General features: G+C 43.9%; 3 protein-coding genes across 4 annotated transcripts; all 3 read left to right on the top strand.

Annotated features, from left to right (window-relative positions):
- Window positions 1-12500: 12500 nt before the first annotated feature.
- On the top strand, window positions 12501-113370 carry DMRT1 (doublesex and mab-3 related transcription factor 1; the record flags this gene model as incomplete). The annotated part of the gene is made up of 5 exons (XM_082625963.1): window positions 12501-12839; window positions 15955-16144; window positions 52461-52747; window positions 72777-72924; window positions 113201-113370. 5 exons carry the CDS (start codon window positions 12501-12503, stop codon window positions 113368-113370), a joined length of 1134 nt encoding a protein of 377 aa, XP_082482089.1.
- Window positions 113371-121789: 8419 nt separating this feature from the next.
- DMRT3 (doublesex and mab-3 related transcription factor 3) lies at window positions 121790-136385 on the top strand. The gene is made up of 2 exons (XM_082622370.1): window positions 121790-122329; window positions 134504-136385. Exons 1-2 carry the CDS (start codon window positions 121876-121878, stop codon window positions 135466-135468), a joined length of 1419 nt encoding a protein of 472 aa, XP_082478496.1. The 5' UTR covers window positions 121790-121875; the 3' UTR covers window positions 135469-136385.
- Window positions 136386-207295: 70910 nt separating this feature from the next.
- On the top strand, window positions 207296-214058 carry DMRT2 (doublesex and mab-3 related transcription factor 2). Of its 2 annotated transcripts, none has more exons than XM_082620686.1 (4): window positions 207296-207688; window positions 208441-209018; window positions 210606-210708; window positions 212805-214058. In XM_082620686.1, exons 2-4 carry the CDS (start codon window positions 208485-208487, stop codon window positions 213860-213862), a joined length of 1695 nt encoding a protein of 564 aa, XP_082476812.1. In that variant the 5' UTR covers window positions 207296-207688; window positions 208441-208484; the 3' UTR covers window positions 213863-214058. The 2 variants fall into 2 exon arrangements, with proteins under 2 accessions (XP_082476812.1, XP_082476813.1); XM_082620687.1 differs by lacking the exon at window positions 212805-214058 and adding an exon at window positions 212335-212412.
- The last annotated feature ends 41662 nt before the right edge of the window (window positions 214059-255720 follow it).

Here is a 255720-nt window from a genome sequence, read left to right as displayed (position 1 = left end):
AAAAAAAAAAAAGAGGTGGGTGGTGGTGATGGTTGAACAACACTGTGAAGGTACTTAATGCCACTGAGCTGTACACTTAAAAACGGTTAAAATGGTCCATTTTATGTACATTTTACCACAATTAAAAATGCACATATTTACTTCAATGCAGCTCACCATAGTATCTTAAAGGATGATAATTAACCTTAGTGATAGCAAAGTTATCCTTGTAAGTAGCTGGAAAACCACCTCTCTGCTTGGAGAATTTGCCTTGGCTCTATGTTCATATTTCCAAATTGCTTCCTTCCCGAGGAGTATAATCTCAAGTAGAAAATGGGGTGATATCTGTGAGTGTGGCTCCTGTCCGGGCCTCCTCGTGACCCTGACCCGACCCCACCCTCATATTCTCCCCTGCACGCATGAACTTCCAGGGTTGGGGAAGCCGAACAAAGGCCTCGGGTTCAAGGGGAGGGCAGGGTACAGAGCAGGGCGAAGAGGCAAGGGAGAAGCCCGCCAGTATCTCTGCTGTCTTTATATCTCTGGCTTCCCCTCACCTCTCCTCCCCCAGCCCGAGGCAAGAGTACAACTGTAGACTTTTAGATGGGAAAGAGACCCTAGGTCATCAAGTTCCACCTCCTTATTTTTATTCATTTTATTTTAATTTTTAATGAGACAAAGCACAGAGAGGTGAAGGGGCTTCTCTAAGGTCACACAGCAGGTTGGAGGCTGCGCCAGGACTAAAGTTGAGGCCCTTTGGTGCCCATTGCTGTACTAGAACTGCGCCTCGAATGCAGTTCTCTCTCTCTGCTGCTCGGGAGCCCCTCTATCCCTTCTTCCTCCTCTACCTCGCCTTCCCGCCAAGGCTTTTTTTTTTTTTTTTTTTTTTTTTTTTTTTGCGGTACGCGGGCCTCTGGCCTCTCCCGTTGCGGAGCACAGGCTCCGGACGCGCAGGCCCAGCGGCCATGGCTCATGGGCCCAGCCGCTCCGCGGCATGTGGAATCTTCCCGGACCGGGGCACGAACCCGTGTCCCCTGCATCGGCAGTTGGACTCTCAACCACTGTGCCACCAGGGAAGCCCCCGCCAAGGCTTTTTTTTTTTTTTTTTTTTGCGGTACGCGGGCCTCTCTCTGCTGTGGCCTCTCCCGTTGCAGAGCACAGGCTCCGGACGCGCAGGCTCAGCAGCCATGGCTCACGGGCCCAGCCGCTCCGCGGCATGTGGGATCCTCCCAGACCGGGGCACGAACCCGTGTCCCTTGCACCAGCAGGCAGACTCTCAACAACTGTGCCACCAGGGAAGCCCAAGGCATTTTTTAAATAACAATTTTATTGAGCTATAATTCACATATCAAAACATTTGCCCATTTAAAGTATAGAACGTTTTTGGTATACTGAGTTGTGCAGCTACAGCAATTTCAAAACAATTTCATCACCCCAAAAAGAAACCCTGTACCCAGTAGCAGCCATTCCCCATTTCCCCCCCAATCCCCCAGCCCTAGGAAACCCTCAGCTTAGACCTGCTTTTTCTGCATATTTCATATAAATGGAATCATACAATAGGTGGTCCTTTGTGACTGGCTTCTTTCACTTAGCATAATGTTTTCAAGGCCCATCCATGTTCTAGCCCTAGAGATCACTGAGCTGTTCTGGTCACAGTAGGTGGAAAAAAGAGGCAGAAGGAAGGATGGGAAAGAGAATTTGGAGGGTCACAGCACAGCAGCACAACGAAATGAAGGTGAGAATCCCTCCCATGTACCACACACCCAGGCAGGCTGCATCTACTCATTACTTCATCTCATTTTAGCCTGGGAGCATCACTATTCCCAGTTCAGATGTGAAAACTGAAGAGGATTTCAGTAGCTTTTCCAAGGGAATGCAAGTCATAAGGGGCAGAACCAGACCATTGTCTTTCATTCCACCAGATTCCATCTGGAGCTGTCATATTCTGAAGGTGGGGATTTTATAACCATTGTGGTGGGTGACTTCTGGCCAATCTTTAAAAGGTGGTGGTCACTTTCTAAAGTCATTTAAAAAGTGCTCTTGGGCTTCCCTGGTGGCGCAGTGGTTGAGAGTCTGCCTGCCGATGTAGGGGACACGGGTTCGTGCCCCGGTGTGGGAAGATCCCACATGCCGCGGAGCGGCTGGGCCTGTGAGCCATGGCCGCTGAACCTGCGCGTCCGGAGCCTGTGCCCCGCAACGGGAGAGGCCACAACAGGGGGAGGCCCGCGTACCGCAGGAAAAAAAAAAAAAAAAAAAAAGTGCTCTTAAATCATTTCACTTCCTTATCCCCGAGCTTCCTCATTCAACACCACACATTCCTCACTGCCGTGCTACCTGTAAGAGCAAAGGAAGAAAAAGACCTACATGTCCAGTAGAGGGGACTGGATAAAGTGTGGCACGTCAATGCCTTGGCTATGGCTGGAAAATAAACTATCAGGGGATAATTTCAAGATACATGCAGTGAACAAAAACCATGTACAGGAGAGTGTGTATGCTATGCTACCATTTGTCTGAAAAGTAGGTGTGTGGGGAGGGAGTGGAGAATAAACACACACACACACACACACACACACACACACACGTATTTGCCAGAAATCTCAAAAAATCATAAAACCTGGTTGCCTGTGTGGAGGGGAACTGCGTGACTGAGGCCAGTCGTGGGAAGAAACTTCCTTCTTCAGCTTTTTGAATCTTTTAACTTCTGAACCATGTAACCGTATTACCTATTCAAACACACATAAATATCTTAAAACCCACTCCTGCATTCGACAAGTATTAATGAGCCACTAGAGCATAGCACGTGGTAGTCTAGGTGCTGGAAATACAGCTATGAACAAGACCAAACAAAAAAATGGAAAAGGCTCTTGTAGATCCACACCCCCTTGTTTCTGAGTGTCTCAAGGACCAGCAAAAAGGCCAGCTTCTCTGACACCAGTCATAACTCCTTTGTGAGCAGGAATCTTCCTCTCCTCTGCTCTGATTATTTTCAGCATTTATAGTCTGCATCACACTCAACAATGAATTACCTGCCCCTTTATTTTGCTTGCTGTTGCTTCAGGAGTGCTCAACGTAGATCACACTAATTCAGTTGCTATCACCATTCACATAATTATCCAAGATAGTCCCGGAACCCGAGAAATATCCCACCTCTCCATTCCCATCACCCACTTGTTCCCACTGCCACTATCTGGGGGACAAGAGAAGAGCAACCCCACCTGTCTTAGCATGGTTAAGAAAATGAGCCTGGGTCTACCTCCTGCTGTTCTTTTTTTTTTTTTCCAGATTGGGCAAATCACTTAACCTGGGTGTGTACCTCAAATTTCTCATCTATAAAGTGGGGAAATGACAGGACTATGTCAAGGGCAGTTGTGATAATTAAATGAATTAGTATAGAAAGCACTTCTAACAGTGTTAGGCACATAGAAAGCTCTGCGTGAATTTTGTTAAATGTTGCTATTATCTTGAGTCACTCCTTCCCCACCTGCCATCCCCTGCCCCTCAGGTTCAGCCAAACTTAACTCCTTCATTTCTGGAATACGTCATATACTCGCAAGCATCTGTACCTTTATCCTCAGGCTGGTCTGAAATACATGCTCTTGCCTTTCCTGCCTGCTTGGTAAGGCTGGGCTGTCCACATAACTCTCCTCTCCTCCCCAGGCTTAATACACTTCCAGCAAAACACTTTATTTACATAGCTGTCTCCCCTGGTAATCATGAGCTCTGCCAAGAGAGGGCCTATGTCACCTTCATTCTTTAACCCATCAGCCAGAGGGAGGGGGAGTCTGAGGGGAAAGACAGGACCACCATTTAATTTATTTTTTAAATTAATTAATTAATTAATTAATTATATTTTGGCTCTGTTGGGTCTTTGTTGCTGCGCATGGGCTTTCTCTAGCTGTGGTGAGTGGGGGCTACCTTCGCTGCAGTGTGCGGGCTTCTCACTGCACGGGCTCTAGGCATGCAGGCTTCAGTAGTTGCAGCATGTGGGCTCAGTAGTTGTGGCTTGCGGGCTCTAGAGTGCAGGCTCAGTTGTGGTGCAGGGGCTTAGTTGCTCCGAGGCATGTGGGATCTTCCTGGAACAGGGCTCATACCCATGTGCCCTGCATTGGTAGGCGGATTCTTAACCACTGCACCACCAGGGTAGTCGGGACCACCATTTTAGAACAAGCCTGCCATTCACAAATGACCTTGGACATACCTCCAAGTGCATTATCCCATTCTGACATATTTTTGTTTTAAAAAAAATAGATACTGGGGGCCTCAAAAAAATGGAAGTCTACAGCAGGGATCCACATACTTTTTTTAAAAAATTGAAGTATAGTTGCTTTATAATATTGTGTTAGTTTCAGATGTACAGTAAAGTGAGTCAGCTGTACATATATATATTTTTTCAGATTCTTTTCCACTAGAGTTTATCACAAGATATTATTTCCCTGTGCTATACAGAAAATCCTTGTGGTTTATTTTATATATAGTGGTGTGTATCTGTTAATCCCATACTCCTAATTTATTCCTCCTCCCCCCCTTCCCCTTTGGTAACCATAAGTTTGTTTTCTACATACTTTTTAGGTAAAGGACCATATAGTAACTATTTTAGGCTGTGTGGGCCTTATGGCCTCTGTTGCAGCACCTGAACTCTGCCCTTGTATCTCCAATGCAGCTACAAACAGTGCGTAAAGGACTGGTGTCTCCAGCCAAAGCGGCCAGGTAGGAATCAGGGGACTGTGAAGTCACAAACGGCGACTGAGCCAATTGTAGAAGATCAAACCCCTCGGGTTATTGCACTCAGTACACTCCGATTAATCCCACACAATACTAAAGGGAAGAAAGGACTTCACGAACAGCTCCGAGGAGAGACGCAGGAAGGTAGGTGTCCTCCAGGCAGGCGGCAGGCACTGGTTCTGGACCTTGGATTCAGCAAGGATCGTGGGGCCGGCTCTCTCAGCAATCACATTCTGCTCTGCCAGCCCCCAGGGAAGCTTCCGACACCAGCAGAGTCTGGAGCACAGGGTGCGCTCTGAAGAGACCCCTCTCGAGCAAGTGCGCTCTGACCCCATCTCTGATGAGGTACAGTCCCTAGGGGGTAGCGGTTACACCCCAAGAACGTGCCTCACTGGCCAGGTGCACCGTCTGAACCCTAAGTTGTTCCACGGACCTTTCAAACCAACTTACCTACCTAATTTCACACTCAATATCTTAAATTACAGATTCCAAGTCTTACATCAGACATTTAGAAACAATCAAGATGGGCGCCACGTTGGCCACTGTGACTCCGTCTTGCCTTTCCTATTTCTAACAAATCATACGTTCTATTCCAAACTCTATGAGCACGAATCATAATATCACATCACAACAAGTGGGGGTAGATGTGCTCCAATAAAACTTCATTTATGGACACCGAAATTTGCATTTCATGAAAATTTCATATGTCACAAAAATTCTGCTTTTGACTTTTGATTCACTCTCAATCATGTAAAACCCATTCTTAGCTCACAGGCCATACAAAAACATATGGTCGGCTGAGTTTGACCTACAGGCCTGTAGCTGAAGGACTTCTGGTGCAAAGGGTTCCTCCTGCTTCTAAGAGGACTTGGGGAAATGGTGTTTCCAAGGACCCATAAAATTAGGGTAACTCTTTTTAGCAAGTAAAAGTACAAAACACCTAGTTAAATTTGAATTTCAGATAAACAAGGAATAATCTTTTTTTTTTTTTTTTTTTTTTTTTTTTTTTGCGGTACGCGGGCCTCTCACCGCTGTGGCCTCTCCCGCTGTGGAGCACAGGCTCTGGACGCGCAGACTCAGCGGCCATGGCTCACGGGCCCAGCCGCTCCGCGGCACGTGGGATCCTCCCGGACCAGGGCACGAACCCGTGTCCCCTGCATCGGCAGGCGGACTCCCAACCACTGTGCCACCAGGGAAGCCCAGGAATAATCTTTTTAAATGAATGTTCTATGTGTATTTTATCTGGCATTACTACTTCAAAGAGCATTGTTGTCCCCGGGTATCCCCAGGGAACTGGTTCCAGGAGCCCCTGTGGATACCGACATCCCAGGATGCTCAAGTTCCTTACATAAAATGGTGCAGTCCAGTGAATACAGAGAGCCCTCCGAATACCTGGATGCCAAACCCACAGGTACAGGGGCCCGACTATACTTTCTAGGTGTAAGAATACCAATCTCACCCTCTACCCCCGCCCCCTCCAGCCTACGGAAGCCAGCCATAAGAGTACGCATATTCCCACCTGGCGATCCCTTTGAGCTCGCTGAATGCATGGGAGAGCGCAGACACTGCGTCAATCACTGAGAAAGGGGGCGGGTTTTCTGGGTAGGAAATGGGGCTTGAAAGGGGGAAGGGAGGACTCCTTGCCCGGCCCAGGGCCCCTCCCACCGGTGCAAAAGGTCAGGATGGCGCCAGTCACGTGGGGCAAAACTACTGGCTGGCCGGGAAGGGGAGGCGCTGCGTAAGGATGGCGTCTACGGTGGTGGGGCAAGCCTGTCTGTGGGATGGGTGGGCCCCAGGCAAGCGCCGTTTTCCCTGAGGTATCTAGGAAGAGCAATAGGTGATTACACTTTGTAAGCCAGGGCGTGTAGATTCGTGGCACTCTGATTATTTCCTTGTTAGTTTCCCCAGCTTTTATTAGTGTTTGTAAATAATAATAAAAATACCCCAGCCTTGTCTCATTAAGGTTCCTGGAAGCAAAGAAGGGCTTCGTATTCCTCCTGAGCCCATGAAAGCAGGAGGAACGCTTCCACTAAGGACAGTGTAGGGCAGCAAGCAATGATGGGGATGGAGGAAATGGGCACCCCAGGGATGAACATTTAAGGACAGAATCAAGGCTGCATTAGTGTCCCCATAATGAGACAGTTCCAGTCACCCCTTGGGAGATTTAATTCTAGTTTGTATCAGTTTATCACCCCTTCGTGATTTGGTTCATTATTCTGAAAGCTTGCTTCTTCCAGGAAGCTTCCCTCCCCACTCTCTTCTAAACTCTTGATGTCACTTTTTTTTTTTTTTTTTTTTTGAAGTACGCGGGCCTCTCACTGTTGTGGCCTCTCCCGCTGCGGAGCGCAGGCTCAGCGGCCATGGCTCACGGGTCCAGCCGCTCCGCGGCATGTGGGATCTTCCCGGACCGGGGCACGAACCTGCGTCCCCTGCATCGGCAGGTGGACTCTCAACCACTGCGCCACCAGGGAAGCCCAATCATTGCATCTTTACAACACTTCTCAGGTTATTTACAATTTCCAGATGAAGAAAGGGAGGCACAGAGAGGGTAAGTGACTTGCCCAGGGCACACAGCTGGTTAGTGACCAAGCTAGGACTCTATACAGGCAGCCTGACTGCAAGGCCTGCATTCCTTTATACCACACTTTCCAGGATTCTGACTGCCTTTGTGCGTCTGTGTGGATGTTGGTGGGAACTGGAATGCGTAGAGGAAGGCAGTCTTGTAATGAGGTTTCACTGCCGCAGCCTCAGGCACAGCCATCTTCCTGAACAACTAGGTCCCTGCCAGCATTATCTGCTTTCGGATTTCTCCCTCTCTGCCTATCCAAACTGTAGTTAGAATCAGCTACGAACAATGATCCAGTATTTTCTGTGTGGCAGGCCTGGTTCTAGGCCTCTTACAAACAGCTCTGATGCCTATGATATTGTCATCTCACAAAGACGGAAGGCTCAGAGACGTTAAGCAGCTTGTTCAAATCCCACAGTGAATGGCACGCCTGCCACTTTCATTCTTCCAACACCTCAAGGACAAAAGCCTCCATCATTCTCCATTTGCCTGTAGGATAGAAGCCAAATTCCTCACTGGCAGGCAAGGTGCCATGCTATCTTTCCAACCTTATCTCCCACTGGGCTCCAGCTTGACTCCTCTGTTCCAGACAGGCATGTCTGTGCCCTCTCCCCCAACTCACAACCTCACTCCCTGTACCCCCGCCATCCATCCTTTGTTCCCACGACTTAGAATGTCTTATTTTCTCTTTGTGCCTACTCAAGTCCTGTTCAGTCTTCCCTCTCACTGAGGGTCCTCCTATCATGAAATGCTTCAGGCCCTACGAGTCTCACTTCTCCCTGATTCCTGCTGTTCAGACCAGCCCCCGGGGGCCCAGATCGTTCATTCAGGCCAGCTGACTCTCGGCTGCACACTTGGCAGGCACCTGAGCTAAATATTTTGACTCTATAGTGTCTCGCTTCGTATATATAGTTAGAAGCCCCATAGGGAATTTTCCCCGTGACCTGTTGTACCAAGAACTGGGGCAAAAACTGCTTTGCATGGACAAAATGCAAACTAGATGAAATTTTTTTTTTTTTTTTTTTTTTTTTGCAGTAAGCAGGCCTCTCACTGTTGTGGCCTCTCCCGTTGCGGAGCACAGGCTCTGGACGCACAGGCTCAGTGGCCATGGCTCACGGGCCTAGCCGCTCCGCGGCATGTGGGATCTTCCCGGACCGGGGTACGAACCTGTGTCCCCTGCATCAGCAGGCGGACTCTCAACCACTGCACCACCAGGGAAGCCCAAGATGAAATTTATCATTAGTGTTTTCTAGTATAGGTTCCCCTCCCTGTAAGTTATTCTAGTAGGTGGAAGGTTATATGTATATGTACCCTGCTTTCTCACTACTCTTAAAATTCCAAATATGTAAATAATAAAAATGACATACATATTACTGTGTGCTAGATACTTTTCTAAGCACATCATGAGTATTAACTAAGTTAGTTTTCCTAACAATCCTTTGAGGTGGTTATTATTATTACCCTCCTTTTACAGATGAACTGAGTCACAGAGAGGTTAAGAAACTTGCCTGAGATCATGTGGCTGGCATTCAAAGCCAGGCATTTAATTATGGTGCTATACTGCCTCACCAAGAAAATAATGTATTATTTATTTCTGGTGACAGTAATGCCTAAGTGTTTTTAAAAACTCAGATAATAAAGTATATATGCACCACAGAGCTATGGTAACTGGAAAGCAAAATACGTAATAATTTGTTGTGAAACCAGCTTGGGTTCCAATTCTAATGCTAAGAATGCTGGTGATCTGGGGTTGATCACAGGGCTGACACTGAGTCTGCTAGGCCCAAACTCAGATGTCATTTCTTACTACCCGGCTACAGGGGACGAAACAGGAGGGAGGACACCAGAACATGGGCCTGCTCCCAAACACACATACACACAAAGTATAAGGAGAAGGGCTTCCCTGGTGGCGCAGTGGTTGAGAGTCCGCCTGCCGATGCAGAGGACGCGGGTTCGTGCCCCGGTCCGGGAAAATCCCACATGCCGCAGAGCGGCTGGACCCGTGAGCCATGGCCACTGAGCCTGCGCGTCCAGAGCCTGTGCTCCGCAGCGGGAGAGGCCACAACAGGGGGAGGCCCGTGTACCACACACACACACACAAAAAGTATAAGGAGAAGATCACCCATAATCCTATAACTCATAGAGAATTAAATAACCTACTCAAGCAGATATTAATGCACAGTAGTTCCTATTTCAGAAATGGAACCACGTTGTACATCCTGAGTTTTTTTTTCTTTTGGTTCAAAATTTCAAATAGCTTCATTGAGGTATAATACATAAACTATAAAATTCTCTTGTTTTAATCATACAAATAATTTTAGTAAATTTACAGAGTTTTGCAACCATTACCATGATCCAATTTTAGACCATTGCATCACCCTTCCCAAAGGTCCCTTAAACACATTTGTACTTACTCTGTATTCCCACCCCAACCCTGGCAACTGCTGTTTTCTCTCTATATTAATTTGCCTATTCTGAACATTTCATATAAATGGGAACATAGAAAAGAATCTGGCTTCTTTTACTTAGTATAATGTTTTCAAGTTTCATCCTTACTGTAGCATGTGTCAGTACGTCATCCCTTTAATGACTGAATAATATTCCATTTTATGAATATACCATTTTTGTTTATTCATTCAACCATCGCTTGTGCTTTTGGTGTCATATCAAAGAAGTCTTTGCCTAACCTTGCTGTGTTCTAGAACTGAACTCCCTTCCTCCTCCCTTATCAGTATGCCCTGAACATCTTTCTACCTCAGTAAATACAGATCTGCATCATCATCCTTCATGGCTTTGTTTTGGAAAGAAGGGAGGGAAGAAAGGAGACAATAGAGCCAAACTACTCAAAATATCCGGGACCACTCTGTTCACCCTGGAGGTCTTCCCACTTTCCTTTTGGATTGTCTCATGTCTGGTACTTCCTCTGTGGTTTGTGGATAAAAACTTGGTTAGGCTATTAACTTCATTACAACATTTTATGTTTTAATATCTTGGTCACACAGATTCCTAGCCTCAAATTTTCTGTAGGCTTAAGTCCCTCCATCACAGATTCTAGTGAGGGGATGCTCATAAGAAACATGTGTTCCCCTGTAATTTGGGATTTGACAGCTGCTGCTTCTGGCATTGACTTCATTCTCTGAAACTGGACTTGGCTTTGGGAATGATGCAGATTTAGTTAATGTATTAAAATGTAAATATGGAAAAAGAAAAGTAAATAGTAGATAACAGCAATTGGTATGTGTGTTTTAATGAAAGTCTTATGGATATTCCTGAACAAAATAGTGGTTATCATTTAACAAGCTCCAGATTGAGATGAATCGTTGCATCCTGGCCTCTGTCCTAAGTAAAGCTTCGCTGGCTTGATGGGTAGGATATGAGGTGCCGTGAAAAGCTAGAAGCTTCTTTAAGAAATAATTTTCAGACTGAGAACACTAATGGAGAAAATCCAGGCTGAGGGAAGAGCCTGTGAGAGGGGCCTCAGAATAAGAATGGGAAAGGCAGGTTAGAGGATTTTCAGTGCTGAAAATGCTAATCTGCTGAAAGAGAGGGTCAACGGGCAACCATTTTGTTGAGAAGCCGAGTGGGGTGGCCAGGATCCTTTGGGGACCTAACCCCTAGGGTTGGGGCCAAGAATTTGGAACCAGAGTACACTGGGGAAAAGCAAGGAGAGTGAGGGAGAGATGTGAGGGCAGCCCCCTTGGCTGGACAATGGCCATTGCAAGGTTAGGGACGTGGCACCGAGCAAAGAGGTTATGTAAAAGGTCAACAAAGAGGTCCTCCAAGCTGGTAAGTAACTATATGAGGCTGAGAAATGCAGAGGGAGATCATTCAAAGTCCTTTTAAGATGCAGCCTCGGGTCTTTAACTTTTGTTTTTCACAACAAAAACAACATGGAATGGAAACTATGTATGGAAAACAATACCAATCCACTGCAGGGGACAAGCTGCTGTGTGCATGGAATATGGAATATACTGGAAGACTAAGAGTCAGTGAGACCAGCTGGACGCTACTGCAGAGATTCAGATGTGAGAAGCGTTGGCCTTAGAGGCACACTTGGGTGTGTAGGAAGAAATGATCAGCAGGCCTTAGGGCTGGATTGGCCGTGCAAGTGCAAAGAGAGAAGACAAACATGGTTGGGGGTGGAGGTGCAGGGAAGGCTGTAAGAGGATTTGGGGTTTTGGAGGAATAATTAAAATGCACAGATCTGAAGTATGGAATGAATTCTGATAAATGTCTACATCCCACCCCCACCCCCACCCCCAGCCCCACCCCACCCCCACCCCCACCCGAGGTTTTTAGAAGACCGAGTTTCCAGTGCCTGCAGGTCCTAAGCGAAGTTGCCTCAAAGGCAAGAAGCTGCATGCCCCTGAAGTAAGAAGCAAGAAGGACTGGAACTCCAGATTTGAAAGTTATCTGGAGCCAGCGGGTGGAAATCTTGTGAGCAAACGAGCACAGGTGCAGGAAGAGGTAACTGGAGAACAGAAAGGCCCAGTGTGGGGCGCGCTTAACCCCGCACACTGAGGAGCTTATTTGCTGATATAAGCGCAGAGACTATTCTCAGGCCTTCCACCTCATACTTAATTCTCTTAAATGAGAAAGAAACCACTTTCTGGCGGGCTTCTTTCAAAGTCTGCCCTATCGAGCTTGGAAAATGGCGTCACTGGGGGGAAGGGAGCTGGAGGATCCCACAGGGTGGTCTGCCCCTCCTCCAAGCAGCCCTCACGACTACGATGCACAGCAACCTTCTTGAGCTGGGAAGCCCAGCTTCTTCCGTGCAGCGTGCTAGGGCGGCCCGGCCTGGACACCTCTGAGCGTACAGGGATCACACAATCCCCGAGCACCTCTGCTCCGGGTGTGCGCTTGCAGCGGCTCTGCAGCAGTGCCCTCGGTGTTTGCAGCCCGTGCAAGCTTGCACGCAGCGGGAGCTCGGTGCCTAGAATTGGGGGTTGGTGGGCGTGGCCGCGCTCCCTCGCGCCTTCTCCCGCCCAGGCAATTCCGGGAACTTTCTGAAAAGTATCCAAAAGTTCTGCGCCGCGCGCGCGCAAAAGGGGAAAGAAAAAAAAACGGGCACAACCCCCCACCACTCTGGGCGTTGCGAGTCCCGACCTCGCCACTCCAGCTGCACCTCCGGCTACAGCGCGTACGCCTCCTGCGCCTCCTTCTCGGGAGCCTTGCCGTCGGCTGGGTGCTCCCCTTGCAGCCACTAGAGAGTCCCTGCGCATCTCCTTGGGGCACCATGCCCAACGACGACGCACACAGCAAGCCTTCGCCACCGTCGGAGGCCCCGCACGCCCCTGGGGCACCACCGCAGGGCAAGGCCGGGGGCTTCAGCAAAGTGGTCAGGGCGCTGCTCGGGACCGCGGGCGGCGGGGGCAGCGGCGGCTCAGGCTCGGGGGCGTCGGGCGTGGGCGCCGCCGCGAGCAATAAGTCCCCGCGGCTGCCCAAGTGCGCGCGGTGCAGGAACCACGGCTACGCGTCGCCGCTCAAGGGCCACAAACGCTTCTGCATGTGGCGGGACTGCGAGTGCAAGAAATGCAACCTGATCGCAGAGAGACAGCGCGTGATGGCCGCGCAGGTGAGTGCGGGCGCCCTGGAACCGGGGTTCAGCCCGAACTTTTTGGGTAAAGCCCCTCGGACCAGGCGGACGCCACGCGGGGCGCGGGTTCGGGAAGAAGGCGGCGGTGCTTCCCGACAGCCGCAGCGCGCTCGGGGCCCGGGCTCCCAGCCACGTGCGGACGCCGCTCTCGGAGGGCCGGACTCCTCTCCGATCCCGCAGATGGAGCAGGGAGGTGCGGGTTTACTCTGCTCCGGCGGCTCCGGATCCTTGACCCCTCCCTCCAGCAGGAGTTGTGGGGTTCGCCTCCTCGTGGGTCTCGGCGGTCCCGAGGGTCCCGAGGATCCTCAGGATGTCTGATTTCCCTTTAAGAGCTGAGAGTTGCGGGGTTCGCACTGCTGGTGAAGGCTCCCCGGGATCTTCGACCCCGCTTCTGGCAGAGAGTTTCGCGGTTTGCGCCTTCGGGGGTCCCCGGGATCTCTGACCTCGCTCTCTGATCAGAGTTGGGGGGGTTGCCCCCTCGTGGTTCAGTGGGATCCCTGACTCCGCCTCGAGCAGGGAGGTGCGCTTATATTAGGGAGGGTGCCCGCCCTGGCTACTGGTTAGGGCGAAGCGGAGACCCAGCTGGCTGCTGCTTATCCGCAAAACGCGTCGAGAGGCTTTGTTTTTCTGGAAAAGGCGCTGTAACGGACGCCAGCGTGGCGTGGTCCTCGTTGTGCTCTTGACGCACTTTTCGTATTCGCCCCGGTGGATCCAGGTTGAGTGTCTCAGCCATTTTGAGCACTACGGAAATTTCATTAGCCTTTTAAAATTTGCTGTCTCCACCGAAGTTATTAAAGTACAAATTACTTTGAGTGTGTTTTAAAACACACCTAAGAATTTTTTAAAATCTACGCAGAGGAGTACATGCAAGTGTTTGAGGTTTTGTCTACCGTTCATGGAGTGTGTTAGTTTTTTAAAGCGTCCTAAGCTGGGCAGTAATTTAGCACCTTCACGGAAATAGTTAGCGTCGTTGGTATCCTAAAATGATTTTAAGAAGAGAATAATATACATTCTTTCCCGTTAAAGGTTGTTTCATCCTTTTAAAACAGGTTATTTAAAATGAAAAGTTACCAAAGAAATGTTTACTGGGTGCTACTTTCGGTTAGGAATGGGTAAATACCCCCCATTGAAAATGATTTAAGTAAGATCCTTGAACAGGAGTGCACAAATGCTTAGAGATTATACTTTTTATGTACATCCAATTTTGAAATGGTTTAAACTAGATATATTTTGGCGTCACAGATTGCGAGTGCACTCGTGGAAATATAGGTTGTTTTACTGAGTTTCTTTATAGACTTTTATCTTAATCTGTAATGGATGAAAAGAATACACTGAGTGTAGCATTAAAATGCATCACAATGAGTTTACTGAAAAAAAACTTACGGACATTTAAATTGTATTTGTAGGTAGAAAAGTTTTCTGAACATTTAGCTGTTGGCTTTAATATTTAGTATGGAGAGTATGCTTGGGAGGGGAATTGTCCTCAAAATGTAATAAAAATATATATCCAAGTAGGGCCATTAATTTTGAATAAGCTGTATTAGTAGGCATAGTAACTTGGAAGGAGGATGTTTGCTTTGTTAAAAACAAAAGCAACTCAAGATTACTTTTATGGTATGAAACTTCACTATTTTCCACACCAGAAGGCTTGTGCTGTGCTGAATGAAATCCTTTAACATTCATGTAACAGGCATTTTTAGTCATTCTAAAATAGTTTGAAATTGATCTTAGATCTGACTCTAAAACAATTGCATTTTAAATCAATTGCCCCACCTTCCCCATTTAAATAACATTTCCTAAGAACGCTTGAAAGGTCTTTGTAAAAGTGTTTTAAGTTTATGGACTATGTACTACCCTGTATGTTTTGTGCATGCATGGGATTCGTGTAAACCAGGGTATAAGTTTGCATTGACATACTTCACAAGTTCATGGGTATTCTTTTAAAAAATTTGTGGTCAAATCTTTAATATTCTGTTCCTAAACTTCTTGGTTAATAAGAGAAAATTCAAGAATTAAGCTTAATTATTTAATCTTAATTGATTATTCAAGGATATTTTTAAAGTTGAAGACTCCTCTTGTTATGAGTAAAATTACTTCCAAATTAATCATTTTTCTAAATTTGGACTACGGTATTCCTAAGACAATGTGTAAATTGTAGTTGTGTTTCTGGTTTACCATTTTGACGTCAACTTTTGGCTTGTATTTGGGCCTCTGAGGTACAGGTGCTTCCCTTTCTCATTTCATTATTACCAATGGTCAGTTTCAACAGAAAGTCTCCATTTTTGTTATTTGTAGTAAGCCACAATACAATTTATTTTCTTGACACCTCTTTTTTTCAACCTTAAACAATGTTATTTAAAAGAAGAGGGACCATGAGGAGTGTCTTAGGTATGCTGCGTCCTTTCCAGCCCCCACTTGCATCTCCTTCCCTCCTGCCTGAAATATGGCACGTGTCCTCTCCCTTCCTCTCCACCTCCAGCCTCTCTCTCCTGAGACTTCAGCGCCGTATTCCAGCCCCCTTTTCCCCATCACTTCTGTATGTGTTCCCTCCCCCACAGAGAACAGGATCCGTGTGTGCCTGTCCTGTGGTGTTTACCACGTTTTGTCTTGAGTTGCAGTTGCATGTTTGCCTGTTTCCTGCTTCTCCTTTTAAGCAGTGAGTGCCTTGGGATCTAATCTAACCTTACTGTATCTTGCTGGTCGCTGTTCCCAGTACAGCAGCCTTGGACACATCTGTGGAAGGAAAGAGTGAGTGACCCCATTCTCCTTCCTTCCTAGTCTCTCAGTGCTGGCTTCTCCTCACGTTGAATGCCTCTGCTGACTCCGCAGCTTCTCCTCATCCAGCCTTTCCCACTGCTCTACATACTCACTTGTTTAAGGGACATTTTTGGAGTGCTTTACTGTGGGCCAGGGACTCTGGATGGAAACCATTTCTCAGCTTTGGCTGCATCTCAGAGTTACCTGGGTAGCTTTAAAAAGCAAGGAGGGATTCTCAGGCCTCACCCTGGGGTGGGTGGGGCTTCTGTGGCTTTGGCAAAGCTGCACTGAGTGACTCTGGAGTGCTGGAGGGTGACCCACTGCCCTGTGCTTCCAGGTGGCCCTGAGACGGCAGCAGGCCCAGGAGGAGGAATTGGGCATCAGCTACCCCATCCCGCTGCCCAGAGCAGCCGAGCTGCTCGTCAAGAGGGAGAATGACGGCAGCACCCCATGCCTGATGACTGAGGGCAGCAGCCCCTCGCAGCCCCTGCCGGCCAGCACCCCGACCGCGACCGCGGCAGCAGCAGGTAAGCCTGTGGCTGGGATGGAGGGATGAAAGGCGTGGCCACAGAAACAGAGTCTCGGGAAGGTCCTGAGCCCCAGAGCACATTCAGAGCTTAGAGGTTTCTTAAAAGATCCTCCCTTCTGAAGGTCTGTTTTTGACGGCCTCACAAAGGAGGTGGGCCTGAATTCTAAAACCAGAAGTTTGACGGCTTCACTTTTCTGTTGGTTATTTGTCAAGGCTGAATCTGGGCAGAGTCAGAATCCCAGAATCCCAGAGAAGTGAGAGTCCAGATTTCATCTCAGTCAGCCCCTTCCATTTGTGGGTCCTCTTGGTGGGAGCTAAAGATCCTTGTTTCCTAGAATGAAAGTCCATTTCTCTGGAAGGGACTGAAGTCCATTTGGGGAGAGTGTCTAAAAAAGCCAAATCCTATGTGTCAGCTATCAGTGGATACTGGAATTGAGGCAAGGCGTGTCCATTGGCTTAAATTCTCTCCCAGGTACTAAGATTATACCAGGGGCTGCATGTATGCTGATTCATTTCATTTCATTCTTAGAAGAAGGAAGTACTAATCCTATTTTATACCATGGGAAAATTGAGGTATAAAAATTTTCAGTGACTGGCTACATCTGAAGAACTAGAAAGTATCTGAATTGGTTCATCTGTCTTCAAAACTCACTATGCTTACTGCACTGGGTCTCCAAATTACCTCAAGAATTACGGTATTCTAGAGCTGCACTTTCCAGTATGGAAATCCTTAGCCACATTTGGCTATTTAAGTTGATTACAGTGAAATAAAATTAAAATATTAATCGAAAGAAGATATACAAATGGTCAAAAGCCCAAGGAAAGATGCTTGATATCATTAGTCATTAGAGAAATGCAAATCAAAACTATAATGAGATATCACCTCACACCCATTAGGATGACTACTATCAAAAAAAAACAGACAATAACAATATTGGTGAGGGTGTGGAGAAATTGGTGAGGGTGTGGAGAAATTGGAACTTTTGTGCATGGTTGGTGGGAATGTAAAATGGTACAGCTGCTATGGAAAACAGTATGGTGGTTTCTCAAAAATTGAAAATAGAATTATCACATGATCCAGCCATTCCACTTCTGAGTACATACCCAAAAGAATTGAAAACAGCGTCTTAAAGAGATATTTGTATATCCATGTTCATAGCAGCATTATTCACAATGGCTAAAATGTGGAAGCAACTCAAGTGTCCACTGACAGATGAATGGTAAGCAAAATGTGGTAAAAAATTACTTAGCCTTGAAAAGGAGGGAAATTTTGACACATGCTACAGTGTGGATGAACCTTGAGGACATTATGCTAAGTGAAACAAGCCAGTCACAGAAACACAAATACTGTATGATTCCACTCATACTTAGAGTAGTCAAAATCAGAGAGACAGAAGGTAGAATGGTGATTGTCAGGGGCTGGGGGCAGGGGGGAATAGAGAGTTATTGTTTAATGAGTATAGGGTTTCAGTTTTACAAGAGGGAAAGTGCTATGGAGATGGATGGTGGTGATGGTTGCACAACATTACGAATGTAGTTCATGCCACTGAGCTGTGCACTTAAAGATGGTTAAGATGGTAAATTTCATGTTGTGTGTATTTTAAACACAATAAAACATAAAATTAAAAAATTTAGGGCTTCCCTGGTGGCGCAGTGGTTGAAAGTCCGCCTGCCGATGCAGGAGACATGGGTTCGTGCCCCGGTCCGGGAAGATCCCACATGCCGCGGAGCGGCTGGGCCCGTGAGCCGTGGCCGCTGAGCCTGCGCGTCCGGAGCCTGTGCTCCACAACGGGAGAGACCACAGCGGTGAAAGGCCCGTGTACCGAAAAAAAAAAATTAAACATTTAATTCCTCAGTTGCACTAACCATATTTCAGGTGCTCAACAGGCACATATATAGCTAAGGCCTGCCATATTGGCAAGTGTGCATTTCCATTTCTCACAAAGTTCTATTTAATGGCACTGGTCTAGAATGCAGGGGCTCTAAGAAATCCACCAAAGATCTGTGACATCCTGTTGGCAAATGAAGACATATATTTCATATTAAACACATGTGCCGAGGTTCACAGAATCTTTTGAGCCTTCTAAGCCTCCATGAAATGGAGCCTTGCAGTGCGGTTCCTCTTAAGTAAGCTTTTCATGAGTTACTCAGTTTGCTGGGCTTAACCACCAGGCTAAAGTTGTCAGCTGCCTAGCTGTCACTTAACTAGCTGTGCAACTTTAGACAAGTCACTTTAGCTCTCTGGTCCTATTGTTTCCTCTTCTCAAAAATGAGGGATAAGGTCTTTGAGGCTTTTGAAGATTCTAGGAGCCTTGACCATTATAAAGAAGAAGGTTAGCGGGCACCAAAGAAGGCAGGTGAGAGACAGGCTTGTAATCTCTGCTGCAGGTCGGTGTGTCTGTGTATCTGTCCCTGTGTGTGTTACTGGGGCTACAGATTCTGTAGCTAACAAAGGGAATGGTATTATTTTCTTTTTTTTTTTAGCTCAGTTGCTCATAATATATATTTACAGCAGTTTCTAAACTTTCCTTTTCTTAAGAAGGAAGGAGTATATCTGTCAGAAGCTGTGTGTAAGGTTAATTACCAAATACTACCAGGTCAGGGCAGACCTGGTGGATTCAGCTGGAGGGACTGATAGGGGATGTTCCAGAGGAGTAAAGAGGGGAGTAACTCATTTGATGTTCACACACATCTTATAAAGTAGGAATTATTATTCCTGTTTACAGATAAGGAAGCCAGTGGTAAGGAAACTGCCCCAGAATAAAGCCGAATTAAGCTGGGATTCAGCCTAGGTCTGTCTGGTCCCAAAGCCCATGAATTTCTTCACCTGCCTGTGAAGTGAGGCTGTGGGAATAGTTGCCGTGTTTCCTTGGAAAATGGACAGTTACAATTAGAGGTTATGGTTTAATCCTCAGAAGGGATTTAGGGCTGATGGGCAAATAGGAACACTGTTAGGGGCAGCGCCATTCTTGGCTGGCATGGAAGGTTGCAGCCACTGGTCTTCACGGGGAGAAATGCAGGGACAGGCCCGTGATGGATAAATGTCAATGCTGGTCATTTGGTAGGGAACCGCAGGTGAACTTGGTGTAGCCTGCTGTCCCGCATTGCACCTCAGTGGAAGGGGTGTCAGAGTTTGATAGCAGACCCCAAGATAGCGAAGCCTTAGAGAAGGATATCAGGCTAGATGGAGTTCAGAATGACAAAGAAGTTCTCACAGGGCACTTCGGAGTGGTGATAGGTAAAGTTACAAAGGGAAGCATGATAGAAAGTTCAGGGTCAAGGAGGATGTGACCAGATTCCCTTCTTTGCTTCTGGAGCTGATAAACCTTGGAGTCATTTTGGAGTCTTGAACCAACACTCCAAGGGAGCGGAGTGTGGAAGCCAGCAGTATGTGTCGCTCCTGTGCTCACGTATGGGCGGGGAGGCTACACCTGCCCAAGAAAGATGGGCCAGCTCATCTTGGTGGGGCAGGAGCCTCATCCATCATCATTACTCAGGACTTCCACCAAAGCTCTTGAGTTGGGATCATTAACTTCCGGAGTGGGCTGGGACTTGAACACGAGAAAAACAGAAATGCCAGTGGAATTAAACTGTGTAATGTAAAGAGGGAGAAAAACAGAAAGGGCAGTGAAAGGGAGGGAGGGAGGGGGGAAGAGAAGGGGAGAGAGAGAGAAGCAGTGACAAGACAGATTGACTAAGGAGTGTCCCTCAGGGGCTTCCCAGGTGGCGCAGTGGTTGAGAGTCCGCCTGCCGATGCAGGGGACACGGGTTCGTGCCCCGGTCCGGGAAGATCCCACGTGCCGCGGAGCGGCTGGACCCGTGAGCCATGGCCGCCGCGCCTGCGCATCTGGAGCCGCCCGTGAGCCATGGCCGCTGCGCCTGCGCGTCTGGAGCCGCCCGTGAGCCATGACCGCTGCGCCTGCGCGTCCGGAGCCAGTGGTCCACAACGGGAGAGGCCACAACAGTGAGAGGCCCGTATACCGCAAAAAAAAAAAAAAAAAAAAAAGAGTATTGCTCACATTTTATGCAGCATAGTGGACCCAACTTCCTGCATAGTGTGCTGCTAACAAATATGTAGCTTGTATTAAATTTCCAGAGATAAGGATTTCTTTAAAATAAAATTGAACTTTATGCAGGTAAACGGTAAACATTTATAGAGTACAAAACATATTCAACGAATATATTCCAATCCCAGCCTGTAGGGTCTTCTCTTTGTTATCCCAGGATTGATTACAAGCTGCACGTGCAAGCTTGTGTGTCTGTTTTATCGTTTTCATACGTGTGTCTGTGTATATATAATTTATATATTTAACATAATGGGAGTGTATTATTCCCACTCGTGTGTAGTTTTTAATTTTTTCATTTAAAACTGAAATTTTTTAATGGCCTAGTGTTCCATTATATCGATGTGGAAGGCTTGGATTTGCAGTTACCTCGTGAGAGGTGAACGTTGTAGCAGTTGTCATGGGATCGTGCAGCCCACCCACCTGGCTTCCACGGGGGGTGGGTTGCTCACCTTCTCTTTCACATACCTGATGTGGAGTGTCTGCAAGGGCAGTGGTTTAGTGAAATCCAGCAGATGTTTATGGCCTTGAGGCTTCCTGAAAGTGCCAGAAGTGAGAGTGAGAAATGCCTGGGAATTATTGCTGAGCTCACTGGCTGAGTTCTAAGGCCACTGTGAAGGAACTTGGGTTTACCAAGCTGTTGTCTGATCTCCTGGAGAGCTGGTCCCTCTGAGTAGGATAACACCTTAGAAGAGAGTCTCTACGATCCTTAGCCAAAGATTGGCCAAGATGGATCGAAACACTGCCTGACGATTCCTCCCACCATGGGTATAAAATATTTTTGTTGTTATTTTCATCTCGGATTGAGGGTGTTACTGTGAAGGAACAACCTTTTGAAGAAATGCCCTATTCATTGCTGTCTCTTATACTGGCAGGATCAGATATGCTAACAGGTGCTCTATCGATTAGCAAATGGTTTCTTCCCAGCCATTTTGGGTCACCTCGAAAAAAGGGTGAGCACTTTCGGTTATAAATGACAGTGAATTAATAGCAACTTCAGCATTACTTCTGTGGTTTTACTTTTTAAATTTTAGCTTCCTAGATATATATTTTTTATTTTGAAAGTTATCAACTGACTTAAAAAATCTCACAGGCATTCGTCTTTGAAATTTGGGCTCCTCGTTTTATTTTTATATTCTGCTTTTCCTTCAGCCTCCTATGCAGCAAGTAGAATGCCATTTTATCCAGTGCTTGCGCTGAGGTCCGCATAGTTCTCTGCCTCTCCTTTTCTGTGCAGGGCTGTCAGATGAAGGGCTGCATTGTAGAGAATTCGGTTCTGCATACGTGTCCTTTGTAAGTAAGGACCTGAATGTTCTCCTGGGGCCTCCCTTCTGGAACACCCTGGGCTTCCACACACACTCACGTTCGCACTCCTCCACATCAAGCCGCCTCCTGCCATCTCAGGCCTCCCCCCAGCGCCCACGGCCTGCTTTCACTCACCTTTCCCCCGTTGGAAGGGTCAGCCAGGTCTGCATCTGATAATGGCGGGACCCCCTCCTTCACTTCTCTTCTTTAGCAGTAATTCCACTTCAGCACAGAGAGAGAGCTCATGCCGGTAGGGCACACACGCCGTCCTGGTTATATGCCTTCGAAGGGCTTAAGTGCTTTACAAACATGCAGTGTGGTAGTTTGAAAATGGAATAATGTCCCCATGCAGTTTTTACCAGTAAGAAATGTGACTGAGGAGCTAACAATTGAATATGTTGAATTAAGTTTCTTAAAAATAAACTTTATTCATTGGAGAAGTTACAGATTTACAGCAAAATTGAGAGGAAGGTATGGAGATTTCCCATACACCCCTGCTCGCACACATGCACACCTCCCCCATTATCAGCATCCCCCACCAGAGGTACATTTGTTAACAATTGATGACCCACATGGACACAGCGTAATCACCCAGAGTCCATAGTTTACATTAGGGTTCACTGTTGGCGTTGTACATTCTGTGAGTTTAGAGAAATTAATGATGACGTGTGTCCATCATTATCGTAGCACAGAGTAGTTTTGCTGCCCTAGCATCTTCTGTGGAGTTATTTAAATTTGAAATATTTCAATTTTTATCTTTGCAGTTTTCCATGTTGTACAGAAAGAAGCGTTTTAAATGAAACACCAAAACATTTTATCCAGGTTAGTTTGAGAGTTGATATTTGGAGGATTCTGGCTACTTACATGAGATGAGCTCCATTTGATTTTAGACAGAGCTCTCAATTTCAAGTAGAATAGAGGATGTGGAGATTAGGTTTAAAAAGGCCTTCAGATAAAAACATTCCCCAATTTTACGTTCAGAGTCAAAGAAATTTCCAGGATGTTTAACAAAACAAACCTCCTTAAACTGAAGCAAGAGTTGGAGGCTTGAATGAAAGGAAACGCTTAAGATTAATAGTACTGACCATTTTGATAGCTTAGTGTTTTAAATAGTGTCTCAGTCAGTTTTATTTATTCCAAGGGAAGTCTCTGCTTATGTTTCAAATATAGCAGTTAACCGACCTGATAGAAATTCTCTGTAGACAGTATTTCTGTAAAGAAGTTAAAACGACAAAGTACATAGGAAGTAGCCTACTGGTCTACTTTGGCTAGAAAGGAAATTTGGAAAACATCCAGACCCACCAAAAAAGGTAAATACAGGGTTTAAAGTCACAAATTAGTTTTTTTTAATTGAAGTATAGTTGACTTACAATATATGTATGTATGTATGTATGTATTTATTTATTTATTTTGGCTGCTTTGGGCCTTCGTTGCTGTGCGTGGGCTTTCTCTACTTGTGGCGAGCGGGGGCTACTCTTCGTTGTGGTGCGCGGGCTTCTCATTGCAGTGGCTTCTCTTGTTGTGGAGCACGGGCTCTAGGCGCATGGGCTTCAGTAGTTGTGGCTCACAGGCTCCATAGCACAGGCTCAGTAGTTGTGGCGCATGGGCCCAGTTGCTCCGCGGCATGTGGGATCTTCCAGACCAGGACTTGAACCTGTGTCCCCTGCATTGGCAGGCGGTTTCCTAAGCACTGCACCACCAGGGAAGCCCTTGACTTACAATATTATTAATTTCAGGTGTACAACATGTTTTTATAGATTATACTCCATATAAAGTTATTACAAAATAATGGCTATATTTTCCTGTGCTGTACAATAACAAGTTAGTTTTATAACAGCATATGTAAAAGACAAAGAAACATTTGATTGGTTTACACTGCTGTCTGCTTTGTGAAAGTGTAATCTTAAGGGCAGGGTTTGCATTTTTTATTCATCATGTACTCATGTGCATAGTACAGTACCTGGCTTTGTAGCATGTGGTCAGTAAACCTTTGCTAAATAAATGAATAGTGATGGTTAAATTTGAAGTTGTGTTTTAAAACACTTGTTAGTGATCATGAACCCACTTGCAGATATCAGAGTAAAATCATTGATGTTCAATATGCATTTTTTGTGATATTTTTAAAATGTATCTGAATTTTTTAAATGACTAAAAATTCAAACGTAGTTTAACAGCCTAGGCTGAAATTCATATACTATACACTTCATCTACTTAAAGTGTACAATTCAGTGTTTTCTGGTAAATTCACAGAGCTGTGCCACCGTCCCTGGAATCTAGTTGTGGAACATTTTTATCTCCTCCTAAAAGAAACTCTGTACCATTAGTAGTCACCCTCCATCTGCTCCCACACTGGGGTCATAGGCGACCTCTTTAACTTAGCCTCAGGTTTGCAAGGTTTACCCCTGTTGTAGTATGTATTTATTATTCCTTTCTTAAAACTAAATAATATTCCATTATATGGATAAATCATATTTTGGTTTTTTTCAGATGATGGACTTTTGGGTTACTTATGCTTTTTGGCTATTATGAGTAATGCTTCCATCACATTTTTGTACCAGTTTTTATATCAATATATGTTTTATTCTCTTGGATATATATTAAAGAGTGGAATTGCTGAGTCATACAGTAACACTATGTTTAACCTTTTGAGGAACTGTCACAGTATTTTCCAAAGAGGCTGCGCTATTTTACTACATTCCCACCAGCAGTGTGTGAGGGCTCCAGAAGATTCCTACTGAAATTTTTTAGAATTAAAAGCTAAGGTGCCTTCATGCTGTGAAGTTTTTTAAAATTGAACAATAAGATGCCTTCATCCTGGCAAACACTAAAGATATAAAACCCAATCAGTGTCTCTTTGATGACCAGAAGTTTAGATCATAGAGGATTTTCTAGGTTTGCATTTTATTATCACTAGAAATATGATAATATTCAGTCTTTTAAAAATTTCCTCTTTTCCCTCATTATCACCTATACTTTGTAGTGAAAGGAATAGTGTTTGAGGAATTAAACCATAGAGGGACCTGGTGACAGATTTTCTTTGTTGTGTTTTTGGCCCATAGAAACATTGGTTTGTTTCTCAAGGGCTTAAGCAACTTTTTAGACCTTGGGTGACAAGCATTTCCTCAGAACAAGGGAGAAAGAATTCTCTTGCCTTAGAAACTTGGCAAGAATAATTTTTATCTTTGGATTTCTGAAAATGGAAAACCGCCGTCACTCCCGTGGAAAGTAGAAGAGAACACCCGCGAGCTGATGAGAATAGACAGCTGTTCTTCACGTTGCCAGTTGGAAGAGGGTAGTTCATAGACTGTCTCAGAATTTACTGCCATAGTTATTCATAGCATTGGAAAACTTTTTTTTTTTTTTTTTTTTTGCAGTACGCGGGCCTCTCACTGTTGTGTCCTCTCCTGTTGTGGAGCACAGGCTCCAGACGCGCAGGCTCAGAGGCCATGGCTCACGGGCCCAGCCGCTCCGCGGCATGTGGGATCTTCCTGGACCGAGGCACGAACCCATGTCCCCCGCATCGGCAGGTGGACTCTCAACCACTGCGCCACCAGAGAAGCCCTGGAAAACTTTTATAGGTGGTGGGTGACACTAGGTGTCATTGTAGTGCTGTACAGCCTTGTGTTTGCTGCCGCTGGAGACTTTTGCAATGTCAGAAGGCTCATGTGTGTCACCAGTTTCTCTTGCCTGCTGCACTGTGTGCCCCTGGAGTCCTTGACCCTTGGGTTCCTGGTTATCTGCTGGTTCAGGGATCCTGTCCGTCGACGACCCCCTCAGCCACCCACTACTCTTTGAATCTCGTGGATGCCCTTCTGTCCTATCTGTTGTTTTATTAACTATCTTATTTTTAAAAGATTTTATTGTGGTAAAATATACCTAACATCAAATGGACCATTTTCACCGTTTTTCAGTGTACAGCTCAGTGGCATTAAGTACCTTCACAGTGTTGTGCAGCCATCACCACCATCCATCTCCGGGACTTGTTTCATCTTCCCAAACTGAAACACTGAACCCACTGAGTGAGAACTCCCCACTCTCTCCCTCTCATTAACTTTTGGCTAAGGACAGCCTCTTCTGCTAACCCGCCTTTCTTGGCTTTCGGAATCACCTGTAGACTCACACGAGATGATTCCTTTTACCTCGTCAACATCTGTTTTTTTCCTCTTACTTCTTCCCCCAGGCCCGCAATTTTTGCTTCATTGCTGACTTCTCTCTTTGTTCTATAGGCTAGTCGAATGTGTGCCTCTGGGGTAGTGAGGACTCTGAAGTTGCTTAAAGGGCTGAGGTTAGTAGGGAAGGGGGCCCAGGGTAAGGCCAGCTGCCACCTGATGTGGGATACTGTGAATTCTGTACCTCTGCCAGGTGACCTGGACTCCGAGCCTAGGAGTGCTCTGTGTTGTGCCGTGAAGCCAAGGGAGCGGAGTGAGGGTACCTCTGGGCCCCCTGGGGCTCTGGCTGCTCTCTCACTGGTTCTTGACTTGTCAGCGTTCCTTTTTTTTTTGCCTTGGTCACAAGCCACTCTGTAAGTGCAGGTCTGAATTTCTGTCTCAGCCTCAAGGTGTCTTACTCTTCAACTTATAAAAAAACTCCCCTAAGAAGATTCACATAAATATTGTGCCCTGTTGCTGAACCAGATTACATTGCAAACCCAGTTTCCTCTGGTCTCTTATGTCTGTTCGTAGACGTCACAATCACTAACCCAGTCTTAGCGTACGGTACCACTGAGCATGCATTTCAGAAAAAATGCGCAAGAAACTCTTAACGTAGACTATAAACAGCTGGTTTGTAGTCAGAAGAAGGTACTGATTCAGTATTCTAGTAATAGCACATTTTCTGATGTTTATTGCCAGTGAGAGTTCTCGGGTATTGCTTCAGCCACCCAGTGTCAGCTCCGTCCAGTGTATACTAACAGCTGAGTCTTCGGTATTGATCTCAGCACTTATAAAAGTACTCCCTATTTTTACATCACCCTTTATCTCTGATCCTGAGGTTGGGGAGTTTATCTGAAATACAGTATATACATTAATTCAGGGAAGCAGATTGGATTCATCAAACACTAATAACTGTTTGCTGAACTGAGTTGAATTCATCTTTGCTGGTGAGTCTGCTGTCTGGGCCAGAGTCCCTCCCTCCCTTTTTCCCTTTCTTCTATCTGTGTTTCTATTTTATTTTGCATGTATTCAACAAATATTCGTTGTGTGACTGCATTGGGTCAGACCCTTTTCCAGGCATGAGGTATACAGCAGTGCCTAAAACGTCTGTCTCGTGGATCTTACATGTCCAACAGGGGAGGCAGTGGATAATCAGGTACACCAGTGAGTGAGCAAGATGCTTTCAGAAAGTGATGAGCACTGTGGAGACAGAGTGATAAGATACATGTTCTGGAGGGGTCGCGGCTGTTGACGTGGTGGTTAGGGAAAGAGGGCCTCTCTAAGGAGATTAAATCCGAGCTAGTTCCAAGGGACAATGAACCATTTTAGTCAAGGTCTGGGGGAAGAGCCTTCCAGGCAGGAGGCGCAGCAAGGTGAGACAGTGCTTAGAGCAGGAAGCAGACCAGTGTGATCGGTGCCGTGAGCAAGGGTGACATCACTGGGGGCTGCGACTTGCTGCCTTGCAGGCCAGGGAAGGAGTTGGAATTTTATGGTGAGGGCGACGGGAAGTCATTGGAGTGTTGAAGCAGTGAATACTGTGATCTGATTTACTCTCTTCCAATGTCTCTGCTGCTGTGTGGGGTGTAGTTTCAAGGGGGAGCAAAGCAAAGACCATGCAGTTGCCCAGGCAGAGGGGTGCTGCTTGCACTGGGGTGGTGACAGTAGAGACGGAAAGAAATGGTAGGACAGGAGGTCTATTTTAAGGTAATTTTGGTAGATGGTGTCCACGGCACTTCCTTCAGAGAGCTGCTGCCAGGGCATTGCCAGTGCCAGGTTACCATGGGGGCTTTACCAGTCTGAAAGGTAAAGCGCTGTACGTGGGTGCGGTCAGCAGAACAATGGCCCCCAGAGAGGGCTACACCCTGGCTCCTGGGGCCTGTGAAGGTGTTACCTTCGTGGCAAAAGGGACTTTGCAGATGTGATGAAGTCAGGGATCTGGATGTGGGGAGGTAATCCTGGATTCCACGTGGGCCCATTCTAATGACCTGAATCCTTGGACGTGGAGAACCTTCCCCAGAGATGTCACAACAGAAGATGCTGGGAAGTTTCAAAGCTGGAAAAAGACTTGAGCGCTGTTGCTGGCTTCGAAGATGGAGGAAGGGGGTGCTGAGGCAAAGATTTCAGGAGTTCTCTAGAAGCTTGGAACAGCCCTCTGCCCAGTTAGCACCTTGATTTTAGCCTGGAGAGACCTGGGTCAGACGATGGGCCAACAAAACTGTAAGATAATACATTTGCATTGTTTTAAGCTGCTAGATTTATGGCAGTTTGTCATACAGCAATAGAAAACAAATATGGTTGATATAGTTTGTAATCCCCTTTTCCTTTGTTAGTGAGACAGAAATCTTTTAATACGTTAAAGGACCATTTATGTTTTTTCTGTGAGCCATCTGTGTGTGTCCTTTGCTCATTTTTTTTTATTGAATCCCCTCCCCCTATCTTGAAGTCCCTTATTTACTGTGGAGATTGGCCCTTTGTGATATGATCTGCAGTTTCCCCCCACTATTTGGTATTTCAAGCCAGGAGTCTAGCTGAGACTAGCTGGGGACAGACTGCAGAGGCCAGGAGCCCGAGGACTGGCCCTGGTCACTGTCCTCTGTGGACAGGCGGAGGAGCCTGTGGCTTGTCTGGTCCCCCATCAGCAGACCAGAGCCAAGTGGACCTGACATGTTCTTCACACTCTTCCAACCTCTGTCCTCATTCCAGTATAACCGTGGGCAGAGCTCAGGTTAAGCTAATGGCCTCAGTGATTGAACCATTTCACACTCATGTCTGGTGCTGTGGTCTAGAGGTTCCAGTATTACTGTTTGGTGTATGATAAGCCAGCTGAGGAATGGGATACACTCTCCATTCAGATATTCTGGTTACCAGAGACTAACCTTATTCTCACCAGTGTTACATGAAATTATCGATAGAATGCACGTTACCCGTCAACCCTTTCACAATGATTTTACTGCTTCTTTGGTTGATGTTGAACACGTTTGGGGTTGTGCTTCCGCCAGGGTGAGGGTTAGTTGTTAGCGATTTCCAGATTGGTGCCAGATTAGCTAACAGATCAGCCAGTCTTATTAGTGCCAAATTTCCCCCTGAGAGAATGGTATGTGACAGTAGAAGCTTGATCAAAGGTCTTGAAGATCGAAGACACCTGGAAACAGTTTTTCTTTTATCTGGTTAACTTCATGCCCGGGGAGGAAGCTCCATGTCACTGAAAGAACCTAAGATCTAGAGTCCAAAGACCTGCCTGTTACTCATCACCTCTCCGATTTTGAGCAGTTCACTTAATTTCTGTGAGTGTCTGTTTCCTCATTTGTGAAATGGATAAAATAATATTGCCTGCTCAGTTTATCTTACAGAATCAGTGTGGTGCTCAACTAAGATTTTAACGTGAAAATTCTTTGTAAACCATGACGAAGCATAGAAACGTGCCATCAAACTCAAGTGTCAGATACTAAAATGAGGAACAGAGGAATGAGTCTGGATATGATCTACCCTATAGCCATAAACTAGGTTTTTTTTGTTTCTTTCCTTTTTTTTTTTTTTCACCTCAAAAATCAAGCTACCTGACGTAAGAATTGTGTCTCTGGGTACGGAGTACATAACCCATCACAGTTCCCCTACCCCAGGCCACACTCCAGCAGCCAGGAATCTCCAAGACGCATCTTAACACTCACACATCAGAGTATGAGTAAGCTTTCCCCTTCTTTTCTTGGCCTTGCTTTTCTTTTTGCTTTATTAATTGTACTGACTTGTGTCTTTAGTGTTAGCCATCTCTTATCCTTTCTAAAGGGAGTAGGGAGTGTTGGATAACCACACAGATACCCAGGACTCCGAGATGAGGAAGTTACCTTCAGCAAAACAGGTAACACACTGTCTGTATCTTGTTGCCCCTCACAGTTCGGACAGAAGGCACACGATTTAGAGACCTTGGGCCCGGCGTGTTGGATGAAGAAGCAGGCGCGTCAGCCCAGACCTGGTCCGGGAGGGGAGGTGAGTCACAAGGACACAGTTTGAATACCTTCATATCGAATGCAGTGGATGGGGAAGGAATTAACGAGCAGGAGCAATGTGCATGGTGCAGAATTCCTCATTAGCGAGTTGGAGCGTGTCAGTGGCTGTCCCGTGTCATCCTACCCCAGAAGCTGCTGCCTCGTGGAGCCCCGGCCTCCACTGGGAGAGGCTGGTGGTCACCTCCCTTATCCCTCTCTCCCTCGGTTTTATCTGAGAGATGGAATTATTGAGTTACAGGGCAAGAGGAGGAAGAAGCAACATCAAAGAATTTCCTGGTGGCTTTTGAATAAGGGGCCTTATTGGCTTAGGGCTGTTAGCTTTGGGTGTGCTGTTTTCATCATGAAGCCCCTGGGGTTTGTTTTTCTCCAAAAGACGTAGATAAACTAGAGAGAATCTAGGGGAAGGGCAACAAAAATGATGTATGGCCTGGAGAGAAGGAGAATAACAGTCTATAAATATGTGAGAGGTAATCTACAAAGAGGGAGAGAGATTATTTACAGCAATGGAGCAGAGTTTGACAGGGAACAAAAGCTTGCATCTAGGAGCAGGGGAGAATCGGGAAGAATTGAAGAAACAGAGCATACAGTAAGGGTGATGAAGCAAAGAAATGTAATTCTCACATTAGTTGGCGTTGCCGGGAGCTAGTGTGGCAGGAATAAGGGGTGCTTCTCAAACTGAGGATCCATGCACGATTGTGAATAATGTTCTCTAATTCCCGTGTGTGAAGGGAGAGAGTGGGCAGTGCCTTATCCTTTGCCATCTGTGTGTGTAGTTTGTTTAATCCCCAGTTCTTTGGCATCCTGCTTTCAGAGGAGGTAATGACTGCAGTACTTCTGGCTGTCATTTACTGAGTGTCTGCCTCGTGCCAGGTATTGCCTTAGCCGTTTTGTTATTTATATTCTCATTTAATCTCTACAACAACTCGGTAAAATAGGAACTATTTTCCCACTTATAAGGAAGCAGGTTTAATAACATGCTTAAGATCACACGTATTTTAAGTGGCAGAGTTGGGATTCCAACCCGAGTCTGTGACTCACAGCCCACGCTCATGCCCTGTATTGGGCTCCATTACTCTGGTCATGATAGTAAGTTGGGACCCACTAGGTAGCCAGGTTACTAAGCTAGGTGAGCAGTTTGTATCCAGTTACAGAGGTAAGTAAAATAGTTGATGTCCAGAGTTCCTCTTTTGTTTCTTTCCTTGAGATAGATTTTCTCAGTATCAGTAAGTGCTATGTTATTAATATACTACATTTTGTCATTCTGTATTTTCAGTTATACCGTAGGCTTTAACCAGCTTCACAGTTACATAGTGATCTGTTGAATCTCTTGTAAGAAAGAAAATTTGGTAAGTCAGGCATTACCCTTGATCTTAAATGCTAGTTGTAGCGGGGTTTCCTTGGCAGGGTTGTGCCCTTCCCTTGGCTTTCTGACTCTGATATTTTATAGCATCCAATGTATTGATGATGACTAAAAAACAAAACAAAATACACAGAATTAGCTACTCAGAGTCTAGGTGAAGAGCTAGGTGTCTGGGTTCTTCCTGTCATTGCAAGAAGACACCAGACCTGGACTGAGAAGACCTGGGTTTACTCGGGACTCCAGCTCCTACCGTGTTCCTCTGTGTTCAGGGCACCTTTCTAAGCCACAGCCAGCTCCCCCTTCTGGGTCTCAGCCTTGTAGAGTTATTATTGGTAGCCACTGAAAAGTCTATGTAAACTGCAGAATAAATGAGATATTACAGTGAAAAGTGAGCATCATTTGCAGTCACAGCTCTTTTCTTGGCTCCACTCCCCTTGGTTAAAATCTGGGACAGTTAGTGACAGTTAGGACTTTTCAGGAGGTTGACCTTATGCAAAGGGGGCAGTCTCTGATTGTTTTGGAGGGTGAAACAAAGTGTCAAGTGAGTTTCTACTAATTCCACAACTGTTGCCTCTCCCTTTTGCCCACGGTGCCATGGAATGGAGACCACACTGAGGTTCCTAGCCAGAGGTGGACAGTGTGGGATCCAAAATGTGGCTCAAGCCACTAGCATGTTTCGTTTGCACTCTTTGCCTCACCCATCCTAGTCCTTGTTCTCTGCAGCAAGCACCTTCCCTCCAGAGTTGTGTGCCTTCTGGAAATAAAGAGCTTTTTGCTCTCTGTGCCTGTGCTGTTCTCCCAGGAGTGGTCCCTAGTGAATTTCTCTCTGGAGTCATCCCTAGATTACTTTCACTGTAAACTGTAATGATTTTACCCTGGTCATATTTCTCCCAAGGTCTCCTATCTCACTTACTTGTAAGGCTACTCCTCCCCTCTCTTGTTCTCTTTGATCTTTTATAATTGGCTTAAAACTCTCCATATTTAATCTGCAGTGACTTTGTTTCTCCTCCCTATTTTTGTGTTTTCAGTCCCTGAGAATTTAATAATCTGTTGCTTATTATTTTCTTAGTTTTTCTTAGGGTGTCATATTTCCAGTTGCACCATTTAATTGTCTTTTCCCCGTGTCTACATATTTGTTTGATTTTAGCTAGTAATGCAAGTCTGCACGCTGTCTGTATGTTGACTTGCAGTAAATAAAGTCCTACACGTTCTGGGGCGTTGGTTGGCTTCCTAGTTTCCGACTCAGCTAAACCTGAAGGCACCTCTGTATGGTAATGTCATGAAAAAATGACTGTTCCTACCTTGGAATTAAACAGTTGAGCACCCAGTTAATATAGAATGAATGAATGAATTTGTCGAGTTTTTGAGAGCTTTCCCTCACAAGTTGGCCTCCTAGGACAAATGGCTGTGACTGCTCAGCACGTATGAAAGAACAGCTCTGTCACCTGCTCCGTGGTTGACTCTTTGGTGAGTCCTTCCTGTGACAGCGTCCGCAGTTCTCTGTCCAGTAAGCTCAGGTCTTCAGCTCTGAAATCCTTTTAGTCACAGCACTGTAGTCTCTGCTCAGAAGGTCAACTTTACTACCACTTCTGGGCTGGGTCTAGTCCAGAGATGGCAGAGAACCCCCAGGTGAGTCTCCAGGCTCTGCCTATGTTGTTGTTTCCTTTCTGGGTGTGCGGAATGGGGACAGACAACTTCATCTTAAAACTTGTGCGTTCGTGGGAGTATATGCTTTTTTGTTGGTGTTGTTCAGATAATTACTCTTTTTTTTTTTTTTCTTTTCTTCTGTGGTACGCGGGCCTCTCACCGTTGTGGCCTCTCCCGTTGTGGAGCACAGGCTCCGGACGCGCAGGCTCAGCGGCCATGGCTCACGGGCCCAGCCGCTCTGCGGCATGTGGGATCTGCGCCACCAGGGAAGCCCCCAGATAATTACTCTTGCTTTATTGTTGATTTAAAAAAAATCTTTATTCTCTGACTTGTCAGTCCAGTATTGTTTCTGTGATGGAAGAAACCTAGAGAAGCACGGGTGAGGCTGGCGGTTGATGCAGCCACAGATGATACCCAGTGCTGCCCACAGAGTTGGCCGGCTCCTTTGTCACAGATACAGGCCCCGTGTTTTAGAGTTTATGTAGTCCCCCCTCTGTGCCACAGGCTGTACCCACGCAGGGATTTCCTAGGTTCTGTGTTTACTTGGAGAATTGCCAAACAGTTCTTAATACCGGTGACCTTTCTGTGAAATGGAGTTTCTGAGAGCATGTTAGATTTCCAGAGACCCGATGGACAAAATCTTCATGACACAGGCCACTGGATGAGGAAAATAAAGACGCACGCAATGCAGCTGTGATTGTAGTTGTAAGAACTTGGCCACTCATATAGCTTCTGTCATGCTGTTTCTTAGTCACCATGATAACATTTTGGTTGACAGGCCCAGACTGACTCTTGGTAATCATTTCTTTCAGTTAAGATGCAGCTTTCTTTGTGGTTAGGGTGTTGACTGATATGTAGATACAGATATATCTGTGTGTGTGTGTATGTATGTATATGCATGTGTGTCTTCATGTACATGTGTGTATCCCAAGTTGTCAGAGCCTTCAGGGCCTTGCACCTGTTGTTTCTGCCACTATCAAAAGCCACAGGTTTCTTGGGACTTCCCTGGTGGTCCAGTGGGTAAGACTCTGCACATCCAGTGCAGGGGGCCTGGGTTCGATCCCTGGTCAGGGAGCTAGATCCTGCAAGCATGCCACAACTAAGAAGAAGTCTGCATGCTGCAACCAAAAGATCCCATATGCTGCAACGAAGATCCTGTGTGCTGCAACTAAGACCCGGAGCAGCCAAAATAAATAAGTAATCAATCAATCAATCAGTCCATCCATCTTTTTTTTTAAAAAGCCACAGGTTTCTTTTTTTTTTTTTTTTTTTTTAATTTTTATTTTATTTTTTTTATTAGTTTCTGCTTTATAACAAAGTGAATCAGTCATACACATACATCTGTTCCCACATCCCTTCCCTCATGCATCTCCCTCCCTCCCACCCTCCCCATCCCACCCCTCCAGGCGGTCACAAAGCACCGAGCTGATCTCCCTGTGCCATGCGGCTGCTTCCCACCATCTATCTACCCCACGTTTGGTAGTGTATATATGTCCATGCCTCTCTTTCGCTTTGTCACAGCTTACCCTTCCCCCTCCCCATATCCTCAAGTCCATTCTCAAGTAGGTCTGTGTCTTTATTCCCGTTTTACCCCTAGGTTCTTCATGCCATTTTTTTTTTTTTTTAAATTCCGTATATGTGTGTTAGCATACGGTATTTGTCTTTCTCTTTCTGACTTACTTCACTCTGTACGACAGACTCTAGGTCTATCCACCTCATTACAAATAGCTCAGTTTCGTTTCTTTTTATAAAGCCACAGGTTTCTGGCTCTAGCCCCCACCAGAAAGAAAGGGCATTGTTGCAGTTGAAGTCTAACTTGGGAGACCTTATGGGCAGCACTTTTTTCACATGCCTAGGCCTTGACTGCACAGAGGCTGGGAATTCGGGTTCTGGCCCTACATTGGGAGGCAGGAATCATCGCAAGTGTGACATGTTTTGCTCTGCCTTCCTGTCCCTGCGGTTAGTGACAGGAGCAGTTAGCTATGAAGAGAAAACCAAGCTTGGAGGCGATCACCTCACCTGGTATGTAGTGAGTTGTGTACACACTTTGAGAACAGCACAACACGGTTGTTTTGGCAGCAGCTGGCAACGAGGCCACAGTTGCAGAGCTAAACCAGGACCCAGGGTTGGAGCGAGCTGCTTCAAGGATGAGTCAGAAGAGCCACAAGTTAGGGGCTTTGGGACAGTATGGTGTGCCTTTGGACCAAATCACAACTCACAGCCCCTGCCCTGCCTGACATCTCCCAATGGAAATGTCATCTCCTGTTCTGGTCTCTGTTGTTGGAGTCTGAGAACTGTCTTGACCTTGGTGTTTGATTCATCTCCACGCCAGCATGTGCATAGTTAGTAGTCATTTATATTCTTCTCCAGGAAATCATCAGTAGGAACAGATGTCTTTTAACTTAAGCTGTTCATTGGCCACATTTAAGCAGCTTCCTTTACCCTTAATGACACAGCTTGGTGGTGAAATATGAGGTCTCAGACGGGGTTCTGCTGCCAGTTGCACACACATCCTTAGATTTACCACCTGAACTTCTCCAGGTATCGAAACAAGGGATAACATTACTTCCTAGGCCTTCCCTGTTGTCGGATTTGGTGAAAACTGCTAGGTTTAATTCTCTGTCGTTTCCCCTACCTGACTTTGGTAAAAATGATGATTGAAAGGTTGGACAAGTGATTATTTTTAGAATCACCTTCTTTTCATTTCAGAGGAGCTTTACTCAAAAGGAAGGAAGGCAGAAGGGAAATCCAGATGGCACACGTGAAGGGTGTTACCCATTGAGGAGATTCTGGTGGGCGGTCTTGGGTGCAGTGGTAGTTAGTGACTACACAAAAGTGGGTTGGTTTCATTCCCAGCTTTTTGTGTGTGGACATTATAACAGCTTCGAGGCACATCTCCCACTCTCACACCTGAGTGGTGCAGCAGAGAAGACACAGAAATGCCAGAGGATGGCTAAGCATTTCGGCAATCTGCGTGTATAGTTAGCAATCCTCGGCCCCTCTCCTCTTTCCCTGCTAATGTTGAAAAGTGAGGTAAATGTAAGGGGACACTTTGGCCTATGTCACCCAATGTCAGTTCTAGAATTAGTACTTCCAATGCACCTGGAATCCCGAAATCTCATCTTAATAACTGATTTGAACACAGTTCCTCCTCCCACTCAAAAAACACTAAAAGTGGGAGCATATATATTGAATTTAAAACTTTTAAATTTTTGTAAGTTTTACTCTTTCTCTCTCTTCCCTCTCCTATCTCCACCTTCTCCCAGTAGCAGTCTTTAAAAAGCATGATGTAGTTAAACAGCCAGATCCAAGAAAAGGGAGGATAAAGGGCTCCAGATAATTCCCAGTTTGGGTTATCAGCCCTCACATAATGGAGAGTTGATTGTGCTTTATTTTCTTGTTATTTGAGGGGAGGGAAAACTCCATAGAGATGGGAAAGGTACATCTGGAGGAGATCTGAAATATTCCAGATTCGAGATAAGTTTGCCTGTAAACCGTTCTAATGTCGGCTTTGGAATATACCATGCAAAGTACTAAAGGTCAGTAAAGCTTCCTTCACAGATTTGGTAAGAGGGGGCAGTTAGCTGTAACAGTGTGCAGCCCTGGAGATCATAGACCAAGCTAGGAGAAATAATTATGCACGGTAATGGGCAATTACAGATAATGGCCTTTTGGGGGTGGCAGAAAACACATAGCCCCACAGTCTTGCCTGGAATGAACACTGAAGAACGCATTAACTTTATAGCGAGCTAAAAGTGCAGCCCTGGAACTGCAGCACTCCCCCCGCCCCATGTAAATAAAATCCCTGTCTCACTTAAGGGAAGCACTGAAGTAGCTACACTTATCAAAAGCTGAACTGAATACACGAGGAGGCGGGGATTTGCGGTTGGAAAGGAAGGTCAGCCCTTTTCCACCTGCTGGTTTTGTCTCACAAGTAGAGATGGCTCAGGGCTCAAGGCAGGTACACAAGCGAAGGGGTTGTTTGCTTTCCTGGCGCCAGGTTTGTGTTTGACGTTTAAAATAGCCTGTCACGATTGCCTTGTGGGAGAAACAGATTGTTCCCGCATTTCCTGATTATGACTGTGGGGAGTGATATCACACCGACTGCATTCAAGGCTACTGTCTGACCTCAGAGAAGGCCAGGAGCGGAGGATTCTGCTCCTTTCCAAGTTCAGTTGTACTCAGGAAGCCCTGCCAGGTGCAGCCCAGGCCTCCTGCGGTCCCTCAAAGATGAGCATTGGGAGCAAGGATACCTTTTTTGGGGCAGATAATTTGGTGGCTCTCTTGCTTGATGGCAGAGAACGCTCTCACTGTGTTGTGACTGTGATGACAACAACGGCTGACATTTATCGAACACTGACACCGTCAGAGCCTTTTTCGCCCTCTGTGGTGTAAGTAGCAGTATTAACCCCATGTCATATATAGACTCTGGGGCAACGGAGACTTAAGTATTAACGGATCCAAGGTCCCAGGGCTGTAGATTCCAGATCTGATCAAGAATTTGACCTGGGAGCCTGGGTTGGTGCTCTCAACCCGAGGCTCTGCTGCCTGGCCGCATTGTGTAGTGGTGAATGCCTGTTTTACTGAAAGAAATGTCCCTGGCTTAGGGGTAAACCAGGAGGCATCCAGTTGGGCCTTTCCTGCTGACTGCTAACTAAGCAGCTCAGTGTGCCAGCTCAGGATGAGACACTGACTCCAATCGCTCTGAAATCCATCCTCCTGGAAAGAGAAGAGCCTGCGATATGGAGGTTCTCAAATTTCTGACACTCTTAAAAAAAATTCTTGAGGACCTCAAAGAGCTTTTGTTTATGTGAATTACATCTATCAGTATTTATTGAATTAGAAACTAAAACTGAGAAATTAAGAATACATTTGTTGGGACTTCCCTGGCGGTCCAGTGGTTAAAACTCCATGCTCCCAATGCGGGGGCACAGGTTCCATCCCTGGTCAGGGAACTAAGATCCCACATGCCGCGCGGTGCGGCCAAAAAAAAAAAGAATACATTTGTTAATTCCTTGAAAATAGTAAATCTATTATTTGTTAACCTAATTAACATATTTTAATGAAAAATAACGATACTTTCCAAAACAAATTAGTGAGGGAGGGCGGCATTGTTTCACATATTTACAAATATCTTTTATATGTCTGGCTTATTAATAGAACACAGCTGAGTTCCCATATGTACTTCATTCAGTCTGTTTTTTTTTTTAAGTCTTTACTGAATCTGTTACAATATTGCTTCTGTACTGTGTTTTGTTTTTTTTTGTCATGAGGCATGTGGGATCCTTCTTAGCGCCCCGAACAGGGATCGAACCTGCACCCCCTGCATTGGAAGGCAGAGTCTTAACCACTGGACCGCCAGGGAAGTCCCCAGTCTGTTGTTTTGATTGAAATACATGAAAGACAGTTCAGCTTCACATAGATAAATAGTTGGAAAAGGAAGAGAAATGCTTGAAGAGTCTTTTGGGATCACTGTGACTATTCTTTGATAATAGACCAAAACTTGACAAGTGATAATTTCTTAAAGATTAGTTGCAGTGTGGATCTGAAGCCATGCTAATGAGTTTTTGGTACTCAGTTAAATTAAAATCCATCTTGCACTTTAAATGGATCTGTCAACCATGCATTATTTTGTAATGTCATGCATTGGTCATTTGGAAAATATTTGTTCACTGAATTGTGCAGATTTTCCAAATGTTGACATTTCATTATGAGATATCAGAGAATCCCACTCCTTAATGTCACTGCTGATTTTGTCAGAATGCTCTTTGAGTTTGGAAAGCTGTCAAGGTCATGATGGTGGATGTAAGTTTTCCAGAATTATGGGTTTTACACTAAAGCTCAACGTTTTGGCAATAAATACTTTGAGTTGTTTTCCTTGAAGTGATAGGCTCACTTTTTTCATTTTAAAGAAAATGTCTGCCAAATACCCAAGTCTCAGTAACTGTAGTTTGTCATCAGTCATTCTTTCAAGTAAATGGTGTTCCATTTAAAAAAAAAAAAAGCAATGAGCCTGGCTCTTCATTCAAACATTTACACAAGCGCCTCCTCCAAGGAAAACATCAGCACAAAGCAGCAGAAGTGCTTTGTGAGTCCTTCCCACTTGGACACCATGATAATAAAATGCAGTCAAAGGTAGAGATTTAATCAATTTTTTTCCTGCTTTATCAAGGGCATCTTAAGCAAAATTGACATAAAAATTTAAAACTATTTTACTTCATAGCAGTAGGGAATACAGTGACTCTCAGTGCAGTTTGGTTGGACTGCCTTGATTCCTGCTAAGGAACCACGTTTTCCCCACCATTGCTTCTGCATCATCAGTGCAAGTGTCAACACAGAGAGAAAGGCCAATAGCAGCTTTACGTTATTGTGGAAATACTTTTGACCTCATGGACCCTTGAAGAGGCGGTGTGGGCACGGGGCCTCAACACATTTTCGGAGTTGCTGCCATAGGGTATAGGAGTGGGAGTTCCTGGTGCTAAAACACCAACCTCTGGTGGGTTTAAAGCAGTTGTCGCCCTGCTGGTGGAGTCACCCTGGCGGCTCTGAAGACTTCTGATGCCTGGGTCCCCAGCCAGAGGCTCTAATGTAAAGGGTCTGGGGGGTGGCCTGGTCCTGAGGGATTTTACCCTCCACGCTACCCCGTGCAGCCCAGGGTGAGAGCTGCTGTTTTGGAGGCAGGTTCTGTTCCTGGGGGACCCAGTCCTTCTCAGCAGTTGGTTAAGGTACTGTTCTTGATGACTTGAAACATTTTATAGGACAAATACCCAACTGAAAACCAGGGGTATTAAATTGATCTGGGTATATAATCTTGGGTTGAACAAAAGCCATGTGAAATAATACCAGACATAATGTGGCTTTTTATCTCTTCACATTTACTTAAGGGTCTAGTCCTTCTCTTCAGATCACCATTGGGGACATGCAGAAGCAAAGACAAACATCGACAATCTTATTTTTCTTTTCTTTCTTTCTTTCTTTCTTTCTTTAAACATCTTTATTGGAGTATAATTGCTTTACAATGGTGTTAGTTTCTGCTTTATAACAAAGTGAATCAGTTATACATATACATATATCCCCATATCCCCTCCCTCTTGCGTCTCTCTCCCTCCTACCCTCCCTATCCCACCCCTCTAGGTGGTCACAAAGCACTGAGCTGATCTCCCTGTGCTATGTGGCTGCTTCCCACTAGCTATCTATTTTACGTTTGGTAGTGTATATATGTCCATGCCTCTCTCACTCTTTGTCACAGCTTACCATTCCCCCTGCCCGTGTCCTCTAGTCCATTCTCTACGTGTCTGCATCTTTATTCCTGTCCTGCCCCTAGGTTCTTCGGAACAATTTTTTTTTTTTTTAGATTCCATATATATGTGTTAGCATATGGTATTTGTTTTTCTCTTTCTGACTGACTTCACTCTGTATGACAGACTCTAGTTCCATCCACCTCACTACAAATAACTCAATTTCATTTCTTTTTATGGCTGAGTAATATTCCATTGTATGTATGTGCCACATCTTCTTTATCCATTCATCTGTCGATGGACACTTAGGTTGTTTCCATGTCCTGGCTACTGTAAATAGAACTGCAGTGAACATTGTGGTACATGACTCTTTTTGAACTATGGTTTTCTCAGGGTATATGCCCTGGAGTGGGATTGCTGGGTCATATGGTAGTTCTATTTTTAGTTTTTTAAGGAACTTATATACTGTTCTCCATAGTGGCTGTATCAATTTACATTCCCACCAACAGTGCAACAGGGTTCCTTTTTCTCCACACCCTCTCCAGCATTTATTGTTTGTAGATTTAAAAAAAAGTTTTAACATGTTTATTGGAGTATAATTTCTTTACAATGTGTTTGTAGATGTTTTGATGATGGCCATTCGAATTGGTGTGAGATGATATCTCATTGTAGTTTTGATTTGCATGTCTCTAATGATTAATGATGCTGAGCATTCTTGCATGTGTTTGTTGGTAATCTGTGTATCTTCTTTGGAGAAATGTCTATTTAGGTTTTCTGCCCATTTTTGGATTGGGTTGTTTGTTTTTTTTTGATATTGAGCTGAATGAGCTGCTTGTAAGTTTTGGAGATTAATCCTTTGTCAGTTGCTTCATTTGCAAACATTTTCTCCCATTCTGAGGGTTGTCTTTTTGTCTTGTTTATGGTTTCCTTCGCTTTGCTAAAGCTTTTAAGTTTCATTAGGTCCCATTTGTTTATTTTTGTTTTGATTTCCATTTCTCTAAGAGGTGGGTCAAAAAGGATCTTGCTGTGATTAATGTCATAGAGTGTTCTGCCTATGTTTCCTTCTAAGAGTTTGATAGTGTCTGGCCTTACAGTAGGGTCTTTAATCCATTTGGAGTTTATTTTTGTATATGGTCTTAGGGAGTGTTTTTTTTTTTTTTTTTTTCCCGTACGCGGGCCTCTCACTGCTGTGGCCTCTCCCGTTGCGGAGCACAGGCTCCGGACGCGCAGGCCCAGCGGCCATGGCTCACGGGCCCAGCCGCCCCGCGGCACATGGGATCCTCCCAGACCGGGGCACGAACCCGCACCCCCTGCATCGGCAGGCGGACTCTCAACCACTGCGCCACCAGGGAGACCCCTTAGGGAGTGTTTTAATTTCATTCTTTTACATGTAGCTGTCCAGTTTTCCCAGCACCACTTATTGAAGAGGCTGTCTTTTCTCCATTGTATATTCTTGCCTCCTTTATCAAAGATAAGGTGACCATATGTACGTGGGTTTATCTCTGGGCTTCCTATCCTGTTCCATTGATCTATATTTCTGTTTTTGTGCCAGTACCATACTGTCTTTGATTACTGTAGCTTTGTAGTATAGTCTGAACTCAGGGAGCCTGATTCCTCCAGCTCCTTTTTTCTTTCTCAAGATTGCTTTGGCTATTCGGGGTCTTTTGTGTTTCCATGCAAATTGTGAAATTTTTTGTTCTAGTTCTGTGAAAAATGCCATTGGTAGTTTGATAGGGATTGCATTGAATCTGTAGATTGCTTTGGGTAGTAGAGTCATTTTCACAATGTTGATTCTTCCAATCCAAGAACATGGTATTATCTCTCCATCTATTTGTATCATCTTTAATTTCTTTCATCAGTGTCTTATAATTTTCTGCATACAGGTCTTTTGTCTCCTTAGGTAGGTTTATTCCTAGATATTTTATTCTTTTTGTTGCAGTGGTAAATGGGAGTGTTTTCTTAATTTCGCTTTCAGATTTTTCATCATTAGTGTATAAGAATGCAAGAGATTTCTGTGCATTAATTTGATATCCTGCTACTTTACCAAATTCATTGATTAGCTCTAGTAGTTTTCTGGTAGCATCTTTAGGATTCTCTATGTATAGTAGTATCATGTCATCTGTAAACAGTGACAGCTTTACTTCTTCTTTTCCAATTTGGATTCCTTTTATTTCTTTTTATTCTCTGATTGCTGTGGCTAAAACTTCCAAAACTATGTTGAATAATAGTGGTGAGAGTGGGCAACCTTGTCTTATTCCTGATCTTAGTGGAAATGGTTTCAGTTTTTCACCATTGAGAACGATGTTGGCTGTGGGTTTGTCATATATGACCTGTATTATGTTGAGGAAAGTTCCCTCTATGCCTACTTTCTGGAGGTTTTTTATCATGAATGGGTGTTGAATTTTGTTGAAAGCTTTCTCTGCATCTATTGAGATGATCATATGGTTTTTCTCCTTCAATTTGTTAATATGGTGTGTCACATTGATTGATTTGCATATATTGAAGAATCCTTGCATTCCTGGGCTAAAGCCCACTTGATCATGGTGTATGATCCTTTTAATGTGCTGTGAGATTCTGTTTGCTAGTATTTTGTGGAGGATTTTTGCATCTATGTTCATCAGTGATATTGGCCTGCAGTTTTCTTTGTGACATCTTTGTCTGGTTTTGATATCTGGGTGATGGTGGCCTCATAGAATGAGTTTGGGAGCGTTCCTCCCTCTGCTATATTTTGGAAGAGTTTGAAAAGGATAGGTGTTAGCACTTCTCTAAATGTTTGATAGAATTTGCCTGTGAAGCCATCTGGTCCTGGGCTTTTGTTTGCTGGAAGATTTTTAATCACAGTTTCAATTTCAGTGCTTGTGATTGGTCTGTTCATATTTTCTATTCCTTCCTGGGTCAGTCTCGGAAGGTTGTGCATTTTTAAGGATTTGTTCATTTCTTTCAAGTTGTCCATTTTTATTGGCATATAGTTGCTTGTAATAATCTCTCATGATCTTTTGTATTTCTGCAGTGTCAGTTGTTACTCCTCCTTTTTCATTTCTAATTCTATTGATTTGAGTCTTCTCCCTTTTTTTCTTGATGAGTCTGGCTAATGGTTTATCAATTTTGTTAATCTTCTCAAAGAACCAGCTTTTAGTTTTACTGATCTTTGCTATCGTTTCCTTCATTTCTTTTTCATTTATTTCTGATCTGATCTTTATGATTTCTTTCCTTCTAACTTTGGGATTTTTTTGTTCTTCATTCTCTAATTGCTTTGGGTGTAAGTTTAGGTTGTTTATTTGAGATATTTCTTGTTTCTTAAGGTAGGATTGTATTGCTATAAACTTCCCTCTTAGAACTGCTTTTGCTGCATCCCATAGGTTTTGGGTCATCATGTTTTCATTGTCATTTGTTTCTAGGTACTTTTTGATTTCCTCTGTGATTTCTTCAGTGATCTCTTGGTTATTAAGTAGTGTATTGTTTAGCTTCCATGTGTTTGTATTTTTTACAGATCTTTTCCTGTAATTGATATCTAATCTCATAGCGTTGCGGTCAGAAAAGATACTTGATACGATTTCAGCTTTCTTAAATTTACCAAGGCTTGATTTGTGACCCAAGATATGATCTATCCTGGAGAATGTTGCGTGAGCACTTGAGGAGAATGTGTATTCTGTTTTTTTTTGGATGGAATGTCGTATAAATATCAATTAAGTCCATCTTGTTTAATGTATCATTTAAAGCTTGTGTTTCCTTATTTATTTTCCTTTTGGATGATCTGTCCATTGGTGAGAGTGGGGTGTTAAAGTCCCCTACTGTGATTGTGTTACTTTCGATTTCCCCTTTTATGGCTGTTGGTATTTGCCTTATGTATTGAGGTGCTCCTGTGTTGCATAAATATTTACAATTGTTGTATCTTCTTCTTGGATTGATCCCTTGATCATTAAGTAATGTCCTTCTTTGTCTCTTGTAATAGTCTTTGTTTTAAAGTCTATTTTGTCAGATATGAGAATTGCCACTCCAGCTTTGTCTTTTTTTTTTTTTTTTTTGTGGCACGTGGGCCTCTCACTGTTGTGGCCTCTCCCGTTGCAGAGCACAGGCTCCAGACGCGCAGGCTCAGTGGCCATGGCTCACGGGCCCAGCCGCTCCGCGGCATGTGGGATCTTCCCGGACCAGGGCATGAACCCGTGTCCCCTGCATCGGCAGGCGAACTCTCAACCACTACGCCACCGGGGAAGCCCTTTCTCCTCCTTTGTTTAAAAGTCTTCTACCAGGAAAACCTTCTCTGATCCCTTAAATTCTCCCTTGCTCTTCATCAACACAGAGAGAAAGCTCCTTTAGGGCAGGGTTAGGCTTTTGCTTATATTCTGGGCATTCCCTGCCCAGCACTTTGGGAGCTGCTGCACACAATAGATGTGCTTGTTACTCACTGAGCTTCTCAGTGGCTGCGGGGCAGCATGTTTCAAATCTCGGCAGCTCCCTTGGGAGGCCTGAATTGCTTTATTTTCTCCATCGTCCTCCATATCTCTTGCTTGTTTTCTTTGATCTGGTCATGCTCATCTCTCTCTCTTTCTCTCTGTTTCTCTCCCTCCCTCCCCCCCCCCCACCTTTTGGTCTCCCCCAGATCCCTTTGCATCCCACACTGACTTTCACACACGTTTGAAACAAGCCTCTCTGGGTTTTAAAGGCCAACCTCAGGTTCACTTTGTTATGCAAAGCCTTCACCCTACAAAGAAAAGTGACCTTGACGCATTCCTCCAGGATCAAATTACATTAAAAAAAAATTCCTTGGGAAAGAGGAGAAATGGGCTGTAACATATTCTCTGCCTTGTGGTTCAGAGTGGAGAGTGATGTTAATGAGCCAGCATCAGCAGAACTTGTGCTTTGAAGGGTGGACTTAATTTCGCCCTCCTGGCCACACAATTTTTGTGTTTTCCCATAGCCTTAGTCAGTCTCTCCTTCTGTGTGTGTGTTTCAGAATCCCCCCTTACTGCTGGGCCTTGCAGCGTCAAGGAGTACGTCTTTGTCCCCCACAGTGCGGCAGGTTGCCTCGCACACATAGGCGCTCAGTAAGTTTAGTGCTCAGTGCTCTGAACATGAGTTGTTTCTCCGGAATCAGGGGAAGGTGGCAGCTGTGATGATGCCCCTCGTCCACCATCACGGTCGACACTTAGTGGTGTGAACAGTAGGCACGCTGTCGCCTCAGTCATCAGGCCTCTCCTGCGCTAGCTCTGTTTTAGCTCGGAAAACCCACCCAATCCCTTGGTCAGGATGGTGAGCTTTTCTTCTTGGAGTTGAACGAGTGCTCCAGGGGGCCAGGCATCAGCTCACAGACCGACTTTTCTCCCCATGTATCAGCGTCTCCCTTTGGGTTCTTTCCCTTGTAGGGGAAGAGTCCTGAGGCTGATTGCTCAGTTTTCCCTAAATCTAGGAAATATCAGGAGCTGATTAGTCTGGACATAGGGTTGCCCTGCAGTGAAGACTGCTTAAAAGCAGGGAGCTGAGGGCTTCCCTGGTGGCGCAGTGGTTGAGAGTCCGCCTGCCAATGCAGGGGACACGGGTTCGTGCCCCGGTCCGGGAAGATGCCACATGCTGCGGAGCAGCTGGGCCCGTGAGCCATGGCCGCTGAGCCTGCGCGTCCGGAGCCTGTGCTCCGCAACGGGAGAGGCCACAACAGTGAGAGGCCCGCGTACCACAAAAAAAAAACAAAAACAGGGAGCTGAGGAAGCCACCTTGTTCCAACTTGTTCCAGCGAGCAGCACCCCACTGTTTCCTCCAGATTCCATGACATGTCATCAAACAACATTGTCTTTTCTTAAGTCCTTAATTTTCCTTAAAAAAAAAAAAAAAGAATGGGGACAATGACTTGTACTTTTGCTGTACCTTCCTACCACTCAGCACAACATGTTAGTAGCTGGTGGGTAATTTTGAGATCTTGGACGTAGCAGTGCACAATTCTGCCTGCTTAACACTTAAAACTAGAAGCTAAGTAGGACAGGCACCATGCAAGGGATGGGGTTATGAAGAAAAATAAAACCCGGTACACATAAATCTACCACTTACTTGAGATTGCTGTGAATCATAAATTTTGGTTTCCTATGTGATCTTTCATATAGAAAACTGTGGGGTTTGGTTTTGTCGTTGAAAAGGGAGTATGGCTTCAGGTTTGCACATAAAGGACACAAAGTGCAACAACTCTGGGGATCTTGACACCAGACAAGAGTGGGAGAAAAAACCTTCACATACCTTAAAATGAATGACTGGTTAACTACTATTAATATGCCATGGGCCCAGAGACCAGCATATAATAACACTGCAGGATCAATAAGGGTATTTATCATGTGTGGGTATTGATCTCTCAGGAAGGAGTGAATCATATTTCACGCTGCATATGTTAGTGCAAAAAAAAAAAGTAGCAGAGGGATTGGGAAGCCTTATCAAAGAATGGGACGTGTTGAAGGTAAATAAATGTACAGAGCCACAAATCAGACCATTGCAATAAGAAGACATCGATTCTATAGGCAACGTCTCTGCAAACGTCTCTGTTGGATGATTGCTGCTGGTCATTTTTCCAGATAACGTACTTCTCTGGGCACTGCTTCCTTTCTTAGTTGTTGAATCCAAACCTGCTGATCTTTCTTCCTTACAGCAGACATTAGGACTATTCCAGTCATAAGTAACAACACTTAAAACAGCTGGCTTCGTGCTTTCATTTGCATCTTGGCAGAGGACTTAGGGGTTGATAATTCCTGTTAAGGAGCAACCCCATTTTCCTGGAACAGTGCCACTGTACTTTCTCTTATTATGAATATCATTGTTAAGTCACCTTGACCAGTTTTTATTCTAGAAAAATAAAGAGTGAGATCCAGCTTAAGAATTTTCAGCAGACTCATTAAGGCGTTTGCTTTTCAGTATACTGCTCTGGTCTTTGTAGTTAGTCATACTGGCCTTGTGGCTTAAAGTACACACACACACATCCTATTTCAAATTTTGTATGCTTTATATATTTTGTGGCTTGTGAGTTGGAAATCTTTCAGGTTTATAGTCAGTTTATAGTGACACTTAGCGTGACTTAGCAGCTCAGTGGTGAAGAGACTGTCTCCAGTTACTCTTTGGGGAATTCTGCTGTAGCAGAGGTTAGAGAGGTGGCACATCCTGCTTGTATTCTTACTCTGGGCGAGAGCTACACGTTCCTTCTCAAACTGGAGTGAGTAAAGCATGATCACTCAGCAGTGGAGCAAGGACCTGAAAGGGGAGCTGGGCGGCCTCCCTGGTCCCTGGATGACAGGTGTTAGTGGCGTAACGTGGTTGTTTGAAGGGGGATTTTCCCAGAAAACCAGGCATGCCAGTAATTTTCATGCCGTTCCTTTTTCCCCTTTACTGCAGGCTCCCTGTGCGAGCTTATAGTTACCTCTTCTGGCCTGGAGAATTTCAAGAGCCTCTCCATTCTAGTCTATAGACCACGTACATATCTAGAAGAGACTGTTCTAGCCTAGTCTGTTCTTCTGCATCCTTCTTCTAGATCCTTCTTTTGTGCTTGCATCAGACTGATTTTCCTAAAACATTTTTATGTTACTCCCTTGCTTTGAAAACTCATCGACTCCCTAGAGCTTGAGGGGCAACCAGAAGCCCTTGGCTGGGATTCACATGCAAGGCCTTGCACGGTTTGTCCCAAAAGTAAGTTTCCAGTCTCAGCATCCGCTGTCCCCTGACGTGACCTCTACACTCCAGCCAGGCTCATCTGGTCACTGTCCCTGGAACACGTCTTGTCCTTTTCCTCCTGCATTATCCTGTTGATATTATTCTCCTCTCTCGATTGCCTCGCCACCCTCCTCACCATCTCTGAATCACCTCCATCCTGACTCACGTCTCCACTGCCTTTGCTGATGGTGACATCTGCCTATACTGTCATCGTGGCCATTGGATCATTACTTGTAGGAGTCTCGGTCTACACCTAATTTTCCTGAATAGATGGGACCCTCTTAAGAAGAAATGAAACATTTTGAATATTTCTTTGTGCCTTTTACAATGTCTAGAGCAAAGCTTTGGACAGTTGTTATATGATAAATAATGAAGTAATCAAATATAAGTACCAAAATACACCTTAAGGGGATTTCCCTGGCGGTCCAGGCCTTCCAATGCAGGGGGTGCGGGTTCGATCCCTGGTTGGGGAGCTAAGATCCCATATGCCTCGAGGCCAAAAAAAACCAAAACATTTAAAACAGGAGCAATACTGTAACAAATTCAATAAAGACTTTAAAAAAATGGTCCACATAAACAAAAAATTTTTTTTTAAATCGGCCACACTAAACAAAAAAAACACCTTATGATCAAGAGTAAATGATTTCTGCATTACCTGCTCCTCTTGATAGTCCAGAAGCCTTATGAGGAATAGTATAGTTTGTCACTATACTAGCACTTGAAAGGGTGAATTAAGCTTTTGTGGTTAGAATAAATGAAGAAAGCCTGGGTGTGAGCCATGAAAATCAGAACCATCTGGCAGCAGTATACACACAGTACCCACAGCTTGTGATCCAAGCTCTGCAGTGATTTCTGTAGAAGCCCAACGTCTTTATTCAGTGGAATTCATTTGTATGCTCTTACTTGGTAGCCAGTCAGGGCTGTCACAATAATGCAGTCAGGAGTCACATATTTTTAGGGATAATTTATAGAGCAGTTGCTTTGAATCTTTAAACTAGTGGTTCTCCATCTTTTGAGCACATCAGAACCTACTGAAGGCTTTGTTGTAACTCAGGTTGCTGGGCCAGCCCTCAGAGTTTCTGATTCAGTGGGTCTGGGGTGGGTCCGAGAATATCCATTTCTACAAATTCCCAGGTGATTCCAATGCCACTGATTCAAGGACCACACTCTGAGCACCACTGGATTAGACACATAGTTTGATGGATGTTTATTTCAGCCTTGGGAAGTTTCCACTTACTGGTAGCACGCACATAAAGGCTGGGAGGCATAAAGATGTTTTGAACATTGACCAGGAATTTTAATTTGGAGCTTTAAAATACGGTTTGGTGGTTTATAAAATAAGCATTTGGTAGTTCCACATGTCCCTGGAATGGGTGCCCTCTCCTAGTGCTTTTTAAAATGTCACTTTTTGAGAGTGCTTAAACATTTAAAGAGTCTAAAATATTTAGGCATTTACTCATAAAGCTCAAATGATTTTTATTGTTTATTTAAATGCTAGTATGAATCGAAACTTTTCCAACATATATCTTAATTTATTCTTAAAGGTCATTATAATTTGAAAGAGGGAATAAAATATGGGTAAGTAGAAAAGTGATCGCATTTTAATTAATTACAGTCATCTGTAGCAAAACAAATCCTTGCTTTGACCTGATGTAGCATTTTATTTGAGGTTTACTCTGAAATTTATTGAAGCCATGCTCTTGGTACTTTGAGGATTCTGACTGACAACATTTTGTTTCTGGGTAAACTGAGGCCTGATTAATGGTCCTGACTAAAGTTATGATGTAGAAATTCATGAACCTGTGTCCTGATCTGAGAATGCTCGTGTCTTTGGGTTTCTGTTTCATTCTTTGCCTCCTACTGTATTTTGTTTTCTTTATCAAGAAGTTTGCTTTTGAAGGGCAGGCCCTAGGGCTATCCAGTGTTTTTCAACTGCAGGGATGGGGATGAACGTCTACAATGCCTTCCTAAATGCCTATGAGATTGTATACGGATGTCCCACTAATGCTTATGACTGGGTGGTAAGAGTATGTCACTCATTCCTTTTCTGATTTAAATAACTATATAACTTATTATTTTTTGTGAAACTTGTATTGCTTTTGTAATCAGGTTAACATAAAGACATGACATTGAAAACAAAAGAGTTAGATACAGAAAACCATCTATTTTGCCACTACCTTGGTGTTTAAAATAAGAGATAGACCAGTGGGAAAGTTCAGGAGGAAAGAATTGCAGGTGCCTTCTCTTGACACAGGTAGAGGGATGGAATTGGAACTTTTCATCTTGTTAGCTGGGAAGAGGAGGAGAGAAGAAAGGAAAGAGATGTATAATAAGAGAGTGGCCCTGACAATGCATCGCCAGGAGCCCTAGGTGGACGGACTTGCTACCCCGTCAGAGAAAAGAGACTTCAGTGCTGACTATAAAATGAGGCTGTAGAAACACATTTTGTTGTAGATCTCTCCCAAACCTTCCAGAGCATGCACGTGTAGTCATGCCTTCCCCACATTCAGTCAGAGGACACTTTCCGAGCACCTGCTCTGGGCCACGTGTTGCTAGTCCTGGGAATTTCTCTCCACAGGCTTCTCCCTGCCTATGTGTGTTCAGCCCTTCTCTGTGTTTTAAAAATGAAATAACAATATCTTATTACTCCCTGGAGCTTCTAGTTTTTCCTCGTATTTATTTTGATGACAGGCTACTTGAAAAAACACTCTTCATTGATCCCTTCTGCAAATATTTACCCCCAGGTGTCCCGCAGTGTGCTCAGCACGGGGGATGCACGGCAGCGCTGCTCACTGGGTCGTCCCTTCCGACCAGACAGAAGGCTGTTCACCATCAGAGAGAAGGCTCTTCACCGTATTCATCTGCTTCCTCATCGCTCACTTGCTCCTTTATCTCTCGAAGGCTTCTGCTTCTCCAACACTGTGCTAAAACCACAGGGCCCTAAAGACCCAGCCCTCTATGGGTCTTTTCCAGAACTAATTTTGCTTGATCTCTTAGCCGGGTCGACACTGCAGCCTGCCCCTCTGCCTTCCCTGTCGAATTTGTCCTCTGTGGCCTTGCGTTCTCTCCTCCATTCTCCAGGGTTCTGGCCTTGGCGCTCTTTTCTCCTTTCAGAACATACTCTTCCGTAACAGCTCCCTCCTCTTCCCGGATGCAGCCAGCATCTCCCCGTGGTGACTCCTGGATCTCAGCTTCTAACCTCAGCCTCTCTCATGAGCGCAGGTGTCGAGTTTCTCGGCCTGGCTCCTCTCCCCCATGTCCGTGCCCCTCTGGCCCCTTGGCGTGATGAAGCAGACTTACCACCTGCATCTCTGCTGCCACCCCAGGCCTCCTGCTCTTCCTCTTTGGCTTTTCCTGCGTCTCGCGTCCTGATGCCCCTCAGTCCTGCAGTTCTCTTGAGCTCATCTCCCCACCGTGTCTCTGGTATTTGCAGTCTGCTGAGTCTCTCCCTGACTGCTTCAGTGGCTGCCTGGTGGCTCTCCCTGCCTCTGGGCTCTCTTCCCTTTGCTTGTCTTAAGAATTGCCATCAGTTGAACCACTCCAAAGCATAGCTCTGATCCTCTGTGCCCCTTGCTCAGATATCCTCAGTGGTTCCCACCACAGCCTGGAAAGAGTTCAGAGAGCTGGCCTGAGGCTTCCCCTCGCCTGGCTGCAGCCCGCCTGTCAGACTGGCCCTCTTTTGCCCTTTTCACAATTCTTAACGCGACAGCCCTGTCCATCACTCCCAAGGTCCCCTCCCACTTTCCTGCTTCCATCCCTTTGTCTTTGCTGCCCTGTTCTCAGTACTCTCTTTTTCTCATTTTCACCTATTTCCTGCTCCTCTTTTAAAGTACAGCGCAGGTGCAGTTTTTTTCTATGACGGTCTCTGTAATTCCTTTCTAGGTTGCATGTCATCTTTCCAGCCTTTGAGTTTCCATAAAAGTTTATGGGTATTCCTGTATGAGCGTCCTTGTTATAATTTGTAATCCCGTCGTCCATCCTATACTGTAGACTCCCAGTGGGCAGGGGCAACCTGATACCTTGCAGCCATTTTAGGCACTTGGCCAACTCTTAGAACATTGTTTAATAAATGTCTATTGGAGAGATGACGTAGGAGTCCATTCAGTTGTTTATTGGAATTGACAGCTTAACATCTAGACCCTGGGTCGGCAAACTTCAGCCTGCGGATCACTTTGGCCCACTGCCTGTGTTTGTGAATAAAGTTTTATTGCAACACAACCACGCAGCAGCCTGTACATTCTGCAGAGGAATGGCCACAAAGCCTAAAATAGTTACTAACTGACCTTTTACAGAAGTTTGTCTCCCAGGGTCTATACCATTGTCCAGACTTCAGGATTCAGTATCAACGGTTAGAAGGAAGTGAAGGAAGCAGTGTTTTCTTAAACTCTTAGCCTCTTGCTTTGGCTCTCGGATATATCTGTGTGGACATACACATAGAAAGGGCACTAGGATTTTTTATTACTTTATTTAAAGTGAAATACAGTTAATTTTGTTGTAAGACTGTTGCAGACAGCCAAGTTAACTAGATTTGATCTCTAATTTCTTGACATTAGGATAGGAATGTCTAGGTAGAAGTTAGACCTGGTCAGGCTTTATGTGATTAAAAAGACCCCTGCCTAAAATGTTTTTGGTATTCTCAGTAAAAATAATCACCAAGGGTCCGCCAGCTGTGCCGCCAGAGTTACGCCAGCCATAGGAACCCTGCTGTATTCCGATCGCAGGAGCTGCAGCATGCCCAGGTGCCTTGGTCTAAAGCTCTGCGGATCTTGAGGAGGAAGGCCATACGTTGGCAAGGTTTAGAGGTAAAGTTCTGTAGGCCCCCATATTAATACCATGTTGTCTTTTTCTTTCTTTCTGTTTTTTCTTAGTAGAGGGCCGGGTGGTCATCCAGGATATTCCTGCTGTCACCAGCAGAGGGCATGTGGAGAACACACCTGACTTCGTTTCCGACTCCACCTACTACAGCAGCTTCTACCAGCCGTCTCTGTTCCCTTACTACAACAACCTGTACAACTACCCGCAGTACTCCATGGCCTTAGCCGCTGACTCCCCCTCCGGGGACATGGGAAACCCTCTCGGGGGCTCCCTTGTGAAGAACAGCCTTCGGAGCCTCCCAGCCCCGTATATGCCCGGTCAGACAGGAAACCAGTGGCAGGTAAGATGTTAGCAGGGAGTGAACTGGGTATGTGAAAACCACACACGTAAGCACACATGCACAGACGTGCACGCCCAACTCAGCACACATGGGTGCCATTATGCAAAACGTGTAGAAAGTTTTCACTCTACCCATAACATCATTTAACCCCAGAGGTTGACTGCAAGGAGTTGTAAAGAAATATGGCTATATTTGTTTCTGTTTTCAAATTTTACCTTTCTCATCCTTCGATGTCATTTTGCATAAATACCCAGTTGGCCAGAATCAGCTTCACAAGTGGCTTATGTAAGAGGCCCCGTTTCCTCTAGCCTTATCCCCACTCTTTAGAGCAGCTTAGAAAATGCTGGTTGTGGCCTTCTGGGTGGCAGTAATCCCAGTGATGAATTTTGACCCTGGAAGGGAGATGTGTTCTGATCTGTATGTTTGCATGGAAGGAAGGTGAGAGAAGAACTAGGTCACTGCTGTGCTGGGCCAACTGGAGAGCATTTTCAGCTGGGAATGGAGGTCAGTCTTTCATGTGCTAAGTATGTGCTTCTGAAATAGTGTGCCATCAAGAGCTTTTACTATTTGGGATAAAACAAAGCATTTTGCATTATCAGGGAATGTTTATTCAGCACTGTTCTGCTTCCTCAGTTTTCACCATTTCTATCATGCCAATGTATCAGCAGCAGATTCAAGGCCTGGAAAGCATTCACAGGCTGGATTACCATGTTGTGGGAATGTGCATGCATGAGCACTTAGACTCTGCTCCTCCAAGCCCCCCTCCAACTGTAAGACACCAATTTTGAGAGAACTGTTCTCATTTTGGATGCATTTACTGTGCTTGGGCTTTCCCAGCTAGGCTTTGATTCCAGCACAATGCAATGTATGTATGTGGGAGTTTAGGGTAATTGACCTTCTTATACTCACTTTTAAAAAATGTGCATTGACGTTTTCCTCAGAGCAGTTCTATTCCATTTTGCATTTGTAGATGTGGGGAAGTTGTTGATATTCACATCACCCCATTTTTGGGGCTCTCACACTAGCCTTAGGGATCTGACCTCCTAGGCATGTTAACGTGTCAGCTTTAATTCCCCGAGCTAATCATCTTCATAAGTTTTCTATGCATTTTAATTTTAGAATCAGACTTTTTAAAAAGACGTTGGAACTGAGAGGTGATATGAGTGTAAAGGAAATGCGATGATTTATGGATCTTCCAGCTGGGCCCCTACAGGCCTTTCAGAGTGCCAGTTGGATTTTATGATTTGGGGCAGGTTTTAGGTTGATTTCTGTTAGAGTGTCTCCTCTAAGAAAGGAGAAAGAAGTATCTTATGGTTCTTAAAAACCAGCTCATCCTACAGACTCCCATGAGCCAGGGACTACTACTGGAGCATCCTGGTTTTCTGGCTACTTCCAGCCTTTAAGGAGAAATTAGGGAAGGTCTCTGAACCTGTTGGCTTATGAGGAAAAGGATGAGAAAGAAAATTCTTAAGTGTCTTATGAAAGAAAGAGAGCTCATGATCAGCTGCATCAGAAATCTTCTAAGTTAATTTACCCTCCCACTCTGTCAGGATCTTTCCAGTGGTGTAAGATGGCTGACACACTAATGTTTGTTCTTAACTCCACCTGGAAGACCTGGGGAGGGTGTAGCAGAAGACTTGGATTTCCTTGGAGGTCTCTTGCCAAGGTCCACCCTCTGGGGGACCAGGGACAGCCAAGAGGAGACATTCTCTTGGGCAGCAGCGTTGCCTGGTTTTGGAGCGCTGCCTCAGCCGCTGTGTACAAGGAGAGATGCCCCTAAGGGCAAGTTCTTGTACCCCTGCTGCCAAGGGTGAGAGGAAAACTGTTACCCAAACTTTCTTAGTCATGTGGGGGGCCTGCAGTTTTCATGCTGTTGGCGCCTTCTCTAGAACCACCGCTTACTAGACTGGAGAAAGGGGCCCCTGGTTAGAGGCCCAGGAGAGAAGCCGAGGCCTCATTTAACATAAGAGTTTGTTTTCAAGGAGGTCTGGGCTCAAGTCTATTTCCTAGCCAGTTTTCACCACCGGTAATATATGCCCATCTAACGGATTATTTTGCAGAAGTAGGTCCTTCTCTGCTACTGTGGTTGATGCCTGTTCCTCTTCGTCAGTAATAACACCCACCCTGATAATTACCATTTGTGGAGCAGTGAATCCTCCCCACAGCCCTGGGAGGCAGATGGTATTGTCCCCTTTTTACAGGTGAGGACATGGAGACTCAGAGGGCCACCACGGTCACACAGTCACCAAATGGAGAGCTGGAGTTTGAATCTATAGCTGTCTGGCTCCAAAGCGTGTTTCCCAGCACTGTCTGGTTAACACTGGGTCTGCAACAGACTCAGAGCTACAGAGACGGCCATCAGTTAAGTACGAATACTGACACCCTCTTTAGCTCTTTAGGGCTTGGAATTGCTACCTGTGTCCTTTGCTTTTTATTGGGGGTCTTCTTGGATCCCTCTTCTGATTGTCTCTCTTCACTTGTGGAGGTTAGAAAATAAGCAGAAAGTTCTAGAACAGTGCTGAGGTATGGTCACTTCAGATAGTGGAGAACAGAGCCCCTGACACTTCCCTGAAATTCTCGGTCTTGGCCATTAGTGTTTAAAATATGCTGAATTCCTTGCAGTTTGGAAGTTGCTTTTGGAATCTGCGTACGGATTTTCTTCTTCTCTCTTTTTTTTAAATTTATTTTTTATTTTATTTATTTTTGGCTGCGTTGGGTCTTCGTTGCTGCGCGCGGACTTTCTCTAGTTGCGGCGGGTGGGGGCTACTCTTCATTGCGGTGCGCGGGCTTCTCATTGTGGTGTGCGGGCTTCTCATTGTGGTGCGCGGGCTTGTCTTTGTTGCGGAGCACAGGCTCTAGGCACGTGGGCTTAGTAGTTGTGGCACGTGGGCTCAGTAGTTGTGGCTTGCAGGCTCTAGAGTGCAGGCTCAGTAGTTGTGGCGCGTGGGCTTAGTTGCTCCGCGGCATGTGGGATCTTCCCGGACCAGGGCTTGAACCCGTGTCTCCCACATTGGCAGTCGGATTCTTGACGCCTGTGCCACCAGGGAAGCCCCCAGATTTTCTTTGAATGTGATTTCATAAAGCATATGTAGGCACCCCTGCACTGTGTGTGTAACGTGAAAGGTGATCCAAACAATTGAGATAAGGCGGCTTGACCACATGGCCACTCCATCCCTTCTAAGTCTGACTCAATCTATTTCCTAGCCAGTCTCACCATTGGTAATATATTCCCATCTAACAGATTATTTTGCAGACATTTTACGAGTCTGTGGATTAATCTTGTAACCAGACCTGGTACCGATCTTGATTTACAACCTTATAGTCACACCCACAAAAATTATTTCTCTTGGAAATAAACTCTAACGTTAAAAATAGAAGAGCCAACATCCATATAAGCCATCATTTTGCAAAAGGACTGGTGAAAGTCAGTCCAGTGATGGTCAGTCAGTCCAGTGATGTTCAGAACCGAAATGGATCTTACAGAGGTCCCTTTCACCCCCATCCTGCTGCAGGGAAGACTGAGATCTGGAGCTGGGGGATCTGCTCAGCACCCACAGCACCCACAGCTAGTTGATGACAGAGCCTTGTCCAGAAACCAGGCCTGTAGATTTAGGGAAACAGTACTGTGAGTTTTGAGACACATGGAGTCTGGTGCTTGGAGTTCTATATTCAATTCTAACTTGTGATTTAACTGTTTTGTAGCCTTGAGGAAAATACTTAACCCTCTGAAACTCAGTTGTTTTGTCTGTCAAGTGGGCATAGTACCACCTTCACAGAACTGTTGCATGAATATATAAGGCAGCATAATGACTGAAGTGTATGTGGAAGTTTCTGTGTGTACCAACAAATGCTATACTGATATTAACTTCTTGTGAATTTATTTCATTAACCATTATTTTCTCTTGGCCCTACTCTTTTCTGAAATCTATTTAATTTTCAGCCTTTTGTTCATCTGTATTTTAGTTAGCTACCTCCGATCCCCTTTGTAATAAGGTGGGGTATACATAATGCACATTTTTGTTATTGTTGAAAGACCATGACGTGTGAATATGGACAGAGTATGAATGTATACAGAATAATTTTTATCAGGGATGGGGAAGAATTTGATCTACTTAGGAAATTGAAAACTGGAAGCATAGACAAAGATTATGGCGTAAAATATGTTTATTAAGATGTGTGTTATAAAGAAGTATTAAATAGAAAACACCTACAAATAATACCTACAGCCAATGTTTAAGGGATAGGAACTGTACAGCTCACTTTTTCACCAAGTCACTATGGCAGAGGTATAGGGAACAGTGATCTGGGGCAGGGCCTCCCCCTGACCTTGCTATTGTTGTTTCAGGAGGGCGCCCTGGCTCTGCTCTTCAGACAGTACCTTGCCCCCTTCTGGTGGAAGCCTCCTGGGGAGGGCAGGGGAGGGATCCTCTCTTGGTTGTAGCCATGCTTTCCTGTCTCCTTTTGGAAGGTGCCCCATAGCTGCACCTGGAGGGCAGTGAGCTGGTCTCTCTCACTGGACCTTCCCCCCAACCCGGTCTGACCCCAGCTCTACCTGAAGGGCCTGAATCTTAGGTAACATCTCCTCCATCTACTGTCTTGACTCTGTTGCTAGGACCTGACTTCCCTTCTAACTCTTCACCAGAGCGATAACTTTCATGTTATCCTCCTTCCCTTGCTGCTTTGGGTAACAGCATGTTTGGGGGGAGCAGCATGAAAAGTTTTCAGAACAAATAGCTCCTTTGTGATTCCTAGAAAAAATAGACTCTCGGGGCTTCCCTGGTGGCACAGTGGTTGAGAGTCTGCCTGCCGATGCAGGGGACACGGGTTCATGCCCCCGTCTGGGAGGATCCCACATGCCGTGGAGCGGCTGGGCCCGTGAGCCATGGCCGCTGAGCCTGCGCGTCCGGAGCCTGTGCTCCGCAACGGGAGCGGCCACAACAGTGAGAGGCCCACATACCGCAAAAAAAAAAAAAAAGAAAAAGAAAAAGAAAAAGAAAGAAACTCGACTCTAGTGGAGATTGTCATAATTTTTTAAAGCCAGACTTCTTAGAGATTAGTGGGGAGGGTACTGAATTATTTACAAAAAGAAATCATTTATTGCAGAGTTGAGATTTCCTGTAAGTCTCCCTATAAAGTCATGCAAGCCACAGATAATTATTGAGCACCTACTAAGTACAAAACCTAGTTAAAAAAAATAAAAAGCTAGAGCAGTCAACTGGGCCAGCATCCCAGAATCCCAAGGCTCTTTCGTGTTGATGCCCTGCATGCATGCTGAGAGCTGCTTTAATTGCTTTGGGTCTGTCTCCAGCCTCTGGAGATTTGTGGCCCAATCATAGATTCCTGTCATGTTGTGAAACAGGAATAACATTTGTGACACTGGAACAAACTCACGATGAATGGCTGGTTCCACTGACCAGCAGCTCAATTTCACTTCTGCATTTAATTGCCTGCAAAAGCTGTTTATTGCCTGGTACATTCCTTCAAGGCAACATTACCTCTTAAATAAACATGTTGTACCAGGTTGACAAGGGAGAGGTACATATCAAGTGAGCAGAAATAAATATGGAAGGACTCCGAGCTGTATCTGGGATCTCCTTTCAGTCCCCCTGGTGGGCACCCCCTTGACTGGCTTTTCTGAAGCTTGTGCCACCAGAGGTGGAGACAACCCGTTCCAGCCACAGTTGGGGTGTGGTCACATGGCAGCAGAGGTGATTCCTTCCTTCTGGTCATTCTTTGGGGCTCAATCTGAAGTGTCTCAAGATATGGTGGCCCATTTATGATTATGCACCTCACTGGAATGCATTCGATTATTAAATAAACATGCATCCAGGTCCCACCAGGGGCTAGGGATCTACCACTGAACCAAATGGACAAAAATGCAAAAAGTAGGTCTTGGGGGAAGGCTGTTATCACCTGGTACATGAGAAGGAGGTTGGGGATCATCTAAGTGCCCTGGCTTTGAAACTGAGACACAGGCAGGCAGGAAGTCAGAATCTGACCTAGGCCTTGGAGCACAGAGAACGGGCGCCCCTTGTGGGCATTACTGGGATGCGGCCCGTCAGGGCACTTGTAAACGCCGCCCCTCTTGACTGTGCTGCCTGCCCGCTGTTGTTCTCCATCCTGTACAGCGGCCTGCGGGGGCCCTGGTATTCACACTGCCTCCTCTTTTTTTTTTTTTTGTGATACGCGGGCCTCTCCCGTTGCGGAGCATCCGGACGCGCAGGCTCAGCGGCCATGGCTCACGGGCCCAGCCGCTCCGTGGCATGTGGGATCTTCCCGGACCGGGGCACGAACCTGTGTCCCCTGCATCGGCAGGCAGACTCTCAACCACTGCGCCACCAGGGAAGCCCAACACTGGCTCCTCTTTTTATGAGCATGGTTCAGTCGAGCCTGTTAGCTCGAAGAGCTAAGAAGTGACTTCTGGCGCGTGTGCAGTGCGGGCACAGCTGCAGCGCCTCCACGTCTGTGCCCTAGGGTCTCCCAGGAGGGTCCAGAGGTGGGGTGGGGGGATAGGAAGCCAAGGCTTAAACCGCGCTCCCCCTCCCAGGGACACAAATATAGTAGCCAACCATTAATTAGTTAAACCATTAATTTTTAGTATTTCTAAATTTTAAAGAAACAGTATGTCAGGGAGAAGGTAGTAGAATGCAAAATCCACATCAATTTTCATGACGAAGTAGGGGACTTCAGATAAATTTTGTGCTCACCTCAGGCCAGTAAGCTGCACCACCAGGCCCCCGGGGTAATGTGCATCTGGTCACCTCAGACTACTGGGTGATGCTGGCTGAGAAAGAGCAAGTGACTCCCTGAGGACCTGGGGCCTTTTTTCTCTGGGTGAGGTGCTCTCTCTACAAACACTCAGGTGATCCACTAGGCTGCCCCTCCAATCCCATCGCCCTCTTTGTCGGCTGAATAAACTAGCCCTGGTTTCCCTTCTTAGAGCAAACTGGTTATTGGCCACTATTTGTTGGTGAGCAGACACTGACAGGCTTTTAACTCTGGAAAGAAAAAGTTTTCAAGCATGTAGAAGAGGAATTTGTAAGGCTGCATTCAGTTTAAAGCATGTAAAGGAATCTCTTTCCTCAGGAAAAGGAAATTAAATTAGATGTGGTATTTGCCTTGGGCTATTAAGGCTAACCGCCCCCCCCCATTTGTTTTTTAAAAGGGAATTACAGAGACATACATTTCTGTTGATGTTGCTATAATGTGGTATATTTATTTTGTATCCGTTTACTTTTGTGAACTCTGTTAATGCTAATAATTTTATAGGCGCTTATTTTAGGGTTTCTAGATTAGATAGTCATTTCATAGAAAAATATTGATACTGACATTTTTTCCCCCTAAATACCTCCAAGTTCTAATTTATGTTCTTAGTGAATTATTCAGTTTAGATACCAGTGGTAGACAGCTGGTGTCATCTTGTTCCTTATTTTACTGGGAATGTGTTTTGCCCTTCACTGTCCTGAATGCAGGCTGTTACCTGTGCTGGTTTACAGAGAAATGAGGAAAAAAAGGACAAGGGTTTTTTTCTTACAGCTAAATTATTCAATTCAAAAAATTGTTTTTATCGGGCCCGTCCCTTTCCAACACTTTTGTAATGAAACGAGGATTTTTTTGTCCATAAATGCCCTTACTTGGCAATATAAAAAGTTGGCGACTCTGTTCCTGTCTCCTCTGCCTCCTTTTTAAAAAGTTATACTAGTCCGAAGACCAGAGAGAGTCTGCAAACCAAGGCACTGGCATTGTGTCACCATGACAACAGCGGGATTCTTTGGGGTCTTCAGTGTGCTGTCTTTAGCAGCTGTCTCAACCTCACTCTTTGCAGACAGGGTGTTGTGGTCTTTTCCTGTCTTTTAATCTCAGCCCTGTTAACGCCTTTATGCTAGTTCAGCATTTTGTGGGGCTCCCTCACATGTACCCCAAGTAGGTCCTGCTTTCTGGGACAGTGAGGACCCAGGGATTGGGCTTCCCAGCTCAAAAGACCAGTCTTGGAGAATCTTCCATTTAAATGTAAAAGTCATTACAGACCACAGGAAGTTTAAAGCCAGTGAAGTGAAGGTGTCAGGCTTTCCAAAGTTTGGGGTGGCATTGCCTCTACTATAAACTTTCCCTTAAATCGCCTGTCAAGTCTTAGCCACATCTGCAATCTTCTCTTCTGGAACATAATTCCTCATTAGGTTCTTCTCATTTAAGAAGAAATAATAAACCCAGTTCTCTTGGGCCTTTACATCATATTCCTACACCTGCAGGAGACAAGCTTTGTTGGCCAGGCACCGGTGGGGCAGCAGTGGGCCTGGGCATCCTGGGAAGCCCCCGGAGCTTTGCAGCACAGGAATGCAGTCCTCTCTTTCCGTTTCTAAACGACCTCCTTGTTGACACGCACTGTCACAGAGGAATTGCTATTTTGTCACATTCTAGATGAGTACCAGCCATGGGCACCACAGGCATCATCTGGTTTTTATTACACCTTTCCTGGAAGGAATGGTTGTTTTCTTGCACAGATTATGAAAGTTGAACGATTTGCATGCTTTGATCCTGCAAGAGGGCTGTTGTTTGCAAGAACTGGTGCCAGCGATAACAATATTCTTGGTGACTCTTGGTCTGGAACCAAAACTAAGGGAGGTGGTGGGTATTTTAGAAGCTGAACACAGATGGTGAGAGGTGGGGCTGAGGAATGCTCCTTCACTACAGCAGTGCACACAAGAGTCATTTTTGCAGAGCATTTTGGTTAAAATGTGGATTACAGAAGAAAATGGAACTGGCCTCTGGAAACCTGGGCACTGGCAGAGGCAGCTCTGACTCAGAGAGGATCTCGGGGAGGGGTTGGGCCCTGGCCCTCCTAAGGGATTCTCAGCCCAACTGAAGCAGTCCAGTAGCATCCCAGGAAATCCAGATGGAGGGTAACCTCGGGTCTTAGCACCCTTTGGGAGACTCCAGTGATTCCTGGGCCGTCCTGCAGGGTCATTTCTATTCTTACATGAGTTCGGTTTAATCTGGACTGAGTTGGGAAACCCTGGAAAGGGCTGGTCTACTCCAGGGACTACTCCATGATGCAGCTGAAGGCAGAAGGAAAGACATTATCAGTCTCTTGTGAGGTCGTTACACAATCCGATCTCTGACACAGTAGCATCAGGTTAGTAAATGATACAGTCCTTTGGGGATTCTGTAATCTGCTTGAAAATTAGATAATTAGGTCACAGTTTTTAAAAGCTTTCAGATTTGATTTAGTTAGGCTGCTGGCCAAAATCTTATCTATTTCCATTTGCCTTTTTAGTTTACTTTTTTTCCTAAGTAGATGTGAATATGATATAAAATCAGTTGCTTTTCAGAATGCTTATGTGTGTGCATGAGTGAGTCTCAGATTTCTTGCGAGTCCATATTTGTGTGGCCTGGTAAGTGGCCCTCATTAGTTGGATAAAGACCAAAATCAAGGGAATGCATAATAGAGGCTGATTTGCCCTATATTTGGAGATATATTAGGAATATGGTAGTAGAAGAACAAACAGAGTAGGGTTATGAAGAATGTCCATATTACAGAGTGTGCATAAGAAACCCCTTCCCGTATTTATCATTCATACCTCGAGTGCCAGCTCCGTGCCTAGCCCTGTGCTAGACTGTCCCCTCCAGTGCCAGCTCACAGTGGGTGGGTGAGAGAAGGAACACGTGTAATTCTCTGCTCGCTCCTGTGGTCAGAGTCTGGAGGCTCCCAGGGAGCTGTGGTGCTTGTGGAAGGTGAGCCCTGTGCAGTGCTGTGCCCAGGGACGAGGCGAGGCGGGGTGAGGACAAGTATTTTACCATTACTGTCGTTTAGCACTGCCGCTGCCTGGTGATAATTAGAAGCAGGTTGACTTCGTGAGGTTTATGAGCTTAGAAAGTTCTCTACTCCCTTACGGCCTGCACCCAGGACAGGTTACTGTCAGCGCCTCTTCTTGGGAGACCCCTGATCCCGAGGGCATCTCCTTGAGATGTACAGCCTCCTGGTGGGGGGAGTTGGTAAGAAGATTGAAGAACAGGGAAAAGGGGATGATTTCCTCGTTTCATTTTTCATTCCTTTTCACAAACACTCCTTTTGGCAGTTCTTAGCCAATACTGAGAGAAGGAGGGCAGACATAAAATTTCTATGTATTGGGTAGTGGTATGCAACCAAAAAGGGGAAGGAGCGTTTTCTCTGTCTCTGTCTCTGTCTGTCTCTGGTTGATGGTGTCAGTGTAGTTTCTTGACTTGCTTTTTCAACTTATTTAAATGTGAAAAGTAGAAACAATTCAGACAATGGATTTTTCTTTCAAATATCAAACATTTATATACTTAAAATAATTTTTGAAGTATATAATGGACAGATGTTTCTGTCTCCCTCTCTATGACTAGGTCCCTGACATACCTGTAAAAGGGCTCAGAGCCATGTGGTAACAAACCCAAAAGAGGGGTCCTTGGGTGTGACCACCGCCCTGCACTGAGGCCCACACAGCGGGAGACCCATAGGGGAGGGAGAGGTGCGACAGGACAGTTACTGGACAGCCTGGTGCTGGACCCTTCCTACCTGCTACTCCGCTCAGCCCTGAAACACGGCCGTGTCGGGGATTGGTATCCACTTCTGCGGGTGAGGAAACTGAGGCTCAGGGAGGTGAAGTAACCTGCCATATCACAGGCTGGCAAGTGGGGGGCTGGAGCTGGAACCCAGGTTTGCCTGGCTGACTACAGAGGGGGCACGTTTGCCCCCGTCTCTCTGCCCTCCTCATGGGGCAGCACACATTTCTTGGTTTTCCTGGTATGAAGCCCTGAGAGGTGTTACATAATGTTTTCTTACATCTTATGATATAAGATATTGTAAGATATGACATCTTACAAAATGTTTTCAGAGACTTGACATATTAGATAGGAGGAGAGTCCTAGTCTTGATAGTATTAACCACATTTAAGTCACACACCCAGGCAACAGATTTTTGGTCATTCTTGTGTCATTTGGTTACTTTTTTTCTTTTTGCGGTACACGGGCCTCTCACTATTGTGGCCTCTCCCATTGCGGAGCACAGGCTCCGGACGCGCAGGCTCAGCGGCCATGGCTCACGGGCCCAGCCGCTCCATGGCATGTGGGATCTTCCCGGACCGGGGCACGAACCTGTATCCCCTGCATCGGCAGGCGGACTCTCAACCACTGTGCCACCAGGGAAGCCCCCGTTTGGTTACTTTGAGGTGGGCTCTCCATCATGGTTTTGGAGTGGGAAGCACCTTTCCATGCTAACACACCGTGAATTGAGTGTGATGTGCCCGTCAACGGTCACCAGCCTGCATTCCAGTTTTTGATGCCAGTTTGGGTAAAGTACATGTGCGCATGTGCTTACACTTAGAAGGTGGCCCCAGACAGGCTCACCTTGCCCTCCAAGCTGTCTGTCATGTTCAGTACTCATAAGATACCCTTCACACTGCTGATTTATGCTAAAAGTATCCTAATGTTTCTGGCAGCTCATGTGTGACATGAATATAATCCATATTTCTTCGAGCGGCTAATCCAAGTGGCTTATTTCCTGATACTGCTGATAGGGCTATATCTCTTGGTGTCTCCGCCATTGAGATTCTGATGGTAACATATTGTTTGTGGGTCACTAGTTTTGTCTAAAACAGTAGGTTGGAACAGAGTAGCAAAGGTTAATTAAATTTGTCCATCAAGATGGGAACAAAAGTGGATGCCTCTGATACTTCTGGTTCTAAAATCAAAGTTCCTGAATGTGTGGTTGCAGGCATCTTTTCTTCTCATTTTCAGACCCCCAATTTGATCTTGGAACAGTGAAAACGTGAGGAGTTGTTAAAATCCAAAAGCAATGACTAGGTCTTTATAATAGGCAGGTGCCTTAATTTAAAATGGGAAAGGTGGCCTGGTTTAGTAGAGAGAAGCTTCTGAGGCTGACTTGCCTTGCATCCTGCCTTCTCTGCCTAATCCCTTGTGAGCTGAACCAGGGGTTTTGATGTCTTGGAGCAGGTTTTTCCTATGTTCATGATGATTACATTATGAGGACTCAAGTATCTACAGTTTCCTGTCCACCTCCCGCCTCCCCACCCCCCTTAGATGTGAGATGTGCAAGGTACATTTTCTCTGGAAAGTTACATTAAGAATGTCACCATTCCCGGGCTTCCCTGGTGGCGCAGTGGTTGAGAGTCCGTGTGCTGATGCAGGGGACACGGGTCGTGCCCCGGTCCGGGAAGATCCCACGTGCTGCGGAGCGGCTGGGCCCGTGAGCCATGGCCGCTGAGCCTGCACGTCCGGAGGCTGTGCTCCGCAATGGGAGAGGCCGCAACAGTGAGAGGCCCGCGTACAGCAAAAAAAAAAAAAAAAAAAAAGTCACCATTCCCAAAGCTCCCTTCACCTTTCTGCAGAGGTGTAATGTCATGCTGTTAGAGACTTGCGCGCTAGAGTGGAGAGTACTATGTCTTGATAGTTATTAACCCAATTTTAAAAATACAAACCAGCTCTTTTCACCGAAGCTGTTTCCTGTTGGCTTTTACGTGAACGATGCTTGCATTTCTGCCTGGCTCTGTGTGACTTCAGTTGGGAAGTCAGTCACACAGTTGGGTTTGGTTTCAGATTTGTGAATGAGACAAATAGAAGTTTCTAACCTAGGAGCTAGAAAATCCTGTGTAAGTTTGTGGTTTGGGAAAAATAAGGAAGGCACTGGGCTAGTCCCAGAGGCTCTTTCCACATGAACTGCCCCCCTCTCTTTTGTGAACCCCGAAAATGCATAAAACCCTCCCAGGTTCCAGGAAAAGGAACCATTTTCAGAGTTTGGCTTTTTCTTACTGTGTACCTATTTTTGAAGGTCCTTACTTCCCTTCACCTGATTCTTAGACCAATGTCTTTTAGACATTTTAGACCAAGACCCACAATAAGAAATATTTTACATTGTGATCCAGTATATTTTATACCTACACATAAACACAAAATTAAAGTTTCATAAAACAGCTCTTACCATATTGTATGCAGTGAATTCTCATATTTCTGTTTAACTCTCTTCAGTTTCATGTCCATACTGTTCTTAAAGATATATATATTTGCTGATTGCAGCCGCTGAATTACTTTGGGGCCCACTAAAGGGTCACAGTGCTGCGTATTGTAAAACACTGGCTAGAGGAGTAAGCTCTTCTGTCTGTGCCAGTGATGCCGATTGTGAGAACAACCAAGTGACAGAAGTTTTAGGAAGTTAGTTTGGGTTTTTTAAAATGTGGGGCTATTCGCATCTTTTTTTTTTTTTTTTTTTTTTGCGGTACGTGGGCCTCTCACTGTTGTGGCCTCTCCCGTTGCGGAGCACAGGCTCCAGACGCGCAGGCTCAGCGGCCATGGCTCACGGGCCCAGCCGCTCCGCGGCATGTGGGATCTTCCCGGACCGGGGCACGAGCCCGTGTCCCCTGCGTCGGCAGGCGGACTCTCAACCACTGCGCCACCAGAGAAGCCCTCGCATCTTTTTTTTTTTTTTTAACATTTTATTTATTTGTTTTTGGCTGTGTTGGGTCTTAGTTGTGGCGCATGGGCTCCAGAGTGCATGGGCTCTGTAGTTTGTGGCACACGGACTCTCTAGTTGAGGTGCATGGGCTCAGTAGTTGAGGTGCGCGGGCTTGGTTGCCCAGTGGCATGTAGGATCTTAGTTCCCTGACCAGGGATGGAACCTGCATCCTCTGTCCTGGAAGGCAAATTCTTAACCACTGGACCACCAGGGAAGTCCCTATTTGCATCTTAATTGTTTTTTTACTAAGGACAAGTGAAATGGGCCACTAATAAATGCAAGTGCAATCCTGGTATCATATGCCATTTCCATATTTTAAAGTTTATAAAGTGATGTGAATTCCTATATTATGCCTTCTCCAGGGTCTATGTTTTTTCCCATGGTTCATCTTACGGTGTATTTTATGTTTTAAAAATCTACTCTGGTATTAGTCCAGCCTGGAATTGAGCTGCTTTTCTTCTATCCTTTTTGAAAAGCTCACCCACACAAGTTTTGTTTTGCTTTCACTTGTGTCACAGGCTCTGAAGCTCTGGGAAACGTGGGGCTTACAATTTTAAACATCTTAGGTGTATCATTTCTTAAATTGTTTGTCCTCTCTGCCATACTGCATGCACATCTTCTTTCTGTCTCCTTTTTCCCCCTCCCACCTCCTCTCTGAGGAGGAAGAGCACCTCTTGCATTTCTGGACAAACAGCTCCTATGTTCTCCAGCATCTAAGTGCTGACCCTCAAACACAGTTCTTTCCCCCATTGAAGGAGTCCCCTTGGCTCTTCAGGAATCCCTTCCAAGGGCCTGAGTCCTCACAGGCGAGTCTCCCTCTGTTTGCTTTTCTCTTCCTGGCTCTAGGGAAGGGAGTGGAAGGCATTCCATAATATAGCACCTAAGAGAAAGTAAGGTGGGCCCAGCGGAGGAAGCTAACTCCTAACGAAGTTAGGGGAGAGAAAATAACCTCCAGGGGAACAGAGGGACAGGGAAGGAAGAAGGGAGGGATGGATTGTAGCTGTAGGGAACCTGCTTGTGGCACATGGCTCAGCATTGGATCTGCTGATGTTTCAGTAATCTCTGAAACGTGTGTATAACAGCAATCATTAAAAATAACTCCTTCCAGCTGCGATGTGTGGAATCCCAGAGGATGAATGTGCCTATTTAAGGAGGGGGATGGGCACTTGCCTTTCAGGGAAAGCACCTTGCCCAGGTCTAAGGTCCGTGGACTAGGAGCATTCTCAGTGTGCGATCAGGTGAGCTTGAGAACAGGCATTCCATTCAAATAGTTTGAAAAGAAACTTCTTTTAAAACTAAAGAAATTCTTTAATAAGGAGTTTAAAAAAGTCAGCCCTAACCTCCACTCTTAAGCTCACCAGAAGACCTAGAATTCCACAGCATGCGAAGAGCCCTGCTTTGTTTTATAAAAAGGTTTCTGTTCTTAAAACCAAAGGTTTATCCCACATGTGGCTTTTGCAATTAAAAGCCTGTAAGTCACATGTCAGTGCCAGCGGGATCTTCACGCTGTTTGTTTAAATATCAGACTTTGCAATTAGGAATTTTAGCCTATACAGTCACTCTTCTTATGAAGACCATCCCCTTTCTTTGCCGACTCTTAATTCTGTGCAGCTGAGCCCCACTTGAGACCAGGACTTGGTTTTCAGGAATCTCTTTTAGCTGTTCCCCGGATGGAGTGTTCGGTTCAGTGTGAGACCAGACTCTTCCTATCTGAAGTGTTAATAGACCACCAGTGAGTAGTGTTTGGGAATTTTTCTTTAAAGGAAGTGGGGTCTAACATTTTTACATTCTGTTGGGATTTTATCGTTATTATAAAAAAGGGTGACTGTGGTATATAAGAAGGAAACCTGTGGTTCAGATTCATTACGCTGTATGTTCTCAACAGTTTAATAAAATAAAACCCAAAGCTCGGGCTTCCCTGGTGGCGCAGTGGTTGAGAGTCCGCCTGCTGATGCAGGGGACACGGGTTCGTGCCCCGGTCCGGGAAGATCCCACATGCCGCGGAGCGGCTGGGCCCGTGAGCCATGGCCGCTGAGCCTGCGCGTCCGGAGCCTGTGCTCCGCAACGGGAGAGGCCACAGCGGTGAGAGGCCCGCGTACCGCAAAAAAAAGAAAAAAAAACAAAACCCAAAGCTCTTAGGTTTTCCTCCAGGGTTAATACTGACACCGCGCACGTTCTCCGCCAGCCCAGTTCCCATCCGTAGGTCATACTCTGGTTCAGAGACTTGGGGTGGGTAATAAGGTATAAAACATGTCTCTTGCTTGCCAGCTACCACATGCTAATAATAATAGTAACCGTAATGCACTGGAATCCTGGGCTTTTAGGTTTTACTTGGTTTGTTTAATTTAAAGGAATAAAAAATAAAATCTTGAGAAGAAGCAAGGCAGTATTGCATAAAGGAAAGAGAAGTTATATCCCTTCAGCAGAACTGAACAGTTCCTTCCATTTGTGAGCACCTTTTATCCTTCAGTAGAGCTTTGCTGTTTTAGCTGGAGGTGAGGAGCTGAGCACAAGGGGGTAGTTAGTATTCGGTTAGTTTAAAGCAGGTTTTCTCAAGCTTGGCGCCATCAGAATGTTGGGCTGGACAATTCTGTGTGGGGCTGCCCTGTGCATTGGAGGATGCTTAGCAGCGTCCCTGGTCTCTGTTCACCAGATGCCAGTAGCATCCCCCCCACACACCTAGTTGTGACAATTAAAAGTGTCTCCAGACCTTGCTAAATGTCCCCAGGGGACAAATTACCCCAAGCTGAGTACTACTGGTTTAAAATATCATACAACAGGATATTTCAAAGGTTTCCTTATTTACCCGTTTTTGTCTCAGCCCAAAGTCGCAGGCTGTGATTTTTTTTTTAAGTTAGAAGGGAGTAAGAAGTTATCTAGAGTTTTAAATCGCATTTTTCCACGCCTCTTTCTGGACTTTCTGGGTGAATCACTATTCAGTTTTTTGTGTGTTTTTTTGCGGTACGCGGGCCTCTCACTGTTGTGGCCTCTCCCATTGCGGAGCACAGGCTCCGGACGCGCAGGCTCAGTGGCCATGGCTCACGGGCCCAGCCGCTCCGCGGCACGTGGGATCTTCCCGGACCGGGGCATGAACCCGTGTCCCCTGCATCGGCAGGCAGACTCTCAACCACTGCGCCACCAGGGAAGCCCACGATTCAGTTTTAACTTCATGTTTCAGAGGTTTACATGTGCACTTTGAAATTCATCAAACCGGCCTTCTTTCTTATTTCCAAGTTGTTGTGCGGATGGTTATTTGTAGATTATTCTTCCAGTTGGGAGCTGGTGAAGCGATTGGGGGCCTCATTAAATTCACATTTTAATAATCTCAGGTGGAGTCTGACCCTTTGTATCTTTTTCTTTTGCTGGAGGTCTTTTATAGCTCATTCATCTAAGAATTCATTAGAGAAATCGAAAGTCTGAGTTCAGTTAACTCAATATCTATTTCCAAATAATCCTTGTTATTTGATGCTTTCTGAAAACAGAAAAGGAATTAAGGAAAAACAAACATATACATAGATTTGAAATTGTGTTTATTTTCCGGTAAGCTTAAGTTGAAAGACAAAAAAGAACTCTACAGTTTATCTGAATCTCTTTTTAAATATTATATTGTACATATTGGGATTGGCAGCAGTTGACCAGTCTGTTTCTCAGACTTAACCTTTTGCATTTTTTTAGTTGATACTGGGGATTTCATACTTCTCCGGGTATGGAAAATATGTAGGTAATCCTAGAACACTAGTTCTTAATCTTGGTGTCACACTGGAATTACCTGGGGAGCTTTGACAAAACCCAGGGCCCAGGCCACATCCCAGAGCAGTGAAGTCTGATGCTCTAGGGGTGGAGCCCAGGCATCAGTGCTGGGTCCCCACCTCCCCGTATTCTAGTGAGAGTGAAGGTTGAGGAGCAGGGTGCATTTTTATAAATAAAGTTTTATTGGAACATAGCCATGTCCATTCATTTACTGATTTGTCTAGAGACCCTGCAGCTTGTAAAGCCTAAGAAAATTATTCTTTGGCCATTTACCAAAACATGTTTGCCAATTCCTACTCTAGACTCACAGTGAAAACTTTTAAAAAGAGGTTTTACATAAAATTCATAGTAAAAGAAAAAAATCCAGTATTTTGCAGAGCCTTGCAGGGTCAATCCTGTCAGTTTTCTTGTACGTGGGAAAAACGTAAAAGCATTTTTCCTGAAGAACTGACTGGAAGATACTGTCAAGCTGAAAGGAGAAGGGCCCAACTCACCACCCAGAGCGGGGAGGCCCCTTGGGTTACATCACGGTGCTTTGTACTTAAAAGTCGACACTTAGCCCCTAGTTCAGCGTTCATTACTTAGACTGTGTGATTGACTTGACAGAGGTCTATAGAGGCAGAAATGGCTCTTGAATGCAAAGTGTGTCTGAGTTTGTTAGTCCTGCTGCAACCATGTTAGATGGCAGCAGACCCCTGAAGGAAATCCTTTAGTTCTGGGGAATCTCATATATAGAAAGAAAAAAAATGAAAAAAATTTTAATGTTTTTTACATCATTTCCACCTTCCCTCAGTTCCGGTGGAAAGTTGATGGTTGTAAAACAGTTGTTCAAAAGAGTTTTTTTAGAAGGTCCTCCTTTGGTCATGGCCCTTAAAGGCTCCAAGTATGAGAGAAAGGATAATTTATTCTAGTCCCTTGAGCAGAATCAGCATCTCCTGATTGAGATGCTGATTGAGAGCATGTCACACTGTGAGGTCCCCACCCCAGACTTGCTGAATCAGAGTCTACTTTTTAACAGGATCCCCTGGCTATTTGAATACACATTAAGAGAGCCCTCAGAAGCACTGGGCTAATTGATAACTGGGTCTGTGCAGTAAACTGACCATTGATCCTCACTTTAAATGATTTCACGGCTCCTTAATGGCTTCTGACTTGGGCTCACTCATTAAAGGCAGACGGTTTTTCCCCTTTGGCTATTTCCAAGTACAGCTTGCCTGCCCTCTTATTTAGTAAAGATTTATATAATGGTAGAAAATGAAAGTGGGGTGATTGAGTTAGAAGAGATAGCACTTTATATGCATCAGAAAAACAAACTAGAAAGGATAAAGGGAACTTGCCAGATAAACTTAACTTGTAAGGAAATAATCAAGTGGAATGGAGTCTTCTTTGCTTCTGCAAGAAGAAATAATCCACCCATTAGAACAGACATCTGCGCTGGGGAGCAGTTGGGAGGGTCAAAAATGAATCCCTTGAGCTTCTCAGATTAGCACAGAGAAATCAGGGAGTTAGGCCTTTCCACCAAGCAAAGCCATATTACTTAGGCCTATATCACTTGGGAAATTGTCCAGAATTTAGATGTTCATAGTAAATCTTGAGGAAGCCCAGTACCTACTTTTATCCTGCCAGGCTCTGTCAAGTTACTACTATTTTCTTTATCAAGTAGTATTCTAAAGATTTGATTGAAAAACGTGATTTTGAAATTATGCCTTAATTCTTAAACAGAATTGGTTTATCCTTGAACATTCCCTTATGTTGACTTTTAAAATAAAGTTAATACCACCTGAATTTAGTTTTTTAAAGGCAGTATACGTACTTGAAGTCTAGCTGTTAGTTGAGCTGTTCTTGCTGTGAAGATCTATCTGATCATGTGTTCAGTGCTCACTGTCGTACCAGGGTCCGTGCAGGATTCAGAACAATTCTAATGTTCATGGAAGTGGCCAGGAAGAGCCAGGAAAGCAAGAGTGGGGACCCCTTTTAAGCCTGGAGTTTCCATCTCCTTAGCTTTGAATGAGAGGTCAGGAAGCTACGGGAACTGCTCCTTACCTAAAAGCTGCCTGATGGTCCCAAAGGCAGGGTCTGATTGCCAGAAAAAGGCATGACTGCCAAGTGTCAGCTGCCACTACTGTTGGAGAAGCAGCATGTGCCTCCCTTCTGCCTACCAGATCTCATTTTATGTCCTATTAGCAGAATCCAAATCACCTCCAGAAGCCTGGTGACAGGAGCATCTGGAAGAAGCAGATCCCAGACTTCCGTTCCTTGCTACAGGGAAAAGCATAGGAGGGGGTGGGAATGGGCTCTGAGTGACAGACACGGCCTCGTGCTGACGACAACAGCTGACCCTCACACAAGGCTTGTGTGTTTTTTTTTTAAATATTCTCTTGATGTGAACACTGTAAGGTAGCCAAGGTAAGATGCTCGTTTTACCCAGGAGGAAACGTGAGGAAGTTAAATAACTTGCTCCTGGTCAAATGTGCTGGTCAGTGTTACAGGGGATTGTGTTGGCTCCTAAGCAGCGCTCTCTGGTCTTTACTGCCCTGTTCTCTTTTGTGCTTACTAGTCAAGCATCCTGCGACCAGATGGAATTAGAGGGGTACTTTAGAGGAGCCTCCAGCATCGAAAAGGCACCTCAGGCTGCACAGTTCTAGTATTTCTAGGGTCTGTGCACTGGAGGGGCATATTCATGGGTGAGGATACTTCCAACTTTAATAAGCTATTCCCTTAATTTAAAGAATTAGGTAATTCTTATAATAGGCAACTTCGGTTTCAATATATTCCTTCTTTTTTCTTAAGCAGATGAAAAACTCGGAGAGCTGCCACGCAGTGAGTTCCCAGTACAGGATGCATTCTTACTACCCGCCTCCCTCCTACCTGGGCCAGAGCATGTCCCAGATCTTCACCTCTGAGGACGGCCTCTCTTACTCGGAAACCAAAGCGAGTGGTAGGTACCTGGTTACACAGCCTGGGTTTGAAGTGGAGAGAGGCTACCTGCCCAGCACTGGGTCTCTGGTCCTCTCTAATAGCTTACCAAATAGCAGCTGTTGGAAAGGTTGTATAGTATCCTTTAAAGTATTCAGTTATGGAATGATTTTGCTTTGCTAGATTCTTAATATCATGTTTCTCTTTTCTGAACACCCGGAGTGATAAGAATAAGATAGAGACTACCATCAGAAGCCAAAAATGTATTTTCTGGAGGATCAACATGTAATATCAGGGGCCCTTTAAATGTGGTTCAAGTCCTGATATTTTTGGTGAAATGAATCTCTGTATATCGAAGAATCGTTTTCCAAAACTTTTCCAATTTAAAATTGAAGGTGTATTCGTCTTTTGTGGGAGGAAATAACATAATAAAACATTTTTGAATATAATAGATCTCAGAGTTTATGCAGTAGCAATGCAAATAACTCTGATATAATGGCTTTAAAATAAAAAATGACTGTTTAATGAACCAGAGCACTTTGAAATACACAATTCCCCAACTTCAATTTTAACTTTCTCCCTAATGTTTACACTGTGATGATAGGCTGGTCTTTTATGGCTGCTGTGTTTCCAGGCCCTGTTTTTAAGTTCTTTGTATTTAAGCATCATCTTTTGATCTAGGAAAGTGAGAAGCATACACAGTTGAGGCAGTAAGTAGAAATCAGGGCAATAGTGAGTGAGTTGGTAGAGAAATCGACTACTAGAACTGACTCTACTAGACAAAAGAAGCTGGTTTTCTCAATAACGTGATTCTCTATAAAGAACTGGCTTCCTGGTGAAACAAGTGCTTAGAGAGTGAGAATCAGAACCATGCTTTGATTTCCAAATTCAGAACAGTGAAGTCTAAAAAAGCTTTATTTACCATACTAAAATAAAACAAAGGATTTTGTTAATATGGAATACATAGGTCGAGGGAACCTGACCAGTTTGAACTATAGAGAGACTGAAGTACACATTATTGATTGCACTTTGACCCATTAATAATCACTTTTTGTCAGGAGTGGACAAACACAATTCTTTATGTAAATATTCATACCGTATAATGTTTGCCCATGTGGTCCTTCTTTCATACTGCCTTTGATTCTATATATTTATGTGAATTATAAGCTCCTTAAGGACAGAGAACACATTTTATGTACCTTTTTAGCTGCTATGATGCCTATTTGTTTTTCATCAGCTGAGTGAATGAATGAAGGAGTGAATGAACAAAGGAATAAATGAGTCAGGTATGATTTTTAAGTAAGCTTGATCTATAAGAAAACGATCCCGAAAGGTCACAATCCTAACTCATCGTCCCATGGAGCCAGAGTTTAGGGATGGAGCAGTTAAAAAGACATTTGCTCATACAGAAAATTAGGACTGAAACTTACTTTCAGGAAGAAATTGCCTGAGCTCCTTGCTCTAGGAATAGTGGAATATTTTTAGAAGCATTGGCATTCTTGAGACAGAGGTGTAAATTCAGAGCAAGGCAGTACCACAAAAAGATAAGAGGAAATTTACTAGAGCAGACAGGAAGGAGTTTGGAGAGGAGCAATAGGCATTTGAATTTATGGCAGAAAAGGAAAAGGCTCAGAAGGAGAGAGGTTACAGTCCAGGAGAAAAAAAGACCAGCTGCCCCAGTGTCCATGGTGAGAGACTGGGTGAATAACACCTAGGATTTCCTAAAACTGTTCAGGTGATATGTACGTTTGAAAGAGTGTGTTTGAAAGTGTGGTGTGAGGAGACCTCAGGCTCAACCTTCTGATACTTCTCTAACTCACTTCAGACATGAGGGAGTGAGCTGGGAAGAAATATAGTGGAATCTCAGTAATATCTACTTTGGAATTGCCATGGAGAAGGAGAATATGGATTAATAGGAAATCCAAACCTTAGCTTATTTTTTAAAGAAATGCGGCTTTACGGCTTCCAAATATATGGTGTCTTGGGCTCCTACATTGCATGACATTTTTACAGAGCAGGTGGGAAGGGATGGGGAAAGAGAAAGTTGGGGGTCAATAGGAACACCTCAGGATCATCTCCTGGGGCATTGGATCCTCATTTTTATTATCAATATCGACACAAGTGGGGGCCATTTAGACCCTCTGGTAAATGGGGCTGAGGCTAGTGGCAGGATGCGGGGAGGGGGAGGGGGGCATAAGTATAGTCATTTGTGAGAAGGTGGTAGAGGCTGGCTGATAACCAGTTACATTTATCAGTTCTATCAAGTTTGAGTTGAGGTCCTTTGGTTGGTTGCATTAATAAATAAGTTACAATTTGTAAATAGTATATCAGTTATTTTAGGTGGGGATTTGTAAGTAAGTTGAAAAACAGTTTTTTCAGTAGGTTTAATGTTTTTGTTAAAGTCTTATTTAAGTACAAATTTGTCTATTAAATTCATTTTTCTTCAGTTTCTTTAAAGATAAACCGTTCTTTACCATCCAAAGAAATGAGTCCAAGTTCAAGGTTTTCCTCTGGTTTTGCTGAAGATTGCAACATGAAAATAGAATGTAGAGGGAAAAAGGATTACAGGGAAAGTTTTCCTTTTGCTGTGTTGCTACTGTTTAATGTTTTTCTTTGTAAAAAGGCTAGGAGCCATTCTCTCACTTTTTTTTTATGTCTTGAAAAGTGTTAGGACATAGATCAGAGATGATGGGGCCTGGTTGTGTAAGACTTTGTGAGCCACTGCAAGCACTTTGGCTCTTATCTCAAGTAGGTGGGAAGCCACTGGAGGGTTTCCAGCAAAGGGGTGACATGTCTGCTTGTGGTTTTTAAAGATCACTCTGGCTGCTGTTTAGGAATAGACTGTAGGGGTGCAAGGCGGAGGCAGGGAGACCAGTTAGGAGGCTGTGGCCATAATGCTTGCAAAAGATGGCAGTGGCTTAGTCGGGGTGGGGGGAGTGATGACAGTGTGAGAGGGTTGAATTCTAGATAACATTTGGAAGATAGAACCAAAAAGATTTGGTGATGAATTTGGGATGGGATGGAAAGGGAGGAGTGAAGGATGACTCCATCATTTTTGATCTGATCAAGTAGAAACATGGAGTTTCCACTTATTCAGGTAAAGAAGACCATGAGAAAAACAGGTTTGCAGGAATTGGGAGTTTAATTTTGCATGTGTTAAGCGTGAGATGTACGTGAGCCATCCAGGTGGATCGTCAAGTAGGAATTGGATGTACGGAGTCTGAAGTTGAGGGGCGATTTCCCTGCTGGAAATAGAAACTTGAGCATTCAGTGTGTAGATGTCATTTGAAGTTAATATGGTGTCATCACCTGGAGAGGTGAGTATACACGGAGAAGAATAAAGGACCAAGGATTGAGCACTGAGGCCTTCTAATGTTGAGAAGTTTGGTAGATGAGGAGGACCAGCAGGGGAGAGTCAGGTAGGTACCTTCTCCTACCCATGAGGTAGGAAGAAAACTAAGGAAGGCAAGTAAAGAAAGCATTTCAATGAACTGAGCCAAATAATGCTGATAGGTCAGATGAGATGAGGACTGGAGTTGACCATGGGCTGTTGAAAGGTGGAAATGATCAGCGGCTTGATGAGTGGCCCTTGTCAGGGGGAGGTGGGGACCATACCCTGACTTCTCTCCATGTGGGAGAGAAGCACTGGGGCAGTGAGTGTAGACAGCTCTTGAAGGGGTCTTGCTGTAAGGGGAGTAACGAAGTGGAGCAGTACCTGGAGGAGGGGGTGAGTTCAAGGAAGCTCCTTTCCTCTTCTTTAAAGAAGGGGGTTATTATAACAGGTTATTATAAAGATTAGCTGATGTGTGAACATAATTGTGTGGGAACATAATTGTCAGGACGATAGCATGTCTCTGAGTAAGCGAGGTGGGGTGGGATCCCCTAGGGCACCCCTTGTAGGGCAGTGGTCCCCAGAGTGGGGCTGTGCATGCTTTGTTACTGGTCTAAGAGGAGGTAAGCAAAGGGATTAAGAGTAAACAGCAATCTGACAGAGCAATTCTATGTTGAATCAATTAAAAAAATTGAGGCTTGTAATTTTTGTCTTTCACTTTCCTAGTAATTCATTTTTATATTGAAGTAAAACCCACGTGACATAAAATTAACCATTAACTGTTTTAAAGTGTACAATTCAGTGGCATTTTAGTAGGTCACAGTGTTGGGCAGCCATCACCTCTATCTAGTTCCAAGTCATTTCCATCACCCCACAAGGAAACCCCATACCCGTGAAGCAGTCACTTTCCATTCTCCCTTCCACCAGCCCCTGGTAACCACTAATCTGCTCTCTTGTTTCGATGGATTTGCCTATTGTAGATGTTTTGTGTAAATGGAATCATATAATATGTGGCCTTTTGGACTGTCTTCTTTCAGTTAGCATAATATTTTCAAGGTTCATACAAGTTGTAGCATGTAATCAGTACTTCGTGCCTTATTATAGCCTAATACGGTTGCATGTGTGGATATACATTTTGTTTATCTGTTCATTAGTTGATGGACATTTGGGTTCTTCCACCCTCTTTTGACATTGTTAATTGTACTACTATGAACATTAATGTACTAGTCTTTGTTTCAATACCTGTTTTTAGTTCTTCTGGGGTATACTTAGGAGTGGAATTGCTGGATCATATGGTAATTCTGTGTTTAACTTTTTGAAGAGCCTCCAAACTGTTACTCACAGTGGCTGTACCATTTTACATTCCACTACAGTGTATGAGCGTTCCAGTTTCTCTAGCCAACACTTGTTATTTTCCATTTTTTGGATTATGATTCTAGTAATTCATTTTTATTGTATTTTATAAAAGCATCAGACTGTGGTGGACTGGAAACTGAAAAAAAATTTAAACAAAACAGGCCCTTCCTTGCAGATAGTTTGAGAAACACTGACCTAGTGCCCAAGTGGAAGGCTGGTTTATGTGTGAGTGTGGCCAGGTCATCGTAACAGTTGCAGATTTTTCCGGAAGTGGTGGTAGGAGCATTCTGGAAATGATGCTTCCTCAACTTGGGATAAGGAGGCAGATTGCACAGCAACACCTCTGTGTCAGTAGATGCACACATGTCTACAGGTAGGTGGCATTTCATATCTGTAAATAGGCATTTTCTCTACAGGTGAATTCTTGAATAAGTTCTCGGAGTATATGTAGCTGGACAACACTTGCAAAGAGGTTTAGATTTAAAATGGTAAAGGTGAACATGCTTAGGTCTTTTTGTCTATTTATAATGTTTTGTGATCTCAGTTTGAAAGTTAGAAATGGTGCATCCTGTTTCTTCTGGATCTTTGGCCGCTTCCAGTTCAGATAAGTGGCAGGCTCCTGTGCAAACTCACCCTTCCTTTACATTCAAACTCTGCTTTTTTTTTTTTTTTTACAGTACACGGGCCTCTCACTGTTGTGGCCTCTCCCGTTGCGGAGCACAGGCTCCGGACGCGCAGGCTCAGCGGCCATGGCTCACGGGCCCAGCCACTCCGCGGCATGTGGGATCCTCCCGGACCGGGGCACGAACCCGTGTCCCCTGCATTGGCAGGCAGACTCTTAGCCACTGTGCCACCAGGGAAGCCCCAAACTCTGCTTTTTTTAGGAGACAGAAACACACATTTGGATGCTTATTACCTATCACGAGCTGTTTACGCATTAGTCATCTGACACACGTAGGATGTGAGCAGCTCTGAGGCCAGGTGCAGAGCGTTTACATTTTACCCAGAGGTCAGATGGCAAGGTCAGCAGAAGGGTCTCCCTGAGTTGAAGCCCTCATGTTCCTCTGTGATGTCTGGGCAGCTTGTAGAGGCCTCTGTGTTCCCAAATAAGATTTTATGAATGCATTCAGCATTGGCAATTTTGTAGGCTGATGAATCTAGAAGTGCCTGATTTCACTGATGGCATATGCTACCTTCCCCACGGTTGTCATGACTAAATGCAAAGTGGTTGAGCTTTCACCCACGGAATGGACTTGCTTAATGCTGGGCGTTAGAGTTGGATTTTAGCAAAAGATGATGAGGTCGAACCTCCCAGTTTTGCAGGTGAGAACAGTGAGGTTATGCTGCCTGTTGGAAGCACCCTCAGGTCTGCTCACTCATGATCCAGGACCCCAAAGCTGCCTTTAATGTGAGGTGATGTGATAGCTGTCCTGAGCAGCTGCGGGGCAGGGGTAGGAAAGGGGTAGCTCTGTGCTCAGCACCTGAATGGGAGCCACGACTGAGCAGCTGTAGCCTTGAGGGTTTCAGGCTCTTCTCTGGGAGCCTGAGTCTTCTCACTTGTTAAAGAAGTGGGAGGAGCTGGGCCCTGTCGAGCCCACACAGGTGTTGTGAGGATGAGCTCTCGTCCTGGGTGTAAACAAGCTCTTTAAATCACACATGCAACAAGGGAGGCAGGGTGATCTTCTTCCTTCCACCATTCCTTTCTGCAAGGGTTGTGTTGATGTTTCAGGCAGTTCTTGTCAGGGAGAAAGCTCTTCTGGAAATGTTTTAGTCTTGCTCAGACAGGCGGGAGAGCAGGCCAAGGAATCTGAGGGCTGCTTCTGTTGTGTATGTTCTGCTTTGAATTGTATGGCAAGCCTGTAGGAGAGAAGAACATTGACCCCTTGCTTTCCCTGCTTTTTAAAGAAAGGTGAATGGTTTTTTATGCAACAGTTAGAAAATGTTGAGTTCAAGCTTTGGCGCTTTAGGAAATGACTTATCTTTTGCTGAATTTCAAAGAAAAGAGCACTTGGCTGGTAAACCTTTTTTTTTTTTTTTTTTTTTTTTTTTGCGGTACACGGGCCTCTCACTGTTGCGGCCTCTCCCATTGCGGAGCACAGTCTCCGGACGCACAGGCTCAGCGGCCATGGCTCATGGGCCCAGCCGCTCCGCAGCATGTGGGATCTTCCCAGACCGGGGCACGAACCCGTGTCCCCTGCATTGGCTGGTGGACTCTTAACCACTGAGCCACCAGGGAAGCCCTATGTGACCTTTTTATTCTCAGCTTTAGCTTTGAACAGAGAGGTAAGTGCACCATTCATTGGCAGTGACTGTGGAGGCCGATGCTTGCAAAGGAATGGACCCCCCAGGAGGGAAGATCTGGCTCAGATCCCCAGCTCTGGGCTGGATTGTAAGATACTTGTTTAATCTCTTAGAGCTTTAGATCCCTCACCTGGAAGGTTGAAAAAGGTAATAAGAGCTTTATCTATTTTTATATATGGCTCACAAAAAAATTATGTGAAAGCATGGCAGCAGCTATCAACTCCCTTAATCTCACGTGAAGACCCATCACCATGTCTTATATATCTTTTGATTTCACCAAGTGCCTGGCACTGGGCCGTACAAGTGAAAGTGATCACAGTCATCAAGGAGGCTGTGTTTTTAGCCCTACAGGGACCCTGCTTGAAATGAACCATATGTGTATTGTGATTCTTGAAATTGGCTAGACATGATGGTCTGCTGAGTGAGGAACATGAAGCACACTAAGTTTAAGCATATAATAAACATGGAGAAATGGCAGCTTTGAAGACTTATTTTTAATATATCACATATACAATATGTTTCAAGAGAAACAACCAGGGAAGAGGAATATATAAGGACACCAGCACGTCCCTTTATACCTAAAGAATAGTATAGAAGGCAAGCTGAAATGCCGTTGGATGAGGACACACAGGCTTCTGTCTTCAAACTTTTTTTCTCCCTCCACGAAAAGAGAGAGAGCTGATGGGGCTCTAATATGTCCTCTGTGTAACATGCTGCCTTTTGACAAGGCCACCATCAGTCTAGAAATAGCAGGCACTTCCCAGGGCCTACCTGAAGGATGTCAGACTCACTCATGGAAGGAAGAAGTTCACTCACTGCAGCACTTCAGCAAGAATTACCAGGGTGTGTTCTCACACGTGAAGGGCGGGGATCTCATTCATTCGTCTCTGTCGTCTTCCAGGTGCCTAGCATGACACCATGTTCTCAGGGGACTCCTGGGATGTTTCATGGTTTCTTGTATGAATAAGAAACTGGCCTCTGGATTCTTTCTGCTGGTGCCTCCCTGGCCCAGAGTTAGGCATTCTGATAAAGCACTTGATGAAATAAATTGGTCATGGAAAAACGTGGGGTGCAAACCCCAGGCAGCAACGTATCCTGGATTTATATCATGTAGAATCTTCCCTTTGAAAAGCTCGAATTTTAAAGACTTAAATCTTTGCCTATGACAGGTTTTTTTGTTTGTTTGTTTGTTTGTTTTGCGGTACGCAGGCCTCTCACCATTGTGGCCTCTCTCGTTGCGGAGCACAGGCTCCGGACGCGCAGGCTCAGCGGCCATGGCTCACAGGCCCAGCCGCTCCGTGGCATGTGGGATCTTCCTGGACCGGGGCACGAACCCGTGTCCCCTGCATCGGCAAGCGGACTCCCAACCACTGCGCCACCAGGGAAGCCCTATGATGGGTTTTTGATTGATAACACAGCCCTGCATGAGAAGTCAGGAGAAGCTTGATCACTGTTCTCGCTAAGAGAGCCTGGGTGGAGTTGCAGGCAGGATGCCGTGTCATCTCTGAGCCTGTTTCTAGAGTTGAGGAAGAGGAGCCAGTGTAGGAGCTCAGGTCTTTGAACTGCTTCCCTGGTGTTCCTTCTGCTGGTAAATCCTGTGGTTTCTTCTTCCCTCCCTTTCCTTTTCCTTTTCTCACAAACACGTACTTCACACAGTGTGTAAGACAATGCCCTGTGCGTATTGTGGGGATAGCTCATTTAAGTCTTGTAATCATAGTATTATCTGCATTTTGCACATGAGGACACTGAGGCATGGAGACAATGCCTGTGAAGTAGGGAAGAGAAGGGGGTCCTCATTTCCACATGGCAGGTGGAAAAGCTGAGAACACAGTGATGACTTAGCTGGTCAAAAAACCCCAAAAGCAGCCTTAAAAAATCCACAGGGTATCAGGTGTGGTATTTACATTATACTATTCCCCAAGCTAAATGTAAACTTTAAAACACGTTTATGACTTGATTGACATGGTAAAGTCACTGTTTAATTTTGTGGTGATATCTGAATTTTCTTTTTATTTAACAGGAGGGAGTAAAGTGCAAGTGTAATATTTGACAAAGGCAGACATTGCAAAATTAAATGACTAGTTATTAGCTTTGAAACTAAAAGTGCAAATCGAAATGAAACCACTTTTTAAGTTTTTTTTTCCCTCCATAGACATGGTTGTTATTTTAAAATTAGTGTCAATAAAAGGCCTGTTGAATTTCCCCAGATAATTTTTGAGAGAGACAGTATTTTACATTCTACCTAGTCTGTCAGTGGCTTATCATGAGGTTGCTTTTACATCTTTAACTTGTTCTTGAAAGACAGGGCACCTTTGCCGGCGTTTTCCTTTGGGCTAAAGATTGCAGTCAGGAGGGGACACGGAAAGGGCAGAGCTCTGGAAAGCACACTTTTAGGAACTCCCAAGTGTCCTGACACAACCAGGTTGAACACAGTGACTAGACACTGCTGGCCTGTGTTTTCGGGGCTAATTTTATCTTGATGGGATGCAGGTGTGACGTTAGGCCCCCCCTACCCACCTGCTCAGTGGAGGAAACCCCATCTATTGTGGACACATGATACACCATCAAGTTTGCTTATTCTGTTACTCATTCCGTGACCCCTTGTCTTTAAAAACCCTGAAGAGGCAGCAGCCACATGGGCATGAACTTGGATGGACAGCGGCCGCTCTGGGCAGAGCGTCCAACATGATCACGCGTGAGATTTCCTCGCTTGATTCTGACTTGAGCCCACAGGGCCTCGGCGGTTTTTCTCAGGCGCGGTGTGGAGTAACTCCGGAGTTTATGTTCCCTCCTTGGTTCCTCAGAGGCCCGGCCCAGGCCAAGTACAACTTGAATAACCTTCAGGAAAGCTGTGCTGTCCTTCCGTCTGCCGCTGTCTTTGAAAATTGCCTTCAGAGTTAGTGAGCGGGAACAGTTAAGATTTACAAACAAGGATGAAGCTTGTCATGCATCTTTCACCATCCATCATCCAGGTGCCGTGCCTGGGCGGTGAAGTGTTCTTCATAAAAACCAGCTCAGTGTGAAATACACCTCGCTGCAGTGTTTACTGCTCTGAAGCTCGTCAGCGGCCCTTTATAGTAAATCCAGATTGCGATGTGACATTACAGTATATCATTGCCCGGCGCAGCGGGGTTTACACTGAGAATGAGTGCAGTGCACACCAGATGAGGTGTCCAAACTGAGTTATGTCAGAATTTGGCTGTTATATGGGGATAGCTTTTGTTTTCCGAGCACTGAAAGTTAGCTTTATATGTATTTATATCTATATATAGGCCTATACTTCCCATCTTGCACATATACATGGGTATACAATATATGCTGGGGTCAGGTTCCAACTGGGCTTCTGTGTAAAGAATGGTGGCCAGCTTTTATGTCCCTTCCAACTGCTATTCAGATGGAAAATTGGCATCAACGGAATCTTTTGGGGGAACTAGAGTAGGTGGTTATTTCATCATAGAAGTGGGTTTGATTTTGCTGTGTGTAAAGTGGTCATATTTACCATTCTTTCTTACAAAAAAAAGGGCCCCTCTTTCCTGGGATTACTGTGGTACTGGAATGATCCCTTGGCAGGAGGGCAAAGAGAAGAAACCCTATAGGCTGTCCTCACCTGCTCTCGAGCACCTGGCCTGTTGAGCTGAATACATGCACTTGGGGGGAGGGCTCAAAAGTCAGTTGCTTATTTATTATTTTTTTAGTGGGTGTCAAAAGCCTAGTGCTGCCTCTGTTATCTTGAAAGATGCTGCTTCTAAGAGAAGATTGATGGTGTTTTAGCTTAAATCGGCAAAAAAAAAGAATACACTGAGTTTATTGCGTGATCAGGTTTATTTACATTCAGCCTAAAAGTGCCGATATTAAAAATGAGCTCCATTAAAAAAATAATATTCAGAGATAACAGCAGGCCCTGCAATCCCATGATCATCTTCTTAACACACATATTTTTAAATTCTCTTTTCAGTGTAGCAGGGTTGTTTGTGGTCTTCACACATTTGGCACTGCACAGAATCCAGGATCTGTCCCCCGTTTACACCAAGTCTAGGGTAGGGGTTCCCCCCACTTTAGATGCAGAGGTGAATATATAGCCTTCCCGCCAGCGCCCTCAGCGTCTTCTTACTGGAGATTGACTAACCGTGCCACGTCTGAGCTTTCGGAAGTGGCACAGGACACTGTTGCAGGTGTGCGGTGCTGGCCTCGGGGGGTGGGACAGGGGCCAGAAGCCTCCCATTGGCCGTGGTGCCCGAGGAGGGAGAATAGCCATTAGTCAGCCCAACGCGATCACTTCGTTAGTGTTGTAAGATCAACACAGGATGACCAGTTAAAGTTAAATGTCACATAAACCCACAAACGTTATTTTAATGTTTAATAAGCATGTTCACGGTATTTTATTATATTAAAAATTATTTGTTTCTGAAATGTAAATTTAATTCAGCACCTTGTATTTTTATTTGCTAAATCTGGCAACCCCGGGCTTCATCCAAGTCCTCTCTGAACCACCATTTTCGGGCACTGGGGTAGAAGGCGGAAATGAACAGTGGATGGAGGAGAGCAATACTTTCACTAAGCATGTTCAGCAGTTTAAGAGTTGCTTCATTTATATCTCTACAAACGTAGTACAAGAGGCAGTGCTGATCTTGCTTGGAATGGTTTCCTGTTCTGGTTGAAGCTATTCATGGGTTTCTCTGTGAAAAATTTCTGGATTATAGTTTCTCCTTGCACATGTTAACTGTATTGTGTCTTCCTCTGTTTAGGTAATTTGTAGGTGCAGACATTTCTTTTATCATATATTATAGGTTAGCTCCATTAATACAACAGCATCTAAAAGTTAACCCACTGTTGCTCAGACTGAAAATGGAAACTTACAGTTTTCGTGCATTTGGTTCAGTCGTTCCATTGTAGCTTCACCAGGCATTACAGTGACTCCTGAAGCTCTTGGGCAAGACCAGCTCCTCTGTCTCTTTCCTGAAGCCTCCCCACCCCCTACCAGGATAGGAACTGATGGCTCAGTCAATAAACAAGCAATAAATTCATTGGGTGCCAATTATGTGTCTGTGGCCCTAGCACTATGCCCAGGAGATGAAGCATGGCAGAGAACATGCTACAGTGATCCCTGAATGTTAGCAGATCTTAGGGACACAAGCCCTTCCCTTCCTGCCACAGAAGAACAGCCTGGCCTCTAAGCCTCTGCAGGGTGTGTGAGGGAGTAGCCATGTGCCCCACTGTCTTGCTTGTATTCTAGCCTTGGTTGAAGTCTCCGCCATAAACCTAAGGGAGAGTTTCCATCTCCAGTTAGAGAAGTCAGGATCACAGCCAGAGTCTGGGAAGAGGTGTTCCAAATATGCAGCCCTTGTCAGGCGTGTTTCCCCTTTGTTACTCTATGGCTATAGAGGTGGGATGGCCTTGGTTTGTTTGTTCATAACAACTTTATTGATATATAATTCACATACCATAAAGTTCACCAGTTTTAAGGTATGCAGTGCAGTGGTCTTCCGTATGTGGACTAAGTTGTGCAACCATTATCACTGTCTAGTTCCAGAATATTTCCATCATCCCCCAGTGAATCCCCATATGCAGTCATTCCTCATTTCCACCTCCGTCTCAGCCCCTGGAAACTACTATTCTACTTGCTGTCTCTATGGATTTGCCTGTTTCTTGACATTTCATATGAATGGAATCATATGATATGTAGCCTTTTTACATGTGACTTCTTTCACTTAGCATAATGTTTTCGAGGTTCATTCAAACTGAGGCTTGGAACAGGGCTTCATTCTTTTTTATGGCCAAATAAGATTTCATTATATGAAAAAGCTTGGTTTATTTTGAGTTCAAAAACTATCGCAGGGGCCAGCAAAACTATTAAGATTAAAACCCTAAGATTCTCAAGGGGAAATATGGATTTATCTCATTTTATTACGTCTTCAATACATGAATGTCTGTAACAAGCAGAACCTACTATATGAAATGAAATGACACCTATAGTTGTGGTGCCGAGGCTCCCCACATTCAGCAAGCCAGGGTGTGTGATTTTCCTGTTTTATGCTAATACTATTTACATTAGTTTGCCAGGGCTTCCATAACAACATAGCATAGGCTGGGAGGCTTAAGAAACAGAAATTCACAGTTCTGGGGTTTAGAAGTCTGAGATCAGGGTGTTGTCAGGTTTGGTTTCCAGTGAGACCCCTTTTTCTTTGGCCTTTCCTCTGTATGGTAAGAATACTAGTCCTACCAGGCTTGGACCCTACCCTTAAGACCTCATATAACCTCATTTATCTCCCTAAAGGCACTGTCTCTAAATACAGTCACATTGGAGGCTAGGGCTTCAACTTATTAATTAGGGGTGGGGCGGGGTATAACAGTTCAGTTCGTAACACTGTTGAAGAGTTTAGCGTCTCTGTATGTCTCCTCTTCTTGCTGAGGTTCTTGGGAAGTAGGAGAAGGATGCTGAGGTTGGTCGGGTGGGCCAGTGTGTATAGAATGAATGGAGTATCTTGCCTGGTCTTACTGCCAACTGTCTGGCGTTTGCTGCCCGTTCACTTACCTCCCAAGCTCTCCAACACTCCGAGCCCAGCCTGTGGCAGGCCCTCATCTGCAGGCTGGGTCCCCAAAGCACGGAGGTTTTTAGAGATGGAAAACTCCATGGTCAGGCGCACACCGCTCACCCGGACCACTTCTTTTCCAGATTGTTGCCTTTCTTTTTCTCATCCCCACTCCCCCCACCTCCCCCAAATTTGGATTCTTCTTTTTCTCTCTCTCTCTGAGTTTGGGGGAAGAATTTCCAATTTCTTGCCATCTTTGCCCTTGAAGTGCTCCATGTAACCATAAACAATTAAACCCTGATGTACTGCTACAAATTAGAATCTTTGCCACTTTTCCTGGCAAATAAAGCAGGTAAGAATTAGGGCCTTCCCCCACAGGGAAATGAATGAGAAAGCAGTGCGTTGTTTCCCAATGTTACTGTGAACTAATGCAAAGGTTACTTCACGGTAGACTTATGGTTAGCCTTCATGAGCTAGCTCATGTCCCTTACAGATCAACCAAATAGGAAAAATAATCTCTTACTTTGAAGCACTTTGACATACGTCATCTTGTTTAATTCCAACAACAGTCTTATTAGGTAACGAGCCTTTTTCCTCCTGACACCAATTCTGACACCAACTAGGTGTCCTACAATTCAGTTTTAATACTGACTGTCCAAATTTAGCCCAGACCCCATGGGTTAAGGGCTCAGTCTCCCAAGACTGCCCGCATTTCAGATGCCAACCATAAATGGGGTGATCAGGTTACCCACATTTTTGCCTGGCCCATTACAAATTTGGGAGTTCCCACAACCTCTCCTCAGGTTTGATAATTCACTAGAATGACTCACAGAACTCAGGAAAGCACTTGACTTACTATTACTATTATGGGTTTATTATAAAGGAATAGCCCAATGGCAAGGGATGCATAAGGCAGGGTATGGTGAGAGGGTGGAGAGCTTCCAAGTCGTCTTCAGGGACCCCGCCCTCCTGGCACCTTGATGTGCTCACCAGCCCGGAAGCTCTGAGAACCCCAATTGCTAATGAGTTTTTAGGGAGGTTTCATTACCAGGTATGACTGATTAAATCATTGGCAGTTGGTGATTAGCTCACTCTCCAGCCCTTTCCTCTCCCTGGAGGTTGGGGGTAAGGCTGGAAGTTCCAAACTTCTAATCAGGGCTGGGTCTTTCTGGTGCTCAGCCCCTACCCTGCGTCTGTGACTAGCCCCCATCCCGAAACCATCCAGCCTGCCAAGAGTCACCTGCTTAGAACAAAGAGGCTCCTGTCATCCTTCTCACTCAGGAAATTCCAAGGGTTTTAGGAGCTCTGTGCCAGGAACAGGGACAAAGTCCAGATATCTGTCTGTGATACCACAGGTTGGTAGAGCAGAAATCCCTGACCCTATTTGAGGGAAAAGGAAATCGCTGAATAGAGAGAACAGGTGGCAGCTGGGAGTGGAGCTGGACGGTCTTCTCTCTCTGGGACACTCTCCAACCTCAGACTGTCACACGGTATTGAAACCCTTGTCTTCAGCCTGCTGCCTTAGACCTGCACCATCTAGTACAGGAGCGACTGGGCACATAGGGCTATTCATGTTTAATTAAAATTAAAGATCCAGTTCCTCTGTTAAACTGGCCACATTTCAAGCACTCAGTAGCCATGTGGGGCTGGTGACTACCATACTGGGTAGAGCAGAAGTAGAACATTTCCATCCTCAGGCAGTTCTGTTGGACAGCACTGTCTCGGACAGTTAGGTGAAGGCTATTTTGTTGTGGACGTTTCGAGTGATAGGGTGGGTAGCACAGTGTTTAAACCTGAGACATAGGAGTACCTCAAGCTCAACAGACACCACTTTAAAAGTCTTTGGTGGGTGCATCAGCCCTTCTTCAAATGGCCTGTCAGGCTGAGGAGGACTCACTGACTTGGACTGAGGACTGATTGAACACTGGCAAGTGTTAAGTCGATCTTTGGGTCTAACTGTGGTGCACACTTTTTTTTTTTTTTTTTTTTTACTAGCAGATGGAAGTGAGTAAACTAGAACCTGGTTGGTCTCAGTCCAAGAATGATAGTACTTGCCCAGGGTGGAAAACTTGTCTTATGGTCATGGGGCAGCATGTCAGTCTTGGGCACTTGCTAATGACTGCTTACATCAAAACCAAGAGGGAAAAGTGGCATTGATCCCTCTTCAGATATAGGATTTGCAGATATTTTCCCCATTCTTTGGGTTGCGTTTTCGCTCTGTGCCTTGTGTGCTCCGATGAACAAATTTTTAATTGTGATGAAGTCCAGTTAGTATATTTTTTCTTCCGTCCTCTGTGCTTTTGGTGTCATATCTAAGAAATCATTGCCAAATCCAGTGTCATGAAGCTTTTTCCCTGTATTTTCTTCTAAGAGTTTTATAGTTTTCCCTCTAACATTGAAGGCTTTGATCTGCTTTGAGTTCATTTTTATATGTGGTGTAAGGTAAGGGTCCAACTTCGTTCTTTTGCATGTGGATATCCAGTTTTCCCAACACCATGTATTGAAAAGGCTGCCCTTTCCCCATTGAATAGTCTTGGCACCAGAAGGGGAAAATGGTGGAAGAGTCAAAGTTTGACACTTGCCTGTGGCTTTTTTCTGTGATCATCAGAGAACACTAGACATTGAATATTGAATCTGTAGCACAAGCCTACAGTTGGCAGTTGATCCACCTGGATCTCTGTGGTGAGTAGATTTCCTAGGGTTGTTTCTTACTTTGTTTACTTGTCTCTCCCTCCTATTTCAGCTGTATCTTTTTCTACTCCTTACAGTTCTGAGATAAAGGAGAATAGGATAACAAGGGAAGGGAGTCCTCCCACAGTCCAGATCATAGTAGGTAGAGCTGTGAGGGCAGAAGTGCACATAAAAGACTGGCTGATTTTCCATTCTTCTGATTGGAAGTACTAGAGTTTTTCTAATAGAAAGGGACAAATGTTAATTTTTAAAATACTCCGTTTTTAAGGGTCCTCTGAAGCTGCTTATCCATGAGAGATGGCAGAACCTCTTTGGGTGAGCCCCAGTGGCAAAGCCATGAAATACTTCCGTGTCCTGTAGGAATATTCCTAACGCAACATGTCTAGAGCTGAGAGCAGACAAGCAGAGACGGTGGATAAGGATGCCTGGCTGGCTGGCTGCAACCCAAAGTTGTCAATCACCCCTTAACGTTTACAGAAGCGAAAAGTCAATGAGTAGTTGTTTTAATTTGACACACTCTTGGGTTGAGAGAGTGTAATCGCTGGAGGGGACAGTTAAGTGGCTGTGCTCCTTGTCAGCTCGTCTGGGTCTGACTCCTGTGCTGAGCCCTTTTCTGATGAGTAATGAATTGGGTTAAATACCGGCGTAATTGCTTGCTTCCGCATACCGGTCCAGTGATGCCTTGTACTACATTTCTCTTGGCACTTGCCTGAGGCTGTTAGGGTTTATGCTGCAGAGGGTCCGTCCATTCATTTTCATGAATCAGTGTCGGTTTTTGAAAAGCAGTTGTTACAGCGCTAAGTGGACTGTAATAAATTGCACCCCCTCCAGACCCACTGGAGTAAATCAGAACTGCTTATATCCATGCAAGTGGTCTTTTGAGTGTAAATGACTTTTTGTTGACTTATCAAACTGAATGTTTGTCTCCAAGAAATGGAGGCAAATGATTTGCTCATTTTTTTAATCCTGTGAATTACACTTTGCTTCTGTTAAACCAGAGAGGAAACTCTGTGTATAGTTAGGTAGGCAAAGTGTCTCTCCACACAGTAAGTGACGTTATTCCAAAGTCATTTTCAGGGCTGGAGACACTTTATTGCAGGAAGTAAACCAACTCTGGGTGTCAACCTTGTCTCCAACCGCTACTTAAAATGTGCCAGAAATGCACTGAGCTCTGAAAAGAGCATGGTTTCTTGCCCAAGAAGTTTCCAAGCAAAGAAACTAACTTTGGGGACGTGTATTTCTCTCTTATGTACTTCGGCTGCTGAGAGGACACTGTGGACATGGCTGTATTCATTCCTTTTGCGAGTTAAAGTGACCAGAGGTCTGAGCCTCCATGGTTGGCAGGCAGACGTTACAGAGTGTGACTGTGGCGGCTCTATTATTGTGAAATCTGTTTCACATTTAGTGCTAGTTGGAAGAAATATCTCATGATTTTCTTTTTTTTTTTCCTTTGGTTGGGCCATTGTCTTCTTCCACTTACTTTCCCATGGGGCTTGCCAGGGCACCTTAATGATGTCTCAGTGACACACTAATAACCTTTTATTTGTATTATACCTTTTCTTTATGCTTAACACATACAAAACTTGCCATTTTAACCACTCCTAAGTGTAGGATTCAGTGGCAGTAATGACATTTACAGTGCCGTGCACCCACCTGAGGTTTCTCTAGGGTTGAAGGCAGTCACTGGTCTAGGAGATGGTGGAGTGGCAGGGTTGCCAAGCCCAGGGTGCCCTTCTAACCCACCCACCCCTTCACTCACCATTGCCTCACCCACAGCATTCTAGGGCTACCTCCAAGGTACCAGTGACACCCCATTCATCCCTTATGTATCTTCTCCCCAAAGAATCCTCTTTGTTTACATGATGCCTGGATCCTGACCTCACCCCTGCCCATCTTCTTTGTGACCTGGATAGTTCAGCGTCTTCCTTTCCAAAGTGACCCTGGTGCCCAGCCCTCTCTGCTCCAGGGACCACTCACCAGGCCACTGAGGACCTCTTTTTAACTGTCTGCCCGTTCTCTTGAGCTTACTCCCAAGTGGAACAATATTCCAGAAATAATCTTAACTCCCTGCCTGATCCCCACAATGTCCCTCATTCATCAAGTCCTCTTCTTTAATCAGCCAGCTCTAAACTCCTCTATCACCATGTTTTCCAAAATAAATGGCAAGAACAGGGTGATTTTTCCCTGGTCCTGCTATTTTGAAATTTGAATCTTCTCCACAAATACTGAGAAGAGTTACTTCTATTTTCTGTTGCATATTCTTTCTCCTCATTCATTCTCTGACCTTTACTTTTTTCTTTACTGGCACTCAGAGGACACCACAACTGCCTGAAGAGGGCTTTGCATTATGCTCTGTGTAACTCCTAGTTCAGTGCTTCATACAGGGTTATTGTTATTATTTTTACAAAAAACAATATAAGCTCATTGGGGAAAGATCAAATAAGATAGAAATATATTAAAACCAGAAGTTTCATAGTAAAGTTTTATAATTTCTTTCATATAGATATTACACATTTTGTATTCCTTCCCTCCCCAGTGTATGTTATGCTGATATACATTAATACCTACAAGAATGGTTATTACATTTCTGTCAAATGCCTCTTTTGGCATCTATCAAAATAACCATGTGGTTTTCTCTTTATAATGTAGTAAGTCACATTAATGGATTTCCTAATGTCAAACCATCCTTATATCCCTGGAATAAATCTTACTTGGTCATGAGGCATTATCTTTTTAATACATTTCAGGATTCAGTTTACCTGTATTTATTTAGGACTTTTATATTTATACTCATAAGTGAGTTTGGCCTTTTTTCCTATTTCGTGGTATCTTTATCATGTTTTTTGTCTCATGGTTATAAGCTCATAGGATGAAACAGAAGTTGTTCATCTTTATTCTCTGAAGAAGTTTAAATGACATAGGAATAATTATATCTTTGTGTTTGAATGAAATTACTCATAAAACCATCTAGGCTTGGGTCTTTTTCAAAATGGGGAATGTCTTGATTAACTCTTCTCTTTCTTTTATGGTAATCTATTGGTATCTAATGAACTCTTTTCCTCACTTAATGTTGGCAGTTTTCTTTCTTTGGAGAGAACTATACATTTCACTTTTATTTTCAAACAGTGATATAAAATTGCTATAACTGTGGTTGGAACACTATACCTGTGGTTATATCCACTTTCTCATGTTTAATGCTTTTCTCTCTGTATGCTTATTTTCTGTGTTCATTGTTAGATTTTCCCAAAGGTTGGTTTGTTTTATTGGTCATTTCATATCGCCATCATATGAGTTTGTTTGTTCATGTATAGATTTTTTTTTTTTTCTTTTTGCAGTACGTGGGCCTCTCACTGTTGTGGCCTCTCCTGTTGCGGAGCACAGGCTCTGGACGCGCAGGCTCAGCGACCATGGCTCACGGGCCCAGCCGCTCCGCAGCATGTGGGATCTTCCCGGACTGGGGCACGAACCCATGTCCCCTGCATCGGCAGGCGGACTCTCAACCACTGTGCCACCAGGGAAGCCCTGCACATGCCTCTTTTGAGAAAAAACAATTTGATAAATAACATGGTAAAATAATATTGATTTTATGTCTTAGTCCTCAGTATTTGAATTTTAAAAGGACATCAGTTTTTATTCTGAAGAAATGAATCTTTAATGGTGGAATTTCAGATATTTTGGTCCTTGGGTGGCAGGCATATTTTAGGGACAGGATCTCTTTTCCCCTGATTCTCAAATCACTCTTTTGTAAATAACCACCTCTTTTGTATACATGGAACCAAGTCTGCTTCAAGCACCTTGGTTGTTACTGAAGTGCTTTAAATTTGGCTTTATTCCAAATACCATATTTGTGACCCTCTTATAATATCACACACTTATAATAACATGGTATGTGTCACAAAACGTTACTATTTTATAATGTTTCAAACATAGACATTATGGTATATTTTTATTCTAGTTGTCAGTTGTTTTCTTTGGAAGGTGTATGACTACTTATTAACAAGATAATTTAGTAAACTAGTGGCCTAATGTACACACCTGAAAATGACTAACTTAACCTAAGGAATTGTCCTCTGATAGATAAAGACCTGCTGTATTAAAACAAATTGGGAATAATAATGATACCCACTGCACATTTTATCAGTGAGTTAGATCTTTTGCAAAGTAGAATTTTCAAAAATCAAAATAGTTTAATTAGTTTATATGAACAATATAACTACTGTAGTTAATGTGTGTTTTTTCTTTCATTCTAGTTTGCAGTCAGCCATTTCATACTTCCATCAAGATGAAACTTGCTATACAGCTGTCTTTTGTACTTTGTTCATCTAAAAAGTACTCTTTAAGTCAGAGATTTAAAAGAGAGTGGACAAAAATAACTTTGGAAAACTGGTTTTTAAGAACATGATTCTGAATGTACAGTTAAAATAACTTTTTTTTTTTCTTAACTGGATAGAACATTGCTGTTTTCGTTTTCTCTGTAATTCCTGACAAGGTTTATTTTTTGAACACACATGCATATTTTTCCACCAGTTGTAATCTTGGTGTGTGAACTGTGCTATGGCCTACTCTTCCCTTATCTCACTTATTTTAACAATTACATCAAGAGCTAAACTCTTAATATATGTCATTTCAGACTTTTTGCTATAAGGATATGTGTTTTTGTAGAAATACATAGTTTGCTTGACTTTTTAGCGTAAAGGGGGTCATCATAGTGAACAGATTGTTGTTCAAATCTACTTTTTTCAATCAACAGTTGGTCTTAAAGACCTTTCATGTTGGTGCATTAGATCTACTTTACTCTTTTTAACTGGCACGTACTATTTCAAAGTTTGGAAGGATCATAGTTTATTGGTTAATTTCCTTCTTTATCGACAATCATGTTGTTTTAAATGCTGCAGTCTCCTTGTACACAGGTGCTGGTGTTTTTCTGGGGAGATGCTAGGAAGGGACATTTCAAAGAAGCCTGCATTTTAGATTGTGTTAAATACTGCCAAATTACCCCCAAGACTGGCTGCACTGGTTTACGTTCCTGGCAGCAGTGCATGAAAGTACCACTTTCTCCCAAACCTCTGCTAGTGTGATATTTGAATATATACATTGTTGTCTATCTGGTGGGTGGACAGTGGAGTCCAGTGGGTCTTATTTCCATCAGGAAGCCAGAGTACCTCTTGAGAGGCCTTGCAGTAAGGGAGGTACCCTCAGCCAGCATCTGGACAGTGCCTGAGATGCCTAGTGGCTGGACCATTTCGTCCACCACTTCTCCCTCCTCTCCCCACAAGCTGAGTACAAGAGCAGGTCACACGGGTTGCAAGACAAGCCCCTCCAGTAGTCCGTCCTCCCTAACAGCTAACTTGTGCTGAATCCCAGTCAGTCAGTCTCCCTATAAAAACACCAGCTCATATGCACAAGCAGAGGTGCTTGGAAAGACTAGCAGTTTTCATCTCTTGTAGCTGAGTTCTCCTTACTAGAGGATCTAGTCTTGGAGAAAACAGACCAAAAAACAGGAGAAGGCAATTCTGCCTGCTTTCTTGTTGACACAGCGTGGGGGACAGTTATATTTCCACTGCTGTCTCCTTTGTAAGAAAAGTTGAAGATGTGTCCTCTCTCTGTAATAGGCGTATGTCCAGGTCTCTCTGTAATAGGCGTATGTCCAGGTCTGTGAGGTCATATTGGGCAATAGTTCCGATTCACACAAAAAAGCAGTGATTGACACTCTTCTAAGGACTGGATTCATAGACTGAGCCAATCGAGATATCAAATAAATTATAGTGTTAGGAAATTCATTGTGAAAAGTTAGCCAATGATCAGATTTCAGCCAAGTCTCCCAACAAAGTCAGCGATTGATTGTGAGGCAGAGGCTGTCACATGGCACCGGAAGCTCCTCTCCTGTATCAGCACAGAGACGGAGGAGGTGAACCTCCTGTTCAGTGGCTGAATCCCAGTGACTGGGAAAATCTTAGTACATTATTGACAGAGAAAATGTTAATGTCTCCACTAGGGAAGAAAGGTCTCCATATCTTCAGGAGTGATCACTTGATACCGAACTAGTTCTGTTTTGTACTTGATTAATTCTGACTTTAAGTAGGCACTTAAGCCTTTAGAGCTTAAAAGATATGGAGATTTCAGAAGTCGTTAACACAGAGAATTTTAGTTCTGAGAGAGCAGTTTGAAGCCCCTGAGCTCAACCCCCTCATTTTATAGATGTGGAAACTGAGGCCCCAAACATGACTCGCCCAAGGGACAGTATAGTCTTACAAATTCCGTAGAATCCAGGAGTGTATTTCTGTATTGCTAACCGTCCCGATGCTCTGGCTTTAGATTTGAGCCTGAACTGGACTGTGTTAGCTTTGCTGATGGATAGGTTTTCCCGCTGGTGGCCCCGGTCAGGCCCTGTGGTGTTTCTGTTAGATGTGTCAGGAGCCCTTGATACTGCTGACCGGGAGGTGCTGGAGCTTGCTGGGGTGACTGGTTCATTTTTCACTGTCTCTATCCTGCCTTCATGGAAGGTCATAGGAGGTGGAATTGGGTAATTACTTATCTACTCTGAAAACTCTCCTGTATGGATCGGCCCAGAATTCAGCCCTCTTGTGCCCCTTTGTGCTTAGTGAACGGGAGGCCTATGGGACGGATCCACCTTGGAGCCCACCTACACCCTGCTGTCCTTCCTCCAGGTGTGCACTTTGCTGAGCTCGTCATCATTATCTTGAATCAGATGAAGGGAAAAGTAACACTTCTATATTAGTAGGGGTCTTCTGTGCCCCTTTCTTCTCCTCTTCTCAGGCCAATGTAACTTGGGAAAAATAAGACCCCCTTTCATAAAAAACGTTTATTTATTTATTTATTTATTTGGCCACGTCGGGTCTTAGTTGCAGCACATGGGATCTTCACTGCGACACTGGGATCTTTAGTTGCGGCATGTGGGATCTTTAGTTGCAGCATGCGGGATCTTGAGTTGCAGCATGAGGGATCTGGTTCTCTGACCAGGGACCGAACCTGGTCCCCCTGCCTTGGGAGCATGGAGTCTTAGCCACTGGACCACCAAGGAAGTCCCTAAGACCCCCCCCCTTTTTTTTTAAGAAGATGTTGGGAGTAGGAGTTTATTTATTAATTTAATTTATTTTTGCTGTGTTGGGTCTTCGTTTCTGTGCGAGTGCTTTCTCTAGTTGTGGCAAGCGGGGGCCACTCTTCATCGCGGTGCACGGGCCTCTCACTATCGCGACCTCTCTTGCTGTGGAGCACAAGCTCCAGACGCGCAGGCTCAGTAGTTGTGGCTCACGGGCCTAGTTGCTCCGTGGCATGTGGGATCCTCCCAGACCAGGGCTGGAACCCGTGTCCCCTGCATTAGCAGGCAGATTCTCAACCACTGCGCCACTAGGGAAGCCCTCTAAAACCCCTTTTCTTGATATCACTCTTTTTGGTATCTGGGTATCTGGTTGCTCTCAAATTCCCAGATCCTATGGTTCTGTTTCCGACTCTCCTACCAGAGGCCTGGGGGTCTTGGTAGAAGTCAGCATCCCCCCACGGCCCCTGGCATCCTCCCTGCTGGCCCAGGAGGGAGGCCCTCCTCTGTGCTCTGCTGTTTCGGGGCTCAGAAGGCTCTGCAACAGGGGGTCGCCTTTGAAGAGGCTGCAGGATTCTCCCAAGTGTCTCCTACTTTACTTTCTGAAACATCTGATAGGCAGCAGATGGATACCTTTCCCCAGCCCTTCACTCCACCGAATTACATGTTGGGTCCCTGAAATCTCTTCTGCTTGGAAAGTAGATTGAAAAGATGTGGGAGTTGGGACCCCCTGGGTAGCTGCTTTCCTGGATTCATTTTGAAAAGGCAAACCTGCAGCTCAGGTGATGCTTGGGCTTCAAAGCTGTCTTTTTCAGCAAAATCATGGCTTTCTGGAGGGGAGCTTGGGCAGCAACTTTGTGAATATGAAGAAGAGGAGGGCTCATGGCAGAGGGCTCCCCGGGTCGTGTCAGCAGAGTAGGCTGCGTGAGAAATCACACCGGCAAACCCATCGTAATGTACTGCGGCCTTGTGGTGGACAGTCCCAGGTTCAAGTCCTGAGTACAGAATCTGGCTCTGACTCTCAGCACTTGTGTGACCTTGGATGTTAATCACCCTCTCTGAGCCTCAAGTTTTTAAATCTGCCAAATGAGGATATTAATGCCCACCTCCCCAAAGGGTTTTTGTGGAGATGATAAGTACGATGCCTGGAACATGATAGGGGCTCAGTGAATGATAGCGATGATTATTAATAATTATGCTAATAAATAATGTGGGCTGAACCTCATTTCACAGGCCTGCTTACCTAAGTCAGCACTTAGCAGCTCCTGCTGGGGCCGATAGTCCATCCTTCCTAAGGAGTCCTGTTTCATTGCCCCAGGGTCTGCCAGCCTGCACTCAATAAAGAAAGCAGTTCACTCCTACAGTGCAGGAGCAGAGAGCGGTGCTCCCCGCGGTGGCCTGTTTTCTTTGATTTCCTTTTATCCTTGCTTTCTGTCTTTTATATCACTTTTTATTACTATGAAAACAATACATGTTTGTTAAAGCAAATTAAAACCTGTGATATCTGATAGTCTGTTTTTTCACAGAAGGTTCTAAGAACTTTTTAAATAAATGGATGACCTTGGTTTAGCACTATAAAAAATTTCCCCCTTAACTACCAACCACATTCATTAGCTAATGCTAATGTTTGTGTCTTTTCTTTTTCTCACAATCTTATCTGGTTCAGTGTTACAAATAGCAGTATTTCCTAACGAAGATAATTAGAAGTTCATTTTATTCTGTGCTCTGACACATACAATCCTGGAGCCTCATGAAGCACTAGAAAACATGAGACTTATTGTTAGCCGAAAATAACTGCCTTATAATGTCAGTTCTTTAAATACCAGTCGTTTTCTGGTGAGCCACAGGACTACATTCTAATTAAGCTCCTGGAAAGCAAGTGGAGGGGAAGCTGATTATCAGCTTGAGATTCTTGTACTGGTAGATACTTTGAAAGGCTGTGACACCATTCTAGGGTGGGGATGCAGACCAGGCTGAGGCCGGAACCTTACTCAGCAAGGATGCGTCTTTTCCATAAATTATGGAAACCTGACATAGTAAAAGTAAAACTCTAGGATCCACCACTTAATAGCAGTACCTTCTGTATACTGAGTGATATAGGCAACACTTTAGAAATTTGCTCTAGGTGACATCTCTGCAATGTCTAGAAGCCACCACTTTGAAATGAGGATACCAACAGGAGGTTAGAGCTCGAAGCCTGAGTTCACCTCCTGAGTGAAGTAGTTTAACCGGATGCCTTTCATCAAGAGTAAACTCTTGAGAGAGTAAGCAGTAAACTGAGAGAATAGAACTGTGTCTGGAGGGGTTGGGGGGAGGGGGGAGGTGTCATTTGGCAGAGAGGAGACCAGGGGAGAGGATCAGGGAGCACCGGATACCTAAGAGCAGAAAAGAAGTGCACAGAGGTGAGGGAGGCGCAAAGGGTCAGGTAAAAGGGTAACTGAGAAACAATTCACCTTCCTCCTGATTTTGCTTCAGATGGTGCCTGGTGTACCTGTGAAGTACTTACTGCTCCTTTATTATGGAAAGGGAAAAGCAGAGGAGGGAATAGTGTTGACTGAATATATTTTAGTTGTAATGACTACAGCCCTTAACATTATTGTTTTCCATTAACGAATGTCCAGAATTGAGGTTTATAGTGTTCAGTTATTGCCCACAGTCACATCACCAGTAAGAATCTGCTCCCAGGTGTCTCTGATTACAGGTGTCCCTGGTTTTTTCCTTATGAGAAGAGACTTGTTTTATTCATGGCTGTATTCTCTTCATGTACAATAGTGTTGGGCACAGAGCAGACGCTCAAGACATACTCCATGTATTAAGTAACCAATTAGCACCACACTGCCTTCTTTAATGCATAAGAAGAGTGTTAAGACATAAAGAGGGGGCTTCCCTGGTGGCGCAGTGGTTGAGAGTCCGCCTGCCGATTCAGGGGACGCGGGTTCGTGCCCCGGTCCGGGAAGCTCCCACATGCCGCGGAGCAGCTGGGCCCGTGAGCCATGGCCGCTGAGCCTGCGCGTCCGGAGCCTGTGCTCCGCAACGGGAGAGGCCACAACAGTGAGAGGCCCGCATACCGAAAAAAAAAAAAGACATAAAGAGGACCAGCAGTAGTCATTGTGTTCCTGGGTATTCAGCTCCCTAAGAGGTCTCTTCCAACACCTTGAATATGAAATAAAGCATGTTCTGAAATTGATGCTTTAAAAATTACGGTGTAATCAAAAGGCCAGGCAGCACATAAACTTGACAGTTTATGTAATTTAAGTAATGTTTCTGATCCCCAGGAAGCTTGCAGATAACTGTGGAAAGCATTTCCACATGTAAATTTGTCAGTTTTGAGATGAGCTAGTACCTTCTGAAATGAGCAGGTTCCTGGAGCTTGAAGGAGCAGAGGTCGCCATTTGGTACTTGATTGCTCTTTGCTCTAAGCTTTGAGGGCGGCCAATAATGCTGCGAGTGCCGGGCTTTTGCTCTTGTTTTCAAATTAAAGATTTAATTACAGTCTTCACTGAAGATGAACCAAGTGTGAAAATACCTGGCCTACGTGGAGTGTGGGATCGAGGAGGAGCGTGTGGGCTGGAGTCTGAGCTCTTAACTACTTTCAGCAGTAGCGCTAAGGGCGCAATCAATTACGTTGCGGCCAAATGCTGGCCTGTTGGTTAGTCAGAGTCAGTGGAATTTCTATTCTCCTTTATCATTGTTTTAAAGCTGAAAGGTTTTTTTCTTAGTAGTTACTCTGATAGACTACAGACTTAAATCTGCAAGACTTCAAAGGTTTGAAAGGTACGCATCTGAAATTTGTGGAGACTTGGCTTTGTAGATCAGTACGTGGTCATGTTGTATTAATGTTTCAGGTGTGCTTGAGAAGAATGTGGATTGGCTCACTGTTGGGGCCAGAGTTCTATGTCGGTCTGTAGAATCAACCTTATTTATTGTGTTGTCACATCTTCCGTCAGTCAGTCATCAACCAGTCAACAATAATGAAAGCAATCTATGCAAAATCTGTTCACTGACACCATATTACCTTTTTTTTTTTTTTTTTTTTTTGCGGTACGCGGGCCTCTCACTATTGTGGCCTCTCCTGCTGCGGAGCACAGGCTCCGGACGCGCAGGCTCAGCGGCCATGGCTCACGGGCCCAGCCGCTCCGCGGCATGTGGGATCCTCCCGAACCGGGGCACGAACCCGCGTCCCCTGCATCGGCAGGCGGACTCTCATCCACTGCGCCACCAGGGAAGCCCTACCTATTTTTTTTTTAAGGTCGCAGTTTTATAAGCTTCTTTTGTTCTGGAGGGAAAAAAATGTCTGCATACTGTTCAGTCTTCCAGCTTCTGTCCTTCTGGTATTTCTGTTAGTGTCCAGAGTGAAGTTACATCCATCCAAGGACTGGGTTTAAGGATAGATTCATGAGGTCACATTAACTTGCCATCACTGAACAATGATCTCTTTTTGCATAAATGAATTTTCCAAACAACTCATAATTTCTCCTGTGATTGCCAAAGTTCTCTGCCTCCCAGTCTCTGATGACAGACATTTACAAAATGGATTCTCTTCTTTCTCGCCTTCAGGATGCTGAACCTTTCTTGAGGGTTCAGGTTCATTGTCACAGAGATCTATCTTTGTACTCTCAGCTCTTCAGAAGTCTCCATAGGTGTTTATTTAGAAAGAAACATCTTGTTAAAGACATGCTTCTGGAAGAATAACTAACTGGCCATACTGGGATAAATTAAGATGAAGTAGAAAAGACTGGACAGGGCAACCAGATGCTAGCAGATGAGGGTAACTGGAAGGGAGGGAGATGCAGGAGGGCTCTGTGCAGTTCAAGAGAGCGGGACAGAGCAGTGGCTTAGGTTGGGGGATGGGTCTGAGAGAGCCTGAGCTGCAGGTGATGTGGGCATGCTCAGGACCCAAGAGAGGAGAAGATGGTGGGTTCAGTTCTAAACAGGTGAGGTTCCATTGCAGGAAACTCATCCAGGTGGAGATGTTCAGCCAATATTTAATATACAGAAGTGGCTCTCAGTGAGAAATCGGGGCAAGAGATAGGAATTGTGAAGTCATTTGCAAGGAGGTGATGTTTAAAGCTTATGTGGATGGGAGGACCAAGTGGAGTAGTTTGGAGAGTCTGTGTCTAGGGTTGGTGTTGGGGAAGGATGGTCCAGGAGGGCAGAAAGCCTGGAGGGCAGCTGAGGGGGATGCAGGGGAGAGGACATGTTAGGTGTCAGTGCTCCTGAGCAAAGAGGGAAAGACTGCAACAGGCCATTGGCTTTGGGGACCAGCAGGCTATGGGTGACCTTGAGAAAGCTTTTCTGGGAGTGAAACAGCTACCAGTTTGCCAGGCATAACCCAGTGAGTAGTGGGCAGTGGGCCAGTTCTTCAGTTAAGTTTGGTGATGATAAAACAGACTGGGTGGTAGGTCAGGGTTGGGGAAGAGAGGATGTAGTGCAGGAAAGGATTAGTGTAAAAGGATCAAAAGACAAAATCCCACACTTCACACCCCTTAGGATGGCTATTATTAAAAAACAAACAAACAATCAAACAAAAACCCCAGAAAATAACCAGTGTTGCTGAAGATGTGGAGAATCAGAGCCCTTGTACATTGCTGGTGGGAATGTAAAATGGTGCCCCTGCTGTGGAGAACTGTATGGTGGTTCCTCAAAAACTTAAAAATAGAATTAACATATGATCCAGCAATTCCACTTCTGGGTATACACACAAAAAAAGTGAAAAGAGGGACTTGAACAGATATTTGAACACCAGTGTTTATAACCAGCATTATCCACAAGAGCCAAAAGGCAGACACATCCATATGTCCACTGATAAATGCCTGAGTAAACAAAATGTGGGCTGTACTTAGAATGAAATGTTATTCAGCCTGAAGAAGGAGGGAAATTTTGCCACATGCTGCAACATGGATGAACCTTGGAGACATTATGCTAAGTGTAATAAACCAGTCACAGAAAGACAAATACTGTATGGTTCCACTTATATGAGGTACCTAGAGTAGTCAGACTCATAGAACCAGAAAGTAAAAGGGTGGTTACCAGGGGCCGGGCAGAGGGAATGGGGGGAGTTATTGTTTAATAGGTGCAGAGTTTCAGTTTGGAAAGGTGACAAAGTTCCGGAGATGGTTGGGTAGTTACGGTTGCACAACATCGTGAATATATTTAATACTGCTGAACTGTACACTTCAAAGTGGTTAAAATGGTAAATTTTACATTATGTGTATTTTACCACAATAAAAATTTCCTTAAGCAGAAAACAAAATCCTGAAAGGAGACCAATTTTTTTGACCATTGGGAGGGAGAATTAAATGAAAGTTGTCTTATACTTTGATAAGTACCTGCCAGCGTTGGTTTCCTTCATTTAGTTCAGAGCTGAGCTTGGTTGACCAGCCCCAGCAGGTCCTGCCCAGAAGCTTCTCGCCCAAAGAGAACGTGGGTTGTTCTGAGAAGTCCCTGAAAAAAGGCTACAGTTAAGTTTCGTTTCAGACAGGATGTAGTTGGGGGGAAGAAGGAAAATCTTTTCTTGAAAGCAAACTAAAATACTTGTCAAGACGTGAGGTCTTCTCTCCTGAAACAATTAAAAAATATCATAAACCCCTGGAGGGGGGAGGGCACAATCACATTCCCTGAATGCCTTATATCACCCACAGATTAAACCTCTTTAGCGTTGAAGTCCTTTCTTGGGATCTAGTTGAACAGAAGGCATTTTAAACAAATAGAAAAATGTTTTCAGAAAGACATATATGATTTGTTTTTTTAGCAGTTGGGGTCTTATGCAAAGTGTGTAAATACTCTTTCGGAAAAACATAGTTTGTGCTACTTTCTTGTTTCTCTTCACCCTTAACATGGACCGTTCCAAAAGAACGTATTCTTGAGCCTGTAATCTGAACTATCTTACCCACCCATGATGGCTGTGTTGTAATTAGGAGGTAAAACAACCTGTGTGACTGAGTAAGCATGTATCCTCCTGTCTGGAAATGCCTGGAATTTTCTATCCTGATTGATTTCATCTGGTGTATGTTATTTAAATGTGTCCTCGTGTTTGCTTTCTTCTTCTGTACCCAAGAAAAATACTAATAATTACTCATTTTAAATTTCCTGTAACCCTAGTTAGAAAGAAAGAGAAGGAAAAGTTGGCATAGTATTAATAGCCAATACTGATGGAGTTTTGCGTTTGTTTTTTTTTTTTGAAGAAGAAGGCATCATCTCCTGACAGTAAAGATAAAATAATTTACTGGACACAGTTTTTTTTTTTTTTTTTTTTTTTTTTGCTGTACGCGGGCCTCTCACTGTTGTGGCCTCTCCCGTTGCGGAGCACAGGCTCCGGATGCGCAGGCCCAGCGGCCATGGCTCACGGGCCCAGCCGCTCCGCGGCATATGGGATCCTCCCAGACCGGGGCACGAACCCGTCTCCCCTGCATCGGCAGGCGGACTCTCAACCACTGCGTGGGGCACAGTATTTCTTTTCAAATTATAAGCTGCAACTTTTACACAAGTTCTACTTGTGAAATGGCTTGTGAACTTTCTCTTTTATTCATTTCATTGCAAAGTATCTGAATTTTTTTTAACATCTTTATCGGAGTATAACTGATTTACAATGGTGTGTTAGTTTCTGCTTTATAACAAAGTGAGTCAGCTATACATATACATATGTCCCCATATCTCTTCCCTCTTGCGTCTCCTTCCCTCCCACCCTCCTTATCCCACCCCTCTAGGTGGTCACAAAGCACCGAGCTGATCTCCCTGTGCTATGCAGCTGCTTCTCACTAGCTATCTATTTTACGTTTGGTAGTGTATATATGTCCCTGCCACTCTCTCACTTTGTCCCAGCTTACCCTTCCCCCTCCGCATGTCCTCAAGTCCATGCTCTAGTAGGTCTGCCTCTTTATTCCTGTCCTGCCCCTAGATTCTTCAGAACCATTTTTTTTTAAGATTCCATATATATGTGTTAGCATACGGTATTTGTTTTTCTCTTTCTGACTTACTTCACTCTGTAGGACAGACTCTAGGTCCATCCACCTCAGTACCAATAACTCAATTTCGTTTCTTTTTATGGCTGAGTAATATTCCATTGTATATATGTGCCACATCTTCTTTATCCATTCATCTGTCGATGGACACTTAGGTTGCTTCCATGAAAGAGTTCCTCAAAGCCATACGGCTGAAGCTGCACATCTTACATATTTTGTTAAACAGCATGTTTTATCAGAGATGATGTAATTCCACAGTGAAAGGCTGACTGCAGTCTGGTGGATTAGCCGGAAACCGAGCTCATTTCGGGCCCCAGGTGAGAAAGCAGCTGCATTCCCTCTCCTCATGCCTGGCTCTCCTGGCAGTGGTGTTGACTCTAAAACTTTAATCTTTTTTCTTAGTCTTAACAAGAGTCCCATGAAGGTGGAGATTTTCATCATACATTACCCTTTAAGGTTGAAGCATATGTGATTCTTTCCTCTCAGTGTGAAGGAAACTCTCAGCAAAGCTACTTTAAAAACGTCTCTTGTTGCAAAATATTTGGACAGAGCCAACCTAGTTTCTAGGCTGGCGAATGCCACGGTCTGCTTTGCGGGTTTGATTTCTTTTGTATCTGAGAAAACCGCTTTCCCGGAATCAAATGGGAACTCTCTTCCAGAGGTGACTTGTGGAGCCTCTTGTTAGCCTGGTCTGCCTTGGTTTCTGAGATGATCACACACCTGTTTAAACTCTGTTTTCAAATGCAGTTGCACCTGTGACCACCCAGCCGTGGTACCATATGTGGTTTGCGTTGCAGAGTCCCCAAGGAACGTGGTTCTGCGGGCTCGTCCAGAGCCAGGCTCTGTGGCTGAGATCACGCCTCAGGGTGTGTTTGATGTGGCTTTTCTCCTTGTGTCGGTGCCCAGGGTCCTTCCAATAAATACAGACAAAATTAGACAAAGCCTTTGCACTTTAAAATCCTCTAAAGTGGTTTTAGACTTGAGACTCTCTTTGCCAGTATGTGGGTTAGCCCTGTTTTGTGGTGGCAGCATGTCTTGTGAAGACCACATTCCACGGTCTTTCTCACTCCCCTGTCCATGATTAAGCACCTGCTGGGTGCACGGCACTGCGCCAGGTAGTGTACAGTAGATGTTCTTGGCTGAATTTCAGTTTACCGGGTGTTAGTGTTTTATCTAATGGACTTTCTGTTTCCTTCTCGAGGAGGTTCCCCTTGCTCTGCTCTTGCTCCTGGTTCAGCCAAGCCCCTTCCGCTTTGGCCCGGCCTCAGGTAATGTCATGTGTACCTGAAGTCCCAGGGAGACACAATATAACAGGCTTGGGTTTCAGTTCAGAATTCATCTTTACTTTTAGCCTTCTGGCGTGTAAAGAAGCACAAATAAAGTAAAAGTCACCTTTCTCTGAACATTGAAATTGAAACTTGTCTGAAAACATTCAGGGACGTTTGAGCTGTGTTGACACTAATTCTTTTTTTTTTTTTTTTCTTTCCCAACCAGTGTTTAATAAAAGTCTTACTAATTTCTTGGTCCTGTCTTAGGCAGTGGAGGACAGAGGCTAAATCACACTCCTTCCTTAGGGAAGTGCACAGACTCAGGCCAGGGGAGAGGAGTCTTCACGTTTACAAATGGTTTTGTCATTTATCATCTCTTCCATCCTCTGAGCAACTTTATGAAATACATCATTACTACCTCCTTTTACAGTGAAAGAAATTGAGGCTCCACAAGTCACCTCTGGAAGAGAGTTCCCATTTGATTCTGGGAAAGCGGTTTTCTCAGATACAAAAGAAATGAAACACTCAGAGGTGTTTACTGAGGTGCCATGTCTGACAGCAGAGCTCATGGTCTTTCCACACTTGTTCTCAGGTGGCCACTGTTGGGAACTGGGCTCAGCCTGGCCTAACAGACCCTCCAGAATGAGCAGAGCTGGGCCCGGGAGCAGGACCCCCTCAGCCTTCCTGCCCTTGTCAGTACACGTATGTGGTGGGAAAATGGTCTGCCTCTTCAGAGAGGAGAAGCTGGACCAGAGATGACAAGCACTCAAGAAAGACTAAGCAGGGCAGGATGGGTATAGATGGGGGCAGCTGAGGGGAGTGATGCTAGGAATAGAGCTCAATTCGGACCACATCCAGTGCTGAGGTGCTGCGTCTGTGGGACACACATGTGGGTGACCAGATGGTACAGCTGTGTACAATGGTAGTGTGGGCTTTTCAGATGCATCGGGCTTAATGGGGCCCCAAAGCTTTGTGTAGAACCATCCTAAGTGCTGTACTGTGTCCCCATTGTACAGATGAGGAGATGGAGGCATGGAGAGGGTAAGGTACTTGCCCAAGGTCTTCGGATAGTAAGAGATGGTCTTCTGGCAAAACCCACACACCTCACCCTAGCCCTGCTTTGTTGCCTTGTGACTGAAGGTCAGCTTCTGGTACCCCAGCAAGCCTCATCCCATCAGGGCTCCAGGTACCCAAAAGTTGTCGATTAGGAGCAATGAGACCCCTACTTCTTTGGGGACATTGAAGCCTGTACCTAGTACTTCCCAGAGTTTTCAACTTTTAGGACAAACTTAGGCTCAAAAGGAAGATTCTTCCTGCTTTCAAGTACTGCTGCCTGAAGGAATGGTTGGCTTGATCATTGGATAACAACACTATTTTTGGTCTAGTATGTCCAGAGGTATTCTGCTGCTTCATTTTGATTGGACACCCCTTCTCAAAAAATGAAAAAGGCAGAGCTTATGTAACGAGGGACCTGTTGTCCAAATGAGGACCAGGTCGTTTGCCTCCTGGATTTGACACTCCGGCTGTCATGTAGGCCCCAAGGGAAGTAAAATGTGTATCCCTGGTTCCTGGCTCTCTCAAGGCACATTATGTGTGGCCTGGAGGGAACAGATCTTGTACTAAATACTGATTGGATTCTGGCACCTTCAAAAGCAAGGATCTTCTAACGTGAAGACACGGAAATTGAAGACAAAGGAAGTAAGGAAACTACTATGTACTCAATGATTATCACAGTGACCTGTTGTTAGCCTCATTTTACAGAGTAGGAAACTGGTGTTTAAGTTCATTGCCCAGGTAGTTGAGGGGATTTCTTCAAAGTCGGTGTTGTGGTTATTTCAGTGATGAGGAAGATAGAGCAGAATTAGCCAGTGTGAGGATTTATCTGAGAATGTTGTCATGAAAGCGAAGAAAAGACCACACTAGGTTTAGGTTTTGATGCTGAGTATATTTTGGTTAAAACACAGTGAATTAGAGGATCTTTGAATCTTTGAATTGTGTGTATCACCCAGTGCTGCCTTCGTGGATGAGACACGTCAGCTGAGCCAGTCATAATGAATGACCTGTCACATACGCACTTGCTCATTTCAGAAGGAGTGCAAGAAGAAATATCAGTGAGAAAAGGCTCCACGACTCATGGTGCCACTTTGGGCGTGAGGGAGCAGCCAGGAACATCACCACTGCCAGTGGACAAGAGGGTTCTGGGGAGGTGAGGATTGACGACATGCTCAGGGTGTGAGTCCCTGCCAGGGTAGGGCCGCTGGCACAGATACATCACTTATTCACGTGCTTGCTTTGAGACTCGAGTAGTTTTGGTGACCCGCCCCCACCCCCCATGGAATAAACAGGGAGTGTGGGATCCCAGCAGCTGCCCTGCCGTGGTCCAGAAGAATCTGTCATGGAGGGTGGGAGTCGGGGGAAGAGGAGGAATGCCTGCACCCGAGATAATCCTGCCTGCATCCCAGGTGAGGTGGAAGGCTGAATGGGGTCCCTTCTCTTTTCCCTTTTTGTGTGCATTCTTCCCTTCATGTATCCGTTGAACTCTGTAGGTGGTAAGGTGGTAGGTGGGGTGCACTTATCCCCTCGTTCCTTGAGCAGTAGGGTAGCCAGTCTGCAGTTCCAGCAGGGCCAGCCTGTGAGTCCCGGTCCTCACACTCTCTCCCAGGGGGCTGCCAAAGGAAGCTTGATAGGCTGCTGTTTGTTTTGAGAATTAAGTTGAGTGTTATGTTGTGTTGTATCCGTGTTACACATGAAATTTAGAGAGAATGAGGCAGTGTTGATAGTGGTTAAATATGTGCTTTCTGTTATCAGTTCACCTTGTTTGTAAGATGGCTTTTCCTAGAGCTTGCCAAGGCTGTAGCAGCAGCATCGAGGAGGAAGCACCGAACGTGCGCCTCATTCCATCCACAGGAGCTCTCCTTGATGAGGGCTTGGCCACTTCTCCCTACACTGTGCACGGGGCAGAGCTGGCCCCTCTCAAGACTGGTGTTAGATTTTAGACTGGCAATTAAGATAATGTTTTCAGGGAAAGCATGATCCTAACCAGACTCTCTCTCTAGCCACTACTCTTTGATGACACACAGGTGGAAAAAAAACACATTTAATTGTTTCAAAGATTATTATATTTTTGGTAAATTTATAGTAAATGGGGGCGATTAATAAAGGGCTATTTTATTCTCAGCTTGTGGTTTCTAATTACATCAGTTACAGCTTAGCCTTCCTCTTCACTAGCGTGCAGGCATGGACTGGAAAAGAATGAGCTAATCCTTGATAGATCAGGTGGAATAAAGATCTCCATTCATATCTTTACCTTTTATCCCTTCTTCTGAGTGCCAAGAATGAATGCTGTTTGAAAGTACAAGCTGAACCTGCCAAGCTTCGGACAGCTAAGATAATCCTAGTTATTTTAAATGTTAGTGAGAAGGGTAGCAGTTCTACTCTGGAAAAGAGTCCTATTGTGAAACATCAAATATCTGCTAAGTGGTATTGATTGGACATGATTTTATTTCCAAACACTATGGTTATCATGAAGCGGAAGAATTCATTGTTTAAGACATTTTCATCAGCTTTTCATCAGATTCCTAGGCTTGCAAACTGGAGGAAACCAAAGAGACCTGTCAGTGTCTAGGTGAAGAGTTGCTAACAGTTGAAGAATGCCACTTGCATTTTTTATTTTTAAAATGGTTTCTTAGTGGGAGCTTAATAGTATTTAACATCTAGAGGAAGAACAATTTTTTTCTCAAGCATGAATATCCTGTTTCTCACATCACTAGAAGAGAATTGTTCGTTCCGGTCCACCGACTCCCAACAGATCATTCAAGTTAAAAGTCAGGGGTCTTTGCAGTGTCAAAAGATTTAGCAGTTAGATTGGGTTTTGTTTTGTTTTTTAGAGAGGTGGGTTTGGGGGGGGTGGTGCAGTCTATAATATTTTCCAAAAAGAATATTGGTTGGTGGTTAGATGGCATCACTGAAATCACCTTTTTTTTCCCCCGCAGCGTTGGTAAGAGTGATTATGTGTAAGGTTTTTTTTGTTTGTTTTAAAATAATAATAAAAGAAAGACCATTTAGCTGCTGTAGACAAATAGGCTAGTAGAGAGAAAACAGATACAGGGTTTGCTGGTTCAAACCAGGGTCAGCCTCAGAGGTTTACCCACCTTTCGTTGTAACAAGAAAAAAGATCAGATGGGCACTTTTTCCTTTTTTTTTTTTTTTTTTTTTTTCATTTTCTTACTTTTAAATCTCTACTTCGGTCTCCAGAAGTCATTTCTTCCATTTCTGTAAATGCTGGGAGCCTAGTGATGATTACAGGGTAGCATAATCCTGAATTGTCTGTTGCCTGTGAAAGCTTCCTGTCCCCCGTCCCCACACCCCACCCACCAGCGCCGGAGCAAAGCACTCACGTCTTCGCTCATGCAAAGAGTGGTGTGTTGAGCATCGCCCGGCCAATTATTCTTTCTTTCTTTGGGTTTATTCCCCAGAGTGGAATTACCAGGTCAGAGGGTATGAACAGTTTTACGGTTCTTATTACATGTCACTAGGCTGCTGTCCAGAAAGACTGAACCAATTTCGAGTGCTACCAACAGCATCTCCTTCCCCACAGTCCCGTGGACAGTAGGCATTAGCATTTTTACAAAATAATGAAGAGGAACCTTTTGAGTTGAAATTAGCCCTTCTGCAGGGCTCATTAGAATCAACACGCAAAAAAAGAGAATTTTGGCTTTTTAATTGGTATAAAATGATTTAAAATGATCGGTTGTTAATTCTTCCCCCCAGTTAAGTTTAATGAAGCTGCATTTAAATGAAGAGGGTACCTTCATCTTTAAGGATGATAGTAAAATAAATTTTGGACATGAGTCACTAAGATAAACACTAAATCTTTGATGCAGATGACCTTTTATGAGGTGCTACACAAAATGAGTTAAACAGATACTGTCCCTAACTTCAACATTCAGAGACAATGCTAAGCCTTTAACAGAAGTGAAATGGACGTGGATTTAAATTTTGAGTGGAGAAAAGCTTTAAAAAATACAGGTATTTTGCAAAACAGGTTGAGTTCATTTATTTGGATCTTCTCTGGAGTGCAGTCATGCATTAAGTATGCTGGGAGCCTCCCTAGTCTATGGAGGTGACACACTCTGCACATCTTCACACCCTCAGGTCAGAGGAATATTTTCCAAGAAAGTATCCACAAGGCAAGTGAGAGCAAAAGGGGGGCTCTCCCCAAATCCTTTCTTTTGCAGAATTCCCGCCCCTTCCTTTTTCAGTCACGAGTTGGGCCGAATGGGGGAGTCAGGGTGTTTGTGGCTGGGGTGGGAGCATCCCTAGGTCAGCTGTTAACTGTAGGCAGAAGCTCAGGACATGTCTGGAGAACGCTTGCCTGTTCCTTTATAGCCTCTGCATTAAGTTGACAAGGGTCAGTTATTTTACCTCCTCAAACTAACACAGAGATTAGGACGGTTCAGTGGCCAGTGACTAAATGTGACACCCAAGGGTGGGGATGGTGCAGGGGTGAGAACAAGCCAGGAGGTGGGGCTGACCAATGTTGCACTGCCCTTGGCAGCTTCCACGGGGCCTCCTTCGTAAAACGGGAGAATAATTCTCTCAGTGAATGGTTTGAGGGTTAAATTTACATACTCATTAAAGTAGGTGACATACAAGAAGTAGTCAGTAAATGTTCACTCCCTTCTCCATCTCTTCTGTACAGAGAACCTTCTGTCACTGGCTTGAGGTGGGGATGGGGGCGGGCCGATTAACTCACAGACTCTGGTTGGCCCTTAGTTGGCTCTCCAGATCCTTGTATAGTCACAAGATGTCAGAGCAAGGTCTGCCGTCTGTGTAGATACAACGTCCTTGGGCATGTAACACAATTCATAAATTATCTTGGATTTGCAGGGAAATTTAAATCCATATAACAGTTCAAATTTAGTAAGAAGCCTTAACGAACAGTGAGAAAATGAAAGCTTCAGGCTTCCTAGGTTCAAATTAGTACTCTTTTTGTTTAACTTAGTAAATCTAAACAAATACTACCAATATCAAAAGTAAATTGTGGGCTTCCCTGGTGGCGCAGTGGTTGGGAGTCCGCCTGCCGATGCAGGAGACACGAGTTCATGTCCCGGTCTGGGAAGATCCCACATGCCGCGGAGCGGCTGGGCCCATGAGCCATGGCCGCTGGGCTTGCGCGTCCGGAGCCTGTGCTCCGCAACGGGAGAGGCCGCAACAGTGAGAGGCCCGCGTACCGCAAAAAAAAAAAAAAAAAAGTAAATTGCTTGTCGGGAAATTATCCACACTGTTTTTCAAATTTATTAACTTACTAAGTTTTCAGAACATTCCTTTCCTAACCGGATATTGAGGTAGCTATCCCAGACTATCCATCTGTCTGTCTGTCTGTCCATATGTCACATTAGAAGACGGGGCTTTCTCAGATAATTTGGTCCAGTGGAGTGGTTAAAGATCCGCTTCTTAAGTCCCAGCTCTGTTCTTTTATTTCTGTGTGGTTCCACTAGCTGCAGCAAACCTCGAAACCCATAACAAGCGTAAATAGTGTTCTCTTGTAAAAAGGTCTCTTTTCAGCATGGTAATATACCTTATTAAATTCCAAACATAATAAGTATTGATGGCAAACACATCAGGACCCAGTACAGCTTCTACTATGATTTAGTTCTCTACAAATGACTTCAGCACTCAGCTCCCAGTGCATTTTGCTAATTACATCATAGATTTCCCTATTGATGAACACAAGCTGAATTAACACAGGAGCACTAATGTACCCTTTCACCATTATTGTTGTACAAGAAGCCGTGGCAGATGCTGGCAGTTAGTTACACAAACATTAGTATTAACGATTGGCCATTTGGAATTGGTGACAAACTACTGCCCTGCGGAATCCTGAGGCTGAAACCAATCAGGAAGTTAATGAGGAGAGAAATTACCACTGCAGCTTCCCCTTAATTACATTCACACTAGGCAGGAAGGGAGTTCTGGGGGTGGATCTAAACTCAGCTAAGGTTAAGAAGGTCAGAGACCCTTTTGCTTAAATTTTGTATCTACTGTGGCTTGTAAGGTTGCAAAAATGGTTCAACACATTATTACTTTTGCATCCTTCATATTTAATGTCAGATTCCTAGTGGAGTTTCATGTTTATAGGTTTGCTGTTAAAACCTTTTCCTGACTTCTGTTTTAGTGTTGTATAATTCAGTTTCTTTTAATTTTGGTTTTTTTTTAAGTTTCCTTCCCATTTACTGCTCTTGACGTTTTAAAAGTTATGTATGCTTTTTAAAAGGTATGTACACCTTTCCCCAAGTGTTTGTTTCCCTCTATCCAAGAGAACTAACAGGAAAGTTGATAAGCTATCGCTAGCTTTGCTAGCTACTGAGAAACTAGGGTTACGTGTCAAATGGTGGAAATACATGGGTGGGGTCTTGCTTGGGGTAATTTGTCAGATGGATCATTTGACAAGACTCATTCTATTAGCATCGTTTACATAAAGGGGAGGGGCTCAGTGAAGGGTGGAAATAGTGTCCCCAAAGAGGGGGGGAGAAGGCTGTTTTTTGTTTTTAATGAACATAAAGTTGAAACTCTGCTACTTAACTTGCCTCTTCAATTAAATAGATAATACTGTGCAGAAATACTATTTTTTATTCTAAAGAAGCACTGGGGATTTTAATGAGTGTCTATGAAAACACTTTCAACTCCGAATAGAAATTGCAGAGCGCCTTTTTCTTTGTTGGAACCTAATTGCACGGTGAATGTAGAAAGACTAGGCACTTTTAACGCACTCTTCTCCCTCTGTCTCTCCCCACTTCCCAGTATTCTTGCCACCCAGCAGTCAAGATTCTGGCTTGGTTTCCCTCTCCAGCAGCTCTTCTGTTAGTAACGAGAGCTCAAAGAGAGTGCTCGAATGTGAATCTGCCTCGGAGCCCAGCAGTTTTGCGGTCACTCCCATCATCGAGGACGAGGACGGCGACGACGACAAATAGTCGGGCACCCCGATGCCTTTGGCCATTCACCTGGAGTGGCAGGTTTATTCCGTTTATACACAGGGTTTGTTGTTAACATTTTGCCTTGACTCACGCCAACTTAACTGTTGAGAAGATGTTTGGTTTATACTCCTTAGAGCTTAGCCCAGAGGCTAGAACACATTTGGAATAGTTTAGTATCTGTGTCTACCGTATGCACCAATTAAGTGCTTTGCTCACGGAGTTAAATATTCAATAGTAGTGTCCCTCATTTTTTTTATGACACTGGTTTACATGTAGTTTTCAAGAAATACAATAATTCACTCAAGTAAAGCAGTACATTTGCACCTAAATGTGTCAATTACTTCCAGTTTTAAAATGAAATCTTAGGTGCCTTAGATATATTTTTGAATTTTAGTATTTTAATAAAAGTGCTAAACTATAAATCTAGCCACGTTCCTGACTGGTGAGAAGAAAATAACAGAGTTAGTGATTATTTTAGAAATCCGCAGAAGGTTAAATAGAAATAGTGTGTGTTTGTGTTGCTGTTAGAAAAGCCTAGCCCCAACCCCATCCCCTCAAATCCAAAATGTGACTGAAATAGTCAGAAGAAAAAATTAATGACTTTAAGAATTGCTACCTTTTCTAAAGGGTAGTTTGAAAACAAAACAATTTAAAGTAACCCTAGTAATGCAGAGTTCCTGAGTGTTGTTTCTAGAAAAATATAAGAGTTTATGATGCACATTCTACTATTAAAAAAAATGGATGCAATCTAGATTATTTTGTAACCTTAGGTTGTAATCTGATTTGAAGATAAGTACATCTTTAAAAGCTACTATAGATTTCTGAGTTCATGTTTTTGTTAAAAATTGCTAGTGGTATACTCCTTACGCAACAGAAGCCATCCTGAGATGAAACTAGTCTAAAAAAAATTCATTGTTCTGTATAGTTGCGGCTGTACCTGAAATAAAAATGTTATTGATGACTGAATTTTCTTGTGTGTATATTTGATGAGCGGTATTAAACAGGAAAAAAGAAATTACTTGTATTTTCTTCGCTCTGTGCTTTGAAAACATCTATTTGATTTCACCCCCATCTGTTGTAATCAATAACCTGACCATCTTGTTTTTTATTAAATGCACTTACTCTTAATTTCATCCACCAGTGGTTTTAGAGAGAATAATGTGGAGTTACCTATATAGGTTTGACATTATAAATCACTTCTTGGGGCTGAATCGTATAGCGGTATCGATTGATCCTGATATATCACAGAAATTTACTGTCACTTCTGTTTTCAATTAAAGATACAATCAGTCAGATAATGACTTAATTGGATTTTACAGAAGATTGAGTTTTATTGCCCAGTGCTTTACGAGTTTAGTTAAGGAAGATCATTTTATCACACTTGTCAGGCCGCTGCTACTGCAGCCGTGTGCCCTTCGGGGTGGCTGTAGCTGTAGGTATTGTGATGGCGACGCCAGAGGCTGCCGGGCGCGCCGGAAAGGACTGGGCCGAAGACTCGCCACCTTCAAGGCGTTAATGGTGGCTTTTTGGAGATGAAGATTCCTTGCTCACCTGCGCACTCGCTTCCCACTGCCCAGGCCCCCTCCATTTCTTTGAATAATCCTGGCTTCTGCGGATCCAGGAGTCTTCCAGTTCCTACTGTTCCAAGATGACCCCAACACACTAATTTTGCCGGGTGTGTTTTATGGAGAAGCTCGGCACGCCCCTTCAACGGGTGTGTGTGTGTGTGTGTGTGTGCCCTCTCCCAGCACAGCTCCCTTCAGTGCCCCTGCGTTTCTGGAAAGCCAGGCGGAGCCCGGAAAAGCGCGCGTGTGCGCTCTCCGAACCCTGACCGAGCACCCCCTGGGCCCCTGGTGCGCCCGGGCTCCAGTTTCGAAGGCCCTGCGCCTCCCGGCCTTCTACTGCGGCCCGGAGCTCCACTCTGGGCCGTCGGAGCCCTGGGAACCAGGCTTGTTTAGTGGGCCTCCTACGCCCTGAGGGTCCACTGCTTCTCCTGACGCCGAGTTTGGTTCTGAATTCGGGCGCCCGCTGCGCGGGGACTCTTATTGAAGATTCTGCCCAAGAAGGGCTACTCCCAGCGCGAGGACACAGACCCCAGGACCGCAACGGGCCCAGGCGGAGTTGAGGGAAGCTTCGGCTGCTTCTCTCTTCTCCGCCGAATGGCCCCGTAAAACAGGGACCTGCGGCCTTCCTCCCGCGCCTGGTGGGGTGAGTGGCCCTGCGACACTCAAGTTTCCTCCTGGAGACTTACTCTTGAACGCTAGGGAGGAGAGCGCCAGGCAGGCCAGGCCCAACCGGACTGCGTAAGGAACTTAAAATTCTGAACACAAGGAAGAGCACAGACAGTAAGTCTTGTCTGCTTAATGTTAACACCCGCGTTTGAGGGGCTATCGGTTTCTCAGCTCTGCGCCTTTGAAAGGACACCTGTAACAACAAGGCCGCGTCCCCCTGCGGGCGGCACCCGCAGTATGTGCGATGTGGAGTGCGCACCACACGTGTGTGCAGGTGTGGGCGTGTCGGGCGCCCAGTGCTCGTCTCTTGCGGGCGCCATGGCTCCGGCGCCGAGAAACCAAGGCAGGCTCGCCGGGCCTTCTCCCGGACTCCGGGCAAGCTTCCGGTACGCGACGTGGAGCAGTGGGCAGACGAAGAGCGTGCCTTTCCCCAAGACCGCCTGCGACTCCCGCAGTGGCTGTAGGTGAGGGCGAGTTTTCCCCCCTTCCAGCGGACGCGGCTCCCGGGACCTGCGCCCACTCGGGTGTCCCCTTCACCCCACTAGTGTGCTGCAGACCCCGCGCTGCGTAACTAGGGTCTCGGGGAAAGCCGCTAGCGGGGCCCAGGGCGCTCTTGGTGACACTCGCTTCTCCCCCAGAGCTCACGCACGGAACCGCCATTCCGGGCAGGGGCGGGAGCCGGCACTGCAGTCTCCCGGGCACTTCGTGGAAATTAAACTCCCGCCCACGTGTAGAAATCGAGCCCCCCCCCCGCTTCACGGGAACCGCAGTGCTGAACTGGCTTCACGTGCACACATAGACTGCACCGCATCTGACGCTTGGCACCAAGTGGTGGTAAAAGCGCTTTACAGAACGCGCTTCGTGTCACAAAGAAATACAGAGGGCAGTCCGTGGAAGGCAGGGGATTTTCCTCGGCTCCCGGACTTGGCCCTGTCCGCCCCGCCGCTTGGGGTCGCCACTGCCTGCCTGCGCGCCGCCGCCGCCCCTTTGGGAGGTTTGCTTCGGCAACTTGCACGGGGCGTCGTCCTCCTTTCTCCCTCCGCGCATACGCACGCGGAGGAGGCCTGAGACCTGTGCTGCGCGCCGGTCGCCCGTAAGCTCAGTCGCCACTCTTGATTCTCGCCTTTAGAAAACGCCTTTCCCCCCTACCCCTCAAGGAAACCCGAACGGCCTTTAGTCAGCCAGTTGTTCGTTGAGTACCTTCCCCCACCCTCCGCAAAAGAGCCTGCAAACTTTTCAGCAGCTCTAAGCTGCGGCCCGGACAGCTGGGGAGGGTCCTGGGCGAAGGGGCGGGGCGAGCGGTGCTTGGGGGCGGGGCGTAGAGTGGGCGTGGCCTAGTGCTCCGGAAGTCGCCCCGCCCGGGAGGCTCTGGCTTGGGTGTAGTGAACTGAGTCTTGGCCTGGCTCCCCGGGGTGGGGTGCTTTAGAGTGCCCGCGCAGCGCCTCGGCGTTGCTGCGTCACTGTCCTGCCTGTCTGGTCTCGGTACGAGGAGTTCGCACCCAACTTTCCCTGGGGTGTGGGCAGCGCTGGCCGTTTCCCGCCTTCATTCCCGGGCCCGTCGAATCGAGAAGGGACTTCTTCCGTGGAAGTCCTCACCCCCGCCCACATTCTCCCCAGCAGAACTTTTTTCCGGGACTGCAGGGGAGCGGGGAGGCGGAAGAGAGTTCCGGAAAGGGGGCTTGTCCTGGGGAACTGCGCCAGCGCCCCCAGAGCAAACACTTTGGGGAACAGAAACTGTCTTGTTTCTTGAATGTTTCTTGAATATTTCTCTAAATTACCTGAAATTATTTTCTCGGCCTTTTTTGGTTTTTAAAGTCACAGGGGAAAGATTACGTTAAAACTGTTTTAAAGGCAGCGCTGCTCTCATTTCATCTCGGAGGGTACATGTTTTACTTTTTCCTTTGGCACCGAAGGTAGACGGGGTCTGCAGGCTGCCCAGGCGACCGTCTTCTAAAACCGTGTAGGGACCTGACCGCCGCCTCCAGTCCCCCATGCCCGGCGGGGTGTGCGCGACTCGGCCCAGGAAGCCCCGGGCGCTTGCGGGCCCCGCGGCCCTGGCCTAGTGGGAGCGCTCCGAGGGCGCCCTTTCCCAGTCCCTCCCTTCGAAAGCGCTGGGCGGAGGTCGCCGCCCAGGGGGCCCCTCAGATGTTGCAGTGCGGGAGCGACACCCGTACTGCCACAGTAAAGGATGGGGGCGGGCGCGACCTTGTGTCTAGTCTAGGTCTGAGTAATCTGCACCCGTGGGAGTGCCTACCTCCAGGGTGAGCTGTTGCTGGTCTCGAGAGTTCTAGAATACGAACGACCGAGCAGCCGCGTCTGTAGGGGGCCGCCGGGGTTGAAGATCGTTTTAGGTCCCATTTGCTCCGAAAAGCCTCGGCCCCGATGCCAAAATGGTGTGGGGACGTGACCGTCCAGGATATTCCTTCACACCAATTGTGTCCCCCGGCCGCCAGACGCAGGTTCAGTGACTCCCCGGTCGCAAGGTCTGTACCCTTTGTCCTGAGCCCCAGAGGGCGGCTTCGGGGATGCCATGGGGGTGCACACGAGTCTCTCCCAAATGTGGAAGACAAGGGCATTATTGTCACCCAAAAAAGTCGATTCCTGGTGGCCCCAGCGCCTCACTAGACATTTGTTCCCCCCTTTCGATGTGAAGCTGGCCAATGAGTGATGTCGAAGAGGCACGGACAGGGTAAGAGCTGAAAAATTCATGCGTGGGGAGAGGAAGCTCGTTTTCCTGCTTTAAAAGGGCTTTCTAAAAAATAAAAAATAAGTAAAATAAAAGGGCTTTCTGCATGCCCCGGCCTCCAGTGTCACCGTGGTCGCGTTTTAAACAGCAGAATAGGAACCTTGACCTCCTCTCCATGAGAATCCAACAAAGCGGAAAATTTCCTGACGTATTATACATCCGGGACAATATGAAACTGTCCTTTTGATTAAGTGTTGATTGTGGTCATGAGCAGCGTCCAGTCAGGACATCTTCGGTTTCTCAGCACCGGCACCTGCACTCCGGCTTACACGTACATACATATATATATTGTGTGTGCGTCGAGAGAAAGAGAACCACACGTGCACACTATCTTTCACCCTTTCGCTGTTAATACCTATCACAATTCTATCCAGTTAATTGTGGTTTGAACACACACGTGCACATACAGACACACACACCCCACCCAGAGCAGAATGAGAGAGTGGATCCGGTTTAGTGAGGTTACACTTACTTGTAATCCTCCACCCTCCCTTTCCAGTTTCTTTGATGATTTTTCCCATAAGTGTACAAGCCGCTGGGACTTAGTAGAAGCAGGCTGCTGCTCCTAAATGTGATTCGGACCATATGCTTTCTACATTCATCCCCGCTCCTGCTTTTCTTCTCCGCACTAACTGCTAACACGTTATAGTCACCTTGAAATTTCCTCTGCTATTTTCCAATTAAAAGCTTAATAGCCCTGGAAACGGAGTTCATGTGGTGAAGTTTACCATAGCCCCTTGTTCTGAAAGGCTTTCTGCTGGGATCCCATTATGTGCTTGAATAAACCCTTTCTGCAAACAGAAATGGGACTCTGGGTTGTCAGGTGTTGGGTTACAATAGACTTTGAGGCAGGGGACATTTTACCAACATAAATACAAACCTGTCCCTATAGGGAGATGTTGTCAAATACTGGGTTATGGAAAACATTCCCATCAAATATGAGAAAAGGATTATTGCGCTATATCAAATGAGTATTTAGATCTCAGCCTCCAGTGTGCACTGGAGTGAAACGGGGCCCCGGGACCAAATAATGCAAGACTGCTTGAGTGGCAAAGGGATAGGGTGGCTAGGTGACTGAGGGAGGAGAGTGGGTCGCCTTGGTAGTGGAAATATCCCCCAAACCTGGTGCAGAGCTCTGCTGCTTTCCTTTAAAAAAGATTCTTTACTCCCAAGTTCCTTATACTGCCTGGTTTCCCTGACCATTTGGAGAAAATCGGGAGAAATTTGGCTTTGAAAAAAGTCTGTGGTCCGTGCATTCCCAAGAGACCTGGAGATTTCAGCGTGAAAGTTCCCAGATTCAGTGTCTTTCTAGGCCCTCTACGTCTCTCCTTAAGTGAAGTGACTCGCTGTCAACTGCCCACTTCAGGGCCTCTGGCCCGCGGGGCTGCAGTTTGGAGAGTTTATGAAGTTCCTCCCAGTTGTAGTGTTTTTAAGGCTTGTTTTCTTCGTGAAGTTTGGGAGGAGTGATCCATGAGGTGGTGGGTTAGGGGCAAGACTAAGGAGTCTGTTCCCGAAGCAGCTTTGGAGGCAGGCCTCCCAGGGTTAGCCCTCTCGGGCTAGGGTTTCCTTCTCGTGCCCTACTAGGTCCGCAGGTCTGAAACGGGGGAGGTGGGGGCAATCAAGGGCTTCAAGGGAAACACACACAAGCAGGTTCCCTTTTTAACCTGCTCCCCTCCCGGAATCACCCTTCTAAGCGGAGGGTTGGCTGCTAGAACGCCTGGTGCTACTTGAATTCACAGCAAACACAGTGGGACGTTTTCGGGTTGCTTGTTTGCTTCCAGGGCAGTGCAGAGAAAAGCTGAGAGGATAAGGGCAGCTGTGCCGCCAAACGGTTGGCCATTGCAGCAAACTCGTCTACGCTCCGGTTTCGCATTCGATTCGCCCAGACCGCCAAGAGCTGAGTTCAGAGTGCGCTGCCTGGAGCTTGCCGACAGACAGCTCGGGGACTGCATTCTACCCCCTTCGCACTGAGCCATTGTGCTACCCTGCGTCGCTGTAACCACCTGCTTTTTATTTTTGTTTTCTTGCATTGCGGGAGGGACTCCGTGCATTTGTGGTGGTGGTCTGCTTTAGGCCAAATCGGTACTCTTAGGGGACTAGAAACACGCAAATAACTGTTTAAACAAAGTTTTATGCTGTCATCTTGTGCAAGGGCTCTCCTCCACCCCTACCCAAAGACACTGGGAGTCTGTGTGGCCCCATCCCTTTCCATAACTAGATTGCTGAGTCCGTGGGCATTTGAATTGGGGGACGCGAGACCTCCGTTTAATCGCTCAAATGCCGTTGGGCAGGGAGGAGATCATATGCGGTAACTTTGGGGGCGCTAGCGTGGTTCCTGCGTCCGCTCTCTGAAAGTTTATAGACCCAGTACTTAAGCAAATCCCCCATAAGAGCGGTTCCCGGCTTTTCAGGACAGAGACTTTTAAAAATTAAAACGTGGGGAGACGGTAGAGAAATAAACTCTGCACCAGAGAGAGAGGACAGTTTTTTCCTTTGAAATACCCTGTAAAATGGGTCGTCATCCTTGGGCCAGCAGGTTTTCAAAATCATTTATTTTCTTCTGCAGCAGCAAAAGAAAAAAAATGTTGCAAAAGGAAATAAAGCCAACATTTCTCGAACCAATTCCAATGCCCTGCCCCCAACTCCTCCCATCAGTGGCCGCGGGGCCTGGCTCCCCCCAACTTAAAACCCTCTCGGCTCACTCCGGGAACCGAGTGCACCCGCAAGGCTCCGGCTCTCGCGGAGCCGTGTTTCTGTGGCCAAGTGTGGGAATGAAAGCGGCCTTGGGCTCGGTACCGCCCAATCAGGCCTGGAGGGAGGGGAAGAGAGCGAAGGGCACCTCCACCCTCACCCGCGCTGGTCCTGCCTTCCCCGCCCCGCGTGCACCGCCGCGTCCCGGAGCGCCGCAGTCCCGCCCGCCGCGGGCAGGGGAAGCGCAGAGAGCTGGGAGGAGGGGGCCTTGAGCGCCCCCGTGAGAGTGGCCCGACGGCGGATGGCAAGGAAGGTGAAGTGCAGGGACTCGAAGGGCCCGAGCGGAAAGGAAGGAGGCAGGCGTGGAGTCGGGTTGGGAGTGCAAGGAGACCTGGACCTCGAGGGTGGGGGTGGTGGTGGGAGGGAGGAGGAGTGGGGGGAGGGCGGTGGAGGAAGTGCCGGGCCCGGCCTGCGCGCGCGGGAGCTGTAGATGAGCTGGCTCAGACCATAATCAGAGCCCTCGCCGGCTCCTGGCAGCCGCCGCAGCGCCTCAGCGAGGGAGGACGTGCCGGCCAAAGCAGCGGCAGGCGGAGACGCTACCGGCGTGAGATTGGTGGAGCGCCAGTCGGGAAGCTGAGGCTGTGAGCGCCGCGGGAGCCGTAAACACGTCTGCAGCCCCTCCGGCCACCCCGGAGCGCACGCGGCCGCGGGGACTGCTGGACCAAAGACTGCGCCGCCCGGAGGCCGCCCCTGAGCGGGCCTCCCAACCCGTCGTCCAGCGCTCCCTGACTCGCTCCCGCCGCCAGCCCGCCAGCTCTTCCGGGAGCCCGGGGCATGAACGGCTACGGCTCTCCCTACCTGTACATGGGCGGCCCGGTGTCGCAGCCGCCGCGGGCGCCCTTGCAGCGCACGCCCAAGTGCGCGCGCTGCCGCAACCACGGCGTGCTGTCCTGGCTCAAGGGCCACAAACGCTACTGCCGCTTCAAAGACTGCACCTGTGAGAAGTGCATCCTTATCATCGAGCGGCAGCGGGTCATGGCGGCGCAGGTGGCACTGCGCAGGCAGCAGGCCAACGAGAGCCTCGAGAGCCTCATCCCCGACTCGCTGCGCGCCCTGCCGGGACCCCCGCCGCCGGGAGACGCCACCTCTGCCCCGCCGCCGCCGCCGACCTCGCAGCCGTCTCAGCCACCGCCGCCGCTCCCCGCTGTGGAGTTGGCTGCTGCCGCCGCGCTGCGCTGGGCCGCGGAGCCCCAGCCTGGGGCGCTGCAGGCGCAGCTCGCCAAGCCAGGTAAGAGCAGCTGCGGTGCCGGGCCAGGCCCCGCGCGTGGGCGAAAACACTTCCAAGCGGCTACTGCTGCTTTGGCTGGGAGGCTCGGAGGCGAGTTTTTGGGAAGATGGCCCGGCCCGGCCCGGCCTTGCGCCCCAACTCCAGCCGAGCCGGCCCTTACTCTCTCGGCAGCAGCGACCTTCGGTTTGGACCCGGCGAGGTAGGAGGTGAACCCAGGCGCCCACAGGAAAGGCGCCTCGGGCTCGCCAAGTGCCTTCCCCAGGTTAAAGGGGGACGGGTAAATAAAGAGGTCGAGACAGGACCAAATTAAAATCCGCGTGGGCACACACCACCGTGAGGCCGCGCTTTCTTGCCGCGGGCTTTAGAGGCTCTCGCATTTGGAGGTTGGGATGGGTAGGTGCAAGGAAGGAGCCAAGGCCCAAGGCTTGGCTGACTCTGGGTGTTTTTCTCGGCCTCCGGGGAATTTGAGCGAACCCGAAGCCTTTCAAGTAGTCTACTGTGGCCTCCAGCCTCTTGCAGTCTGTTGAAAGAAGCCCTATTTAGAAGCAGTAGTAAACAAGGGCCAGAGAGTCCCCCAAACCGAAAGCGGGGGCTCAGAATCTAGTGCGCCCAGAGTCAACCAACTCCTTTTGCAGAATTGCTCAGGTCCTTTAACACCATTCCGCAGGCAGCCGTCAGCAGTCTCCGTGATTTTAAAGAAACAGACAGAAAACGACCTACAGGGAGGAAGGCCAGCCCTGGAGAGTCCTTTCCCCAGTTCTAGGTGGGCCTGCGCCTCCTCCTGTCCTCTCCTCTCCCCTCTCCTCCTCTGCTGTGCTTTAGAGAGCATGGGTCTGCCCTGAGCCCTGGAGGTGGGCAGATTCCTCCCCTCCCCTTTCCATCCGGTTCCCTCCTTCAGGCCTCCAAAGCCTTGCAAACCCCAGTGGAGCCAGCCTTTCCTCCTGGAGAATGTCTAGTTTACCATCCTGCCCAGCCCAAGGGCTCCTTTGATTTTAAGCTCGTGGAATTCTGTGGACAGGTGTCTGGTCTTTCCTTTTCACTGGGGCAGATGTACAAAGGAAAAAAGCCCATCTTCTCTGGGAGGGGCTTGAGGGGTATGCTGGAATTCAGAGATGGAAGGCTCTGTAAGGCCCAAAGCCCTCCCTGTGGGCGGAACTAATGGTAGAGCTTCTGCCTACCCCCAGTCTCCCCCCACCCCGAAAAAGACTGTACCTCTGGCTCTTGGAGAGAGGCTTTCAGTAGCAGTGCACTGCTGTGTGGAGCCAGGGAAACATTTGGGGTGAGTTGGTAGGCAGCCTGGCAGGTGCAGTCCTGCTGCCCTGTTGCTCAGTTATGCTCTCCAGACCTGAAGCTCTGAGAACATCTTATGGGAAGAGCAGAACTGGGTATTTTAAGGACAGAAGTGAGTTTACTGAACATGGATTTTGTGGATGTTTAATCCCAGGTAGAATATAAGCATTTCCCTGAGTAATGTCCGCCCACTCCCAGTTGACTCTCTTTTGTCCGTGTGATCTCTTCATATTTATAGGTTTGCCACAGAGGAATAGGAGGGGGGCAGGGAAAGAATATTCTTTTTGTTTTTCTCCTTTAAGTTAGAGCAGGTAACTAGGAGAGTTTTGTCTCAGTTCTCCATGCCAGTAACTTTTGTTAACTTTTCCATTTCCAGTTTCTCTGTCTCCATTTCCCCCAACACTAGGTCAGGAGTTTTGAGTGTGTGACAGTGGTGGCATCTTGCAGTGGCCACCTGCTCAGCAGCACCCGTGGTAATAGTGCTTTGGGTTCTGGGGTCCCTGTCCAAGAGGGGATTCTTTTCACATTGTGTGCTGTTCTAACCATTCTTTGGGATAGCCAGAGTTCACGGTCTCTAAAGAGTCACAAAACCAAAAATAACCCTGGGAGGCGGGGAGTGAGGGGCAGGCAGAAAGGCCAAGCAGCAGCCTCAGTAGCAGAAGGATACATGCTTGGGGAGAGTAGGAGAGGGAGACTGCAACTGGACAAACCAGACCTGGTGCTCTCTCTTTTACTCAGAACTAAGTATTCTGGGATGACCTGAGCCTTTCAAAATGAAAAGAAGTAATTGCAAAGGAGAATAGGATTTACCACTAGAAAAGGTCAGAGTGATGGCTTTGGGGGCCTAAGCTATCAGGGATCAAATGCTCAGGTCCTAATGCATACCTTGCACATTTATTTATGTAACTTTTGTTTTCTTCTTTCAATTGGTTCGACCCCATAATTCCATTCAACACCAACAAAAAGCGAGTCACCAATCCGATGATGGTGAGAGAGGGCAGGAAAGGAATAGATAATTGTTTTCCATTAGGAAGGCAAGTATACACGTGGATCGGTTCTATGCAATGCTTTGTACAGAGAAAGCCCATTTGGGTTTTATGTTAGGGAAAGCCGCCTGAATGGGACTGTATGTATTTTTCCTTTTTTGGCAGTTGTTCTTATGATGTATTTGTATGTAACATACCATGCATATTGAGAAGCTTGTCAGATAATGGTCCTGGGTAAGTAGCTCACTATGTAGAGAAGTAAATGAAGCTCTGTTTGAATGGTAGTAAGTTACATGTACAGTAAGTTCAGAGACCATTAGGAATGTCTAAATATCTCCTGGTGATTTATGGAGATTTGTTTCTCTGTGATTTCAGTGTCAAAAACATGGTTGGTCTCTTTAGTACATAGCTGTGGAGACATTTGCTTTTTTTTTGTTGGCTCCAAATGCAAGTGCACAAACACACAGAGTCTTTGCCCCTCTCCAGAAATCCTTGTGAAAAGTACACGCCCTAGAGGAGGGAATGTTTGCTGGGCACCGCTGGAGAAAAAAACACCCAGTTCAGGGAGCAACATTAATACCAAGACTCAGTTTTGTAGGTGGAAGAAATTTCTCTCCCAAATTCTGCTTCCGATTCTTTAAAGGAACAGGGATTGTTTTATCTAACGGTGTATCATGTTTAACATCCCTTTTAATGTGGAGGTGGTTGTAAGGAGAATTTTCATATTCTCAGGTTATTACTTGTAGCAATGGATTAAAGCTTTTTTTTTTTTTTTTTCGTTTTGGGTGTACATTTCCCCTGCTCCTAGATTATCATCTACGACTGGCCTGGAATTATTAGATTTTGATGGAGCCCCAAATTCTAGTCTAAGCTCCTTTAAATCTATCCTATTGATGCGTTTCTCTTTCATTTCCTCTTCACTCCCCCCTCCTTCCCGTCAGGAAAATACCTTGGGAAGCTTGAACACCTTTCTGCTCTTAGAGTATCTGAGTCAGCAGCCTCAACCAGCCAAGCCAGCCTTTCAGGGCCTGGGCTGTAGAGCTGAGGAAAGTTAGGGGTCACGACCAAGGTGAGAGGCTGAAGTTACATTCCTCTGTTTGGCTCCCTCCCCCACACCCTACTCTTCCTCCAGGAGAGTGGCCTGGGTCTCCTCAGGCTGCCAGAGGAAAGGGCTGTGGCTACAGATTCTTCCTAGGTTTACATCTGCCATCAAAATAAATAACATAAACAAGTTGTTAAAAAATTTCTTAAAGGAAAAGAAATCTAAAACATCGTATTTGATTAGGAGTAAGAGAGCAGGATTAACTAGGAAAGTAGGGTCTCCTTTCTTGTTTATTTCCCCTGAAATGGAGAGAACAAGAGACCTATAGGAAGGGAAGTTGGGAGATTTTGGAAAACTGCCTTTATTTGATTTTACCTCCTGTCCGGCACCTCCTAGCATCTTTATGCTTGCTCCGGGCTTTTCAGCTAAAGCTTGATTAGGTCCTGTCTGGTCAGCTTCCTAGTTTTAAATTTTACTTTAATTTTTTAAAAAAGAGACACGCACCTGCTTGGATGAGTGTTGCCAGAACACTGGTCCAGGCCAGGATGGGAAATTCTCTGCGACTAGAGGCTGAAGGAAAGGAAAAGTGGGAGAGACCTCAGAGTCACTCTGAGGGTGAAGGGTAGTTACGAATTTAAAACAGGGTCTGGGTATTTCAGACGCTTTGATTTGGGCCGAGGGGCCTGACTCAGAGTTGCATTTTAAAAAGCAAAAACTAACCAAACGAAAAGGAAGAAGCGAGACCGTACTGATCTCCTCCTAAACCTTACCCACGGCTGGCTCTGGAGGGCGGACGCAGGGCTGCTCACAGCTCCGGGCCTTTCCCACCGGCGCCCGGTGAGTTGCCGAGTTACCGACCGGCTCCTTGGGCCCCGGCGCAGCCGAGAGCGCAGCGAGTGGAAGTGCGGGGCGGCGGCTCAGGGACCCCGGGCCGGGTCAGGGATGGGTGGGACGCCGGGAGAGGCCCATGCGGTGGCAGCAGCGCGCTCGCGGCTCCCCTGCGGCCTCCCTGGACCACTGTCCCCCTGCACCCAATCCAAGCGGCGCCCGCCGCTGCGGCGGCTCGTTCCACTCGCGCTCAGCCCCGCGGGCTGGGTTAGACCCCGCCTGTTCGGTTGGTTGCCCGATTTAGCAAAAAACCTGCAAATAAACACACAAAAAACGGATATCAAATATTGTATGGGGCACACGTGTACTGAAACGTTGTGATTTTTTGCTAAGCTCGGCATCCTGCTATTTTATCTGGCAACCCTAGGCCTCCGGGGCGGGCCCAGCCCTAAAGTCCTCGGGGGCGCCCCTCGGGGTGGGCGTAGCTCTGGCGGGTCTCCCAGTCTCTTTCTCCCTGTGGAGCCCAAGCTGCCCCCCGGCCGGCTCGGAGAGGCGCTGGTGTCCATCTTGTGGATCTGAGCACAAGGGTGGACAGGAAAACGGGAGCGTTTTCCACGTCTAGGAACCACAGAGTTCCACTGCCATCCGGGACAGAACCTACCCCCACCTAACACACCCCTCTGGGTTATAAATCTGGCGGGATAGCCGTGCTTGTGCACTCGATTTACACAACCAACTCTTCTTCTCCCTGATGGATGAACTCCCGGGTTTAAAAGATTACAGTAATCACAGGAGGACAGTGTAAATCGAATCTGATAGCAATAACTTTCGGGGAAGGTCAGGCTCAAGTGAAATGTTACCACGCAACCGGCATTTTGTTTGCAAAATACAATCACAGAGCATTGATGAGAGATTCTTTGCTGCAGCCAGTCAGCACTTTCAGCTAACAGCTTTACAGAGGGAAAGGGAGCAAATCTTCATAAATCAACGTCCCTGGAGGAGTTGGAGCCCCTTTCTGGAAATGGTGGACTTCTTCCTGACGGGAAGGCAGGCAGAACCCAGTGAAAACCTACGTGCCTGCCTCTCCTTCCCCTTTCTTTGCCTCTTCCGTTTCTCCAGCTTTCCTCCTTTCTTTAGCTTTTTAACCTGTTGCGGCCCCTCAGCCATTGGTCACTCGGGTCCCTGGACCCCCATGTCTAGTGTGATGTGACTCTGGTGGCACAGTGGGCCTTGCACTGGGGTTTACATGGGCGCTGGTGGCAGAGGTTGGGGCCTGAGTGGTGGAACACTGGTCATCACGGGGCCCATCACCTTGTGATCCTGTCACATCACTCCCAAGAGTCCCCCATGGCTTTAGTGAGTCACTGCAAACTACTGTTCTCTGGGGAAACTAAAACATAACTAGGTGGTGGGTTTTTTTTTTTTTGTATTTTATTATACAGTTAAACAGCTATAAAAAATAAGTACAATCAACTACTGAATAACAATATTATGGAAAACTTAACATTCAGAACATCAGTTTTCTACCGAATCTCTCATCTCTTTTGATTGCAGTGACTGGGCAGACTTAAATCTTACAAAGCTGGGATCAGTGTTCTGCTTGTTTCCCCCGCTAAGTATCACTTGTTTAGTTCAGTAGATGTTCCACTCATAGTCTTTATATGTGAATGTTTACGGCAACATTCCCTCCCACGAATACAGCAGTCTGCCCAGCTGCTGGCCTTTGGGTTACTTGCTGTGTTTCAATATAAAATACAACTCACTGCACAGATAATTTGGAATTTTTGCAAAATATTCTTTAGTAAATTGTAAGCCTCTCAGTAGCCAAGAGGCAAATGCTTTGATCATCTCTGTGTAATCTTACCTAGCACAGTGCATGGGCACATAGTGAAAGATTTAATGATATTCGTTAAATAGGTGGATGAATAAGTAGCCAGTTGCATTTTTATAACTACCAAACACACTTGTAGATTTATAGGTAATTTCCCTCCTGCTTCTTGAAAAGTGTTCCTTTCAGAGTCAAGAAAGAGGTCAAAACTAAATTTTTGCAGGACTTAACAAAGTCCACAGTTGCCATCCACACTTCCTTAAGTCTAGCCCTTTCTATATCAATGTCCGCCAAAATATTGGTCCCCAGGAATCATCCTGATTTCTTCATATGTTATTAAGCCAGTGTCATTAATGATTTTAAAAAAGCAAACATGACTATGTATTTTTAGTTTTCACAAGGTCCCACCCCCCAGCCCCCGGAAGAAAAGGAAAGATTTTAGACTGACGTTCATTCCCTGCTGTGTGTTGGGTTTTCACCCATTCACTTTTTTATGGTTCAGCATTTCTAGTGCAAGATAAGGATAACAGAAAATGTAAAAAGCGTGTCTCCTGTTTGAATTCTGACTGAGCAGGGGTCTTTTCTGGAAGCCCCATCCAGCTGGGGCTCTTCCTGGCCATTGCTATAAGATTTGTGTACTTTGAAAACGACCCATCAGGGAACAGTTATTGAGAGGTATGTCCCCAAAGCTCAAGTGAACAGATGAGGGCGTGACAGTCCATGTTTCAAAATGCGTGACATGATTTCAAAGGGAAAAAAAAAAGTCCGGTGACTTTTGCACTAGGAAGCAGCGCTCCCTATGCCAGTGCTTTCGTGTTTTTATTCTGGATGTATGCTATATTTTATTTTCATAGATAGAAAGAATGGATAAGACCCCCACACCTAAGTGAGGAAGATACTCATCTTCATGTCACGAGCAGAATGTTTTGCATATGTGGCAGGCTTCCTCAAAATCTTTCAAATAAATACTTAGGACTTTTTTTTTTAAAACTGCATTTTCATATGAAAAAAATCCACTGAAGAAAGTTAAAATTTGCAAACTGTAATTTTAGATTGGAAGTCACTTTTCTGTGGGTGTTCATTCTCTCTCCTTAAAGTCTTGTAGCTATCTTATGGCATAGATATATTGTGAAGTTGGAGCATTGTTTTCCATAGAAAAAGTGTCCTTCTCCATGGAGTACCTACTTTTTCAAAAAAAAAAAATCTTACCCTTGTGAAGAGTTTATTTCAGGGATGGCTGTGACTGTTTCTACATCATGAAAAATATGCAATTGAAGAGTGAACATTTAGTAAGATTTTAAAAATATCTAGATGTTTAGCTTTAAAAATAGAAGATTATATCACTTTCAGTAACTGGTTTGTAATATCAGATGAGAGTGATTTCTTTCTACTTTTAGTCCAGTAGTTTTTGGCTTTTGGCACCTATATACTAGGAGTAAAAATACTATCAATTGAAATATATTCTTACTCTTTAATGTTCTAGGAATTAGGGTGTCAGTTTCAAGAAGAAAGAGGTTGAAACATTTGGGGAGTAGTTCCTTTTTCATTTTGCTGCTTGGCAGTTTCACAGTTCTATATCTGGAAAGGCCTTTGTGTTTTAAACCAACAGGAACAATTTGTAAAGTTCATTTAGGGAAAAATCTACAGATGTAAAGAAACACCTGTTATTAAATTACGCTTTATCACTGGGCCCAAAACTCACCCTCTATAATTACTTGTGAAAGTCTGTATTTATGACAGTAATTTACAATACTTCTAGTTTAGGCACAACGATACAACCAGTACTTGACACCATAAATTTGCAGGGCTGGTATGTTCTGACCTTTAGAAATTATCGCTGGGTAAGGAGTTATTCTTGGTACAAGATGAGAGGCTAGTCTTCCCTTGCCCGGTTCTGAATCCCCAACAGCCTTGGATGTTGTCTGGGTTTCTGCTTACCCGGCACCCCTTAGCAGGACGTTATGCGTTGCCCAGGTGTGTGGACACCATGGGTGTGTCCCACTCACTGCTTCATTCAATGGCTCCTGTCTCCCCTTTGAGTACAGTATAAACAGTGCTAAACTCAGTTGGTTGGAATGTTCTGAATTTGTAGATTTGATTCCTGTGACATCCGGTTAGATTTTCTCACTTTTTGGCCATAGCCTGCCCACCCCTTTGGAGAGGCTGATCAGCCCAGAAATCTGCAGAGAGAAAGTGTGGATGAATCAGCACAATCCACCACACTCTTTGAGAAGTCACCAGAAGCTCTTGCTGCACTGGGGATGTCACAGTGGCAGGTGCAAAGGGTAGCACAAGAAAATATGAAAGAGGCCTCATGCAGTCTAGGGGTTCACAATTGGTAAACAAGCTGCCAATCATAGAGGATTCTACTGTGGCCTGTTCTGCAGATCAGGAAAATAGGTTCAAACGTTAAATTTTGTATTGTCTGATTTATAGTCCTGCCGTCCAATATCCAGATTGGGACAGTATGTCCTTTACCATCTTAAAAAAAAATACTAGATTTTCATAATGGTAGATATGTCAGATTAGCCAGAACATCATTTCTTAGTTCCCTTTTGGCTAAACTTCTGCCCTTTGAATCACTTTCTTCTGGCGTCTAAAGCATTCTGTGGAAGACTAAGCTTGGTAATAGAGCTCGAAGCATTTTTCCCAAATGTCTTCGGTGTTTGCAGCTCATCCAGAGTGGGGAAAAGTTACCTTTTAAAATGGGAAGGTATTTTTAGGTTCACACATTTCTTTTAAAAATATCACAATCAGAGCTTTTTAGCTGTATTTACATACCTTTTTGTTTCCTAGAAGAACCAGTTGTTCCTTGCTTTAAAAAAAAAGCCAGGGCCTCCCTGGTGGCGCAGTGGTTGAGAGTCCGCCTGCCGATGCAGGGGATACGGGTTCGTGCCCCGGTCTGGGAGGATCCCATATGCCGCGGAGCGGCTGGGCCCGTGAGCCAAGGCCGCTGAGCCTGTGCGTCCGGAGCCTGTGCTCCGCAACGGGAGAGGCCACAACAGTGAGAGGCCCGCGTACAGCAAAAAAAAAAAAAAAAAAAAAAAAAAGCCAACAACCCACCATCCCCTGTATTGCTATGACACTGTGTATCATATTTCTTTCACTTTTTCACTGTGGTAAAATATACGTAACGTAAAATTTACTATTTTAACCTTTTTTTAGGGACACAATATAGTGGCTTTAAGTATTTTCACAATGTTGTGTGGCCATCACCACTTTCCATTTTCAGAACATTTTCATCATCCCTAACTGAAACTCAGTACCCATTAGACAGTAAGTCCCCCTTACCCCCTGCCCTAGCCCCTGGTAACACCATTTTACTTTCTGTCACTATGAGTTTGCCTATTCTAGGTACGTTATATAAGTGAAATCACAGAATATTTGTCCTTTTGTGTCTGCCTTATTTCACTTAGCGTGATTCATCCACATTGTAGCATGTGTGAGAATTTCATTCCTTTTTGAGGCTGAATAATATTCCATTATATGAATGGACCACATGTTGTTTATCCATTCATCCATCTTTGATGGACACTTGGTTGCTTCTACTCTCTGGCTCTTGTGGATAATGCTGCTATGAACATTCGTGTTCCATGTGTGCATATTTGCTGCTTAGCAAATTCTGCCTGGTTGTGTTTGCTTTCCCCCTTGCACATGCGTCTTATTTCCCCAACTTGGTATTAAATTCCACAGGTTAGGGGCCAGTCTTATACATCCTGGTACTTTCCACCCTTTATTCTGTTTTCCTCAGTGTCTTGCAGGTTACAGCAATACAAGTACTTGATAATGACAATAATAGATAATGAAAGCTAAAGAAATAAGAAAACTGTTTAGAGGAGCACAGTATTTAAAACATTATTTTATGTCCATATTTTCCCCAGGAGAGTATTTGACTTGTTTTCCCAAGCTCCACTGAGCAGGGGCCAAGATCCAATTGTGTGTTGAGTGCAGTGCTGAGTTAACATACTGTCACTGTCCACTTATTGTCAAGTGTTTAATGATAGAGTAACGCCAAGAGGTAGGCGTGGGGTCCTGAGTCAGGAAAATGTAGGCAGGTCTAGCTGATTAGAATATGAAGGTATGGAAGCTTTTTTGTTGCTGTTTTTCTCATTGGGATCAAGGACAAATACCACATTAACCCAGGGGGTGAAAACTGGGATTCCAGTCCTAGGAAGTTGCAGGAGAGGATATGTCAAATTTCTCTTGCAAAAATAGGTGGTTTGTGCATATCCCAGAGTTGTTACAGAAAGCAAAAATGGCTTCATGTGTGTGGGCTGCAAATGATCCCCACATGGACACTTGATATTTTGTACTGGAAAAAGAAGCAGTGTACATAAAATGCAAATTTAGGACAACTATGAATTTCTATCAGATTTATAAGTGAAAGTTTCACTGATATAGTTTAAGAATTTCTTTAAGTATTTATTTATGCCTAGGACATATTTATTGCTTTGTGAAAAATCAAAGTTTTGTTTTTCAGTTATAATTAAGGTACATCCTATATTAGAAGAATGCTCATAAATGGGCCTTTGTTTAAGGCTTTTTATTTACTTTTAAAAATAAATTAATTTTCTTTATTTCTGGCTGCGTTGGGTCTTCGTTGCTGCGTGCGGGCTTTCTCTGGTTGCGGCGAGCGGGGGCTGCCCTTCGTTGCGGTGCGCAGGCTTCTCATTGCGGTGGCTTCTCTTGTTGCGGAGCGTGGGCTGTAGGCACGCGGGCTTCAGTAGTTGTGGTTCACGGACTCCAGAGCGCAGGCTCAGTAGTTGTGGCGCATGGGCTTAGTTGTTCCACAGCATGTGGGATCTTCCCAGACCAGGGATCGAATCCATGTCCCCTGCATTGGCAGGTGGATTCTTAACCACTGCGCCACCAGGGAAGTCCCTATTTAAGGGTTTTAAAATAAACAACAACAAATAGGAGGAGATGGATTTTAGAAGCTGCTTTGATGAAATTTCACCAGCCGGCTATCTACACATAATCAGGTGTGCCCACTGAGAAGGCAACAATGAGGCTATTCAGGCAGGGCAGTGGATAAAAATCCACTCGCATATAGCTTGTTAATAAAGAATATGTTTCTTTATTATTAAGATCTCTTAGAACCTACTTCTGCAAGCAGACCAGTCTTACTTATTTACTCCTTCCTTCCTTCCTTCCTTCCTGCCTGCCTGTTTAGCACCGTAATACTAGCCCTTGTGTGTGGGGGGGGTGATGTCTTAAGTCAAAATGTTAAATTTGCAACTGGTTTACTTCACGGCAAATCTCTGCTTTATTTGGGAAGCTTTTTGTTTCGTTTTGTTTCTCTCTTCTTTTAATATAGTTCAGGAAGGTATCTTGAAGTTCTCTCCATGAACTTTACTAATGAAACAGTTCATGAAAACCTGTCTGCTTCTTGCAGCCCAGGTCCTGGAGTTATGAACGCACTGCTTCACTGGTGGATCTTGCTCCCTGGCAGTTTCACAAGCCTTCTCCAGCCATTTCCTTCTTTCTCTCTGCAATCTGTTCCACATCCAGGTTTCACAGCTGGTTTCGCTTGCCCTCTAGTGTGGGTTATAGGCAACCAAGTCTGCCAGGACCTTGAGTGGGCTTTTAAGAAAAATTTCAATGTATAGAGGCTGCCTGTTTCACTCTGGCAATCATATTGACTAGTTATTGTACATGGTATCCTGATGAAACATACTGACAACTAGTTCACAAGACAGTTGACACAAAATCTGCCTATGGGAAAATGGATTTAAAATATTAAAATTTCCCATGGGTATATGCGTCGTGCACCAGTTAATGTCCTTGAATGACACCGGCCACCTCATTTGCAGAAAAGGGGCCAGAAGACAAGCCTGAGTTCATTTTCCTGTTCTTCCCTGGATGGTGTTTATCCCCAGACTGGCCCCTATTTAGATTGTTAGTGCTAGACAGCCACATCTGTGGTTGTAGGTATCGTGTTTCCGTTCTGTGTTGAAGGCAAGCTTCCCTGCACACACCATTCTGAGAAATCACTCCGATTTCTAGATCTTTATTTTCAGGTATTTTTTTCCCATTTGCCAGTGACACAGTTTGGATATTTTTAAGGCTTGCAGTATGTTATAACCCACAGGGAAGCAGTTCCTCCTGCAGAAAGCCCATGTAGGGCCCTCTCCTGAGCACATCTGTTCCCCTTTACACACAGCAGGAAAGGATTAACCCAGCTGTTGTCTGCTTTTCAGATTTGACTGAAGAACGACTCGGGGACAGCAGCACAGCGGACACCACCGAGACCTTCAGCGACAAAGACACGGACCAGAGGAGCTCCCCGGACGTGACCAAAAGTAAGGGCTGCTTCACGCCGGAGAGCCCCGAGATAGTGTCGGTGGACGAAGGTGGGTATGCGGTCCAGAAGAACGGAGGCAGCTCCGAGAGCCGACCCGACAGCCCCAAGTACCCCGGGGAGCAGAATCACCTCCTGATCGAGGGCCCCTCGGGGACCGTGTCTCTGCCCTTCAACTTGAAAGCCAACAGACCGCCCCTGGAAGTGTTAAAAAAAATATTCCCCAACCAGAAGCCCACGGTGCTGGAGCTGATCCTGAAGGGCTGCGGGGGCGACCTGGTGAGCGCCGTGGAGGTCCTGCTTTCCAGCCGCACCTCCAGCTTGGCCGCGGACCGAACTGCAGCAGAGCCCGAGGGCCTGGTGCTGCCCCCCAACGGGCACATCTTCGAACACACCTTGAGCTCCTACCCCATCTCCTCTTCCAAATGGTCCGTGGGCTCGGCCTTCAGAGTCCCAGACACGTTGAGGTTTTCCGCCGACTCCAGTAACATGGTCCCCAGCCCCCTGGCCGTGCCCCTGCAGCACCCGTTCCCCCAGCCCCCCCGGTACCCTCTGATGCTGAGGAATACTTTGGCGAGAAACCAGTCGAGCCCCTTTCTGCCCAACGATGTCACCCTGTGGAACACCATGACGTTGCAGCAACAGTACCAGCTGAGGTCCCAGTACGTCAGCCCTTTTCCCACTAACTCTACCAGCGTCTTCAGAAGCTCACCTGTCCTCCCCGCCCGCGTCCCCGAAGACCCTCGGATCCCCATCCCTGACGATGGGTGTCCCATCGTGTCAAAGCAGTCCATTTACGCCGAGGACGACTATGACGAGAGGTCTGACTCCGCAGACTCTAGAATACTCAACACGTCATCTTAAAGTGCTACCCGATGGGTGGTGACCAGGTGACGTTGTCTGTGCATTTGAACCCTGGCCCCCCCTTGAGGAGAGGCCACATCCTGTGTATACCTTTTCCTTCCGTTTCACAAAGTGACTGTGCTTGATTCTATACCTTAGCAATAAAAACATAACTTATTTAATTTCTTGCACTTCACTGGAAAATGCCAAATAGCTCTGCTCTGTGGCTTTAGTGCTGAATGTTCGTTGTAAAAGAGAATAGTCTTGGGAAAGCCTTGGGCCCGTGGAAGATTTATTTGGGGATGTAGAGCTGAAGGTCAGCCTTGCCCCTAAACTCAGCCTGGAATGTTCAATAAAATAGTATACTTGAATGAAATTTTTTTTTTTTTTTTTTTTTTTTTTTTGCCATACGCGGGCCTCTTGCTGTTGTGGCCTCTCCAGTTGCGGAGCACAGGCTCCGGATGTGCAGGCTGAGCGGCCATGGCTCACGGGCCCAGCCGCTCCGCGGCATGTGGGATCTTCCCGGACCAGGGCACAAACCCGTGTCCCCTGCATCAGCAGGCAGACTCTCAACCACTGTGCCACCAGGGAAGCCTCTTGAATGAAATTTTGTAAAAGAGGATTCCTTAGGATATGTGAAACCTAAAGGCAGCGGTTTGGTTGCAAACGGACTATAAACAGGGACCTTATACTCCTGTGCTAAAAATCCTTCTTGCATTTTAAAGAGAGACTGCACTTAATAGAGTGAACTTCTCACATGCTTATTTAAACTTGGACAGTTTTCAGAGACAAACTCCATTAAGAATTACTCTTCACATGGCTGAATCGAAACGTGTAATGTCAATGTCAGTGTAAAGCCAATCACAGCTGTGAACTGCATGAAATGTATTGTGAAATGAACACAAGATTAAGCTTTGTCAGGTTAATGTAGCATGCTAGGGACTCTAGAAAAAAAAATAAACGAAGGAGATGATCTTGGTTTATGTCATTTCTACTTGTGGAAAGAGGATCTCTAAAAATAGAAACTTGATATAAAAGCTACTTACCAGTGCATGGATCAAGGCTTCAGTTAAATGCGATATCCCTTGAGAAATATGAATGGCAAAGTTTGGGGGCTGCGTTGAGAAAGACAGAATTTATTTTTCAAGAATAGACTTAATTCAGTCCCTCCATCTGTTTATTTGTTTCTTCAACATAATTATTGAGTGCCTACTACGTGTAAGAGGATGCTCTTTGTATGTTATTGTCCGAGTTACCTGCCCGTTGAGTCCAAGACAGCAGGGATTATATGATGGAGAATCTCATTAAAAGCAAAATAAAAATGAAAAAATCTACAGTGTGGAAAGTAAGCGAAGTGCATAGCACGGTACCTGACGCAGAGAAAGTACTCCATCAATGAGAGCAAATACTCCTATTAAGTTCAGTATATACTCCTATTTGCATTCAGGATGAAGAAGTGGATTCCCTCATTCTCACTTGGAGAAGATGCCATTCTGGTTTTGGGGGGTGACCACAACAAAACTTTGGAAAACAGGGCTTTTCCCTTTCATTTAAAAAGCATTTTGGGGGGGGGGGCTGCTGTATATGGCAAGCTTCTTGCTCAGATATTTTTAGAAGTGAGTTTTAGAACAATAATGTGCAGTGGTGCCCACACCAACCACTTCTTACTCCTTTCTTCAGAATGCTGGAGAGGAAAGATGACTGCCCAGGTCAGACAATAAACTTATGAATGTGGAAGGGAAAGAAAATAAGTGAAAGCCTCTACATGACAAGGATGCAGAGAGAGCTCCCAGCACAAGAATAAGTCTTGAAGGGATCTTCATTCTGGGAGGAAGAAGGGCAAATCCTCTTGGCCTGAGATGCTCCTCCCTCAATGGGAACAGGAGCTGATGTCAGCTGCCCACCACCCTTGCATGGGTCCCAGGAGGAAAACATATTTAAAACAAAAAAACAAAATCTCATTTTTATTTCTACTGGGCACCTTTGGAATGAGAAATCATTGAGGGGAAAAATTCCTTATATAATATATTCCTTTTATATTCCTTATATAATTATATTCCTTATATAATTCCTTATATATTCCTTATATAATTCCTTATATTAGTTGAACTAATGTGTATTTAGTTGACATGGTTACATACCAGAGTTTTTGAAAGTAAATATGATTTGTTGTTAAGGTTATATTTTAGTGAGGGGCTGGAGAGGAGAATAATGTGACCCCTGATTCTAAAAATACATGTCCAGGACATTTTATATGGTAGTGATGGGCTAATGTCTGGGCCTACCTAGCCAAAATGTATTTTCAAAGGTATCTTCAAAAGTTTATCTATATTACAAAAAAAAGTTTATATTTATCTAACAAGCAACAATGATAACAGGTTCCATATGAGATGACAGTGCTATAAAATCTGTCATATCTTCAGGTTGAGTGACCTGGATTGAGCAAAACGGCTTAAGATATGGTATCCTGACAGCTTGATTTTGCCCACAGATCATCAGAGTTCTTGCCCTCTTTTTCCAATGGCCAGCAAAATGGAACTGCCTATAAGACAGCTTATTTCTGGGCTACAACAGGTATGTTTGATCCTCAGTGTACTTCTGAAGCAAGATATGTTTGTTTCGGTGCGGTAAGTGTGGTACGGGGTCAGAGGGAAAAATTGATTGTTAAGATCCTATGTCCTGCTTCCTGCATTCAGTTTTGCTTCCTCTGCAGTCCTGACAGCTGAGGCCCCTCTGGTTAAAGTGGCAAAACCTCTTAGATTCTAGCTCAGCTCTCAGAGACCATCCTGCTACGGTTGGCATGTAAGAATTCAAGGGAAATGAACACTCCTCTGCGCATGGGCACTCAGTCATTCTTTCACAGGAAACTCAACATCTGGATGAAAAGAGGAAAACAGCATCAACCAGTTCCTAGTTAAATCCCATCTGTCACACAAAATATCTGGGTCCTCGGCTGTACGCGGTTGAGTCAGGCCAGGCTTATAGAAAGTTAATTCCTATTAGACCACAGTGACCCTTTCCCCTGCTAGTCTTACAGTAAATGCTTTGTTCATCTTTGATGTGATGGCGGGTGGGCTACTCATGTTGTCCTGCAGCAGTTTGTCTCCAAGTGTGGTCCAGACACCTGATACTTAGTCTCTAGTTTAGATTCCTGGGCCCCACTTGTTGAGTTCAGAATCCCTGTAGCCTAAGCTCCTACATTTTTACCATCCTCTCCAGGTAATTCTTTTTTTTTTTTTAGTTAGTTAGTTATTAATTTTGGCTGCATTGGGTCTTCGTTGCTGTGCGTGGGCTTTCTCTAGTTGTGGCGAGCAGGGGCTACTCATTGCGGTGTGCGGGCTTCTCGTTGCGGTGGCCTCTTTTGTTGCAGAGCACGGGCTCTAGGCACGTGGGCTTCAGTAGTTGCGGCACACGGGCTCGGTAGTTGTGGCTTGTGGGCTCTAGAGCACAGGCTCAGTAGTTGTGGCGCACAGGCTTAGTTGCTCCACGGCACGTGGGATCTTCCCGGACCAGGGCTCGAACTCGTGTCCCCTGCATTGGCAGGCGGATTCTTAACCACTGCACCACCAGGGAAGTCCCTCCAGGGGATTCTTAAACTCACTAAGATTTGAGACCTGCCTCACTCTGCATCACATCCTTAGGTTTCCTTCTTAGATCTATGCCAAGTAAAAGAGCTGAGGGATATAAACTGTGATGCTGGGGGTTTCAGGATCCCCATTCCACTCACATCTACTTTCCTACGGCAAGAGTAAACTTCACTGTGTACGCAGTCTTAATTCATGCCCTAGAGCCAGTTCAAATAATGGTAGTGTCAGTGTTAATGATTAGATCGAGTACACATTTGGGATCAGAAATGCCTGTTTCTGGAAACTTGGGTTTGGTAAAGGACCAGATATTAGCATAAACATGCTATCCTTTCCCCTAAGGGGACTGCTGCCAGTTTTTCAGTTGTTCCGTGATTCCTGGCTTACTTGTGACACCTGGAAATAGGTTTTGCCCTGGAGCTCTGAGTTCTAAGAAATATCAATAAACCTTCCCCTTTCTCCAGCTTTATTGAGATATAATTGACATGTAGCATTGTTAAAGATGTATAATGTGATGATTTGATATATGTATATGTTGGAAAATGATTACCATAATAAGGTTAGTTAACACATCTATCACCTCACATAATTACTTTTTTGGGGGGTTTAAATCTGTTCTCTCAGCAACTTTCAAGTATACAATACAGTATTGTTAACCATAATCACCGTACATTAGATCCCCAGAACTTATTCATCTTGTAATTGGAAGTTTGTACACTTTGACCAACATCTCCTCATTTCCCCCACCCTTTAGCCCCTGGCAACCACCAGTCTACTCTCTGTTTCTATGAGTTTGGCTTTTTTAGATCCACATATAAGTGAGATCATATAGTACTTGTCTTTTTGTGACTGGCTTATTTCACTTAGGATGTAACATTTTCTTTATCTATTCATGCATTGATGGTCACTTAGGTTGTTTCCATATGTTGTGAATAATGCTGCAATGTACATGGAGTGCAGATATCTCTTTGAGATAGTATTTTCATTTTCTTCAGATATATTCCCAGAATTGGAATTGTTGGATCATATGGTAGTTCTATTTTTAATTTTTTGAGGAACCTTCATACTTTTCTCCATAGTGGCTGCACCAATTTACATTCCCACCAACAGTACAAGAGGGTTCCCTTTTCTCCACACCCTCTCCAGCACTTACCTCTTGTCGTTTTGGTAATAGCCATTCCAACAGGTGTGAGGCGATATCTCATTGTGAAATATCAACAGGTTTTTTTTTTCTGTTTCTTGTTTTTATTTTTGGTTTTGTACTTTGTAGAGGCATCATTTCACTTGATTTTATTCTGCTGTCCATGTTTAACATTAGCTATTGGTGATAATATAATCTGAGTATAAAGCAGTAAGTTTTTCAAAAGAGATGTTGCTCTTAACTGAATTTTAGTGAATAAGAGTGAGTTTAAAATAGACTTACAAACATGCCAGTCCTGCAGAGGAAAAAAATTAACATAGTAATTTGCTGTATACTTCCATAATTCCATAGTGGAATCTCTAGAAATAATATGTAGAAACAGAAGTTAATTGTAAGTGAATTTCAGTTGCTGGCTCCCAAATGTGTTTTAAAGTTGCTATATAACATCTGGGCTAGATTGCAGGAAATACACAGTGAAAAGTAGAAGCATTTCTATTATATCTGTATTATCTCAGCACTCTTGATGATGGGAAAACCAGAAGTAGTTTCACAAACGTCTTGAGAAGCATGGCATTTGTTAGCCAGGTGTATGGCTGTGGTTGAAATTAATAGACGAGCAACCTGAAAAGGGGACAGGTACCAGGGAAAAGGGGCAGTGATTTAGACCTCTGGTCTAGGCTCTTACAGTTAACTGGCAGCTTCTAAGAGCCTAAGAACATTTAAAATTTATGAAAAGAATAGGACCAGAGGAGGGGATCCTATTCAGTGCAGTGTAGCAGTCATATATTATGGGGTTTGCTCTTCAGGGACTCATCTTCCAGGTCCCCAGGTTGCCCTGTGGCTGGATCTGTGGGAGACGATGGTAGGGGAGGCATCCTGGGAACATTTGTTGGGTGCCCAGAAAACAGGCACTGACTGCATTTGAACGGACGTATTTGAAAAATGAACTTGATTTCATTGCATACTGTTTCAGTGATTCATTCTTTATATGTGCATTTACTCAGCAGAAGTGAGTTCAAAATAAGATGGATGCTAACTTTATATGTTAATTTTAATATTGAAGCTATCCTGTATTTGAAGAATAAGATCAGTGCTTCAATTTCATTTCTTATGTGGTACTGAATGTTGTCATTACTGGGGAAAAAAATCACTTCCGAAGGCATCCTGCCCAAATTCCAATCTTAGAGGGCAAGAGGAGTCTTAGAAGAGGCAATTTTGCCTTTTGCTGATGTTCTTTTCAGTGATATGCTTCATTGTTCCCACAGTATCATTTACTATTTCGGTGTGAAGGGTAAATAGCAAGGGTAGTGGTTTTTTCTTACATTACAATGGAGTTTATTTACTAATTGGATTCTGAGAGTTTGCTGGGGTTGTTTGGCTGTGTCAAGAGTTTCATATATCCCACGGGCAAAGCTACTGGACTTAACCAAAAGTAAACTCAGCAGTTGTTCAGAAAAGTCCCTCCAGAAGACTTGAGTCACTGCTTAGTGGTTTTAGATATGACCTCATACTTGCACTGTCATTTGAATGAAAGACTCCAAATATCTGTGTGGAAAACAAAGCTGATGAATGAATGAAAATACCTGCAGCAAACACTGAGGCACTATGAACCAGCCTGCCAAAGCATCTCCACTACAGTAATAGCTGTGATTCACTGCAGACACTGAACCTTCAAGAAACATTATATCTAACGTGGTTTAGTGTTAAAGATGTTTTATTCTATAGAGACTTTTGAAAATTGGCAATTGGGTATGACGCATACGTAACTCCCTATTACATGGAGTATTTGATTTGCCAAAGGCCCTGTATGTATCTGTCAGAAACATGTTCTATATATTCCTGTTTATACCTACCCTAGACAAAATCTTGTTAATCCAACACTGACTTATTCAAATCAGCAATTCCAGGCACCTGTTAGATATTATTAATTATTTTAAAAGCTCTGTCTGGGTCCAACCCAAATGAAAATTATTAAAAATCAGTGCTATCCAGAATCTGGCATTTTCCAAAAATGGTTTGGAGTTATTTGTGACTCAAGGAGCAGTCATTTAGAAAGCACTTACTCTGTGCTAGCCATTCTTCTACACGATTTACATCTAGTAACTCATTTCATCTCTCCTCAGTCACTTAAGGTGGGTAGTATTACTCTTCCCCTTTGATAGATAAGGAAGCAAAGAAGTAACCTACCCAAAGGCAATCCCTGGAGGTGGTGGATGTGGGTTTCCATCTCAGCAGTTTGGGTCATCGTATGGGCTTAGAGTTCACAGGGTGTTTTAGAAGTCCTGTGCCTTTCTTTGCCCAGACCCCTGGTTTTCTCCGAGGTCCGGAGATACCTCCATCAGAAGTGGGAAATGCGGCCATGGCTGTAGAATCCTGAGCATTCAGAGCTCTCCCTGTCCTCCCTTTCCATCAGCGAGCCAGTCACTACAGCCGGACAGACGTTAATGAATGTTTCTCCTGGCTCTGCTGCCCCCTAGAGGTCGGTAGGGGTAAAGTGGATGAAGTCAGCATTTTCCCTCGGCTCCTTGGTCATAGTTAATCCCTTGACTAAACAAGAAAGGTGTGAGTCTTTCAAAGGCATATTTGCTACGTTCTGTTTCACACAAGTTCTGGGATCTCTCCTCCAGGACAGTTGTGGCTGTGGACCAAGACATTCACACCCAACAGCCCTGTGACACTGGACCTGCAGGGGATTCCTGAGAAGCCCCAGCCTACCGAGGAATGATTTCCCACTGAGCAAGTACCAGTGTCACAGATGGCTGTACTGTTGACCACAGATTCCCGAAGAAGGGGTCTTGGGTAAATGGACAATACTGTGGCTCCCACATTAAACTCAAATACGAATTGTCTAAAACCACCAGGAAGGAAATATAACTTTAAGTCGCAACTTTATTAAATCTACTAGACAAATAATAGAAAACAAGGAAGATCATTGAATCCAAAGTTTCTCCAAGTGTTGTCTATGAATCACTGGATTTGGAAGGCCCTGAGATGTCAGTTAACAATCTAGATCCTGGATTCCCTTCAGACCGTCTAAATCAAAACCTCTGGGAGGAGACATTCCCCCTCCTCCACAAGAATCTACAGTGGCAACAAGAACCACCAAAATCCACTCCTGTCTGGAGAACAGTCTTCTAGAGCCCAATCCAGCCCTCCAGTAAGGGAGGAAAAGACAAATCTACTGGTCATAATATTTGAGGAGAGATTGCTCATCTTTACGTTACCCACTCAGGTGAATAAAAGACTCTCTCAGGGTCCAAATCAGGGTAAGGAGGCTCCCAGGTTGGAGGTGGATAATACCAGTGTTCAGAAGTAACTAGTGACATTAAGTAAATTACCCCCATAGGGCTGGGGGTGAGAGGACAATTCTTTACCCTTCGCAGTTATGGATTGGTTTGATCAATTACAAGAAAAATTACTCAAGGAGAATTTTTCCCCCTAAACTTAGGGTTCGACCCAGTCAGTACGGGTTTTGAAATGTAGGTGAAGGAGCCAGTGCCTTACAGGAGGGGCTCCTTGTGAGTGGGCTGAAGGAGCAGAGAAAGAGGCAGTGAAGATGGAGATCCCCTCGGGGGCAGAGCAGGGCTTCTGCCAGGCCTTGTTGTGCAGTTCAGCCCCTGCTCGATTTTGGGAGGTCCACAGGCTGTGCATGAGTTTGGGGATGGTGGTCGTAGTGTCTGGGCCTCCGCTTGGAGATCACCTTCCTCCATACAAATACATCAGAAATACTTCTACATGTGGAACAACTCCTGCAGAACACCCACTGAACGCTGACAGAAGACCTCAGACCTCCCAAAAGGCAAGAAACTCCCCACAAACCTGGGTAGGGCAAAAACAGACAAAAGGATAGGGACGGGACCTGCACCAGTGGGAGGGAGCTGTGAAGGAGGAAAGGTTTCCACACACTAGGAGCCCCTTCGCGGGCGGAGACTGCGGGTAGCCGGGGGGGTGGGGGAAGCTTCGGAGCCACAGAGGAGAGCGCAGCAACAGGGGTGCGGAGGGTAAAGCGGAGACATTCCCGTGCAGAGGATCAGTGCTGACCAGCACTCACCAGGCCAAGAGGCTTGTCTGCTCACCCGCCGGGGCGGGGGTGGCTGGGAGCTGAGGCTCGGGCTTTGGTCGGATCCCAGGGAGAGGACTGGGGTTGGCAGTGTGAACACAGCCTGAAGGGGCTAGTGGACCACGGCTAGACGGGACGGAGTCCGGGAAAAAGGCTGGACCTGCCGAAGAGGCAAGAGACCATTGTTTTGGGGTGTGCAAGGAGAGGGGATTCAGAGCACCGCCTAAACGAGCTTCAAAGATAGGCGCGAGCTGCAGCTATCAGAGCGGACCCCAGTGATGGGCATGGGACACTAAGGCTGCTGCTGCCGCCACCAAGAAGCCTGTGTGCGAGCACAGGTCACTCTCCACACCTGCCCTCCCGGGAGCCTGTGCAGCCCGCCACTGCCAGGGTCCCGTGATCCAGGGACAACTTCCCTGGGAGAATGCACGGCACACCTCAGGCTGTTGCAGTGTCACGTGGGTCTCTGCCGCCGCAGGCTCGCCCCGCACTCCGTACCCCTCCCTCCCCCCGGTGTGAGTGAGCCGGAGCCCCCAGATCAGCTGCTCCTTTAACCCCGTCCTATCTGAGCGAAGAACAGACGCCCTCCAGCGACCTACATGCAGAGGCGGGTCCAAATCCAGAGCTGAACCCCAGGAGCTGTGTGAACAAAGAAGAGAAAGGGAAATCTCGCCCAGCAGCCTCAGGAGCAACGGATTAAATCTCCACAGTCAACTTGATGTACCCTGCATCTGTGGAGTACTTGAATAGACAACGAATCATCCCAAATTGAGGCGGTGGACTTTGGGATCACCTGTAGACTTGGGGTTTGCTGTATGTTACTGACCAGGTTCTGATTTTTATGTTTATTTTAGTTTTTAACGCTTGTTATCATTGGTGGATTTGTTTATTGGTTTTGTTCTCTTCTTTTTTTTAATTACTTTAAAATTTTTTTATTTTAATAGTTCTTTAAATTTTTTATTTTAATAACTATATGTATTTTAATTTATTTCTTTTTATTTCTTTTTGTTTCTCCCTTTTCTTCTGAGCCATGTGGGTGACAGGGTCTTGGTGCTCCGGCCATGTGTCAGGCCTGTGCCTCTGAGGTGGGAGAGCCGAGTTCAGGACATTGGTCCACCAGAGACCTCCCTGCTCCATGTAGGATTAAATGGCAAAAATCTCCCAGAGATCTCCATCTCAGTGCTAAGACCCAGCTCCACTCAATGACCAGCAAGCTACAGTGCTGGACACCCTATGCCAAACAACTAGCAAGACAGGAACACAACCCCACCCATTAGCAGAGAGGCACCTAAAATCATACAGTTGTAGACAACCAAAACCACACCACTGGACGCAGTCCTGCCCACCAGAAAGACAAGTTCCAGCCTCATCCACCAGAACACAGGCACCAGTCCCCTCCACCAGGAAGCGTACACAACCCATTGAACCAACCTTACCCACTGAGGGCAGACACCAAAAACAAAAGGAAGTACGAATCTGCAGACTGTGAAAACCGGACCCCAAACACAGTAAGTTAAGCAAAATGAGAAGACACAGAAACACGCAGCAGATGATGGAGCAAGGTAAAAACCCGCCAGACCAAACAAATGGAGAGGAAATAGGCAGCCTACCTGAAAAAGAATTCAGAGCAATGATAGTAAAGATGATCCAAAATCTTGGAAATAGAATGGAGAAAATACAAGAAACGTTTAACAAGGACCTAGAAGAACTAAAGAGCAAACAAGCAATGATGAACAACACAATAAATGAAATTAAAAATTCTCTAGAAAGAATCAATAGCAGAATAACTGAGGCAGAAGAATGGATAAGTGACCTGGAAGATAAAATAATGGAAATAACTCCCACAGAGCAGAATAAAGAAAAAAGAATGAGAAGAATTGAGGACAGTCTCAGAGACCTCTGGGACAACATTAAACACACCAACATTCGAATTATAGGGGTCCCAGAAGAAGAAGAGAAAAAGAAAGGGACTGAGAAAATATTTGAAGAGATTATGGTTGAATATTTCCCTAATATGGGAAAGGAAATCAAGTCCAGGAAGCACAGAGAGTCCCATACAGGATAAATCCAAGGAGAAACACGGCAAGACACCTATTAATCAAACTATCAAAAATTAAATACAAAGACAAAATATTGAAAGCAACAGGGAAAAGCAACAAATAACATACAAGGGAATCCCCATAAGGTTAACAGCTGATCTTTCAGCAGAAACTCTGCAAGCCAGAAGGGAGTGGCAGGCCATATTTAAAGTAATGAAAGGGAAAAGCCTACAACCAAGATCACTCTACCCAGCAAGGATCTCATTCAGATTCAGTGGAGAAATTAGAACTTTTACAGACAAGCAAAAGCTAAGAGAATTCAGCACCACCAAACCAGCTTTACAATGAATGCTAAAGGAACTTCTCTAGGCAGGAAACACAAGAGAAGGAAAAGCCCTGCAATAACAAGCCCAAAACAATTAAGAAAATGGTAATAGGAACATACATATCGATAATTACCTTAAATGTAGATGGATTAAATACTCCAACCAAAAGATGTAGACTGTCTGAATGGATTCAAAAACAAGACCCATATATATGCTGTCTACAAGAGACCCACTTCAGACCTAGGGACACATACAGACTGAAAGTGAGGGGACGGAAAAAGATATTCCATGCAAATGGAAATCAAAAGAAAGCTGCAGTAGCAATTCTCACATCAGAGAAAATAGACTTTAAAATAAAGACTATTACAGAGGCAAAGAAGGACACTACAGAATGATCAAATTATCAATCCACGAAGATAAAATAATTGTAAATATTTTTGCACCCAACGTAGGAGCACCTCAATACATAAGGCAAATGCTAACAGCCATAAAAGGGGAAATTGACAGTAACACAGTCATAGTAGGGGACTTTAGCACCCCACTCTCACCAATGGACACATCATCCAAAATGAAAATAAAGGGGGAAACACAAGCTTTAAATGACACATTAAACAAGATAGAGTTAAATGATACTTATAGGACATTCCATCCAAAAACAACACAATACACTTTCTTCTCAAGTGCTCATGGAACATTCTCCAGGATAGATCATACCTTGGGTCACAAATCAAGCCTTGGTAAATTTAACAAAACTGAAATCGTATCAAGTATCTTTTCTGACCACAGTGCTATGAGACTAGATACCAATTACAGGAAAACAGCTGTAAAATACACAAACACATGTAGACCAAACAATACGTTACTAAATAACCAAGAGATCACTGAAGAAATCAAAGAGGAAATCAAAAGATACCTAGAAACAAACGATAATGAAAACACAACGACTCAAAACCTATGGGATGCAGCAAAAGCAGTTCTAAGAGGGAAGTTTATAGCAATACAATCCTACCTCAAGAAACAAGAAACATCTCAAATAAATAACCTAACCTTACATCTAAAGCAATTAGAGATAGAAGAACAAAAAAACCCCCATATTTAGCAGAAGGAAAGAAATCATAAAGGTCAGATCAGAAATAAATGAAAAAGAAATGAAGGAAACAATAGCAAAGATAGTAAAATTAAAAACTGGTTCTTTGAGAAGATAAACAAAATTGATAAACCATTAGTCAAACTTATCAAGAAAAAAAGAAGAAGACTCAGATGAACAGAATTAGAAATGAAGAAGGAGAAGTAACATCACACACTGCAGAAATACAAAGGATCATGAGAGATTACTGCAAGCAAATATATGCCAATAAAATGGACAACCTGGAAGAAATGGACAAATTCTTAGAAAAGCACAACCTTCCGAGACTGAACCAGGAAGAAGTAGAAAATATAAACAGACCAATCACAAGCACTGAAATTGAAACTGTGATTAGAAATCTTCCAACAAACAAAAGCCAAGGACCAGCTGACTTCACAGGCGAATTCTATCCAACATTTAGAGAAGAGCTAACACCTATTCTTCTCAAATTCTTCCCAAATATAGCAGAGGGAGGAACATTCCCAAACTCATTCTACGAGGCCACCATCTCCTTGATGCGAAAACCAAAGATGTCACAAAAAAGAAAACTACAGGCCAATATCACTGATGATCATAGATGCAAAAATCCTCAACAAAATACTAGCAAACAGAATCCAACAGCACATTAAAAGGATCATACACCATGATAAGTGGGATTTATCCCAGGCATGCAAGGGTTCTTCAGTATATGCAAATCAACCAATGTGATACACCATATTAACAAATTAAAGGATACAATCCATATGTTCATCTCAATAGATGCAGAAAAAGCTTTTGACAAAATTCAACACCCATTTATGATAAAAACCCTCCAGAAAATAGGCATAGAGGGAACTTACCTCAACATAGTAAAGGCCATGTATGACAGACTCATAGCCAACATCGTTCTCAATGGTGAAAAACTGAAACCGTTTCCACTAAGGAAAAAGACAAGGTAGCCCACTCTCATCACTATTATTTAACGTAGTTTTGGAAATTTTAGCCACAGCAATCAGAGAAGAAAAAGAAATAAAAGGAATCCAAATCAGAAAAGAAGAAGTAAAGCTGTCACTGTTTGCAGACGACATGATACTATCATAGAGAATCCTAAAGATGCCACCAGAAAACTACTAGCGCAGTGAATTGGGTAAAGTAGCAGGATACAAAATTAATGCACAGAAATCTCTTGCTTTCCTATACACTAATGATGAAAAATCTGAAAGAGAAATTAAGGAAACACTCCCATTTACCATTGCAACAAAATGAATAAAATACCTAGAAATAAACCTACATAGGGAGAGAAAAGACCTGTATGCAGAAAAGTATAAGGCACTGATGAAAGAAACTAAGATACAAACAGATGGAGAGATATACCATGTTCTTCGATTGGAAGAATCAACATGTGAAAATAACTATACTACCCAAAGCAATCTACAGATTCAATGCAATCCCAATCAAAACTACCAATGGCATTTTTCACAGAACTAGAGCAAAAAATTTCACAATTTGAATGGAAACACAGAAGACCCCAAATAGCCAAAGCAATCTTGAGAAAGAAAGATGGAGCTGGGGGAATCAGGCTCCCAGACTTCAGAGCTACAGTAATCAAGACAGAGCTACAGTAATCAAGACAGTATGGTACTGGCACAAAAACAGAAATATAGATCAATGGAACAGGTTAGAAAGCCCAGAGATAAACCCACGCACATATGGTCACCTTATCTTTGATAAAGGAGGCAAGAATATACAATGGAGAAAAGACAGCCTCTTCTATAAGTAACACTGGGAAAACTGGACAGCTACATGTAAAAGAAGGAAATTAGAACACTCTCTAACATCATACAGAAAAATAAAATGGATTAAAGACGTAAATGTAAGGCCAGACACTATAAAACTTTTAGTGGAAAACATAGGCAGAACACTCTATGACATAAATCACAGCAAGATCCTTTTTGACCCACCTCCTAGAGAAATGGAAATAAAGACAAAAATAAACACATGGGACCTAATGAAACAAAAGCTTTTGCACAGCAGGGGAAACCATAAACAAGACCAAAAGACAACCCTCAGAATGGGAGAAAATATTTGCAAATGAAGCAATTGACAAAGGATTAATCTCCAAAATATACAAGCAGCTCATACAGCTCAATACCAAAAAGACAACCCAATCCAAAAATGGGCAGAAGACCTAAATAGACATTTCTTCAAAGCAGATATACAAATTGGCAACAAACACATGAAAGAGTGCTCAACATCACTAATCAGTAGAGAAATGCAAATCAGAACTACAATGAGGTATCACCTCACACCAGTCAGAATGGCCATCATCAAAAAATCTACACATAATAAATGCTGGAGAGGGTGTGGAGAAAAGGGAACCCTCTTGCACTGTTGGTGGGAATGTAAATTGATACAGTCACTATGGAGAACAGTATGGAGGTTCCTTAAAAACTACAAATAGAACTACCATATGACCCAGCAATCCCACGACTGGGCATATACCCTGAGAAAACCATAATTCAAAAAGAGTCATGTATCACAATGTTCATTGCAGCTCTATTTACAATAGCCAGGACATGAAAGCAACCTAAGTGTCCATCGACAGATGAATGGATAAAGAAGATGTGGCACATATATACAATGTAATATTAATCAGCCATAAAAAGAAACGAAATTGAGTTATTGGTAGTGAGGTGGATTGACCTAGAGTCTGTCATACAGAGTGAAGTAGGTCAGAAAGAGAAAAACAAATACCGTATGCTAACACATATATATGGAGTCTAAAAAAAAAAGGTTCTGATGAACCTAGGGGCAGGACAGGAATAAAGACGCAGATGTAAAGAATGGACTTGAGGACACAGGGAGGGGGAAGGGTAAGGTGGGACAAAGTGAGAGAGTGGCATGGACATATATACACTACCAAATGTAAAATAGATAGCTAGTGGGAAGCAGCCACATAGCACAGGAAGATCAGCTCTGGGCTTTTTGTCTACCTAGAGGGGTTGGATAGGGAGGGTGGGAGGGAGACGCAAGAGGGAGGAGACATGGGAATATACGTATGCATATAGCTGATTCACTTTGTTATAGAGCAGAAACTAACACAACATTGTAAAGCAATTATACTCCAATAAAAATGTTGAAAAAAAAAAGACATATAAACCCCTGAGTGTAACTACTTCTTTGAGTTTCACTTCTTTTCTCTAAACCCATATGCATGTAAATATTAATAAAAATTGTGTGCCTTTTCTCTTGTTAATCTGTCTTTTGTTAGTTTAATTTGCAGGTCCCCGGGTACTTAAACATGAGAGTATAGAGGAAATGCTTTTCCTTCCTGACATGGACAATGTCACACAGTGAAGTCCACAGTAAGGAGGATGGTGGTACCTGGGCTGGCCTCCTGCTCACAGTGGGTGGGTGGAGGAGACCCAGCAGAGCTCCACAAGCCACCAGCCCCCAGGACCCATGGGCAGGATGAGTGTTCAGAGGGTGGTGGAGGTGAGCAAGCCTGTGCCCTGGGCTGCCGGGCATCCTACTGCAGTCCTCACGTAGAGACAGCAATGGGCTATGGATGCCAGTGCAGCCTGCAGAGAATCAACCCCTGGGCAGTGGGCCGGGCCCCCAGGGGGTCAAAGGGATGGGAAGGTAACATGTATTCCCACTGTGGCCTGAGGACTGCCCCCGGGGGTAACCAGCCTGCGTAGGGGTACCTGAACTGACAGCCACTTCCAGTGGCTCAGAGCCCCCTTGCCCATGCAGTGCCTCTCTCTGTGGGTGGGATTAAGTTTACTCCTTCCTGCACTGCCCCAGGCAGTCATTCACACTACAGAGTTTGAGGACTTGCTCTGAGCCTGCTTGGCTTCAAACACCCCTGGTTTCCAGATTTCTTGGCTAACTGAGGCTGGAGAAAGAAGAGCTCACTAATGAGCTGCCTTGGTCAGGAGCCAGATACAATACACCAGCTGAACTTGAATTTCAGATAAACAGTGAATAATTTTTCAGTGTATGTCCCAGGAAATATTTATATCAGCATCTGTGTATATATGTATAAGTATTTATACAGTATATGTAAGTATATCCCAGGCAATATTTATAAAAGTATTCATTACTTCAATATAAGTATTTATATAAGTATAATACTTCAATATAAGTATTACCTATACATACTTGTACTAAAAAAATTACTCATTGTTTACCTGAAGTCCAATTTAACTGGGTATCCTGTGCTTTAATTTGCTAAATCTGGCAACTCTACCAGAACAGTGCTTTTGTGGCCTGACTGTGGCCATGGCTGTGGTCATACCCCTATAGTCAAGGAAACAGGAGAGCTGAAGTTGTTTTTTTTTTTTTTTTTTTTTATAATTAATTTATTTATTTATGGCTGTGTTGACTCTTCGTTTCTGCGCGAGGGCTTTCTCTAGTTGCGGCAAGTGGGGGCCACTCCTCATCGCGGTGCGCAGGCCTCTGACTATCGCGGCCTTTCTTCTTGCAGAGCACAGGCTCCAGACGCGCAGGCTCAGTAATTGTGGCTCACGGGGCTAGTTGCTCCGCGGCATATGGGATCTTCCCAGACCAGGGCTCGAACCCGTGTCCCCTGCATTGGCAGGCAGATTCTCAACCACTGCGCCACCAGGGAAGCCCCGAGAGCTGAAGTTTTATATTGGGCTGAAGGACTCATCCAGCCCTCAGATGTATTTTGTTTGCCCACTATGGAGTTTTTATTTTCATTTTCAAATGATTGCCAACATTTAAAAATTGGGAGGCCTCACATATAACAAGGTTTTGGAGCTCTTCTAGAAAAAGTGGGATCTCTGGCAATATTGCACGGAGACAGATTGGTTGGTGCCTGCCTTGGTCTCACTCATTTATGCCTGGTTCCTGCAGCTGAGTTTGGGACCGGCTTACCCAGAGCATTTAGTTTCCTAAATCTTGCCCTCGAGAGGGGAGGCATTTTCTTTGGTCCTGAAAGCCCAGGGTGACCGCTGACCCTGACCAGGTGGATCTAAGTTGTGAGGGCTCCTTAACTCCTACTCTCTGCTCTGACCTGGGAACTCGCTCCTCGGAAGGGCTTAGGTGTGATGTGGGACTAGTCCCCACGATTCCCTCTGAGTCTGTTTTTATCTCTAAAAGGAGAGGGAAGCAAATCTATATTTCCCAACATTATGTTTTTCTTTTTTGGTATCAAAAGTTGTGATTGTGTTTTTTTTTTGCGGTACGCAGGCCTCTCACTGTTGTGACCTCCCGTTGCGGAGCACAGGCTCTGGACGCGCAGGCTCAGCGGCCATGGCTCACGGGCCCAGCCACTCCGCGGCATGTGGGATCTTCCCGGACCGGGGCACGAACCCGTGTTCCCTGCATCGGCAGGCGGACTCCCAACCACTGCGCCACCAGGGAAGCCCCAAAAGTTGTGTTTTAACAACCTCATGTCACTGTGGACCTAATATCTTGAAAGATCTTGTTTACCTGGGCAAATGACATGTACTACAAACAGCCTGTGAATTCTGGCCAGCCTGAAAGCTAACCAATGTCACCACACCTCATTGATCAAATTCCCTCTAAAAGCAAAAACATTCCGTGAGCTCATGTAACCTGACTGAAAATACATGTAGGTGCCCCAGGCTACCTTTAGAGCCCCTGGGGGTTGGGGGCCGTATCAGTCAGCTTAGTCTAAGCCATGCTGAAGTAAGAGACAAACTCCAAAATGTTGGTGGCTTACCACATAAAAGTTCAAGCCCATGCAATTGTGCCAGGGGTTCGGCAGCTCTGTAGGTTCTGACATGAGGATTCCGTTTCCTCCTCCCCTGTGGCTCTGCCATCGCAACATGGGGCTTTTGTGTTGGGAGAAGAGATAGCTTTCTAGGGCCCCTTCTCTGCTCATATTTCATTGGCAGGATATGGTCTCATGGCCTCACTTAAGGACAAGGGGCTGGGAATTACAGTTTTCTGTATGCCTGGGAAGGAGCAGAGAAATGCATATAGTGAGCTAAAAGGGACTACCCCAGGGACATCTCATGACCCAGGGGGCCACTTTCAGCCCCCAGGTCCTACATCCTGTCCTTCAGAGTGCTCACAGGGTGTGGTGTAGTAGACACATACACCTGTTCTCCCTTTATGGTACCCGACAGCCAGCAAGCAGAACAGATGCTACAGACACTCTGATCTTTATGTGTTTCCAAGTCCCATCTTTTTCTTCCTGATAATGATAGCTAAGCTTTATTTTAACTCTCACTATATGCGTGTATTGACCCGTTTATCTTCACAACAGCCCTGCCAGGTAGATACTTTTTTTTTCTATTTCTATTTCTTTTTTTTTCTTTTTTTTCTTTTTTTTACCGGTACGTGTTTTATAGATTTAAAAAACAGGTGCTGTCTGTATTTGAACTGTCATGTTTGAAAAATGACCTGGATTCCACCGCACACGGTTTCATTGTTTCCTTCTTTGTATGTGCATTTACTCAGCAGAAGGGTCTACAGTCGCTGGAGTCACTTGCTGGAGGGTCCCACAACTGGCTGGGGGGTGGGGCTGGGCTTCCTGAGAGCTGCATTGCAGAGCCTGGACCCTAGCAGCTTTGCTGGCGCTTGGATCATTAGGCTTTGGGGCTTGGACAAGTCCAGCTAGCTTCCAGAGCCCCCTCCCCAGGATTTCAGAGACCTTCATCCCTGGAGTCTCCATTCTGAGCACAAGATGAAACTGGCATTCGTTTGACCAACTATCGTGACTTGGCTTTATTCTGATTTAAAATGGATTATACATTACCCCTATAAGGGCTTGAACTGGGTTTTGTTCTTTACACGAGCCTGCAAGCCACAATTACTGAGTCCATGTGCCGCAACTACTGAAGCCTGTGCACTTAGAACCCGTGCTCCGCAACAAGAGAAGCCACCACAATGAGAAGCCGGCACACCGCAACTACTGAGCCTGTGCTCTAGAACCTGCAAGCCACAACTACTGAGCCCATGTGCCGCAACTACTGAAGCCCGTGCACTTGGAGCCCTGCTCTGCAACAAGCCACCACAATGAGAAGCCCGTGCACTGCAACTACTGAGCCTGCGCTCTAGAGCCCGTGAGCCACAACTACTGAGCCCACATGCCACAACTACTGAAGACCGTGCACCTAGAGCCTGTGCTCCGCAGCAAGAGCAGCCACTGCAGTGAGAAGCCTGCACACCACAATGAAGGGTAGCCCCGCTCGCCACAACTAGACAAAGCCCATGTGCAGCAACAAAGACCTGACACAGCCAAAAATAAATAAATTTATTAAAAAAAAAAGGTCAAGAGAAAATTCTCCCTCCTCCCAGCTACATGAAGGTGACCAGTCTTAATACAGTTTAATGTGTTTTGGGCATCCTCCCAGAAGTATTTTATGCACACATGAGCAGAGGTATTCTTTATTTCCTGTTCTACAGAAATGATTGCATACTATATACACAGTTGCTTTATCTTGCTCTTTTTCTCACTTAATATGTCTTGTAGACAGTTTGATATGATTTCTTCATTTTAAAAAAGTTACATAGTATTCCATTGTGTGTAGCTGTTCTATAATTTATTTAGCGGTCCTCTTCTGATAGGTATTTACAGTTTCCAGTCATCTACTATTACGTGCAATGCGGCAATGCGTAACTTTAGACAAATGTGGATTGAGTTGGTGGCAAGTGTAAATCGGATAAATTCATAGAAGAGCAATTCCTGGGCCAAAGGGCATATGCATTTGTAATTTTACTAGGTGCTGCAAATTGTCCCCCGTAGGTATTGTTGCAGTTTATACTCCCACTACTGAAGTCTGAGAATATCCATTTCCCTATATTTTTGGCAAGTGTGTTTTCAATGGTCCTGATTTTCCACAACCTGAAAATCTCAGTGTGTTTAACTCGCATTCTCTTATTATGAGTGGGAGTGAGCTTCTTTCATGGTTTAGAGCCGTCGGCATCAGTGAGCATTTCTTTCTCGGAGTTCTGGGGGTACAGGTGGCTTTGAGCAGGTCCCTGACCTAAGCTCAAAGCTGGCAGAACTCGCTGCCAACCACCCAGATTCATAGGTGAATGCCTTAGGGAGCAAGTTGCTTGCAGTGCATTCTGCTGAAGTGCTTGGAGATGCAGAATCCAATGCTAACCAGGCTGAGGGCGCCATTTGTTCTGAGATGGATAAATGCGATGCAGTTTGATAAGGGGGACATTTGGGTCCTGGCTTAACACTGATGGAGCTCTGTTGTCGGCCCTGGGTGTGTCCCATCAAAGCTGAAAATGACCTCACTGATCTACTGAATTTTCTTTTGTCCCATCCAATATCATGGAAGTGGGCATGCCTTTTTACTTTTTGATTATTAAAAAACCTTTTTTATTATGAAACAAAAAAACATGTATAGAGAATAGTAAAGTGAACCCCAGTACACACATCACCAAAATTAAGCCATGATGAAGATTATGCCACGCTTGATTCATATATCCCATTTCGTTCTCCTTTTGATTCAGATTTTAAGGCAAATAATGTCATTTTACTCTTATATACTTCAGTCAACATCTCTAAAAGATGGATGTTTTCATACATCAGTGGAATGCCATTACCATATCGGATGAAATTAATGGTAATTCCTTGGTATCATCAAATACCTAGATCTTGTAAAAATTCCCCAATTTGTCTCACATCTCTCTCTCCCTTTACCGTCAGTTTGTTTGATTCAGAGTCCCCGTATTGCATTTGGTTCTTATGTTTCTTAAAGACTCTCTCTTTTAGAGCAGACCCTTTCTCCCTTTGCGGGGAAACTGAGTCCACTGCCAGCCATTATTCAGCAGAGTGCCTCCCTTCTAAATTTGCATATTTGCTTCCTGTGGAGTCATTCATTTGTTCCTGTATCCTCTATATTTCCTGCAGAGTAGAAGCGACTTCTAGAAGCTAATTTGATATGGGTTCAGATATTTGGGTGAGAGTCCGTAGGACATACTGGGTACCTCTTCCTGCATCATTTCAGAAAACACACGGTGGGTCTTTCATCCCACTAAGCAAGGTCAGTGGGGTCAAGTGATGCCCGCCAGGCCTCTCCACTGCAAACGTCTCCTTCAGTCTTTCCCCTCAACCTTTCACACAGTGTTTTCCTCTACTAACTGTGTTGCCTGAATCAGGTATTTCATTAGGGGTTGAAAAATGGAGATTTTCAAGTTATATCATTCCTTTCACATTTATTAGCTAGTGTTTTCCTTTCTTTTTTCTTCTTTTTTTAATATGAAGAAAAAACTAGGGCTATTTGGTCACCCTGGAATAGTTTATACCAGTCTTAAAATGGCCAAGGATATTCTCAGGTTTTTCTTTCTTTTTTTTTCAGTAACAAGTATTTATTTCAATAAAGAATTCACCATAGGATAACATTAAATTACTAGCTTTCCAAGTGCACTTACATAAAATCTCTTTAACACTACCATTATGTCAATAGAAAGTGAGCTAATATTTAAGCTGAATATACAATGACTCTGTAGGGGAAAGAGTGCTTGGCTGTTCTCAGGTTTCTTTGCTTCTTAATTAGTCTATCCTTTCCCACTTGAGAAATAAATAAATAAATGTTAAATAAATAAATAGGACCATATCGTGTTCAGACCATGAAACGAGCCTAGGAGAGAGAGCTTTCTTCTTAGCTTTTCTCATTATCATTGAATGTTGAGCACCAAGTGTGTGTGTAATATCATAATTCCTAATTGATTCTTTTTAATCGCTGGTCTTATCCTTTCTCCCTGCCTTTTGTCTTCTCCTCAGGGTCTGTCTCCTTGAATAGGCAAAGTATTGCGATATAAGCAAGCATGAAGTCTGAAATATCATCACTGAATATCCCTTTAGACCCAAAGCCAGATACTTCTTGTTTAGATAATATACCACAGTGACCATCAGTCATATATACTTTAGTGAGAATGAATGCAACCAGCTTGCTTTCCATTTCACAGATTAGTTTACTGAGGGAAAGTAAATTGATTTGGGAGTTGGTGAGGAGAAACAGGCCTGGGAAGGAAGCAGAGGGAGTTTAGTTACTGGTTGCAGGTCACTGCCTAGGTGGTTGTGAGAAGGCTGAGCTTGGGGGTAGTAGAGGCAGCTGAGGACATTTCATGCTATGAAGAAGTACTAGGAAGGAGAGAAAGGTAAAAATGTGCCAGGGAATTTTTACTGCTCAAGAACAGGTTAGGTGCCTCTGTTATGAGCAGCTAGAGTAGCTATTCTTCCCCTATCACACTGTGTCATGAAAGATGTTTTTTGCTGAAAAGTCAAGAATACCAGACTAAGAAAGACCACTGTGTGGACATGTGCATTTGTGAATGAATATTGATTGGGAAGTTAATATAGCACAGTGGTTAGGTTCACAGGCTTTGGGGACAGATCAAACTGAGTTCAAGTCTTAGCTTCATCATTTGGACAAGCTGCTTTAATAGCTTCAGCCCTCAGTTTCCCCACCTGTAGAATGGGGATAATAATAAGGCCATAGGGCTGTTAGAAAGATAAGTGAAAAATGACTTCAAGCACTAAACACATTTCCATTTTCACAAGCCCTCAATGCATAATAACTTTGAAAAGCAGTTTAAAAACAAAAAAAAGTTTTTTTTTTTCACTTCACAAAAGGATTCTACTACTGTTTGTAGAAAAAGATTTCATTTTCACTAATCCAGTGGGCACACAACTCCTCCAGGGATCTTTCTGTCGTGTAAACAAGAGTGACCCAGATGCCCCTTAGACATTGCTAGATTGTTCCGGATGCAAAGGTTCCTGGCTAGATGAAAAGCAGCTTCTAGCAGCCCTGATTTTTCACTCCTATCGTTTTCAACCCACCTGTTTAAGGATTAGTCCCTGAAGTAGGGCTGAAACAAAATCCACACCGCACTGTTACGGACATCTTATGTTCCTCGAGCCAACGGCGCCATCTTCTGGTGGAATTCCGCTAACACAGTTTGGCACCGATCCCAGGTTTTGCATCCACTCTCAGCTTTACCACAAGCGTTCCCAAGAATCCCTGTTTTTGTGATCTCACCTTGTCTTTCACACTTAATAAAGTGCAGTCAGGTGCCTCGGTTCCATCGGCTCCGGAGATGATGGCAACGTTGCTCACTGTTCCTCACTCTCTGGCTTCACCTTGCCCCAGTGCCTTTCATTGCAGGGCACTGGGGCCACATGGGCAATGCCGTTTCTACTTGTGTGGCCCTATACATGCTTGAGAGAAGTGATGACAAATGCCAAGTACCCGGGTAAAAACAACTTAAGTCTGTTCTGAGGTAGGATTTAAGGGGATGCTTCTAACTCTTTTTAAAAAAAATTAATTTATTTATTTTTGGCTGCATTGGGTCTTTGTTGCTGCGTGTGGGCTTTCTCTAGTTGCGGAGAGCTGGGGCTACTCTTCGTTGTGGTGCGTGGGCTTCTCATTGCAGTGGCTTCTCTTGTTGCGGAGCACAGGCTCTAGGTGCACAGGCTTCAGTAGTTATGGCAAGAGGGCTCAGTAGTTGTGGTTTGTGGGGTCTAGAGTGCAGGCTCAGTAGTTGTGGCACACGGGCTTAGTTGCTTTGCGGCATGTGGGATCTTACCGGACCAGGGCTCAAACCTGTGTCCCCTGCATTGGCAGGCGGATTCTTAACCACTGCGCCACCAGGGAAGTCCCGCTTCTAACTCTTATATGTCCTTCTTCGAACCCTAAGTATTTGAGAACTTAGTCTCTGAAATTAGATCTCACTGCCACCCAAGTCTGGAGCACTTTCAAAAAGGAACAGTCTATATACATGACTGTATGTTGCTTCAGGCAGGGTGTCTGTGAACAGAGAGGGTGGATGAGGCCACTGTGTGTCTGAGGACATGAGGGGCCAAGACTGTCCAGGCAAGGCTATTAGCTAAGTTAATTCCAGAAGCTTGCTACAAGGTGTGGTCCAAGGACCACCACCAGCAGAAGCATTGGAAGCTCGTTAGTAGTGCAGACTGTTGAGTGACAACCCAAACCTTTTGATTCAGACTCCGAATTTTAAGTAGACCCTCAGTAATGTGTATGCACTTTAAAATTGGAAAAGCACTGAGCTATAGCAGTGGTTCTCAACTTTTGCTGCATGTTAGAATAACCCGGGAGTGTTTAAAGATCCTGATACCCAGGGCTCACCCCAGACTAATTTCATTAGATTCTCTGGGGGTAAGACACAAATTTAGAAAGAGGTTGACCATTTAAAATAGGTCCATACAATTATCCAGAGCTGGACTTCCCCATAATTATGGTTCAAGGAAGCTGGACCACAGACTCTTCCTTCCTGAAGACCTCACAAAAAAGTGTCAAAACCAAGCAAAAATGCTCCATAGCAAACAAGCTAAGGAAGAGGTACAAATTCTAGCAAGAGTCTTTAAAACTTTAAAACGTGGTGGACAAGAAAATAAATAGAAGACTCTGGTGTAGAACAGAGAAGACCTACCTACCCAAACTTCTGCCAGACGGTGTTTCAAGGAAAGGAGGCTGGTAAGAAAATCCTGAGAATTCTCACTAGTATCCACCAATATAAAGGGGAAAAAAAGCCCTGGAGAGTAAATAAGCAGCCTAAAGGAAAAGTGAAGAGCATTGTGAGTTCTTGAGACCTCAGCAGAGGCAAGAAAACCAGCAGATCGTCTGTTTCCCAGTGACCCATCAAAACCTGGTGAGTGCTCCCCTGCAGATACCCTCTCACGGAAGTAAGATTCATCTCCTGGTACAGGATGTGTATAAAACCTCATGTTGACGGGAGCCGAGGACCTTCCGTAAAAACCTCCACGGCCCTATCAGAACTCTCTGTGCCTTTAGGCTGGGAAAATTGGGTAATACACACTCTGCAGCCTTCCAACAGCAGTTTGGACTATGGACAACCAGATCACAGGTATTATAAATATAGCTGCCTACAGGGGCCAGGCAGGTGCTATAAATAAGTGATGCTGGTTAGGTGTAAGGCCATAGGGAGCGGTGTGGTCCAGGGTAAACTAGAGAGCAGAAACTTCACCTTAATCAGTGGGTCTTAAAGTGTGGGCCCCAGCAACATCAGCATCAGCTGGAAACTTGTTAGAAATACAAATTTCTTAAACTCTGTGGATGGAGCCTAGGAAAAACTGTTTTAACAAGCTCCCCAGAAGGTCCTGATGCTCACTAAAGATTAAGAACTGCCAGTGTAAAGAGTCTCTAGCTGATTGTTGCTATCTGAGAAGGTAAGTCCAGTGTTGTCATGTCTTATGATTTTTTTTTCAAGAGAAACTAAAACTGTGGAATTTCATGTGGAACCTCCTAATTTTTAAATGTTGGTAACAAATTTGCATTTTGTAGAAATACCAAGTGGACCAAACAAAATACATGATTGTTTCACAGGGTGCAAGTCTGTTTGATGTAGAACATCTGGATGAAATTGCCCATGTTAAGCATGGAAAAGATGAAAAGAAATGACATGGTAAATGTATAAAATACTACAGGAAAGGAAAGGAAAGGAAAGGAATGAGAGAGACAGAGCATGTAGAGATAAATGAACAACTCAGTCTAGAAGGAAAAAATACCCAAAGGAAAAGGGAACTCAAAAATGAGATGATAAAATGGCAAGAAAATGGATCCATTCTACTTTGAGGAGATTTGAGATATATCCCCGATCTTAAACCCATCAATGGACCAACAACACGGGAATTCAGGGAACAGGTTTTTACAAGCCGACCATTGGGTGGGTGCTGTCGCCTGCTTTTGGAAAGTTTGCCAAGCAGAGAGGGACTCGCTCCAATAAACACACCTCTGGGGGCTTCCCTGGTGGTGCAGTGGTTAAGAATCCACCTGCCAATGCAGGGGACACAGGTTCGAGCTCTGGTCCGGGAAGATCCCACGTGCCGTGGAGCAACTAAGCCCGTGAGCCACAACTCTTGAGCCTGCACTCTAGAGCCTGCGAGCCACAACTACCGAGTCCGCACACCACAACTACTGAAGCCCACGCACCTAGAGCCTGTCCTCCGCAACAAGAGAAGCCACTGCAATGAGAAGCCTGCGCACCACAAGGGAGAATAACCCCTGCTCACTGCAACTAGAGAAAGCCCACGCACAGCGATGAAGAGCCAAAGCAGCTAAAAATACATAAATAAATACATTTATAAAAAAAAACACACCTCTGAGTGCCAGCCAATCAACAACTGTCTCACCCAATGATGTCATCCAGGTATGTCCCTAAGCTCCACCTTCCCCCAATCCCTAGGTGAGATCAAGAGTCTGGTCTGCTGGGAGAGACCCTAATAGAGCGATTGCTCCAGGTATGTCTTTTTTATTTCAGATATTGAATGATGGTCTCATGCTTTGACGAATTCAGGAATGAAAAAGTTGAATAAAAGAGGAATCGGTCGTGAGGAGTGAATGATTCAAACTGGAACAAATAGAACAACCATGAAGTTGTGATTATTGAATAGGATGTAAATGTTATAAAATGACAAAGTAAAATATAACTAACAACAACAACAAAAACAGAAGGTTGGGGGAGGGAGGTGGAGGGAATTTAAGATGTTTAATTCCTGAACGTTTTACTTGTATCATTTGGCTGTAATATCTAAAATTCAACCAAAGTGTTAGAAAATGATACCAATATATTAACCTTCCCACCAATGTCTTTAAAATTATTTTTATTATAACATAAATATGTATTAACATGACTAGGTATTAGCACCCTGTCCTCATAGTTCTTTTTTCTTTTTAACATCTTTATTAGTGTATAATTGCTTTACAGTGGTGTGTTAATTTCTGCTTTATAACAAAGTGAATCAGCTGTACATATACATATATCCTCATATATCCTCCCTCTTGCCTCTCCCTCCCACCCTCCCTATCCCACCCCTCTAGGTGGTCACAAAGCACCGAGCTGATCTCCCTGTGCTTTGAGGTTGCTTCCCACTAGCTATCTATTTTACATTTGGTAGTGTATATATGTCCATGCCACTCTCTCACGTCGTCCCAGCTTACTCTTCCCCCTCCTTGTGTCCTCAAGTCCCTTCTCTACTTCTGTGTCTTTATTCCTGTCCTGCCCCTAGGTTCATCAGAACCATTTTTTTAGATTCCATATATATGTGTTAACATATGGTATTTGTTTTTCTCTTTCTGACTTACTTCACTCTGTATGACAGTCTCTAGGTCCATCCACCTCACTACAAATAACTCAATTTTGTTTCTTTTTATGGCGGAGTAATATTCCATTGTATATATGTGCCACATCTTCTTTATCCATTCATCTGTGGATGGACACTTAGGTTGCTTCCATGTCCTGGCTATTGTAAATAGAGCTGCAACGAACATTGTGGTACATGACTCTTGTTGAATTATGGTTTTCTCAGGGTATATGCCCAGTAGTGGGATTGCTGGGTCATATGGTAGTTCTATTTTTAGTTTTTTAAGGAACCTCCATACTGTTCTCCATAGTGGCTGTATCAATTTACATTCCCACCAACAGTGCAAGAGGGTTCCCTTTTCTCCACACCCTCTCCAGCATCTATTGTTTGTAGATTTTTTGATGATGGCCATTCTGACCAGTGTGAGATGATATCTCATTGTAGTTTTGATTTGCATTTCTCTAATGATTAATGATGTTGAGCATTCTTTCATGTGTTTGTTGGCAATCTGTATATCTTTGGAGAAATGGCTACTTAGGTGTTCTGCCCATTTTTGGATTGTTTGTTTTTTTGATATTGAGCCGCATGAGCTGCTTCTATATTTTGGAGATTAATTCTTTGTCAGTTGCTTCGCTTGCAAATATTTTCTCCCATTCTGAGGGTTGTCTTTTTGTCTTGTTTATGGTTTCCTCTGCTGTGCAAAAGCTTTTAAGTTTCATTAGGTCTCGTTTGTTTATCTTTGTTTTTATTTCCATTTCTCTAGGAGGTGGGTCAAAAAGGATCTTCCTGTGATTTATGTCATAGAGTGTTCTGCCTACGTTTTCCTCTAAGAGTTTTATAGTGTCTGGCCTTACATTTACATCTTTAATCCATTTTGAGTTTATTTTTGTATATGGTATTAGAGAGTGTTCTAAATTCATTCTTTTACATGTAGCTGTCCAGTTTTCCCAGCACCACTTATTGAAGAGGCTGTCTTTTCTCCATTGTATATTCTTGCCTCCTTTATCAAAGATAAGGTGATCATATGTGCGTGGGTTCATCTCTGGGCTTTCTGTCCTGTTCCATTGATCTATATTTCTGTTTTTGTGCCAGTACCATACTGTCTTGATTACTGTAGCTTTGTAGTGTAGTCTGAAGTCCGGGAGCCTGATGCCTCCAGCTCCGTTTTTCTTTCTCAAGATTGCTTTGGCTATTCGGGGTCTTTTGTATTTCCATACAAATTGCAAAATTTTTTGTTCTGTGAAAAATGCCATTGGTAGTTTGATAGGGATTGCACTGAATCTGTAGATTGCTTTCGGTAGTATAGTCATTTTCACAATGTTCATTCTTCCAATCGAAGAACATGGTATATCTCTCCATCTGTTTGTTTCATCTTTAATTTCTTTCATCAGTGTCTTATAGTTTTCTGCATACAGGTCTTTTGTCTCCCTAGGTAGGTTTATTCCTAGGTATTTTATTCTTTTTGTTGCAGTGGTAAATGGGAGTGTTTCCTTAATTTCTCTTTCAGATTTTTCATCATTAATGTATAGGAATGCAAGAGATTTCTGTGCATTAATTTGGTATCCTGCTACTTTACCAAATTCATTGATTAGCTCTAGTAGTTTTATGATAGCATCTTTAGGATTCTCTATGTATAGTATCATGTCATCCGCAAACAGTGACAGCTTTACTTCTTTTCCAATTTGGATTCCTCTTATTTCTTTTTCTTGTCTGAATGCTAAAACTTCCAAAACTATGTTAAATAATAGTGGTGAGAGTGGACAACCTTGTCTTGTTCCTGATTTTAGAGGAAATGGTTTCAGTGTTTCACCATTGAGAACGATGTTGGCTGTGGGGTTGTCATATATGGCCTTTATTATGTTGAGTAAGTTCCCTCTATGCCTACTTTCTGGAGGGTTTTTATCATAAATGGGTGTTGAATTTTGTTGAAAGCTTTTTCTGCACCTATTGAGATTATCATATGGATTTTATCCTTCAGTTTGTTAATGTGGTTTATCACATTGATTGATTTGCGTATACTGAAGAATCCTTGCATTCCTGGAATAAACCCCACTTGATCATGGTGTATGATCCATTTAATGCTGTTGGATTCTGTTTGCTAGCATTTTGTTGAGGACTTTTGCATCTATGATCATCACTGATATTGGCCTGTAGTTTTCTTTCTTTGTGACATCTTTGTCTGGTTTTGGTATCAGGGTGATTGTGGCCTCGTAGAATGAATTTGGGAGTGTTCCTCCCTCTGCTATATTTTGAAAGAGTTTGAGAAGAATAAGTGTTAGCTCTTCTCTAAATGTTGGATAGAATTCGCCTGTGAAGCCATCTGGTCCTGGACTTTTGTTTGCAGGAAGATTTGTAATTACAGTCTCAATTTCAGTGTTTGTGATTGGTCTGTTTATATTTTCTATTTCTTCCTTGTTCAGTTTCAGAAGATTGTGCTTTTCTAAGAATTTGCCCATTTCTTCCAGGTTGTCCATTTTTTTGGCATATAGTTGCTTGTAGTAATCTCTCATGATCCTTTGTATTTCTTGTGTCAGTTGTTACTTCTCCTTTTTCATTTCTAATACTATTGATTTGAGTCTTCTTTTGTTTCTTGATGAGTCTGGCTAATGGTTTATCAACTTTGTTTATCTTCTCAAAGAACCAGCTTTTAGTTTTATTGATCTTTGCTATCGTTTCCTTCTTTTCTTTTTCATTTATTTCTGATCTGATCTTTATGATTTCTTTCCTTCTGCTAACTTTGGGATGTTTTTGTTCTTCTTTCTCTAATTGCTTTAGGTGCAAGGTTAGGTTGTTTATTCGAGATGTTTCCTGTTTCTTAAGGTGGGATTGTATTGCTATAAACTTCCCTCTTAGAACTGCTTTTGCTGCATCCCATAGGTTTTGGGTCGTCGTGTCTCCATTGTCATTTGTTTCTAGGTATTTTTAAATTTCCCCTTTGATTTCTTCAGTGATCACTTTGTTATTAAGTAGTGTATTGTTTAGCCTCCATGTGTTTGTATTTTTTACAGACATTTTCCTGTAGTTGATATCTAGTCTCATAGTGTTGTGGTCGGAAAAGATACTTATACGATTTCAGTTTTCTTAAATTTACCAAGGCTTGATTTGTGACCCAAGATGTGATCTATCTTAGAGAATATTCCATGAGCACTTGAGAAGAATGAGTATTCTGTTGTTTTGGGATGGAATGTCCTATAAATATCAATTAAGTCCATTCTGTTTAATGTATCATTTAAAGCTTGTGTTTCCTTATTTATTTTCATTTTGGATGATGCGTTCATTGGCAAAAGTGGGGTGTTAAAGTCCCCTACTATGATTGTGTTATTGTCGATTTCCCCTTTTATGGCTGTTAGCATTTGCCTTATGTATCAAGGTGTTCCTGTGTTGGGGGCATAAATATTTACATTTGTTATATCTTCTTGAATTGATCCCTTGATCATTATGTAGTGTCCTTCTTTGTTTCTTGTAAGGGTCTTTATTTTAAAGTCTCTTTTGTCTGATATGAGAATTGCTACTCCAGCTTTCTTTTGATTTTCATTTGCTTGGAATATCTTTTTCCATCCCCTCACTTTCAGTCTGTATGTGTCCCTAGGTCTGAAGTGGGTCTCTTGTAGACAGCATATATACGGGTCTTCTTTTTGTATCCAATCAGCCAGTCTGTGTCTTTTGGTTGGAGCATTTAATCCATTTCCATTTAAGGTAGTTATTGACATGTATGTTCCTATTACCATTTTCTTAATTGTTTTGGGTTTGTTATTGTAGTTCTTTTCCTTCTCTTGTGTTTCCTGCCTAGAGAAGATACTTTAGCATTTGTTGTAAAGCTGGTTTGGTGGTGCTGAATTCTCTTAGCTTTTGCTTGTCTGTAAAGGTTCTTATTTCTCTGTCGAATCTGAATGAAATACTTGCTGGGTAGAGTATTCTTGGTTGTAGGTTTTTCCCTTTCATCACTTTAAATACATCCTGCCAGTCCCTTCTGGCTTGCAGAATTTCTGCTGAAAGATCAGCTGTTAACCTTATGGGGATTCTCTTGTATGTTATTTGTTGTTTTTCCCTTGCTGCTTTTAATATTTTTTCTTTGTATTTAATTTTTGATAGTTTGATTAATATGTGTCTTGGCATGTTTCTCCTTGGATTTATCCTGTATGGGACTCTCTGCACTTCCTGGACTTGATTGACTTATTCCTTTCCCATATTAGGGAAGTTTTCAACTATAATCTCTTCAAATATTTTCTCAGTCCCTTTCTTTTTCTCTTCTTCTTCTGGGAGTCTGATAATTCGAATGTTGGTGTGTTTAATGTTGTCCCAGAGGTCTCTGAGAATGTTCTCAATTCTTTTCATTCTTTTTCTTTATTCTGCTCTGTGGTAGTTATTTCCACTATTTTATCTTCCAGGTCACTTATCCATTCTTCTGCCGCAGTTATTCTGCTATTGATTCCTTGTAGAGAATTTTTAATTTCATTTATTGTGTTGTTCATCATTTTTTATTTGCTCTTTAGTTCTTCTAGGTCCTTGTTAAACATTTCTTGTATATTCTCCATTCTATTTCCAAGATTTTGGATCATCTTTACTATCATTATTCTGAATTCTTTTTCAGGTGGACTGCCTATCTCCTCTTCATTTGTTAGGTCTGGTAGGTTTTTGCCTTGCTCCTTCATCTGCTGTTTGTTTCTCTGTCTTCTCATTTTGCTTAACTTACTGTGTTTGGGGTCTCCTTTTCGCAGGCTGCAGGTTCGTAGTTCCCGTTGTTTTTGGTGTCTGCCTCCAGTGGGTAAGGTTGGTTTAGTGGGTTGTGTAGGCTTCCTGGTGGAGGGGACTGGTGCCTGTGTTCTGGTGGATGAGCCTGGAACTTGTCTTTCTGGTGGGCAGGACTGCGTCTGGTGGTGTGTTTTGGGGTGTGTTTGACCTTATTATGATTTTAGGCATCCTCTCTGCTAATGGGTGGGGTTGTGTTCCTGTCTTGCTAGTTGTTTGGCATAGGGTGTCCAGCACTGTAGCTTGCTGGTTGTTGTGTGGAGCTGGGTCTTAGCATGGAGATGGTGATCTCTGGGGGAGCTTTCGCCTTTTGATATTACATGGAGCCGGGAGGTCTCTGGTGGACCAATGTCCTGAACTTGACTCTCCCATCTCAGAGGCACAGGCCTGACACCCAGCCGGAGCACCAAGACCCTATCTGCCACCCAGCTCAGAAGAAAAGGGAGAAAAAAAAAAGAAAGAAAGAAAAAATAAATTAATTAAAATAAATAAAGTTATTAAAAGTATATTATTAAAATAAAAATATTTTTAAGTAATAAAAAAGAAAAAGAAAAGAGAGCAACCAAACCAATAAACAAATCCACCAATGATAATAAGCATTAAAAACTAAACTAAGATAAATATAAAAATCAGAAACTGGTCAGTAGCATACAGCAAACCCCAAGTCTACAGTTGCTCCCAAAGTCCACCTCCTCACTTTGGGATGATTTGTTGTCTATTCATGTATTCCACAGATGCAGGGGACATCAAGTTGATTGTGGAGATTTAATCCGCTGCTCCTGAGGCTGCTGGGAGAGATTTCCCTTTCTCTTCTTTGTTCGCACAGGTCCCGGGGTTCAGCTCTGGATTTGGACCCGCCTCTGCGTGGTATGTCGCCTGAGGGCATCTGTGCTTCGCTCAGACAGGACGGGGTTAAAGGAGCAGCTGATTTGGGGGCTCTGGCTCACTCAGGCTGAGGGGAGTGAGGGGTACGGATGCAGCGCAAGCCTGCGGCGTTAGAGGCCGGCGTGACGTTGCACCAGCCTCAGTGCATTCTCCCGGGGAAGTTGTCCCTGGATCGTGGGACCCTGGCAGTGGCGGACTGCACAGGCTCCCGGGAGGGGAGGTGTGGATAGTGACCTGTGCTCGCACACAGGCTTCTTGGTGGCCGCAGCAGCAGCCTTAGTGTCTCATGCCCGTCTCTGGGGTCCGCGCTGATAGCCGCGGCTTGCGCCCGTCTCTGGAGCTCCTTTACGCGGCGCTCTGAATCCCCTCTCCTCGCGCACCAGGAAACAAAGAGGCAAGAAAAAGTCTCTTGCCTCTTCGGCAGGTCCAGACTTTTTCCCTGACTCCCTCCCGGCTAGCCGTGGTCCACTAGCCCCTTCAGGCTGTGTTCACGCTGCCAACCCCAGTCCTCTCCCTGGGATCCGACCTCCGAAGCCCGAGCCTCAGCTCCCAGCCCCGCCCGCCCCAGCGGGCGAGCAGACAAGCCTCTCGGGCTGGTGAGTGCCGGTCGGCACCGATCCTCTGTGCAGGAATCTCTCTGCTTTGCCCTCTGCACCCCTGTTGCTGCACTCTCCTCCGCGGCTCCGAAGCTTCACCCCCCTGCCCCCCGCCCCCCGCAGTCTCCGCCCGCGAAGAGGCTTCTAGTGTGTGGAAACCTTTCCTCCTTCACAGTGCAGGTCCCATCTCTATTCTTTGTCTCTGTTTTTGCTTTTTTCTTTTGTCCTACCCAGGTACGTGGGGAGTTTCTTGCCTTTTGGGAGGTCTGAGGTCTTCTGCCAGCATTCAGTAGGTGTTCTGTAGGGGTTGTTCCACATGTAGACGTATTTCTGATGTATTTGTGGGGAGGAAGGTGATCTCTGCGTCTTACTCCTCTGCCATTTTGAAGGTCTCCATTCCTCATAGTTCTTATACAAAGTAAACACAGACAAAACTAGTAAAATCTAGCAACAATAAGTTAAAAATAGATTTTGAGTATAACATCTCTACAGAAAAGAGCACAGATCACTGTATAGCAAAAAGAATTTTCACAAGATGAACACACTCATTGTCAGCACCTGGATCAAGACCTAAAACATTGTTCGTCCGTACAATCATCAGCTCCCCCAGTGAAGGTAACTCCAAGTCTGACTTCTAACACTAGCTTCGTTTTGCCTTTTTTGAACTTCATAAAGATGGAACCATAACAGTGTGCTCTCTTGTGACTGGCTCCTTTCACTCAGTGTTAGACCCTGTGACGTTCATCCATGTTGTTGAGTGTGGTTGTAGTTTATTTTACGTAGTATTCTATTGTATGAATATACCATAGTTTATCCATTCTATGGTTAATGGACTTTGAGCTATTTCTGGATTTTGGCTACTAGGAACAGGGCTTCTGTGAACATTCTTACATATGTCTTTTGGTGAACATATGTGCATTTATCTGTTACATATATTCCTAGAAGTGGAGTTGCTCGGGCAGAGTATACATATGTTCAGTTTAAGTAGATGCTGCCAAACAGTTATCCAAAGGAGTTGTAGCAATTTATACTTCCACCAGCAGTGCATGGAACTTGGAGATGTTCCATATACTTGCCAACAGCTGGTACTGTCAGTCTTTCTAATTTTAGCCATTCTGGTGGGTGTTCAGTGATTATCTCACTGCAATTTTATGTGCATTCCGCTGACAACTAATGATGCTGAGCACTTTTTCATATGTTTATTAACCATCTGAATATTCTTTTTTATGTAGTGCCTATTCACAGTTTTTTTCATTACAATTGGATTATCTGTCGTTTTCCTTACTGATTTGTAGAAGTTTTTATATGTTGTGAATTCAAGTCTATTATTGGATGTATTATATAACAGAAGTTCTTAATTTTAGTGAATCTAAGGTGATGTAGGTATTCTATGTTTTCATCTAGGAGCTTTATTGTTTTACATTTCATATTTAGATTTACAATGCATCTGGAACTGATTTTTGTGTATGGGATGAAGTAAGGGTCAAGATTCATTTTTTTTCTTCATATAGGTTTCCAGTTGACTCAGCACCACTTATTGAAAAGGCTGTCTTTTCTTCCTTGCATTGCAGTTCCATCACGAATCATGTGACTGTGTGAACGTTTGTTTCTGGACTACTTTTAGGTCCTTCGGTCAATCTGTTTATCCCTTTGTCAGTATTACATTGTCTTAATTACTATAGCTTTACAGTCTTGATATCTTGCCATAGAATTCCTTTAGTTTTATTCTTTAAGATTTTATTGCCTTTTCATGGTCATTTAAGATTTTATTGGTCTTTAAGATTTTATTGCCTTTTCATGGTCATTTGTATTTCCATATAAATTTTAGCTTTAGATTGTCAACTTCTTCAGGGGAAAAAAAAAGCCTGTTGGGGTTTTGATTGGGGTTGATGGTACCTTGGCCTCTTATCCATGTACCTTGCTAACTAAATTCACCTATTAATTCTAATAGTTTATCTGTTGATTCTTCTGTTTTTTGCTTGTCCAATTGTTTTTTAACTTCAACAATCATGTGAAGTTAACAATCATGTGATCTTATTCTGTCAGATAGATGGGCTAGGGGTGGATTACTTTATCCAATCTGGATTTGAGCTAATCAGAAGCTCCATTTCTGTATTTGTGAGAGCTGGCTTATTCCCATTGTCCTTAATCCTAGAGTAGATGCTTTCATGGGGTCCTAACAAAAGCTGGGGTGGGGCTTCCCTGGTGGCGCAGTGGTTGAGAGTCCGCCTGCCGATGCAGGGGACACGGGTTCGTGCCGCGGTCCAGGAGGATCCCACATACTGCGGAGCGGCTGGGCCTGTGAGCCATGGCCTCTGAGCCTGTGTGTCTGGAGCCTGTGCTCTGCAACGGGAGAGGTCACAACAGTGAGAGGCCCGTGTACCACAAAAAAAAAAAAAAAAAAAAAGCTGGGGTGTTTCACAGGGCCTCTCCTCCTAAACCCCGATTTTGTCTCCTCAACTCCAGAAACCCTGTTTAGCTTCTCAGCCTCTTGGTCACCAATTATGTATTGGAAAACGCCTGAGGGGAGAAGTGGAGGGGAATGTCAGGCTCATTTCTCCATGCCTCTCTTCCTTCTGGGAACTTGGCTCCAGAAACACCCATTTCCTTTCCATTATTATTTTTTAAATTATAGCCATCATAGTGGATGTGAAGTGGTATTTTATTGTGACTTTGATTTTCATTTATTTAATGGCTAATGACACTGAGCATCTTTTCATGTGCTTTTTGGTCATTTGTATATCTCCTTTGAAGAAATGACTATCAGAGCCTTTGTTTATTTATTTTGAATTTTATTTTACTTTTTTATACAGCAGGTTCTTATTAGTTATGTATTTTATACATATTAGTGTATATATGTCAATCCCAATCTCCCAATTCATCCCACCCCCCACCCCCCCACTGCTCTCCCCCCTTGGTGTCCACACATTTGTTCTCTACATCTGTGTCTCTATTTCTGCCTTGCAAACTGGTTCATCTGTACCATTTTTCTAGATTCCACATATATGCATTAATATATGATATTTGTTTTTCTCTTTCTGACTTACTTCACTCTGTATGAGAGACTCTAAGTCCATCCACGTTTCTACAAATGACCCAATTTCGTTCCTTTTTATGGCTGAGTAATATTCCATTGTATATATGTACCACATCTTCTTTACCCATTCGTCTGTTGATGGGCATTTAGGTTGCTTCCATGACCTGGCTATTGTAAATAGTGCTGCAGTGAACACTGGGGTGCATGTGTCTTTTTGAAGTATGGTTTTCTCTGGGTATATGCTTTTGTTTATATTAAAATTGTGTCATCTTTTTATTATTGAGTTGTAAGAGCTCTTCATGTATTCTGGGTACCAGTCTCTTATCAGCTATACAATTTGCAAATATCTTCTCCCATCCTGTGGGCTGTCCTTTCAAGTTCTTGATGGTATTGTTTGCAGCACAGAAGTTTTTAATTTTGATGAAGTCCAATTTAGTTATCTGTCCTTTTATTGCTTGTGCTTTTGCTGTTGTATCTAAGAAGGCTTGGCCTAATGCAAGGTCACGGAGGTTTTCTCCTCAGCGTTTTATAGTCTTAGCTCTTACATTTCATTCTCCATTTAGGTCTGTGATTCATTTTGAGTTAATATTGGTGTACGGTGTGAGGAAGGGGCCCGCCTTCATTCTTCTGCACGTGGTTATTCAGTTGTCCCAGCACTGTTTGTCCCACATCCTTCTAAATAGTCCCTTCCCTTCATCAAGTTCTTCTCAATCACCTCAGGACCCTCAGTTCTACATGCCCTCATGCCTACCCATGGCCTGCTGATCCCTGGGACATTTTCTTTGTGTTGGTATTGGTTCTCACCCCTTTCTTCCCCAGGACCTGGATTAGGTTAGAGGTGACTTCAAGAATGTTAGGCTTTGCTGTCTTCATGACTTAGTACAGAGGAAGGAGTATAAGAGTTTGGTGTGATATATGTATAATTTCGTGGAAGACTGGGGTGGGCAGTGGGCAGCCTACTGCATTACAATAGAGACCCACCCCAGTTTTCTGTGGTGGGAGGAAACACCTGGTCTGGCAGTTAGAGACTGCACTGCTCCAGCACCTGCAGTGTTGCTCTTTCTACTGAAGCCTTGACATCCAAACCTGTTCCCTCGGGGGGCGGGTTCTGGTGGGGTGCTGACTCTTGCCACTATGGTCATTAAAGCAAAATGACTTCTTCTTTCCCCCAAAGGAACATCATAAATGCAGCTGAATGCCTGACGATTTCCTGGGTGTCCAATGCTCATCCACCACTCGGCCTGCTTTTTAATACTCTTTAGAACTTACCATGTCACTTTGGGCATGCCACTTCTATTTCTTCTTCTGGAAAATGGGGGTTGGTAATCTCTATCTTTAAGCATAAAGACAAAAATACCACTACGCTCCTGAAATTTGGGATGAATCCTTAAATCTGGACACTGTTCATGAAGTGCATCGAGATATCTGGATGATAACCTGATGAATATAAAGGACTATGTACCTGCGGTTTTGGCTCTTGGCCCAGTGTTCAACAATCACTTGCAATTTGTAAATGGCTTTTCCTCTGGAAAATTTACAGAAACTCCTGATTTAATCCACCTTCTTACCATACTCTCCCCACGTTAAAAAGCAGAAAGCAGAACCAGCGCTAGGAGGGAGTGTTTAGCCAGCAGAGGGAAGACTTTCCGGCAAGAATCTCTGATATTCTGAAGGCTCAGAGCTGCATCAGACAAGTCAGCTGAGTAGTGGAGCCGATGATCACGTTTCTATGTCTCTGAAGAATACAAAAGGAAAAATAAGAAATTAAGATAAATCATGTGTAATAAGTTGAGAAAATGTGGCTGAATTGTCCCTTTCACTGAATTATTCCGTATCAAGCATCTTACCTGGTCTTGAGCTGCCAGTGAAGGTTTGTACTTATTCAGTTACTGATTCACTCAACAAATATTTATTGCATACCCACTGTATGCCAGGCATGGTGCTTGGGCTAGCAAGGAACAAAAGAGTTCAGCTGCCATGGAGTTTATAGTCTAGTGGGGGAAATCTGGAAATAGCTAGAAATCTGGAAATAAATATAAATACAGATAAACTACAAACTGATAACTATTACGAAGAAAGAAAATTAAAAGGTGCAACAAGATAGGATAGCAAAGAGCCTGATTAACTGGGGGAAGGCTTTTCTGAGTGTGATGGTTAATTTTTCTGTGTCAACTTAACTGGGCTAAGGGATGCCCAGGTAGTTGGTAAAACAGTATTTCTGGGTGTGTCTGTGAGGGTGTTTCTGGAAGAGATTAGCATTTGAATTGGTGAATTGAGCCCTCCCGGAGGTGGATAGGCATCTCCCAGTCCCTTGAGGTCCTGAATAGAACAAAAAGGAAGAGGAAGATGTTGACTGTGGGTTTGTCAAATATGGCCTTTATTATGTTGAGGAAAGTCCCCTCTATGCCTACTTTCTGCAGGGTTTTTATCATAAATGGGTGTTGAATTTTGTCAAAAGCTTTTTCTGCATCTATTGAGATGATCATATGGTTTTTGGTTTTCAGTTTGTTAATATGGTGTATCACATTGATTGATTTGCATATATTGAAGAATCCTTGCATTCCTGGAATAAACCCCACTTGATCATGGTGTATGATCCTTTTAATGTGCTGTTGGATTCTGTTCGCTACTATTTTGTTGAGGATTTTTGCATCTATGTTCATCAGTGATATTGGCTTGTAGTTTTCTGTTTTTGTGACACCTTTGTCTGGTTTTGGTATCAGGGTGATGGTGGCCTCATAGAATGAGTTTGGGAGTGTTCCTCCCTCTGCTATATTTTGGAAGAGTTTGAGAAGGATAGGTGTTAGCTCTTCTCTAAATGTTTGATAGAATTCGCCTGTGAAGCCATCTGGTCGTGGGCTTTTGTTTGTTGGAAGATTTTAAATCATAGTTTCAATTTCAGTGCTTGTGATTGGTCTGTTCATATTTTCTATTTCTTCCTGGTTCAGTCTTGGCAGGTTGTGCATTTCTAAGAATTTGTCCACTTCTTCCAGGTTGTCCATTTTATTGGCATAGAGTTGCGTGTATTAATCTCTCATGATCTTTTGTATTTCTGCAGTGTCAGTTGTTACTTCTCCTTTTTCATTTCTAATTCTATTGATTTGAGTCTTCTCCCTTTTTTTTCCTTGATGAGTCTGGCTAATCAACTGACAAAGGATTAATCTCCAAAATTTACAAGCAGCTCATGCAGCTCAATAACAAAAAAACAAACAACCCAATCCAAAAATGGGCAGAAGACCTAAATAGACATTTCTCCAAAGAAGATATACAGACTGCCAACAAACACATGAAAGGATGCTCAACATCGTTAATCATTAGCGAAATGCAAATCAAAACTACAATGAGATATCATCTCACACCAGTCAGAGTGGCCATCATCAAAAAATCTAGAAACAATAAATGCTGGAGAAGGTGTGGAGAAAAGGGAACCCTCTTGCACTGCTGGTGGGAATGTGAATTGGTTCAGCCACTATGGAGAACAGTATGGAGGTTCCTTAAAAAAACTACAAATAGAACTACCATATGACCCAGCAATCCCACTACTGGGCATATACCCTGAGAAAACCATAATTCAGAAAAAGTCATGTACCAAATGTTCATTGCAGCTCTATTTACAATAGCCCGGAGATGGAAACAACCTAAGTGTGCACCATCGGATGAATGGATAAAGAAGATGTGGCACATATATACAATGGAATATTACTTAGCCATAGAAAGAAATGAAATTGAGCTATTTGTAATGAGGTGGATGGACCTAGAGTCTGTCATACAGAGTGAAGTAATTCAGAAAGAGAAAGACAAATACCGTATGCTAACACATATATATGGAATTTAAGAAAAAAAAATGTCATGAAGAATCTAGGGGTAAGACAGGAATAAAGCCACAGACCTACTAGAGAATGGACTTGAGGATATGGGGAGGGGGAAGGGCAAGCTGTTACAAAGTGAGAGAGTGGCATGGTCATATATACACTACCAAACGTAAGGCAGATAGCTAGTGGGAAGCAGCCGCATAGCACAGGGAGATGAGCTCAGTGCTTTGTGACCACCTAGAGGAGTGGGATAGGGAGGGTGGGAGAGAGGGAGACGCAAGAGGGAAGAGATATGGGAACATATGTATATGTATAACTTTGTTATAAAGCAGAGACTAACACACCATTGTAAAGCAATTATACTCCAATAAAGATGTAAAAAAAAAAAAAGGCAGAGGAAGGGTAAATTCACACTTTCTCTGCTTGATCGCAGGCATCCATCTACTCCTGCTTTTGGACAGGGGTGATGGTGGTTCTCGAGCTTTTGGACTTAGGCGTAGGCCATCAGCCCCTGGCTCTCAGGCTCTAGGACTTGGACTGAATTACACCACCGCCTTTCTGGCTCCTCCAGCTCAGCAGAGAGCAGTTCATGGGACTCTGGCCTCTGTAACCTCGAGAGCCAATTCCTGTAATAAATCTTATATGGTTCTGTTCCTCTGGAAAACTCTGACTAATACACTGACTATGTGACAGACTTGAAGGAGGAATAGTGGGAGGAAGAAGGTTCTAGGAAGAGGGAACAGCAGGTGCTAAGGGCCTGGGGTCAGAATGAACTTGGTATATTTGAAGAAGTGAAGAAGCCCTCCCGGCTCCTGCCCCATGTGCCTGGGTGAACATGCAGAGAGTGATGGATGAGATGAGAATAAAAGACTTAGTGGGATGTGCTACATGTTTTGACTTTCCATCCCGAGTGCAGTGGGAAACCATTCTAGGGCTTTCAGAAGGGGACTGATACAATCAGATTTATATGCACATTTTGAGTGTCTCTATGAAGACAGTAAGCTCTTCAAAGCAGGGCCAGAGTCTTATGTTTGTTTGTCTGCTTCAGTGCCAGCATTGTGCTCTGCATGTCACAAGGGCCTGGCAGGGTGAGTTGTGATGTTGACTCATGTAGGATTGCATTTAACTTGAAGTTTAAAAGTTTGTGTGTTGCACTACATAAAAAAATATCTGTGTTCCCTGTAACGCAGTACGGGAAAACTAGGGTTATTTTAGTGTACTAAAAGGATAGATGCCTTTCTCTATATATGTATACACACACATATATGTAGTCATATATATATATATGTATATGTGTGTGTGTGTGTGTGTGTGTGTGTGTATATATAATTTTTTTCAAGTGAAACCATTTCTTACCTGGAAATCCATAAATGATTTATTACTTTTCCTAACTCCTCTCTATTTCTAGTTAGAGACTGTTGCTTTTTTCAGTTCGCCTAAAAATATTGTCCAGCTAATAAATAGGTTCAAAGGCAGACAAAAGGAGCTTCCACAGGTTATGAGAAAATGCCGGGCTCTTGAAAGACCTCCACGGATACAAAAGCATAAATCTCAGAAAGCTCTTTTGAAATGTCATTCAGCTTCCTTTCTCATAGGAAATCAGGGCCCAGAGAGAAATTAACTAACGTTACAGTTCATCTGGACCTAGTTACTCAAACCAGGATAAGGATGGTAGAAGAGGATGGACCTAGCAGAAGCGAATCCATTTGGAGTTTTATAGTTTCCCATTAAAAAAAAAACCCCAAACCTCTTGAGCTTTCTGGTAAGACAAATGTATTTATCCAACATTCAGCACCTGGAAAATATCATTCATTGATGACAATCCAAAGAGTTATCTATTAACCAGTGTTAGAATGGCAGACTAACAATATAGGAAAAAAAAGTCATCATTTGGTGCTGAAGCAGCAGGGCCTCTAAAAAGATGTAAAGCCATCAAGGATGTTTTAACATCGTGAAGCATGAGATCTTAGCAGCCTGGGGAAGTTTGCTTCTAAATATCATTTCTGGTTACTGTCATTAGTATTTTTTTTATTGGGGTATAGTTGCTTGTCGTTAGTATTTTAAGAAAATATGGATTCATTCATTTCTTCACTCATTTTCTCCCTCCCTCCTTCCCTTCCTCCTTCTCTTCCTTCTTTCTTTTCTTCTTTTCATCCATCAAATATGTTCTGTTACTAATGTATAGTAGATGCTGAGGTGGATACACAGAGGTTTAAGCAGGGTCCCTGCCTTCATGGAGTTTTCATTCTAGTGGGAAATAAAAAATATACAATGTGTGCAAGACTGTGTCTGAAAAGTACCCCAAGATTGTAAACCTCAGGTTGGAGGGAAGGAGGCTGTTAAGGGTCATTAGGTAGTTGTGACTCATGTTGTGTAATGATGCCTGGCCCTGAGGTTAACCTCCCTTGGTCCTGCCCTTAGGGATTAGCTGAAGAGGAGCTTCTAATGCTCCTGCCAAAGTGAGCACCAAGTTTCTTTTCTCATTTTCCTGCTCAGTTCCTCTGCACACAAAGGAGTCGCCAGATGCCACCTCTATCACATGGGCTGTTTTCTGCACCCTGGGGATGTGGTAGACCTTTCCTTTCTCACAGTTTGTTCTCGAGTGTTTTTTCATGCCCCTTGTTGGATGAACTAGTTTGGAGCTCGGTATGTGGCCCAGGTATGTGTTGCCTTTACCAGACACACAAATCCGCTTTCTTATGATCTCCAGCCAGGCAAGGGATGGGGAGGGGCTTTCAGAGGTTATTTGAATCCATTCTCCTGTTCCTGTGAGCAGAGTTGCCCATTCTGTTTCAGAAACTCTTCTCAGCAGGAAAATCTATTTATCCCTGTTGGGCGGTGCCCCTGCTCTGCCACCTAGAGCTACTCAGCGCTGCTTCTGTTCCTCGGAGATCTTCTTAATTCTGGAACTTAAAGTCTCTGGGACCAAAACGTGATCTGCCCCAAGAGGCAATACCGCAAGGTGGTTAAGGAAGCAGGATTCCTGGAGCCGCTGCCTGTGTCCAAATCCTTGTTCTGCCACTTACCAGCTGAGACACTTACTAGGCGAGGCATCCGCCTCTGCACCTCAGTTTCCTCAACTATGAGGATAATACCAGTATGTACCTCACAGGCTCCTGAGAGGATTAAATACCTGAAGTGTCCAGAAAGAGCTCTGGCAAAGAATACACATCATATAACCTTTCTCTATTATTATTTCACCTTGGATAATAGGAAAAAAATCTATTCTTAGACTAAATTCTCACTAGCGACATTTTTTTTTTGTCTTTCTTATTCGGTAAGAAGTGTTTGATAAGGAATATTGATGCATATTTCTTCCGCCAAAGAGATACATAGATTGAGACTCACTGACTTTTTAAAAAATTTTTAATTTATTTGTGTATTTATTTTTTGGTTGCGTTGGGTCTTCATTGCTGTGCGCAGGCTTTCTCTAGTTGCGGCGAGCGGGGGCTACTCTTCGTGGTCGTACGTGGGCTTCTCATTTTGGTGGCTTCTCTTGTTGTGGAGCATGGGCTCTAGGCACGTGGACTTCAGTAGTTGTGGCACACGGGCTCAGTAGTTGTGGCTCATGGGCTCAGTAGTTGTAGCTCATGGGCTTAGTAGTTGTGGCTCATGGGCTCTAGAGCGCAGGCTCAGTAGTTGTGGTGCACAGGCTTAGTTGCTCTACAGCATGTGGGATCTTCCCGGCCCAGGGCTCGAACCTATGTCCCCTGCATTGGCAGGTGCATTCTTAACCACTGCACCACCAGGGAAGCCCAGGAATCACTGACTTTCTTATGTCTCTTCCCAGTCAATCACTCCCAGCCCCATGCAACCACTATCCTGCCTCTGTCGCTGTACATTCCATTTGTCTTTCTAGTGTCATGTAAATAGAAGCATATGATATGGAGTCTTCTGTGTCTGACTTAGTTTATTGGGCATAATGTTTTTCAGGTTCAACTATGTTGTCCTGTGTATTAGTTCATTTCTTTGCACTGCTGAGCAGTATTCCATTGTGGGGATATATCACATATCACATCCATATCACACTTCGTTTATCCATCCGCCTATTGATGAACGTTTGTTTTAGTTCCAGTTTGGGCTATTATGAATAATACATTCATGTAGATGTCTTTATGTAGACACATGTTTTCCTTTCTCTTGAGTAAATACCCAGAAGTGGAATTGCTGGGTCCTATGGCCAGTAGATGATTTACTTTATAAGCAAATTCCAAAATGATTTCCAAAATGTTACCATTTTTCATCCTTACAGGTGAGAGTTCCAGTTACTCCACATCACCAACACTTGGTGTTGTCAAATGTAAAAAATTAGCTACTCTAATAGGTATATGATGATATTTCATTATGGTTTTCATTTTCATTTCACTCATGACTAACCACATTAAGCATCATTTCAAGTGCTCATTAGGAATTTGTATATCTTCTTTGGTGACGTGTCTGTTAAAATCTTTTACTCATTTTTCTTTAAATTGAATTACTTGTCTTTTTATTACTGAGTTGTAGGAGTTCTTTACATATTTTAGTTACAAGTCCATTGTCAAATATTTGTCTTATGGTTATTTTCTTCCAAGCTCATTTTTAAAACTTTTGCTCCTTCCAAGCTGTATCAGGTATTGTTCAAGAGTTAACTTACCCTCAAGTAGTCCCAAACCAGGGCATCTCTTAAAGAAACACCAAGTAATTGCTTGCCACTGCAACCTGGTATTTCTTCCATTCTTGGAGCTAAATGTTTACATTTGGAGTTGAAAAGACACCCTGTGTGAGCCTAGAAACAGTATTCCATCTAATGCTGTCAGAAAAAACAGCTCTCAGACCCAGCATTCCCAAATTTGCAAGATGGAACAAACAGATGTTTTGTTCATCACAGGAGGGGGTCTATCACATTTCTGAAAAGTTGTCTCTTTCTTCTGCACCATCCTGGCTTTTATTAGTGAGAAGTCTGACCAGATGGGCCATCTCTGGCCTCTTTGATTCTCTTCTGACAAAGAGTGAAGTTACCCAAAATGGGCAAAGTATGCCCTATAGGCTTAGAGGATGGCCGCTGGAGGCCACTCTGACCCCACAGGAGAAGGACCCAGGAGGCCAGGAAAATAACCTCTAAGCTGAAAGCAAGTGAAGGAGAAAATGGTGGTTTAGGCAGTCAGGAAACTTCTAATTTCCGTCATTCTCTAGCAGTAAAATAACAAAAATATTGTCTAATGTTAATCAGGTGTTTGCTAGCTGCCAGACACTGTGCTAAGCAGTTCACACAGATCTTCTCCTTGAATCTTCATAAGAACCCAAAGAGGAAGGCACTTTTGTTATCCCCATTTCAGATAAGGAAACTGAGGCTTAGAGAGATTACATAACCAATAATGGCAGAGCTGGGACATTAACTCATGTCTGACACCAAACCTGTGCCTTGAGATACCTCAGAAAATGTTATCCCTCACGGACAAGGGGTTAGTCTTTGTTGTTAGCTTACACTTTCTTTTTCCTTTCTGGCTGCCTTTTCTTTGCTGATCCCACAAGTTCCCAGAGGAAGGCGTGGGGCCCATTGCTTTTCTGACTCCTTTGCTTAGGACAGAATTCCTGACTTGGTGGGACCTCTGCATGCTGACTTACTGACTGGTCCCTGCAGACTGCACTGTGAACACAGCTCCTAGAACCAAACCTATTATTCCCAGCTGTGCTAAGGATATAGTTCCTGGTTGCTTTATGATAGTGAGAGAGAAGGCTGACTCATGACATTCTGCAGATACATTCCAAGACCTTCACGAGAGGCCCATGTGTATCATCAGTATGCTTCCTTCTTCCATAAAACACATTCTAGATCTTGAGAAGAGAGCCACACGGCTGAGCTGAGGTGCCCCACTGGGTGCTCAGCTGAGCTCACTCACCATAATTAAGGGGCTCGCTTCCATACCAGCCATGCAGTGAGTCTGATTCAAGTTGCCCACCCCCCAAACACAATTGTCCACAAGTCCTGACCTTCAAGATTCCTCAGAGAGCTGGAACCGTGAATGTCAAAACTGGGAATGCCAGGAGTCCACAGTATTTAATCCAGGATAGCCCTTGATTTCTGTGCCAAATAACTTTGTCCACATCCTTGGATGTTAAATTAAAGAATTAGGAAAGGTCTTTTCAAAAGTAAAAGGGAAAAATGCCCAAAGTCATATGGGAGCAGAAGCTCAGGAAGGCCTCACCGTATCCATAGACACGTCTCAGCAGAACCTTAGGGGAGGCTGGGCTTTTCAGCAGTGAGAACCACGGAGGAGGTAAGACAGAGACAAACCAGGGAAGGAGAGTGCACGTTTGTGCCCGCAGGTTCACGCTCCAGCCGGGCGGGCGGGCGGGCGGGAGGTGTGGCTGAGGCCACTGCAGATGGCACATCAGTCCTCTCTGTGCTCTGTGCCCCTGCCGGACCCTGGCATGACTGAAGGGGTTTGGAATATGAGGAAACCCACTTCAGGGGCACTGCTCAGTGGCCTGGAATAGTGGGAAGCTGCTAGGCTGTGGGGTAGCTCATCTTGACAGTGTTTTTTTTAAATTGAAGTATGGTTGATTTACAATGTTGTGTTAGTTTCAGGTATACAGCAAAGTGATTTAGTTATATATATAAGTAGTTACATATATATATAAAATCTGAAAAGGTATGTATATATATATATTATATATATATATATTATATATATATATATATATATACATACATACCTTTTCAGATTCTTTTCCCTCATAGGTTATTATAAAATATTGAGTATAGTTCCCTGTGCTATACAGTAGGACCTTGTTGGTTATCAATTGATGTTTTATATATAGTCATGTGTATCTGTTAATCCCAAACTCCTAATTTATCCTGCTCACCTTTCTCATTTGGTCACCATAAGCTTGTTTTCTATGTCTGTGAATCTGTTTCCATTTTATAAATAAGTTCACTTGTATCATTTTTTTTTCTTTTTTAGATTCCACATATAGGCGATATCATATGATATTTGCCTTTCTCTGTCTGGCTTACTTCACTTAGCATGTTGAGGCTTTTGATCAATGGCCACACCAAAAGCTGTTAACAAGTTCTTTTACCAATGCTGAGCAGTGGATAGAAGTTTCGTTTTGGTTTAGATTGGCTTAGTGGTTCTGAGGCTTTTGGGGAGGATAAAAACACAATTATTTCCTTAAAAAAATTAGGTCAGTACCTAGATTAGTACCTGTTTATTTTTGATTTTGAAGAAGAGGAGGAGGGAGAGGTAAGGAGTTTGATTCTGGGAAGGAATGTGGCACCTGGACCCAGTATAGGAAAACGTGAGGTTAGCACAATGTGTTGCCTGAGCCCTGATCCTAATCGTCACCACAACATCCCCCATCCTTCAGGCATTAGTTTCTCCCTCATTTTCAAACTGCTTCCAGGAAGGGCTCTGTATACCAGCCATATACCCATGTGTAGATTTTGGTGGTTAGTCTCTTTCTAAGGAGGCAGGGTGGTGTAGTGGTTAATATGCTAGCCTGCCTGTGTCCAAATCCCATAATAAATGAATGCGTTTACTTAGCTTTTCTTGCCTTGTTACTCATTTTAGTTTTCTTCCAACTTCTTCCCATGTTATTACATGATGACACCACAAATATATTTGTATATAGAATTTTTCATTGCTGCAGGTTCATTTATTCCTAGAAGTGGGATCGCTGGGTCAAAAGGCAACCCATTATTGTGTAAATTTGACAAGTGACTTGATATCTTTATGTTATGTTTCCTCATGTGTAAAGTGGGATTGAGCATAATAGTACTTTCTCACAGGTTTATTGCGAGAATTAAATGAGTTACCATACGAAGAACACTTAGAATAATATCTGGCACGTAGCAAGTATTATAGTAATAGTTAATTTAGTGTTATTATGTCTGCCAGGGGTATCCATTTTAAGCCTTATCTCTAATTGTGAAATGAAGGGTTATCTCCTATTGAAAAAATATCTTAGCTCTTAGGGAGTGTTGGGAAAGTGGCTTCTTTAGAGGGGGGCATCTTAACTGATACCTTGATTCACAGCCAGGAGCAGCCCTCTCTGCCAGGGAGATGGGTGCTGCTCTCAGAGGCCAGTGGCAAGTGGTGCAGCCGGAAGAGCTCTCTTTGGCCAGCTCAGGGAACCCAGCAGCCCAGGGTCCCTAGGCAGGTCAGCTTTCCTGCCCATGGCTTGCTTCCCTCCCACCACACTCTGTTCCTTGACTTTCTTCCTGGACAGTGAGTGGGGCCTCCAAAGACCTGGGGGGTGCAGTGACGGGCACATAATAAGGGAATGCATTTGAGGAAAGGAGTCCCATTGGGGGGCAAAGTCATTTCATCGGTTTCTGCCTGTCACTTCTGCTGCCCCCCAAGACCCAGGTGTCATGTAAACATTTATAAGGGCTCTCTGAAGGCAAGTGGTTGCTCAGGTCCAGGGGCTCTGTACACTTAAGTTCAAGTTCTTAAAGCAGTGGACTGTGAATTCTGGGCTAATGGGAGCCCTTCACATAACTGTCTCCCATGATTTTTCCAAGGCTCACATCCAGATGCCCTAAATAGTTAAGTAGACCTCAAGGACAATTGCCATCAGTTTCCTTGATAGTCACGCTGGGCACTTTATTTAAAAGTTTCTTTTATTTCGTTTTATTTTTATTTATTTCCAGCTTTATTGAGATATAATTCACATATAACACTGTATAAGTTTAAAGTGTACAATGCATTGATTTGAAAACACTTAATATATTGCAAAATAATCACCATCATAGCATTTGCTCACACCTCCAACACATCACGTCTTTTTTTGTGGTGAGAACATTGAAGATCTACTCTCTTAGCAACTGTCAAGTATATAATACAGTATTATTATCTATAATCACCATGCTGTATATCAGATCCCTAGAACTTGTTCATCTTCTAACTGGAAGTTGGTACCCTTTCATCAGCATCTCCCCATTTCCCTCACTCCCCACCCCGGTAACCATCATTGTACTCTCTATTTCAATGAGTTCAGCTTTTTTAGATTCTACATCTGAGATCGTACAGTATTTGTCTTTCTCTGTCTTGTTTCACTTAGCCTAATGCCCTCAAGGTTCATCCATGTCATCACAAACAGCAGAATTTCCTTCTTTCTCATGGCTGAATAATATTCCATTGTGTGCATATACCACATAATCTTTATCCATTCATCTGTTGATGGGCAGTTAGGTTGTTCTGATATCTTGGTTATTGTGAATAATGCTGCAATGAACATGGGCCTGCAGATACCTTTTCAAGTTAGTGTTTTCATTTTCTTCAGATGAATACCCAGAAGTGGAATTGTTGGATCATATAGTATTCCTACTTTTAATTTTTTGAGGAACCTCCATACTGTTTTCCATAGTGGCTGTATCAATTTACATTCCCAATAACAGTGCACAGTGGTTCCTTTTCCTCTACATTCTGGCCAACATGTGTTATCTATTATCTTTTTGATGATAGCCTTTCTAACTGTACACTGGGCATTTTATTTCCTGATGATTTGGGAGTGATATATCAATAGATGCCTATACATGGTCCATGCTATACATGGTCCACCAAAGACTGACATTTCTTGATTTAAAGGGAACAAATCTAAATGTATATTCTATCTCTCTTACCTGTTATTGATTATCCTTAGAATTTAACACTGGGAAAGGATTCACTAGCACATCGAGGGTGATTAATAAATGCTTGTTGAATAAATGAAGGGATGAACATACCATGGTTTTCTTAGCTGTTTCCTATCGTTGGACTTTTAGGTTGCTTCCTTTTAAAAAAATTATAAATGTTACTTTGAGTATATTTGTGTGTGTATAGCTTTTCCTTTCTTTTGGGTTATTTACTCTTTTAGAAGTGGGATTTCTGTATCAATGCGAATGAATAATTTTATGGCATTTGATATGTAATTCTAAACTTCTTTGCCCAAGATTTGTACCAATTTCTAATGCTCCCAACAATGTTTGAGTGCCAGTTTCACACTACCCTTACTGGCTTTGGGTGCTAACATGAAATATTTTTTGCTACTTTACCAGATAAATATGGTATCTTGATATTTTAATTTTGCATTTTTTTGGATTTCCAATGACTGTTTTTCTGTTTTTGATTACTGGTTGAATTTATTATTTTGTGAGTTCTGTTCCCTACTGTGTTCTGTTATCAATGAAATGACACTTATATCTTACAGAGTTATTAGCCCTTTATCCTATTTGCTGTAAATGTTTTCCCTAGTCTGTTATTTTTAAGAATTTCCTCATTCTTTCTCTTTCCTGCCTACCCTCCTTCCTTTTTTCCTTCTATTGTTTTATTTTTATTTTTTAAAAATAAACTTATTTATTTTATTTATTTATTTTTGGCTGTGTTGGGTCTTTCTTGCTGCATGCGGGGTTTCTCTAGTTGCCGCGAGCAGGGGCTACTCTTTGTTGCAGTGCATAGGCTTCTTACTGCAGTGGCTTCTCTTGTTTCAGAGCACAGGCTCTAGGCACGTGGGCTTCAGTAGTTGCAGCACACGGGCTCAGTAGTTGTGGCTCGCGGGCTGTAGAGCTCAGGCTCAGTAGTTGTGGCGCACGGGCTTAACTGCTCCACAGCACGTGGGATCTTCCCAGACCAGGGCTTGAACCCGTGTCCCCTGCATTGGCAGGCAGATTCTTAACCACTGCACCACAAGGGAAGCCCCCTTCTATTGGTTTAATATCCAGGTGGTCAAATCTGTTGAACTTTTCCTTTGACTTTTTAATTTATAAGCCATAAGAATGTGAATACTAGTAACAGAGGGGAAAGACAGGCACCTAATACACGAGGTGGGAAAATTTCTCTTGTTTTGTGTTGCTGGCTAGTTTACACCTCTCTCCATATTTACTTTAGAGAATTTTTCAGTCATATGATTAGTTCATAGTGTGAAGGTATGATACAGTTCCAACACTTTTGGCGTCACACCTTTGTTCTATGGGATTGAGCAACAAACAGGAAGAAGCCTCACTCTGTTTCTTCCTCCCTCCATGCTCCCTTTGTGAAGACTATGAAGACGGCAGGGGAGGAGAAAAGTAGCTGATGTGAATGCTGGGGGAAGAAGAGGTTGTTACGATAGTGAAATGAGCTTCACTGCCTTCTCAGTGAAAAATGTGGGAAAGAGAAGGCCGGAGTCAGTGTATCTTGGCTCGTGCAAAGCTGGCTCTTAGGGTTGAATTAGGGGGCCTGTGCACAGTGGGAATGTTTGTGCTGGCACCGGTGTGCAACTGCATTACACCAAAGGGAAGAAAATTAGCCCTTAAGTGAGATGGAAATGTTAGGTCAGGCCTCCTCTGGGTATATCCGAAAATCAGAATATTGAGGCTTCAAAAGACTAGTTCCATGCAAGATCTGAAGGGCCTGCCTCTCCAGGGTTTCCCATCTGGGTTTTCAATATCTTCTGTGTTTCCCATGGTGGCTGTGTGTGGGGCAGGGATGGTGCTAGTTGTTACATAACCAAACAGAGCATGAGTCCCAACTTGCCAATGCTGGGAACTACTGTCCGGACAGTTCACGTGGGAATGAGGGAGGCCATAAACATCCTCTTTCTCAGTGGGCGAGTCCTACTTTTCCATGTGTAGTTTAAGCATTAAGCTTTCATTGCCCTGTGGCCCGACCATAGCATGTGGCTTGTGTGCTGTATTTTAGCAAAAAACAATTACTTGATAAACTAACATAATTGACCTAAAAAGCCTTTGAGATTTAACCATTCGTACTTCCCCTCTTAGTTATGCAGTGAACACAGGGCACTTAGAGCATTAGTAATTGTAATGAGAGGTGAGTGTAAGGAGTTACATAATTTTGATCTCAGTGTAGTGTGAAACTCAAAATGGGAGATTTATGAAGGATTAATGACACAGCAGAGGAATTCTGTGCTTCACGTATGATTCAGTAACGTCTGATTCTAAGCATGGCCGCTATCAGCCCCCGTCATTACCAATAAATATTAGTGCTCTCCAGGCATACATATGATCAACTACTGAAAAACAAGCCACTAGGCAAACTTGAATGCCTGATGGAAGGACAGCTGCCTTTCAGGGGATTCTCCTCTTGGCTGGTGACGTCAGGAGGTAATTGTTTTTGCTTCCTGCCTCTCTAATGTATGTGTGTTTTAGCCCTACCTGATGTTCCTCTGTCCGAGCTGGCCCACAGTAGACCCTCGGGGTGGGGGGCTGGGGCTTGCCTTGCTGACTGAAGGAGGGAGCAGCAAGGGAAGAGTGGGTGCTCTCCTGCTATTCCTTGCTTGAGGGCAGCTGAAGTTGCTCATAGATCCTGAGAACCCCCTCTGAGATAGTATGTTCCTTTAGGAAGCGCCTGGGGTCTTCCTGGTATGGTCTTTATTTAGAAGCAATGGCTCTGACCTCTTAGAACTGACAATACAACAGCCAATATATTTAATGGATTCTAGGCACCATCCTGAAACCCTTAGGGCACTGCTTCTCCAGGTGTGAGCTCTGAACCAACCATATCATCACCACCTAGGAATCTGCTAGAAATGCAAACTCAGGCCTCACCCGGAAGCTTGTTAGAAATGTACATTCTCAGACCACAACTGAGACCTACTGAATTGGAAACTTTGGGGATGAGGCCCAGCCATCTATGTCTTAGCAAGCCCTGTAGGGGATCCTGATGCTCACTGAAGAGTGTCACTGTTGTAGAGAGTACTAAGTAAGTTCATTAATCCACACGACAGCCCTATGGAGTAGAACCTCTTTTAAAAAGTCTCAATTTTGTAGACAAGGAAAGACAAAGGAATTCACCCAGGATTTCATACTAGCAGAGCTAGGGTTTGAACCAGATATGCTGACTTAGGGTCCCAGATCTTCACCACTACCCTGAGATGTGGGGACAGTGACAGAAAGGAGAGGAGGAGAACAAACTTTGCAGAAAATAGGAAATGGGTGATTTTTATTTAGTTGTATTTATCCAGCTTCTAACGGTGTGCTGGCACCTGTTCCAACTGGCTTGGGAGGACCAGTTGTGAACATCTCTTCCCAACTTGGAGTTCAGTGAGATCAGATTGGTTGCTCGAAATTCATTTATGGTGGGAGTATTTACACCCCAGAAACTTATCAGGCATTGCAAATCGGGGCTCCCCCCACCCCAGCCAGTTGTTAAACATTTGCCAGCACACCACTGCCCAAATGTGTGTGTGTGTGTGTGTAGTCTATATTCTTAGTAGATATTACATACCAATTATACAGGATAATTTGAAGCCAGCACCATTCGTGGATTCATTGATATTTTAGCCACAGCTGTATTTTCCTCATGTCTACAAAATTGCTTTGACAACATTAAGACGCTGGAAACTTAGAGTGAGAAGGGAACTTGGCATTTATCTTCTCAAAGTACTCTACATTTAAAAAAAAAAAAGAAAGGACAGTAATGTCACCTGCTTCAGAGGAGCTCCAGGATTTGAGACATCCTTTCTGGGCCCTTTTGCTACCTATTGGGCTGAGGTGGGAGTAGATACAGCTGGTCCAGGCCTGAGAGGCAGCAGCTGGTGGAAAATCTGGTGAGAAGGAGGGCAGAGTGGGAGTTCCCTTCTCTGTGGCCTGGCCAGGGTGTGGGAGAGATGGGGCTGAGGGTTCCCTGCTTCTGGAACAGGGTAATGAATGGAAATGTCAACACAGAGCCTTCTGTGAACTTCTGTCTCGGAGGGGTTCATGTAGGAACAACTGAGGATATGAGATTTCAGGGTTTCCAGGCCGGGGGGAGCTGGGGCTTTCTGTAGTTTCCCGCCAGCCCCTCACTGCACCTCTGTCTTGGATGACGGGTTACACCACTCCCTGGCCGATGGGGTGTCCCTCTCCCCAGACGGTATCAGGAATGAATTAGCATGTTTTCCTCTGGTAAGTGATCCTCTTTTTGAGTAAACATCCCCTGGGTTTCTGTGATGTGTAACTAATAGAGTGCTAAACTCTCAGGGCTGGTTTAAGGCTCAGAGCGCACACGTGTTGCCAATCCATCACACTCCTAATACTAATGAACATAGCAGGGACACAAGAAAGCCACAGATCCTACACACATTACCCGGCTCAGGTTACACTCTCATAACAACCTCACTACTGACCCAAGGAGAGCACACGTTGGGAAAAGGAGCTCCGGCCCCTTCTCCCTGGGCTAGGCCTGCCCCACCGCATACAGAATGCCGCCCTGCGTCATTGTAACTGTGGTGCCCACCGTCCCCTTGGTGTTCCGGCTTCAGGGATGGTGCCTGAGTTCACAGAGCTGGAGTGGGGCTCCCCAGCTGTGCCTGACTGGGACTGTTTCTCTAACACTTTGGGCTACTGTTCAGACTGGGATTGGGGGCCCTGCCTGGTTCACAGCTCTTAAGCAGCCCTCTCAGGATGATTTTCTGACTGAAAAGTGGCTTACCTGCACACTGCCAAAAGCATTTATCCCTCACCCCAAAGTCAGCCACACAGATAGGCATCTATATCTTGATTGGGGTGTTAGTTACATGGGTACACACCTTTATAAAAGATCATTGGATTGTACACTTAATGCTTATGCATTTCACTGTATATAAATTCTCCCTCCATTAAAAAGTTCTAAAAATTACTCTTTGCAGCTACCTGTCTGAGTGGATCAGGAGTTTCTGAGTGTCTTATAGTCAAAACAAGTTATAGAAACAGATGCTGAAGTTAATATAATAGGCGTCCATCACCTTATCAAATCTTGTGATCATTATTCTCTAATGACATTATTCTCATTAATTTAAGTGACTTTGGACGTAAACTTAAAACATAAATAATTCAAAGAAATAAAAGGAAGGGCATGTTCAAAGCCCATCATGGTGGAGCCTCATAAAATAATTCCTGCTTTAGAAGCCTCTCATAAAGGGGCTATTGATCCAAGGGAAACATGATAAAGCGTTTGTAGTTTGGTGTTGAAATGCTCAGCAAACAAATCCTGCATAATATAGCATCCAGCTAAGCCTCCCTTTCCTCAGTTTCCATGATTTAGGGACTGCCACGCTGGGCTGGGCTGGGGGAAGTGGAGAAGAAGAGACACACAGGGTCCCTATTCCTGTTTCAATGAGGGGAGCTCAGAATTTAACTGTTTCATGTTGGGGCCTTGTAGGGTGCTTTCTTTTGCAGAAAGGTTCGTAAGCTAAAGTATGTTTGAAAATCATGAGCAAATGATTCCAGCTCTCAATTTAATATATTTATCATTCTGTAGCATAATTAGAGGAGATATTTGCATAAGCATACATTATCACGTGAGATGTTCTTTGTTATCTTCCCAGAGTCAGCAAATCTTTTATGTTGAAGTATGTCTAACATGTAATGTGCAAAAGTAATAGTTATGCATAATGTAAGATATTATATGTACTTAAGAGTTCCATGAAATAGAAAATAACTACACATCATGTAGGATATTGTAATATTTAAAATATTATATGTCAGAAATTGTTCCATAAAAATAGGAGGAAAAGCAAAAGTAACTTGAAGAGTTGTATTGCATGGAGAGAGAAAGATGACCTAAAAGTAGTTTGTTTGTGCCCCTCCCTGCCTAAATATTTTTAAAGATCAGGTTGTTGGTAGATGATAATTTCTTTTTCACATGTTCTTAGCCTAGGGATTTGCTTATTTAGGTGTTGAATAAGTAGGCACATTATGAGAATAATACAAGTCAACATAAACCTTGGGAAAAAAGGCAAAAACAAACAAACAATGTCACATTGTCAGGCTCAAGAAAAATCACAGGAAGAAGCTAAAAGCTCATAAAGGAGGCAGTGGACAGCAGTTAAATAAACCATTAGATTAGGGAGAAGAGTAGGTGTCAGCACAGTTGTAAATTAGCTAACTGTCGGGGACTTTGCTCCACCTGCAGGATTACCCTAAAATATAACTTCATTAACCATGATAGCTTGATAAACCACCTGGTAAATTAAATGTATGCTTCCTTTTAAATATGAGCATTATTAGGGAAGTTAATAAATAATGTTATAAATACTGGGCTTTTTCCGTTGAGATCTCATTTGGAATATTCCGATGGTTAAGTAGAGACTAGATGGATTTTTACCTGCTAAATATCAATTTTGATGTTCCTTGCAATTTCATTTCTTTTTTGGATCGGGTAGGATGTCTTTCTCTAGCATGATATTCTCCCACTTAACCCTCATATAAAGTGTGCTGTTTCATCTGCACATCCGTGGTAGTCATCGCCAATTGAACTCTGCTCTTTGCTGCGCAGCCTCAGACTCCTTTGCCTGGTGCACTGCTCTTGGCAGCTGCAAACCGGCAATCTGAGTTGGTTCTAGAACTGAAGCCCGTTTGCCATCCTGCCTCTGCCCACCGCTGCTTTCTGATTCGAGGACCCACTGGGCCAGTGGGTCTCCCTCTGTAGTAACAGCACTTCTCGCACACTTTTGCTTGTTAGAACACCCCTCAATAGCTCCTCCTTTTACACAGGCAGCCCCTCAATAGCTCCTCCTTTTACATAGGCAGCCCCTCAATAGCTCCTCCTTTTACACAGGCAGCCCCTCAATAGCTCCTCCTTTTACATAGGCAGGTCCAAATCCAGAGTCTAGAAGTGCATCTGACTGACACACGTTTTATGATTCTGAAATAGAAAAAAAGAGAATTTGTTGGCTAGATATTTGTCAGGTAAGCCTTTCAGTTACTAAGTTGGAGCTGGACCAAGTCGCTGGATATCATGGATCTAACAGCCTATTTGAGACCCTGGGTCAGTGATTCTTAATTTTGATGGCCATAAAAGTGTCTGGTTCCTGACTCAGCACCTGCAGGGGTGCTGGCCTGGGCACTTCTTTGGGGATGAGGGAAAGCCAAAATTTTGCCAGTGATTTCCATCTATTCTGGAAGTTGAGAGCTTCTACGGTCGGGATAGGTGCAGTATTTGCCCCTTTGGGTGTTGTTGAGGCCAATGGAGAGACTTCATTCAGTAACAGGACGCTGGGGCCTGGATGCTGAGGAGTTCGAAGTACTGGACTCTAGCTCTCAAGCCTCCATGCACTGTAGTTCCATGAGAGAATTGCTAGTTATAATGTTAATGGCAGTTAACTTATCATTTATTTATGTCGTATCACTTGCCAAGAGTCTATATCCAGATTCTCAAATGTTAGCGATACTAAAAGCACTCATATAGATGACATTGACCATTTATGTACACGTCCTCTGTATTCAAGTATAAAGTATATTTGAGACTTCTGCAGTTTCCTCCAACAGTGGTTAAAGGAAGGGGCTCTGGAGTTAGATCTATCTGGAGTTGAATTCTAGACCCACCGATAATTGATCAGATGTGTGACCATGGGAAAGTTTCTTAAACTCTGTATGTCTACAAAATGGACATATGGCTCAACTCAGAGAAATTAATTAGATAATCTGTTAATGCACCTGGCCTTACGTGGGTGCTCTATAAGTGTAGCAGCGATTTTATTTTACACAAATAGGCTGAGTGTTGGTCTGATTTTAGACACTGGCATTCATGCTTAAATGACACAAACTGCTTTAATGCTTTACACTTCTGTTTATTTAAGTTCCCCATCTTCCTCAGAGTGAAAGCCCAGGTCCTCTAGGTTCTATATGATCTGTCACTCCCCACTTCTCAAACACTTCTCATTCACCATCACTGTCTCCCTTACTCTGATACAGTTGCATTTGTGCCGCTTCTTGTTCATTGAACACGCCAAGCATGTTCCTACCTCAGGGCCTTTGTCATTTTCTCTGGCTGGAATGTTCTTCTATCAGATAGCAACACCTCTTTAGGTCTCTGTTCAAATGTCCCTTATCGGTGAAGCCACTCTGTATAAAATAGAACCCCTTCCAGACACTCTTTATTTCTCTTACTTAGGGTTTTGTTTTGTTTTGTTTTTGCTTAAACAACAGACATTCATTTTCTCACAGTTCTGGAGTCTGGAAGTCCTTGATCAGGGTGCCAGAATAGTTAGGTTCTGGTGAGGGCTCTCGTCCTGGTTTGCAGACAGTCACCTTCTCCCTGTGTCCTCGCTGTGTTCCTCAGAGCATGTGTGCAGAGAGACAGTGATCAATCTCACTTCTTATAAGTCTACCAATCCTATCAGCTAGGACCCTACCCTCATGATCTCATTTAACCTTCATCACCTCCTAAAAGCCCTGTCTCCAAGTACAGTCACATTGGGGGTTAGTGCTTCAATTTATGAATTTTGAGAGGACTTTTTTTTTCATGGCACTTATCACCATCTGACATATTATATACTTTCCTATATGTTTGTAATTGTCTGTCTTCCTTCCATAAGGCCAGGGGATTTTGTCTGTTTTGTTCACTGCTGTGTCTCCAGAGCTTAGAACTGGGCTTAACACATAAGTACTCAATAGGCGTCTGTTATATTAATGAGTGAAAGACCTTTATTTTCCACTCACAAACTAGTGACCTAATCATTTAATCAGGAAATATCCACTGACCACGTATGTTCTTTAAGGTGTTGTTCTAGGTGATACTGGGAACACGAGTTTTAAAGTATGGTCCCTATTCTTAAGGAGCCTGCAGCCTAGATTTAGAAAAATGACTTACCAAAGTGATAAAAAGTAAATAAAACAATATAAAAATAACTAAAAATACAAGGTAGAGTATAAAGAGCATAGATATTGAGATAAATCAGAGGTCAAAGGATGGGGTAGGCAGAGAAGGTTTCATAAAGTGTGAACCAATCCTTAAGAGATGGTGGATTGTGACTGGTGGATTGTGATTGGAGGGGCTGGTAGCAGTGGACAGATAGAGAGGAGGTGTCAGTAAAGACCTGTGGGTACAATAGAGGGTATTGGGCAGCCCAGTGTGGGTGGGTTCTCATAGACAGAAACGGAAATCAAGGTTGTGGATGGCTTTGCATGCTGGACGAGAGTTAGGGCTGGTGGCACTGGCCTGGGGCATTGAGCAGGGAGTGATATAGTTGGAGGATGGACCACAGTGATGTCTTCAGATGATGCACCTGCTGATGTAGAGGAGGACTGAATTTGGAGAGGCTTGCCAGCAGAGGAGGCTGTGGAGACGGGCCAGGCTGAGGGCATGGGAGACTGAGCCACACACCAGGCAGGAAGCCTGGCCTTGAAAAGAAACTCTTGATTACACAGAGGCTGGTTAGAGAGCATGGGGATTATCCAGGCCTATTGTCCCATTTTATTTTTCTTATATTAACAGTTAGTTTTTTGGTCATTTCATAGCTTGTTGGCCCCGGATAATAAGGGCGAGACTTAGCTGTTTAAAACTTTTCTCAACCACAGTTTCAAAATTAGTTTGCAGAGGGCCGGAGACTTGGGTCCAAGGCTTTTATGAATATTTAAAAAATAAACATTACAGGGGAATTCCCTGGCGGTCCAGTGGTTAGGACTCCATGGTTTCACTGACGAGGGCGCCGGTTCAATCCCTGGTCAGGGAACTAAGATCCCACAAGCCGTGCAACGCATCCAGGAAAAAAAAAACGAAACCATTATGAGCATTAATTTTAATGTTTTATAAAGATTAATTACATCAGGCTGCTTGTTTATCAAGATAGTTACCATCCCCTGCCCATCCCCAGTCCCACGAGCCCAGAGCTGGCGATGAGGACTCTCTCCTATAAACTGTTTCGGCTGTCTGACCACAGTGCTCACAAGTGGGTTTTGCTTAGAAACTGCTTCACTGGCAAGGCGTACCACTCTGACACTTGTCAGAGTCAGACAGGGGTTTTGCTGGTCTCTGAGGCCCTGTCAGGTCCATGGACTGCTGCTTATGCCTGTAAGAATTGTCTGCTCATTTCTGTTTGGAGACATGGCCTGCTCCCCCTTCCCCAAACCCAAATGATCGAGGCAGAGCAGTTTCAGTCTCAGAACTACTTAGCTTGTTGCCTCTACTGTTTTCTGGGTGTTCTTTTGCTAACAGCCTATGTGATGGATGTGAATTTAATTTCTCAAACACATTAGAATGATCTAATTATGACTTGGAATCTTGGAGAGCCATCAAATATGGACTTGTAATTCTTCTTATAATTTCATTGACAGTTGAATTAAAAAAAAAAAACCTCATTGCCTACAGAGGAAGGAAGCTCCTTCAATGCTTTGAACCTAAGTAAGAGTGAAAAAAATGCATTCATAGAAATGCCTTTTAAAGCCCATTAAAATCTGCTTTCCCAGAGGCAATGAATGATACAATGAAAGCTATTACATGTAGCTTTCCCCTCCATTCTGGGTTTTCTGTAAGTGGCTGCCCCAAACTTCAGCATGGCTCTACTGAAACTTAGTAGGGCTGACTCAGGTTGAGATTAATTGTCTCTTGATTGGATGAGATTCAAACTGAAGATGGGACTGGGACCCAGGTCCCTGGGGATGGTTATCAAATAACACAGCAGCATAAAGCAAGCAGCATCGCATGAAAAATCCCTCGCCTGTCACTCCTGAACAACTCTATTGCACATGATAAATCCCAAATTCTTTCGTTAGAATATTGTAATTATTGAGTAATTTAAAAGTAGCCTATTCTGGCTGTTTTCATTTCAAGATGTGCAAGCGGTTAACAAGAAATAGAAATGAAATGGTTGGCCCTACTGAGTTGTCTCCTTTCCTAAACCAGGCAGCACAGATTTTCAGTTTTTCATATCAGTTTAATTAGTCTTATAGTTTTTAGAGAAACTAATTTTACAACAGAAGTAAAAGCTAAATTGTACTTTTAGAAAGCTTTTAAATTCTATTTCTAATTTGTATCAAGTATGAGAAATTTGGTTAATAAAACTATAATGCTTTACAGACACACAGACAAAAACAAACTAGGGTTAATCTCATTATGATGTAAATTTATCAACATTTCTAGATAAAATTCCACCTTAATATCCTCCCAGAAAATATATAGACAATGTAGATTTTTAAGTGAATATTCTAAATTTCCTGAAACTTATTTTGTTCTTCTGTGTACTATACAGAATAATCCATTTCTTTTGCTTTTTTTTTAATAGAGGAGTGGTTAAAAGCTTTTTGCTTTGTTTTTTAAATCAAGTAGTTGTTTAAAAAGACCAACAAAAACCTTGCCTGTAGCAGTGATAACAAAATTACCTCTATTTATCTGAGCCTACCAAATATGTGTACTCATGTAGCACTGAATGCTCATAATTGTGGAACTTTAGAAAAATAGAAATCATTCTGTCCTGCTGTAGAATCTGTAATGTAAAATAGTTATAAAAACACTTTTGCTTTTACTAAGTGTTTGGTAACTTCCAAAAGACTCAAGAGTCTTTCTCATCACAGGCTAAATGCATGGGTTTTTCTCTTTAAATTTTTAATTATCAACATGCTCAAAGCTAGCTTTAAAAACTAGTGTATATGTTACCTCCCTAAAATAATTAAGAATTGGTTTTCTCAAATTTAGTTTGAAAAAAGTCACTGGGTGAGCTGAGTTTATGCATGAAAAATTTCTCCCCAGAAGGATAATATTTTTGGAAAGGAGAGAAAACAGGGCTTTGAATAGAAGCGTGTGTGTAACTGGAAAAGGAGGGAAAAAGGTTGTAAGTGACAGCCCCCTTCTGTGGTGCAGAAGTCACTGTTACAGTAACGTTAAGCTACACTCAATGAGGCAGTTACTCTACTTGTGTCTTGCCTTGAAAACAACATTTGAAATTCAGAAACCGTGATCTTGTAGCCAGAAAGGAAAATTAAAACGTGTTAATTGAAGAAGTTCATTGATTTTTAAAATGTTTTATCTTCAGTCAGGAACAGACATGTTAGAAAGACTTTTAAAAAATGTCTTAAAACACAACAAGCCACAGGGACAAATTTTAAAAAAAAAGGAAAACACTACAATGAAATTCTGCATCTGGTTGACATTTAAATAAAGCTCCCAGAGTACAAACAAATTTCAGGACAACAACTTTAGCAACACATTTTTAAAAGACAGTGCAGAAAAAAAAAAAACATTTGGCTGAGCAAATCTTAGCACCACATGTAAGGGAACCATCGATATTTATTACATTATAGATTTGCCAAATGACAGGGAGCATCTGGGAATACTATAGAGAATGCTGTAACTGGAACTTGATTACGTGTTTTCATACACTGGACTGTGTACTGAGGCCAGTTCTAGTGCTTTTGGAAAAGATAAGCCAAGTCTACTGACTTGTAACTCTTAAGTAGATGAAAGTTAAGTGTACAGATGTCTGCATGCACTGTGCAAACTGGGATAAAGAAAAACCATAGAAAAGAAAACAGTGACAACAAAACTCCTGTTCTTTGAGCTCCGGGGAGGTTATCTGTTAATGTAAATGTGAGACAGTTGAAGATGTTTTAGGCTGGGCTCAAGATGTGTCTTGGGCAAAAAGTAAAATTCTCTTGAGTGTAGGGAGTCCAACAGGTTCATAGATCTACACCCAGGGCTGAGGTAAACTCTGCTAAAGGAACTAATTCCAGGCCTGTACAGTATAAGAATCCTAAACCTTTTGAAGGAGTAATTACTTACTGTGTGTTTTGGTTAGAAAAGGCTGCACTAGAAAAGAAGGAATTCAGTTTCTAGACTCTAGAATCTAGAGCCATGATTCACTTCTGCCCCCTGTGTCTCTGATTCCAGTCCATTGGCATATAAAGCCAATTGCTCAAACAATGAGTATTTTGCTGGAATGATTTATCACAAGGTTGTGAATTCAAAGAGATATCAGATCTGAGGCCCAAGAAATTCTATCCAATTACTGTAATTAAATCTTACCAACTCAGTCAGTGGGGCTGCAGCTTTAATTGACAGAAATGCAGTGGACTTTCTAAAGTATTCTTCTGAGAAAGGAGGGACAGAAAGAATGGCCCAGGACAACTGTTAAATCTGGCTAACGGTTATATAGATATTGTGTATCCATATGGATATATGAATAGCATGGATATTATACTATTGGATTATGCTAATGGACATTATACTATTTGGCCTGCTTTTGTATATTGTTTAACATTTCCATTATTAAAAGTATAAGAAAAAGAAAGGGCTGGAAACCAGCCTTAGCAGACTGAGGTAACAGAGTTAAAGATGAATCTGTTCTACCCTGCACAATGACACAAAGTTTTTTTTTGGAGGAGAAATGGAAAGCCTTTTGGTCAATCCGTTTATGTAGCAAGGTTTTTTGTTAACTTTCTGCATCCCTCTTGCTTTTCAAAGTGAGAATAATATTTCCTTCTCAGTGCTTCCACGGGGTTAAAGAAATCCATGTAAGCATTCCAAAGCTTTAAGCACTGAAGTTTTAATTTGGCTAATGAAGGAACATAATGGCAGCTTCATTTCTGAGAAGGTTATTGCTTGAACAATCTTTAATAAAACAGCACAGTATTCCCCTCTGTGGCCTTTCACAGCCATCATTTTATTTGATCTTATCAACTTGCTGCACAGGGCATGATGTTCCTGATTTGGCAAAATAAGACAAGGGGGACCTCATTAATACCTTATGTTCAGAATACTTTATAATTTCCAAAGAATTCTAGGTTTTTTTTTCCATTTTGAACTTAGGAAACCACTGGTATTGGCAAGGAAAAGTATTTATTCTCCTCATCTTACAAATGAGGAACTGAAACACAGAGAGGTCATGTGACTTGTCCAAAACTTCTCAGGAGCCTCAGAAATGATTTGGGGTCTTCTATGCTTTCAGAGCCCAGGCTGGTTTACACACCTTCCTGTAATCTTTGCATTGTGCGGATTTGTCTTGGGTCATTTCCTAACTTGCGGGTTTGGGGGATTGGTTTCCTGCAGAAGCAGCTGGGACTTAGTTCTAGGTGACTACTGGTGGGAAGCATGCTGGAATGGGAGGCTTCAAATTCAGATCAAATTCAGATCTGGGTTCTGTTGTCCTAGCCCTGTACCCTGGACAGCACAGCCTCTTGGAACCTGCACCTTTAACTGTAAAATGAAAAGCTGTGAAGAGTTGGTAACACCAAACTGGAAGGGTCTGGCATGGAATCTGACAAACGAATCTGACAAACGATGGGCCGTCAATAATTGTGATTCCTTCTTCTCCTTTCCGTCCCGGGAAAAGTAATCCAAGAATGAACGCAAGAAAGCCCCCTCTCCAAGTAGACGCTTAAAAGACTAGAAGGAGTAGGATTCAGAACCCCCCAGACAAGCAAAGGTCTCTCCCTCCTTCGCCGATGACCCTTCAGACTTCCCATCGATCACTGTTCGCCACTGACTGTTCGCCGCCGACCCCACCTAGAAAAGAGGGCGGGAGGGCGCGAGGATTTCACGCGGCTGGTGCGCGGTGCTGCTCGGGTTCCGAGGCCGCGGGACCCCGGCGCCTCTGGGTCTCCGCCGTGTCTAGCGAGTGCTGGTTGTCGCGCCCCCACGCGGCTTCTTGCCGCAGGGAGGATGCACCCACCACTGGTTTCGGGGAAGCTGGATCCTTGGGCAGTGGCCCCGCCCAGGGGGTCCCTGGCATTTGGCAATGCAATCCGCTGGGGACCACTAGACACTGTGAGAGGATCAAAGCATTCTTGCGGGGTCCGAAGCACCCGGGGTTGCAGTTTTGTTAGCCTGGCCTCACCTCGCCAATAAATCTTCTGCAAAAGAAGGGGTAGGGGTGGAGGGCTGGGGGCGGGGGGCAGGGGGTTGGTGGCCAGGAGGTGAGGACAGGAGTTTCTTGCACCTGCACTCCCACCCCGTTAAATCAGTTTGAAGCAAGTGACATCTCCCCTTTGCCTGCCCCCTTCGAACTCTTCATCTTTTCTCCCTTAGAACACCCTCCTGCTGGCTGGGGTCAGCGTTTTCAAAGAGAATATTTCCTCTTGGCTCTTAAAGTTTATGTAGCACTTTGTTATAAGGGCTGCGCCCTCAAGCTGGGCTTTCGTCTTTCCCTGTCCCCTCTCTCTCCTTCCCACACACCTCCATGGAGAAACCTTCACACAAGCCTTTTTCATTTTCTCACTCCACCCAAAAGTATTTTAAAAAATATGGCAAAGACCTTTAGACGTAATTTGGTTCAAGTCTTTCATTTTGCAGAGTAGCCAATTGAAGCCTAAAGGAGTGACGGTGAGTAAATTGGCCCAAGGTCAAGGGTTACTTTAGTTGGCAAAACAAGGGCTAGAACAGAATCCCTGGAGAGTCTTCTACTTTTCTTCACTAATTATTTCATAGAGGGAGAGAATCTCAAAACTCAGGCAGGTCAAGTACTATGTATATAGAAGTGTCTGTGTTTTGGCCGATTGGCTTCGAGACCTGTGATCACACTTCAGTCGCTTGGATATATGGATGGTCGCTTGCTATCCATATGAAAGCAAAGACAGAGCCAAGTACGGTTTGATCCTCTCTTAGCCACTCCCTCCCCACTCCATCATGATGGACATCGTGGAGCATCTGTGCTGTGCATATCACACTGCTGGAATCTTCTACTAGGTTGGGGTAAAGCTTGACCATAGGGATGCTCCTGGTAGAAATTGGGAGGAATTCCTCCAGCTAGCAAGGACACATTTCAGGGAGGCTTCTGGGCTAACAGCAAAGGAAACATTTGGCCTTCTCCAGAGCCCAAACTCAGACCCCAGAAGGAGCATATCACACAGGACAGGGCTAGGGAGACCTGTTTAAGTGGCCTGGTAACTTTTTTGCTTAAAATCCAGCCATACGGACCTAATCTAGAAGTCACAAGATCATAGAACCTTGATGACATGTGAGAACCCTCTTTGTCACTTGAATGAATCTGCATTGGATCTGGGCTCTGGGGAACTGCATCTTTTGTGAAACTACTCCATGTCCCCATCTTTCACTGGTTGACATTTTTGGGTTTCATTATCACATTTTTAACTAGGATTTTGATTAGCTAGGATCAACAACAGAAGTATGGAGGAACAGAAATACCACCAAGATGCCAAAATCAACACCGAAGTTTATTTGTTTCTAATTCTTTTTCCTCCCTCCTCTTCTTGTCCTTCTTGGACTTTCTTCATGCCTTGAACTTATTATCTGAACCATGATAACCATCAAATGGTAGTTAGCATTTGTTATTGATGTTAATGTTTAAGAAAGAACTTGGAAACCACTGAAATTTACTGCTCACTTTCGTCAAGGAACCTGAGGTCCAGGAAGGTGAAGAGATTTGCCCAATGGCTCCTGCCATGGATGAGTTAAATTTTCACCATAGTGCCTGCACCACAAACACCTTGCTTTCCTCCTCCTCTCTACTTGGTAGTTGGATTGTTGGGAAAATATGGAAAGTCATTTGAGTGTGGTTAGAATCTGCCCCCTAGAAACGTTAAGGCCCCATATGGGATGGGAGTAGGGGTGGACAGTTCTCAGGGTTAAGGGTTCACTGTCAGGTGATCATGAGGCCTCCTAGGGGCTGCAGAGAGGCCCCAAGCAGGAGCTCTCTGTGCCTCCTGATGTGGCAACAAGCAAGGACACCGCCCCTGCGATGGAACCCAGGCCTCAGCTACAACCCTGTGTCTCTACCTCCCCTGACGACCATTTGGACTGGGTACTGAAAAGTCAAGGAGGTCTGCGGTTGCTTCATCTCCTAGCTGCTACTTGACCCCCAAGTGAATTGAGCCACATTTCCCAGCGCGGAGGATGGAAGCTGCCTGGGGGTTGGGGCGGGTTGGCTGGCAGATGCTTGAATGTTCCAGGATTGCTTCACACACCCGGCATCTGACTCCGCATCCCCCCGCAAAGGGCACATTTTTGTTTGAATGGTGTGAAGACATTGAGGTGGAGTGGGGGGAGTTACTGTGGCCTCTTTGGTCCCACACGGTCACTATGGAGTTATGCGTCTCCCTGGCAAGTGCCATGAACTTCTGGAAACTCAATTTTCCTGTCCATTTGTAAAACGAGGAGGCGTGGACTAAGCGAGTCCCTTTCTGTCATAAATACCGGTGATTTAAACCTTGCTTCCACGGAGGAGGGATGAGAGCCCAGATCGCACTGTCCTTTTTTATTCAGCTTTTTTTTTTGGACACACCGAGCAGGGAAAGGGAGAGTTCTAAAGCCTCTCGGAGAACGGTTATCTTCCGCAAGCTGCCTCATCCCGCCACGCGCCCCCCGGCGCCCCCCCCCATTGCTTGTGACAGGTCGTATATTTGATTACGCAAAGCAGATTGGGAAATCGTATCTCCGCAATCGCATCTGGGATTATTTATTTAGCCTGGTCCACAGCCGGTCAAAGTTGTGAGACGATACAACATGAAGAGTAACTTTCCGAGAGAGGCGGTGGATTCGAGGTTGTCTTCTGGAAAGAAAACAGAGCCGTAGCCAGCCCCAGCAAAGCACTCCTGCCATGCCCAGGTGTTTCCAAAAACCATTCACCTCCCGGGGCGCTCGCGGCAGGTTGATGTAGGGAGGCCACTCAGCCTGGCGGTGTGGCGCAGGCCTCACAGGGCCTCGGAGGCTGGGAAGTCGGGCGAGGTCCGAGGAAATCGGCCTCGAATTTCCCGGCCTCGGGCTCTCCGCAGGCCAGTTCCTTGAGTTACAATGATACAACTAAAAAAAAAAAACAAAAAAAACAAAAAAAAACTCCCAAGTACTGAGTGTTCAGTATGGGCGGGTCACCGTGCCAGGGGGGTCTACACACATCACCTCCTGTAGGGCTAACTCCATTTTGCAGTTGTGGAGTGAGGTGCCGAGGCAGTTTAGGATACTCCTCGCTCTCCCCCAGGCAAGGAGCAGCAGATCTGGCATCTTAACCCCCCTGAGCCTGCTCCGAAACCTAGACGCTCAGCCTCCAAGCCGGATTGCCTGAGTGGAGCCTGGGCCCAGAAACCCCGCTACATTCCCGCGGCCTGGCCCTCAGTGATCGGGTGGGAGGAGGCCGGGCCAGGTTGGGAAGCTAGACGCCCTGGAGTCAGACCCCAGCCGGCGTGGCCACGCAGAGGAAGGCGGCGGCCGGACCCGCTGGGATTCGTAGCAAGGAATTGATGGGTGAGCGGGGGCCAATATAAACACGCTTCCCCCCCCTTTTTTTTTTGAGAATAGAAAAGAACCGCCCAACACACATTTAGAAAGAGGAGAGAGGGAGACTCCCCGTCCCCCTTTTTCTGCTTTTTTCCTTCAGGTTCCCTTGCTTGACTCGGTGGGGGAGGCGGGCGCTTAGGACCGCGAGTGTCCGAGCTGCATGAGAAGGTGAAGGGGTGCGGGGTGAGAGAGAATTGGGGGAAAGGGAGAGGGAGAAGAGGGGGTCCCTCAGCGACGGCCAGCTCTGAGAGACGCAACCCCCGAAGCCGCCCCCACCAGGGGGGACTGGCAGAGTCAGTGGCGGCCCGCTGCTTTGTAATTTACAAGCGGGAAGCCCCAATTGCACTTCGTAATTTGGTGTCGGTTTACAAGCCCAAAGGACTTCTGTTTCCTCACCTAACAGGTCCTCAGTCACGGCCTGACCCCTTTTTAAGAGAGGGACCTGGAGGAAGGAGCTGGATTCTTTTCGCCCTTGCGTTTCAGTCAAGCTTGGGAGGCATGCCGTGGCCCGGCCCTCCTGGGGCTGCATGGGCTACCACAGCAGGCTAAGCAAAAGTTTACTGAGCTCTTACGATGTGAAGACTATCCTCATTATTACCATCTTCACAACCACGACAGGCCAAAGAAGGGCATTCTTCCCATTTTGCAGATGAGGCAATTGAGGCAATTTGAGTTAATCAACCAAATCAGGTAGTGGGTGGAACAACCAACAACCAGCCTGGAGCACAGGCTCTCTGACTCCTATTGCCTCTGAATATTTAGTTTACTAATCAGTTTGTGCAGTCATAACCCCCCCGCCCCAGATTATCCAGATAATTTCTTATTTAATATTAGAGTTCCTCAGGCTTCCCGAGACTCGTCCCAATAGAAAAACCTCTCTTTCCCCACCCCACTCCCACACCATTTCACCCCTCAGCAATTGGTGGGATTGTGATTTTCTGGAGAGTTCAGGGCCAGGGAATGGAGTGTAATTCAACTGGATCACGATTACAGCTGCATGCCCGCAAGTACCGCAGATGGGGTGCAAGGAGAATAGTATGAGATGGGGGTATCTGGAGACGGGCAGGGAAGCCTGGAGGAAGCAGTGAGGCTGTAGTGTAGATTTTTGATGGGGGGGATGAGTGTGCAGTGGAGGCATTGGTCCTGGGCCCACCCACCTGGAGCCAGGGAGCCCCACCCCTCCAGTAAGTTCCTGGGCACTGCTTTCCCTAAGTCCAGCCAGACACTGCGCAGGGGAAGGCACAACTGGCTCTGACTTCTGAGGGCCTTGCTCTCGCCATAGGCTTCCAGGAGCCGCCCTCCCCCCAACTCCTATCCCCTGTCCAGTCTTCAGCCCGCACAGTTTACTGTACGCAAATCCCACTTGTTTTCTCCTTATGTGGCAGCTTTTATCACTCAAACTAGTTCAAGGGCTGGCCGTCTTGTTTATTTTCTGTTTAGGAAACAGCCGCTTTCCCCTCCCATTCCCTCCTCGTTCCCCTTCCCCTCAATCTAGCTACCCCAAATTTGCTCACCTACTTTTTTGTGCCCCTCCCCCTTCCATCTCCCCTAGGGTAACCACTAGTTTAGCAAACCTACTTTCTTGATTTTGTTTCTTAATATTCAAAATAACTAGTGAAGGGCTAACGATTTCCTATCCTCCGCCCCTCCGTGCCCCTCCCCCCGCCGTAAAAACAAATAAAATAAAAACCCAGCCTGCCAACTGCTTGCACACGCAGTGGCAGTGGAGGGGGTTTGTAGTTTGCTTGCGCGTCGCGGGGTAGAAGCATTGAGATGCCTGTTTGCAAAGGTAAAAAAGCTACAGGGGGAGACGCAGAAGGGGAGGTCATGACGCCAGGTACCAAAATCAGAAAAAGGTGCAGGGGAATAAAATAAAAAACACGAACCCATTGTGAGTTTTTCTGGCGTGGAGCGAAGGGCTCGTCAAAGTTTGAGACTTCAGAGCAGAGGCCGACCTAGGACCTGGGTGCTCACCAGTCCATTGCCCTCCCATTTCGTGACCCAGGGCTCCTCTTTCAATTTCAGTTTCATCGTTGGAAAACGGGGGAAAATAACACACTTCTGCTGCGCTCAAGAATTCAAATGCTCTAACATAGGTGAACAAATGCACATTGATGAATATAAGAAACTATGCAAAAGGTAAAACTCACTGGTGTTATTAGGTGGTGCCAAACGGGAGGCACGAACAAGTCTGCTTGACTCTTTGTCCTGTGTTTGAGGGCACACAGCTCCCAAGCCACCCTCCCAGACGCCCAGAGCCACTGAGCATCCGACAGGAGTATACAGAACTGTTTCTCCACTTCCTTCGCTGGGCATCGAAAGCGGCTCTGGGGAGAAGAACCCGCACAAAGGGAAATCCCAGTGCCTGGTAAGTAGGGAAGAACGTTCCACATCGCCAAAGGATTTGTAATACCTGTGCGTCCGGCACATCGCGTTAGTTTCACAGTAGTAATTCCTAAGCTTCCTCGTTCCCGCCGCTCCGAGCCTGGTTAATTTCTAACTTTCAGTAATTCCCTTCGTTTAACAAATATATAGGGGGCCTACTATGTGCTCAGTGCATTGGCACTCAATTTTCTAATCTGTCTCCTAAACCGATCTTAAGATGCACTGATTATTTAAAGGTGTAAGTAGAAAAGCGTCTAAGTAACTTTAAATTTAGTTCAAGAAATAAAATGCAGCGTTGAATTAGAAGACTAATTCCCTCTTTCAGGATATTGGAAACATAATTGTTATTAAACATTTATGTAAGAGATTAATGAAGAAGCCAAGCCCCTTTCCCCCCTTATAAATACATTCATGAATACCAAAAAGTCCTCTTTAAAAAAGAGCTTCGTTTTAAAAAATGCTTAGAGTGAATATATTGTACTTAAATCTCTTAATGGCATGTATTTCCGTTCTCCCCCAAATCAACTCATAGTAATTCATATAGAAAAATATAAGTGACGTAGGTGACTTGGTGACCTGCCTGTCTCACGGGCGTGGTGAAAGTTAACGAGGAACCACTTTGCACCTTGAGGATGAGTGGCGATAGCCACAAGAGTATCTACAGTTCGTAAGTCCTCTAAGCCGGTGCTGTGGTGCAAGGTAACCATTGATTTATTCTCGCAGGAGAAAGTAGGATGCCGCCGTGCACTTATCTTATTTCCGCATCTAGCTTTGGGTTAATGACTGAGTCCCAGATACACCGGTGATGCTGATGACGTAGCTTTTCCGATCTCTGCCTTGTCGTCTGTTACTTTCTCTTGAGGACAACGCGATTCGTAAGAGTGTGTCTCTGCTATTTTTTTAGCCCGCGAGATAAATGGCGACTCCCGCCGGCGCCGTCACACTTCGGTTTTAACCTCGGGACAGACTTCCCGGCTGCACCGAAGGCCGCGCGGGAGGATTCTGGCGGAGCGCGGCGGGAGGGGCCCGGCGGCCGCGAGGAGGCGGGGAGCGCCGGGCCAAAGCGCCTCAGCCAATCAGCGTGCACACCGCTTGACAACCGGCCAATCAGCGGGCGCAGAGCTCGGGGGCCCGAGCGGATAATACTAGGAAAGGGAGCGGAGGCTGGCGACTGCTGTGAGGGGTGCTGCGTCGCACGCTACTGCGTACGCCCGCCTGCCACGGGAGCTTGCGACCTGAACCTGGTCAAGGCGGCCCAAACTTCCCGCCCAGCTAGGGACAGAGGAAGCCGAAAGCAGCCTCAGCGAGGTGAAGCGCCCGGGGCTGCTGAGGACAGATCAGAACTTTGCAGAGTCCGGGATGTGCGGGGCGAGGTCGCTGAGGATTTGACTCACCTTCTCCATGCCCCTTCTCCTCCACTCCTCATCCACTGGGCTCCGGGCCTCCAGCTGTCAACCCCCGATTTCGTGACAGGGTGTGGCAACCCCGATTTCTGTTTGCAAGCACAGCCAGCAGCCCAAGAGCAAGGTCCCAAGGCTGGATATCTTTTGCCTCGGCTGCTTAGCCGGGGCCTCAGAGTCTTGGTGAGTGCTGTGATGTAGCTGGGGTGTCAGGGAGGGCGAAGGGCGTGAATCACCTTTCCTATTTTACTTGTATGCCTTGCTTTAAAGTGCAAACCGTGACCGATGTACAAGAGAGCCCACGCGGCTTAGCTCTGCGGGGCTGAAACACTGTCCATGCTGGACGGGGGCGTTTGCAGCTCCGTGCCCAGTGTCCCTATGGGGCTCTGTTGGCAGCAGAACAATTTTGGCTTTTAGTTGATTAAAACTGCGGTGTGCTGGGGTGGGGGATTGGGGGAGGATAAGAGAACCTCTCCAAGCCCAAGAGGGGCTCCTTGTAGTGGTGCAGGAGGATGAGAGGCGTGTGGGAGTTGTAGGGTGGTACCTCGCAGGGTCCGAAGGGCCCTTGTGATCAGAAGGAAAACAGTTCTTCCATTGACATTTTTATATTCAGCATGGCCATACTAGTTGGATATGGGTAAGCCTGATAAGTGGCCAAGGCCGGCCTAGTTGGACACAATACTTCTGTGTGTGGTCAGTGCGTTTACTGAGGGCCTTGTCCCCAAAGCGTGTGTGAAGCCAAAGAGGGCTGTGGTTAAAGGTCAGGCCTAAAGATACAAAAAATGCACGTGTGGTCTGGATGTGAAAGACATATAGAGAAATGGGCTCCTCGAGGGTTCGGAGGCGGGCAGACCAGGAGCTCTGGGCCCAAGGCCCGGGAACGGTGCCTGACGGCGGCGGTCGGTGGGTCTCTGGTTCTTTTCCTGTCTCTCCAGAGCGCAGGGGACTCAGCGTAGGCCCGGGCGAAGCGTGCTGCGCCATGGCGGTACGGCAGCCGGTTCCCGCAGTGGACTGGGAGATCGACGTGGAGAGCCTGGGGCTGGAGGAGGACGGCCGCGCGGCGCCGCCGCCCACGCCGCCCGGGCCCAGCCCGCTGCCGGCCGACAGGGACGGCGAGGATGACGACGACGCGGAGGACGAGGACGAGGACGACGCGGAGGACGAGGGCGATGGCGAGGAGGCGGGCGCGTCCCCGGGGGTGCCGGGCCGGCCGGAGCAGCAGGATACCCTGGCGCCGAGGCCGCCTCCGGCGCCGCAGGCCTCGTCGGCGCCGGCCGGGCCCCCGGAGCGCGGCGCAAACGCGGGCGGCGGCGGCGCCGGCGCGGAGCCGCGCAAGCTCAGTCGCACGCCCAAGTGCGCGCGCTGCCGCAACCACGGTGTGGTGTCCTGCCTCAAAGGCCACAAGCGCTTCTGCCGCTGGCGTGACTGCCAGTGCGCCAACTGTCTGCTAGTGGTAGAGCGGCAGCGCGTCATGGCCGCCCAGGTGGCGCTCCGGAGGCAGCAGGCCACCGAGGTGCGTACCTGCCGGCCCGGCTCGCCCCCGCCGGGCTGTCTGGGGACGCCGTGGGGGTCGGGAGTCGGAGGGGCGCGCTCCTCACACACCCGGGCCCGGGGACTCGAGGCTCCTGGCACTTTCTCAGAAGGATGGTGAAGACACCTCTGCCAACGCTGGCCTGCAGGGTCGGGAGGGAGGAAGCCGTGGCCATCGTTGGGGAACTTGGCAGAGAAGATTTTGTATTAAGAAGCAGGCAGAGGGGCCTTGAAAGTGGTTAGTCCCGTTCGGTACATTATGGGAAAGGTATTTTATTTCGATTTTTTATATTTTAACGTTTACTCTGGTGGTGTTGGGGGGAAGAGGACAGAGGTTGATACAGTGCACTACGTCCATCGCCGTACTACCCGTGCTGTTCGCGAAAAAGAACCACTTAGCACGTAGTGCTCACGGCGCTTCCGCAGTCACGGGCCATTTAGGGGAGAGAGAACGTTTCCTGCCCATTTTACAGAGGAGACCAAAAATGACGTGGGAATTTAGAAGAAACTTCTGGCCTCGAGAACTACCTAAGAACCTGTTGACGGTTCTCTGTCGCCTCCCACTGCGGGTCTACGGCTGTGAGGAGAGCCTGAGTCTTCTTTAAGGGAGAGGCTCTTCTTGAATCTGGCACTGAGTGTTTTCTTGTGTCCCTGCACAAGCGCGCTCACAGGAGGGAGGCTGCGCAGTCCTGCTCGCACTCAGGGCGCGGGAGGAGTTTTGATTTTACTTTTAGTCGAGAAGGTGCTGGGGAGTGGATCACCGTGCCCGCCTTAGGCAGTGAGTGACTCTCATGGGGAGCCTCCCAAGGGCCCCGGAGAGCGCAGCGCGCTGGACGCCTGAGGTGCCCCGACCCTGGGCTGGGGCGTGGCCCCCTCCCGTGTCCCCGCGTGTGTTGCACCGAGGGCTCTGCGTTCCCTCGCGCTCCCTGCGGCCTGCTGGGCGGGACGCGGGTGTAGAAGGGCCCAGAATTCCACCGACCAGGCGGTGACAGAGGGTGCGCCCGCTCTTGCGGACTCTGAAGGTTTTGTTCGCCTTCAGACGTCCCAGTCCCCCCGTGAAGCAATCCGGAGATTTGGCCGGGCCCGAAAACTTCCGAGTTTTCTCCGTCAACCCCCTGTTCCCGGTCCCATCCGCCCTACTGCGGGGAGAAACCGGCCCCACATCTCTGGCCAGTGTCAGGTCCCTGGCGTCTGCGGTCTGAGTCTGGGCTCCGAGGATGCAGCGGCCCGCCGTAGCTCTCTCAGGGCCAGGCTCCTAGCATCTCATCCACTGTGGATTTCACTTCCTCCCAGGCTGGGCCCCCACTTCTCGCTGCAGGCTGAGTCTGGGCCGACTCTAGCAACGCGGCCCCAGGGAAAGCCGGGGCCCTGCTCACAATTGGAGGCTTCGGACAGAGCTTTTAGCTCATTGTCCTGGAATTAAGCGGTGCTGATATTAATTCCTTTAGAATTATTTTCACACGGGATGGGAAAATAAATACATTTAAAATGAGGAGAGTTGCTGATGCCTCTCCCTTGTCTCCCACGGTTTTTTTCAGGGCATTATTGATTATGTTTCTTGTGTTTACAGGACAAGAAGGGGCTTTCCGGGAAACAGAATAATTTCGAGCGCAAAGCCATGTATCAGAGGCAAGTCAGGGCACCCAGTTTGCTGGCCAAAAGCATTTTAGAAGGTAAAGAAAGCAACGCAAAATTATTCTTTAGCCTTTTAAACCATGTTCTGAGTGATTCTCATTATTCAGGCACATGGCATTTCCATTTACATGTGAAGGAGCATTCTGAGGGGGAAATGCTTTTTTATTGGAAACTTTTGGAAGTAAATCAGGATGTGAGAAAATGAATCTCACATACCTCCTGAGGTTTTTGTCACTGATAATTTTTTCTGCTTAGTAGTTAATGGATTAACATGGAGTGCGTATGAAATTTGCCCTAGTGTGAGGGGAGGTACAGATACACTGCCAAATGATCCCAGAGCAGATGTCCTGAAAGGAAATAAATTTTGAAAAAAGAAATCTTTAGTTGTATTTGGAGCTAAATAGAGTGAGTCAAATGAAGAGTTTAACAGCTACCCACACCAATAAAGGCCTTTAGTCTGGGCGATCCAGCCTTTAATCCCACTTTTTAAAATTGTATTCTTTTCCTCTCTGGATTATCTACTTAAATTGCAGTTATTCCACACTTCATTTTACCATTTTGACAGTCGAGATCATAGAATCTGGAAAAGGTTTTGAATACACAAGAGAAATGGAGGTTGAATTTGAATAGAGTGAAGTCTTCATGTGTTCACTTTCTCTAAAGCCTGGGAATACGTTAGTTTTTCTTAAAATATTACTGATTTTTTAAAAGCATCTCTGTTTGGGTATGGTATTTATTTATTGACATAATAAATAACATATTGACTATCTTTCACCGTTTAAAGAAAAGGAAAGTTTATATTTGCTCTAATCACTGCCATTTTATGAGTCACGGTGAAAAGCAGATTTTTGTTTGTTTGTTTTGAAGTAGACGTTTGTATTCTGTTTTTTCTTATGTGGCTTCTGAACTGAGTTGTTTCTGGATAGGTTTTAAAGTTTGTTCATGTCTTACCCTGTGCTGTATACTTCTGACCGTAGAATGGCTTCTCATGCATTCAAAATGAGTTTGGTTACAAACTGGGTAAACAGATTTATAACCATAGGGACCACACTGATAAATTGAAATTGTGCCAAAGCAACTTGAGAAGTGAGAGGACTAAGTGGAATAGAACATTCAAGTAAATAACTTCCTGGCAAAAACCTACCATAGAAGTGTACACATTAATTTTCAAATTTTATTTTATTTGCAAATGAGTATGATGGGTTTGTCACTATGTAAACACAAACATCACAGTGGATCCTTCAAACAAATTTGATAGTGGTGAATGCTTGGGGATGATGAAATAAAGTATTTTATGCTGCCAGGAATTCTATTTATATTATACTAATCTTTGTTTCTGACTTTGTCTCTATTTATAAAATGTGTAATGACTTAATCTAGGTTCTAGTGATTGCTTGTTCAACCATTTTGGTATCTGGCCAACATGATTGGTACTGGTGAAAAATGTTTTAGACCAGTTATTTTCAGTATAGCAGGGGATCCCCCCCACTTTGTTTGTTTGTACTGATAGTCAGAGGTAGGGGTAGGGGCCTGGTTAAATTGTTCACTGCAGAGCCTGTTTAACTAGTTAACAGCTCTTCTCAATTTTCTGTGCTTTTCTGTTTCCTTAAGTCTTTCCTCTTTTTCTCTTCACTAATCTGCTTTAACTTTCTCTTTTTTCCTAGTTCTCCTTGGATTATTCTACAACTGTAACAATGTGTACATAATGATCCAACTTTAGAAAATAAAAGTGACATCAGCTCTAGGTATAGATATCTTTTTTTAATAATTGAAAAAGATGATATGGATAGTAATAAAGCATTGATTGAAGTGACATGAGCAGCCTTGTCTCTTAATGTATAGGAGCTTGGGGAGAATATTAAAATTTCAGCCAGTAAAGTATGCCTGTCAAAGTAAACAAACCTATCACAACAAAAACAACAACAATAAAAAGTTACAGTATGGGTATCCTTCCCTGCGAAGGGACCTATTTTAAATTGAACCCATACTTTTGCTTTCTGTATAAAAATACTAGTGATGTGGAACTGTAAATAACTGTTCTGCTGACTTGCAGTGTTTCTGTTACCTTCTGGATTCCCAGATTTTTCCTCATCAGATGTTAATGTCTCTCATGTGCAATGCTTGCTTATTTTAGGCTACCGCCCCCTTCCATCAGAGACTTATGTGGGAGGGAGTTTACCTCTACCTCCCCCAGTAAGTGACCGGATGAGGAAAAGGCGGGCCTTTGCTGATAAAGAGTTGGAGAACATTATGCTGGAGAGAGAATATAAAGAGAGGGAGATGTTGGAAGCTTCCCAAGCTGCTGCCTTATTCCTGCCCAATCGCATGGTACACGGTTCTGAATACAACTCCTACAAAAGTGGCTACAGTCCCACGCCAGTGGAACCACCAAGCAAAGACTTCTGCAATTTTTTGCCCACCTGCCTTGATCTCACCATGCAGTATTCAGGGTCTGGGAATATGGAACTAATTTCTTCCAATGTCAGCGTGGCCACGACGTACAGGCAGTATCCCCTGTCCTCGAGATTTTTAGTTTGGCCCAAGTGTGGCCCCATTAGTGACACCCTCCTCTACCAGCAATGCCTACTGAATGCTACCACGTCAGTTCAGGCCCTGAAGCCTGGGGCCAGCTGGGACCTGAAGGGAGTCCGACTGCACGATGGACTCGGAGCAGATCATGATATAATGCCACCGAAATTGGAAGGCTCTCTGGTGCCGCCTCACACTCCTGAGGGCCAGATCTCAAGAAGTGACCTTCAGGGTCACCAGGCCGTCCCCGAGAGGTCTGCGTTCTCCCCACCCCGACGGAATTTTTTGCCCGTTGTTGACACGGACTCCCTGGCAGCTCAAGGGCACGTCTTAACCAAGATCAGCAAAGAAAGCACCAGGCACCCTCTGCCACTTAAACATAATCCATTCCACTCATTATTCCAGCAAACTCTTAATGACAAATCGGGTCCCGAGTTGAAAACATCATCTGTCAAAGAGGCCTTTGAAGAGGCCCCTAAGAAACCCAGAGAGTGTTTAGTCAAGGAGAACCAGAAGTACACATTTACAATAGATAGATGTGCAAAAGACCTTTTCGTAGCCAAACAAGTTGGAACAAGACTCTCGGTGAATGAACCGCTGTCATTTTCTGTTGAGTCTATTCTTAAGAGGCCTTCGTCTGCCATCACTCATGTCTCTCAGTGAAAGGCTGCTTAAATGGGAAGCTGGATTTTCTGCAGTCTCAGAGGATTCTTACCAGTCACTAATTTTTTTTTAAAGAAAAAAGTTGAGATGCTTGTATAAAGAAATTTCTAATGTAAATGATGATGATTTAAACAAATTCTATATATTCTTAATGCATGTACTTCCCCTTACCACATAAATATATTTAAACTTAAAGATGGGTATTGCTGATGTGCAAATTGTGAAGTTTCAGGCTTTACACATAGCATTTCAAAAAGCAATAAAATTGACACTGTCTTCTAAAAGACCCAGAATTTGCTGAAGTAAATAGTTTCTGTCTAGGTGAAAAAGCTAGTGTCCATGAAATGTGTTCTTTATTTTTCTACGATTCTGTGTATTTTCAAGTGTTCTTAATGGTTGCTGGGGGCCATAGGAGAACCCTTATAATGCCTTAGTTGTGCATTTTGGAGGGCATGTACATGTAGGTATTCAAGACTGAGGCAAAAATAGCTGTAACGAGAACATAGGGAAGATTTTTATGTTTATAGAATCTTCATTTCATGTGGTTGGACAAAGTTGAATTGAAGAGCAATCAAGTTTAATATCTCATTTATACGACGACATGGGTTCTTGGAATGGGTCCCAGTTTCCTTCCCTGATGGGGATGTGTACGTGGGGCCTCAGGCTTCCTTTCTAGGTTGAACATTCATTCTGTGATTTTCAGGTTGCTGGGGGGCCACAGAGCAGCTTACCCAGCACATGGTTGAACCCCCTCTCAGCTCTGTGTTACTTTGCTCTTCCCTGGGGTCTGGTGACAGCAGGCAGTTAGCAGCAGGCTGAGTCACGACTCTCAGCTGGTCTGGGAGTCTCAGCTTTATGTATCCCACATTTTCACCAGTGTCAAAGGTTATCAGTGTAACTCTCTTCTGAGATAAAAACATTTACTCTTCAAACTGCTTCAGCAGACAGTTGCCGAAGCCTGCAGATGTTTATCACAGCATAAGGGTGGCTTCTTTTTTAAGTTTTTAAGTTCATTATTACCCCCTCGTTTTGCTCAACAAAATGTTAACTGTTGTTCTGTATGATTGATAAAACGAGAGTAAGACATTTATGAAGGTATGAAATTCCTCCCTGAAGATCTCACCTGTGGACCTCAAATCAAGTTCTGAGATGTTACGGTCATTTCAACACAGGAAATCAAGAGCCAAATATCCCACCCACCTCTAATTTTGCCATGGAGTGAGGTTTTACTTCCACCTCTGCTCTCATTTGGGTAACAAGAACACGAGGTGGGCGTGTGGGGTGTGCCAAGACATTCGGCAGTTTTAAAGAGTTTCTTTCTTCCTCTGGAAAACATTAACAATTATTTTAAAATGACTTTTTTTTTTGCTATTGATGAGCTCATGTAAGCCTCAAGGGGTTCCTCTGAATTGTTGCTTAAAATTAGCATCAATTGCAAAAACACCAAGCCAAACCTTAGATTGATTTTCAGTTTGTACTTGTAAAATAATACTTGGTTTTGTTGAGTCAGATTTACTTATTTTTACTATTGCAAAAGCCAGAGCGAATGGAAGTTTGCCAGAGAAAAAGAAAATGAAAGTGGGCAGAGATCCCAATAACTGTTGAAGATTCTCATTAAGTGGAAAAATGTTTTCCAACCATGAAGCCCTGGTGTCAGAGACTGCAGTTGCCCCTCTGTACCCAACCCCCAGTCACCTTTGTTTTATCTACATAGTTATTAATTTTTATCTTCTTATTAGGAATTTACTTTTTGTGTTAAGTGTAAACACTCTGGCATTGAAACTAAGGTATCAGGGGAGAGCACATTAGAGTAAACCCACATTAAAAAATCCCATTGAGAAGGCCTTCTCAATCCAAACATGGATTTTTCTTTTTCTTACTCTATTTTAGTATTTGGAATACGTATATTAGTCAAACGTCTTACCCTTTTGTCTTCAATGGACGTTTGGGGATATCTTTTCTGTCCTCTCTGTATATCATTTTAATCTTATTAAGTGAATCCAGTTGGCTGTGGGTATTAAGTGGTTTTTCTCACATTACCAGTGACCAAAATTTTATTGTTCTTGAACATTTATGCGGGTCAGTACTTTCCTTGGCGAATGTATTATACCATGCATTAGTTCTGTAATGATGAGTTCTTCTTGGAATTTCAAACCTACCAAATCTACCATCAGCCAGTCAGGGAGAGCTTTGTGCTTGGCACTCTGCTTCTTTTAATCATTTCACTTCCATAAAAGCTACTATTTGGCTATATACAGTCTTCAGAGAACACTGTCATCTACATATTGAATTACAATTGTGGTTTAAGCATTTTTTATGTTCAAGACAATAAATGGATTTGGCTTTAATCATTTTTAAGAACTTAAGGAATAGTAAAACATGGACCCTTCCCTCAATTTGACTCACAGTACAGTAATGCAACTTGAATAACCTATTTTCCTTCCATCTCAACTGATCAAGCAGTTCTGAATAGTTTGCAACAGTGCTTCTCAAGCTTTGAGAATGGACAGTGAACCACCTGGGAATCTTGATAAATGCACATTCTGATTCTATAGGTATGGGATGGGCCTGAGCTTCTGCATTTCTAACAAACTCCTCCCAGGGCATGCTGATGCTGCTGGTCTTCAGACCACACTTTGAGTAGCAAATGTTTACAACATTTCTGTTATTTTAATACACATTTAATACACTCTTTTGTGGATTTTGGGTTCTAATGCAATAGAGTTATCATGAATAATTTAATATATATGAATAATTTAAAAAACTCATTTCCCTCCAAACCCATAGAAAGTACAACACCAAGAGTGAACCATAGTGTAAACTCTGGACTTTGGGTGATTATGATGTGACAGTGAAGATTCATCAGTTATAACAAATGGACCAATCTAGTGGGAGGGTCCACTAGAGGCTATGCATGTGTCAGGTAGGGGGACATGGGAAATCTCTGTACTGTCCCCTCAATTTTTCTGTGAACCTAAAACTATTCTAAAAAAATAAAGTCAGTTAAAAAAGTTCGCTTTCTTTCTAAACCTTTAGTGACAGGAGTAGAAGACCTAGGCAAAGTCATGAAGTAAGCAAGTTGCTGCTTTTCTCTCTTTTTTTAAGCCTAGAAATTCTTTCAATTTGGTATTTTTTAGTTATGATAAAATACACATAGCATAAAATTCACGATCTTAAGTGTACAGTGGTATTTAAGTATATTCACATTATGTACAGCTGTAACCACCATCCCTCTCCAGAACTCTTTTCATCTTGCAAAACTGAAACTCTGTTACCCATTAAACAATGACGCCTTGCTCCTTCCAGCCTCAGCAACCACCATTGTACTGTCTGTTTCTATGAATCTGACTACTCTAGGTACCTCATATAAGTGGAATCATACTGTATTTGTCCCTTTGTGACTGGCTTATTTCACTTAGAATATTGTCTGTAAGGTTCATTTCATGTTGTAGTATACGTCAGAATTTCCTTCTTTTATAAGACAGTAACATTCCATTGTATGCATATCCACATCTTGTTTATCCATTCATCTGTTGATGGACATTTGGGTTGCTTCTACCTTTAGGCTATTGTGAATAATGCTGCCGTGAGCATGTGTGTATAACTATCTCTTTACCCTGTCCTCACTTCCTGATTTCACCTTCTTCCCATCTTCAGGCACTCAGTTTTCTCAAGTATACACCCATCCCACATTGCCCCTCCCCCAGCCTGTGAACCATCTCCATTCTTCACCAACACTGCTCTGCCCAGAGAGGCTCCAATGTCAGTCATGCACCTTTTAATGTGAGTTTAAGTGAGTGTGTTATCGCATCATCTTCATTTAAAAGCTTAATTCTAATTGTGGAATCAAAGACTTGCATTAACTTGTATTAAGAAATTTTCTGGAATGTCTTCTGGGAAGTCTCAGCAGTGCTAAAGAGCAAAGAAATGGCTGAAGGTCAAGATGAAGTAAGAAGGAAAGTTCACAATTCCCTGTAGAATAGTAAAGACATCACTTAGTATTGAGGCTGGGTTTTCAATTGGGACTAGAATTCTTACTGGCCCTCCTGATTTTATTTATTTTTGGATTAAGTTTCCTTTTTCCTATTCTAGGTCTGTAAGCTTAGGCTTATTTCCTTCTGGGGTCCAATTTGTAAGGCTGTTAGTTCTTGAGATGGCTGGATTCTACAGTTTATAAACTTTGGTTTGTGGCACTTATATTTATTTTAATGATTGTACCAAGCTTTTATCATACTCTACCACCCTTAGTTATGTTGTTTTTTTAGCTTGCTATATCTAAACATGTTTAGAGCAGTTTTCTTTCACTCTCTTTCTCTCTATTTTTTGTTTCAATCAGAGCTTTTAAAATGAAACTTGTAGATTCAGGAGTTCCCTGCAGGCAAGCAGAATAGGCTTAGCCTTAGTTCCCCCAGTTTGCTGTGAAACTCAGGCTTGATGACAGTAACCATGAAATCAACAAAGGACCATCATTCTCTAACCCATACACTAAAACAGTGAAGGACCCAGTGTGATCCACAAGCCAGAAAGCACCTAAACATTTGCTATTGAATGATGACTTTGCATGAACCATGGGCAAAATCTCAGTGAAAAACAAACACAAGATACCCAGCACTGTCTTCTGAGATAATGCATCTGGAGACTTAGGGCAGGCAGAGAACAGACGATAGAGCTATGTGGTTTTGTGATTGTTTATGGAATTAAGTTCAGTTTAATGAACATCTATTGAGAACTTTCTGTGTGCTAGATACATGCTGGTGAGTGAGCCTATGTTATTTAGGTTTTTTTAAGTAGAAAAAAAGAACCCAGAGGACTACTCAAGTTATTTACAAAAAAAGATTTTATTTTAAGGTGAGATAAGGAAATAAGTAAGATGGAAATCTCGACACTTAGCAGGTCTCCCAAAGACTGGAATATGGTCTGGGCACTAGAAGGTTGTTCAGCCCAAATCTAGCAACCTTACTTCCTTGTTGTTCCCTTGGCAACTAAATGCATGACCTAGGAAAAGTACCAGAAACTGGTAGTTGTCTCTGCAATAGCTATTCTCCTCTTCTTTAGTAGCAGAGCCCTGGATTTATTTGGACTGGTGACATGCCCAGCTAAAAGGCTGCACTTCCAGCCTGGTTTGCATCTAGATGTGGCCATCATGAGATGGGTGGACTTCAGGACATCTCTCTAACAGGGACTGAAACAACAAGGATGAGCACATTTGGATTTTTTCTCCTTTGCCTTCTTTCTTCCTGGACTTTGGAAGCATCCTGTAGCATTTTATGACCTTGAGGTTGGCAGCCATGCTCAAAGGAGGTGGGAGCAGAGAAATCAAAAAAGCCTAGATGCCTGTTCACTTTGAGGATCTGCTATAGCAGCCCTGGATTGCTTTCCTCTTTTCGTTCATCTTTTATGGGAGATAATGACTAATTTTGCACATGAGCCATTGTCACTGGCTCTTGGTTACAAACAGCTAAATGTAATTCCTCCTGATAAAGGGGGGCTCCTCTGTTCTGATGAAGCATCTTTTGGTTATGTCTGCTTTTCCTCTAGTTCCCACTCTTTTTTCTCTGTTTTCCTTCCCATGGGGGCTTCTCTTTACTATTATGTCTATGTGCATCTTTTGGCTTCTTTCTCTACCATCTATTGTTCCGTCCTACTTTAAGTCCTTCCTTCAAACCTAAGAGTGGGATCTGATGAGTTCAGTTAATTCTTGTTGTCTTCTTTCAGCCAAGCCTTATGGGTAAGGTACTTGTACTTGGTCTCTGTGAGGAGTCATGTGGTATAAGCCATAGTGATCTTCCTTAGGAAAGCCTTCACTGCACGCCTGCATGTAGTGGGCTCTGACACTTTGCATGCATTATTTCATTTAATCCACACAAAGTTTAACTTGTGAAGTAGGTATAATTGTTATTCTCCTTTTACATATAAGAACACAGGCTTAGAGAGTGAAGCAACTTGTCCAGGATCATACATTAGGGACATGACTGTAGGGAAGAATCCCAGGTCATTGGAATTTCAGAGACTGTACTCCTAACCACTGTCTTACACGACCTCACAGAAATGAAAAATGGCTCCTTTTCACTTCCACGTCTTGTGTAGGAGGAAGGATAGAGAGGTGGAAGACCTGAGTTCTGATTCAGTGCTTCCTCTTTCTGTCCTTTTGCTTCTCCAGGTCTCAGATTTTTTTCCATCTGTAAAATAAGAGTTGATAAAATGGGCCTTAAAAGACTTGGCGGTTGAAAGGCAGAGTGTGAATCCTGGCTGAACCACATGCTTGTCACATGGCAGGAAGACTCAGCAGAACCACCGAGCTCTGGTGGCTCTGGTCGATCTATTAAGCCTGAGCTCTATCTATAGCATTAATCCTCTGGAAAGAGACTCTTTAAAATCCACTTTATGTGGAATAAAGCTAAATTGTCCAGGGGGACATCTGAGGCATGAACCAGAGGATGTGTTTAAGCTTACCCTGATGCAGAAAAGCCTCCAACAGGAAACAGACATGGCTCATAGTCACTAAGTCAGCTCTAGTCTACCTTTTATATGGCATTTCCCTTCCTTTCCCCACTCACTTGAATGACCAATATTCTTAATATGAACCTGTTCCCTTAGATTACTTCCAGGAGGCAGCATGGCAAACTGGAGTGCATACAGACTTGGAGTCAGGTTAAAGCTGGGTTTAAAATTTAGGTCTTCCTTGGCAGGTCATCTCACTTCGCTGAGCTTCCTTTTTTTCTTCTGTGCAATGGAGACAATAACAGCACAGAGAATTGTTAAGAGGATTAAGTAGTATAATGTATATAAAGGGCCTGATCCATAATCAAGTTGGTCTCCCCACCTTTGACCCATGATATTCCCTAGAAGGTATTTCCCTTCACCAAGAGCCTGTAACTTCAAACAGCCTACAAGGAGAACTGCATGGTTTTAAAGACTAATTATTAACATGGAAAAATTTAGCCTCAAGATACTACAGAACTGCAGACTGTGTCATTTAATTTTATAACATTATAGTAAACATAAAATTATTATAAAAGCAAACACACGCAGGTGGAAATACATTATAATAAAAACTTGCCATTTTTGTACCCACTTGTAATATGGACCTCTTTTCTAGATTTTAAATTATTAAAAAAATGTGAAGAATGCACATGGTACAAGACTGTGAAGGGTATACAAGTGCAAAGTAAGCTCCTAAATCCCCTCTGTGGAGTCAACTACTATTGCTAATTCATTACATATTTTTCCAGAGATAATCTATGAATACGATGCCTGAATGGGAGATTACACGTGCATAATTCTTCACCTTGCCTTTTCACTTAGTACTGTATCTTGGGACACATTCCATGCCAATTCGTATTGAGCTGCTGTAATGTTGACTTAATGTGGACTCTATATGTCTTTGGACTAGGTTCTTAGAGATGCCCTAGTACAGTCAGCTCTCTGTATCCATGGATTTTGCATTCACAGATTCAACCAGTGATCTGCCGTTTGGTTGAATTCGGAACCCTTGAATACAAGGGCCAACTGTACTCATTGTACTGCACCATTTTATATAAAGGACTTGGGCTCCATGGATTTTGGTATCTGCCAGGGTTCCTGGAACCAATCTCTCCATCCTTCCCCTTGGATAGAGAGTGAGGACTGTATAAGATTTCACTGTGCAGATGAGGACACTGTGGCTTACAAGAGTGTGAATTGTTCAAGGTTGCAGATCCCTTGATTTTCATTCCAGTGAGCTTTCCTTGTCACCAGGCTGTGTATGAGTGTAGACATATGCACACACGTGTGTGAGCATATTGGCCAGTGAGTTAGCTAGCACCTACTACTTATGGTGTGCTAACTTTCATTTAAAAGTCATAATAAGAGTTATAGATACAAAACGGGGAGTGAGGCTTGAGTAGTTAAAGAATCTGCCCAAGGTTTCTGGTTCTCTCACGCTCTAAAATCCATACCCTTAGGCACTGTTCCTGACTTTGTCTCTCCCTTTTGGAAGTGATAGGATCGGGAAAGTAAGGACAAAGGATGCAAAGTGGTGTAAAGTGATTAGACATTGATTAAACATAAAGTACTTCCAATAAAACAAATGACTGTTGAATCTTGAGGGAAAAGCACATTGTGTTCTATTGGCAGAGGCGAGGGTGGCCGGTCTTTAGGAAATATGGGTCAAAGCTGCAGGTGTGGTGAGGACATTATAGCTTCATGATGCCGGCCCAGTCATGTAGGTGTTCTCAAAATGACACTGCTAACTGACTTCGCATCCATAAGAACCAAACCTGTCAGCCAACCTGGCCAGCATCCCACTTCCTTTTTTTAAACTGTGGAATGTGCCGCCCAGTTTCATTGTCGCTTCTCAGCTTGTTGTGAAACCTTCCCCCTTCCCTCTGGAAAGTGCTGCCTTGTCAGACTTGCAGGACAAAGTCATCTGAGCTGTCCTCACTCACAGTGAAAACATCACTGTATTTCTCGTCTATATTACAGGTTCTGACTCCTGCGGGGGCTGCTTGCAAAACTGAATGCACAGTGGATCCTAAGGCTGTGTCCATGACAGAGTAGGTTATGAACAGTAGATGACGTAGTCATGTGGCCACGGCCACGGCGGCCGGCTACCTCTGGCTGGAATCTCCCTTTTTCTGACAAGCTGAAAAGCCCTCCCTGCTCACAGGTAGTGTCATGAATATTTCCTCCCTATTTTGCAATGAATATGTGTGCCTATGTGAGTGTGTGTGTATAATCTTTATTTTCTTTCCTCTCTCGTTCCCTCATCATGTAACATAAGATGTATTAATTTTCTTTTCTTTTCTTTTTCTTTTTGTTTTTAAAACTTCTTTTTTTCTTTAGTGGTTTGAGAGATGACAATTTTAAAAAAATTACTTAATTAAGTTACTTTTGACTGCATTGGGTCTTCGTTGCTGCGTTCGGGCTTTCTCTAGTTGTGGCGAGACGGGGCTACTCTTAGTTGTGGTGCACGGGCTTCTCATTATGATGGCTTCTTTTGTTGTGGAGCACAGGTTCTAGGCACAAGGGCTTCAGTAGTTGTGGCACGTTGGCTCTAGAGTGCAGGCTCAGTAGTTATGGCGCATGGGCTTAGTTGCTCTGAGGCATGTGAGATCTTCCCGGACCAGGGATTGAACCCGTGTCCTCTGCATTGTCAGGCAGATTCTTAACTACTGCACCACTAGGGAAGTCCTAGATGTATTAATTCTGTATCACAGTAGTTAAGTTTTGTTCATTTTACATCATAGTCTATAAGTTATGGGATATCAAGAAGAGTAAACATGACTCAGGGACTTTACCTCCTGTTCTGAGGATGGGGTTAGTGTGATTTCAGCATACACAAGATAGTTATATCATGTTAGGCAGAATTATGACCTTATAACTGTTTTATTTAAAGATTATGTATGGTTTAAGAAGGTGCATGTGGATGTCAGATTGACAAGGGGTTAATCTTATGTGTCAACTTGGCCAGGCCACAGGGTGCCCAGTTTAAACATGACTTCTGGGTGTGTCTGGGAGGGTGTTTCCCAATGAGATCAGCATTTGAATTGGTGGACTCTGTAAAGTAGATTGTCCTCCCCAGTGTGGGTGGGCATCATCCAGTCCACTGAGGGCCTGAACAGAACAACAGGCAGAGGAAGGAGGAATGTGCCCCTTTTTCCTGCCTCACTGTGTGACCTGAGACATCTTATCTCATCTTCTGCCTTTGGACTGAGATTTACACTTGGCTCCCCTGGTTCTCAGGCCTTTGGACTCAGACTAATTTACACCACTGGCTATCCTGGGTCTTCAGCTGGCAGATGGCAGATGGCAGGACTTTTCAACCTCCATAATCTCATGAACCAATTCCTCATCACTCACAACTCTTGCTGCATTCCCACTGAAAAATCATTGGGTTGGAGTTTATAAATTTAACTTCAGAGCTCTTCTTGCCTTTTGGTTCATTTGCTACCAGATCGTAGTGATTAGTTATGGTCTCATGGATCAGATAGCTACCGAGAAAGCATGGATTAACATACTTTTCCATCCATCTAAGGGAACATTTTTCATAAACCTCTCATTGGGATGTACTCAGTTTCTATATAATCCTGTATAAGCTACGAATATTCTATGCCTTTTTGTTCCTGTCCATAAAGTGGAAATACTTACATACACGTTACTGGGATGTCACGCAGATTTAAATTAGGTCCTATATTGTGTGCACTCAGTAAATATAAGTTAACTTTGAATAGTTGTTATTTTCCATGTTTGTAGTTTTCCAAAAATGGATTTCCCTGGTAGCTATATTCTATGTTCTAACCTGCCTTTTTTATTTGTGGAAAATCCTTTTAGCTTGCAACCCACCTTTGTGATCAAGGAAGATTTTTATAATGTGGATGTCCATAACCATTAGGCTCACAGCTCACTTCCAAACACACTGCTGACCTTTAAACAAGCCGTATTTTCCTAGACTATACTATTTTGAAACACTTAACCAGAACCCAACACTCTTTCTGAGAAAATATAGGAAGCAAATTTTTCATAATTCATCACTAGAAAACCTTGGATATTTAGAAGCCAAGAATAACTCAATTTTTTCAGTACCTAACTTTCTGCTAATGAATTAATGATCGAAAATGGATTACACTCAAGGTGAGGCCTACTGAGGATGAGAATGCCAGGTATTAGGTGTTGCCAAATCAGGGCAGGACAGAAATGTTCCTCTTTCCAGACTCCTACTGTAATCCTTAGGTCTTTTATACATAGGAGACCTAAACACTAAATAATACAGAATAAAGGACACTGAAATGAAGGTAGGGGCAGGGGTATGAGGAAGGCATATTCATGATTAATTCATGCTTGTTCTCAAAATTCAGTCTATCTTGAATAACTTTGACTATGTATTCTGCAGATTTAGGGCAACTTTCCTCACTACCATGGTGTAGATTGGATTTCAGGTTTGCAAAAGTACCACTGCCCTCCATAAACTGATATGTGCCTGGGAGAAGAATATCCACTCACCACCTCCTGCTTATAGGATTGTGTATTGGGTGATGTGTTAGAATACTTTGTATTGCAAGCGACAGAAATCTAACCCTTAAGCATTTAGTTTAAGCAGGAATGGAGACTTTTTGGAATACAAGGGTTTCTTATGTAATTGAAGAAGGATTTATAAATAAAATCTCAGAAAGAGCAAGGAAGCATTCAGGCTTTTGGAACAACTGGAACTGGGACATTTATCTCTGTGCAGGATTCTCTCATGTCCGTCATCTGTCATGGCTTCTTCTTGCTGCATTTCTCCTCCGTTCTCTCTCTTTGCAGACCAGGTCCCTCCCAAGCATCGTATTTCATAGCTTTCACCCCTGAGAATACTGAATTCCTGCCTTTGTTCCAGTTAAAAGTCCTGGGAAAAACTCTGATTGGTCAGGCTTGGGTAAAATACCATCCTTAGACCAATCAACCCTAGCCAGGAAGATGAAGACATAGGCCTAGGCACTGCTACTGGAGACCAGAAAAGAGACTCCTGAGTCAAGTAGACCCTCATTTGGTACCCACCACAGTTTGCTAGTCCTAGGTCTCTTTAGGTGCCCAGGCATCTCTGCATTTCCTGAAAAAACCCTGTGCACCTGATATGCTCCTGTGCTGATATCCAGGTACAGAAATCTGGAGGAACTCTGGGTGAGGTACCTGGAGACCACATAAAAATCTCTGGCCCAGGGGAAAAGATCCTCTTGGCCATAGGATAAAGGTGTAGAGAAATGTCTTGCACCACACATCCTAAAGGAACACACATTTCTTAGAGCCAGGGGTGAACATGAGCACTTTGACATTTTCTTTTTCTCATGAAAAGACATGTCAAACCACTAACTCATTCATTTACCTTACTACCTTTGAAAAGACTCATCCTACCTCCCCATCTTTGAGATACTCAATAGAGATACTCACTGGTTTTCATATCACAAATAATTTGTTCTTTTGGATGAAAGTGTTTGCTGAGGCAGCAGATTCCCCTGATTGATTCTTTATTTGTGCATTAAAAATATAATAGGTCTTCAGTTTTAATCCTGGACCAGAAAGAACATAAAACATGTTTGATCTCTGGTTCATGATGGAGCTCTTCAGGTCTTGGATAGATTATTTCTGAATAGGTCCCCTTTGCCCAGAATTCCAGCGAGTACTCCAGGGTCAAAGATAAACTGTGTATCCAGAGATGAAAGGACAGTTGTTTCCCTACAAAGCCTCATAAATCAGTTTAGATATTGTTCCTGTTTGATTTGATTTGATTTTTTTCTGGCACAACATTAGGACTGTTTGATGCATTTAACTGAAAATATTCGTATAGGGCCCTGGGTTTTCTTTTGTGATGAAAAGTGTTACCTCAAAAAACGAGCTGATAAATTGCAAGGCAAAGTGAAGTGAACATCCACCCAGCATCGGGCTCTGAGGGTCCAACATCTGATTGTACTTAGTGGGGAGGAAACTTGAAAAAAAAATCAACCCAACTTTCATTTCTTGCTTCTTTTATCCTTAAGCTCAGCAATAAACTAGCACTCTTTGGTTAAAAAGTCAAGGGAACAGATGTATAATACTGGTGCTTCAGCAAGTATATTTCAAACGGAGCACGTAAAGTATGCGAACGCCTCTCAACACTCAGTGGGGAGAGCCTCAAGGAGCGTGCGCCGTGCTGCTGTCAATCATTTGGGCACATCCGGGAAATAGAGGCTTCTCTAGTTGGCTGGAGCTTGGTACAAACGGATCCTCCTGAGGAGGCTGGCTGTTCATGTCACAGAGAAGAAGTAAGCAGTTGAACTGCACAGAACTGAAACGCCAAGATTTGACAGCTGATAGGTCACAGGCAGGGCCTGGAAACGCTACTGTTGAAAACTAGGGACAAATATCAGAAGCAGTTTTAAAAGGCAGTGACAGTGCAAGGTCTCCAATTCTGTCCCAGATGACCTGGGCTGTGTTACAGGCGGCCCTTGCTAGTTATATGATCTTAGGGAAGGTACTTAGTTTTCTGCTCCGAAAACTGGGCTTATATGTGTCTACTTCGGAGGACTTTTGGGAGATGAATGACAGTAGTGTGTGTAAAATGCTTTTCTAATGCTCCTGTGTAGGCTGTCCTTTTTTTTTTTTTTTTTTTAAATTAGAATTCATTACATATAAGAAAGGTGGTAAAGTATCTATTAAAGTTTCATTCAACTTTTTAAATTCAAAAGCTGGAAAGGACCTTTGAAACGATCTGGTCCGACTTCCTCATTTTGAGAGGGGCAGTGGTTTTTCTCAGGAAATGACGGGCAGAAAAGACTGGGAAAGGCACATGTTTCAGCCCTAGCACGGTTGTTCTAGTCCTGCTAAACCCTGCTACTGCCAGACTCTAAGTGCCACCAGGGCAGGGCCCCCAGAGAGTATTCAACACCTGCTGTGGTGCCTGGCACTCAATGAAGGTCTGTTCATTTGGCACATGAAACTCAGGGAGGCTAGGCTTGTCATCAGAAGAGATCTTTTTTGCATTGTGTTTCAGCTTCTAGGTCTTTCTGAAGAGTCAGCGAGCAAAATATTGTGAACTGCTTAATGTAAAATGCAACGTACTAAACAGCTTAATATATGAACTGAACCAAAAAATGGGATATTTGAAGGAAAACTGCTAATCAATGTATGACAATACAGTTCAAACCGTAATGCATGCTTAGGCAGTCAGGAAATAACTTTTTTAGATGCCTGCTTTACACCTTGGATTATGATGTGTTAAAATAAATTGAGAACAGTGGTTAAAGGATTACGGTTACCAAACATCCCACAGAATATGTTCAAACAAACAAACAAATGAAAAAACTGTTCTCTCGATATTCCCAAAATACCTTTAAGAACTAGTAGTGGTTCATCTCCCTTTTCTGAGAATTAGGATCTAATAAAGACGCCTGTCTATCTTCTCAAAAACACCCTTTGTAGGCTCAGGCCAAGATTCTTGGCCTGGTTTTACGCACGGCCATGCTAGCATTGCTCGGTTTGCAAATGGAATCCACAGAGAACCCCTTGACCACTACTGGCCATGTGCCATCCACTACTCTTGCCTATTTCTGCCATGTAAGGAAGGATGGCCAGATGAAGGGCACAGTTAGATTCTGAAGGTCTGGCACATGATGGGAGGGACAATTGGGCTTCAGTGTTGTAAAATGGAGGAGCCTCTGTTAAGTCTGTCCTTCTTTGTTTGGAAGCAGAGCCAGACAGGAATAGGTGGCTTCCCAGGCAGTCTAATAACTTGGTACGCTGATAGTCTGTAAATATGCATCCCATTTTATTTAGGCTGCATGGGGGAAGCATGGCTGGTACTCTGCTTGTCCTCTCTTTTCCCAAACAATTCAACTCCAACCCCAAACATGCTTATCCCATGTGTAAATCAAAAGCCTTGCATTCTGGGAGAGATTGGTCCAAGATGGTGGAGTAGAAAGACGTGTGCTCACTCCCTCTTGTGAGAGCACCAGAATCACAACTAACTGCTGAACAATCATCTACAGGAAGACACTGGAACTCACCAAAAAAGGTACCCCACATCCAAAGACAAAGGAGAAGCCACAATGAGACGGTAGGAGGGGCGCAATCACAATAAAATCAAATCCCATAACTGCTGGGTGGGTGATTCACAAACTGCAGAACACTTATACCACAGAAGTCCACTCACTGGAGTGGAGGTTCTGAGCCCCACGTCAGGCTTCCCAACCTGGGGGTCTGGCAACGGGAGGAGAAATTCCTAGAGAATCAGACTTTGAAGGCGAGCGGGATTTGATTGCAAGTCTTCGACAGGACTGGGGGAAACAGAGACTCCACTCTTGGAGGATACACACGAAATAGTGTGCGCATCGGGACCCAGGGGAAGGAGCAGTGACCCCATAGGAGACTGAACCAGACCTACCTGCTAGTGTTGGAGGGTCTCCTGCAGAGGCGGGGGGTGGCTGTGTGTCACTGTGAGGGCAAGGACACTGGCAGCAGAAGTTCTGGGAAGTACTCTTTGGTGTGAGCCCTCCCAGAGTCTGCCATTAGCCCCACCAAAGAGCCAGGTAGGCTCCAGTGTTGGGTTGCCTCAGGCCAAACAGCCAATAGGGAGGGAACCCAGCCCCACCCATCAGCAGGCAAGCAGATTAAAATTTTACTGAGCTCTGCCCACCAGAGCAAGACCCAACTCTACCCACCACCAGTCCCTCCCATCAGGATACTAGCACAAGTCTCTTAGCCTCATCCACCAGAGGGCAGACAGCAGAAGCAAGAAGAACTATAATCCTGCAGCCTGTGGAACAAAAACCACATTCACAGAAAGATAGACAAGATGAAAAGGCAGAGGGCTATGTACCAGATGAAGGAACAAGATAAAACCTCAGAAAAACAACTAAATGAAGGGGAGATAGGCAACCTTCTAGAAAAAGAATTCAGAATAATGATAGTGAAGATGATACAGGACCTCAGAAAAAGAATGGAGGCAAAGATCGAGAAGATGCAAGAAATGTTTAACACAGACCTAGAAGAATTAAAGAACAAACAAACAGAGATGAACAATACAATAACTGAAATGAAAAATACACTAGAAGGAATGAATAGCAGAATAACTGAAGCAGAAGAACGGATAAGTGACCTGGAAGACAGAGTGGTGGAATTCACTGCCATGGAACAGAATAAAGAAAAAAGAATGAAAAGAAATGAAGACAGCATAAGAGACCTCTAGGACAACATTAAACACAACAAAATTTGCATTTTAGGGGTCCCAGAAGGAGAAGAGTGAGAGGGAGGATCCAAGAAAATATTTGAAGAGATTATAGTCGAAAACTTCCCTAATGTCGGAAGGGAAATAGCCACCCAAGTCCAGGAAGCGCAGAGAGTCCTAGGCAGGATAAACTCAAGGAGAAACACGCCAAGACAGATAGTAATCAAACTGACAAAAATTAAAGACAAAGAATTATTGAAAGCAGCAAGGGAAAAACGACAACATACAAGGGAACTCCCATAAGGTTAACAGCTGATTTCTCCGCAGAAACTCTACAAGCCAGAAGGGAGTGGCATGATATACTTAAAGTGATGAAAGGGAAGAACCTACAACCAAGATTACTCTATGTGGCAAGGATCTCATTCAGATTCAATGGAGAAATCAAAAGCTTTATGGACAAGCAAAAGCTAGGAGAATTCAGCATCACCAAACCAGCTCTACAACAAATGCTAAAGGAACTTCTCTAAGTGGGAAACACAAGAGAAGAAAAGGACCTACAAAAACAAACCCAAAACAATTAAGGAAGTGGTAATAGGAACATACATATAGATAATTATCTTAAACGTGAATGGATTAAATGCTGCAACCAAAAGACACAGGCTGGCTGAATGGATACAAAAACAAGACCCATATATATGCTGTCTACAAGAGACCCACTTCAGACCTAGGGACACATACAGACTGAAAGTGAGGGGATGGAAAAAGATATTCCATGCAAATGGAAATCAAAAGAAAGCTGGAGTAGCAATACTCATATCAGATAAAATAGACTTTAAAATAAAGAATGTTACAAGAGATAAGGAAGGATCCTACATAATGATCAAGGGATCAATCCAAGAAGAAGATAGAGCAATTATATATATATATGCAGCCAAAATAGGAGGACCTCAATACATAAGGCAAATGCTAACAGCTCTAAAAGAGGAAATCGACAGTAACACAATAATAGTGGGGGACTTTAACACCTCACTTACACCAATAGACAGATCATCCAAACAGAAAATTTATAAGGAAACACAAGCTTTAAATGACACAATAAACCAGATAGATTTGATTGATATTTATAGGGCATTCCATCCAAAAACAGCAGATTACATTTTCTTCTCAAGTGCACATGGAGCATTCTCCAGGATAGATCACATTCTGGGTCACAAATCACACCTCAGTAAATTTAAGAAAATTGAAATCATATCAAGCATCTTTTCTGACCACAATGCTATGAGATTAGAAATCAATTACAGAGAAAAAAACCATAAAAAAAACAAGCACATGGAGGCTAAACAGTATGTTACTAAAGAACCAAGAGATCACTGAAGAAATCAAAGAGGAAATCAGAAAATACCTAGAGAGAAATTACAGGAAAAACACGATGATCCAAAACCTATGAGATGCAGCAAAAGCAGTTCTAAGAGGGAAGTTTATAGCAATACAAGCCTACCTCAAGAAACAAGAAAAATCTCAAATAAACAATCTAACTTTACACCTAAAGGAACTAGAGAAAGAAGAACAAACAAAGCCTAAAGTTGGTAGAAGAAAATAAATCATAAAGATCAGAGCAGAAATAAATGAAATAGAAACAAAGAAAACAATAGCAAAGATCAATAAAACTAAAAGCTGATTCTTTGAGAAGATAAACAAAATTTATAAACCTTTAGCCAAAATCATCAACAAAAAGAGGGAGAGGACTCAGATCAATAAAATTAGAGGGCCTCCCTGGTGGCGCAGTGGTTGAGAGTCCGCCTGCCGATGCAGGGGATACGGGTTCGTGCCCCGGTCTGGGAGGATCCCATATGCCGCGGAGCGGCTGGGCCCGTGAGCCATGGCCGCTGGGCCTGCGCATCCGGAGCCTGTGCTCCGCAACGGGAGAGGCCACAACAGTGAGAGGCCCACATACCGCAAAAAAAAAAAAGAAAAAAAAAATAAAATTAGAAATGAAAAAGAAGTTACAACAAACATCACAGAAATACAAAGCATCCTAAGAGACTACTACAAGAAACTCTATGCCAATAAAATGGACAACCTGGAAGAAATGGACAAATTCTTAGAAAGGTATAACCTTCCAAGACTGAACCAGGAAGAAATAGAAAATATGAACAGACCAATCACAAGTAATGAAATTGAAACTGATTAAAAATCTTCCAACAAACAAAAGTCCAGGACCAGATGGCTTCACAGGTGAATTCTCTCAAACATTTAGAGAAGAGCTAACACCCATCCTTCTCAAACTCTTCCAAAAAACTGCAGAGGAAGAAACACTCCCAAACTCATTCTATGAGGCCCCCATTATCCTGATACCGAAATCAGACAAAGATACTACAAAAAAAGAAAATTACAGACCAATATCACTGATGAATATAGATGCAAAAATCCTCAACAAAATACTAGCAAACAGAATCTAACAACACATGAAAAGGATCATACATCATGATCAAGTGGGATTTATCCCAGGGATTCAAGGACTCTTCACAATACACAAATCAATCAATGTGATACACCATATTAACAAACTGAAGAATAAAAACCATGTTATCATCTCAATAGATGCAGAGAAAGCTTTCGACAAAATTCAACACCAATTTATGATAAAAACTCTCCAGAAAGCTGGCACAGAGGGAACCTACCTCAACATAATAAGGGCCATATACAACAAACCCACAGCAAACATCATTCTCAATGGTAAAAAACTGAAAGCATTTCCTCTAAGATCCAAAACAAGCCAAGGATGTCCACTCTAGCCACTATTATTCAACATAGTTTTGGAAGTCCTAGCCACAGCAGTCAGAGAAGAAAAAGCAATAAAAGGAATACAAATTGGAAAAGAAGAAGTAAAACTGTAACTGTTTGCAGATGACATGATACTATACATAGAGAATCCTAAAGATACCACCAGAAAACTACTAGAGCTAATCAATGAATTTGGTAAAGTTGCAGGATACAAAATTAATGCACAGAAATCTCTTGCATTCCTATACACTAATGATGAAAAATCTGCAAGAGAAATTAAGGAAACACTCCCATTTATCACTGCAACAAAAATAATAAAATACCTAGGAATAAACCTAGCTAGGGAGACAAAAGACCTGTATGCAGAAAACTATAAGACACTGATGAAAGAAATTAAAGATGATACAAACAGATGGAGAGAGATACCATGTTCTTGGATTGGAAGAATCAATATTGTGAAAATGACTATACTACCCAAAGCAATCTACAGATTCAATGCAATCCCTATCAAACTACCAATGGTATTTTTTACAGAACTAGAACAAAAAATTTCACAAATTGTATGGAAACACAAAAGACCCCGAATAGCCAAAGCAGTCTTGAGGGAAAAAAATGGAGCTGGAGGAATCAGACTCCCTGACTTCAGACTATACTACAAAGCTACAGTAATCAAGACAATATGGTACTGGCACAAAAACAGAAATATAGATCAATGGAACAGGATAGAAAGCCCAGAGATAAACCCATGCACCTATGGTCAATTAATCTATGACAAAGGAGACAAGGATATACAATTGAGAAAAGACAGTCTCTTCAGTAAGTGGTGCTGGGAAAAGTGGACAGCTACATGTAAAAGAATGAAATTAGAACATTCCCTAACACCATACACAAAAATAAACTCAAAATGGATTAGAGACCTAAATGTAAGAGTGGACACTATAAAACTCATAGGGGAAAACATAGGAAGAACACTCTTTTACATAAATCACAGCAAGATCTTTTTTGATCCACCTCCTAGAGTAATGGAAATAAAAACAGAAATTAACAATTGGTACCTAATGAGACTTAAAAGCTTTTGCAAAGCAAAGGAAACTACAAAGTAGACGAAAAGACTACCCTCAGAATGGGAGGAAGTGTTTGCAAACGAATCAATGGACAAAGGATTAATCTCCAAAATCTATATAAATAGCTCATGCAGCTCAATATTAAAAAAAACAAAAAACCCAATCCAAAAATGGGCAGAAGACCTAAATAGACATTTCTCCAAAGAAGACATACAGATGGCCAAGAAGCACATGAAAAGCTGCTCAACATCACTAATTATTAGAGACATGCAAATCAACACTACAATGAGGTATCACCTCACACCAGTCAGAATGGGCATCATCAGAAAATCTACAAACAACAAATGCTGGAGAGGGTGTAGAGAAAAGGGAACCCTCTTGCACTGTTGGTGGAATGTAAATGGATACAGCCACTATGGAGAACAGTATGGAAGTTCCTTAAAAAACTAAAATTAGAATTACCATATGACTCAGCAACCCCACTACTGGGCATATACCCAGAGAAAACCTTAATTCAAAAGACACGTGCACCCAGTGTTCATTGCAGCACTATTTACAATAGCCAGGTCATGAAAGCAACTTAAATGCCCATCGACAGATGAATGGATAAAGAAGATGTGGTACATATATACAATGGAATAGTACTCAGCCATAAAAACGAATGAAATTGGGTCATTTGTAGAGATGTGGATGGATCTAGAGACTGTCGTACAGAGTGAAGTAAGTCAGAAAGAGAAAAACAAATATCGTATATTAACGCATATATGTGGAACCTAGAAAAATGGTACGATGAACTGGTTTGCAGGGCAGAAATAGAGGCACAGATGTAGAGAACAAACATATGGACACCAAGGGGGGAAAGTGGTGGTGAGGGGGCATGGTGGGATGACCTGGGAGATTGGGATTGACATGTATACACTAAGATGTATAAAATGGATAACTAATAAGAACGTGCTGTATAAAAAATAAATAAAATAAAATTCAAAAATTCACACAAAAAAAGCCTTGTATTCTGATTGAGTGGGGTTATTTGTTCACTGAAGTGATTAAGCAACCCTCCTATGGAGGCAGTTTAAACAAGGCCACCATGGATAGTCTTGCAGGTAGTATGTAAATGACATCTGCTGGAGTTGTGCAACTCTGCACTGTGACCTTGTGACCCTAAGTTTAAATAATTCCTATTATTATTCGTGTGTTTCCCTGGGAGAGGGGCCACCCACAGCCCCACCCCACACATTTATTACTGGTTTCTTTCTAACCTTGCAAAGTGCTCTTGGTAACACGAGTGCTAGGGAAAATAATTTTTTCCATCTTGCTATACTTCTAGCATATTTTTAGCACCTCTTAAATACTAGCACCCCAGGCAACTCCTACCTGACCCACCCTTTAATCTGGCTCAGCATGGAACAGAACATAAAGAAGAGGAAAGAAGAAATCTGTGGTAATGGTAATGAGAGATCACTGGAGATATTTAAAAGCTCATAAAATACAAATGAACTTCCAATGTGTGATGTTTAGCCAATGTGTAAATCACCATTTTTCAAAATTCACTGAAGATCCAAAAAATTAGGAGTCGAATCTATTTTGGTTCATTTCACTCCTCTTCAATGAAGGAAATAATAAACTATAAGCTGTAAAACTTTATATCCTTTCACAGGGTTTTCATGTGTATGATGTCATTTCTTTTTAAGGTGCAAACTTCTCAGTTCATAATACCTTATTGTCATTCATCATTGGTCCATGTAAACCCCTTTCATTTTATTATTTTTTCCCTAATTCCCCAACCTCCATTCCAAGTTCCCTCTCCCCAGTAAATTTTCAACTAATATGATAATGAGTCTTTAAAGATGTGTGTGTCCTAGTAAAATATGGAGTGCTGTTTGTAACATGTATGTGTTTTTAATTTGTCATTCAATCCTGTGTTTAATATCATGTCGCTGTAACTAGTTAGCTCAGTATTTTTTTTTTTTTTTTGCGGTATGCGGGCCTCTCACTGTTGTGGCCTCTCCCATTGCGGAGCACAGGCTCCGGACGCTGAGGCTCAGCGGCCATGGCTCACGGGCCTAGCCGCTCCGCAGCATGTGGGATCTTCCCGGACCGGGGCACAAACCCGTGTCCTCTGCATCGGCAGGTGGACTCTCAACCACTGCACCACCAGGGAAGCCCCAGCTCAGTATTTTTAACTCCTGCAAGGTATCGCTTAGTGAGCATCCACTGTATTTAAAAAACATTTGAAAAATTGTGGTAAAATATACATAACATAAAATTTACCATTTTAATTATTTTTAAGTGTACAGTTCTTTGGCATTAGGTACATTCACATTATTCTACAACCATCACCACTGTCTTTCTGCAGGACTTTTCCATTTTACCAAACAAAAACTCTGTAACTATTAAACACTAACTCCACACTCCCCTTGCCCCTCAGCTCCTGGCAACTACCACTGCATCTACTGTGCTTTATTATTCCCCTACTGATGGACACTTAGGTTGTTTTTCAAGTCCCAGTACCACAAACCACACCACAACCTGTGACCTCATACAGATCCCCTGTGAAGCTGTGCAGGAATTTCTCTGCCTTATGGAACAGGAAGGGGATTTTTGAGTCACAGAGGATACATTGTTTTCTAGAAAGACTGTACCAGTTTACAGTTTCCCCAAAGATATCTCAGTTTCCATTTTGCTATATCCTGCCTTCTCTGGAATTATCTACTTTTAATATTTTTCCATTCTAATAGTCTTATTTTCACTTAAATTTCTTTGTTTACTGAAGAGTCTGAGCATTTCTTAATATTCTTTTTAGTTATTCGGGCTTCTCTTTCTGAGAATTGCCTTTATAATACTTTGCTCATTTTAAAATTGGGTTTCCCATTTTTTTCCTTATGGATTTCAGGAGTTGTTTGCCTATTTTAGGTACTAAGTTCTTGCTGGTTTTGTATATTACAAATATTTTCCCCTAAACTCTCATCTCTTACTTTGTCTATGTGTTCTTTATTTTGACAGAAGCAAATTCATCAATTTTTTTTTATGTTAGCATATGTGTTTTTAGGGTCTTGTTCCAGAAGTCTTTCCTCTACCCCTATATAAAAATCATACTGTTGTACATTTCCTTTACAGTTCTTTGTTCCCTTATATTTCTTCTATATTTTCTTCATAAATTTACCTTTCACATTTATGTCTTTAATCCGTCTGAAGTATACCTTTTTTATAGTTTCATATAAGTTCTAAGGTCCAGCCGTATTTTGTCTCATCATAGTGATCCACTTTCCCATCAGAGTTTTTAAGCAATTCATCCTTTCCTTATTGTTTTGTGGTGCCAACTTTATCTTATATAAGCTCCCGTATATGTGTGATACTACTTCTAAGACCTCTGTTCTTTTCCAATGGTCTTTTTGCCTGTTACTGGTTCAGTACCATGCTGTTTGTATAGCTTTGTAATATGTCTCAATATCTGGTGGGTTGAGTGTTTCCTCCTTGCTTATCTATTTCAAAATGGCCTTAGCTATTTGTGGAATTTTACTTTCCCTTATAAATTTTAGAATGAGTTCATGGAATTCTTTAAAAAAAATCCCCTTGGAAATTTGATGAGATTGCCTTGAATGTATAGATTAATTTGGGAAGCATTGACATCATTACAATATTTCTCTATTTATTCAGACTTTGCTTTATGTACTTTAATAGAATATTTTTAGTGTTTATTCTATAAAGGTCATATACATTTTTGTTAGTTCCTAGATACATTGTCATTTTTGTGACTATTGTAAATGTCATCTTATTTTCTAGTTCATCATTGCTAGCATAGAGGTATATTATTGTTTTGGTAAATTTATCTTATAATACAATGACCTTGCTAAACTCTTATAAGTTCTAATAGTTCATTGATGCTCTTGAGTTTTCTATGTGGATAATACTATTACCTGAAAACATTAAGTTTTACCTTCTTCATCTAATCCTTACCCTTCTTATGTCTTTTTTTTTTTTTTTGCCTTTTAACATTGATTAGTTTCTCTTGTTAAATGAAGAAATGATATGCATTCTTGTTTGGTGTCCAGTATTAGTAGAAATAAATAAGATATTTCTCCATTATATGTGATGTTTAATATAGGTATGTGGTATGTAGCTTATTTAAAGACAGGGAAATTACCTTATATTCATACTTCTCTCTGGTATCACTGACATTTATTGAATGCTTTGTCTGCATGTTCTTAGATAATCATATGATATTTTTCCTTCCATACCATATTGCCTCTCATTCTGAGGAACAAAAAGAAGGAAAGAGAAGGGGTAATTGTTAAGCATCTGTCCTATGCCAAGGAATCCTGATAGGCTAAAGTGAGAAATGGAGATTATAGGCAGATTTTTGGAGAGAATGAATAGTACCAGGGGCAGGTAGTCTGTGGCTGTAGGGCTTCATAGGAAGCAATTGACAGGGTTGTGAGAGAAAAAAAAATCTCATTAAAATTGTATAATACAGTGATTAAAAGTAACTTAAACTTAGTGAGTATTTACTATTTGTCAGGATCTGAGCTGGCACTTTTAATGCTGTTATGTCTCCTTAAGCCTCATAATAACCCTGTGAGGTAGACATTATTTCTCACATTTTAAAGTTAAAGAAACCAAGGCTTAGAGAAGTTAAATAACTTCAGTTATTTAGTTTACGGTTAGCAAGTTTTTCAGTTAGCAAGTGATAGAGCCAGTGTTCAAACTCAGATCTCTTTCCAAAGCTCACATCTTTCCCACACACCATATCGTATTTCTTAAAAGATCTCTGATGACAATGTGAAAGAGATACAGAAATGAAGCCCAGTCAGTCATCAAAAACAAAACAAAACAATTCCATCTCAGTATGCCATAAATTTGGGGAAAAAGGGAAATGAACTAGAGCTCCTTTGAGAAATGAGCAATTCCAGGACTGGGACAGTGAAGGTACAAGATGAACTTGGAACATGTTATTATGCCAGAAAGTAAAGAAGTCATCATAAAAATGATAGGGACCTGTCAAAAGGGTACAGGAACCAGCTTGAAGGGGCTCCTGCTGGCCAAATCTGGAAAAATTTGAGCATCAAAAGAAGCAAGAACAGTAATTAATTGTAATCCATTGAATAAAGTAAGAATCTATGAGTCCATAGTAACAAATCGATAAATTAAAATAGGGGAAAAAGAGGATTCTTCCTTTGTAAACATGATAAACATGGAGGGAATGGTGTAGTTGGGAAAATCACTATTTTGCAATCATCATAGCAAAGATTGTTTTAGGCATGAATCATCAATGGATGCTAAATTCCGATGTGAAGCAGGATGTTTGCATGGTCTCAAAATGCCTGTCCAAAGATTCTTTATTAAGTGCAAGAGAGGAAGGTAGTAAATATACAGTGGAGCAACTGGACAACACCTTAACCTAGCAATAAAAATCATTATCACCAATGATGGGCTTGTGGGCTCTAGATATGATACTTTGAGGATACAACATCACATTAGTATTCTGGCTGAGCATATGTAACCAAATCTAATCAAAAGGAAACATCAGCCAAACCCACATTGAGGAATATTCTATATAATAGCTGACCTCTACTGAAGGACTGAGGAACTGTTTCAGATTTAAAGAGATTAAAAGGACATGACACATAAAATTCAATACTGTATGTGATCCTTAACTATATCCTGTACTGGAGAAGGAAATGTTATAAAAGGCATTATTGGTACAATGGACAAAACTGACTTATGGACTGTAAATGAGATAAAACTATTGTATGTATGTTAAATTTCCTGAATTAGGTAACGATTATAGCACTGTAAAAAAAATCCTTGTTCTTAAGAAATATATACTGAAATATTAAGGGGAAATGGGGCATTCTCAAATGGTTCAGGAAAGAAATAAATAATAAAATGTATATAGGTAGAAGAATGAGAAAGAAAATGTAGCAATATTGTAAAAATTAGTGAATCTCAGTAAAGGGATTATGGAAGTTCTCTGTACGATTTTCATATCTTTTCAAAAAGTATGAAATTATTTCAGAATTGAAAAAAAATTGAGGAAACATTAGTAAGGCCCTTTGTCAAAAATACTGACAGATTCTGGCAATCAACATTTGACCCATGCCATCTCTGTTTTCCCACTAGAATGGATTAATAGCACTCCTAAAGGACATATTTGTCCCCAAGATGGACTTGTTAGAAGCAGAGAGCTCCTTGTTGGTTTAATTGCCTTCTCTTGCTTGTAAATTTAGTAGCATTATCACAAGGAAAAGAGGCATTTGTTGGTGAATAGAGGGTTTTATCTTTTTCCGTTACTCAAAATGGTGGATGCCAAGCCTAACAGTTTCAACCTTGCCAAGACTCTATTTCTCAACTTGATTTATTGATAACAATCTTTAAGAAATCACCCCTCGGTGACACCCTGCACCTGAGTTCAGAGTCACTTTGGGGATGTGGTTTGCGTGGTACCAAGGAAATCACCTGATTGTATTATCACCAGTACTTTGCTTATCGGAAGTGAACAGGAATTTTACAAGTTCAATTGTACTTCTGTTTTTCTTTAACTTAAAATAAATTTAGGGGCTTCCCTGGTGGTGCAGTGGTTAAGCATCCGCCTGCCAACGCAGGGGACATGGGTTTGAGCCCTGGTCCAGGAAGATCCCACATGCTGCGGAGCAGCTAAGCCCGTGTGCCACAACTGAGCCGGCGTGCCACAGCTACTGAAGACTGCATGCCTAGAGCCCGTGCTCTGCAACAGGAGAAGCCACTGCAATGAGAAGCCTGTGCACTGCAATGAAGAGTGGCCCCCACTCGCGGCAGCTAGAAACAGCTTGTGAGCAGCAACGAAGACCCAATGCAGCAAAGAAAGAAAGAAAGGAAGGAAGGAAGGAAGAAAAGAAGGAAAGAAAGAAAGAAAGAAAATAAATTTTAAAATTGTGCTAAAATACATATAATATAAAATTTAGCACTGTAACCATTTTTTTTTTTTTTTTTTTTTTTTTTTTTGCGGTACGCGGGCCTCTCACTGTCGTGGCCTCTCCCGTTGCAGAGCACAGGCTCCGGACGCGCAGACTCAGCGGCCATGGCTCACGGGCCCAGCCGCTCCGCAGCATGTGGGATCTTCCCGGACTGGGGCACGAACCCACGTCCCCCGCATTGGCAGGCGGACTCTCAACCACTGCGCCACCAGGGAAGCCCTGTAACCATTTTTGAGTGTACAGCTCAGTGGCATTAACTACATTCATATTGCTGTGCTACCATCATCACCATCCATCCACAGAGTTCTTTTTATCTTAAAAAACTGAAACTCTGTATGTATTTTAACTTCCTATTTCCCTCTCTTTCCAGACCTTGGCAACCACCATTCTATTTTCTGTCTGTATGAATTTGACTACTCTAGGTACCACATGTAAGTGGAATGATACTATATTTGTCCTTTTGCAACTGGCTTGTTTCACTTAGCGTAATGTCTGCAGATTTCATCCATGCTGTAGCATGTGTCAAAATTTCTTTGCTTCAAGACTGAATATTATTCCACCATATATATGCCACATTTTGTTTATCCATTCATCTGTTGATGGCCATTTGGGTTTCGTCCATCTTTTGGCTTTTGTGAATAATGCCAGTGTGAACATTGCTGTACACATTTATGTTCAAATCCCTCTTTGCAATTCTTTTAGGTATATATCCAGAAGTGGAATTGCTGGATCATATAGTAATTTTATTTTTAATTTTTTGAGGAACCGCCATACTTTTTCTATAGTGGATGCATTATTTTACATTCCCATCAGCAGTACACAAGGGCTCCAATTTCTCCACAGCCTCTGTAACACTTGTTATTTTGTTTTGTTTTACTAGCAGTCATCCTAATAGGTGTAGCTCGTGATTTGAGTTGTATTTCTTTTAAAAGCCAACTCCCTTGAGAAGGAAAAACAGAAATATTATCAGGTTATCAGTATTCTAGAGTGAATCAGTTTATAAGATTTTACTTTTTTCTCAAAATGACAACTGCCTCTAGAATGACATGTATCTGGCTGGAAAAATATTTGTATGTGGTAAAAACAACCCTGAGATTAGAGCCAGAAGGCCTTTTTCTAACACATTACTCTGAGGTCTTTGATAAATCAATATAATCCACAAAAGCCTCAATTTCTTTATCTGAAAAATGTGCATAATACTCTATAGCAATGGTCCTCAGGCTTTAGCGCACATCTGAATCCCCTGGAGGGCTTACTAAGCCACAGATTGCTGCACCCACCCTCAAAGTTCCTGATTCAGTGGGTCTTGGGTGTGTCCCAAGAATTTACATTTCTACAGGTGGTGCTGATGTTGCTTAGACCAGGGACCACACTTTGAAAATCATGGCTCTAAGGACTTCTTTTTTTTTTTGCGGTACACGGGCATCTCACTGCTGTGGCCCCTCCTGCTGCAGAGCACAGGCTCCGGACGCACAGGCTCAGCGGCCATGGCTCACGGGCCCAGCCGCTCCGCGGCATGTGGGATCTTCCCGGACCGGGGCACGAACCCGTGTCCCCTGCATCGGCAGGCGGACCCTCAACCACTGCGCCACCAGGGAAGCCCTTAATTTATTTTTTTATTTGTTTTTATTTTTGGCTGTGTTAGTTCTTCATTGCTGTGCGTGGGCTTTCTCTAGTTGTGGCGAGCGGGGGCTACTCTTCGTTGCGGTGCGCGGGCTTCTCATTGTCGTGGCTTCTCTTGTTGCAGAGCACGGGCTCTAGGTGCGCGGGCTTCAGTTGTAGCACGCGGGCTCAGTAGTTGTGGCTTGTGGGCTCTAGAGCACAGGCTCAATACTTGTGGCGCACGGGCTTAGTTGCTCCGCAGCATGTGGGATCTTCCCGGACCAGGGCTCGACCCTGTGTCCCCTGCATTGGCAGGCAGATTCTTAACCACTGTGTCACCAGGGAAACCCCAACTTTTTATTTTTTTTAATTGGGGTATAGTTGCTTTACAGTGTTGTGTTAATTTCTGCTGTACAGAGAGTGAATCGGCTGTATGGATACATATATGCCCTCTTTTTTTGGGTTTTCTTCCCATTTAGGTCCCCACAGAGCACTGAGTAGAGTTCCCTATGCTATACAGCAGGTTCTCGTTAGTTGTCTATTTTATACATATTAGTGTATATATGTCAATTCCAGTCTCCCAGTTCATCTCACTCCCCTCCCCCACTTGGTGGGGAGTGAGATAATGTAAGTAAAATAATTTCCTGTTATTATTATTTTTAATAAATTTATTTATTTATTTATTTTTGGCTGCATTGGGTCCTTGTTGCTGTGCGGGCTTTCTCTGGTTGCGGTGAGCGGGGGCTACTCTTCATTGTGGTGCACGGGCTTCTCATTGCAGTGGCTTCTCTTGTTGCGGAGCACAGACTCTAGGACCGTGGGCTTCAGTAGTTGTGGCTCATGGGCTCTAGAGCTCAGGCTCAGTAGTTGTGGCTTGCAGGCTTGGTTGCTCCGTGGCATGTGGGATCTTCTCGGACCAGGGATCGAACCCATGTCCCCTGCGTTGGCAGGCGGATTCTTAACCACTGTGCCACCAGGGGAGTCCCAATTTCCTATAGATATTAAGCACTGTGAAATGTCAGAGATTAATTTAATCATACAAGGATAGAAAGGTCTCATGAGATAGGCAGTGGAGTCTAATAAAGTGATACTTTTCAGGACTGTACTAAAATCTATGAGACTTGAGCCTTCTAAGAAGTGGGCCAGTGAGGAGAGGATATCATGAAGGAGATGGACTTTGGGAGTGAAGCTGGGAAGGTGTCAAAAGCACATTTTACCAAAGGCACAAGTTTGCCCAGGACCAGTTCTAGCTCTTCTTTGAGGCTTCTGTATATGTAAAGAAGTCTGTTTGGCTGCAAAGATGAGAAAAAATGAATGGGCATAATAGCTGCTTAAACAATTAAGGGCTTAATTTTTTCTCATGCAACAAGAACTCTAGAGATAGAAAGTTATTTGTATTGATTCAGTGGCTCAAGGATTTCAGTACTGAGGTCTGTCTTTTTTTTGCCTTTTCTGTCATGTGCACAATATAGCTGCTGCAGTTCCAGCCATTACATCTGCTTGCCACACAGGTATAAGTAGAAAAAGATAAAGAGGAAAGGTCAGTATCTATGACAGGAAAGCAAAACTTTCCCAGACATTCTTGTCTGGTTTCTGTTTATTCCTCAACATCCAGAGCTGTCCCTTGACCGTTCATATCTTCAAGTGTGGCTGAGGAATGTTTCAGTTGAGTACACAGCTACCCAAAACTAAATTAGGTTTGTGTCAGTAAGGTGGAATGAGTCTGCCCCAGCTTCATAATTTTTTCTGCCCCTAGTGAGTTTAGACTAAGATGGTGAGGCCACCGTGGGCAAAGCTGTTAGAGTTCTCGTATTCTTCTTATATAACTTAATGTACTTCTTCATGGTTATTCTCATCATTAGTACTTTAATATGTATGGCAGATTGAAGCCTGAGAGTACTTTCACTCCTGTTAGCTCAGCTGTTTCTCCAAGTCACCTTGGGAGGTCTTTTGAGCCCTGTTTTATAGGTATGAGAATAGCAGCTCCTTTTTCATTTTTATCTCTCTGAATCCTACCACTTTACCCCTAACTTTCTGTAGCTTGTCATCCTGCTTTGGTCTCTCCCACAATGTGGTGTGCTTTCCAAATTCCCCAAATCCTAGCCTTTTTCTGTGTCCCATTACCCCTGGGAAGTCTGTGGTGATCAAGCCAATCAGACGGACTGATTCATGGGAAAAACACATTTAAGAGGTGAAACCTGAAAGTGAACATTGGCTGTCTCTGTATAAAAATTTTTTCAGTCTGTGTTCTCAACCAGAGGTTAATGATTTTCTTAATCTCCTAATCTATTCACCATGGTGTAGAGGCAATAATGAAGTCCAGCTCATGCATTTTTGAGAATCTCCTTGGAAATGTGCTTTGTAAACATGAACTAGTATATTTATCTGTGGTTTCTCACTTTCATTTTTTCTTGTGAGCTTGAGTGGGGAGTAAATAAAGAAATAATGTCTTACCAGGAAGGTAACATTGTGAATATTCAGGGAAATTTGGAAGAGGAAAGGCTGGTAGCTGGGCCAGCATGCTACTGGCAGGAAGGCAGCCTCAGTCACAGGTGTCATGGGGAAGACAGTGGAAAGAAGGGAGAAAAAGAAGGAGATACAGGCAGTGGCTAACGAACAAGCCTGGGCAGGTGAGATGAGAGTGGGAGCAAATGAGCACTGATACTGATAGTCTTGCTAAAGATGTAATTGAAAGATGTAAGTGGCAGACAGGATAAGGGGGCCAGGATAAGGGGGTTCTGTGTAGCAGACAGGAAAGTGGAAAAGGAGGCAAGGAGGTAGATTGACTTGCAGGAAGCACCCGAGTGCCTAGAAAGGAGATATATTCCCAAGAAAGTAGGAGTCTGGGGAGAAGTGAGCCACTGTAGATCATTTAGCTCATTTGAGTCCAATTCAGCAAACATTTTAAAAAAAATTTTTAAAAATGTATTTACTTTTAAAATTAGTTAATTAATTTTAATTGAAGTATAGTTGATATACAAAATTATATGTTACAGGTGTACAATATACTGATTCACAATTTTTAAAGGTTATATTCCATTTATAGTTATTATAAAATATTGGCTATATTTTCTGTTATACAATATATCCTTTTAGCTTATTTTATACCTAATAATTTGTACCTCTTAATCCCCTACCCTTATATTGCCCCTCCCCACTTCCCTCTCCTCACTGGTAACCACTAGTTTGTTCTCTATATCTGTCTGCTTCTTTTTTTGTTATATTCATTCATTTTATTTTTTAGATTCCACATATAAGTGACATCATACAGTATTTGTCTTTCTCTGTCTGACTTACTTGACTTAGCATAATGCCTTCTAAGTCCATTCATGTTGCTGCAAATGGCTAAATTTCACTCTTTTTTATGGTTGAGTATCATTCCATTATATACCCCACATCTTCTTTATCCATTCATCTATTGATGGATACTTAGGTTGCTTTCATATCTTAGCAATTTAAAATAATGCTGCTATGAACATTAGGGTGCATGTGTCTTTTCGGATTAGTGCTTTTTTTTTTTTCAGATATATACCCAGGAGTGGAATTGCTGGGTCATATGGTAGTTCTATTTTTAGTTCTTTGAGAAACCTCCATACTGTTTTCCACAGTGTCTGCACCAATTTACATTCCCACCAACAGTGTACAAGTGTTCCCTTTTCTCCACATCTTCACCAACATTTGTTCAGCAAACATTTATTGCCTGTCATAGAATGGAATCATTCCTGTGTCCTCAAAATAAATTTGTCCATGTCCTAATCCCTAGAACCTGTGAATATGCTACTTTATACTGTGCAGATGTAATTAAGTTAATGAGCTTGAGGTGGGGAGAGTATTTTTGGATTATCCAGGTGGGCTCAATGTAATCACAAGCGTCCTCATAAGTAAAAGGGGGAGGAGAAAGAGTGATTTGAATACTCTGCTAGCTTTGAAATCGGAGAAGAGAGCCATAAGCCAAGGAAGACGGGTAGCCTCTAGAAGCTAAAAAGCAGAGGGAACGGATTGTCTTCTACAGCCTCCAGAAGGAAGCCGCCCTTACAACACCTTGATGCTGGCCCAGTGAAACCCATTTTGGATGACCTCCAGAACTGTAAGCCAATATATGTATACATATTTATTTATTTTTTGCTTGAATCGAGTAAACTCCTGGTAATTTATTGCAACAATAAAAAACTTACCCATTGAGCAAATACCAAATGGTGCTATGGATTGGGGAATACGAGGGTGAATAAGATATTAATACTAGCCTTTAGATGACTACCAGCTCACTGGTCCAAGTCAGTGAGGGCCAAATTTAATGTGCATAGAAATCACCAGAAAGATTTTGCTAAAATGCAGCAGATTCTGATTGCCTAGGTCTGAATGACCCTAAGATTCTACATTGCAAACACCTTTCAGGTGATGCCAGTGCTGTTTGTCTGGAAACTGTGCTTTGTTTAGTAAGAATCTAGGCTGTAAGTCTGTTTTAGGGCCTGGGAAACCAAGAACAGCAAAGCCTTTTAGTTATGATGGAGAAAATAGTTGGAATGGTCATTTGACTTTAAAGTTTAACGATCTGAAACTTACTAGTAGAGGGAACTTGGGGCTTCAGACTCTTTAAAGGATTGTTGTGATAATCAAACAAGATGATGTATGTGAAAGCAGTAGGTAATTTATAAAGCATTGTGTACAAATGTTAGTTATCCCTTTATATGTCAGATGAGAGCATATTTGGCAAGAAAACGCAAGTGTCATTCTGGACTTACAAACTGAAGTGAAGGAAGAAATAGGTGGATTAAAAAAATCCCAGTGTTTATCCCAGGCATTTTTATTTCTTTTAAATCCTGTTCTACTATGATTATAATACACATATGGAATGCAACACTCAAAAGAAAACAAACAGAATAAAATAATAGTTACCTGTAACAGCATAATTCAGAGATTACCAAGAATTAGAGCTTTTCTAGGAGCTTGATTGACTTGATATGATTTGAGTCTTTGCAGACTTTTGTCTCCCTTAAATATTTTAGAAAAGAATAACCGTAGGTTTTTGTGTTGTGCACAAAACTGTAATGCCCTGTAACCTACTGTCTTTAATAATTCTAATTGCACCAGGGAACATTTTACCATAAAGCAGTAGTTCTCAACTGGGGCAATTTTGTCCTTCAGGAACATTTCACAATGACTGGAGCCTTTTTTTTTTATTGTCCCTACTGGGGGTAGGTTGCTACTGGCATCTAGTGGGGATGCCGCCCAACATCCTATAGTGCATAGCACAGCATCCACGACAATAATCATCTGGCTCAAAATGTCAGTAGTGCCAAGTTTGAGAAACTCGGACTATAGAGCAGTTGGGTTCCATATTTTACTGGTCATCAGAATCATCTGGAAGGCTTGTTAAATCAACGATCGCCCCCTACCAAATTTCTGATCTAGTAGGCCTTGGAGGAGGCTGGGAGTTTGTAGTTCTAACAAGTTCTCAGGTGATACTGATGCTGCTGATCTGAGAGCCTCACTTCGTGAACCATTACCATAGGGCTTAACAGCTACACAACTGTAATTGAATTCACGCGAAGTATTAGCTCCGTAATTTGTGTCTTCACTCATATTTAGTAGTCAGGTTTATCGTATCACTGGTATGTTGCAAACATCTCTTGGGCACAGGCCAGGTCTCTTCCTTCCTCTGGCATGTCCTGGGATGTTGAGAACAGGTCTCTCATTACTGTGGAACAGATGGTTTCATTTGGCTGTGTGGACTTGGCACCATATAAATGGCTTCAAGGACATATGAATGAGTTGTTGGCTTGGGAGAGATTGATGGAGAGAGGGGAGAGATGGGGCAAATGAATGTGGAAAGGAAAGAAACAGCCATTTTATTGTGCTTAAGACACTCCCTCATGGTATCCTGAAAACTCAACACACCTGTGCATAGCTTTGCACTTATAAAAAACACAGTGTTTTAGTGTGGAAAGGTAGACTCTCAACCTGACACTGTCTTTTTGGTATTGCAGTCCGGTTAACTTTTCACTGTCATCACACCAGCAGGATCTAAAGAGGGGAGATTTATCGCCTGTGCCCCTGGGTTCATAATCTCTTCTTCAAGGATCCTTTTTCCCACCCTGCTTCCCGTCATCCCCAGTCCATGCAGCATGAGCAGAGCTCACCCACCTCTGATACGGGTCATACTGAGACCTTGCACAGAGGTGCCGACTGAATTCAGGGTGGGGGAAACCGAGACAAGTTGGAAATGAAAAGGCCGCGGGTCAGGCATTGGTTGGACCAGGAAAAGCCCAGAAGCCGTGGGTCAGAAACCAAGGAACACGTTAACTCTTGTGCTTACAATGAGGCAGTAGGTCAGAAACCAGGTGAAAGGTTAGAAAAGCACTGGGGACAAAGCATGCAGGAATGGGAGAGCTCACAATTGAAGCGAGGCCTCTCTTTGAAACCTCTTATGATTTCTGCTGGGCCAGTGGATAAAATAGGTGCTGGTCTGTAAAGTGCTACGCCGGTTCACCTGGCGGATGGAGCCAACTTCAGAGCATAAGAACAGCTGGTAACTTTCTAGGTGGAGGATGGAGACAGGTACACAGGGCATTTCACAGGTACTGCTAATGTTCCTTTCCTTCGGCTGTGAATGCAAGTGGTTATTTTATTGCTACTTTGATACCTAGAATAATTTATATTCTGTAATGTTCAGTATTTAACAGTTAAAGGATAGCAGATGACATTAATTAAGCACCTACTCTTCCTCTAAATAGTGCAGCAAGATGATTTTCTCCCCCTTTCAGAAATGAGGAAATGGAAACTGGGAGAGGGAAGGTCATTTGCTCAAGGAAGTGTGGAGCTGGAATTGGCACCCAGTTCCCTCTGTCAAGGCCTGCACTCTTCTCACTGAAGTGTGAGGCAATTTGGGTCACAGGCTGTTTCCCAGGTTTCCTCCTGGTCATTCTGCAGTCCTCTCTCCATGCAGGGGGTCACCCCCTTGACCAATCTTGGGTATTCACAGCTCCAATATTCCAGCCTGCTGAAATTTATCTACCTCTTTAGGAGAGCTTTTTACTGGTTTCCCTTCAACTATTAAACAATTCTCAAGCCATAAAGATAGCAACTCAATTCCATTCTCACCTGCAAATCGAGGGACAGAGAGTGGACTTTTGCAGCACTGAAAATTAAACTTGGTAATTTCAGAAGTCTTCCTTATATTCGACATAACCATCCCTGATGAAACGAGCTGCAGTGCACACAGAAAACCTGCCGTTTAATCAGGCACACATCTGGGCTCGTAGAAGCCCCATCCTCACCTCTGTGAGTGAGAGTCACTCCAGAATTTCCTATAAGATAGTGCTGCGTCACTCAACAGTGCTCCACCCTCATTCATGTGACTTGAGTAGGGTCTGAGTGGCACTGTAAAACCAAGTTTATAGCACCGATGAGTCATGGTGAAGGAGAGCTGGGCGGTGGCTGGAGCCAGAGCGGAACCAAAGAGGCAGAAGGTGGGGACCACGGTTTAGGGGTCGTGAGGGCCTGGGAGTCATGGATTAGTATCCACATCAGGGCACCCTGGGGAATCACAGTATCCTAAAACGTCCAGAACAAAGTAGACAGCCCAATCCAGCAGTTTTTACAGGACACACCCTGATAGAAAACCAGGGCTGTGTCATTCGGCTAGAGCCAAGCCAGAGATGCGTGTCTTTATTCTGATAGTCCTTGCTTCTGAAACCCAAAAGCTGGGATGTGATAAACTTCTCCGATCTTGCTTTTTAATAAGGTATTTTAAATATGTTTTTTAAACATACTTTTTCATCTTCACAGTTGACATTGGAACAGCTTAGCACAGTGTGATTAGAATCCGCTGCTGCCCTCTGTAGCCTGCCTGGCCTGTCCTCCCTGCCCGAGTCATTTTGCTGCAAAGTGAGGTCTCAGTGGTTGCAGCCAGGTCGCCAGACGTCAGGTGTCAGGCCTCTGGTGAGCGCCTCCAAGGCCACTTCCCTCTCAGCAATGCCCACTAGGTGACGCCTGTGGATGGAAGAGGCTTTCCTGAGTGCAGGCTTCCCTGCTTTCTTCCTTTCCCAGGCTCACATCTTGCCTAGAAGATGCTTACGTGGCAAGATCCTGAAGAAATTATTCTGGGCTTACTGCTCAGAGAGGGGGCTTGTGAGGATTTCGGTCAGATCCCTTTTCTGAGGGATACTGATACCTTTGCCAAGTATATGTGATGGCCTAATTATAAAAGAAGGAAAAAAACCAAAAACTTCGCATAACCCAAACAGCTTTAAGTTTCTGGGTAGGTTTATAACTGCTTTACCAGTGAAAACAAAAATCCCCAAACTGAGGTGACTTGTGATGGTCCTGGGGTAGTCAGCTTAACTGTGAGAGCTGGAAAGAAGATTGGAGACTGGTGTGACTGGAGCAGGTGTGACTACTTGATACTGTAGCAGTGGTTCTCAAACGGGAGAGCAGCAGGATCACCTGGAGTGATGGGTGGGCCGCAGATTTCTGGGTCTCGCTCAGAGTTCCCAATTTAGAACGTCTTGGGTGGGGCCTGAGAATTTGCACTTCTAAATCTCTGACATGTTCCCAGGTGATGCTGACGCTGCTGGTCCAGGGACCTCACTTAGAGAACCACTGCATGACAGCTTTTTGTTCTCAGTATGTGGTGGGGGGGGGAGAAAATGGATGGAGAGAGGGATGGGGGCTAGGAGCTGGGACATTGTGGAGGGGCAGCGGGACAGTGAACTGTGCATCTGTATAAACAGATTGTGTCTTAGTCACAGCAAAGCCACTCCCCCCTTTCCTTGTACAGCTTTTCAGATGTTCCGTTCTTATTCCAAAGAATGCCAACAACACATTGTGCTTTTGTTAGATAAATCTTCTGGGCAGGGATAACTTAAATCTAATGGCAACTCAGGGACAAATAACCAGGCAGCTGGGCCATTGCTGGAGATACATTGAGGTGATTTATTTAAATTCGCTCGATTGTTTTTGTAGTAGGGAAATGAAGTTGTCTCTTTGTATATCACAGGTGTTCAGGTGCTTTTTTTAATGGCTAAATGTTTAAAGTGACAGTCAAGCTTAAGAAGGTTGTATGAAAGCACATTCATAGCTGGTGGTTTTTGAATGTCCTGAGACTCTTTTAGTTCTTTCTAAAAGGTGAGAGTGGGTGTGTAGGTGTATATGAAACTAGTTATTCCTATTACACCCCAAACTCCTCTTGAAGTGTGTGTTTGCAGTGTTTAAAGCGTCTTTGTGTGACATAGCCTCTTTCTACAGAGTTTTGGATGTTTATGCTGTTTCTTTTTTTCTAAATTAATGGTTCTGTGCAGCACAAGATAGGTTAGTTTGATGATCTCCATTTTGTTAAGTGAGGACTGTGGTCCAGGGCAGCTAAATGATAAGCCAAAAGTTACTCGCTTTAGCATCAAAACTGGAAACAAGAAGTCCTAGACTTTAGTTTCCAGGCTCCATCTCCGTTTTTCACCCCTGCTTTTCCACCTGGACTCCCTCTATCAAAGCACCTCCTGTGAAAATTTCCATGAAGTTTGCTGTAGTTGTGTCTTGTCCCCAGCTATAATTGGGGTCCCCTTAAGATCTGGTATTTCCCTCCCACAGTGAAATATTTAGCCCTCGGGTTGATAGCAAGGCAGGCAAACATTTTCCTCTCTATCTTTCATATAATGACAGTGAAATCCCTTCCACAAGAACATAGAGGTTTTTTTCTGTTCTGTTCCTAATTTCAGAACAATAAGTTTCCAATGCACCTCCACCCACCGGAAAAAGAGCACACAGTGACTGACAAGGTGAGGTCTTTGTTTGGTTGTATTTTAAGTCTTGCGCTTTCTGAAATCCCTAACACTTTGGTTATAAATCATTAAAAGGTGGCTGTTCTCTAAAATGAATTTTGCATGAAATGTCAGCCAGAGTCTAGGGGACAGCTACAATATTTACGACTGATGGTATTTCTTAGGAGAGGTAAAAGAAAATGAAGCCTATATAGTTTAGCTTAGTACTGTTGGCAGGGAAGAAAGGGAGAGAGAGCAAATTTCACTCACCCAGATACTTTGTTTCTGCCATTTTCAGCGCACACAAAACTTATGTTGCTCAAAGTGAAGGGTGCAGGAATATTGATCCATATGGTAAAGAATGGGTTGGAAGAACATGGGCAACTGTGTAAGGGGAAACTAAACAAACCTGCAACTACTATGGGAATGTGCTTGCTGGTAGGGAGATTGCTTTACCAAGTCCTCTATTTCTGAAAGACAGTTTGATCCCAGTCACAGCTCAAGGTGGTTTGCCTTCAAAAGCAAACTGCTCTGTTTATTTGGGGGAGGAAATGTTGCAGAGATGATGTAACATTCATGTGTACCCCTTCATTGTCAGGAAAACAGAACATCTGTGCCTGCTGTTTGAGGGCCACCAAGTCTGACATGAACTTATATTTTCAATGTTTTCTCCCATTAAGTCTTCCTTGCTAAGTATTCTTCAGTCCCATGGGCCTCTTGGGTATTTCTGTCCCATGTCTTTGCTTGAAAACTCCCTCTAGATGGTACATTCTCTTCCTCCGTCTCTTTACTCAAGTGGTTCTTCATTAAAAAAGAAAAAAAATCTTTATTGAGGTAACCTGTTATCTTAGCTCAGGCTGCTATAACAAAATACTGTAGACTGGGGGGCTTAAACAACAGATATTTGTATCTTCAAGTTCTGGAGTCTGGAAAGTCCAAGATCAAGGTGCCAGCAGATTGGGTGTCTGGTGAGAACTCTCTTCCTGGCTGGCAAATGGCAGCTTTCTTGGCTGTCCTCATGTAGCAGAGAGCCTGCATGTTCTGTTCTGTCTTCTTATATGTACACGAATCCCATCATGGAGGCCTCACCCTCATGACCTCATCTAAACCTTATTCCCTCACAAAGGCTCCACCTCCAAATACCATCATATGAGGGGTTAGGGCTTCAACATAGGAATTTGGAGGGGACAGTCCATAACATTCATGTACCATACACTCGTTTAAAATTTGTAATTCGGTAGCTTTTTAGTATATTCAGTGTGTAACCAACACCACAATTTAAGTTCAGAACATTTTCATTACCCCTAAAAAAAAAAAAAAAATCCTGTACCCATTAGCAGGCTCTATCTAAATAGATCTATATCTAGATATATAATTCCTCTATAGGTTGGCCTATTTAGGGCATTTCATAAAAATGGATTCATATAATGTGTAACCTGTTGTGACAGGCTTCTTTCACTAAGTGTAATGTTTTCGAGGTTCATCCAAGTTGCAGCTTGTGTTAAAACTTTCATTTAGGGCTTGCTTGATGGCTCAGTGGTTAAGAATCTGCCTGCCAGTGCAGGGGGTGTGGGTTTGAGCCCTGGTCCAGGGAGATCCTGCATGCCACGGAGCAACTAAGCCCGTGCACCATAACTACTGAGCCTGTGCTCTAGAGCCCGCGAGCCACAACTACTAAAGCCCGTGCGCCTCGAGCCCATGCTCCGCAACAAGAGAAGCCACTGCAATGAGAAGCCCGCACACCGCAACGAAGAGTAGCCCCCACTCACTGCAACTGGAGAAAGTCCATGCACAGCAATGAAGACCCAACACAGCCAAAAATAAATAAATAAAAAGAAATTTATTTAAAAAGCCCTTTCATTTATTATTGCCAAGTAATATTGCAATTTGTGGATATACCACATTTTATTTATTCATCAAGTGATGGACACGGTTTTTTCTTTCTTTTGGCTATCATGAATAATACTGCCATAAATATCGATGTACAAGTTTTTATGTGAATAAAGGTTTTAATTTTTTTGGATGCGTACCTAGGAGTGAAATTGCTGGCTCATGTGATAACTCTGTTTAACTGTCTGTAGAGCTGCCAGACTGTCTTTCAAAATGACTGTACTGTTTTACTTTCCCACCAACAATGAATGTGAGTTCTAATTTCTCTGCATCTTTGCCAACATGTACTATTGTTGTCTTTTAAATTTTAGCCATCCTAATGGGTGTGAAATGGTTTTGATTTACATTTCCCTTAAGGTTTAATAAAATGACTGAAAACATTTTCTAACTGGATACATTTTATTTATATGGTGTGAAATAATGGTCCAACATTTTTTCTCATATTTTCCTAGGATCATTTGTTGAAGATTTTCCTTTCTCAGTCAAAGTGACTTGGCACCTTTGTCTAAGATCAGTTGACCTTAAACATGAGCACTTATTTCTGGACTCTCAGTTCTATTCCACTGAAATATATGTGCCACACTATCTTGCTTCTTGTAGCTTAGTAGTAAGTTTTGAAATTGGAAAGTGTGAGTCTCCCAACTTTGTTCAAGATCATTTTGGCTATTCTGGGTACCATTTCCATATGAATTTTAGAAATAGTTGTCAATTTGTGCAAAGAAGCCAGCTGGGATTTTGGTAGAGGTTGTATTGAGTCTGTTCATCAATTTGTATCAAGTATTGCCATCTTAACTATATTATGTCTTGTGATCTATAAACATGAAATGTCTTCATTTATTGAGGTCTTAAAAATTTCCTTCAACAGTGTTGAAGTTTCTGGAATATAAGTTTTGTATTTCTTTTGTTTATTATCTTTGATACTATTATAAATGGAATTCTCTTCATGTTCGGGTTGCTTATTGCTACTGTGTAGAAATACAGCTGATTTTTGTATGTTGATCTTGTATCCTGCAATCTTGCTTAACTCATTTGTTAGTTCTAAAGGCTTTTTAGCAGATTAGATAGGATTTTTCCATAGACAATATTATGTTCTTTGTGAATAGAGAGTTTTATTTCTTCCTTTCCAACATGGATGCCTTTTACTTCACTTTATTGACTACTTGCCCTGGTTAGAATCTCCAGTACAGTGTTGAATAAAAGTTGTTTACCATTTTTGTTTTGTCTGTAATCTTAGGGGAAAAGCATTCAGAATAAATTTATTTATTTATTCTGCCGGTAATGGTCTTACCTCTTTAATTTCTCATTTTAGTAACTTAAGTCTTCCTTTTTATCATGGTCAGTCTAGTTAAAGGTACGTAAATTCTGTTTTTTTCAAAACCCAACTTTTAGTGTCATTAATTTTTTTTCTCTATTAAAACTTTTTTATTCATTTCTGTACTAATTTTTCATATTCATTCTGCTGGATTTGGGTTTATTTGCACTATTGCCAGTTTCTTGAGGTGGAAGGTTACATTGTGTTGATTTGAGACCTTTTCTTTTTCAGTTATGGTCTATTATTTCAGCTACGTATTTCCTTCTAAGCACTGGTAGTGTTCAATGAAATTTGGTATGTTGTATTTTTTTGTTCATCTCAATACTTTATAATTTTCTTTGTGATTTCTTCTTTGAACCATTGGTGATTTAGGAGTGTATGTGTATTGTTTAATTTCCACATTTGTGAATTTTTCAAGCTTTTTGTTGATTTCTAATTCCATTGTGGCTGGAGGAGATACTTCGTATGACTTTAATCCTTTTAAATTTATTGAGGATCGTTTTACAGATTAGCACATGTTTCAGTGTTTCAGGTAGACTTGAGAATAATACATATCCTGCAGTGGTCGGGTGTAGTGCTGTGGATGTCTCTAGATGTTGGTCTAGTTGCTTTCTAATGACCTTGAAGTCTAATTCCACGTCGATCTTCTGATTACTTGTTCTATTTATTGTTAAAAGTGGAGTATTAAACTCCAACTCTTAATGTCTATTTCTCCCTTCATTTCTCTTTTTTGCTTCATGTACTTTTGGGTCTCTGTTAGGTGAATATGTTTGTTATATCTTCCTTATGGATTAACTCTTAGCATTATGAAATGTTCTGTATCTCTTGTAAAATTTTAAACTT

This window comes from Mesoplodon mirus (assembly GCF_964341445.2).
Source record: "Mesoplodon mirus genome assembly, chromosome: 1".
In the NCBI taxonomy this organism is placed as follows: Eukaryota; Metazoa; Chordata; class Mammalia; order Artiodactyla; family Ziphiidae; genus Mesoplodon; species Mesoplodon mirus.
Note: the sequence above shows the minus strand (reverse complement) of the source record. Positions and strands in the feature narration are given on the sequence as shown.

Excerpts from the sequence above, each read along its gene's own strand:
- DMRT3 (XM_082622370.1), top strand. The coding sequence starts at position 121,876 with ATGAACGGCTACGGCTCTCCCTACCTGTACATGGGCGGCCCGGTGTCG. Across the intron at positions 122,330-134,503 it reads GGCGCAGCTCGCCAAGCCAG|ATTTGACTGAAGAACGACTC; the intron begins GTAAGAGCAGCT and ends TCTGCTTTTCAG.
- DMRT2 (XM_082620686.1), top strand. The coding sequence starts at position 208,485 with ATGGCGGTACGGCAGCCGGTTCCCGCAGTGGACTGGGAGATCGACGTG. Across the intron at positions 209,019-210,605 it reads GGAGGCAGCAGGCCACCGAG|GACAAGAAGGGGCTTTCCGG; the intron begins GTGCGTACCTGC and ends TTGTGTTTACAG. Across the intron at positions 210,709-212,804 it reads GGCCAAAAGCATTTTAGAAG|GCTACCGCCCCCTTCCATCA; the intron begins GTAAAGAAAGCA and ends TGCTTATTTTAG.